The 288,358-nt window shown below is 34.8% G+C and overlaps 8 protein-coding genes across 17 annotated transcripts in view; 3 read left to right on the forward strand and 5 right to left on the reverse strand.

The window, feature by feature from the left end:
• Positions 1–15,491: 15,491 nt before the first annotated feature.
• LOC127156932 (GPI-linked NAD(P)(+)--arginine ADP-ribosyltransferase 1) lies at positions 15,492–18,468 on the forward strand. The gene is made up of 3 exons (XM_051100089.1): positions 15,492–15,609; positions 17,251–17,341; positions 17,403–18,468. Exons 2-3 carry the CDS (start codon positions 17,291–17,293, stop codon positions 18,186–18,188), a joined length of 837 nt encoding a protein of 278 aa, XP_050956046.1. The 5' UTR covers positions 15,492–15,609; positions 17,251–17,290; the 3' UTR covers positions 18,189–18,468.
• Positions 18,469–21,096: 2,628 nt separating this feature from the next.
• tjp1b (tight junction protein 1b) lies at positions 21,097–191,328 on the forward strand. 6 transcript variants are annotated; one of them, XM_051100262.1, is made up of 32 exons: positions 21,097–21,574; positions 24,120–24,249; positions 67,646–67,687; positions 67,804–67,963; positions 143,779–143,835; positions 146,493–146,617; positions 148,469–148,571; positions 148,748–149,081; positions 151,305–151,411; positions 151,556–151,724; positions 154,052–154,196; positions 156,863–156,898; positions 164,715–164,842; positions 165,080–165,185; positions 165,267–165,417; positions 167,489–167,597; positions 169,436–169,655; positions 169,737–169,921; positions 170,082–170,177; positions 170,257–170,339; positions 170,466–170,676; positions 170,897–170,997; positions 174,132–174,485; positions 174,767–175,003; positions 179,449–180,390; positions 180,551–180,642; positions 182,174–182,395; positions 182,485–182,624; positions 184,774–185,197; positions 185,281–185,498; positions 187,445–187,588; positions 190,269–191,328. In XM_051100262.1, the coding sequence occupies exons 1-32, from the start codon at positions 21,154–21,156 to the stop codon at positions 190,361–190,363; spliced, it is 6,087 nt and encodes a 2,028-aa protein (XP_050956219.1). In that variant the 5' UTR covers positions 21,097–21,153; the 3' UTR covers positions 190,364–191,328. The 6 variants fall into 6 exon arrangements, with proteins under 6 accessions (XP_050956219.1, XP_050956220.1, XP_050956221.1 ...); XM_051100263.1 differs by lacking the exon at positions 156,863–156,898; XM_051100264.1 differs by lacking the exons at positions 21,097–21,574; positions 24,120–24,249 and adding an exon at positions 55,255–55,769.
• A 393-nt stretch (positions 191,329–191,721) lies between these two features.
• Positions 191,722–208,167, reverse strand: zgc:101540 (hsFATP2a_ACSVL_like domain-containing protein). Its single transcript, XM_051100269.1, has 10 exons — positions 207,541–208,167; positions 202,013–202,222; positions 201,666–201,824; positions 201,462–201,586; positions 199,376–199,570; positions 198,332–198,422; positions 197,909–198,107; positions 197,736–197,833; positions 195,514–195,644; positions 191,722–195,400 (listed from the first exon to the last, which is right to left on the reverse strand). The coding sequence occupies exons 1-10, from the start codon at positions 208,013–208,015 to the stop codon at positions 195,224–195,226; spliced, it is 1,860 nt and encodes a 619-aa protein (XP_050956226.1). The 5' UTR covers positions 208,016–208,167; the 3' UTR covers positions 191,722–195,223.
• A 1,438-nt stretch (positions 208,168–209,605) lies between these two features.
• On the reverse strand, positions 209,606–221,106 carry slc27a2b (solute carrier family 27 member 2b). The gene is made up of 10 exons (XM_051100359.1): positions 220,483–221,106; positions 217,648–217,857; positions 217,362–217,520; positions 215,155–215,279; positions 214,456–214,650; positions 214,269–214,359; positions 213,944–214,142; positions 212,118–212,215; positions 210,378–210,508; positions 209,606–210,272 (listed from the first exon to the last, which is right to left on the reverse strand). Exons 1-10 carry the CDS (start codon positions 220,946–220,948, stop codon positions 210,096–210,098), a joined length of 1,851 nt encoding a protein of 616 aa, XP_050956316.1. The 5' UTR covers positions 220,949–221,106; the 3' UTR covers positions 209,606–210,095.
• Positions 221,107–227,581: 6,475 nt separating this feature from the next.
• Positions 227,582–260,236, reverse strand: cep152 (centrosomal protein 152). 3 transcript variants are annotated; one of them, XM_051099627.1, is made up of 29 exons: positions 259,974–260,236; positions 259,584–259,683; positions 250,159–250,268; positions 250,007–250,067; positions 249,541–249,876; positions 249,300–249,462; positions 248,931–249,071; positions 247,038–247,177; positions 246,697–246,897; positions 246,444–246,591; positions 244,040–244,131; positions 243,787–243,944; positions 243,482–243,695; positions 243,282–243,395; positions 241,362–241,492; positions 241,141–241,269; positions 240,893–241,028; positions 239,554–239,739; positions 239,020–239,292; positions 235,784–235,915; positions 235,335–235,711; positions 232,422–232,623; positions 232,184–232,247; positions 231,959–232,114; positions 230,357–230,450; positions 230,163–230,245; positions 228,737–228,893; positions 228,559–228,665; positions 227,582–228,479 (listed from the first exon to the last, which is right to left on the reverse strand). In XM_051099627.1, the coding sequence occupies exons 2-29, from the start codon at positions 259,668–259,670 to the stop codon at positions 227,743–227,745; spliced, it is 4,929 nt and encodes a 1,642-aa protein (XP_050955584.1). In that variant the 5' UTR covers positions 259,671–259,683; positions 259,974–260,236; the 3' UTR covers positions 227,582–227,742. The 3 variants fall into 3 exon arrangements, with proteins under 3 accessions (XP_050955584.1, XP_050955582.1, XP_050955583.1); XM_051099625.1 differs by having other exon boundaries at positions 231,959–232,247; XM_051099626.1 differs by lacking the exons at positions 259,584–259,683; positions 259,974–260,236 and adding an exon at positions 256,387–256,570 and having other exon boundaries at positions 231,959–232,247.
• A 2,368-nt stretch (positions 260,237–262,604) lies between these two features.
• Positions 262,605–273,459, reverse strand: cops2 (COP9 signalosome subunit 2). Its single transcript, XM_051099321.1, has 13 exons — positions 273,334–273,459; positions 272,664–272,777; positions 272,508–272,585; positions 271,308–271,433; positions 271,080–271,169; positions 270,867–270,944; positions 270,602–270,776; positions 268,889–269,067; positions 265,752–265,804; positions 265,534–265,631; positions 265,330–265,412; positions 265,187–265,245; positions 262,605–263,350 (listed from the first exon to the last, which is right to left on the reverse strand). The coding sequence occupies exons 1-13, from the start codon at positions 273,385–273,387 to the stop codon at positions 263,206–263,208; spliced, it is 1,332 nt and encodes a 443-aa protein (XP_050955278.1). The 5' UTR covers positions 273,388–273,459; the 3' UTR covers positions 262,605–263,205.
• A 42-nt stretch (positions 273,460–273,501) lies between these two features.
• Positions 273,502–283,286, forward strand: galk2 (galactokinase 2). The gene is made up of 10 exons (XM_051099320.1): positions 273,502–273,703; positions 273,884–273,972; positions 274,055–274,178; positions 276,475–276,565; positions 276,652–276,798; positions 276,878–276,976; positions 278,420–278,572; positions 279,196–279,406; positions 281,215–281,416; positions 282,805–283,286. Exons 1-10 carry the CDS (start codon positions 273,654–273,656, stop codon positions 283,010–283,012), a joined length of 1,374 nt encoding a protein of 457 aa, XP_050955277.1. The 5' UTR covers positions 273,502–273,653; the 3' UTR covers positions 283,013–283,286.
• A 126-nt stretch (positions 283,287–283,412) lies between these two features.
• atp8b4 (ATPase phospholipid transporting 8B4) overlaps positions 283,413–288,358 on the reverse strand; it is a 50,102-nt gene continuing 45,156 nt past the window's right edge. For all 3 annotated transcript variants that reach the window (XM_051099316.1, XM_051099317.1, XM_051099318.1), the window contains 2 exons: positions 287,429–287,559; positions 283,413–287,341 (listed from right to left, as the gene is read on the reverse strand). In XM_051099316.1, coding sequence (XP_050955273.1) covers positions 287,015–287,341; positions 287,429–287,559 — 458 coding nt within the window. In that variant the 3' untranslated portion in view covers positions 283,413–287,014. The remainder of the gene's footprint in view (positions 287,342–287,428; positions 287,560–288,358) is intronic.

Genomic DNA, 288,358 nt, shown 5'->3' on the forward strand with positions numbered 1-288,358 from the left:
ATGATGCGCCATTTACAGATAGGCTATTTCCCTAAACCGCCGCACAGCTTGTACATTTTTCCGCCACAGAGTGAAAACGTAGTTATTACAAAAAAAACGATTATTTATTTTTGAAATTATTATTTTATTTCAGTTATTTTTTCAGTAACTGTTGTTAGTTTTGTTTCGTTTTAGTTTTTATTTTGTAATTTTTATTTTATTTCAGTTTACGAAAATGTTTTTTGACCGATCGTTTTCGTGTTAGTTTTAGTTTTTGTTTACGAAAATAACCTTGGTTCAAATACACAAAAATGCTGAAAAACCAAAGAATTTGTTGATTTTTTTTCTGAAGAACAGCAGGAAGTTTAACTGTTCAGGACAAACAAGGGACTCATGAACAACTATCACTAAACAAACAAAAACAAAAACAAAAAAAAAACAGCTGTGGATCATTCAGGTAACAACAGAGTATTAAGGGTCAAGCTTATGCAATAACAAGCAGCAAAACAAGCTGTTTTGTACAGCTATAGCTGGATGTGGATGAGACCGGAAGCCACACCCATAAAATTTACAAATCGCTACACCCGCTCTTACGGGAAGAGAAAGGTGGATATCATCTGACTTTTCTTATTGATTAACTGCAAGTTTGAATTTTGGTTTTGTTTGTGTTTAAATGAGTCTTTTTGTACTTGCAATTTTTTAACCCTAATGAAGGTCTGTGCGTCACAATGAGTTAGAGAAATAAACTACAGTATTCTTTTCAGTTTCACTTTCTGATTATTTTCACAGTGTTGCTGTTCAAAGCAACACTGTGAAATGATGTTCAAAAAATACTTTCTTAATCATTATCATTATCAGTTTATGTAGAGTTGAGAAATAAAATTAAAGATTATCAGTTTTTATTGACTTCACAGTTGTACAATTATTTTATTGAGTATTCTTAATAATTCTGATATGAAGGGCTTGGCAGGAAGCTAGCAAACTTGAGATCAGTTAGCAAGGAATATTCTAGCGAAACTGTAAATGAGTCATGAGCCAAAATACAATATCAAACATATTGGGAGTGTATATTTTATTCAGAGAAACACATTGGCTCATGAGGAAACATCTTTAAATCTTAAATCAGTTCCTTTTTCTTTAAGTGTTCTCGGATTATAACTTAATGAGCTCATTTAACAAGAATCTTTGTTTTGAAATTGTGTAATGTAATGTTGTGTAATGTACTGTGATTCATTTCCATACAAAGCATCTCAGTTTACTGGAAGAGGAAGTGGTAGCAGTACACAAGTGACTGGAAACAAGGCCTTTAATTTCAGTAGATGAGGGCATGAGTTTCTTTTCATATCTTTAGACCAACCTTTGTAACCACAGATATGAAGTTTAAACAAGCTTACGTGCTCTCTGAGATAAAACCAATGTTAAAGCTTGTAATTAAATCAAACTATTACTCATTCCATCAGAAATAAATGTTGGCATAATGATAAACTTAATCTGAACTTTTCCTTTTCAGAACTGGCCGCAATTTTTTCTTAGTTTTACTGGTAGTCCACTGTGTGAAGAATGTTTGGGTATAATATGTCACGGTTTACTTTATTTTGCTATCCTCACTTACATAAATGAACTATAGTGTCCTGCACCCACCAGTAAAAATGTCAAAAATTATATATGGTGTCTCAATAATTTTTGGTTTGACTGTATATTCAAGATACTGCATTTTAAAGATAATTTTGTAAATTCCAAATTAGCTTTACTGATCTGTTTTTAAACAGTATTTTTCATGTTTGTTCAGTGGCCCATAAACAGTTATGCTCCTGTAAAACAGTTCTTAGCATGCTTATGGCTCACAGGTCGCAGACAAATTAGGTCAGTTCAGGTGGAGACTTTAAACTGACCTTTGTACTGCACTTGTGTGAACATGCCATAGTCCTGCAGCCAGAACAGTAAACCGCAATTTCTGTAACGCAAGATGCCTAAGACAGTGCTACAGGGAGACAGGAAGGACAGCTGATTGTCCTTGCAGTGGCAAGCTATGTGTAACCATTTGTCCCCTGAAAAAGTGTCTTGGTGGAAGTCTATGAGGATGGAAACTGTTTAAAAGGAAAAGGAAAAGACATGCACGTGGCCAAGTATGGTGTATACTGCACAAATGCACACATACAGCAGTGAGTAGTGAACAAAAACACACACACACACCCTGAACAATGGGCAGCTGTTTTTGCTGAGCACAATCACCAGAGTTCTGATCATCACCACCTGTCACCAATTCCCACACTCATCAACATGCACGTCAGTGACACACACCTTCCTTGTCTGGTCTATGACTAGGACTCTCCTAAATGCTGGATGTGCTACTGAAAAACTTACCTCCACGCTAATTCTGCTCTCCTGTGCCCCAAGCTCTCCACTCCTGTTTCCTTGATCCTTGTCCCAGATTCCTTGAAAAAAGAGATTTAAGATATATTACCAAACCCTCAGCGACTTAAGACCTGTGTGCTGTTTACCTGTGTTGGTCCCTGTCAACATCATCACACTGTTTATACCTTTCGAGTCTGTGTTTCATGACAGAAGACCAGACCAACACCGAGCAGCTATCATCATGAGTTTGCCATCACAGGACCCACATAAGTAAACTGTTGACTCATTACGCCAAGGGTGGGGAACATTGATCCTTGAGAGCTGCTGTCCCTGCAGAGTTTAGCTCCATCCAAATCAAACACACCTGAACAAGCTAATCAAGGTCTTCAGGATACAGGTGTTTTTTTTTTTTTTCAGGGTTAGAGCTAAACTCTGCAGGGACACTGGCCCTCCAGGATCAAGGTTCCCCACCCCTGCATTACACCATGCTTTCACTCAACCCAGCACCACCTCAACTGTCCCAGCATTGGTCTCTCCTTCTCCATCAACTTACATAACAAGTTCCATGGCCAACCCAGCACCACAGTGGGCTGAGATGATTTAGAAACAGTCTGGACTGACAATCAAAAACAGACAATCCCTTTCACCACTTTCTAAAACATTTCCATAAGGTTTTTGGCAGACACCTTGGCGATTTTTCTATTAACGATCAAATCTATCATCTATGCTAGAGGAAAATGTCCATATTCAATTATGCCCTAAAGTTTCACACCTTGGCAGCAGCTAGTGGCTAGAATGAGCGATCACTCCTCACAACCTTTCATTAAAGATTATCCTCACAAATCCGGCTGAATCTCGCTAAATATCATGATACCATCGAAATTCGATATTCATCCAACAGGCAATCAGAGTCTCTCATTGTATGGAGGGGTGTTTGGAATGTACCCGGGGGCAACCTACATCCTCCACTCGCCAACCAGAGTGTGCCAGCCCTTTAGAACCCATTCAGGTCAATTCCACATGTCTTCTTTTGGGTGACCCAGGGTTTATGTCTGTACTGTGGGGCTTTTGGGCATGTAATCACAGTGTGCCCCATCAAGCTTTGGTGAGTTATGTAAAAATGTTTTTGAAAATTCCACTCCTCTTACTACCAATGTGTCAATTAATCCTCTGGTTATATGAACTCTATTCATGCCTCTATTACAGTCACCGCCCTTATTGACAGAGGCCAGAAATTTCATCCCCAGTGAACTCATCAAATCCAATCCAATCTGTGCTGCGTGAAACCTCATCCAGATACGCAAAGGGGATGAATGGAAGACATCTTTAATGACACCTAATGGGCATTTTGAATACTGTGTCATGCCATATTGCCTTGTCAATGCCCCCTCCATGTTCCAGGACTTCATGCATGAGGTGCTCTGGGAGTTCCTAAACTGGTTTGTGTTGGTATACATCAGTGACATCCTGGTGTACTCCTGGAGCTTGGCTGAACATTGTCACCACATTAAGGAGATCCTCAAGAAGCTCAGAGAATTCAAAATATAAAGAAATATGTGTTCTGTCCATCCACTATTCAGTTCCCAGACTGTAACGTCAGCCAGGGTGGCATCAATCGCCATGCACTATTTACATCTGCTACACACAACTTCCTCGTCTGGTCTATAACTAGGACTCTCCAAAACGTTGGAGGTGCTTACCTGAAGAACTTACCTCCACACTAATTCTCCACATCTCCTCTCCTATGTTTCAAGCTCTCCACTCCTGTTTCCCTAAACCTTGTCCCAGATTCCTGTAAAAAAGAGGTTTAAGATATATTACCAAACCCTCAGCGACTTAAGAGGTGCGTGTGCTGTTTACCTGTGTTGGTCACTGTCAACATCATTACACTGTTGCTACTCTGAACAGGTTTGATTATCCTGTTTGCACTTCTCTGTTAATAAATATCATCGCTGTTTATAATGTTTATACTTTTTGAGTCTGTTTCATGACAAGACCAGACCAACACCAACTGAGCAGCTATCATCATGAGTTTGCCATCGCAAGACCCACATAAGTAAATAGTTGATTCATTATGCCAGGGTTTGGGGAACGTTGATCCTTGTGAGATGGTGTCCCTGCTGAGTTTAGCTCCAACCCAAATCAAACACACCTGAACAAGCTAATCAAGATCTTCAGAATACAGGTTGTTTTGTGTTTTTTCAGGGTTGGAGCTAAACTCTGCAGGGACACTGGCCCTCCAGGATCAAGGTTCCCCACCCCTGCATTACACCATGCTTTCACCCAACCCAGCACCACCGCACCTGTCTTCGCATTGGTCTCACCTTTTCCACTAACTTACATAAGTTCCATGGCCAACCCAGCACCACAGTGGGCTGAGATGATTTAGAAACAGTCTGGACCAACAATAAAAAACAGACAATACCTTTCAACACTTTGTAGCCCATTTCCATAAGGTTTCCAGCTAACACCTTGGCAATTTTTCTATTAGCGATCAAATCTATGATCTACGCTAGAGGAAAATGTCCATAATCGATTATGCCCTCAAGTTTCGCACCTTGGCAGCAGCTAGTGGCTAGAATGAGCGATCACTCCTCACAACGTTTCATCAAGGATTATCCTCACAAATCCGGCTGTATCTCGCTAAATACCATGATACCTTTGAAATAGAGATATTTATTCAACAGGCAATCAGAGTCTTTCATCATATGCAGGGGTGCTTGGAATATACCCAGGGGCAGCCTACATCCTCCACTTGCCAACCAGAGTGTGCCAGCCCTTCAGAACCCATTCAAGTCGATTCCACATATCTTCTTTTGGGTGACCCAGGGTTTATGTCTGTATTGTGGGGCTTCTGGGCATGTAATCACAGTGTGCCCCATTCAACCTTTGGTGAGTTATGTAATGAATGTTTGTGAAAATTCCACTCCTTATACTACACAATGTGTCACTTAATCCTCTCAATACATGAACTCTATTCATGCCTCTATTCTGTTACATATGGGCTTACTGTATCAGGAACATATCCACATGCTGGTTCTGAAGAATTCCACCGCTGGTCTCATACTACGGTGACTGTGGCTCATTCAACACCACCCTGTGCTTTCTTGGACAAGTGGGGAGGTCCTGAAGTGAGGCAACTGCTGTTTCCCCATAATGTTTTTAAAGTTTTCCTTTAAGCCTACCAATTCCCACACCGCTGGTTCCTCTATATTTAACTACCATCAAGAGTCCCATCGAAAAACAGTCTGTGGATATTCCAGGGAGTTATACCTGTTTAGTGATGTATTCTGCCCTGGGAAGAAAGCTTCCCAGTTACCACCACACAGGCTATGGGACTGTGCCATCCATCTCATACTAGATGAACCAGTGCCAAAATGAAAAGGTGTATCAGTTTTGACAATGCCCCCTCCGTATTTCAGGACTTCATGCATGAGGTGCTCTGGGAGTTCCTAAACTGGTTTGTGTTGGTATACATCAATGACATCCTGGTGTACTCCTGGAGCTTGGATGATCATTGTCACCACGTTACGGAAGTCTTTAAGAAGCTCAGAGAAAGCAACCTGTTCCTGAAGACGAAGAAATGTGTGCTCTGTCAATCCACTTTTCAATTCCTAGGCTGTAACATCAGCCAGGGTGGCATCAGCATGGATGAGGGGAAGGTGTACAGCAGAGATCCTCAAATCTGGCCCACAAAATCCAGTTTCCTTCAGAGTTTAGCTCTAATCCTAATCAAACACACATGGGCATGCTAATCAAGGGCTTGAGGCTCATTAGGGCACAAATCTGAGGCCTTTCAACACCTGAAGCAAGTCTTCATCTGTGCACTGCTACTATACTTCCTGATCCCAAAAAAACCTTCATTGTAGAAGTTGATTCATCTACCACCGGGGTAGAAACGGTGCTTTCACAGGAGCATGGGATGCCTCCATGACTCCATCCATGTGCCTTCTACTCCCAAAAACTTACTCCAGTGGAGAGAATTTATAAATTTGGAAACCACAAACTCCTGACCATAAAACTCATTCTCAAGGAATGGAGGCACTGGCTTGAAGGACCTTACCACCCATTCACTGTGTTAACTGATCACTAAAATCTCTAGTACCGCAGTGATGTTAATAGCTTAAATCTGTGTCAAGCACGATGGACCTTATTCTTCACCCCTATTGACTTTCATATCTAATATTGTTCAAGTACCAAGAACTGCAAGGCAGATGCATTGTCCTGACTCTATGCTCCTCCTGATTCTCCAGAACAACCAGAACCTATCCTCAACCCTCAGCTCATTGTCAACCCCATTCAGTGGACTTTTTGAAGAAACGCAAGCCAGGGTCTCCAAGAACCCTCTGCTGGGGTGTCAACCTGATCACCAGTACATACCCACAGCAAACTGTCATAATCTCATCCACTCTCTACATACTTTAGTGGGCACTGGTCACCCACGGGCCAATCAAATCCACTAGCTGCTACAAGATTGTTTCCCTTGGCCCAGCATGGCCAGGGAACTTCTGTTCAACCATGACTTCCACCAATATGGTATCCCAGAAGATGTTGTCTCATAATGAGGTCTACAGTATATTTCCAAGCTATGGAAGGTCTTCTTCAAGCTACGAGACTAAAGTGCCCACTAAAGTATGTAGAGAGTGGATGAGATTATGACAGTTTGCTGTGGGTATCTACTGGTGATCAGACGTGACTGTCAGTGGGCTACCACCCACAATCTAATGGGCAGATGGAAAAAAAGATCCAAGAACTTTTCATTTCATTCAAACCTTCTGTCATATTTGTCAGAACTCTTGGAGCCAGTTTCTTGTGTGAGTCGGGTGCGCCTAAAACTCCCTCCATCAGTGAAGTACTAGCATAACTCCATTTCAGTGGGTACTCAGTTACCAGCCATCACTGTTCCCATGGTCTAGGGAACCATCCAGAGTGCCATTTGTGGATTACAGTTTCCAAGAGAGCAAGCTCATCACCTACAGGGAGCAGTACCCTCCTAGAAGAGGCTTGCCAATGTTCAGCGGACCCAAGCTCCTGAATACCAACCTGGACAGAAGGTATAACTCTCCACAAGGGACATCCGGCTGCACCTGCCCAGTAAAGTCCCAGGTTCATTGGCCCCATTGAGATCGTTTAGATGGTAAACTTGGTGACCTATGAACTCAAACTCCCATTTCATTACAGAATACACCCAGTTTTCCATGTTTCTCACCTCAGCCCATATCACTCACCTGTTTCCTCTTCCTCCACAGAGCCTGACACCATGGACAAGCCCTCCCTGCCACCAGTCACAGAAGAGGGAGCTTCCTTAACAGTTTGTGATATTCTGGACTCCCAATGCCATGGTGGTTGCCTTGAGTACCTGGTGGATTGGGAAGATTATGGTCCTGAAGAATGCTCCTGGGTCCCTAGAGATGACAAACTCGATCATGCTCTACTTACTTCTCTCCACAAGAACCATCCAGACCAGGGGTGTCCAAACTTGGTCCTGGAGGGTTAGTGTCCTGCAGAGTTTAACTCCAACTTGCCTCAACACACCTGCCTGGAAGTTTCTGTTATGCCTAGTCCTTGATTAGCTGGTTAAGGTGTGTTTTATTAGGGTTGGAGCTAAACTCTGAGGACAATGGCCCACCAGGACCAGAGTTTGGAGACCCTTGATCCAAACCGACCAGTTTCCCACAGCAGAGGGCGACCGCCTGAACGTTGAGGTCTCCAGCCCTCAGGACTTTCAGTTATTTTCATAAAAATAATACAATGTATATACTTATTAATGTCAAACGCTCATCTTGTCTTACTCTGCCTGATTTTTCCAGTTCATGACAGTTAGGGTATGTCAAAAAACTCCCATCTCATTTTCTCCCTCAACTTCAAAATCATCCTACATCGCTGTTTTACCTCTTTTGCAAAGGGTGTTTGATCTTCTTTGCATGTTCAATTTGCAAAGACTGGATTGGTACTTCTGCAGCAATGTAGGATGATTTTGAAATGATTTTTAAAGTTGAGGGAGAAAATATGATTGAAGTTTTTCGACATACCCTGTCTTTAACGAGAATACACAGAGTTCAGGCAGAGCAAGACAAGATGAGCATTTGAGATTAAAAACTGTTTAAATTGTATTTTTTTAATGAAAATAACCAAACGTTTCACTAGATAAGACCCTGCTTCCTCGGCTAGGAGCATTTACAACCGCATTTGGGATTGTTTGAAACCACATTTAAACTGCATTTTGGAAGTTATATGGAGAAAAATCCTGAAATGTTTTCTTCAAAAAACATAATTACTTTACGACTGAAGAAAGAAAGACACAAACACCTTTGATGACAAGGGGGTGAGTACATTATCTGTCGATTTTTGTTCTGGAAGTGAACTTCTCCTTTAATTCTTCACGTCTCCTCTCCTGTGCTCCAACTCTACACTCCCGCTTCCCTGAACCTTGTCCCAAATTCCAGTAAGAGATTTAGGATATATTACCAAACCCTTAGCAACTTAAGATGTGTGTGTGTGTGTGTGTGTGTGTGTGTGTGTGTGTGTGTGTTTGTGCTGTTTACCTGTGTTGGTCAGTGTCATTATCACGCTGTTGCTCCTCTGAACAGCTTTGATTATCCTGTTTGCACTTTTCTGTTAATAAACATCATCTATATTCACCATCCTGTTAAGTCCTGTTGTTTCCTGACACCATTAAGTCTACATTTACTTAAATACAGTATAAAGTAATATATATTTATATATATTTGTAATATATAAGTAATATTTGGAAATCTTATTACATTTTAAAATAACCGGTTTCTATTTTAATATATTTTAAAATGTAATTTATTTCTGTGATGCAAAGCTGAATTTTCAGAATCATTACTCTAATCTTCAGTGTCACATGATTCTTCAGAAATCATTCTAATATGATTTGCTGCTCAAGAAACAATTGACAACAGTTTAATGTTTTTTTGTGAACACTATGGCACATTTTTGATGAATATGAAGTTCAATATAACAGCATTTGTTTTTAAAATAGAAATATTTTCTAACATTATAAATGCCTTTACTATTACTTTTGATCAGCTGAATGAAATCAAAATAAATAAAATGTGATAAAGCTATAAAAATCTTACTGAACCCGAACTTATACACTTGCATATACACAAGTTTGGCCCTAAAAACATAACATGTATATAATACATATATACATTCATAAAAATGTTTGCTAGCAAGTTTAGATTTAAACAGTTAAACCCATTTAATAGCGACCATCCAAGACATATTACAATAATCTATTCAAACATTGATTTTAAGTGGAGACTTTTGAGTAAATGGTTAATTGTTATTCAGACTGGTAATAATGTAATGTTAAAGGTGAAACGGTGAAAAATTCCTGATCCTGTAATAAAGGAGGTGTATTTACTTAGAATAAAACATTTTAATGTAACTCCTTGATTATGATTATGTGGAATTGATAAGTGAGGGTTGGATCAGTCACGTATGCATCCTGGAACATGATCCAGTAGAATATTATCTAACTGATTCACTTTCAATGACTTTCAAGTCATTGCTGAATCATGTGAAACGACCAGAATTAGTGAATAAGTTACTCTTTAATGCAATCTTGTAATTGGTATCATAAAAAAGTCGCTGTTTCATGGTAAAATAAAGGTAAAGACTTTTTTATAATGTACTTTTATAATGTGTAACAGCCAGTCTGTTGAAAAATATGAAAAATAGCTAAACATTGAGTCTGTTCAGGGCTAGTGTTATTGTTATACCATTAAATTGCTTGTTTACTATTACTGACACACATTATTAGCATCTAAAGAAACTGTAAATAGTTGTGAAGTTGATACACCTTACTGTATATCATCATTTAGTGTTTACCGTAGATCAGGATTATAACATACAGTATGAGTCAACATGAGGTTCATATAAAGGGTGCATTCAGAATAATACTGATATCAACACTGTTATCAGATAGTGGAATGAACACACCAATCATTATTTACTAAAGTTAATGATAACAGATGATTTTTTTTTTTTTTAGTAGTTATTTTGTGATGTTTGCTGAGGGGAAGGTGGTTTTATGAGTTTGGCCATCTGAATGTCATGTGATTTTTATTTAATGGAATATTCTTTATATATTTATCTTTTATTAAATTATTATTTTTTAACCAATGCAAAGCATTAAGAATGCTAAGAGGTTAATCTTTGTTGTCTCTATAGTCATTTAGTTTTTATGAAATTGGCTTGAAAATTAATAATAAAGCTAAAAATAGTTTGCGGTGGGATTCGATGTTTGATGACCAGTGGCAGACGTGAGCATCATTTTGTTGGGAGACCTATTTGAAAATAATCAGGGGTGCAAACTTTTCACCTTTCTTCGAAATGTGTCATTATGAATCCAAAATTTCTGTTTTGAAAAGTTTGTTTTTACTGTGTGCTTTTGAAGTGTTAAGTATTGTAGCCAATTGTAGGCCACGCTGTTGAAAGCGATGGCAAATAAGAGGTGTTTACTGTACAATTAGTCAGAATCCACTCTGCGGGAAAAGTTAAGAAATTTTGCACACAGATATAGAAAAGTTTAAATATTAACCATAGCAAGTTTAGAGTCTATAACTCAAACCCTCTAGTTCTTTCAACAGCTCAAATTTCCATTCATGTTCATGCTAATAACTTTTGCCCTGTAAGGGCTAGAAACAATCCCCCCCCCCAATTCCTTGGCTTATTCTGAAAAAAAAAAAGTTTTTTTTGTTTTGTTTTGTTTTTTACAATTTTTTCATGAGTTAGAATTATATGAAAAACCTTTTTGGAACTTTCCTAGACGGTTTGTCTGATTCTTACCAAAATTGGCTCAGATCATCTTCAGACCATGCTGGCAAAAAGTTATGGATTTTATGCTGATTAGTCAAACCATTCCCAAATAACATGCAAATGAATCTGATGAAAAGCATGCAAAAATGGATGTGAGGCCATATCTCTGCTATGCTTTAGCGTATTGAGACCAAATTTGGTGTGTGTTATAATAACCATGATGTGAGACTACCTGCAGAGTTTCGGCACAATGCCACTTAGTGGTCGGGAGATATTTAAAAAATGAATATTTTTGCTTTAGAACTTTAGAACGGTTTGGCCAAAAATCATAAGATTCGTCTCATTAAAATCATTGTGATATATTGAGTTTAACAATATTTATTTTTTTATGTCGACTATTTTGTTCACCGGCAAATTTAAATATTGTTGTAAAATTCCATATTTTTTATTAGTTTTTGTTAGTTAGTTTAGATTTGTTTCAACCCAAATCAAACACACCTGAACAAGCTAATCAAGGTCTGAAGGGTTACTAGAAAGCTACAGGCAGGTGATTTTTTTTTAGGGTTGGAGCTGAACTCTGCAGGACTGCGGCTCTCCAGGACCGGAGTTCGCCACCCCTGCATTAAATCATACGAATGGTGGCTGTATTTATGATTTTTCAACAGTTTTGCTTAAAATTGTCTCCAAATGTCTGTTTACTTGTTTTTGCAGTTGTTCTGATGCTGAATTATTATTATTTAAATACAGTGATAGATTAGTTTTGTATGAGATATGCTGACCTGGCAAATAAAGAAAAATAACATTTAATTTAAACACTTATTTTGAATATGTACTCTTCCCATCAAGCCCCATAAAAATATACTAGCAATTTAAAATCCTTTTCCCATCTCTATGAACACAGCAATAATTATTTACTAGTGTTAATGATAACAGATTGTTTTTTTACATTTTGTGATGTTTGCTGAGGGGGTGGTGGTTTTATGAGTTTGGCTTCCTGAATGTCAAGGGCTGTTTATTTAATGGGATTTTCTTTATGTATTTATCTTTTATTTAGTTATTTCCTTTTAACCCCTTAGCATTCCTGTCAAATTTAACTTAATGCAAAACGTTAAGAATGCTAAGAGGTTAATCTTTGTTGTCTCTATAGTTATTTTATCATGTCTTTATCAAATCGGTTTGAAAATTAATAATAAAGCTAAAAATAAATAATAATACAGAACTATGTGTGAACATATAATGCTTTTATATGCTCAGCTAACAGCTTAAGTTTGCAGTGGGATTCAGTGTTTGATGACCAAGCAGACATGAGGGTCATTTTGTTGGGAAACCTATTCGAAAATAATCAGGAGTGCAAACTTTTCACCTTTCTTTGAAATTCATTATAATGAATCCAAAATTTCTATTTTGGAAAGTCTGTTTTTACGATGTGCTTTTAAATTGTTAAGTATTGTAGCCAATCGCAGGCATCACTGTTGAAAGCAATGGCAAATAAGAGGTGTTTACTTTACAATTAGTCAGAATCCACTCTGAACTAATTGTTTTTACACAAAAAGCTTATTTATTGAGTTCTACATGCAAATCCTTTTCATTTTAATAAACAAAGCGTATATACAATATAAATAAGAGCTTAGAGTGAATCTGTGTGTCTATGAAAGCCCAAAAACCATTTGTGGGAAAGTTATGAAATTTTGCACACAGATAGAGGACAGTCTCAACATTAACCATAGCAAGATTGGAGTCTCTAACTTAAACTCTCTAGCACCACCAACAGCTCAAATTTGCACCCATGTTTATGCTAATACCTTTTAAACTGTAAGAGCTAAAAACAACAAAAAAATGCCTGATTTTTTTGCTTATGCCAAAAAAAGTTAAATTATATGAAAAACATACTTTTTGGAACTTGTCCTGAACGGTTTGTCTGATTTTTACCAAAATTGGCTCAGATCATCTTCAGACCATGCTGGCAAAAAGTTATGGAATTCAAGCTGATTAGTCAAACCATTCCCAAATAACATGCAAACGAATTTGATGAAGAGCACACAAAAATGGATGTGAGGCTGTATCTCCGTTATGCTTTAGCACATTGAGACCAAATTTGGTGTGTGTTATAATAACCATGACGTGAGGCTATCTGCAGAGTTTCTGCACAGTGCTACTTAGTGGTCAAGAGATAATTAAAGAATGGTAACTTTTTCTTTAGGACTTCAGAACGGTTTGGCCAAAAATCACAAGATTCATCTCATTAAAATCAGTGACATACTGAGTTTAACAATATCCATTTTTTCATGTCTGCTATTTTGGGCACCAGCAAATTTAAATATGTAAAATTCCATATTTTAATGCATTGGCATGTCATTGGCACCATGCTCTGAAGGCACTCAAAAACTATAATGAAATTTCAGAAAATGCTAATAGTATTTGATTAGTGTTGCCTACTGTCATGAAACTGGTTTCTATTGATTTCTAGGCCCATGCCAAGAACACTAATACCAATTATGCTACAACTGGCTGAACTTCTTATCTGTTATTATGTTCTCTGCATCTCTGCAAAGCTTTGACATGTGTGTCATCATTGTCAACTGACCTCACCACATCAATTTTTTTAATAGATCCACTGTGACATGTCAGCTGCCTCCCTCCTTTTTTTACATTTTGTGATGTTTGCTGAGGGGGTGGTGGTTTTATGAGTTTGGCTTCCTGAATGTCGTGTGATTTATATTTAGTGGGATATTATTTATGTATTGATTTTTATTTAATTATTTCCTTTTAACCCCTTAGCATTCCTGTCAAATTCAACTCAATGCAAAACGTTAAGAATGCTAAGAGGTTAATCGTTGTTGTTTTATCATGTCTTTATGAAATTGGTTTGAAAATGAATAATAAAGCTAATAATACAGAACTATTTGTGAACATATAATGCTTTCATATGCTCAGCTAACAGCATAAGTTTGCAGTGGGATTCAATGTTTAATAACCAGTGGCAGACATGAGGGTCATTTTGTTAGGAAACCTATTTGAAAATAATCAGGGGTGCAAACTTTTCACCTTTCTTCAAAATTCATTATAATGAATCCAAAATGTCTATTTTGGAAAGTTTGTTTTTACTGTGTGCTTTTAAAGTGTAGCCAGCAATGGCAAATAAGAGGTGTTTACTGTACAGTTAGTCAGAATCCACTCTGAACAAATAGTTTTTACACAAAAAGCTTATTTATTGAGTTGTACATGCAAATCCTTTTATTTTAACAAACAAAGAGTACATACAATATAAATAAGAGCTTAGAGTGAATCTGTGTGTCTATGAAAGCCCAAGAACCATTTGTGGGAAAGTTATGAATTTTTGCACACAGATAGAGGACAGTCTCAACAGTCTCAGATCATCTTCAGACCATGCTGACAAAAAGTTATGGATTTCAAGCTGATTAGTCAAACCATTCCCAAATAACATGCAAATGAATTTGATGAAGTGTACGCGAAAATGGACGTGAGGCCATATCTCCGTTATGCGTTAGCGCATTGAGACCAAATTTGACCACATTTTTGCTTTTAAATTGTCTCTAAATGTGTTTACTTATTGTTGCATTTGGTCTGATTGGAACTGATGTAGTCCAAACACAAATAAACTAAGATTAGTTCCATTTCACAAATTCACATTGAAATTAAGAATGTTTAAAAATTGTTGGATTTGAACTTAAGTTAGTCATTTAAAAATCTTGCTTATCAAAAAGCTGTTTCATTCTTATTGTGATGAAAAGGTTTGAATTTACATTTTCTCATTGGACGATGATGCCACCTGCTGGTCAGATGTGACAGCAACTCATATTGAGTTATTTTATCTATTTATGTTTTACAAATGCTGTATTCCAACTAATAAGCAGCTCAAGATGAAGTTCATCTCAATATGCTGGCATATTATCTACACACTGGATATTGTAGTTTGATTTTGTGCTTAAAACACAGACTGCACCAACTAAACAATACTAAGACTTGTACAGTATATTATTTTTATTATAAGAAAAGGGGCAAAACTATTTACAAGTTACTTGGAAATGCTAGCAAATTTGCTTGATATTATATTTCGAATATTAAAACCTGAAACCATTTAGACAAAACCATCTTTACAGAATTAAAAGAGATCATTAAAAAGTGGGACTTAGTTACCAAATAGTCAGAACATGGGCAATGAGAATATTATTCATTCTATTAATACTGTTATTTTATGGTTTTCACAGGCTACAGGCTTGAGAGTGTCAAGTAAAATGACAACGGAAATTCTTGACATTGCTTTGCAATATTATCAATGTTTTCATTGTTCTGGAAGAGGAGGTTGTGATGGAAAACGTGGGAGACTTACAAATGCATTCATTGTTCTCTTTGAAAAAAGAACAATAAGGAGTTAAAATAAATGTTTGAGTTTATTCAGAGGGTCTTCTTGAACCTTGAGAAGAAGAGTGAAAAGTCTGAGAAACAAGTTATTGCAAACGTACAGTAAGTGGAATTTCAGTAAATTTTGTCACTTATAAGGGAAAAGTTATTAACTCAGTTATTTCTGTTTTGTGATGATGGTGTTTATGACTATTTGCAGTTCTGCCTGTATTTGTATTGGTGTTTTTAGATGTGTAATGTTTAAAGTGTAAGGTGAAATTTCATGGATTTACATTTAAGCGCATGATTTTTCTACTAAAAATTAAATAAAATTGTTCAAAAGTGTTTAAACAGTAGAATTTTTAATGTTTTTTAAAGAAGTGTCTTCTGCTCACCAAGCCTGCATTCATTTGATCCAAAGTACAGAAAATTGTGAAATATTTTTACTATTTGCTTTCTATTTTAATATATTTTAAATGTATTTTATTCCTGTGATTTCAAAGCTGAATTTTTAGCATCATTACTGCAGTCACATGATCCTTCAGAAATCAGTCTTATATTGTGATTTGCTGCTTAAACATTTATGAATATTATTATTATGATGCTGAAAACAGCAGAGTAGAATTTTTTCAGGTTTATTTGATGAATAGAAAGTTCAGAAGAACAGCATTGATCTGAAATATAAATCTTTTGTAGCATTGTAAATGCTTTTGATCAATTTAAAGCATCCTTGCGAAATAAAATGATTAATTTCTATAATTTCTGTCCATGAAATATTTTATTTCAGATAATCTTTGGCTCTTTCTATTCATCAAAGATTCATGAAAATTAACTTTTTTAACTGTTTTAAGTACTGATAATAATAATAAAATGTTTCTTGAACAGCAAATCAGCATATCTGAATGATTTCTGAAGGATCATGTGATGCTGAAGACTGGAGTAATGATGCTGAAAATTCAGCTTTGATCACAGGAATAAATTAGATTTTAAAATATATTCAATAAGAAAACAGTTATTTTAATTAGTAAAAATATTTCACAATTTTACTGTTTTGCTGTACTTTGGATCGAATAAATGCAGGCTTGGTGAACAGAAGAGACTTCTATAAAAAACATTAAAAATCTTACTGTTCAAAAACTTTTGACTGGTAGTGTATATAAATTCTTTGATTAAGGAAATAGGGTAAAATAGGGTTTATGTTAAAAAAAAATAGCTGATTGACTTCATAAAGAATTGCAAACATTTTTGTTTTATAGGTTTTCTGAAATATTATCAAAATGGGGCGCTATATTTATATTAATAATGTTTCATTTTGTCATCTTATTAGTGTCAAATATTTTTACTGAAGGGATTTTGATTTCTTTTTTTTTCTACAAATCAGAAAATACCATCAAAAAATGTTCTTTTTTTTAGGAATAAAATGTTATAAATCATGCAAATTATATATGAAAGACCCTTTAAAGAGAAAGAGATATAAAGAGTAATTGAAATCTACAAAGACAAAAAATTGATTTTTTAAAAATACTTAAAATCTGAGTCTGAAAAAATACTTTATTAAGCGCCAAAAAAACCAAAATCTCAAAAGTGGCAGATGCAGGGTTTTGTCTGTAAATATCGCATCAGAGGTTTTATAATATATATTATTATATAGATGTATAAAACTGCATTACGTTTTATTTTATTGTGCAAATTCTGTGCACATGTTCCCAGTGGAGTCTTAGATTTAGTATTTATGAAACCCTTGTTGTTTTTCTTGTTTTTCAGCATCTGCGCTACATCTTCTAGTGCATTTGACTAAATCAAGATGCTGATGATCATTGAAGCTCTTTTTTTCATTTCAGCTGCTCTAGAACAGGTAAGCTTGTGTTCTAGTATGAATATTACAGGTATGAATACTGATAATGTGATTCCCACAGGATCATAGAGCTGCTGCTGAAGGACCGATCTATCCATTCAACATGGCCTTAAATTCTGTTGATGACCAGTATGATGGCTGTACAAAGGAAATGGCACACCTTGTGATGACAGAATACCTAGAGAAGGAGCTCAATAACTCAGCTGAATTTCAAATGGCTTGGCAAGAAGCTAAAAACAATGCTTCGGCACCAGAAGACGACTTGACAGAGAACCATTCAATCGCTATTTACGTGTACACTGACAAGGACGTATATCGTGAGTTCAATAAAGCAGTTCGTAGTGAAAAAGACAAATACCAAAACATGACATTCCCATGGTATTCACTTCACTTTTTGTTAACTGAGGCGATACAGATTCTGAAGAAAACCCAAAAAGGTTGTAAGTCGACTTATCGTGGTACACATGTTAGATTTGATAAGGATGTTCTGAACACAGAAGTTCGTTTCGGCTCATTTACGTCCTCGTCTCTTAATCGTACAGTAGCAGAGGATTTCGGAAATGCGTTTTGTTTCGAAATCTACACTTGTGAAGGTGCTGAGGTGACACATTATTCTAAGTTTCCTGATGAGGACGAGGTGCTGATTCCTCCGTACGAGACGTTTAAAGTCACTGGTGTAATCAACAGAACAGATGAGAATGATCTCTGGTGTGACACTGTGTTCACGCTGGAAAGCTCTGGAAAAATCAGTGACCTGAACTGTAAGTTGTTTAACAGTGGAAACCATGTTGTGGGTTTTAATGTTTTACTCATTTTAACATTATTTTGCGAAGTGTTTACCTGCTAACTTGTAGATACTGTATGTTTCCTCATGTTGAACTTCGAATTGCTTGTCTTACCTCTTACCTCAGTAAGATACAGGGATAGTCTGATACTGTATTAAGATGAGAAAAGCAGTTATTTACAACTGAGGTCAAAAATGATCTGAATGATTCATGAGTCCCTTGTATGTCCACAGTTAAACTGCCTGCTGTTCTTCAGAAAAATCCTTCAGGTCCCACAAATTCTTTGGTTTTTAAGCATTTTTGTGTATTTGAACCCTTTCCAACAATGACTGTATGATTTTGAGATCCATCTTTTCACGCTGAAGACAAACTGAGGGACTCATATGCAACTATTACAGTAGGTTCAAACACTAACTAATGCTCCAGAAGGAAACACAATGCATTAAGAGCCGGGGGTGAAAACTTTTGAACAAAATGGAGATGTGTACATTTTACTTATTTTGCCTTAGTTTTCATTTAGTACTGCCCTTTAGAAGCTACAGAGGATATATACATGTTTCCCAGAAGACAAAATAAGTTAAAGTTACCCTGATCTTCAAATTCAAAAGTTTTCACCCCCCAGCTCTTAATGCATTGTGTTTCCTTCTGGAGCATCCGTGAGTGTTTGAACCTTTTAGTGATATTTGCATATGAGTCCCTCAGTTGTCCTCAGTGTGAAAATATGGATCTTAAAATCATACAGTCATTGTTGGAAAGGGTTTAAATACACAAAAATGCTAAAAAAAACAAAAACAAAGAATTTGTGGCACCACCTGGCAGTTTAACCTTGTTAGGACAAACAAGGGACTCATGAACAACTATCACTAAACAAAAAAACACAGCTGTGGATCATTCAAGTAACAACACAGTATTAAGAATCAAGTGTATGTAAACTTTTAAATGGGGTAATTTTTATACATTCAACTATTGTTTTCTCTTATGGACTATATGTAAACATCTTTTATGTGAAATATCTTATTCAGGTCAGTACTACATAAAAAAACATTCATTTTATATGATCTTTCTTGTTTTGGTAAAATAATTAACATTTTGCAGATTTTGCAAGGTGTATGTAAACTTTTGACTTCAACTGTAAATACAGTTATGTGGTCTTGTTTCAGATACACATTATATACATTTTCTATTTATATGGGAAGTGAAATGTCACAACATGCTTAGGGTACACTGAAACACATTATATGTAATAGCTTAAAATTTGTTCCAATAAAATACACAAAACAACCTAAATACTGTGTTAATAAATGTCATTATCAACTTCAGTAGGCCAGTTAAAAATAAACTCATTTAGACACTTGAAAATATGAAATAAAGTCAACACTTTTAGGACAAACAGACAGATAGGTAGTAATGCAACTAACTAGCTAGCTAGATAGACAAAAAGATGTACATACACATATGTGACCCTGGACCACAAAACCAGTCTTAAGTCGCTGGGGTTTATTTGTAGCAATAGCCAAAAATACATTGCATGGGTCAAAATTATTGATTTTCCTTTTATGGCAAAAATCATTAGGGAATTAATTAAAGATCATGTTCCATGAAGATATTTTGTTAAATTACCTACTGCAAATGTATGAAAACTTAATTTTTGATTAGTCATATACATTGTTAAGAACACTATTTGAAGAACTTTAAAGGCAATTTTCTCAATATTTTGATTTTTTTGCACCCTCAGATTCCTGATTTTTAAATAGTTGTATCTCAGACAAATATTGTCCTATCCTAACAAACTATATATCAATGAAAAGCATATTTTATCATATCAGCTTTCATATGATGTATCAGTCTCAATTTTGAAAAAATGACCCTTATGACTGGTTTTGTGATCCAGGGTCATATATTATAAAACGATGACAAAAAGGTATTTTTCCACCATTATTTAACATAAAAACTTGCAGTTGTAAATGGTCACAATGCAGTAAACCTGCTGTTTATCAACACTGATTTGAGAGGAACTGTTTTTATTCCAATTTTCCTAACAAGTCTTTATTAATAAATACACAAACGATGATAAGGTCACATAGTGTACAAGTGTGACCATTTTTAAAACCAATTCAACACAAGTTTAGAATTTATGGTAATGTTTTCAAATGTAAAGTAGTTTACACTTAAATCAGGGTCACCCACCTTTTTGTTTGAACGTGGAAAGCCGTTTTCTCTAAATGTGCGAGACTTCCGGTTTATTAGCCGCTGTAACTAGAAGAATAAGTAAACGGTACAACAGTTTGAACTACAAGCCAGTGTGTTCATAATTGAGATAACACATTAAAATAATATGGTAAGACAAACCATTTTGCAATATCAAGCACCAAAACAAGATGTTTTGTACAGCTAAAATAGATGGAAGCGACACCAAGCTAGACCCATTAAATTTACAAAAGACTGCAGAAAAATAAGGTGGATAAAACTGATGGAAACACACAGCAAAATTAGTACTAAAACCTAAAATTAAAAAGAAAACGGAAAATGTTATGAAATAAAACCAAACTCACAATAGTCCTAACAAAAAAAAAGTTCAAAATGATACTAAAATAACACTGGTTTAAAGAGATTTTAATTTATGTGTTTAGTAACTTAAAACAAATGAGTAACAGTTGGACCAACAGTGAAGACTGTAACTGTGCTTCTCTCTACTGGTAAGAGTCTGCTACTACAATCAAGATATTTACTGACTATAGTACACACTGTAGGCCTATATTATATTCAGTAAATCTGAAATAAAGCATATTAATAATACTTTTTTTAACCAAAAAAATTTATGCATTTTTCCATTTACGCTTTCAAACTAGCAATAGACTGATCAATATAACCGTAGTCTGCTTAACACAGCTAATCCTATTACCATCTGTAAGTACCAAGCACGTAATTTGTCTCTGTCCAGATTGTCCTGGTGTCCCAAACACTTTGGGTGTCACAACAAATACAGGCAGAACATATAAGCATGATCATGTACTGGTTGTAAAAAATATGCACTTTCCTTTCCTCAATGGAACTGTACAAGACGTCTTAGCGGGAATCCTCAATGTAAAGATGTTTGGAAGTGGCACTAAGAAGTGGTTTATCAAGAAGAACAAAAGACAGAAGACTAAAGGAAGAAAGCCTGTCAACAGGACGAGAAAGAAATGGGTCGCAAAGGTTCTGAAGCAGCATAGGGAGATGATCCTGAAGGAGCTGGATGTCAGCAAGGTGCTGCCGTACCTGGTGTATGACAAGGTGTTTTCTCTAGGGGAATACAAAGAGATACTGGGTCAAGACTCCAACAAGAAAAGAGCCGAGCTGTTCTTGGATCAGTTGTCCCAGAAGGGCCCGTGTGCGTTCAATGCCTTCTGCTCCGTGCTGGAGGAAGTGTGTCCTCACCTGCTTACCTGCTTCCTATTGGATTGTGAAGGTAAATCAGACTTTATAGACTGTCTGTTTAGATCAAAGCTGCGAGCACCTCATGAAAACAGGTCCAGGTCCCGTTTCACTCCAAACTGAAAATTCTATGTTCTAAAGTATTTTTGAGTTTTTCTTGTATTTATTTTTTATTTTTAAAATGATTATTAATACAAAATAGCAATAAATAATGCTCCAAAATGTAGGATTAACAGAGATATTATCCCAAAATAATATCCTAAAATGATTATTAATGCAAAAACGCCATAAGAATTACACTTCTAGTGATTTTTAGGTAAAATATAACTATTATTTTCTCTTATGGACTATATGTAAACATCTCTTATGTGAAATATCTTATTCAGATCAGTACTACATAAAAAAAACATGCATTTTATATGATCTTTCTTGTTTTGGTAAAATAATTTTGCAGATTTTGCAAGGTGTATGTAAACTTTTGACTTCACCTGTAAATACAGTTATGTGGTTTTGTTTCAAATACACATTATTATATATATTTTTTATTTATCAAGGGAAGTTAAATGTCACAACATGCTTAGGGTACACTGAAATACATTATATGCAATAGCTTAAAATTTGTTCCAATAAAATACACAAAACAACTTAAAATATTGTGTTAATAAATGTCATTATCAACTTCAGTAGGCCAGTTAAACTCATTTAGACACTTGAAAATATGAAAATAAAGTCAACGCTTTTAGGACAAACAGACAGATAGGTAGTAATGCAGTATCTAGCTAGCTAAGTAGTTAGTTTTTAGGTAAAATATGACCTAAACATGAATTCTCCCAGGCAGAAGAGTAAGGTTAAGTAAGGATAAGCTATTTCATAACAAGACTTGCAGGGGAATAGTTCACTGAATTATTTTGATTTATTATATTGATTTATTTTCATATAAAAATATTAACATAATTGAGGTTGCCATAGGTGAAAATGTGGATTGTGCATGAATGCAAAGCCTCAGTACCTTCACAAACACCTTTGCAAATCGCTGAGGTTTGTTATCTTAATCTAATCTTAAAGAGTAGTTGAAGCCCCAGCTGACTAGCGTGGAAGTATAGACACCAACCAGGTCTGTATGGCCCACAAAGTCAGTTTAAGCCAGCGTGTCCCACTAAGAGCTAGCAGAAAATAGCCTGCTTAAATCTGCCCCTCTGAGGAGATTACCGGATAGCCTGGACGACAAGCAGTGATGGGCAAAACCCAGCATATGGCCTCAAACTAACTGCTTGTCGGCTAATTTAACTTAATCTTGCAGTTTGATGTAGACAGATTAATGTGAGGATGATAAACAGGCCAAATTATTAGGACTGAGCTATTACTCAAGCTATAGGGGTCTTATGATTTATTCATGCAATTAATCAACCGTCTGCACCCTTATAGAAGACCTTGGTAGAACACTGTTAGCAATTTCTCTCAGTCTTGTGTTATAGTACACTTCATGATTTTAAATCAACAGTAGCAGTTTGATTTGGCACCTAAAGAGGGCGCTCGATATGTTTGGTTTAAATTTACACAACCTCAGAATAAAGAAGCAATAGTGACGTGAAAAGTCAGTTTTTGTTTGTCCATAAAGTTAATTACTTGTTTACTTACCCTGGTGAAAAATGTTTTTGATGCTGGTTTAAGATGGTCCTTTGCTGGTTCATGCTGGTCCTTGACCAGCAACATGACCAGCAAAAACCAGCAAAGGACCAGCTTAAACCAGCTAAGGACCAGCATAAACCAGCAAAGGACCAACTTAAACCAGCATCAAAACATACCTACCAGCATATGCTGTTTTTTTCCACCAGGGTTTCTTTTAGCTATTACTGGTAAACAGTATGCTAACACGTTCACCTAAACACATTAACTATAAAGACGTTTGCTAACATTTATAATAACTTTAATTACCGAACTATATTATGTATTACTAGTTTTTAAGAAAATGTATGTCAAAAAAGTTAGATTATGCTAAATGTAAACAATGAACTACTTTGTACTGTACGTGTGTTTGATTATGTGTGCTATACAGTAATCTTCTTCAAAATATTCGATTTTATCCTTTGGCAGATGTTTATATTTTGAATAAACTAGTTTGTTTCATAGGAATAACCATTTGCGGACTAACAACCCTGGTGAAAAAAACAGCATAAGCTGGTAGGTATGTTTTGATGCTGGGATGCTGGTTAGGTAAGTTTTGATGCTGGTTTAAGCTGGTCCTTTGCTGGTTCATGCTGGTCCTTGACCAGCTACATGACCAGCAAAAACCAGCAAAGGACCAGCTTAAACCAGCATCAAAACCTACCTAACCAGCATTCCAGCATCAAAACATACCTACCAGCATATGCTGTTTTTTTCACCAGGGAAAAGACGTCGATCGAATCACGTCCTTTCTGACTGAATCATTCCAGAACACTTCAAATGATTCATTCCAGTGCCAAATGATCATTACATTACTATTCAGATACTTAAGTCAAAGTAAACTTTTCAAAGGTGTCTGAAAGATATTTGTCTCCTAAAAGTGGCCGTTTCTCTGTGACGTTTTTCCCTCACAGATGGCTCAGTTGGAGGAAACAAGAAGCAAGGACAAACTAAACCAGCGCACAGCCAAGAGAACGCGCTGTCCAAGGGACAAGACACGGTTTGTTTTCTACCTATGTACACAGACCCACTTTTTGACACGAGGTAAGATTCCTCATCGCTTGCGCTGTAATTGCCGCAATCTGTCCCTCCCCAACTCCCTCTGTGTCGTTTTGCATAATGAATGAGAGCCTGAAAGGGCCTAGTACTCTAGTTCTATATAGAGCACGATGTCAGGCTTTAAACTGCTGGTTTAATGTAGCCTAAGTCACTTCTCTTAGCGTTATGCTTTAAGTTGTGTTCGTATTTACGTTTCGCGGGCGAAATCCAGTTCATGGAATTTCGTACTAGGTAACGTTCTCTGAGGAACGTTAGGAACGTTCTCAGAACTTTGACTAACGTTCTAGTTTCTTTCAAAGTTATGAACATTCTAACAGTAACATTAACAGAGTGTTCATTCAGAGTTATCTAATCTTTAATAATGTTCTCAAAACATTATCATTAAGGGGACTTTTTTCTGAAACGCTTAGTTCAACATTCCTTTAATGCTTTGGGATTTGGGATGTGAGGGATTTTGCTAGTTCAAGTTGGTCATTCAAAATGAATGTGTTGACCAACAAAAAGCTGTTTTGTGAGCTGTGCTCCAGAGGGTTTGCACTTACATTACAATTTGGTCAGTTACTTGAATGCATGGCTATACTGGTGATACTCAGATGTAAACAACAGCATGGATTGCATGGTTAATGTACTACTGAATACGTTGTTCTGCTAATTTATGCTGTCTAAAGCATGGAAAAAATGTGTGGAAGCTGCTAAATCATTGAGAATGACTTATATAAGCAGGAAAGGGTGCAATATTTTGACAGGTAATAGGTGGTAAAGATATGTATGGTCAGTATTAATTAAGATATTAGCCTAATATTTCACCTACCTGACGGAAATGATAAGAACAAGAAGATTCTTGCTCTGGAAATCCTGGTTCAGTTTGGCCAACCACAAACGCCTTTTGCTTCTCAGACATTTGTTGCACTCTTGTCCTTGATTTGTTATAACTTTTGGCAATCTGTAGTACTCCAAATGTTTTTCCCAGTCCAACCGATTAGCACAGCCTAAAACATGATAACAATAACCATTTTGAGCAGCAATAATCAGCAAAATACGCAAGTTTTATTTGGTTTAGATGCATTGTTTACGTTCAGTGCCGCCAATATGGCCGACTGATGACGCGTCGTGAAAGCACTCTATTGACAACAGACTTTTTGCCTGAAAAAAATTCACTGAAATTTTGCTAATGTCAACGTGCTTTTACTGGCCTCAGTCCGTCAGTGGTAGGTGTCACAGTAGGTGTTGGAATCAACAAGAACAGTCAAAGTGGGAGTTTTTGCTTGGCATCAACACATTTGGATAGATAGGCAGAGGTGCTGAGGATGCTGCCGTTTGTCTCTTTTGATGTATGAATCCCGTCTCATCAGTCTTCTGTATTTCTAGAGTCTCTGGAGACGTTGACCTTTTCTGTTCGGGATGCTTATCAGGCCTGAAGGAATGTCCGCATTTCTGTGCCCTTTCAGTGGCATTTCTTTATTTGTTTAACTGCAGATATTGTATATAAAACGTATGCGGTAATTAGTACAATGCAATGTGTATCTGCTTATTTTACAAGTTGTGAACGTGAGTTCGCAGCCTGAAGTGAACTTGATGTGATTAAAAGACGTCTTTAAGGCATATCTTTCTATTGAGCTGCATGAAAAACACAACATGACCGGTGTTGTCTGGTTCTCTTAGTATATCAGGCACATCTACAGCACGATCAGTGTAATCTGATTCACAAAATTCACTAAGTCCGTCAGAACAGAATCAGTTTATTGGAAAGCATAATTTTAGATTTCTGTTCCTTAATTAAACCATTTTTGTGTATTTTTATGTTCGTGAAACTTAAATCAGGTTGTTAATTTGACTGTGTGTAGGTAAAGATACAAGTTTGTAGAAAATGATAATAAATTATATTTTAATGAAACAAAATCTGATGTTTTCCCACAGTACCGTATATAATGTATATGCTTATAATTGATGCGATATTTGCTCAATCGTTCATAATCGGTGTTGTTATTGTTAAAAAATAAAACAAAAATGTTTTGTTAGTTTTAATGAAGCTGAAATTAAATATACAAATTTAAATGATAAACGTAACTAAACCAAACAATCATTTAAATTCTTCTATGTTGGTAACCAACATGGTTGGTTACAATTGGTTACAATTACTAAATGAAATAAAACTAAAAGTGAAACTTACGGAAGCCCGTTTCCATCACAATTCTGAGTTTTTTTCTCGCAATTGCAAATTTACATTTCACAATTCTGAGTTTTTTCTCAGAATTGCATGATATAAACACAATTGTGAGAAATAAAGTCAGAAATTTGCAATTGTGAGAAAAAAAACGGGCTTCCAAAAGTTTCACTTTTAGTTTTACTTTTTTTCTCACAAATGAGAGTTTATATCTGGCAATTCTGAATTTTTCACAATTGCGAGTTCATATCTCACAATTCTGATTTTTTTTTCACACAATTCAGACTTTTCTTTGAGATAAACTTGCAATTACAAGTAATAAAGTCAGAAATGCACGACATAAACTCGCAATTGTGAGAAATAAATTCAGAATTGCGAGTTTTAATCTCTTAAATTCTGCCTTTTTGTCTCAGAATTGTAAGATAAACTTGCAATTGCAAGTTATAAAGTCAGAATTGTGTGATACAAATATAGTCAGAATTGCATATTTTTATCTCTATTTTTTCTCGCAAAAAGTTTATATCTTGCAATTCTGACTTTTTTCACAATTGTGACTTCATATCTCGCAATAACAATTTTTTTCACACAGTTCTGACTTTTTCTCAGAATTGCGTGATATAAACTCACAACTGCGAGAAATAAAGTCAGAATTGCACGTTTTTATCTCTATTTTTCTTGCAAATGCGAGTTTGTTTCTTGCAATTCTGACTTTTTTTCACAATTGTGAGTTCATATCTTGCAATAACGACTTTTTTCACACAATTCTGACTTTTTTTTATCAGAATTGTGAGATATAATCTCACAATTGTGAGAAATAAATTCAGATTTGCGAGTTTTAATCTCTTAAATTCTGCCCTTTTTTCTCAGAATTGTAAGATAAACTTGCAGTTGCAAGTTATAAAGTCAGAATTGCGTGATATAAACTCGCAATTCTGACTTTTTTCTCAGAACTGCGTAATATAAACTCACAGTTGTGAGAAATGAAGTCAGAATTGCACGTTTTTATCTCTATTTTTTCTCGCAAATGCAAGTTTATATCTCGCAATTCAGATTGTTTTCTCAGAAACGAGATATAAACTCGCAGTTGTGAGTTATAAAGTCCGGTTTTGAGGGGAAAAAAAAGAGTCAGAATTGTGAGTTTATACATGTATCTTACAATTCTGACTTAATAACTCACAGATGAGTGTTATAAAGTCAGAATTGTGTGATATAAAGTCGCAATTCTGAGAAAAAAAGTCAGATTCACAGTTTATACCTCGCAGTTCTGACTTCATAACTTGCAATTGCGAGTGTATATCACATTTATAGAAGAAAAAGCAAAATTGCGAGATAAAAACTTGTCTAAAAGTAAAAATAACCTTTTTTATGTTTCATTGAGTGGCAAAACGGGCTTCCATAGAAACTGAAATAAAACTTCGGTTAAAAAAATGCAAACATTTTAAAAATAAATAAATAAAAAATAAAAAACATTGACCATACTGATTGAGTTTTGAATTATAAATTGCATTGTATTGTGTTGGAAATGGAAAAGAAAATGTCCAAGAAAATGTCCATAAATGAGACAGAGAAGATATTGGTAATTTTCTGGCAGGACATTATCTGTTTTTACAGTGCAAAAGCTAATTCAAAATATTAACAAATACTCTAATTGTGTAAATAGTATATAAATAACACTAAAATAACACTGTTCGCCATACAAATGAAGTTAAATACTTAAAGTTGAGGGCTCGACGTTGCATTCCTTTATTCCTACACCGTGTTAGTTATGTGATTAAATGAGGACTAAATTTCGTTTTCTCTGCACTGAGTGTCCTGTTGCCACGTACATCAGAATTTTTGCTGTGAATACTTGCTGACATCACTGTTACAGGTTTGCTTATCTCATCTCCCTTATGTAAACCAGCTTCACCTGTCTGTGTAATAGGAAGACGGTGCATCTGTTTGTTGCTTGTATACGGCCATAATTGGACAGCACATCAAAGCCGCGTCTCCAGCTCTTCTTTTAAGCTTGAAGAATCTTGACAAGCACCAATACATCATTTAAGGATAGGGAAAGTGTGCTGAGACTCTAGATGTAGTATGCATGAGAGAGAGAGAGTAGAGCTGGCTGGAGGCTCTGGCAGTCGTGCCGTGTGAAGCTGCTTCATTTGTGGTGTCAGCGTGCTGTTAGATCAGGAGTCTATAGCTGACAGTCATTGTGTGTGTATAAGTGAGTGGGACGGGACATGAACAGAGCCTGCAGGCCGTGGGACACTAAGAGAGAGATGTGTGTATGTGAGGTGTCTGTACATGCTGTGATGATGGAAGATGAGGTAAAAATAGGAGATGGGGCCTTCACCTCGCAAGTGCTGAATTAAATGGAGAATGCATATTAAATGTGGTGTGCAGAGATGTCATTTGAATTTAAGAAATTAGAATTAAAACTGAAAATTGAATTCGGTTTCATAACTGTGGTGGTTTTTCATTTTATTTTTTCAGTATGTAAATTACTGATAAACTTTTAAAAGACAAAATATAAAAAATCACTATATGAGATATTAATGACCAGTGTTTGAAATGCCACCAGTAGGAATGTATTTACTCAATTAATATATATTATTAATATATATTATTTTTATTTGTAAGTTTTTAGAATTACTTTTTGATTAACATTTGTATTTTTGTTTTATTGTTTGTTTTATTACATATGTTCTGTTATAATATGTATAATGAAATATATTATATTCCATAATATATATTTGAATTATATATTCATGTTATGTAACTAACATAATTAAAATATATAATTTGTGTGTGTGTGTGTGTGTGTGTGAGACAATTAAATAAAAATTATGTATTTATTTTATTTTATCAATATGCCATTGTAAATTAATTAGTATATTGTAATTTGTAAAATTATATAATTTTTAAGTATATAATTATATAAATAACATGTAAAAAAGAATGTTTGTAATTGTATGTAACTATTTAATAATACATCAATATTAAATATTTAAATTATATGTAAAATGAGCTGTATTTTAATAAAATGTAATATATTTAATGAACTTTATTTATTAGATAAATATTCATTTTGTTGAAAAATGTAGATATATTTAATGGGAATAATCTTTGTATGTTTAATTTATTGTTTATGTAATATATTTTAATTGTAGACCAGTTTTGAACTTTCATTGTAGATTTTTTCTGAATTATAACATTTTGTAATACACAAATAATATTACATATTACATATGTAAATCATATGTTAATTATTTGTAAAATGATCTGTATTTTAATCAAATTAAATTATATAAATGAATAATCTGTGTGTATTTAATTTTATTGTTTATATAATGGTATATTTTAATTATAGATCAATTTTAAACTTTTATTGTAGATTCCTTTCGCATTATAAATTAACTATATAACTGTATTTAATATTAAATTAATATTAAATGTGTAAATTATATGTAACATGATCTGTATTTTAATCAAATTAAATATAATGTAATTTAGGTATGATATATATATATAATTTTGTTGAAAAATATATATATAATTAACATAATTGTTTTAGTTAATAATAAATATGTACATTATATGTAAAATGAGCTGTATTTCAATTTCATATTTAAGATGAACAATCTTTGTATATTTAATTTTATGTTTTATATAATAGTCAATTTTAATTATTTTTTATATTTTAATCCAATTATTTTGGATTTCATTTCATTTTTTAGAATTTTATAATAATTTTTATAATATACAAATATATAATTAACATATGTACATTTAATATTTAACTCAAATTAAATTTATTTATTCAATATATTTGAGATAAATGTATAAATATGTTTATTTTATATAAATAAATCTAAATATACTAAATAAATTATATTAAATTACATCTATATATTTCATTTTAAAACTTATTTTATTTATAGATTAATTTTGGACTTGTAATATCATTAGAATATGTAAATGTAATACAATATTAAATATGTAATATTTTAATTCTGAACTAATTATTAAAAAAAATAATTACACACTTTATATTGCTTGCAAAATGTTTTTGGATTGCAAACAAAATGCTAAATTTGTGAAATTCCTTTGAATTTCAATTCACTTCCTCTCATTTCAACTTTGAAGGAATCGAATTCTTATGTCCTAAATTTTCCCCACCCCTTGTGTTGCATATGGAGTCGTGGTTTGTGCACAGATAGTCATGGCCCTGTAAAATCAGGCTATATCCAATCTGGGCTTGAAATAGAGGACGTGGGCTTGCGGTGGGGGAGGACAGACATCGCAGAGATGAATCTCAGTGAGGTGAAGGCACACTCAGGCGTATTGTTGGCTAAAGTAGGCCTCCTTTATGTCTGACTGACAGCAAAGTCATCATGGAGACGACAGCGCCACTGGTTTGACCCAGAGCTGGAACACACATCAAACACACAGTCACTGACGTGGCAATATGACAAAATCATTTTGGGTCACACAAGTTACAGACAGACACACAAAGGAGCCGGACAGTTTGAAAACAGTCTCAGACACAGTAACGGCACACAGCAGAGAGGCATGATCATGGACACCATGACGGGAGCGCAGCGCTACCGACACTATATGTAAGTACCGGATTTGCGACAATGTAGATGTTTCAGGTTCGAAAGTTCAAGGTGGTGGTCAAGGTTTGTTTGAAGTGCATAAGAAAATAGAAGAACAGTGTTGAATATGCATAAGGAGTGCAAGTACGGACTGCAAGAACATCTAATTCCTTATGATATTTTATATTTACATATATACATATTTATAAGGCGAAGTTACATAACCTATGGAATAACGTACGTGATGTGAGTCTCTCATTTGACTTTTTTCACTCAAACAGATAAAAATAGATTTGTATAGAGCCACAATCTAAGCAAATGATGCATGAGTGCCTGGGGATTGTCATGTTTTACGAAAACGTGTGTTTTCGAATAGAGTAAACACAGCTTTTAGCTAAACAATGTCTTTACAAATGTTGGAGAATGAGACTAACAGGGCAGTTTGTTTGTTTGTGGAAGTAGGACACATCCTGCCTCCAGCTCGGCTTCATGACATTTGAATACGAATGTAACTAGTGTGTGTATTTTGTCAGTGTCTTCCTATAGTATGTGTGCGTGTGTGGCTCATGGTGCTTGCTAATAAATGTCAAATTAAAATTTGACAGCACAATTTTCTATTTTAAGTGGCTTACAGTAAAAAACGCAAGGGTGAATAACATGATGCTCATTTTTTTGTCTGGAATCTATTTTAAAACGCACACAATGATTTGTTTACACATTTTCTATGATGAGCATGTTTTTAATTTCAAAACTTGTTAGAAAATAATAATTAGTATGTGTAAGGTTCACTAAAAAAATTAAATTTGCTGAAAATGTACTCACCCTCAGGCCATATCCAAGATGTTGATGAGTTTGTTTGTTTATTGAAATGGATTTGGAGAAATTCAGCATTACATCACTTGCTCACCAATGGATCCTCTGCAGTGAATGGGTGCCGTCAGAATGAGAGTCCAAACAGCTGATAAAAACATCACAATAATCCATAAGTACGCCACACCACTCCAGTCCATCAGTTAACATCTTGTGAAATTAAAAGATGCACATTTGTAAGAAACAAATTCATCTTTAAGATGTTTTTAACTTCAAACCATTGCCTCAATTCATAATATTTCTTACACATCTCTTCTCCTTTGAATCAGGAGAGAAATATGCAGAAATCAAGCATTGTTTACATGCAAAAAGAGTTCGAAACAAATATGTAGGTGGACTTTCTTGTGAGAGGACAAGAGGAAATTGACTTTTTTACTGGAATAAATGTTATTATGGATTATGGATTTATATTTTGACCAGAAGCAATGGTTTACAGTTAAATCGGTTTCTTAATGATGGATTTGTTTCTCACAAACATGCTGTTTTTCACTTAACAAGATGTTAATTGATGGACTGGAGGGGTGTGGATTACTTGTGATTATTGTGATGTTTTTATCAGCTGTTTGGACTCTCATTCTGACGGCACCCATTCACTGCAGAGGATCTATTGGTGAGCAAATGTAATGCTGAATTTCTCCAAATCTGTTTTTGGAAAGTCATAGATGGTATCATGTACTACCAATCAAAAGTTTTTGAAAAGTAAGATTTGTAATTTTTTTTTTAATCCAAAATTTAGTTAATTATTTTAATATGTAAAATAACCACATTCTATTTGAATATATTTTAAAATGTAATTCATTTCTGTGATTTCAAAGCTGAATTTTTAGCATCATTACGCCAGTCGCATGATCCTTCTGAAATTATTCTAATATTCTTTGAAAACTTGAATAGAAAGTTCAGAAGAACAGCATTTATGTAAAATGGAAATCTTTTGTAACATTATAAATATCTTTATCATCAGCCTGACTCCTTTTGAGTGGTATTCAAAAAAAAAACATGAAAAAAATTTACACAACTGTTTTAAATGTTTCTAAAGCAGAAAGTAAATCAGCATATGAGAAGGATGTCTGAAGGATCATGTGACACTGAAGACTGGAGTAATGTTGCTGAAAATTCAGCTTTGATCACAGGAATAAATTACATTTGAAAATATATTCAAGTAGAAAACAGTTATTTTAAATAGTAAAAATATTTCAAACTGTTACTGTTGTTGCTGTACTTTGGATTAAATAAATGCAGATTTAGTGAGCAAAAGAGACTTCCTTAAAAAAAAAAAAAACATTAAACATCTTATTGTTCAAAAACCTTTGACTGGTAGTGTATTTTTGTGTGTGTGTGCATATTTATGAACAATATCACACATGTAGCAGTGCAATATGGCTGTATATCGGCACAGTAGGTAATCACAGCGTGCCGATATACAGCCATACCGCACGGCTACTCATGTGATATTGCATTTATACAACAGTTCAACAGCATGAGTGTGTAAATACATAAAAAACAACGGTGGAGTGTCTTAAAAAAACCCTCTTTTGTGCAAAACTACTTCCTTCCGCCACGGATTCAAATCTCAATTTGACAGTTTAACAGCTGAGCCCAAGCCTCCGTTACTAATTCAACATCACTTTAGAACTAGTAACGAAGAAACGTTGAGTTGCTTCATTAAAATCTTATTTGTACTGCATTAAAGAAGTTGCAAGAATCAACACCCTCTTTTGTGCAAGCTACTTCCTTCCGCCACAGATTCAAATCACGTGATGAGATTTTGCCCTCATCCAAAACTATTTGCTCTGGAACAAATAATAGATTAATGAGACCAAAGACTGCCCATTAGATTTACTCAAAACAAATTATATCTCATGTTTAACCACTATAGAGACATCAGAGCCAGCTGAAAATTCCTGAAGAACTAGCCAAGGTGAGACTCCTCTTGGTGGGTTCATGAGTGTTGAACAGCTACTGATGCCCTGGAGCTCACATTTCCGAAAACATCAAAGAAAATTTTCAAATAGATGTTATCTTTATTAACAAACTGCGTATTTGAAGTCTAAACAAGTACATTCTCACTTAAAAAAGTTTAAAACTACATTCCACAACACAAAATCAGTATTATTTATAAATTTATAGTGGATTTGGGCATCTGCTATGACACTCGCTGTAAGAAATACCACAAGCGGAGTGATACAAACAGTGAAACAGTTGGAGTGCTGTTATCACTAGAATATTGCACTCCTCTAAGCCAATCAGATTTGAGGACCAGATAGAACTGTTGTATAAAGTTACATAAAATATAACATGATGAGATTTTGCCCTCATCCAAAACTATTTGCTCTGGAACAAATAATAGATTAATGAGACCAAAGACTGCCTGTTAGATTTACCCAAAATGAATTACATCTCATGTTTAACCACTATAGAGAAATCAGAGCCAGCTGCAAAATCCAGAGCTAGCCGAGGTGAGGCTGCTCTTGGCAGGTTCATGAGTGTTGAACAGCCGCTGACGCCCTGGAGCAAACATTTCCGAAAACATCGAAGAAAATAAAAAAAAATAAATGTTATCTGTTTTAACAAACTGCATATTTGAAGTCTAAACAAATACATTCTCACCTAAAAAAAACCTCTTAAAACTACATTCCACGACACAAGAACGGTATTATTTATAGAATTATAGTAGATTTGGACGTCCGTCATGACACTCACTGTAAGAAATCCCACAAGCGGAGTGATACAAATGGTGAAATGCTTGGAGTGCTGTTATCACTAGAATATCACAGTCCTCTCAGCCAGTCAGATTTGAGGACCAGATAGAACTGTTGTATAAAGTTACATAAAATATAACATGATGAGATTTTGCCCTCAGCCAAAACTATTTGCTCTGGAACAAATAATAGATTAATGAGACCAAAGACTGCCTATTAGATTTACCCAAAATGAATTACCTCTCATGTTTAATCACTATAGAGAGCCAGCTGCAAAATCCAGAACTAGCCGAGGTGAGGCTGCTCTTGGCGGGTTCATGAGTGTTGAACAGCTGTTGACGCCCTGGAGCTCACATTTCAGAAAACATTGAAGAAATTTTTAAAATAGATGCTATCTTTATTAACAAACTCCAAGGAAAAAAGTACATTCTTGCCTAAAAAACTCTTAAAATCACATTTAGGGTTACAAAATCAGTATTATTTATAAAATTATAGTGGATTTGGGCATCCGCAATGACACTCACTGTGAGAAATACCATAAGCGGAGTGATACAAATAGTTAAACAGTTGGAGTGCTGTTATCACTAAAATATTGCACTCCTCTCAGCCAATCAGATTCGAGGACCAGAAAGAACTGTTGTATAAATATATATATATGTAGTGTACTCTCCATTCACATCTAGAGAAATTTGTTTGACTATGAAAACTTCCACTTCTGAAAACCCCAGAAACATGAAACGTTTTTCAAAAAAAGTTTTTCAAAACCATATGAAACCACCATGAATATGAAGACTACACTGACATGTTTTAAAGTATTTTTTAAAGATTTTTCCTTTACTTGACACAGACTCTTATTGATCATTGACCCACAAATCTTCTCTCAGATTCATGCGCACACACACAAACTCTTGCTGAATAGAAACCCAATTGATTGATCACCAGCTCACTTCTGGTGTTGTACGAGTGGATATGGTATTTATCTGTTGGACTCTCACTTTGTCTGTGTCCGTCTAATAGTTTTCAGTTTCTTGCTGACTTAGAGCAAATGTGCTGTTCTAAATCATAGACCAAAGTCGGTCTCCACTGGACCGAGCGACCATAAAAGGACCGGGTCTGGCTGGGCTTATCCTTGACCATCACTGTTAACTACTATAATGATTTCCAATTATAGAGTTCTGTTGTGAAGCTAATGCATTCAATTAGGTATGCAGTTAGATTAGGTTTTTGCTAGCGTTGTGTTTTGAAAGTGTGTGGGTTGAAAGTTAGCAAACGTATAACTTAATATTCAGTGGCTGTGAGGCAACTGCAGTGGGCAATAGAGATGCAGTGTTACACAACGTCATCAAAGTAGTAGATGAAGACGTGCACTCTGCAGATCCTTTGATCCAAGCGGACTGCGTTCAGTAACATTTAATGCTACATTTCACTTCAGGCCTCTTTTTGAGGCGTTAAAAGCACTGTAAGCAAAATAAAGTGAAATATCTTTGTTGAAAGAGAAGGATTTTGCTCATTTAATAGGCTAATGGCTGAAGAACGAACAATCCTAGAAACACTCACATTCATTTTGCAGATACTTTGATAAAAACGTCTGCTTTCAGATATGATTTCATGCTACATTTCACTCTAAGGCTATTTCTGTGCTGCTTTATGTGAAATAAAATGAAACTGAAGTTAAATATATTTGCTGAAAGGAAAGATTTAGCTTGTTTTGTAGGGTAATGGCTAAAGTCGTAGTTTTCTAAGAAACTCTCATGTCTGCTTTGCAGATGCTTTGATCAAAACTGTCTGTGTATGGTTAGTATGCTGTTTCACTTCAAGCCTCTTTTTGAGGTATTTTTGAAACCACCATCAGCAAAATTAACTGAACTATGCTTGTTGAAAGAGAAAAATGTAGCTTGTTAGTAGGCTAATGGCTAAATTAGCTATCTAGGCCTTTGCAGAAATGTAGTGTATGACATATATTGCTCTGTATATGTACATATTCATAATCTACAGCATATGATGATTCTGTATATGGTATTATGTAGGGATGTGCCCGAATCCAAATACTGCGTACAGAAAGGAAATGACATGTACTATGGAACCCCTAAAGGAAATAAATAGGAGGAAAAAATATATTTCAGAGCATTCTCTTACAATTATATCATTGGGTAATTATGCTGTATATAAATTGCGGGCATTAGGGAGCCATTATTAATATGCTCGCTTTTTACTTTCACTTTCAAGAATCGCAAACACACATACTCTGTTATGTATACTATGGAGCAGCAGAACCACACATTTTACAAAATCAGATGTTTGTCAGTGGTGCCTTCGTCCTCTCGCCAGTCATCTCTCCTTACTTTTTAATGTGGTAAGTGAAATTTTATGTACTGTAATGTAACAGGCTACCGCTAGCAAGCGGCTAACCATGTTCCTTTAGTGGCTCCATAGAATGCGTTATTTGTTTTCCGTGCCTTTCCATATACGGATTCACTATTCGGACACATCCTTAGTATATATGTAGCAACAATATGTCAAAAATACTTAAACTTAGTTAAATAATTGTAGCATTGTTAAAAGAGCATATACAAAAAATCTGTATGTTTGTATTATATATTTTTTAAATGCATGTCTATATTTATATTTACTTGAGTGCTGTCAGACGATTACTCATTATTAATGTGATGAGGTTAAGGACGAATCGTGAGATGGTGGATCCATCTGCAACAACTTTATTAAATCGGACAACTTAAACAGGCGTTGGTCAACACTGGCAGACTGGTGTGGTGAAGACAAATCCAAAGGGATAGTAATAGTCCGTGCAAAAGGTTGGGGCTGGTGGCGAAACAACAACAATAGTCCGTGGGGATAGCAAAGGTCGATAAAGGGCGGGCAGCAAAGGTTCACACACAGCAAAACAGTCCAGTTGGCAACGGGTAGGCAGTCCGATAAAGAAACGCTCAGGATTGACGACATAACCGACAAAACTTCGCGGTGAGCGAGCCGGCAAAGCACGCTGAAATGGCCGCCGGGGAGGAAGTGACCCGGGAGACCCGGAACCGGAAGTGGGAGCCCCAGGCACAGGATTGTGGGTAATGTAGTGCTAAAAGTCCGGTGACGGTTCCCGCTGGTGCGAGACGGGGGGAGCCACAGAGACCGCGCTTGTGACAGAGCCCCCCCGCGAGTGCCTCCTGGCACGAGGAGGCAGCCGACGCCGGGGTCTTCCCCTACCTCGGGGTCCTGGCCGATCTGGGTTAGCAGCGTGGAAGTCCGCGGTGAGGGAGGGATCCAGGATGTCTCTTGCGGGCACCCAGGACCGCTCCTCGGGGCCATAGTTCTCCCAGTCGACCAGGTATTGCAGGTGACCGCTCCAGCGTCGGGAGTCCAGTATGGCGCTGACTCGGTAGGCCTCCTTTCCGTCGATGATCAGGGGGGCAGGTCTCTGGGGAGCGGTCTCGTCTAGGATCCCCCCCCCATCCTGGGGACCAGCGGGCTTTAGTAGACATGGAACGTGGGTGAGATACGGTATTCAGGAGGTAATTCAAGTCTAAAAGATACAGGTGTGATCTGGCGAATTATCTTAAATGGACCCACGTACCTGGGGCTAAGTTTCCTGCAGGGGAGTCGAAGGCGCAGGTCCCGGGTTGAGAGCCAGACCCATTGTCCGGGCTCATAAGGTGGACTGGGTCGGCGTCGACGATCCGCCTGGGCCTGGGTGCGGCGGACAGCTCGCTGTAGATGGACATGGGCCCGGTTCCAGATAGCCTCGCTCTGTTGGAACCAGGAGTTGACCGCGGGTAACTCTGATGGCTCCCCTGACCAGGGAAACAAGGGGGGCTGAAAGCCTAGGACGCACTGGAAGGGTGTCAGATTGGTTGAGGGCTTGCGTAACGAATTCTGGGCGTATTCGGCCCAGAACAGGAAATGACTCCAGTTCTCCTGATGATCATGACAATACGACCGTAGGAAACGGGTCAACTCTTGGTTCAGTCGTTCGACCTGACCGTTGGCCTCCGGGTGGTATCCTGAGGTCAGGCTGACGTTGACTCCCAGCAGGTGGAAAAAGTTGGACCAGAGGCGTGAGCTGAATTGAGGCCCCCGGTCCGACACTATGTCCTCGGGGAGACCGTAGAACCGAAACACTGAATCACAGAGGGCCTCCGCCGTTTCCATGGCGGTAGGTAGCTTAGGAAGGGGGATGAGGCGGCAGCTCTTGGAGAATCTGTCGATCACCGAAAGAATGGTAGTATAACCCTGGGAGGTCGGGAGGTCAGTGATGAAGTCCACCGCTATATGGGACCAGGGGCGTTTCGGAACTGGCAGGGGTTGCAGGACGCCACTAATTTGTTTCTATAATATCAACATGTATTTATGAGTTTTAGGGTGGATATACATGTACGTGACATATATGTCCAAAAATGTATTAAACATGCATATTTGCATAGGCTGGATATATATGTGTTTGAATTAACTTATATGTTTTACTCCATCATAATATGCTTCATATGTACATATATTACATTTAAGTACTGGGCAAACATTTTAGTGTTATTTATACACTATTAATGTATTTATTAATATTTTAAATGATCATGTTTATATTTTAATTTTAGTTTTTATAGCTTTTATTCTTATTTTTTAGTACTTCAAATTAAACTTATTTTGTTTCAGTTCTGTTGAAGGGACATTTTTGGTCAGAAAACACATTTATCTTGTTTCGTCGATTAACCAGCAAATGTGTTTTACAACATAATCAAACATGTAACCATTTTGCAAACTCTCACATGTATTTTGCTGATGGTGTGATTAAATCGCTAAGCATCTGGTTACAAATCTAATGCTACATTTTGCTTCAGGCCTTTTCCATTGCACGAAATGTGAGATAAGCTAAATAAATGTTTGTTGAATGTGTCAGATTTTGCTTGTTTAGCAAGCTAACTGTCGAAAATCTTAATTGGCGGCGTAGCATACCATGCAATGTGAGCTTTAAGCGCCTTCATTTTTCTCCTACATCCCAGCCGTGGAGACTTCATCTCATTATTGGTTAAAAATAACCAGGCTGAAATCCTAGTCTGTCAGGTTAGCAAAGAAAAGAGGAGGAGAGTGAGGAAGATTAAAGCTACGCTCGGCGGATGACTCACCTCACGGCACAATGGGAAAAGCACTGCGACAGCGCTGAAGTGTGACACCAAGTGTGTGTTTAAAGAGAAAAAGACTGTATGTGTTAGTTTACGCATGCATGAGCGAATGAAGTGTTGTTGTTTGAATATGTTGCTGCGTTAGCACTGTTTGAGTTGAATGGGTGTGTGTTTTTGTGTCGGGACCGGCAAATCGCACGTTCCCATGTGCATATGTTGGAACCTCCCTCTCTTGTGTCTCTAAGTGTGTCCTCTCTCCTGGTGCAGTGAGCTCATGTGTGAAGGACCGCCTTCTTTTTTACCTCATTTCTCCTCTTTGTTCGCTTGCGAAAAGTCATAAATCACACCGCCCCAGCTGGAGAGGGTTCTTGCGGCTCGGGTCCAACTCTTCCTCCTTGGGGAACGAGCTTTGAATTTTATAACCCGTTCCTGGGCCCACATTTTTCTGTTTGTGGAAAACCAAAGAACGAGGGCACTCCTAACTTGTCCTATTTCATGGACCCGCTGATGTAGCTGCCGCCACGCTGGGCTCGGGGAAGAAAGGTCCTTGACCAACTTAGATTGGTGGGCATCCTGAAATAGATCTGTGAATGTTTGAATTTGTGTCCTATATAGAGGGAATGAGACGCTGTTCCGTACAAATGAGTGTTGGGAGAAGGCCTGCCTGATGTGTTGAATATTCATGATGCATTTTGCTGGCTGCGTGCAATTAAGTGGCATTGTAAATATTGCTAGATGTTCATTAAGGGCTATTTGCACCAAGGACTATACATTTTTAATATCTATTCTGATTCTGTGAAAATGGAGACGTCCACGCCACCTAAATGCTTAGCTATTTTTTGTGAATGTGCAAGGCTTTTGATTCATTAGCCACTACAGGTAAACTCCATCGCAAGCATGACATGATCAGGACATTTGTCAGTGGTAAGTTTAATAGAACACTCCACTTTTTTTGAAAATAGGCTCATTTTCCAACTCCCCTAGAGTTGAACAGTTGAGTTTTACCGTTTTCAAATCAGTTTAGCTGATCTCCGGGTATGCTAGCACTTTTAGCATATCTTAGCATGGATCATTGAATCTGATTAGACCGTTAGCATCTCGCTCAAAAATGACCATAAATAATGATGATATTTTGCCTAGTTAAAATTTAACTCTTCTGTAGTCACATCGTGTACTAAGACTGACCGAAAATGAAAAGTTGCGATTTTCTAGGCTGATAAGGCTAGGAACTATACTCTCAAACTATACTCTCAAAGTCGGAATATTAACGAGAATAAATTTGAAATATTTTGAGAATAAAGTTGAAATATTACGTGAATAAAGATGGAATATTACGAGAATAAAGTTAAAATATTACGAGAATAAAGTCTGAATATTTTGAGAATAAAGTTGAAATATTACGTGAATAAGGTCGGAATATTACGAGAATAAAGTTAAAATATTACAAGAATAAAGTCAAAATATTTTGAGAATAAAGTTGAAATATTATGAGAATAAAGTTGAAATATAACGAGAATAAAGTTAAAATATTACGAGAATAAAGTTGAAATATTTTGAGAATAAAGTTGAAATATTACGTGAATAAAGATGGAATATTACGAGAATAAAGTTAAAATATTACAAGAATAAAGTCTAAATATTTTGAGAATAAAGTCGAAATATTTTGAGAATAAAGTTGAAATATTACGTGAATAAAGATGGAATATTACGAGAATAAAGTTAAAATATTACAAGAATAAAGTCTAAATATTTTGAGAATAAAGTCTAAATATTTTGAGAATAAAGTTGAAATATTACGTGAATAAAGTCGGAATATTACGAGAATAAAGTTAAAATATTATGAGAATAAAGTTAAAATATTACGAGAATAAAGTTGAAATATTTTGAGAATAAAGTTGAAATATTACGTGAATAAAGTTGAAATATTACGAGAATAAAGTTAAAATATTACGAGAATAAAGTCGGAATTAGGAGAATCAAGCTGAAATATTACAAGAAAAAAGTAGAAATATTAAAAGAGTTATAAAAGTTGAAATTACAAGAATAAAGTCTAAATGTTTCAAGAATAAAGTCGAAATATTTAGAATATAAAGTCTAAATATTGTGAATATAAAGTCGAAATTTCGAGAACTAAGTCAAACTATTCAGAGAATAAAGACAAAATATTATGAGAATAAAGTCTATTTATTATGAGAATAAAGTCTATATATTACGAGAATAAAATTTCAATAATCAAGGAACTTTGCTGCTGTACCATGGGTGCAGCAGGCGCAATGGTACGGTAGCAAAGTTCCTTGACTATTACGCCGAAATGAGAGTATAGTTCCTAGCCATATCAACCTAGAAAATCACCACTTTTCATTATTCGTCTGTCTTTGTACACAATGTAACTACAGAAGAGTCAAGTTTTAAATAGGAAATATATCGAAACTCCTTGGTCATTTTTGAGTGAGATGTTAACGGTCTAATCAGATTCAATGATCTATGCTAAGCTATGCTAAAAGTGCTACCGCCAGACCCTGAGATCGGATGGATTTCAAAACAGTAAAACTCAACTGTTTAACTCTAGGGGAGTTAAAATAAGCCTATTTTCCAAAAAAAAAGTGGAGAGTTCTTTTAAAGTCGAATTTCCGCAAAAATATCTTAATTTGTGTTCTGAAGATAAATGAAGGTCTTATAGGTTTGGAACAATATGAAGGTAATTAATGGCATAATTTTCATTTTTGGGTGAACTATCCTTTTAAACAATCTTGGAAAACATGACTCTTTTTTTTTATTAAGACTTCTTATTCATTCAAAACAATTGCCTATGTAGCTTCTCAAAAGATTTTTGGCAGCTTAGACCTACAGTTTGTAGTAGCACCTCAGAAAGGGTTAAATAAAGAAAGGCAAGTTTGTGCTGTCTGGTGTGTGTGTGAATCTCGTGGGATTAACGCAAGATGTATGTGAGTGTGAAATTATGGTTCTGCAGTAAAAAGTGTGCCACGCTCAAGATGCATTAGACCGCCAGACTGCAGAAACAGTTTGCATGTCCTTTTATCCAGTTTCATCACTAGCACCAATGCAGAATTTTACACAGCATTTCATTCCATTCTGTAGCATTACAGAAGATCAATTGCACAAATGCCCTGTTTACAGTGTGATCCAATACATTCGCTAACTGCTTATACTGTATATATACAACATATATCATTTAATATACTGTATGCCAAATGCATTTTTAAACAAAGGTGGAAAGTGAATTACAGTCCAAATAATTTTAATAAAAGATATTCCCATACGCCAACAAGCTGTCAACAGCTCTGTTATGAATTTCAGTCACTGAAGAGCACATACTGTAGCTGTATAAAAACTTCATTTGCCATTATCTATTTATTCTTCATCTTCATTCAGATGTCACTGTTTGAATGCAAGCCCATTTTCTGAATGTCACAGACTAAAAAATGTAATTATCCTTTGATAATTGTAGATGAAACACTAGTGCACGAGTCAGTGGGTTGACGTCACCAGCGTAATTACAATCTACCTCCACAAGATTCAGCACCTACTCTTTGTGTTCCTTCTAGCCCATTATTCTCCATACACCCACCATTACATTAAAAATACACATTTCTTAAAGGAGAAGTCCACTTCCAGAACAACAATTTACAAATAATTTACTCACCACCTTGTCATCCAAGATGTTCATGTCTTTCTATCTTAAGTCGTAAAGAAATTATTGTTTTTGAGGAAAACAGTTCAGTATTTTTCTTCATATAATGGATTTCCAGTTGTGTCCTCGATTTTGAACTTCCAAAATGTGTTTAAATGCAGCTTCAAAAGGCTCTAAACGATCCCAGCCGAGGAAGAAGGGTCTTATGTAGCGAAACGATCAGATATTTAAAAAAAAAAAAAAAAAAAATTGTATACTTTTTAAGCACAAAAGCTTGTGTAGCACAGGCTCTGGGATGCGCGTTCTTGAATGATTCGTTCATTTTGAATGGATCTTTAATGTGACTCGGGAAGATCTAATCATCTCAGGGAGTGATTCGTTGAGTCGTGCATGCGCAACATCCTATTAAGTTCTGTACTGGAATTAGTTCACCTGTTTCGAGTCTTCGGGTTTTTCAAGTCGTTCGTTCATCTTATGGGGCTGTCACGTGATGAACAAATGACTCGAACCCGAAAACTTGTCAGATAAGAGGTGAGGTGAGCTAATCTGTAACGGGGTGAATGAGGCGAGATGCGAGCGGATCCATATGCGAGCTTTTATTAAAGGGACGTGACAAAGACATGGTCAGGCAGACAGGGTAAATCAATGGCAGACAGGTGTATGGACGGCGAGACAAGAATAATCCTTAAACAGGCGAGGGTCAAATCAGCGGCGAACGTTATCCGAGAGGGGCAAGGAAAGAGAGTGGTCAGACAAGCGAGAGATCAAAACAACGAGGTAAACAAGGAAACTAGACACGGGGAAAACAAGGAGAAACGCTTTGTAAGAATGAGAAACAATTCAATACTCGGCGAGGAGTGACAGGAAGACCGGGGTATTTATACAGTCTCTGATTGGACGGGGGAAGTGCAATGGCTGATGGGGAGTGTAGTCCGGGGTGTAGTGTGGCAGTCCGTGCGTTACAAAAACGCAAGAGCGACGTCTGGTGGTGAGCGGTCCGCAGCTCACTGACCAGATCATAACATAGCCCCCCAAAGAGCGGCTTCCAGACGCTCCAAACAAACCACAGTCCAAGGGAGCGGTGGGGGCGGGGGTTAGACAGAGCAAGGGCCGGAGGGCCAGGTCCCTGCGGAGGACCCGGTGATTGAGGCAGGACCGGCAGAGCAGGAACCCTCCAGGGCGGAGCCGGAGGCGGGACGGGCGACGCAAGAGCCCTCCAGGGTGGAGCCGGAGGCAGAGCGTGAGGCGCAGGCGCCCTCCAGGGCGGAGCCGGACAGGCGGAGCAGGAGGCGAAGCAGGGCGGAGCAAGGAGAGCCTCCAGGCGGAGCAGGAGGCGGAGCAGCCCTCCAGGGCGGAACAGAGGCGGAGCAGGAGGCGCGGCAGCCCAGGAGGCGGAGCAGGAGGCGCAGCAGCCCTCCGGGCGGAGCAGGAGGCGCAGCAGCCCTCCGGGGCGGAGCAGGAGGCAGCAGCCCAGCCCCGGGCGGAGCAGGAGCGCAGCAGCCCTCCGGGCGGGCAGGAGGCGCAGCAGCCCTCCGGGCGGAGCAGGAGCGCAGCAGCCCTCCGGGGCGGAACAAGAAACCGTGTCTTGGTCTGGGACCTGGGGAAAGCAGGGACAGAGGAGGTAGACAGAATAGAGGAAGAAGGCGCCACAGCCCTCCGGGGCGGAACAGGAGGCTGCGTCCTGGTCTGGGACCTGGGGAAAGCAGAGACAGAGGAGCCAGACAGAATAAAGGGAGAAGCAGAGAGTTTAAAGGGAAACGCCCCCTCCATAAGAGGTTCTACAGCTGACGCTGACACCTCTGGAGGCATTGGCGCAGCTTCTCCGACGGGGAAGGCCTCTGGAGCCGACTCGAGACCAGACGGGACCTCTGGAGCCGACTCGAGACCAGACGGGACCTCTGGAGCCGACTCGAGACCAGACGGGACCTCTGGAGCCGACTCGAGACCAGACGGGACCTCTGGAGCCGACTCGAGACCAGACGGGGGCTCTGGAGCCGACTCGAGACCAGACGGGGGCTCTGGAGCCGACTCGAGACCAGACGGGGGCTCTGGAGCAGACTCGAGACCAGACGGGGGCTCTGGAGCCGACTCGAGATCAGACGGGAGCTCTGGAGCCGGCTCGAGACCAGACGGGAGCTCTGGAGCAGACTCGAGACCAGACGGGAGCTCTGGAGAGTCAGCGGCCCACATACTAAGAATGGTGATCGTCATCACACTGGCAGACATGTGACAAGGCTCTGGGCGGTCAGGCGAGACGTGACTCGACTCTGGGCGGTCAGACGAGAACGTGATCGTCACTCTGGGCGGTCAGACGAGACGTGACAAGACTCTGGGCGGTCAGACGAGACGTGACTCGACTCTGGGCGGTCAGACGAGACGTGACTCGACTCTGGGCGGTCAGACGAGACGTGACTCGACTCTGGGCGGTCAGACGAGACGTGACTCGACTCCTGGAGATCAGCGGTGACTTGACTTGGCCTGTGAAGATCAGTAGCGACCTGATTTGACTCATGGAGATCAGCAGTAACGTGACTTGACTCAGGAACAACATAGCTAGACTCAGGAACAACAGCTGGAACGTGACTTGACTCGTGGGTAACAGCTGTGACTTGGCTTGACTCGTGGGGCACAGCTATGTCCTGGCTTGACTCATGGAGAACGACAGCTGTATCTTGGCTTGATTCATGGGGAACAGCTGTGTCTTGGCCGGACTCATGGAGAACAGCAGCTTTGGCTTGACTGGACTTGGAAGCTTGACTGGACTTGGAAGCTTGACTGGACTTGGAAGCTTGACTGGACTTGGAAGCTTGACTGGACTTGGAAGCTTGACTGGACTTGGAAGCTTGACTGGACCTGGGAGCTTGACTGGACCTGGAAGCTTGACTGGACCTGGAAGCTTGACTGGACCTGGGAGCTTGACTGGACCTGGGAGCTTGACTGGACCTGGGAGCTTGACTGGACCTGGGAGCTTGACTGGACCTGAAAGCTACAGCAGCAGCTTGACTTGGCTCATGAGGATCTGCTGCAACCTGGCCTGACTCATGAACAACATGGCTTGACTCAGGAACAACAGATGTAGCGTGACTTGACTCTGTGTCTTGACTTGACGTGGAAGCCTGACTTGACCCAGGAGTGACAGCTTGACTTGACTCAGAAGATGCACCTGCAGCTTGACTTGGCTCTGCAGCTTGACTTGGCTCTGCAGCAACAGCAGCTGTAATGTGGCTTGACTTGGCTGGAACAGCAGCTGTTACATGACTTGACTTGGCAGGAACAGCAGCTGATACGTGACGGAGCACCATCTTCGCTGCCCATACAGCCATTAGGGGTGAGTCCAGCACGTGGGCCATCATGACCACAGGTGCTGTAGTGGCGGCCATATTGTGGAGTGGCTTGGTGACGGCGGCCATCTTGTGCAGTTGCTCTGGCGTGGCAGCCATCTTGTGCAGTGGCTCTGGCGTGGCAGCCATCTTGTGCAGTGGCTCTGGCGTGGCAGCCATCCTGTGCAGTGGCTCTGGTGTGGCAGCCATCTTGTGCAGTGGCTCAGGAAAGGTGGCTGTAACTTGACATGACGCAGGAAACACGGTTGCAATCTGACTTGACTTGGAAACTTGACTTGACTCGGGAAATGCAGCTGTAAATTGACTTAACTTGGAAACTTGACTTGACTCAGGAAATGTAACTGTACCTTTAAATGGCTCTTGAGTGGCAGCTGTGACATGACGGAGCTCTGTTTTCGCCTCCATCTTGTGAACGGGCTCTGCAGTCACCGCCATTGTGTGGACGCGTTCCGACGCGGCCGCCATTTTGTGAACGGGCACCGCTGTCGCCGCTACAGCGTTAACGCGCTCCGGCGCGGCCGCCATCTTGTGCGCGGGCTCTGCTGACGCCGCCATAGCATGAGCGCGCTCCGACACGGCCGCCATTTCTCGAGCGATCCAGGCGGCAAACTTGTTTGTGGCGTCGTGATCCGGCAAGACCGCTAGTTTGCGAGTGGGACGCGCGGTCGCCATTTCCGCGTTGTCGCGTTCCCTCTCCGCGACCCCCACAGTGCACAGCGAACCCACACACAATAATGCAAAGTTCAGGAACGCCTCCAGCGACGAGCGCGGACCCTCGCGTCTCAGTCGCGCACGGAGGGGCTGGTTCACGCCGTCACAAAACACCTCAATCTTTATACAGTCCGGGAGAGTGGAATAATTAGAAATTGCAATAAACTCACGGATATACTGTTCGAGTGTGTGTGTCTTCTGTTTGATCCGGGAGAGAATTCTGTCTGTGTCCGTATCGGCTGATTGTCCGGGGGTGAAGCTGCTGGATCCTGTGTTGGCCGAGTATTCTGTAACGGGGTGAATGAGGCGAGATGCGAGCGGATCCATATGCGAGCTTTTATTAAAGGGACGTGACAAAGACATGGTCAGGCAGACAGGGTAAATCAATGGCAGACAGGTGTATGGACGGCGAGACAAGAATAATCCTTAAACAGGCGAGGGTCAAATCAGCGGCGAACGTTATCCGAGAGGGGCTAGGCAAGAGAGTGGTCAGACAAGCGAGAGATCAAAACAACGAGGTAAACAAGGAAACTAGACACGGGGAAAACTAGGAGAAACGCTTTGTAAGAATGAGAAACAATTCAATACTCGGCGAGGAGTGACAGGAAGACCGGGGTATTTATACAGTCTCTGATTGGACGGGGGAAGTGCAATGGCTGATGGGGAGTGTAGTCCGGGGTGTAGTGTGGCAGTCCGTGCGTTACAAAAACGCAAGAGCGACGTCTGGTGGTGAGCGGTCCGCAGCTCACTGACTCTGTTTACTCCGGCTAAAAAAAGTAGAGAATGGCGAAAAACTCCATCTTATTTTCTCCTACAACTTCAGAATCGTCCGACATCGTTGTAGCTTTTTGTTTGTAAACAGCGTTTGCCTTACTTGCACTTTCTTAGTCTTTGCACGTTCGCTTTGTAAACACTGGGTCTGTAGTTCCGCGTGACCTTTCGCCGTGATTCAATAGTACGCGAACGCGCATCTCAGAGCCTGTGCTACACAAGCTTAAAAAGTATACAATTTTTTTTTTTTTTTCGTTTCGCTAGATAAGACCCTTCTTTCTCGGCTTTCTTGTTTAGAGCCTTTGAAGCTGCATTTAAACTATATTTTGGAAGTTCAAAATCAAGGACACAACTGAAGTCCATTATATGGAGAAAAGTCCTGAAATGTTCTCCTCAAAAACCATAATTTCTTTACGACTGAAGACAGAAAGACATGAGCATCTTGGATGACAAGGGGGTGAGTAAATTATTTGTAAATTGTTGTTCTGGAAGTGGACTTCTCCTTTAAGAACTGGCCGATCTAACTTGTGTGTGTAAAGCTGTCTATATCCTGACAGTCTGTGCATCATTGCAGTCCAAGAATAGAACCTGGTTAACTGAAAATGGGAATCACTGCAAATTAGCGCTGCACCAACAGCCCAATCTGAGGCTGGCTGAAAAGCAAATTATCCCCCAAACAGAATTTGGCCAAATTGAGTGGCCCACACTGAAATCAAATGAAGCAGGCTACATTGTCTCTGGTTAATTGTCAGCTACAGTAAGAGTGGATGTTGCATGGGAGTGTATTGCAGTGCTACGAATGCTCTCCGGATATTACATTTCTAGATTTCTTTTGCATTTGCCTAATCACTATGAATGAAGGAAATCGTCATCTGGAAAATCTGTTCATTGAGTACATTAGCTGCAGCGTTGAATCATGTTGCTGTTACTGAATCAAAATAAATTAATAAATGAAATTAAAGAAAAAATCTTACAACACAATTAGACCAACAGTAAATCAATAATGAAATTCAGTGTTTAAAAGGATCGGAAAGTCTGAATGTTTTCCTTTGATTTTGTATTTCTTAAAATAAAAAAAAGTTCTAGGTCCCACTTTATATTAAAAAACAAAAAAAAACAATTTGTTGAGTCAACATAAAAAATTTTTTTTTTTATCCTGCTGCCTTAAAATTTTAAGTTCAGTCAACTCAAATAAGTTTAGTCAACTTGAAATGTTAAATTGTACTAAGTAACAACTTAGATATTTGTGTTTGTTAAACTTAAAAGCTGGGTAAGTAACCCAGCTGCTTTAAAATGTTAAGTTGAATCAACTCAAATATCTAAGTTGTCACTTAGCATAACTTAACATATTTAAGAAATTAAAATTTTAAGGCAGCTAGGTAACAAATTATTTTAAGTTGACTCAACAAATTGTTTTTTACAGTGTACTAAGCACTTACATTGAAATTAATAATTTGATACAATGCAATTATTGTGTACATACATGTATTTACATTGTACTCATATTTTAAAAATACCTACATGTAATTACATCTGTAATTTATTTCTGTAATTACATTTCTAATTACACTGTTGACCCATCCTTTACAGCTTAACCCACCCTTAAACCTACCCCTACCACCAAACCTCTCCCTAATCTTACCCATATCCCACCTCAATAGCAGCAAAAGTGTTTTGCAATACAATATGACCACATTAAATACATTGTACTTATTTTTTGATGTAAGTACATAGTAGTTATAGCCACTTAATATAAAGTGGGACCAAGTTCTAAAATCTATTTGGATGATTTCTATTATTTTTTGTTAAATGCATTCATTATTTACAGTATTATAATATCCTTTTTTGTTTGTTTGTTTTTTTAACAAATATCGAACTGCTTTTGAACATCGTCGTGTTTCATGCTGCTGTTGCTGATGTAATATGAAAGCCACTTGAGGCCAAGCATTACAGTGAATTTACCACAGTTAAAGGGGTTATGGCCATTCAGCTTCAGCTTGTGCCAACAGCACTGTAAGGCATGGCCTCTCATGGCTTACTGCTTTATTAAACCCTACAGTGTTTGACCACTATGGGAGAGCATTTCATTTCAGTCATAGTGGGATGGTCTGTTTAAGCACCTTGGCACAGTTTTGTGAAGGTCGTTTTGCTCATGTGCTGTATATATTTATATAGGGCACATATCAAAACATTTTTTGCAATAAAAATTCAATAAATCTAAGTAAACTTCTATTTACTTGCAAGTTTGTTTGTTTTTAATTGTAAACTGACATGCAGAAATATATAGTTATATTAAAATATATAGTGTTATAGTCATTACGTCCTTACCATAACTTTAACTTAACTTATTTAACATTTAAAGCTATAGTACACCCATATTCGAAAAAATAATTTACTGACCCTCATGCCATTTCAAACCAATATTGACTTTCTGTCCTTGTGGGACACAAGAATACAAATGTCCTTGTTGTCCTGGTTCTAATGAAAATAAATGACGACTGAAGATGTCAAAACAGGCGCAAAACAGTGGTCCATATGCTGTATAGCTTTGTGCGAAGAACAGACCAGAAATTTAAATAATTATTCATTGATAAAGTACATTTTTATAACGTAACTGAAATGTTAGAAAAACGTTCTTAGAACATATTTTTGTTAGCTGGTAGTAGTATACTTTCTTGTTAGTTTGTTGGGAGAAAGAAAGTGGCATGTTTGAAGAGTGTGAATGTGCTAATATGCTCTACTATGTATGAGGGAACGCCTGGAAATAAAGCAAAACAACAGGGAACCAAAATAGCAATGTAGTCCTCAGATGCCATACTTGTTATTTTTTATAGCAATAGTCTGACATTAATTTAATCGCACTGCGCTGTCCCCTGTGTGACATCATTATGACAATTATATTGTTGAATCAACATGCTTTGAACAACAGATGTGCAATAAGTTTTGGGAAACAATGCATCGTACTAAGCACTGAGTTATGTTGTTGTACACGCCAGATGAATTCTGTGAAGTCAATCAAATTATTCATTAAAGAGTAAAATATTACATGAACACAACAAGGAGGGTGAGCCAGGGTGTATGCAAAGATTTTTGATGAATAATAGCTTTAACTTCACACAGAAATTTTGATGATTTTGCATTGTTATTGAAGTTTGAAAGCAAGTATGGAAGCCCGTTTCTACAACTGAATAAAGATGTTTTACAACTTTTTATCTCAAAATTCTGGCTTTTTTCTCACAATTGCAAGTTTATGTCCTATAATTCTGACTATATAACTCGTAAGTTCTAAAGTTCAGTTCTGAGGCGAAAAAAGAAAGCTTACAGTTCTGATATTTTCTTACAATTGTGAATTTATATTACGCAATTCTGACTTTATACCTCACAGTTGCGAATTTAAATGTTGCAATTCTAAGAAAACAGTTGAGATGTAAACTTGCAATTGTGAGAAAAAATTATTGTGATATTAAAACGTTGCAATTAAGTTTTTTTAGTGGAAACAAACAAAACAAAAATACTGCAAGATGTTAATTCTGAGGAAAAAAGTCAGAACTGAGATATAAACTTGGAATTATGAGAAAAAATATTACAATTTTAACTAGTTAATATGTTGTAATTGTGTGTTTACATCTTGCAATTCAGACTTTTTTTCCCAGAGTTGTGAGTTTAAATCTTGCCATTCTGACATTTTTTACTTTTTTGAGTTTATGTCCCACAATTCTGACTTTATACCTCGCAATTCCGAGTTGATGTCTTGTGATTCTGACAAAAAGTTGAGAAAAAATTGTGATATAAAAAGTTGTAATTACTTTTTTTTTTGGCAAAAACAAACTAAATAAATGACTGCAAGATGTTAATTATTTATACCTCGCAATTGTGAGTTTACAGTTTGCAATTGTGAGAAATTTGAGATGTAAACTTGCAATTGGGGGAAAAATGTCAGAATTGTGAGATAAGAATTGAGATATAAATGCGCCAAAAAGGAGTCAGAATTGAGTTATATTATATATATATATATATATATATATATATATAAAATACTATAATTCTGAATTAATGTCTCACAGACATTTGTGAGCTTATGTCCCACAATTCTGAATTACGCAATTACAAGTTTATATCTTGCAATTCTGAGAAAAAATTCGCAATTGCGAGATATAAACCAGCAAAAATAGTTAAAAAGTCACAATTAGCTTTTTTGGTGGAAAAAAAATCGTAATTGTAACATATAAACAGAATTATGATGAAAAAATATTAAAATTCTGAGTTAATATTGTGCAGTTGTGTTTACGTAGCAATTCTGTCTTTTTCCTCACAATTTTCAGTTTAGATCTCAAAATTCATTTCTTTTTTCACAATTGTCCCGCAATTCTGGCTTTATACTTCTTTCAAGTTTATGTCTTGCAATTGTGACAAAAAGTTGAGATGTAAACTCACAATTGCAAGAAAAAATTATTGTGATATAAAAAGTTGTAATTACTTTTTTGGCAACAACAAACAAAATAAATGATTGTGCAATTACAAGTTTGTTTCTTGCAATTCTGAGAAAAAAAATTCTGCAAGATAAAAAATTGAAATAAAAACTGGCAAAACAAAGTTAAAAAGTCACAATTATCTTTTTTTGGTGGGAACAAGATTCTGAGAGAAAAAATTGTGAATTATGATGACAAAATAAGAAAATTCTGAGTTAATATCTCGCAATTGTGTTTAGATGTCGCAATTCTGCCTTTTTTCTCACAATTTTAAGTTTAGATCTCAAAATCATAGTTCATTCATAGTTTTTTTTTTCACAATTGTGTTTATGTCCCGCAATTTTGACTTTATACCTCGCAAATAAAGTTTATATCTTGCAATTCTGAGGAAAAAAGTTGAGATGTAAATTCACAATTGCGAGAAAAAAAGTCAGAATTGTGAAACAGAAATTGAAATATAAATTCACAAAAAAATAGTCCGAATTGTACGTTAAAAAGTTGTATGTAGCTATATGATGTTAATTCTGAGAACAGAATTCTCACGACTTAAACTCTGAATTTTGAGAAAAAATATCAGAATTTTGAGTTTATGTGCCGCAATTCTAACTTTATACTTCACAATTGCGAGTTTATATCTTGCGTTTCTAAAAAAAAAGGGTGAGATGTAAAAAAAAAACTGAATTGTGAGAAAAAAATCGCAATTACCTATTTTGGTGGAAACAAATAAATTGAATTGCAGATGTTAATTCTGAGAAAAGAGTTCTTAGAATTGTGACACACAAACTCTGTTTCTGCCTCACAATTGTGTGTTTATATCTGGCAATTCTGACTTTTTTCTCACAATTGTGAGTTTGTCCCGCAATTCCAGCTTTAGTATCTTGCAATCCTGAGAAAAAAGTTGAGATGTACACTTGGAATTGCGAGAAAAAGTCAGAAGTGTGAGACAAAAATTCGAGATATAAACTCGCAAAAAAAAAAAAGAAAACAAAACAGATTGCAAGATGTTAATTCTGAGGAAAGAATTCTCACGACTTAAACTCTTAATTTTGAGAAAAAATATCAGAATTTTGAGTTTATGTGCTGCAGCTGCGTGTTTACATCTCACAATTCAGACTTCTTTCTCACAATTGTGAATTTATGTCGCGCAATTCTAACTTTATACTTCACAATTGCAAGTTTATATCTTGCAATTCTCACGACTTAAACTCTTAATTTTGAGAAAAATATCAGAATTTTGAGTTTAAAAAAAAAAAAAACGTGAGATGTAAAAAAAAATCTGAATTGTGAGAAAAAAAATCGCAATTACATATTGTGGTGGAAACAAATAAATTGAATTGCAGATGTTAATTCTGAGAAAAGAGTTCTTAGAATTGTGACACACAAACTCAGTTTCTACCTCACAACTGTGTGTTTATATCTGGCAATTCTAACTTTATACTTCGCAATTGCGTGTTTATATCTTGCAATTCTAAAAAAAAAAAAAAAAAAAAAAAAGGGCAAGATGTAAAAAAAAAAAAAAATCTTAATTGTGAGAAAAAAAATTCACAATTACCTATTTTGGTGGAAACAAATAAATTGAATTGCAGATGTTAATTCTGAGAAGAGTTTTTAGAATTGTGACACACAAACTCAGTTTCTACCTCACAATTGTGAGTTTGTCCCGCAATTCCGGCTTTAGTTTCTTGCAATCCTGAGAAAAAAGTTGAGATGTACACTTGCAAAACAAAAAAAGAAAACAAAACAGACAGAATTGCAAGATGTTAATTCTGAGGAAAGAATTCTCACGACTTAAACTTGGAATTTTGAGAAAAAATATCAGAATTTTGAGTTTATGTGCTGCAGCTGCGTGTTTACATCTCACAATTCAGACTTTTTTCTCACAATTGTGAATTTATGTCCCGCAATTCTAACTTTATACTTCACAATTGCGAGTTTATATCTTGCAATTCTAAAAAAAAATGTAAAAAAAAAGGGTGAGATGTAAAAAAAAATCTGAATTGTGAGAAAAAAAATCACAATTACCTATTTTGGTGGAAACAAATAAATTGAATTGCAAGATGTTAATTCTGAGAAAAGAGTTCTTAGAATTGTGACACACAAACTCAGTTTCTACCTCACAATTGTGTGTTTATATCTGGCAATTCTGACTTTTTTCTCACAATTGTGAGTTTGTCCCGCAATTCCGGCTTTAGTATCTTGCAATCCTGAGAAAAAAAGTTGAGATGTACACTTGCAATTGCGAGAAAAAAGTCAGAAGTGTGAGACAAAAATTTGAGATATAAACTCACACACACAAAAAAAAAGAAAACAAAACAGAATTGCAAGATGTTAATTCTGAGGAAAGAATTCTCATAATTGTGATGCACAAACTCGGAATTATGAGGAAAAAATAATACAGTTCTGCGTTAATATCGAGGAATTTTCTCAGAATTCCAAACTGTGAGACAAAAAGTCGCAATTACCTTTATCCAGCGTTTATTCTGTGCCGAAAACGAGACTGGATAAATGATGACAGACCCGTGAACTGTCCCTTTAAGCCACCCCCCTCCAACTCTAAACACACACGCACGCACACACACACCTACACAGACTCCCCGAGCTACCTCACGCACGGACGCGTGGACGCTGCAGCGCGTGCAAGAGAGAGAGAGGGAGACAGAGACAGAAGAGAGAGCGCGCGCGCGTTCTAAGCAAAGTGGCAGCACGCGCGAGTGGCGGGAAAAGAATGCCCATCTCGTGACTAATAACGAATGGATTGGCGCGCTTTCCGTTCTTAGAGGTAATACGAGCAGACTGTCATTGTAGTGATGGGTGGCAGCGGCGTGCTCCCTCGCGGGGAGTGTTTTCCCTGTCAGTGCTGCTACCGCTGCTGGAAATGGCGCTGTGATGTTCAACACGGAAGACGCAGTTGAAGCCGATGCCAGGGAGTAGCAGGAGGAAGGAGGAGAGAGAATAAATTGTTATTATTAGTAGTACCTGCGCTTCTGGTGCGGATTTTTGTGTTGCAAAAAAGCGGTCAACAGTACCATGGTGAATTACCAGAAATACATTACTGTAATGCAGCTGGCTCTAGGGGTGACTGCCATCAACAGAGAGCGTAGCCTGCCTCCCAGAAAACATATGTGGTGAGTATTTATATGTATGGATCATGTGTGAGGGGCCGTTCGGCACTGCAGCTTGCTGGGAAGAAACCTGTCCGTTTTACTTCTTAATCAACCATGTGAATGTCTCATTTGAATATTTCAGTCTCATCCTGCCAGCAAAGTTTTATCCTCTGTCATTTCATTCATGATTCACTCTACTACAAGCCCAAGCATGTCCGTCATTCATGTGTATGTCTTTCAAATGAAATAAAAAGTTTAGGACGTGTGTTTCGTTGCATTCATTCGTGTGTGTCCCTGTCATTGTCACTGTGTGTGTTTTTGTTTTTTTGCAAGTTTCTCATTCATTTCCATTCATGATTGTACAGTACTTTCTTCTGTGCTTCTGTAATGACTACTGGATTACACTTTTAGTTGAATAGACGACACAGGCGCTAATTAACTTGTACTGGCTTCTATCTCCGTTTTCATTTGGGATAAGCGTGAATGTCACCTTTACGCTCACGGCGGGTCAGAAGGTTTTTGTTTTTTCACAAGGTCAACGTATACAAATCAATTTCCTCTCCAAAGGTTATTGATTAGAGATTTTTGTTCACCTTTTTCATTAACCTCAAACCTTTGGACCAGTGTGTTTTTTTTTTTCTCCATGTATTTTCATTCTCATACTTACAATATTTCACAGTGTCATCTTCATACTCACGTTTATTACTTTCCAGGCTTGAAATAAACAGGAAATTGTTGCCTTCGGGGCATATTGTGGCGAGGCTCATATTAAACATCATCTTTAGTTTGAGAAATGTTGATTTGGCACTGGGACTGATGGTTTTTCTGGGCTCAGCAGGTTTTTAGGCCTCACACGGGACGAGCTTCACCTCATACTCGGCTGTTGCTATGAGGTTAATAGGGCAAAACGATTCTCTGAGGCTATTGAAATTGCACGCTTTAGAATCAAAGGAAACAGTGCTTGATCAAAAAATAGTCTAATGAAGGAAGACATGCAATTAGCATAACAAACGCTAGGCGTTTGTTGTTGTAATTGCATTGCAAAAAACACTATAAACTGTCAAATGTTGTCCTTAAAGAGCTTTTATAAGAAAAGTTCTGTTTGCAGATGGTCGGCGTGTAATGATTCAACAGCCGTAGGCATTTTGTGCCCCTTGGGGTCAGTAAAGGCTGCTAATTTGAGTGTTGCATTCTGGGTAATTCATTTGTAACTAATTAGGAGCGAGTTGTGAGTACCCAGATTTTTCATCTTGTTTTCATTGTCATTAAAAGTACCTCAGGCTCTCGTAGCAGCCAGTTAGGCTCATTTTGTAAGATTTTCCCCTTAAATGGAGGTCAGCTTGTTTTACTTCTTGTCAGCAGTAACGCAATACTTGACCCTTAAAGGAGAACCACGGTGTTCTGTACTACGAGAGGCCACGTGTGCTACAACATCAGAGCGGCAAATCAACCGAGCGAGCTTACAAACAATTTACTATTGAGATACTTAACACGACAAGGTCTGAATAACTAGAAAACTTGCCAAATCCACATAAATCCAAAGTGATGATGAGGCACCTTAAACCCTGAGAGACGTCCTTGCGATGCAATGTTTGGATGTGGGTGCTCAGCTCGTTTGAGTAACGATTAATTATTCATGGGTTCTGAAACATGACATCGCTGCTGTTTACAGGAACGTCCTCGCCTCACAGCTGTACTAGGATTTGCGGCACATGTAAACAAAAGTGGCATCACAGTAAATTAAAACAAGGACATGACCAGGTCACATTTCACCCTAATATCAAAAGAAAAAAATATGTATTGTATAAATATCTATAATAACATTTACATTTATGCATTTAGGCATTTTTTTTATTTAAAAAGGAAGAAAAGCAAATTGTTAAAGGGTTCACTGAACAAAACTGAAGATATTTTTGATTAAATAAGACCTTCATTTTTTTATATTTTTGATTAAATCCGAGAGCTTTTTTTTAGTCTTAATAGACTGCAATGCAACTGACACATTCAAGGCCCTGAAAGACAGTAAGGACATTGTTAAAACAGTCCATGTGACATCAGTGATTCAAGTAGAAATTGTTAAATTAAGTCATTATTTTTGTTTTTTGTCTGCACAAAAAGTATTCTCGTAGCTAAATAAAATTACGGTTGAACCACTGATGTCACATGGACTATTTTAACAATGTCTTTACTACCTTGCTGGGCCTTGAATGTTTCAGTTGCGTTGCTGTCTATCGAGGGTCTCAGATTGCATCAAAAATATCTTGTGAGTAATTAATGACAGAATTTTAATTATTGTGTCAACCATCCCTTTAAAGAGCCAACATTTGTAATATTTGTGTCTCAGTAGGGATTCTCACTACTGTAATACTTAGTGCCAGTTTTACTAACAGCTTGCGCCAGCCCAAACCGTCTTTGGTGTTAAAATTGTACTGTCAGACGTGCAGTAAAAAATTAGTGCTGAAAAGGCATGGACACAGTTATTTTTGTGCGACTGAATATGCATTTATAGGAGTTTCCCGTTCAGACACAAAATTTATGGGAGGAGAGTATTCAAAATTAATCATGCAACACGTTTCATGTTTGCATTCGTCTTAAACTATTTTGCACTTGAAATGGCTGCAATTATTGTTGCTTGGTTGAGGCATCGCAGAGAACAGAGTGTGTGTGGTAGAAGGGACAGGATTTTTTCCACATGTATACATTTTGTAATGCCAGAAGAACACATTATTCGAACATATCGCTTGCCAAGCCATATTATTTTTAATTTGCTTCAGGAAATAAAAGACGACTTGGAACCCTCAACTAGGAGTCATGCAATACCAGGTCTATCAAAACTTTTATCAAACCTTAATTTTTTTGGCCTCCGGTTCTTTTCAGCATTTATTCTTTATGTACGACTACACTAATTTGTGCTGTGCTTCGTATATTGCGTTGGTCGATATGTAAATGAGATGTTGCGTCTGTGTTCTTAATTTGTGCATTTTTAGTTAATGCACCTGCATATATTTCCCCTCCCATCGGCGCTGTTTTGGAATTGCGCTTTTGCGCTAATTTTCCCTGTTTAGTAAAACTGGCTCTAAAAGGATTATTTCGAAAATGTACGTAAAGGAGAACAACAATTTACAAATAATTTACTCACCCCCTTGTCATCCAAGATGTTCATGTCTTTCTGTCTTTCTGTCTTCAGTCGTAAAGAAATTATGGTTTTTGAGGAAAACATTTCAGGAATTTTCTTCATATAATGGACTTCAATTGTGTCCCCGATTTTGAACTTCCAAAATGTGTTTAAATGCAGCTTCAAATGCTCTAAACGATCCCAACTGAGGAAGAAGGGTCTTATCTAGCAAAACGATCTGCCATTTTTTTCGAAAAAAAAAATGTGTATACTTTTTAAGCACAAAAGCTTGTGTAGCACAAGCTCTGGGATGCACGTTCTTGAATGATTTGTTCATTTTGAACGGATCTTTAATGTGACTCGGCAAGATCGAATCTTCTCAGGGAGTGATTCGTTGAGTCGTGCATGCGCAACATCCTATTAAGTTCTGTACTGGAATTAGTTCACCTGTTTTGAGTCTTCGGGTTTTTCGAGTCGTTCGTTCATCTTATGGGGCTGTCACGTGATGAACAAATGACTCAAACCCGAAAACTTGTCAGATAAGAGGTGAAGTGTAGTTCCGCGTGGCCTTTTGACGTGATTCAGTAGTACGTAGTGTCGTGAACGCGCATCTCAGAGCCTGTACTATACGACTACACAAGCTTTTGTGCTTAAAAAGTATACAAATTTTTATTTTTCAAAAAAAATGACAGATCATTTCGCTAGATAAGACCCTTCTTCCTCGGCTGGGATCGTACAGAGCCATTTGAAGCTGCATTTAAACCGCAATTTGGAAGTTTAAAATCAAGGACACAATTGAAGTCCATCATATGAAGAAAAATCCTGAAATGTTTTTCAAAACCATAATTTCTTTACGACTGAAGACAGAAAGACATGAACATCTTGGATGACAAGGGGGTGAGTAATTTGTTTTTAAATTGTTGTTCTGGAAGTGGACTTCTCCTTTAAGCCATACAAAATGTAGTTAAGTATGCTCATCATTTGAACAGATATTACATCACTTTGCCGTCAGAATGAGAGTCCAAACAGCTGATTGTTTGTAAGAAATAAATTTATCATTAAGACATTTTTAACTTCAACCCATTGCTTTTCACATGAGGAAAGAACAGAGGATGGAGTGTTTGTTTGTTTGTTTTTTTTACTGGAGGAAGCCAGATTATGGTCTTTGAACTCCAGAAGTGATGGTTTAAAGTTAAAACTCCTTAATTATAGATGTGTTTCTTACAAACACACAGCTTTTCATTTCACTACATGTTAATTGTTGGACTAGAGTGGTGTGGATTACTTGTGAATCATTGTGATGCTTTTATCAGCTGGTCGACCTCTAATTCTGACGGCACCCATTCACTGCAGAGCATCCATTGGTGAGCAAGTGATGTAACGCTAAATTTCTCCAAATCTGTTCCGATTAGGAAACAAACTTACTGATATAAAAATTGTAATTAAACTTTATTTGGAGTACTACTTGTGCACAATGCACATTTCTTAATATTAAGCTTAAAATATGTTAAAGTCACTATTGATGAGGATTGTGTGGTCTTTAAATAATATCAGTCTTTAAATGCAAAATTTGGCTTACCTATTGTAACAAATTCTTATTATTGTAAAACAGTTAACTTTTACTTTTATACTTAAATACTGTAATATAATATGATGTTTGTTTGGTTGCTTTCACATTACAGTAATAAGAATGACATTTTTCCCATTAAGATGGGAGCTTAATCTAGTGCAGTATATTAAAATGGTACTGAAAATGAAGCAAAATATAATTCCTTTGATTTTGGGCCGAAATGTACTTGACAGTCATTGATTGTTGGAAGAATCGAGGATATCATATTTTGCATACCTTCATAGTATGAAGGAGCATTGACTGTACTAGAGACTCTGACCAGAGCATGCTTAAGAATTTCTCGTCTTTGAGAGTTGCTACATTCGATTTGTTCCTAGGTGAGCCTCCTGGCCTGTGGTTAAAAATCTGTCCACTTTGACCCAGAAGACTTCAGGATCAATCCAGGAAAAGAGGTAATAGGAAAAACATAGTGGAGATGAGTTCTCATGTGGCCAGTGAAGAGTGCTTAAAATGTTCCCTTGTGAACAGGCAACATACTTCAGTTTTTGCTGTATGTGATATCAAATATGAAACGTATCTAGTAACTGGATCAGTTAACTCTGTGAGACGTGACTGTAATAAACCACATCTCATTTGTCTCAGATCAAAGAAAATGTCGGATGCCTCTACAATCATGAAGACAAACGGTCCATCAGGGCTCTTCATTTCTGGCCACCTTTAGCGTTCATTACCAGTGACTTAACGGAAATGACTTTCCTAAACCCTCAGTATCGACGGAAAAAGAGAAGTTCTGAAAACGATGTCTGTTCCCAGTCCTGGAAACACAGCAGATGGTCTTCTTCCCCCGCAGTTGTACAAACTATTCCAGAGCTTTGCTTTAACCTGGCGTAATAAAATAGGCGGCAGTTGCCCACCCCGAGGCCTCCTTACACGTGTTTTTTAGCATTTACACACTCTTTTAAACGTGAGCCGGGTGCGCGTTTGACTGACGGAAGCAATGGAGTTCAGAAGAAGCGCTTAGGTCACGTTTCATGCTAATCTGTGGGTTTCCTCACACAGTTTCGCCCCTCCTTTCCAATAGTCAAGTAGAGCACTGATTGAGACTCTCTGTAAGTACCTCTCCTCCATCAAGCCAAATAAACGTCTTCGCCTTCCACTTTCATCCTCATCCAGAGTGATTATTTACTTCATTAGCAGTTCACGGTCGTAAACCAAAAGCCTGCTAATAGAAAACCGTCTCTAGTAGAAATATCACGTTCAGCCCAGGCTGAACACACACGACTGCATTTGTTCCTGGCTCTCGCTGTGGTGCCCTCGGGCCATTCTGTGCTGGCCGAATAGAAAATCATGTTAACGTTTGTGATAATGGCAGCAAAGATAATGTTGATGGCAGTCATGGTTGGTAGCGTAGTGGTCAGCTTTGTATATTTGTGTCTGAACCGTTTTACTGACTTGAGGCCCAATGTTAATGTGGATATTGACTTGCTGATCAAGCAGTATCCTTTGCTTCTATATCTAATTGTGCCTGATTGCTTTATGAGGCACATAGGAGGAAGTCAGGAACCATCGGACTACCCATTGTAGGCTTTTGTTTGTGGCTTTAACAGCGTTAAGCATCTTGTTTGGACAGCAAAATTAGTTGGACGTTCAGTAGTATATGGCTGCGTCTGAAAGCTTAGGCCACTGACTTGTTCCTTGCTACCCTAACAGGCAATGACTTTGCAGGCAGCATTTGTGCATGAAGGTACCTGCCAAAACTGACATACTTCTGAGGCAGCACAACACTTTAAAGGAACACTCCACTTTTTTCGAAAACAGGCTCATTTTCCAACTCCCCTAGAGTTAAACAGATGAGTTTTACAGTTTTCGAATCCATTTAATCTCCGGGTCTGACGGTAACACTTTTAGCATAGCTTAGCATCGATTATTTCAATCTGATTAGACCATTAGCATCTCAAAAATTACTAATTAATTGGTAGTTTCGATATTTTTCCTATTTAAAACTTGACTCTTCTGTAGTTACATCGTGTACAAAGATGGATGAAAAATGAGAAGTTGTGATTTTATAGGCTGATATGGTTAGGAACTATAATCTCATTCCGGCGTAATAATCAAGGAACTTTGCTGCTGTACCATGGGTGCAGCAGGCACAATGAAATTACGCAGCCGGCTGCAACTCTGCATCTACACAAACTTAGTGCCAGTCACTTTCAGGCGCTGCGTAATATCATTGCGCCTGCTGCACCCATGGTACGGCAGCAAACTTCCTTGATTATTAGCCTAGAAAATAGCAACTTATCATTTTCCGTCAGTCTTAATACACAATGTAACTACAGAAGCGTTAAGTTTTAAATAGGAAAAATATCATCATTATATATGGTCATTTTTGAGCAGGATGCTATCAGTCTAATCAGATTCAATGATCTATGCTAAGCTATGCTAAAAGTGCTACCGCCAGACCCAGAGATCAGCTGAATGGATTTAAAAACGGTAAGACTCAACTCAACTACAGCTGGTAAAAGTTGTGCGGGTGAATTCTCAATCCCCTGATCTCAAGAGGTGTATTAGTGACTGACACTAGAGGCTGCTGGTCTTTAGCATCCACGTTAGCACGCCCGCCTCCCATGCCAGAAACGGCGGTTCAAATCCCGGTCGAGTGAGTAAGTACAACAGGAGAGGATGCGGTGGTGCCGTGACCCGAATGGGAATGAGGTTTAGGGGGAATGAGTGTAACGGAGGCCAGCTAGCAAGTGCTGTGCAAGTAAATCCTCACTACCCTAATCTCAAGAGGCACATTAGCGAAAGATGCTAGAGCAGGAGTCACCAGACTTGTCCTGGAGGGCCGGTGTCCTGCAGAGTTTAGGTCCAACCCTGATCAACAAGCTAACAAGCTAATCAAGGTCTTACAAGGTATACTTGAAACTTCCAGGCAGGTGTCTTGAGGCAAGTTGGAGCTAAACTGTCCAGGACACAGGTCCTCCAGGACCAATTTAGTGACGCTTGTGCTAGAGGCTGCGGTCTTCAGCTAGTAAGTGCTGTGCAGGTAAAACTCACTACCTAAACTCAAGAGGCACATTAGTGACAGGCACTAGAGTAGGGGACATGCTAAAGACCACAGCCTCTAGCACAGCGGTCACCAGACTTGTTCCTGGAGGGCTCCAACTCCAGAAACGCCAGTTCAAATCCCACTTGAAACAAGTGAGGGGACTAGAACTGGAGGGGTTAGCCAGCTGGTAAGAACTGTGCTGGTAAAACCTCCGGCACAAAGTAAATAAGGGAAGTACAACAGGAGGGGTACATTGGTGCCATGACCTAGATAGAAGTGAGGTTTAGGGGAGTGAGTGTAACGGAGGCCAGTTAGTAAGTGCTGTGCAGGTAAACCTTACTCCCATGATCTCAAGAAGGCACATTATCAACTGACACTGGAGACTATGGTCTTCAGCATCCTCCTTAGCGTGCCCATCTCCCATGACAGAAACACCAGTTTGAATCCACCTCAGAGTGAGTGAGTACAGTGGTTACAATGGTCCCGTGACCAGGATGGGAGCCAGGGTTAGGGAGATGAGTGTAACGGAGGCCGGCTAATAAGTGACACTAGACTAGCGACTGACACTAGAGGCTGAAGCCTTTAGTGTCCTTGTTACTGCACCTGCCTCCCCAGCTGGAAATGTTGGTTTGAGTACCCCTTGGAAAGACTGAAAGGAGTACAACAGGAGGGGCTACACTGGTGCCGTGACGCAGATTGGAGTGAGGTTTAGGGGAGTTAGTGTAATGGAGACCATCTAGTAAGAGCTGTGTAGGTAAACCTTACTCCCATGATCTCAAAAAGGCATCTTTAACATCCCCGTTAGTGCACCATGCCAAAAATGCCAGTTCTAATTCCCCTCAGAATAAGTAAGGGGACTACAAGATGAGAGGTTTCATTGGTGGGGGAGTGGGTGTAACGACGGCCAGCTGGTAAGAGCTGTGCAGGTAAACCTTACTCCCCTGATCACAAGAGGCACTAGCGGGCTGCAGCCTTTAGTGTCCTTGTTAGTGCGTCTGTCTCCCATGGGGGGAAACGCCAGTTCAAATCCTGCTTGGATCGGGTGAGTGGAGTACAACAGAATGGGTACATTGGTGTCGTGACCCGGAAGGGAGTGAGCTTTGGGGGTAAGTGTAACGGAGGCTAGCGGGTAAGAGCTATGTGGATAAAACCTCACTCCCCTGATCTCAAGAGGTGCACTAGCGATAGACACTAGAGGCTGTGCTCTTTAGCTTCCTGATTAGCACGCCCGCCTCTCATGAAGGAATGCTGGTTCAAATCCCACTTAAAGCAAGTGAGGGGAATAGAACCGGAGGGGTTACGTTAGCTCCGTGACCCAGGTGGGAGTGAGGTTTAGGGAGAATGTGTGTAACGGAGGCTAGCTGGTAAGAGATTTGCGGATAAAACCTCACTCCTCTAAACTCAAGAGGTGCACTAGCGATAGACACTAGTGGCTGTGGTCTTTAGCTTCCTGATTAGCACACCTGCCTCTCATGATGGAACGCTGGTTCAAATCTCACTTGAAGCAAGTGAGGGGAATAGAACCGGAGGGGTTACGTTGGTTCCGTGACCCAGGTGGGAGTGACCTCACTCCCCTGATCTCAAGAGGTGCACTAGCATCGGATGTTAGAGGCTGTGGTCTTTAGCATCCTAATTAGTGTGCCCACCTCCCATGTTGGTAAGAGTACAACAGGAGGGGTTAGTTTGGTGCCGTGACCCATGTGGGAGTGAGGTTTGGGGGAGTGGGTGTAACAGAGGCCAGCTAGTAAGTACTGTGCAGGTAAACCTCACTCCTCCGACCTCAAGGAGTATTAGCAACTGATGCTAGAGACTGTGGTGTTTGATGTCTTTGTTAGCGCCCGCCTCCCATGCTTGAAACACTGATTTGAATCCTGCTTGGACCAAGTGAGGGAAGTAGAACCGAGTTACAGTTGGATATCATAGGCAGCAAAGGGTGTCTTCAGAAATTGATCAGATGAAGGTATCTCAGTATAAAGCATGTGACATGATCACTAAATTCAGATATGCTTTGTTGCTTGCTGCAGGCAGCATTTTTTAGCTTTCAGACGCAGCCAATGTCAGCATCATCAGCAGCCAAACACAAACTATTCTCAGTTGCAATTGTCATTTCAAAAATACACTTTAACCTGAAACTTCAGTGTGTTACACTGTTAGCATTGTTAGCATTAATTGTTATCTTCTACACCCAATTCTCTACTTTTATGAACCACTTTCATTGTGGAGAAACAGTGTTACATTTTTTTGTGCTATGTAAATTAGTCATAGCTAGATACCTGAATAATAACACTAGGTTTAATGGGACAATTTGAAGGTAACTCACCCCCTTGAGTATTGGAGTCAAGGTTTGTCCAAAGTATACTTCATTTTTGACGTGAACACTTAGCATATGTGTACAAGTTATGAGTATGCACTGTATGGATGTGCATAAAAACAAAATTATACTTTGGGCTTTAGCCCCTGATGGCAGATGTGGTTACACTTTAAGCTAGATAGTTGCTAGTGTACGTCTATGAATGTGTTATCAGCTAATTAACACTGCCAAAATGTCATTTGCTTGTGAGTCAAGAAAGATTAGCATGTACAGCCAAGGTGTACATATTTCTAAATCACATATTTTAGATGGATTAGAATGCGGTTAGCTTTGCATCCTTGGTCTTATGGTGCACATTGGTGTATCATTTCTGGTTGTAAACACTCCATATATGTGCACACACAACAGAAACGTAGTCCTTGAGCTCATTCCCAGATGATTTAAATCTATCTGAGGTTAACTGAAGGTGAGACCTCACTTGGTTTCCTCAGGCCAACATCAACCTCACTGTGACGCTAATGTCTTTGTCCTCTCGTTAGTCTTCCATTCACTGCCGCGCTCGTTCTACGCTCTAAATTACAATCCAGCGTAGGCGTTTTAAACGCTTCTTCAATTCTTGTTCATTTTATGGTATTCTTCGAAACCAGTAGCTAGCAACAGCCCAGGAGGCTTCCTTAATCTACCACTTAATATGGAAATGAGGTCTGCTATTCATTGGTGCCCCAGTCAGCGCACTGAAACAGAAGATTTGCCGTATTGAATTTCATTTTGCAGGGGTTTCCAACAAATCCTCTTCACAAACATGGTGCGAGCGGTTATAGTACAAGGCATTCAGATTGCCTCTTCTACTGTACAGGGACTGTCTTACATCCTACCACAGCTACTGTAAAGCATGTCCTCCAGGGGTATTATATAACCTCTCCCCAACCCCTGCAAGGTCAGGTTTCTCCTTTTTATCGCAAAGAAGCATTTGCAAGCAAGGTGCACAATGTAAACCGTTAAAGCTTTTTTTGTAAATACCAATATTATGTGCATTTAGTTTACATTAATTTATAGAATGCACTGCAATTTTGTCTTGTACATGATGTTTGATTCATTCAGTGGCATACTTTCCTGTCCTGAAAGATAACTATGGTGAATTACATGATCATATAGGACTTCATTAATAATATATTTATATCCTCTGAATGAAAAATACTTTAGGGTTCAGACAGAGCAGATGTGACACTAATTATTGATGAGTGGAAATTCATTAAATGGCTTAAATATAAAATATGGGAAGTATCATGACTATCATGTCCATGACAATAATTATATTTTGCGTCTTTAGGGTTTGTTGGATTGGTTTTACATACTGTGGTGTGTATTGGTGGTTGCAGGGACATGATTATGAAATATTAACTGATCTTGGCCTTACGTTTTGTGTGAATTAATGTGGGTGATTTGTACTGTTATGGATGAACGACTGTGATTTTTCTCAGTGAATAATGTTATATTTCTGTGTAAATGTGTAATTTCTAAGGCTCTTTTGCCATCAAACTGCATTACAAAAAATCTTCTTTTGTTTCTGGCATAGAGAAAATTACCATTTACCCAAAACTGTAATTCTGTCATGATTTACTCCACCCCATGTCATATCAAACCTGTATGACTTTTTCTGTGGAAATAAATAAATACATATGAAAGTCAATGACAAAAAGCTGATGAAATTTTTCAAAAAAAATTTGTGCTCCACAAAAGAAAGGAAGTGTTGATGGCAGAATTGTCAATTTCTCTTACAAATGTCTTTCTTTTCATTGCTTTTTGTCTTGAAATCTAAAGTATTTCTCTCTTTTCTCTTGTGCTTCAATCTCAGGGTCTTCCCCAAACACGACAAAGACAAATACGGGCCTGCAGTGTAAGCATTTTAAACCCTTTTCACTCCATTTCACTAACGAAACTCCACTGCTCATCGTTTTAATGGAGATTAAACTGACACCACATTCTAACACGCACCGTCTGTCACTTTCTTAGTTACTATCCCAAGATCCACGGTTTCATTCCCAACCCAGAAAGCATCTCTGTGCTGGATGAATCTGAGGGATCGGCGCACGGCAAACCATCCCTGCGCAGAATCAAGGGCCGAATCCACCGCAGCAAGAGCCTGGACAGCATCGACCTGCTGGACTCCAACGTGAGTTAAAGACTGCATCCACTGCAGTAATGCTTCCGTGTGTGGGGGTGGGGAGTGTGTGTGTGTGGCGTGTTTGTGTGTGTATTCAAACGAGATTGCGCGCCTGGATGTTGTGTGTCAGCACTCATTGTGCAAATGTACATGCATTTGAAAAGTGATTCTATGGCTGTGCGTGTGTCGCGTGACTGTTTGTTTATTAAAATGCACATGTACCAGTATGTCTGCATGGCTGCTCAAGGGAATTTCTGCAAGAGCGAACATGACATGCACAATTGTATAAGTCCACTTATTCACAATTATTGCATACATTATTAACAAATACACAGCTGGAGTCAATTCATAAGTCATGGATATAGGAGGATATCTTTTAAAGGGACAGTTCACTTAAAAATGAAAAATTATCATTTTCTTACCACTGTGTTATTGTAGTCTTAATTTGAGCTCTTAATTTTTTCCCTTGATTGTTATTTATTTATTTTTTTTAGCGAGTGTAACTGCTGCTTTTTTGCATACAATGGAAGTGGATGGGGACTGGCGATGTTGAGATCCAAAAAAAAAAACCACGAGGAAAGTAATCAATACAACTCCTGTGTTATATTGCATGTCTTCTGAAGCCATCTGATAGCATTTTGTGCATTAAAAAGCATAGTTATTCATAGAAAGTCTTTGTCATCTGCTATCTACGAATGGGAACGTTATAAAATACTCAAATAATGGCTTATGTTTAGGTTTATTCGTCACACAAAACTATCATATGGCTTCAGAGGACTTGGAATATCATGCACAACTGCTACTTTTTTGGTAGTTTTTTGACATTTTTGGACCTCAACAGCTCCAGTCCCCATCTATGGCTTAAGTTTAGGTTTATTTTTTACACAAAGATATCTTGTGGCTTCAGAGGACTTGAAATATTGTGCACTAGCTGTATGTACTTCTTTTTTGATAGCTTTTTTTACATTTTTGGAGCTCAACAGCCCCAGTCCCCAACCACTTGTATTGTATGGAAAACGTTCTGCGAAACACGTGCATTTGTGGTCCATGAACGTAATCCATACAACGTCTGTATTATATTGCATGTCTTCTGAAGCCATCTGATAGCATTGTATGCATAAAAAAAGTAATAATTTAAGTAATTTACAGACATTCATTGTCATTTGGCGCAATGAAGGAGAACGTTGTCAGAACATTTTCAGCAAATAATGGCTAAAATATAGGTTTATTTTTTACACAAAGATATCTTATGCCTTCAGAGGACTTGAAATATTTTGCACTAGTTGTATGTACTTTTGTTTTTATAGCTTTTTGACATTTTTGGAGCTCAACAGCCCCAGTCCCCATCCACTTACATTGTATGGAAAACGTTCTGCGAAACACCTACATTTGTGGTCCATGAACGTAATCCATATAACTTCTATATTATATTCCATGTCTTCTGAAGCCATCTGATAGCATTGTATACATAAAAAAAAATCAGAAATTTAAGTAGTTATTCACAGAAATTCATTGTCATCTGGCGCAATGAAGGAGAACAATATCAGAACATTTTCAGCCAAAAACGGCTTACGTTTAGGTTTATTTTAAATAATGGTTTATTCCTCACACAAAGCTATTATGTTGTTTCAGAGGACTTAGAATATCATGCTCAAGTTGTATGTACTGTTTTTTTGGTAGTTTTTTTTTTTTTTTGACAGTTTTGAAGCTCAACAACCCCAGTCCCCATCCACTTCCATTGTATGAAAAATGTTCTGCTAAACAGCTACATTTGTGCTTGAAAGTAATCTGTACAACTCCTGTATAATGATGCATGTCTTCTGAAACCATCTGATATTATTGTGTGCATAAAACAGCAAAAACGTTTTTGATTGGGTTTTTGTTTTTGTTTTGACAGTTTTAGAGCTCAACAGAGTGAATAGTCCCCATTCACTCCCATTGTATAGGAAACAGTTCTGCTAAACATGTAGGCCTATTCCATGAAAGTAATCCATACAACTTCTGTATTTTATTGCATGCCTTCTGAATCCGTCTGATAGCATTGTATGCACAAAAAAGACAGTTATTCATAAAAAAAAACGTGTCACGTGGTGCAATTGAAAGGGAACATTGTCAAAACGTTTTCAGCAAATAATGGCTTAAGTTTAAGTTTATTTTCACACAAAGCTATCATATGGCTTCAGAGGACTTGGAAATATAATGCCCAAGCTGTACGTACTACTTTATTGTTAGCCGTCTGATAGCATTATATATGATGAATCTGTCTGATAGAATTATATGCGTAAAAAAGACATAAAAAGAGAACGTTGTCGAAACGTTTTCAGCAAATAATGGCTTAAAGGGGTCATCAGATGCGAAGTTCACTTTTACATGTTGTTTGAACATTAAAGTGTGTTTTCAGTGTATGTACACATCCACCCTATAATAATAAAAATCCATGCAGTGGTTTTTAATTAATCTGTAAAAATAATATCCCCTTTTTCAAATTGAGCCATTCTCAGATGCCTGTCGGTGTGAGACCGCCCTCACGATAGTTAATTGACATGAGCGTCTTACCTCAGACCTGCCTAAATCAGCTGTAACAGTCCAACCTTCATTGTTTCAGGGAGCAGGGATGTAAATTATTGAGCAATTGAGGTGTTGTGTTGCTGGATGTAATAATGAACATAGTGGTCGTCATTTACTCCCAACATCTGAGCCGCTGAAGATGCAGTGAATTACATTTGTTTGTGAAGGGAATGCACCTGCCGATCTACATATATGTGTCTATGTTCACGCGAATCATTCGTGATCCAGCTTAACTTACAGCAGAAGTGAGTATAAGGGTTTTTTATGAATCTTTGTGATCGCCTTTCCTAATAACATGCTAGATAGCAAGTTTAGCCGCTAAACGCAGCTACATGCGGCTAAAGTAAACAGGCTCGTCACTCCACAGAGAGAAGAGAGGGACGGGAGCTCATTAACATTTAAAGCAACCTCAACCAGAACAGGATGACTTTTGCAGAGCTGATTTTGGCAAGGTAAAAAAGGTGTTATTTACACTACCATTGAGAAATTTTAACCAAAGCATGTTATAGACTTTTCAGTAAGACCCTAAAGAATCATATCAACTTGTGGAAAATGAGCATCCGATGACCCCTTTAAGTTTAGATTTATTTTCATACAAAGTTATCATATGGCTTCAGAGGACTTGGAATATCATGCTCAAGTTGTATGTACTACTTTTTTGGTAGTTTTTTGACAGTTTTAGAGCTCAACAGCCCTAGTCCCCATCCACTTACATTGTATGGGAAACATGCAAGCCTGTGTATTCCATTCCATTTTACAGTGTGTCTTCTAAAGCTATCTGATAGCATTGTGTGCATTAAAAAGCAGACATTTAAGCAGTTATTCACAGAAAATCTTTGCCATCTTTGTCATTTTTGGAGCCCAACAGCGTCAGTCCCAATTCACTTCAACTGTATGGGAAACAGTTCTGCTAAACATGTAGGCCTATTCCATAAAAGTAATCCATACAATTTCTCTTTTTCATTGTCTTTGAAACCATCTGATAGCATTGTGTGCATAAAAAAGAAAAAGATTTAAGTATTATACATAGAAAATCTTTGTTCTTCTCATACAAATGAAGATGCTGTCAGAACGTTTTCAGCAAATAACGGCTTATGTTTAGGTTTGTTAATCATACAAAGCTATCATATAGTTTCAGAGGACTTAGAATATCATGCTTAAGTTTTTGACAGTTTTGAAGCTCAACAGCCCAGTCCCCATTTACTTCCATTGTATTGGAAACAGCTCTGCTAAACACCTACATTTCTGTTCCACGAGGTTGATTAAATGATAAAAGAATTGTCATTTTTTGAGTGAACTATTCCTTGCAAGCCGTGTATTTATGCCAACTCTCGTCCAACAAATCTCGAATCTAAAATTCTTTTTAAAATTACATCTCCCACCATGAAAGTTACATGAGTCTGTCATGTTCACCCTGCGCAGACTATCTGAATGCCTCATAGATACTTCATGGGCTCATCCTTAATGCAACACCTTACTGAATCTGATTCCTGCACTGGGATACCCCGGAGTAGGTTTCCGTTTGTATATAAAACACCTGGGATTAGAAGTACGCCAGGATGTCTCACAAATTGCTTCGCCTCCTCAGAGGAAATGCACTCTAACATGATTATTATTCTAATGAGCTTTGAGTGGGACTTCCATGAATAAATTCCAGTTGTTTGAGTCTCTTGCACTTCGCAATTATGGATGAAATTATGTCTTTCTGGTTGAACAGGATTTTTCTAAAGGGAATGTCGGATGTTTTTTCCAGTTCATTATAAAAACGCTTCTTGTGGATACTGTTTAAATAGGGTTGTTTGTACTTGAAACACATTTGTAGTGCAATACATGTGGGAGTTAATGATGAATATCATCTCAGCCTCTCAGATTTGTCAGTAACGTAATGTTACCATGCAATGCCACAATTAGTTAACTCAGATTGTACATTATGTATACACTAGGGACCTATATTGTCCCTAAGAATGTGTTGTTCAGGTAGGCAGCTTGTTAGGTTTTGAAACACAGCCTGGATGTTGATATCACAGCGACACAGAAGCCTCTTGAGCGATTGACAGGCTAAAGGCGGCCGGGTTAGTTCAGTGCCAAGTGACTGAGCAAATGTGCTTTTCGACAAAGCTTCCTCCACAAAGGCTGTCGGCTTTAGTGAAGTGAGTTAGAACCGGTTCATTAAACCCCTTTAAAATGCTGTTGCTCTGCCTGTGCTTAAAATATCTGGCCTCTCCAGAATATCTCAGTGAAATAGGGGGGTATCACCGTCCAGGTCCGTGCTCTTTAATACTGTACATATTTCTCTCTCAACAGAACACACACACACACATACACAGGCTAGAGGAAAGTTGCTGACTGTGCTCGAATGCCAACCGCAGCTGATGAGAGTAACGTTCCGGCACACAGTGAGTGATGATGCCGCAGCAACGCTTGAGTGAAGACCTCTCTACTGCTGCCACTCGCTCTACTGAAAGACAGAACAGAGAAAAACACACAGAGCCACCCACTGCAGAGACAGCAGGGTTAGCCATTGATGCTAATACAGAAAATTCGCTGCCAGAATGCTAAGGTGTAACATGAGTGGTAGTTTAGTGGCCCAAAAACAGTCCACAATGATGCCATACAAAATTCTTACACCTGAATGATTTGAAAAGCACACAATTTGAGTAATTATTCATTGATCACATGGTGCAAGGTGAGTTATGCACAATGACTTGCAGTAATAATACAATTAGAATAATAAGTTACAGTAATAATGATGGTTCCCTTAGCAAGCACAGCTAATGTTAGTGTGTAATAAAAGCATAAAGGGGATAAAATATGTAGATGAAATAGCTCAGATTCTTTAGTCTTGAAAATATTCAATAAGAAATGGTTAAAGATTTTAAAATCTCTTAAATTCCTCAAAAATTCTTAAAATTCTTCAAAAATTTCTTAAACTGTTCTAGTTTTATCTCTTGGATTAGACTTCTTTATTCTTCCCCTATAGCATCTGTACACACTAATGGTATGCGGTCGCCTTTTTTCTCTCTTCAACGTGGGACACGACAGGGCTGTCCCCTGTCCCCCTTACTTTTTAATTTAGCCATAGAACCTTTAGCTATCTGGCTTCGTAGCCACAACAGCTTTGAGGGAATTAAACGCCATGGATTAGCTCACAAACTTTCTCTATATGCCGATGACCTTTTATTATTTATTTCAAACCCCACAACCTCTCTGCCCCCAATTTTGGATATCTTAGACAAATTTAGCAAACTATCTGGCTACAAGATAAATTTACAAAAAAGTGAACTCTTTTTTGTTAATTCTAAAGCTAAAAATCTTCCCCGATCATCCTTACCCTTTAAGATTGCTTCTGACGGTTTCAGATACCTGGGGGTCTTTTTTACAAACTCATACAATACTTTATTTGCAAGAAATTTTCAACTACTTGTGGATAAGTCAAAGTTGGACATGTGTAGATGGGCTTCTCTGCCTCTATCTCTTGTAGGCCGCATTAATTTGGTCAAAATGGTTATTTTGCCTTTTTCAACACTTACCGATTTTCATAAATAAATCATTCTTTAATGGCTTTGATAGTATTTTGCGTTCATTTCTGTGGGGAAATAAACCTGCTCGCCTTAGGAAGTTAGTCTTACAACTCCCTAAGGCTAAGGGACGCCTAGCACTCCCCAATTTCCAGCAATACTATTGGGCCTGCAATATTCATAAGCTTCTTTTTTGGAACAGAGATAGCTACTCTGACAGTTGTCCTCCTTGGGTGCATACAGAAACTTCTTCGACAAAATGTTCTCTTTATTCTATTGTCTGTTCTCAACTCCCCTTAGTTTTAAGTAAAGTCTCAAAAAATCCAGTAGTCACCAGTACCCTTAAAATCTGGGTGCAATTCAGGAAACACTATGGTTTACATAGAGGTTCTATTCAAATGCCTATCTTAAACAATTACTTTTTCCCCCCATCCAATTCAGACCCCACCTTTCGTGTTTGGTCTTCAAATGGCCTTCTCAAGATTTATGACCTCTACGAAGAAGGTGTTTTTGCCTCATTCTCCTCTTTAGCTAAAAAGCACAATTTACCCAGTCACCATTTATTTCGTTTTTTCCAAATCAGACACTTCATACAGAAGCAGTTCCCTCACTTTCCTAATCGTCCCCCGGAAACGCTTATTGATTTGAATTTTAATCATAAACATTTAGTCTCTGTCATCTATAACTTAATAAATTCAATTAAAGTGGACCCTACTGACACTCTTAAAGATACCTGGGAGCATGATCTTGAAGTTACTATTACAGAGGAACTATGGCATAACATCCTGACCCAGGTTCACTCCTCTTCCATATGTGCTAGGCATGGTTTGATGCAGTGTAAAATACTATTCAGAGCTCACCTAACTAATGCCCAGTTGGCTAAATTTTTCCCAGACAGAAGCTCTGCCTGTAACCGTTGCAAGCATTCACCTGCCGATCATCTGCATATGTTTTGGACCTGCCCACAGCTGGTAACTTTTTGGTCAAGTGTATTTGATACATTCAGTAAAGCTCTCAACACTAATATAGACCCTGACCCCTTGTTAGCTCTCTTTGGAGTATCCATTAGATCTCATTTGACAGCCAGAGATAGCAAGGTTATTGCTTTTACCACGATCCTGGCCAGACAAGCTATCCTTCTTAAGTGGAAGCACACTTACCCCCCCCCGACTCATGACAAGTGGATACAGGACATTTTTTACTGTATCAGACTTGAAAAGTTAAGATGTTCACTCTCTGGTTCACTTAAATCCTTTTATAAGACTTGGGATCCCTTTTTAGATTATATTAAAGGCCTACCTTGTGCACCTGTAGCTGGCAACATGTAATATTAATCATCTGTTAGAAGGGTTTTTTTTTTTTTTTGTTTTTTCCTTCTTAATTAATTAATTAATTTTTATTTATTTATTATTTATTTATTTATTTTTATTTATTTATTTATTTTTATTATTATTTAGTTTGTGTTATTAAGAATGAGGGGGTTTTAGAAGGGTTGTATAATGGACAATATCTTATTGATCACCTTGTTATTGCAACATTTTTGCCTTCTTGAGAAACACTTTGTTCGCTCATAAAAATTCCCCTTGTGTTCCCCTGAGAAATTTTGTGTTCCCTCACAAAAAAACTTTCACATTTCCTGAAACACTTTGCGTTCGTTTGTAAAACTTGTGCTTTTCCCCAAAAACTTTGCATTCGCTCGCAACGTTTTTGCATTCCCCTGAGAAATTTTGCATTTGTTTGCAAAAAAAATTGTAGTCCTGTAAGTAACATTACGTCCACAACCAAAACATTAGCCTTCCTCTGAGAAATGTTAAGTTTGCTGTAGAAACTTTAACATTCTTTAAAAAACTTCCCGTTCTCTCACAAATTTTTTTGCATTCCCCTAGGAAACTTTGCGTTTGCTTGCAAAATATTTGCGTTCCTCTGAGAAACGTTGCATTCGCTTGCAACACTTTTGCATTCCCCTGAGAAATTTTGCATTCACTCGCAACACTTTTGCCTTCCCAAGGAAACATTCTGTTCACTCGCAAAACTGTTGCATTTTCCAGAGAAATTTTGCATTTGCACACAAAATGTTTGCGTTCCTCTGAGAAACTTTACATTTTCTCGCAACACTTTCGCATTTCCCTGAGAAATTTTGCGTTTGCTCGCAAAAAAATGTATGCAATCCCACAAGAAATGTTGTGTTTGCATGCAAAACGTTTACCTTCCTTGGAGAAATGTGGGAGAGATTCCCAGGATCTTGTCAGTCTGTAATTGGGTTGTGAAACGAAAATACATAATATTGTGCAGAATAAGCTGTGTTTGAAGCATTCGTAACACTGATGTTTTGATTTTTATTTATGCATGTGCATGCAATAAAATTGGAGCGTTTGAAGTCACAGCGTTTGGCAGAGCGCCCACTCCTGCTGTCATTTGTGTTGGCGAGTGCTGCTCTCTTTCTCATGGAGAGCATGAATCAGTTGTTAGTGCATAGGTTGCAGAAAACCGCACAGCAGAGAAAGAGAGAGAGAGGGCAAAGGAGAAATGCACCACCGTGAAATGCATCACATAACTCTGGTCAAGCGAGACTCTCTCTCTTCCAATCATTCGTTCTATCCATCTCTTCATCTCATGAACGGCCTCCTTCCTCTCCTTTTTGCCGATATCAGCTCTCCACCTCTCATCTCCATTCAATCACTCCATTCACTTTTTTTTTCATTTCACCTTGAAAGCCAATATTAAAGGCACAGGAGCAGAAATTATTATAGGACGTAAATTGATATCACTACCGTTTTGCTGCGCTTCAGTAACCCCTCCGAGGCTTTCCACGCTTTTTTAGGGTAATTGTAAAATGCATTAAGCCATTTTCGCAGTGCATATTCATTCATTCTCCCAAATTTGTGTGAACAAGAGGGTTGTATCTTTATAAAACGGTAGTTTACACAAAAAAATTTATTCTTCTAATTATTGACTCACCCACATGCCGTTTCAAATCTCTGTGACTGTATTTCTTTGCAAACATTTTGGAAAAATGTCCTGACCACTGTTTTTCATAGAATGATTGGGGAATGGAAAGCCATGTTTCAATGTGTTTAATAGGTATGTTTGTCTTATATTACTAGGGCTGTATGTTTTTGTCTTTTTTAATCATAAAGACGCCTTTTTTGTCCTGCTTCTGCCCTGTATTTCCTACCTCCTTATATTAGCAAATATAGATGAAAACACATTTTATATCACAATATTTATATAAATTAAGATTTGATTTGGTATAATGTGTTATTTAAAGGCATTGAAACTGCATCCCCAGGTTGTGCGTCAACCCTGTTACTATCCAAATTTGCCTTTTTAAATTAATTAAGTTTCATAAATTGAAAGTTATATCATCATCATTTTAGGACGTAAACCGTTCAAGGTTTGTCGGTAAGAACAATCTTAAAATGTCAACCCTGTTACCTTGATTTTCTATAACAAGCATCTGATCATTGAAAAGTGAATATTTGTAGAAATGTCAGCATTAAATTCTTTTTCTAACAAACACCTTGTAGTTCCATGACTTTGTAAATAAATAAATCAATAAATAAATGTAATCTCAAAAGAAAAGTAAAACTCAACCCTGTTACCTCTCTGAGAATATTGTTATATCTAATGTATATTAAAATGTTTACATTAAAATTGATTTGTGTCATCTCAAACTAAATACGTTTTAATTTGTGTTTAGACATAATTATGTCCTCACAAAAGTAACAGGGTTGACACTTACAGTAAACGCATTTTCTGACAGAATGTATAAAATTTTACAAATGTTTATTTATTCATTGTGTGCTTTGTGTGTATGTGTGTCATAATGACATTATCACTTAACAAAGTAAACCTTTCAAGGATAAGCTGACTTGTTCTTTTCCGTCAACCCTGTTACCTTGATTTTATATAGTTTTTATAAATCTGACAATTGGATAAGTGGATATTTGCAAAAACATCAGCATTAAAATCTCTTTCCAGTATTACTGTTTAGCTTCATAATACCTAGAATATAGTGCACAAATTGTATGAAACACTTTTATGGTCATTTTGAAGCTTGACAGTCCCAGTCTCCATTTACTTTCATTATATGGAAATCAGTGGTCAAGGTATAAGGCCGCAAATTCACAAAATTATCATAAATGTTTAATAAAAGTAGTCAATTTGATACTGTATTTGTTTGTATTTGATATGAGGTATTGATTGTGTATTTGAGTTTTTTTAGCTTGAGTTTTTGAGGTTTATTTTGTGTGCTATATGAGATGTTTGTTCACTTTAATGAGGTATTACAATTTTGGAAGGTTTTAGACTGTTTTATTTAATCCTTTTTTTATAATATAATTTTTTTTTCTTGAGGGTTTTGAAGTAGTTGACAGATTTTCTTAATTATTTCATATAGACCTGTTACTACCAGACAAGTAAAAGCAAAACAAACAAGTTAGTCTTTCGAAGTCATACAACATTCAAATATGATGCCATTAGATATATAGCTTCAGGTCATTTTTTTGTGACCTGTACCTTTAAATGTGCTTGCAACTGTAGTTGTTACAGTCATCTCAAAAATCTCAAGAACATGATTACAAAAGGACACGTACGTGATATATTTTTCACGCAGCATTTTTCCGGCTCTCTCAGCTGTTCTGCAGTATGAAAAAGTGTTTTGCTGCAAAAGCCACGTGGTGGAAGCTGCAAACAATACTAATGCTAATCTTTAAACTAATCCAAAGTGTGCTACTGAATCCAGAATGATTTTGCAAATTTTTCTAAAAGAGTTGCACCATCACTAACCTTCTGCTCACTTGAACTGATGTGAAATTTTGTATATCTTAATCAGTACTTGCTAATCTGTTGTTAGCATGCTAATCTGGCTTTTTATAACTAAAAAAACATAGAGACACACATTTAAGATGCAGTATGTGAACAGGAGCGCTCGCTGTCCTCGCCAAAAAACACCAGCGTAAGCACTTAGCGCCCTGCTCAGTGTGGCAAAAGTGCTGCAGCTGCAGTTGCAGCGGAGACGAGACTGCAGTTGAATTAACCGATCTGCATATTCAGAGATCTATGTGAGGGACAGAGAGAGTGAGATGGGCTGAGAAAGCTAAGACAGGAATGGGGACAGAGTTGTCCCAGCACGTGAGAGGCGAGGAGATCCTTGAATGAGGTGCGGAGGGGGTGGATGCAGAGGCTGAAAAGACACAAAGAGGAGGAGGAGCAGGAGGGAGGGAGGGAGGTGTATCTCACCTATATGTCATGGAGACAGCGAGAGGAGGTGAACGGGAGGGGAATGAGTACGGGAGGTGTTTTTTTTTTCCTTTGAATTGGGGTGACGTTACCTTGAGTGTCGCTGGAAGCTGAACACTATGGCGAGAGGGTCCCTAGAGCATGATGGGATGGAGAGAGAGAACATTTTGTTCTGTGCAGCATTAGAACAGTGCTGTGCGTCTGCATATGTATAGAGAGTGTTTGCCACGTTTTATCAGTGAAAGATAATATGGAGTGTGTTTATTTTGTGTCATGGGGGCATTCTATAAAACAGGTGCTGTTTGTGCTTCTCATATACTTTTGCGTAAAAATGACTAACAATTAAAATGGTAATACTAGGCCTGTATGTTTCCACCCTGTATTTTCATCTTGTTAATCTTGTTTCTTCTTAATCTATAGTGGCAAATATAAATGAAATCATAGTATATGAAAATATTTATGCTGTAAATGTATTTAGATTTTAATTAAAACCCTTGAAACTGCATCCTCAGGTTGTGTTTCAACCCTGTTACCATCAGAATTTGCCTTTTTTAAAGTAATGAACTGTGTTATAAATTGAACATTACAAAATCATCTTTTCAAGATATAAATCTTGAGGTGTCCTCTTGTTTATATATATTTTTTTAGTTTGTTGATAAGAAACTATTTTAAAATGTCTTAAATTGCCAACCCTGTTACCTAGATTTTGTATGCAAATATGTGATAACTGAACAGTGAATATTTGTAGAAATGTCAGGATTAAATTCTCTGTTTAATAAATAGCCTGTAGTTCAATGAGATTGTAAAATAAATAAATAAATTCATGTCATTTCAAATGAAACCGCAAAACTGTCAACACTGTTACCATCAAAATGTGCGATTTTTTTAAAAGTAATGAACGGTTTGAAAATTACATCATCATCATTTCAAGACAAAAACCATTCAAGGACAAGTTGACAACTTGACAAGTTGTCCTTTTTTTAATCACTTTTTTATTTGAAGTTTGTTGGTAGGAAACAATCTTAGAATGTCAACCCTGTTGTCTTGATTTTGAATAGCAAACATCTGATAATTGAAAAGTGAATATTTTTAGAAATGTCAGCATTAACTTCTCTTTTTAAATAATATGTTTTAGTTTAATGACATTACTTTGATTTGGTATAGCAAAAATCTCATCATTAAAAAGTGGATACTTGAAGAAACATCAGAATTAAATGCTCTTTACTGTATTTAAATGCTGTGAATAAACATGCAATCTCAAATTTAACTGTATCACTGTCAACCCTGTTACTTTTTTAAGATAATTGTCCTAACTTATATTAAAACATACCAATTTATATTGCACAGTATGAAGCTGATTCCTTTTAACTTATGTTGAGACATAATTATGTGCTCAGAAAAGTAACAGGGTTGACAGGCAGAATAAAATATTAGAAAAGTTTACTTAAAAATCACGATTTTAAAACTGGAAATGACATCTGTGTTACTGATTTAGCCCATCACTGGTGTAATATTTCTATCCGATCAAATTTGTGTTTGGTTTCTCATAAGTGTGTAAATATCAGACACGGTGACCCTGTACGTGCTTGAATGTGCATTTCACAGAAATGGTATTATTTGCAGAAATGGTATGTTAGGGTACATTTGTAATGTACTTACAGCATATATAGGCCTCCCTGCTGTGAAAACCCATTTACTGTGAAAACCCATTTAAATTGCAGTGGCCTTTTTTTGACACAGGTTGTTCAGTAGAAGACAATCCTAAAATGTCAACCCTGTTACCTTGATTTTATATAGCAAACATCTGATAATTAAAAAGTAAATATTTGTAGAAATAACAGCATTAAATTGTCTTTCTAATAAGTATGTTGTAGTAGTACTTGTGACACGTTGTAGTTGTCAACCGTGTTACCTTTCTGAAAACATTATCCAAACATACTGTATTTTAAAATGTATGAACTTAAATTGAACTGTATGATTTCAAGCTAAATACATTTTAATTTATATTGAGACATAATTATGTTTTTGAAAATGTAATAGGGTTAATAGTCAAGACATTATCTGACAGCCTGTATTCAATTTTACAAACGTTAAACTTAAAAATAACCATTTCAAGGTAGAATTACCCCATTGCTAATATATACATCCACCCTATCAGATGTGTCTGTGTGCATTCTGATAAGTGAGTAAATATCAGACATGATGACCCTGAGCGTGCTTGAATGTGCATTTCAGAGTGTATATGTGTGCAGAAATGGTATGTTAGGGAACATTTGTAATAGCACATATAGGCCTACTGTGAATACCCATTTACAGATGTGTGGAGTGTATATATGTGTGTTCTGTGAAGTGTGGTGATTGGATGTCCGTATGTTCGATGTGAGTATGCAGTACTGCATTAATGTGTTTCTGGTGGTGGTGTGTCAGTGTTGTGTGAGTGTGTGTGTATGCATGTGCATTAGGATGGTTGGTTTATCAGAGCCACAGGGGCCCCGCTGAGAGCGATCCAGCTGTCAGATCAGAGTCTAAAAATCAGGAGGTCCATGTGACCGCGTGTGCCCCCTCAAGCCTTCACAAACCTTAACATATGGAGCACGACTTTAAGAATCCAGTTTAGAGATATTATGCAAACTTCAAGTAACAGACACACATGGTTAGTATTGCAGTTATGAAATGTTATATCATCTTTTTTTGTGTTGTCATTTTTTTTAATGACTTGTGGTTGCTCTGCTTATTAAAACAACACCTGTAGGAACTTAAAGTGAACTGAATACATGTATCTATGAAAAATGACTGACACAAGTAAAAAAGTAATGACGAAAATGGCTCAGAAATGAGAAGGTAGTATTGGAAAAAAGCATTTTTGGCATCAGTGTATCTAAGAGGTTTATTGGTGATAGAAATCCGTGTATGTTTTTATTCCAAGATATAGCCTGCAGTCTGACAGCTCTTTAATAGGATCTTGCTGACTCCACTGTCAGTACATATTTGTGTCACCATCAATCCATATTGGCCTATTTTACATCAACTATTTGGATTATGTAATGCGTAAATAGCTGTGGTAAAAGCAACTCATGGCTATGTGTAGTTGAAGTTCACACTAGCAGTTTCAAAGAAACTATTAAGTGAATTTACAGTGTCAATAATGTCATAGCTGTAAGATTTATACATTGTGAGGTGATTCATTACTCGGCGTCTGTCACGTGACAAATAAGCTTGTGTTTATGATCTCTGTTATTAGATGTATCGTTTTTTCCCTATTATCTAATTTGTTATCAAAGATAGCGTATGTGAACCCACCCAAGAAAGACATTACGTGTCATTTTTGTTGTGAATTTGTTGTTTTGTTATTCCCAAACAAAGTTTTCCGTTAAATCTGAGTGATTCACGAGCGATCTGTGAGTTGATTCGACTGAATCGTTTAAACGAATTGGTTCAAATGAACAATTCATTCGCAAATCTCGACATTACGGCGGGGTGGACACGTTAGTCAACTAGTTTGCAGGACAACAACATTTCAAGGAGAGAGGTAATTAGGTTTTATTGATGCTAAAGGATTTTATTGACACCATTGTTTATCTATATTCACCTCCCTGTGTGGCAGTGAATGAGTCATTTGCAGAAAGCACTGCTGCAGTAGAATCCATCTAAATACCAGGAATAATTTTGTTGAGAAAATACATGCTTCTCGCTAAATACATCAGCCTGTGTTATGAAAGGACACATTCAAATGAATAAAACAAACAAAATCAATTTGTTAGAGCCTATTCTGCTCCACAGAGTTTTAAGTGTTTTATTTCAGGTCTTCAGATTCTTTTTAAACAACACATTGCTTTGTCGACAATCAATTTCAGTTAATAGGAAAAGGGAAAGAATTGATTCCTGATGATAAAATCTAGAGATCCAATCCTTGTCCTCCAGGTTTGCTAGAGCGGCACTTGTGAAGGTCATCTGCTTCCAGTTATCTATCTCCCATAAAGGCTTCACATATATTACAATATAAGCAGGAAAAAATTCATTTTTTTAAAAAACAGAAGAAATAAGAAATAAATACATGAGGATATACAAATGATAAATACATTGGTTAAATGTCACTGAGGGAAAAAAATTACACATTCTTAATAAATACATTTTTTACATGGAAATGTGACTGATAAATACAAAATATATATTTAGATTGTTTTATGTTTTATGTTATTCTTTGTCTTCATTTTGGTTTATTATTTATTTCATTTAATTTTGTTTTATTTTATTATTTTTGCAGGTTTCATTTCTTAGAAATTAATTAAAAAAAATAAAAATTCATAAAAAGCTTCAGTTATTAAGTTGATATTAACTACAAATAAATAAATAAAATCATAGGGGGAAAAAAACATTTCCATTACTTAAAAAATAAATAAATAACTGAAACAAAATAAACATTGACATTAACTGAAATAAAAAATAAATATATACAAATTTAAGCTTATTTATACAAATGATCAATAAATTAGTTAAATCTCACTGAGGAACAAAACATACAGAGAAATTATACATTCTTAATAAATTTTTTACATGTAAATGTGACTGATAAATAAAAAAATATATGTAATTTGTTTTGTTTTTAACATGAATTTACATGAACACATTTCTGTATATGTTACTGTTTGTCTTCTTTTATTATTTTATTTTATTTTATTTTATTTTATTTTATTCTTTATTTTATTTTTGATTTTATTCTTTATTTCATTCCCCAAAAATTCATTAAAAAAATCATACAAAGCTTTGGTTACTAAGTTAATATTATTACGTAAAAAAATAAAATAATAATAATAAATAAAACCATAGGCGGGAAAAATTCCATTACTCAAAAAAAAAAAAAAAACAAATAGAAAAAAAATAATAATAATAACGGAAACAAAATAAAACAATGACATTAACTGAAATAAATAAGCTTATACAAATGCTAAATAAATTAGTCAAATCTCACCGAGGAAAAAAAAGAAATTATACATTCTTAAAAAAAAATAATGTAAATGTAAATGTATACATATAATTTGTTTTGTTTTTAACATGAATTTATGAATTTTCATGAACACATTTCTGTATATGTTGCTGTTTGTCTTTATTTTATTTTATTTTTGAAGATTTCATTCCCCAAAAATTCATACAAAGCTAAAATAAAAAAATATATAGATATATAAAAATGTAAGCTTATTTCAGTCATTTCGAAACTAAACTAAAACTAAATGAACAACAACTAAAAATTAACAAAAAAAAAAAAAAAAAAAAAAAAAAAACAAATCAAAATAACAAAAACAAAAAAATTACTAAACCTTTAATTAAATAAAAAAAGTAAAAACTAAAAAGAAAATATAAAACTGAAATCAATAAAATAAAATAAAATTCAAAATAATAGCAAAAACTATGCAAGTACATTAATTATCCTAAAATGACACCTGTTTTTATGAATGACTCTGTTTGCCAGTTTCCCACATGCTCTCTGGTGAAATACGGGGTCAGCTGTAAATCCCAGTGACGATATTGGCATCCATGCTGGATTTATGACTAAAGGATTCTGGAATCCAAGCCCAGTTTAGGGCCAGAAGATCAGCTGGGTTTCAGTCATCGACACGTCTCTGTGGCTCAGGTGTGAACGTTTTGCAAACGCATCCTAGACCGGTCCACAAAAGTCAAATCAAGCTTGTGTCCTTGTGTTTTTTCACGACTTCAAGAAACTAAATCAATCAGAAATCTCAGATGACTCATGCTATTGATCTGTTATTGATCAGCCGTCAGAACGGAGCACGAACTGATTCAAATTCAACACGCAAACAAATCTTAGATGTTGCTGTTTTGAATTTCTCAGGTGTATCGCTCCGAGTCCCTGTCTAACAGGTGAAGTGCTGTACGTCAGTAGCGATCTGCTAGCGGCAGCTGGATTTGATGAGTAGATTTTGGTGAGCGTTCAGCTAAACGTTTACTACTGACCCCCCACCAGTCCGTGTTGTTGTTAATTTGCTCTAATGGAAGGGATTCTGCTTTCTCAGCTGAGTGGTATTAAGCCCCCTGGAGATCTCAGACACAAAGGCTCAGACTGAGCCATGCTTCACTGCCATACGCGCTCTTACAATGCTTTTCTTTGCTTCTTTACTCTCTTTTTAATTGAACCGGGTTGTCTTTGTGTGGATGTTCACCTCTGATGTCATTGGACCTCATTCATGAAATACAAGCAGAAGAATTTCAGTCAATCTGTTTCTACTAAATTTACGCATTCAGTTCAGCCCGACATGATACTTACTGTAAGCATGGTTTTACAGACGATTTACAATTAAATTAATTATTTTCATGTTTCATGAATGAGGTCCAGTGTCTATGCAGTGCTTGCAAAATGTTAAAAGGAATAATAAGTTGTATGTTATATATATATATATATTTGGAATACTGTACATTTGTAAGATTTTATAATATTGTAATCTTTTGTAATATAAATTTAGTTTTTAATGAATAAATATTTTAATTATTTGATAATCTTTGTAAACAGATATAATAAATAATGTAATAATAATTAAATATATATATAATTGACATTTCTAATAAATACTAAATGAAATACATTTTTAAATATTTCAATCATATCTGTAAACAGTTAAAAAAACATTAATTATAATAATGATAATGTGCTGTATTTTGCTCAGTATAATATAATATAATATAATATAATATAATATGATATAACATAATATTAATATAATATAATATAATATAATATAACATAATATTAATATAATATAATATAATAAAGGACACACACACAATGATATTATTAATGATAATGATAATATTAATGATACATAAATTAGCTACATCTGACTGAGAAAAAGTACACGTTCTTAATAAACAAAAACTTTACATGGAAATGTGACTGATAAATAAAAATGTATATATAAATTTGTTTTGTTTTAACATGAATTTATGAATGTACATGAATACATTTTTGTATGTGTTACTGTTTGTCTTCATTTCTGTTTTTATTTTATTTTATTTTATTTTATTCTATTTATTATTTTTGCAGGTTTAATTCCCTATTAAAAAAAGAAAAAAAAACATTCAAAAATTCATAAAAAGGTTTAGTTGTTTAGTTAATAATAAAAAGGTTTAGTTGTTTAGTTAATATTGTGAATTAAATATGATAAATAAAATAAAAAAAATAGAATAAAATAAAATAAAATAAGAAACAATGGAGGAAATTAAATAACTGAAACAAATAAAACATTGACATTAACTGAAACATTAATTGAAATAAAAATAAATATAAAAAAAGGAAGCTTATTTCAATTACATTTGTTTAGTTTAACTTGAATTAAAATACAACTAAATAAAAACTAAAAATAATAAAAATAGCAATAAAACATATCAAAATGAAAAAAACAACAAAATTACTAAAACTTTAACTTTATGTAAAATATCAAAGAAAAGTGCCAGAATATGATAATGTAAATTTTTATAATGTTAAAATATTTTCATGTGAATATTTAAGCAAATAAAATAATTTCATATTAATATTTAATATTTAAAATACAAAAATAAATTAAAGTAAATAAAAAATAAATATGATTATGATTTCATCGCTTTTATATACATTTTGTTTCTTAACAGTAGGCTGTATTTTGGCATTAGTTCAGCTATAAGGCAAACCTGCCTTCTAGATATTGGCAGTGGTCTTTTAAAAACCTATACTGGTTGACAACTACTAACAAGAGTACTGGCATGAACATGAAGACCAGCATTTGGTGCACTGCAATTTCGCCTGAGGATTGTGTGTGTGTTTTGCCAAAATTCTGCAGTACTTCAGTCAAAACCACATTTATTTCATTCACCGCATTGTTTGTCTTTTTGTTCATTTGATGTTGTGTCATTTCAGCCTTTAATTTGGTCAGTGTGTAGGTGTCAGCGCGGTCAGCGCGTGTCGGGCTGGGCTTGTTTATGCTGCGTTTCATGTGTGAGATCTGCATGGAGCTCCCACTGAGCCGCCATATGCTGCTGAGACTGGAGCGTCTCCTCATCCGGGCAAACCCGTGGGTTACAGCGAGAACGACTGCACGCTCCAAAACACACTCACGCTCATGTCCAACGAGATTTTACATGTTTTTTCCTCCTTTTTTGATCCTGGCCAAGCAGTTTGCCTTTTTAAAGGACATACTAGGGTGTGCGTAGCATTTGCTTCAAGGTAAATTGCTCATTTCTGAATCTTACTGCAAACACAATTTTTATGAATACTTTTACCTTTTTTTTTATTTCAAAGATAACCAACAAACTCATCTAGATGTAAAAAAACAATAAAATACAATGAAAACACAAGTATATTTGTTATGATGCCGCTTTGATGAGGTAATGACCTCTCTACACCCTCTAAAGCTAATTTCTGTGTGAATGGCGTAGTGTTTGTGGAGTGAGGTCATCATGGCCGTCCTCCTGTAGAGGGCAGAGTTTTCCCATTCAAACAGACAGAGATGTGACCTCACTGCTCAAGCTGTTCTCTGAGGGATGCTGGCGTATAGAAGAGCATTAGTCTCACCTTCCTAAAGCAAGTTATATAAGTGAGCTTCTTCTTTCATGGCGTATCAAGCGCTTGCTTTGAAAGAGCACTGCATATTGTCATATATATATGGAGACTGTCAGGAGATGTGGTGTGTGGTGTTACAGTACTGCACTGTATTTATGATGAAGAGTTTGTATGAGAGGTTTTTCCACTCTGAAAGAATGTAAGTGGAATCATTCATTCATAAGTACTTTTATGTTTAGTGGTTAATGACAAAATGGTTCTCACAAGTAATGCAAGTTATGTAATCAGATTACTTTTTAAAGTAACTAGTAAAGTAACATTACTTTTTGATGTACACTGTTACTTTTTAAGTTACTTTTTTCAAATAAGTAATGCCAGTTTCTTTGTTTTCCCATATAATGACTAAAAAGCTTTATTGTTGCCATGTTGAGAGAAATTTTCCTGCGTAAGTGCAGCGGTGTTGTGTGTGCTGTGTAAACATTCTTCAGAATGAATAAAAACAGTGAAATGCAAACTGAGAATATAACGCAAACCTGCAAAAATTTAAATACGTTAAACAACACAAATATCCTTTATTTATTTAATCCTATTTTATTAACCCGTGTCTTCTTTACTTCTGATCCAATTCAGTCATATACACTCTTAAATAAATAAACAACATTTTTGTTTCTTTTTTTTTCTCCAGCATCCTATTCTAGATTATTCATTTCACTTGAATGAATTTTACATTTGCCAATTTCATATTAAATGCTCAGCCTCGAGGAGGGGTCTCTGTTAGGGTCCTTACTGAGCGTTTTCTTGGTGGTCGCTAAGGTGTTCTGGATCCTGTTATGTGTTGTTAACTTGTTACTAGGTGTTTAGTCTCGCGTAGCCAGACCTTCAGACTGACGGCTGAAGGTCTGGAATTCATAGCAGCTTTCTTTGGCCAAGGCCCGCCCATAAGGCCGTTTGACCGACATGTCAAACATCCAATCACAGTTCGTTTCGTTCAGCGTCACGTTTCGGGGTGTGGAAATGTCCCCACAACAACAGACCGGCGTGCAACAAGTCAGTCAGCATAGAAAATCAAAGAAGGAGAAGAAAACAAGCAGCAAGTCATTGATCTGTTCGTGCACGTATAACAACAATGGCGTCTGCATTGTATCTTTTTTTTGTTTCCACTAAGTGCCTCAAACAAAACTCCTGGACATCTCTTAAAGAGTCTATGCCGTGAACCTCGCATACTTTTGAGAATCCTACGTTTAGCTGATCTTGATAAATGCTCATTGTCACTCATGTAAACACGACAGTTTTTCTTCTGCAATCACACGTCTGCGCTTTGTTTCCCGGCGGACCGAAAATAAACGCGACACTCGCGTCCCCCGGAAATCCGATAAAATTCAACCAATCAGATGACGACTTCGACATTCCTGAAGTGTTTCCAGTTAAGTGTACCATATGCATCAGACGTTTAGCCAACGTTCCGTGGGCGTGACGTCTGAGGCTGAGACTACTAGGTGTTCTGAGTGGTTGTGAGCATGTTTTTTGTGATCACTAATGTATTCTGGGTGTTGCTTTGTGTTGTTGTAAGCATGTTCTTGGTGGTCACTAAGGTATTCTGGATGTTTCTACGTGTTGTTAGGTAGTTATTTTGTGTTCCAAGCAGCTGTGAGTGTGTTCTTGGTGGTTGCTAAGGTATTCTGGGTGTTACTGTGTGTTGTTAGCTAGATATAAGGTGTTTTAAGCGGCTTTGAGCATGTTTTTGGTGGTTGCTAAGGTATTCTGGGTGTTACTGTGTGTTGTTAGCTAGATATAAGGTGTTTTAAGCGGCTTTGAGCATGTTTTTGGTGGTTGCTAAGGTATTCTGGGTGTTGCTATGTGTTCTGGGAAGTTGGTCCAGTCTCTAAAGTGTTATGGCTAGTTGTCGTGGTGATCTGGGTGTTTTCTAGAGTGTTCTTGCTGGTTGCTAGGGTGTTGTTAACTGGCAGCTTGGGTGTTCTAATTGCAACAATCTCTACGGTGTTCTGGCTGGTTGCTTTGGTGATCTGGTGATTTCTAGGATGTTCTGGGTGGTTGTTAACGTGTACTGGCTGGTTGCTAAGATGTTCTATGTAATTGCTAGGGTGTTGTTAGCCGGTTGCTAGGGTGTTCTGGGTAATTGCTCCTATCTACAGTTTTTTAGATGATTCTTATGGTGATATTGATATATTTGTAGGGTGTTCCAGGTTATTTGCTGGAGTGTCACTAGGGAGTTATGGGTGGTCGCTAGGGTGTACTGAGTGGTTGCTAGGGTGTTCTGGGTAATTGTTCCTGTCTCCACAGTTTTCTAGGTGGTTGTTGAAGTGATCTTGGTGATTTATCTGGTGTCTTGGCTGGCTGCTAGGCATCCTAAGTAACTGCTATGGTGTTTTGCTAGCTAGTTGCCAGGAAGATATAGGTGGTTGCTGGGGTCTTCTGGATAATTGCTCCTATCTCGTTTGTTTTCTGGATGGTAATGTTGATTTAGGTGATTTTTAGAGTGTCTTGGTAGGCTGCTAGAGAGATCTAAGTAACTGCTAGGGTATTTTTGCTAGATGGTTGCCAGGAAGATATGGTCAGTTGCTAGGGTGTACTGTCTGGTTGCTAGGGTCTTCTCAATAATTGCTCATATCTCTGTAGTTTTCTGGATGGTTGTTAGGATAATATTGGGTGTCGCTAGGGCGTTCTGGATGACTGGTTGCTAAGATGTTTCTATGTGGTTGCTAAGGTTTTCTGGCTGCTATAGGTGATTTTAAAGAGCCCACTCTGTCTCTGTAATATTCTGCTGTGTAGATGTGACTCAGGTTCCTCCTCCATTGTCAGTAAAAAAATGTTCACGTGACATCAAGCACTTTTTATGTTTTCCATGCGTGTCATTCCTGAAAAGGCAAGGTCGTCCTTTACTGTCACTCCGATAGATGTTCATACGAAGGACATTCGTGCCCATATAGGAAAACATCATTCATGTTTATGGGACTGAAGAAAACAACTTAAAGTGATTGTGGACGTGTGCCGTGTAATTGCTTCCTGGCGAAAATTCATTTTCCAACCTGAAATTTCGGATGATCTATGGAATGAGGTGTATTTTTCTAGTTATATGTACTTGATTACGTAATTTGTGAGTAAGGACATGACAGGAGGCATTTTCTTGGAATAGGACGTGGCCAGGAAGAGACATTTTTAATGCACCTGTCACTCTGTGAAGAATGACTCACTCTGTGTTTACCGCTGCCCTCTGGTGACTAACGTAACCCTCTCTGACACACACACACATATTTACTTGGCTTCCCATCTCTGCTTTCTCATCACTTCATCTGGATGGAGACTGGAACATCTAGACCTTCTCTTAAACCGTCCATGGAAAACACATGGGAATTCAGTGAAATTGATTGGCGACGCACAGGAGATTTATTACATTGTTGTGTGTGGTTTTTTTGCGCAGTGCGGTAGATTAACTCCTGGCTGATTTCTCTGTGCTCTTACCCCCAACTACCCCCCACGCCGTCGACCAATGGGAGCGTCTTTGCTACGCCTTTGCCATATTTGTTAATTGTTTTCCTTCACAATCCTGTTAATGGCACTGAGAGTGTGTGTCAAACAAGACACTGTAAAATCCATCGTTACTTCATTTGCTGGAAGCATGAGAAATTTGTCAAGATTATAGATGTGGTGAGTGATGAAGAGTCTACTGTTGGAAAGACCAGCTTGATGTGTTTCGGATGCTGGCAAGGGCATAAATATCCATTTTTCAGGGGGTTTGCAACACAAACTTTAGCCAACCATAAAAAACACCTACAAACACAATGGAGATACATAGACAAAACTAGTTGGTAATTTAAGTGGTCTGTGAGTCCGTTAAAAATTATATGTATCATCTGAAAAATCTGAAAAAATATTCTAATTATATATAGAGAGAGAGAGAGAGAGAGAGAGAAAGAGAGAGAATTAAAAATGAAAAATACAATGTATGTATAATAATTATAAATACAATAATATTAATAATAAAACACAATTTTAGCATACAGTAAACAATACAATTAACATTACACATTATTATTGCTATGTTTTTATATTATAATATTAATTTAAAACTTTAAGATTATATTATAGATATAATACAGCAATAATAAAATAATATAACTGTTAATTTTAATCATTCTTTATCATGTTAATTTTAATATTATATATTATATAATATAGTTCTTATATTATTGTAAATTAATATGTTTTAATATTATGTGTTATGTACAATATTTAATATTATGTACAAATAAATAAAATAAAAGGAATAAACAACATATATAGCATATGAAATATATATAATATTGCTCTTATATTATTGTATAATATTAATTAACTATTAATTATTATTATTATACTTTGTACACATGAATAATGTTTTATAATAATAAGATAATAAAAAGAATCTTTTACAATATATAAAATATTATTCATATTATAAAACACAATGTGTGTGGGTGTGTGTGTTTTATATTTTATATATTAATAATGTTATATTATAAATATATCAATAATAAGAATAATATTTTAACTACATGACTGCTAATAGTTTCACAATATATTATTTTATATTATATGTTATATAACAATATTATTATACTTTGTGTTAGAACATGAACATAAATCATATTTTATATATTAATAATATTATATTAGAAATATCTTATTAATATGAATCATATTTTAACACTGTACATGATTGTTAATAGTTTTACAATTATTATATTATATTACATTAAAATCAATATTAAAATCTATATTATTATTATATTTTGTCTTAGAACATGAAAATACTAAGAATCATGTGTAATATATAAAATATTATTTATATTATAAAATATATGCATGTGGATGTGTTTTATAATGTTAATAATATTTTCTATATTAATAATATTATATTATAAATATATTAATAATATGACTAAAATTTTAACACTACATAAATGCTGAAAGTTTTACAGTTTATTATTATGTAATATTATTATATTATATTATATTATATTATATTATATTATATTATATTATATTATATTATATTATATTATATTGTAATTATACTTTGTATTAGAACATGGAAATATTAAAAATCATGTGCTTTGAGTGCCTAGAAAAGTGCTATATAAATGTAATGAATTATGTACAATATATAAAATATTATTAATATTTTAAACGCACAAAAAATAAATATATTATTATATTAATATGAGTAATATTGTAACACTGTACATGATTGCTATGACTGTTATATTAATTATCTTATTATTATATTATATTATATTAAGCTATAAATGACTAAAGGCCACAAAATGTATAATAAAAATATTATATAGTATTTTACATCTTCTGCAGGAATGTTTGTAATCGAATGTATATATGTATACTGATTTAACTGATTGACTGCTTTAAATGAATTGTATTTAATTTTGTTTGTTTGTTGGCTGGTTAGAAAATTACCAGGTACATTTTAATTTTTGAGTCGTGACTTAGTAACACTTTTTAAAAAGTTTTTTTTTTTTTTTTTTTTTTTTTTTTGCAAATAGCCAGGCTCATGTCTTAAAGTTTGCCAACAAATCCCTCGAGCACAATTGTACGTTCTGCTTCGTTTTCAGCGTTATGTCTTTAAAATATTCAGTATTGCATATGGATGGGGGGAAGTTTGATCTAAAGTAAGCACACTTTCCTCAGTGTCTGCAGAACAGAAATCTGCCACAATTTAAATGAGCTTCCACTGTGTTGTAGAACAAGCTACAGGCATCAACCTATTTTTAAAATATATATTGTTTTGCGTTATTATTGTTCAGTTTTTGATTATTGATTAGGTTTTATAGCATGCTTTCTTTCTTGTGGCGCCCCCTTCAGCTTCAGCCTCACTTATTCACCAGAAAGTCCAACCAAAGTTTTTTTGATTCAAGACTAGCGCCTACCAGAACTAACTAGCTTCAGTCAGCATGAAAATGAATTATATGCCACATCAAAGTGTCAGTGTGATTGTGTTATCAGAATCACAGAGAGGGAGCTAGAGACTGTGTTTTAGCTGTATATCCTTTCTCTATATCCTTTCATGCCAGCTTTATCTCCAGCATCCATTGTTTCTCATCTCTCTACCATTTATGAAAAGCTATTGTGTTTACCGCGACTTCCCAGGCTGCCTGGAGGCCAAAGCGAAGTGAACGTTATCTCAGAAGGATTATTACTGGTTGGAGGATATGATCTGAACAATGTACGTTCAAATCGTTTGGCCCCGAGCTCATGAGGCTAATTAAAAGTGCTTAATTAATCTACTGTCACCCTCTGTAGGCTGATGGATCTGAGTCTCTAGCTAACACTGCTAACTCTAACACTGTGTTTAATACTGAACACCATTTTATTTTAGATTTTACTGATTAAAATTAGTGTTATTTTAAGTATGTATTATTGCAAACTGGCTTTATTCATTTTTTTAATATTAGTTATTGGTAACACTTTACAATAAGGTGTCATTTGTTAATATTAGTGTATGCATTTACTAACATGAACAAACAATGAACAATACATGTATTACACTATTAATCTTGTTAATGTTCATAAAATACGGTCATTCATTGTTTGTTCATGTTAATTCACAGTGTATTAACTAATGTTAACAAACACAACACAAGATGAATAAATGCTGTTGAAGTATTGTTCATTCTTACTTCATGTTAACTAATGTAGTTAACTAATGAAGCTTATTGGAAAGTGTTAGCGAGTTATTTTTTGTAACATGCTTTTGTTATTTTATTAGTTTTTATTTTGAAATATTGCTATTTAGGTTTAATTTTTATTTATTTCAGTTTAAGTTTTAGTTTTCGTTTTTATTCGTTTATTTATCTGGTTTTTAATTTTTAGCTTAAACTCAATATTATTTTTCTATTTCACATTACTGCTATTACTGTTATTTTAGTATTGTTTATAAAATACTATAGTTTTTATTAGTATATTAAACTGGCTTTTATTTTTTATATTTTCAATTTTCATTTAAATTTTAATTGAATTTTTTGTCATTTTTATTAGTTTTTATTTTTAAGTATTACTGTTGAGGCTTAATTTATATTTATTTCAGTTTTAGTTTTATTTGAGTTTTCTTTTATTTTCAGTAAAATTAATTTTCAAATATATATATTATATTATTTTTCAGTATAATTTATTTAAAAATCTCTCCTAAATATGTTTTCTCATTTTTAATAGTTTTTATTTTGGTATTACAATGTAGGGATTATATCTATCTAATTCAGTTAGATTTTTTTATTATTTGAATAATTTTATTAATACACTTTTTATATTTTCAGTTTTCATTTTTTTGTTAATTTGTTCTTTTCTCATTTTTATTAGTTTATTTTATATTACAATTTACTTTAAACTTTTTATTTTAATAGTTTCATTTTTAGTCATTTTTATTATTTTTTATTTTTACATATAACTATTGAGGTTTAATTTATATTTATTCAAGGTTTACTTCTGTTTTCGTTTTCTTTTATTTTCAGTATAATTTATTTAAAAATCTCTCTTAAATAAGTTTTCTCATTTTTATTTTTTTTTTTTTTTTTGTATTACAATTTAGGGATTATATCTATCTAATTCAGCTAGAATTTTTTTTATTATTTAAATAATTTTATTAATACACTTTTTATATTTTCAGTTTTAGTTTACTTTTTAGCAATTTTATGTTCTTTGCTTATTTTTATATTTTTTATTTTTATGTTACAATTTAGGTTTTATATCTATTTATTTCAGTTTAAGATTTAGTTCAGTTTTAGTTTTATTTTCATATATGTTTTAATTATTTTAATAATTTAACTTTTTTTTTGAATGCACTTTTTAATATTTTCAGTTTTTGTTATTCATTTTAGTTTACTTACTAGCAATTTTGTTATGTTCTTTTATCAGTTTTATTCATTTTTATTTTTGTATTACAATTTAGGTTTATTTTCTAATATTATTTATTTTATTTATTTTTATTTTCTAATATTATTTATTTATTTTCAGATTTAGTTTTTATTTATTTCCAATTAGTAATTTTTGTGCTTGAAAATTATTTCTAACTTTTAATTGTAAATTCTGATTTTCAAGTTGGTCTTCTAATATTTATATTTTATTTTGTTTAAACGTTAATGTTTTAAATTGTTTTAGGTTAGGTTAATAACTCTAAGCCCATGATTATGATCGTGGACTTGGATGGAGCACTATATAGTAAGCAAGTATGCACTGAGTACATAGAATGTGATTTCAGACAGGTAGGTACAGTTCGGAAATCAAATTCGCTGTATTCCCACCCAGTTTCAACCTGACCTGGCTCTTGTGCGTTCCTACCCGTCAAACTTTCCATCAAAGCTTTCTGTAGTGTGTTTAAATCGATACAGGTCAACCTTCAACATTCATGTCATTCAGATTTCCATGCAGGCCTCCTCAAAGTCAGGGTACGTTTGCTCTCCTCTCAGTCTTTCGGACAGCAGAAACCCCAAACCGCTGTTTGGCAGTTTCAGAGTCTGGATGTGGGTTTTGATGATGGATAGGAAGGCAGAAGGAGTGGATGTTGAAGCAGAGATTCATGTCTGCTTTAAAAGACTGATGCGGCATTGAAAATGATGAGATCGTATGATGTCACCACGCTTGTCATCGACCGCAAGACCAATGCATCTTCTTCAACCTCCTTCTACTGAGTTGTAGAAGTTGGATGTTGTGGAAATCCATGCACTGAATAGCCAACTAACCGCCTGCGTCACTCCAACAATCAATACGACAGCAGAATCATCCAGTATTTATTTCCTGTAAGATAAAGCCGGAAACGAGAAGATCCCTAGTGGAATTGGGGCTAAAAATAATAATAATGACTAAATCATTCCCCTTTGAGCTATCGACAGGCCAGTAAGCACAAAATGAGTCTTCTCCAGATCAATTGCTTAATTGCTTTACAGAGTAGCTGCCGTATAAGAGCTGACGGGACAAAATTCTGTCTAGTAAGACCTGCTTGTCCAATACTGGTGAAAACACAAATCGAAAAGGGGCACAAATCGAGTGCACAAACTTCATTAGTTACACTCTGCTTTGACTAGACGTTTCTAAAATATTGACGTTTGCTTGAGTCTTAATGAATGGACGGAAACGAGTGAATAGACCACGGATGACAACGCACAAAGAGATTTTTCAGTTCATAAGTGTAAATATCTTACATTATTTATTTCTTAAAGGGACAGTTCACCCAATAATAAAAATTACCCCATGATTTACTTACCTTCAAGACATCCTAGGTGTATATGACTTTGTTCTTTTAGATGAATACAATCAGAGTTATATTAAAAAATGCCCTGGCTTTTTCAAGTTTTATAATGGCAGTGAATGGGTGTTGAGATTTTGAAGCCCAATAAAGTGCAGCCATCCATCATAAAAAGTGCTCCACACTGCTCCAGAAGGTTAATAAAGGCCTTCTGAAGTGAATCGATGCTTTTGGGTAAAAAAAAATATCCATATTTAAAGCTTTATAAACCGTAATCTGTAGCATCCGCTAACTGTCGTATGCACATTCACGAGAGAGTGGCATTCTAGCGGAATAGGACGAATTAGAAGTGCAAAACGAGGATTTGTAAAGAAAAATGAACCAAGAGGAGACTGGTTTTCCTTTGCTGTAAATAAAATTTGGTTCTCACGAGGCTAGCATATTCTCACCGGAGCTTACGCTACATTTACGTCATATGCTGGAACGCCACTCTGTTGTGAACATGTATGACAGTTAGTGGAAGCTAGAGATTGCAGTTTATAAAAAGTTTATAAGTTTTAAATATGGAGAGTTTTCTCACATAAACACATCGATTAGCTTCAGAAGGCCTTTATTAACCCTCCGGAGACATGTGGTGTATTTTTATGGTGGATGGATGCACTTTATTGGACTTCAAAATCTCAACACCCATTCACCACCATAATAAAGCCTGGAAGAGCCAGGATATATATTTTTTTTATATTACTCTAATTGTATAGGTCCGGAAGAAAGTCATATAAACCTAGGATGGCTTGACAGTGAGTAAATCATGGGGTAATTTTAATTTTTGGGTGGAATAAATGTAATAAAATCATAATTCAAGATATATTCTCTGAAAACAAGTTTTGATATCTTTTGAATTGGATTTCCTAAAGGGGTAGTTCACCCAAAAATGAAAAGTACCCCATGATTTACTCGCCATCTGAGGTTCTTTCAGACGTATAAAATCAGAGTTATATTAAAAATGTCATGGCTCTTTGAACCTTTATAATGGCAGTGAATGGGTGTTGGGATTTTGAAGTCCAATAAAGTGCATCCATCCATCATAAAAGTGCTCCACACAGCTCTGGAGGATTAATAAATTCCTTCTGAAGTTAAACAGTGCATTTGTGTACAAAAACAAAATCAATATTTTAGACTTTATAAAACAAAATCTCTACTGTCGTAGGCGCATTCATGAAAAAACTGGTGTTTCAGCAGATGAAATAGGAAGAATTAAAAGTGCAAAACGAGGATTTTTAAAGCAAAATACTAGAGGATTTCAATATAAGATTACGGTTTAGAAAGTTTTAAATATAGATATTTTTCTTACATAAACGGATTAGTGTCATTAGCTTCTTCTTTTTATGATGGATGGATGCACTTTATTGGACTTCAAAATCTTAACACCCATTCACTGCCATTATAAAGCTTGGAAGAGCCAGAAGATTTTTTGATATAACTTTGATTGTATTCGTCTGAAAGAAGAAAGTCACATACACCTAGGACGGCTTGAGGGTGAGTAAATCATGGGGTAATTTTCATTTTTGGGTGAACTATCCCTTTAATTAAATATTTGCTATAAGGATATTTAGATACACTTACTGGAAAACAAGAAAAAAATAGTGGTTATTAGAAGTAGTTTTTACATTGAAAATGTAAAAATGACCTAAAAAATGACCTAAAATGACATTTAACAATCATTAAAGAGCTGATGTTCTCTTGGAATAACCTCATTTCAGCAGTATTTGTCATTTCGCTCATGCTGCCTTTAGGTACACATGGCAAGGCTGGGTTTTATAAAATCCTGGATTTCTTTTCCCAAATGCTCCCCCAGAGGCTTTTGCTTACTAGACTGTTTCGCGCTTCTGTTTGGTGATTCAGAGCAGCTCAGGGCCGAGCGCTGTAATAGACTTGAGAAGCGCCCAGCAAATGTGACTCACTTTCCATCATGTTATTGACTCATTTAGTGCCTCTTAAATGCGTTCTTTTCAGTTTCGTTAACGCATTGAAGGATATTTCGCTGTTGCAGTTATATTAAACAGATATATCCACATATTTAAGTCCGATACCATACAAAATCCTTCTGTGAGTGCAAAAAGAATCCTGAATCTGTGTGTAAATGACTTTCAGCGTATACAAAACCCTTTAATAAAATGCCAAAGGCATCGAATTAAATTAAATAACACCATAAATGCTGTCTATAATGCAACCCCGCAGGAAAGGTTGTGACAGCCGCTTTGTACTTTACTGCTCTCAAGCTTCACTGAACAATATCATCATCCAGACACTTAACTTCAAATGCATCGTATAGCAGACATTGCACATTTCTGCCCTGTGTATGGTGTAGAGAACTTAAAGTGCTGTATATATTACCTTAAGACTTATATATTAGTTTCACATTAAAATATAGGAGATAATTTACACCACAGGACACAAAGAGAACAGTTTCTGCTCACGCGCCCCATCCTTTGTTTAATTACAGCATATCACGGCGCTATAGTTGTTCATTGTGTTCGTGTGACCTTGTCCCACCCTTATAAAAGTCAAGCCCACCCCTCCCTCGCTCGATCCCTCTGTCCTCTGGTGGAAACTGCACGAGGTCTTCTTTTCTTCGCAGCATTGCAGGACCCCTGTGCCCGTGATGGTCACAGGGGATAGAGGCTCATTAGTGGCCAGGATAAGAGGTGATTTGTTAGGGTCACAACCATCCTCTTTTGCTGAATGTGCTTACATTAATGAAGGGTGAATGTAAGATTGCATTTATAAACAATGGACCATTTCATTTCATTTATAGTGCTGCAAACTATTCACATTTTTAAATCTAAAATATGTGAGAACTGATCTGTTTTGCAGGGGTTTTAAAATTTAATGACACACAGTATTTATTTTAAATTCAAGTTATATCAGTTTATAACAGTTTTAGTTTTTGCCATATTTGTGGCTAATTCTTATGAATTTGTGTGATCTCGTTCATAAGTTTTCACGCTCTCCCAGCCAACAGGGAATGTTCTCCGAAAGTACCCGATCTGGTTCTCTTATGAACAAAAAATAAAAATTCTGTCATTAATTACTCGCCCTTATGTCAGTCCAAACCCTTAAGTCCTCGTTCATATTCAGAACACAAGTTAAGATGTTTTTGATGAAATCCTTGAGCTTTCTCACCCTGCAAAGACAGCAACGCAAGTGACACGTTCAAGACCCAGAAAGGTAGTAAGGAAATCATTAAAATAGTTCAACCGTAATGTTATGAAACCATGAGAATACATTTTGCACAAAAATAACATCTTCATTCAACAATTTCTTCTATTCTGTGTCAGTCTTAGATGTGCATTGACAAGAAGGAGCCAACGTTCTGACGCTAAGGTTGAACCACAATCACATTGTGCGAAATAATACGAAAGCGACACCTCATAAAATAGTCTACAACTTGACTACAGCAGCGAGCACGTTCACACAGGAAGCTTTTTTTGAGCATTTTAATAGTTTTTCAATATAAGTATGCACAAGGATGAGGTCTTTGACCATATTTTGGAAGTAAGCTTATGGGGTGAGACTTACAGTTCATTAACCGCTATAGACGGTTTGCACTTACGCCACGATTTGGTCATTTACCCAGATGTGCGGCCATATTGGTGATACTCGGATGTAAATAACAGCATTGACTGCATAGTTTATTGTACTACTGAATATGTTGTTCTGCTAATTTATGCTGTCTAAACCACAGAAGAAACGTGTGGAACCTGCTAAATTATACAGAGAAGGACTTAGTAAGCAGGAAAAGGCGCAATATTTTGACAAATTTAAGTTAACAGGTGGTAAAGATACATATGAACAGTATTAATTAAGATATTAGCCTAATATTTCACCTACCTGACTGGAAATGATAAGAACAAACACAAACGTTGTCAGGATTCTCGCCCTGGAAATCCCGATTCAGTTTGGCCAACCACAAACGCCTTTTGGTCCTCAGACAGTTTTTTGCACTCTTCTCTTGATTTGTTATAACTTTTGGCAGTCTATAATCTACAGTATGTTTTTCACAGGCCGACCGATTAGTACAGCTTAAAACACGACAATAATTGACCATTTTCAGCAGCAATAATCAGCAAAATATGCGAGTTTCCTTCGGTTCGGTGGCATTGTTTACGTTAATCTCCGCCAGTATGGCCGATTGATGACGCGTCGTGAAAACACTCTATAGGGAAATGACGAGAAAAATAACAACGTGCAGTAAACGGTAAAACTGTTTGCACTACAAACCAGTGTGTTCATAAATACATTAAAATAATATGGTAAGACACACAAATTGCTATATCAAGCAGCAAAACAGTTTTGGTTTGGGTTTGTTGATGGGTTTGTTTGTTTGTGCAGCTCTATTATTTTCTACATCTCTGTTTGTCACTCAGGAGGACTAGCACATGTCATGGCCCTTAGGAGCCGCTCTGGATGGCAGGTTAGGTAATAAGCGCTCCTCTCGTTCTCTTGATTAACTCAGTGTCCTTCACAGTCTCCTCATGGCCTTTCTCTCCTGTATGTTTTGCCTGTTCTGCGGTCTCTCGCCGTTTCTGCTGAGGACTCGCTCCACAGAGGACGTTCATTACAGGCTACGTCATTTTTTTCTCGCACTTGCAGCTAATGATAATGACATGCCGACTAAATCCCAGCAGCAACCCTGCAGTGTTTTAAATAGTGTACCGATCATATTAGATTTCATCAGAGGCAAATCATATTTACCAATCATGTTTTATTTGCCATATTAATGGTTTTATGGTGCTGTAAATCCATTACGCTCTGTGTGGGAAGGTTACAGCAGCTGAATTGTGCATTCTGGAGAGCTGACTGTGGTGCCACACAGAGGCACAGGTGTCAAGGGCAATTTATCTTGCTTCCTTGCATTGTTTTTGCAGAGATGTGTCAGGCGGGCTGACTGGGCATCGCTGCCATTTGGAGCCCAGCGTGAAAGTGTGAGGTCTGTCTCTGAAACTGCAGATTCAGAGCAGCAGTGGACACTGAGCAGCTGTAGGGGGCGCTGTCTACTGACCACACTGGAGGGTAATAGAAAAATATTCAGTTTGTGCTTTGGTCTGGGTGTAGTAAATAACTTCACCATCCAAAGTGAAGAGCTACACTGCCTGGTTTAACAGTGTTATCTGACCATTGGTAAATCTCAAATTCAGAGATGAAACAGGAAATAGAGAGAGTAAAAAGGTGTACCCCTCCCTCTCTTAAATGATACCACCTGAGGTGGTCTGTAAGTGTCTTTGTTTGGTTTCCTGCCTCTATTGCGGATAATATCTTAAGTGGAGGGCCACACTCTGAGAGCAGAAAGAATCAGAGGAAGTTGTCAGTGTAATGCAGGCAGTGAGTGAGGGTTTCCTGTGGGAGTCATGCGGTCACTGTGAGATGCGGTGCCAGATTTACTCAAAAGATTTAAAATTAAATTACACTTACATGGTGTAAAGGTATTAAAGTAAAAGTAAAGTTATCTATCTATCTATCTATCTATCTATCTGTGTGTCTCTCTCTCTCTATTTATCAGTCTATCTGTCCATCCATTCATCACCCATCTATCTATCTATCTATCTATCTATCCACCCATCCATCATTTTATCTATCTATCTATCTATCTCTCTCTCTCTCTATCTCTCTATCTATCTATCTCTCCGTGTATCTATCTATTACCCATCCATCCTTCTATCTATCTATCTCTGTGTGTGTCTCTCTCTCTATTTATCAGTCTATCTGTCCATCCATTCATCACCCATCTATCTATCTATCTATCCACCCATCCATCATTTTATCTATCTCTCTCTCTCTCTCTCTCTCTATCTCTCTATCTATCTATCTCTCTGTGTATCTATCTATTACCCATCCATCCTTCTATCTATCTATCTCTGTGTGTGTCTCTCTCTCTATTTATCAATCTATCTGTCCATCCATTCATCACCCATCCATCCTTCTATCTATCTATCTATCTATCTATCTATCTATCTATCTCTCTATCTTTCTATGTATCTATCTATTACCCATCCATCCTTCTATCTATCTATCTATCTATCTATTACCCGTCCATCCATCCTTCTATCTATCTATCTGTCTATCTATCTATTACCCGTCCATCCATCCTTCTGTCTATCTCTGTGTCTCTCTCTCTATTTATCAGTCTATCTGTCCATCCATTCATCACCCATCCATCCTTCTATCTATCTATCTATCTATCTATCTATCTATCTATCTATCTCTCTATCTCTCTATGTATCTATCTATTACCCATCCATCCTTCTATCTATCTATCTATCTATCTATCTATCTATTACCCGTCCATCCATCCTTCTATCTATCTATCTATCTATCTATTACCCGTCCATCCATCCTTCTGTCTATCTCTGTGTCTCTCTCTCTATTTATCAGTCTATCTGTCCATCCATTCATCACCCATCCATCCTTCTATCTATCTATTTATCTATCTATCTATCTATCTATCTATCTATCTATCTATCTATCTATCTATCTGTCTCTATCTATCTATCTATCTCTCTATCTCTCTATGTATCTATCTATTACCCATCCATCCATCTATCTATCTATCTATCTATCTATCTATCTATCTATCTATCTATCTATCTCTGTGTGTGTCTCTCTCTCTATTTATCAGTCTATCTGTCCATCCATTCATCACCCATCCATCCTTCTATCTATCTATCTATCTATGTATCTATCTATTACCCATCCATCCTTCTATCTGTCTATCTATCTATCTATCTATCTATCTATCTATCTATCCACCCATCCATCCATCCGTCCATCTATCTATCTATCTATCTGTCTGTCTGTCTATCATCTATCTCTGTCTATCTATCCTTCTATCTATCTATCATCTGTCGATCCACCCATCTATCCTTTTTTATCTATCTATCTATCTATCTATCTATCTATCTATCACTATCTATGTCTGTGTGTCTTTCTCTCTATTTATCGGTCTATCTATCTATCCTTCTATCTATCTATCTATGTCTGTGTGTTTTCTCTCTATCTATCTGTCTATCATCTATCCTTCTATCTGTCTATCTATCCTATCTATCTATCTATCTATCTATCTATCTATCTATCTATCTATCCACCTATCCATCCTTTTATCTATCTATCTGTCTGTCTATCCATCTATCTGTCTGTCTGTCCCTCTATGTAAACAGCTATACATCTAATAAATAAACATTTCTTAACAGTAAAAAACGAAAGCAATAAGCAAAGTCGTTCCCTTTTTTGGGTCTGTTCGTTGTTCGCTGGATTTACACAAAATGTTGTGCTCTAATAACCCCTACATTCACAATACTCGGTTTATAACATCACTTCACCTCAATGCCTTTTTATAACAACACGTTAAAGTGGAACATCCCAGATAGGGATGCTGCTGCTGCTGCTGCTGCTCTGCTCTCTCTCATGTTCCCACCCCTGGAGAGATGCAGTGGAAATGTCCAGCCAGACAGACATGTCACTGCTGTGCTGTGGGAAAGAGAGCAGAGCAGAGCTCATCTCATCCTCCTCCTGCCGCTGCTGCCATTGCAGTGAGTCTGCTGCACAGGGCTGAAGCACGACATCCCGCCCTCTGCTTCCCCGCAGGTGTACCAACACACCTCTCAACGGATATTATACACCAGGACTGCGCTGAATACACCCGATTCTTGCGGGACAGACGTGGCATATTCAGAGATTTGGTCAGATGTATTCGCTTCATCAGCAATAAGAGGAGATCGCTGGCGGTACATGGCGAACTTTACGCTCATCTGACATGTTGCTGCTCATCCTTATAAGAGACCACAACACACTTTAGCCCGACACAAGGGCCGGAGGAGACGAAAAACGCGGATTTTATCTCTTCTGGGTCGATCAAACCCTGTTTTGTATTCATTTCGTTGAGGCGACAACATTTAGCCTCAACTTGCTTCAGCGCGAACAGCTAAAGGAACAAAATGTCTGCCCGTGCTGCCTCTAATAAGGTTTGTGCTCTTTAAATATCGCTTTGCATACAATGTCAGCAGCTGTAGGAGCTAAAAGATAAATTATATCTAAACCAGAGTTTAAAATGTGTGCAATAGACACCTGAGGTCATAAATGTGGGTGCGCGTTTAGCCTCAGCTAACGGAGATTCCTCAACTTATGCTAACACGCTAACGCTAGCCGATGGGTACGATAGTTTATAGGTTTTATTAAACACACAACGCTTTGGTTTTGTTTCCAACCTTTTGTTTATAACTCTAAATACTGTAGTTTTGTTATCTAGCATTTTGTTTATAAATATATCGCGTTTGTTTTGTGTGACAGTGACATAAATAATGCTTAGCCGAAGTGGTTTTCAAAGTCTGTTGGGTTTTTTTTAAATGTTGACGATTTAAAACGTTTTAAATTTATAATGATAATTTTGACTGTAGTGTTAAGATATTAAACAAACAGCTGACAAAGCATTGCAATGACAGTATCTTAAATTATCGCCAAATATGTCAGAGAAGGGAAAGTGCTTATGTAAAATCTGCTTAGGCGCTTATAAAATGTGTTATGTAAAATTTCTCTGTATTTCAGCATTAAATGTTTCAGTGTATTTTATAACTGTGTTTATAGATGGTGTCAAAAGTGAGGGTTTATACGCGTCCCATAGCAAACAGACACAGCTGATGACAGAAATGATAAATAACAGACTCCTCAGCTTTATTTTAATTTGAAGTTATCCTGTCTGCTTTCATTTAAAGCCCATAGAAACTTTAGGACGGGAAATAATGTAAATGAGGTGATCTGTCACACTGATACAGTTTCTGTTGGGTGGGTCTTTCCATTGACACCTGTTGAAGCCCCTCCCACAACAGGTGAGCTTTGTGAAACAGGTGGAACATCTCAGGAATGTGACTCTCCAGCCCTTCCTCCTTTTCATGAGTCACGGGTTGCTTTCCTGTTTGTGATGTTTGTTTAAGCAGAGGAACACTAACCTGTTTGACCGGATCAGCCGACAGAGCATGATTTACTAGATTTGGTTTCGTAATGCATAACATGAGTTATGATATGACTTTACAAATTCTTTTTGTATTATTGTGCTACTAGTGTGTATATGGAAGTAAGCAGGATGACAAATGAGTATTTTTTTTTCACATATGGCGGTAGTGGTAGACCGTTATAGGCCATTACTGCTGTGTTGTAGAATTTTTTTTTTTATTATTATTGTGTTTTTTTTTTTTTTTACACACACAAACACATTTACTCCAAAATCCAGTTCCAAAATCTATATTTAAAAAATATATTTTTTGAATACACACAAATCAGTCCTAAAATCAGTTATATCCAGAAAAATCAATTATATATTATATATGTATCTGCGTGTGTGTGTGTGTGTGTGTGTGTGTGTGTGTGTGTATAGTACACAGACAGCTCATCGCATTTTTATTGAAAAATAGTTTTTTTTTAAACATCCCCCCCGGTGTTATTTTATCAATGTTATAAAACTAAATGTAATTTATTATATTATATTATATCATATTATAAAAGATATTATAAAACTAATCAGCATTGTTTTTTGTTAATATTTTGAATTCGTTTTTTTTATTATTATTTTTTGTTTTTATTTTAATTTTAAAGCTTTACTAATTTTGTTATTGCTATTTTTAGTTTTTGTTGTTATTTTTATTTAATATATCTAAATACTTTATTCATTAGATTTTTTTTATTTCAGTTTTAGTTGATTTTTACTTGGTTTAGCTAATTATTTATTTGGCAACTAGTTGAAAAAAAATATATATATATACACTACCGTTCAAAAGTTTGGGGTCAGTACATTTTTATTGTTTCTTTTTTTCTTTTTTCTTTTTTTTTTAAGAAATTAATACTTTTATTCACCAAGGATGTATTAAGTTAATAATTAAAAGTTTATTAAAAGTTAATAATAAATAATTTACATTGTTATAAAATATTTATATTTTGTTAATGATTGTAATTAATCAAATAAATGCAGCCTTGATGAGCATAAGAGACTTCTTTAAAGACTATTACAAGTCTTACTGACCCCAAACTTTTGAACGGTAGTGTATATATGTGCTTTTTTTATACACAAAAAACAGTTAATAATATATTTAAAAAATATAAAAAATATTTTAGATTATATGCTAAAACTATTTTAAAACTAATTAATAGTATGTTTTCATTTACTTTTACATGAATTTATTTTGTTGTGTGTAGTTTTGTAAAAAATAGATCTATATAGTTATAGTTATTAAAATATATCTATATAGTTTATTAATTTTATTTCAGTTTTAGTTAATTTTTAGTTAGTTTAGTTAATTTTATTTAATTTTAGTACATTAAATTAAATTAAATGTAAAAAAAATATTGTTTTGGCATTTAGTTGAATAAAAAAAAAACTTATGTATTTTATTTCAGTAAACAATTATTTTTTTATATTCAAATAGCAGATTTTTGTTGTTGTTGTAATTTTATGTTTTCGTAACTGTAATATGTCTGACACACACATACACAATTATTTATTATTTATATAAATTTTATATGTTATTTTAATAATATAGATTTTGTAGCTGTCACTTGGAACGGCCAATTAGAGACCAATAATGTTAATTTGAAAATGGCCAGGTTTTGGCAGATTAATTGGCCGGTGCAATATATCGATCTCTCACTACCTGCCAATTTCAGGCTTAAATGTTTCTTACTAGCCCTAAAACTGATAATTAAATATGAGTACATTATTGTTGTTATTGTAAAAAATATTTAGCTGTTTCCCTCCATTTTCTTAACCACAAAACTTTTATTTTATTTTATATTTTATTTTAATTTTTTTTTTTTTTAATTTTTCACAGAGGTTAATCTTAGCTAATATTAGTTTTTGTTTTGTAATTTTTAGTTTTTATTTGTTTCTTGCTCACAGGGTCAGACCATCATTTCTGTGTCTTACAATGCATTTTCTTAAAGTTACTTGCTTACTGACCAGCAAGTCCATTATTCCCTCACCAAAGGCATTTTTATGCATGCTTGGTGCTTGTTGAGTGTTAATTTTTGACCGTGGTTGTCAGACTTGTTTTGTAGGTTAATAACAGCACTTATTTGTGGCCAAAACAGATGCTGGGCATAGGGATTGTGCTGTAGTTTGCATTGTTCGGTAATACTTATCCATCTCATGGTCTGTGACTTTGGGTCGGTCGTTTCACTGGTCAAGTCTCAGTAATCCTGTTGGCCTAATCGCTTCATGAGATCAAAGGCAGAACCACAACACGATTTCCCGTCTAGCTTAAATGGAGGATTTTGTTTGTGCCTCGCTCGATGCCCTTTCTTGGTAAAAACACTGGCCCACTCTCCTGCCCTGCGTTGCAACATGAATAAAGCTTTAGATGCAGACTTGTTAGGGTAATGCAGATTGGCACATGCGGAGGCCTGGGCGCTGACTTCTTTACGAGTCGCTCAAGGTATCTGGATGGATGCTAGACGACTTTACAGTTGCCCTGTGATTTCTGGCTTTGATAAAATCTGTTTTTAGGAAAATAAACCCACCTCCTTCCGTGATTATCATAATGAAGGCCAGTGATTTTAATCTCTGTGTAATGTATACAGTTGTTTTGGCTGTTTATTTTCTTAATGCCCTCTTCCTTTGTAGTTTTACTTTGGTGGCTCATAGGTTTCAGTAGGGCCCTATGATTTGCTCGATGCAGAAAACATCTTAAAAATGGAATTTACCGTATAAAAATTTATCGTATTTATCGTACCGTATCAAAGTTTGGATTTAAATATGACTATTTAAATATGAATCCTGCATGTCTGCTCTGATGAGCTTCATGAGCATTTTACCATTTCATTTGAGTAAAACTAGTAAATCATATACAAACATATACATTCATGACAACCCGTCAAAAGAAAATTGTGGTTTACTTTGAAGACATTGTGCCAGAAATATATTACTATTGTTTAGAAGTATGTACATACTACTACTACTACTACTAATACAAAATTTTTTAAAACTTTTATTAAGCATTAATCACACAGTATTTCTTGTTTTAATTTTAATAATAAATCCCCTTTGTTTGACAAAAAAAAGTCAGGAAAAAAATGCATAGGCTATTGTAAGAATAAATTTGAATATTTATTTTTGATTTTTAATCAAAATCTTAATTTTGGAAGTTTTTGTGCATTCCAATAATTTGACATGTTAAAAATCAGAATTTGGTAACAATTAAATATAAGGTGAGAAAAAAAAAATTTCATAGGGACCTAAACATTAACATTTTTGTAACTTATTTTTTTTAATTAAGTGTTAAATTGTTTAAGTTTCATGATTTTTTTAAAATTTAATTATTTAGACATACTTTTTGATTAATGAAATTTATATTAACCTTTAAAAAGGAGTCCAGAAAATTTATAACAGCAAAGAAAAAAACAGAAATTTGGAAAAAAAAAAAAAATAAAAAAAATAAAACAGATTTCATAGGGCCCTATTTCATTTTGTAGCATCTTATTAAATAAAACCAGACATAATAAAATTAATAGTTTTCAATAAAAAAATAATTATTTTTTTCCAAAAAAAAAAAAAAAAAAAAAAAAACTAAGAATAAAAAAAAAAAATAATATTAGTAGTAGTTATATTTTATATATATATATATATATATATATATGTATATGTGTATGTATGTGTGTGTGTGTGTGTGTGTGTGTATATATATGTGTGTGTGTGTGTGTGTGTATATATATTAGTACAATTTTTTTAAATAAATAAAAGTATTTTAATTTTTATTATAATCAATTTTTTTGGCATATTTGAATAAAAAATACACACACATACATATTTATTTATTTCTTTTTATTATTACACATTCTTTTGAATTAATAATAATTAAATCATTTTAATAACAATAATATCTCTAAATTGTTTTCATTTCTTTTGCGTTAGTATGATAAAATAACTTGAATATTATAACTAATGTTTTTTTAATTAATCTTTTATCACACTGAATTTCTCACACAGTATAAATGAGTATTAAAATATTTAGCTTCATTTATATTTTTAGGGGGATCATTATTTTTGTTTCATATCTTATTCCCCAAAAGTTATTACCATTGATCCATGTCCAAAACACATTCTGCACATTTTAGTACATTTTAGTATGTTTTTTTTAGGTTTATTTTCTCTTCTTAAAGCTTATAGTGAGCAAAAGAGGAAGACGAAACGTCTCCAGTACAGTATTTGACTGCCGTTTGTTCGTTAGTTATTATTTTTATCATAAGTCCTTTAGCTACAGTGTGCGTTTGGGAGTTGGCATGGTGATTTTCGCCCTCCAACACCCTTCACCCATTTGTTTAATCTTGTAAAAGAATGTGAGAGCCGTCCTTCACAGCGGCGGTGGGCAAATCCAGACTTGGCCGAGGGTAGAGACACAAATGGCTCTCTAACAAAGTTTCCACAACGCTCCCTCCGTCCGCCATTGGTCATATAGCCCCGCCCCTAAACTCACACCATTGGTGGAGCCAAAATTGACTTTAGCTTTAGGTTTGTGTTCTCTGTATAACTATGTAGATTTAGAACTTCCTTCTGTTAATCAGCCATTTACAAACCATTATTGGTCAATACAGATAGTCTTAAAAAGGCCAATTAACTGTTCACCCATTTAATTGAACACATTTGTCTAGCTAAGTGCTTTTTCTTTAGGATGTTGAGTGGGTCTGGTGTGTTTGGTGGTTTTTAGCTCGTGTGTGTGTCCTCGGTTGTCCTGTATAGCGACACATGAGATTGATACATGAGATTGAAGGGATCAAGGTCAAAGATGCAGACCAGAGCTCGGTCTTGCTCTTCTGTGTCAGGTGACCTGCTTTTCTCTGAAACTTGGATGTGTGTTTTCTCGTGGATCAAGGGATTATTTTGTGTTTGTGTGTTGGTCACTGACCCAGTACTTCCATGTGTAAGGCTGTAAGAACACTGTCTAGATGAGACACAAGCGGCAATTTAGTAGCGTAATGAACGTGTAATGAGTGAGCGGTGTTTAGTAGTACAATAATTGTGAATGGGAAAACAAATGGTAGCTTAAGTTAAAAAATAATGGTTGATGAATAAATAAGTCTCCTGGGCAGCATAGGGTTGTTAAGATGAAAATGCCTGTTGGATGTACACTCGGGAAATGTTTTTGCATTCTTTATGTGGTTAAAAATAAACAATCAGCAAGAATTTGTGTGAAGTTAAAAATAGTTCAGCTTTTATGTATTTTTTTTTTTTTTTCATATTTGTGTTTGCAGTAGCAAATAAAAGATGCGCAATGCAAGTAAAAAACATTATGCTTATAATTTATGATGATTTCTGCAATAGCGCCACTCCTGTTGATGCTAAAAATGCAGCTTGAACTTGCCATATAAATTAAATGGTTCTGATGCATGCAAGAAATCAAGCTTTTGTAGCTAGAATAATTTGCTTTTATATTTGCATTATATTGTTTTGTTCTGTTTAAAATGCAATCATTAAAATGTTATTAGAAATATGTGAAAATAAAAAAAAAAATTAAAGTATTTTAGTTTTTATGTTGAGAGTATGTATTTTAAGTAATATAAGATGTATTTTTCTTTAAAAAATCTTTAAAAATCTTAGAAAATATCTAATCTAAAATAATTTCTTAAACTAAAATATAAAAAAAATTATATTGTAATATAAAAATATTAAAAGTATCCTAAAAAATCTTAAAGTAAATCATTTTTTGAAGTTTTAAATAAAACAGTGTTTTACATAAAATACTATTTTAGTTTTTCTACTTCTAAATTTTGTTTATTTAAAACTATTTTGTTTTTTTGTTGACAGTTTGTATTTTAAGTAATATAAGATGTAGTTTTCTTAATTTTCTTAAAATCTTAAAAAAAAATTGAATCTAAAAATAGATTCTTAAAAACTAAGAAGACTGTCAGTATTAAAATAATTGTGATTATTAGTCTCATGATTTCTAATGAACTTACAAAACAGAATAAATCAGTAATAAAAAGTGTGGTAAATGTAGTACTTTAAGTATTTTTTAATTAATATTTAATATTTTAAATTAGCATTTTATAAAAACATTTTGCACAAATTTCCACAAACACTCAGACATATATTAATAATGTTAATCTTAAAAATATTACATATTAAAAAAATAATCTTAAAGCAGTTTTTTTTTTAAGTTTTAAATAAAACAGTGTTTTTTACAATAAAATTTCAGTTTTTCAAAAACTTCAAAATTTCATGTTTAATTTAAATTATTTTGGTTTTTATGTTGACAGTATCTATTTTAAGTAATATAAGATGTAGTTTTCTTAAATTTCTTGAAAATCTTTAAAAATATTGAATCTAAAAATAGTTTCTTAAAAACTAAGACTGTCAGTATTAAAATAATTGTGATTAATCTCATGATTTCTATTTAACTTAGAAAACAGTAAAACCGTAATAAAAAGTGTGGTAAATGTAGTGCTTTAAGTATTTTTATAATTAACATTTCATATTTTAAGTTAGCATTTTATAAAAACGTTTTGCACAAATTTCCACAAACACTCAGACATATATTACTAACGTTAATCTTGAAAAATTACATATTAAAAAAAATAATAAATAAAATAATCAATAAAGCAAATAGTTTTTTTTAAGTTTTAAATAAAACAAGGATTATTAGAGTGTGTTTTACAATAAAATACTATTTCAGTGTTTCAGAAACTTCAAAATTTCATGTTTAATTAAAAATATTTTGGTTTTTATGTTGACAGTATCTATTTTAAGCAAGATATAGTTTTCTTAAAATTCTTTAAAATCTTAAAAAAAAAATCTAATCTAAACAGTTTCTTAAAACTAGGACTGTCAGTATTAAAAAATGATTATGTAAGTATGATTATGTATTACTGTAAATATTTTTTAAAATTAATATTTGATATTTTAAGTTAGCATTTTATAAAAACATTTTGCACAAATTTCACAAACCCTAATATTTAGTGAAATTATTAAATGTATCTTAAAGTTTTTTTTTTTGTTTTTTTTTGAAGTTTTAAATAAAACAATGAATGGTGTATGTTTTATAGTAAAATACTATTTCAGTTTTTTAAAATTCCGAATTTAATGTTTAATTCAATGTGTTACTTGTCGTTTCTTTGTAATTTGTGAAATTTCTTAGCAATTTATGAGTGAAAATTGTTTTTAGTATACCTTTTCTTTAGCGATAAACAATTTCGACGTCATCTTTACAGCTTGTGTTTTATATGCTTATATCCTTTCATAATTTTCTTAAAGGTCAAACGAAAGGTCAGAACTGATTTTGTTGTTGCATTCTTAACCATTAGAATTTAGCAGTGAAGACATTGTTCACTGTTTCCATTGAATGGTCTTATTTTCAGAAGACTGTGAAATCAGCACCTAATCTCTCGTACACGACAGTAGATATTGCAAAGCGTTTTTGAAAGTGCCGAGAATGAAACACGGTACTATCCCTCGAGCACAATATCATTACATTTTCACTCCAGCCAGAAATAGATGTGCTGAGACACCACATTTAAAAATAGCGCTGTCAGAACGTGGAGGCTTCAACTGATTTTGCTAAACTGAGTTTATATTGCGTCTGAGTGTATTTGAAAGAAGCAACTCATGCGTGGCTGCATGGAGCACTTAGCATCGCTTCACAGCGTCTGGTGGACCGAGCCATCTCAAATCAGGCAGCGCTTTTGTTTAGTGTTGAATGTGAAGGAAGCCGTACAGCTGAAAGCATGTTAACAGTAGTGAGGATGAATCTTGTCATTTTTGTACTCATGGTTGCTGATTCTGGCTGCAGTCTCAGTTGACTGATCTTTCTGCCTTGAGCTTTTTGGCTGCAAGCTTGACGTGCTGAAGTCTTTTATCTAGATCCAATCATTTAGATTCAGCGAAATGCTGTAGAGTTTGAATTTCCCTCACATTTGCTGAACGAATGAAGTATCTCACTCTTGCTGGTGGACGAATGAAGCATTAAACATTCTTGAACTGAACAAAGTGTTTGATTTAATAAAGCATCACATTTGTGAAACAGCTAAACAGACTAGGATGTCTTGTTTCATGAATGAACTAAATTAACTCAGCAGTTTGTGGAAACAAACTAAACAAATAAAGCATCTCATTCTTGAATGAACTAGGACATTTTTTTGAACAAATTAAGTATCTGCTAGCTCAAAATTGAATGAGCAAAGCATCTCGTTCATGAAACAGCTGAATCAACTCAGTGTTTTGTTTGTGAACCAATTGAATCAAATGGTTCATCTTGTTTATGAATGACCTGAACAAACAAAGCATCTTGTTTGTGAATGAACTGAACAAGTGAGGCATCTCATTCTTAAATGACCTGGGACTTCTTTTTTATGAGCAAAATAAATGAAAAACAAACAAACAAACAAAACAGAAAACACTGTTTGTAAAACAACTGAAAGACCTAAACATTTGTTTGTGAATAAACTGAATGATTTAGTATATCTTGTTCTTGAATGACCTGAACGAACAAAGTATCTCGTTCTTGCACAAATTGAACAAACAGATTTTTTGTAAGTCTATTGAACGAACAATGCATCTTGATGAATGAATCTCATTCTTGAATGAACTGAAACATCTTGTTTTGATCAAACGAAACATCTAATTTTTAAACAAATTAGATGAACAAAGCACCTCATTTATGAAAACTTGATTCTGAATAAATTCAGTGAAGCATCTTATTTGAATGAACTGAACAAATGAGATGTCTCATTCTTGACAAAACTGATTCAGCTAAGCATTTTGTTTGTGAACAAACATCTCATTCAATAAAATGAACAATCTGTCTCGTTCTTGGACAAACTGAACAAATGAAGCATCTCATTGTTAAGACAACTGATTCAGTTTAGCAGTTTGTTTGTTAACAAACGAATCGAGCATCTTGTTCATGACTAAAATGAACAAAGTTTCTTGTTTTTGAACAAACTGAACAGATGAGGCATCTCGGTCTTGAGAAAACTGATTCAATTAAGCATTTTTTGTTATTAAATGAAATGAATCAGTGCATCTCGTTCATGACTAAAGTGACCAAACGACGCATCTCGTTTTTGGACAAACTGAACAAATGAAGCGTTCTGTGTGGCAATGAGCAAACAAAGTCTCTCGTTCTTGGACAAACCGAACAAACGAGGCATCTTGTTTGAACGAATTGAACAAATGAAGCACTTAACTATTGAGACAACACATTCAATTAAGCATTTGGTTTGTGAACAAACTAAATGAATCGGTACATTTAGTTCATGACTACAATGAACGAACAAGATATCTGTTCTTGGATAAACTGAAGAAATGAATCATCTTGTTTGAATCAGCTGAACAAATGAGGCATTTAATTCTTGAGAAAACTGATTCAACTAAGCATTTTGTTTATGAACAAACATTAAATAAATCAATATCATCTTGTATCTGAATAAAAATGAACAAAGTAGACAAAGTAATTATTGTTGAACGAACTGAACAAATGAGGTACCTCATTCTTAAGAAAACTGATTCAACAAGCATTTTGTTTGTGAGCAAACTAAATGAATCAGTGTGTCTCGTTTATTACTAAAATGAACAAAGTATCTCATTCTTGGACAAACTAAAGAAATGAAGCATCTTGTTTGTGAACGAACTGAACAAATGAAGCATCTCATTCTTGAGTAAACTGTGAACAAACGAAATGAATCGTGAATCTTGTTCATGAGTAAGGTTGGGTATCGAAAATCGATTCTGATTCTAGAATCGGATACTTAAGGTCAGGAATCGGATACTTCTTGTGAAATTAAAATTTCGATTCTGCCTATCGATTCCTATATGCAGTTTTTTTTCTTCTGTGAGGACCCAACCTAGCGATCTGCCCGACCTTGCTTGGTAATCTAAGTGCATAGCGCTCCAAAGTATGGCTACACTTGCGAGCAGAAGTCGAAAAGTAGCCTATAGTATTTGTGATAAGCTAAACATGTTGCAATAGATGTGTTACCACCAATATGACAAAGCATTTTAATTTAACAGATCGTTAAAGATCACAAACCAAGAATATTCAAATACTAATGTGATTCTATTCCTAAATTACAATAATTCATCTGTTTGATTCCTCAACCTTTCTTCCATGCAGCATACGATCAAACCAGTGTGATTTGAACATTCAAGTCTTCATTCGTGCTGCCGCTGTCCTAAACAGAGCCACTGTCATGTGTAATCACAGAAGTACTGGGATAAAAGTTCATAGTCTGGATATAAACTCTGATATGTACGGTAGAGATCAAAATAGAGTAAATCATCCTTTTGAAAGTTAATTTGGCATTTCAAATAATGTTAAAGGTTTATAGATTACGTTGTTATGCCAGTAGATGGTGAAAGGGGGCTGTTAATAATGTGTTTGTCTTTGATTATTCATTCAAAAATGCTGATTCATCCAGTAATAAACCAAGTAAATCTTGAGTGAATCGCTGAATCATTTACCTATAAATTAGGACCACATGTGCTTTTGTTTAGTTGTCTAATGTTTTTTTTCTTCAGAATCGTAAGAGAACCACAACTTCCGTTTAAAACAACAACAACCCAATTTATCCAGAATCACGCAGCTTTATTTTGCAAACAGCTCTTAAGTGAATCTTGTCTTTATGTAGCCTGTTGATTTTTGTTCATGGTATTCAGCTGCAACCAAATGTTTAGCAAAAAACAAACAGAATAGATATGGTTGATGATATCTTTTATTCACATTGGAATCGAAACAAATCTGAATCGATAAGCGAAATCAAAATTGATAATATTCTAATGATACCCAACCCTATTCATGACTAAGGTGAACAAAGTATCTTGGTTTTGGACAATCTGAACAAATGAAGCATCTCATTCTTGAGACAATTGATGCAATCAAGCATCTCGTTCATGACTAAATGAGGCATCTCGTTCTTTAGAAAACTGATTAAACTAAGCATTTTGTTTGTGAACAAAATAAATGAATCAGTACTGAACAAACAGTATCTCGTTTTTGAAACAACTGAACAGACTTGATCATATTGTTCATGAATGAACTGAACAAATGAAGCATCTGATTCATAAACAAACTGAACAATGAAACACCTCCTTTGTGAACTGAGCAAATTAGGCATCCTGTCTGCAAATGTGTTGGCTTGTATATGAATCTGAAATAATTTTGCTAAAAAGATGATTCAGTATTGTTCCGTAAAGGTGGTTCTTTTATGTCTGTATCTTATTAGCATAGATTATTTAATATATCTGAAGCCTACTTATCAGCTTAGCCTTTTCCCTAAAAAAAATGTTAACTTGAAGGCATGAGTGTTCCCTAAAAAAAAAAAAAAACATAAAGTAAGAGTAAAGCCCTGCAGCAGAAATGGTCCCGAACATCAAAGCACAGGATTTAAAATTCCTCCTGCATAGTGAGGCCACATAGTCAGAAACCGTCTGTTGTTTCACTCTCATCCCTCTCATTTTGAAACTAACTTACATAACACAGGGAACGTCGAAGCACGTCATTTTGCGCAAACACGGCATAACGTTACACATTAACTGTGGCTGAGTTATGCAAGGGTGTGTTCCGTAGTAATTCGTATATGTGTGTATAACTCTGGCATCTTCTCCAGATTTGTTGCGGCACGAGGGATCAAAGGTCAGCTATGACAGCGGGGTTAACAAGGCCTTGGCTTCCTGCTGTCTAGTGTAGTATTTCTCACCACGCTATCACCTGGACATAAGCCAGATGCTGTAATGTAAACAGTGAAACACACAGACAGTGTTAGAGTGCTAGGAGACGCCCCATACCTGACATACCTGCTCTGATTGTCAACATTGTTTCGTTCCAGTGAGCTGTCGAACTAGTTTCGGGAAAACAAGTTGTGTGGATGTAGCGATACGGTCCGAGGCCATCCACCAGCCCGGGGAGTTTTGCATTTGGAGCCTTATTAGTTTCTGGAAAGCTCATAGTCAGTGGCTAAATGCAGACTAGGCTGCTTATGGACTGATGAACATGTTTTTTTTTCGTTTGGCCACTTTAATTTCGCCTCTGTCAATTTTAGATGCATCGTCCCGAGACACGTGCCTATTTATACGACTCGAGTGCGAGCGCACAATTATTCTGCTTCCCTAAATGAGGACATTTTTTGCTCTTTGGGATTCATTAAAATAGCATTTCATCTGTAAATGGTTTGAAAGATGTGCGTGTGACGTATTTGTAATTGCGTGCTTGCATTGGAGGCTGTTTGCATTGAGTTCAGAGCACAACTGTGTGTCGTGCGTCCTTGTTAATGCTCTGAATTGATTACGTGAAACGATTGCCCGATAACCGTATCTCGGCGGAGCCGACCCTTCTGCTTTTGTTCGGCAGGGGAGAAGGTGTGTGTTTGTTGGGGGGTCGAGTCTTTGTCCGGGACAGCTGTTATCAGTGCGTTCCCGCTCCTCTCCGAGCTCCGTGGAGGTCTCTGATAACTCCCAGCATGCACTCTGGTGAGAGTGGAGTCTCTTGCAGTCGGATGGGTTTAAATCTAAAAGCTCTGATTATTGATGTGATGGAAGGATTTGTTTCCTTCTGAGTGTCTTCTGATACATTTTAAGGGCTGCACTAATGCACTAATGGTGGAATGTTTTTTTTATTTTTTTTTTAACAACTGTTTTCACATTATGACTGATAACCAATGCAATAAATGATGTTGTATATCATATTATTTTGGTAATTAAAATTTCTGTATTATCAGTGTTTTTTTTGTTTTTTTTTTTAAATCTGGTTTAGGAAGAAAACCAGGAGTGAAATACCGTTGAATTGAGAAAAGAAAATCCATCTTAATATCTGCTTTTCATTTGACATTATTTCAAATATTGGCCAATAACTGTTCATTCCTTTTAAAACAAACAAAAAAGTAGTTCAGTAAGGTAGAAACCAAAATATATCCTTTTCATCCAAATATTTGCTGTTTATTTATTTAATGTTTATTGGTTTTGCATGCTACAGGCAAACATAAAATGTGTAGAAACAAACAAAATAATTATTTTAAATTATTATAATATTATTATCTAAAATTTTAGATCATTTTATAATAATTTTAAATAATTATTCTGCTTGTTTGTGCCTATTTTAAGTTTACTTGTAGCATACAATCTCTTTATTTTAGTTTTCTGTTTTATTTTAATTTTAATTAAAATGTTAATATAGATTTGTAACATTGCTTGTTTGACAGATAATTGAATTAATTGATTTCATTTGTTTCTGCTTATTTTAAATTCACTTGTTGCATGCAGGCTGTTTTGGTTTTTAGTATGTTTTAATGCCAATTTAACAGATGATTTATTTTAAATAATACATTTGTTTCTGCATATTTTAGTATGTTTTACATGTTAGTATAGATTTACACTATTGGCTGTTTAACAGATAATCAAATTCATTAATTAATTTGTGCATATTTTAAATTTACTTGTAGCATATGAACCAGCTATTTTGTTGTAATGATCTTTTTCTTTGTTTTAAATATAGATTTATAATTGTGCCCATTTATTGGTTATCTATGGAAGCCCATTTCCACCATTGAATAAAACATTTAAAAAAAGGTAATTGCAACTGTCTATCATACAATTCTGACTTTTTTTTTTCTCGCAATTACAAGTTTCTCGCAATCCTGGCTTTTTTTTCCAGAATTGTAAGATACAAACTTGCAATTGCACAATAAAGTCAGAAAAACAAGATATAAACTTTCTTTTTAAGTGAACTTTCTTTTTATAAACAGTCTTTTTTTCTCAGAATTGCGTGATACATACTCGCAGTTGTGAGTTAGAAAGTCAGAACGCGACATTCACAAAGACTTTTCTCACAATAGTGTGCATCTTTTTTTTTTTTTTAGCAATTGTTAGTTTTGATTTCACAATTCTTTTTTCTTAGGATTGTGAGATTAAAAACTCGCAATTATGAGTTTCAAAGTCCTGTTCTGATTGAAAAAAGACATATTTTCTTAGAATAGTGCAATACATTTTTTTAAAACATGAAATTGCCAGTTCAAATCCTGTAATTCTGACTTTATACGTCACAGTTGTGAGTTTATACCTTACAATCTGAGAAAAAAAGTCAGAATTGTGAGTTTGAATCACAAAAAGTCGCAATTACCTTTTTATTTTTTATTCAGTGGTGGAAACGGGCTTCCATAGTCATCAGCTGTTATTATAAAAATAATAATTGGCTTATTTCTATTGTTTAGAATTTTAATAATAATGCATCAGAAATAAAATACTGTTCAATACTGTGGTATGGGAGAACGTTAGCAGTGTTGCCAGGTCTGTGTAACACAACCAGCCCAATTGGTACTCAAAACTAATTTAATCTTGACCAAAACTTGGATGTCAAAATCACCCCAAAAATTCACAGTCAAAACCCACAACAGCAGTATAAAACTAGCCCACTTTCACCGGAAAACTGCAGACTTGGCAACACTGAATGTTAGCACTCATAATATCAGTTTATAACAACAGCCAATGACTATAAATTTAAAAAAAAAAAGAATTTTGAACAAAAATTATCTATTGATGCCAATGGTTGTGTGACCCGTAGCGTTTTTGTTGTTAAACAGTTTGTGCTTTGTGAATTTCTGCTCTGGTAGTCGCTTGTGAGTTGAAGCATGTGATTCCATTAAGAGAGTGAACTAAAGTTAGCCATGTCACTGTGGAATGACAGGAAGTGAGTGATCCCTGACGTGATCTTTCAGGCACAAGTGTGACGTTGCTGGTGGTCTGGCCATCATCAGAGATTCCCCGTCTCCCCCTCTGATACCAGCTGAGAACCTAAAAATAACTGCCTCTGTATGACTTCCCCTACACTTAAGGTGCAGCAGTCTTAAAGAGATAGTTTAACCAAAAATGAAATCACCCTTGTTTACTCCAAAAATGTTTCACATTCATTCAGTGCCTTTAAAAAACGCAGCTTATAAAAAATATCAAATGTCCTTGAGAAATCAAGGCTACTATAACAACATAATTTAGCAGCATTTAGAAATTGTTGCTTTTTATTGGATGCTTTTTATAGTCTTGGATTTGTTTTTGTTAGTCATTTTTGGCCTTGGTTTGAAGAATTTACACCCACTAGGTATTTTTTTTACATTCCTACACACATACACTTTTTTTTTTTTCCAGTCTACATGAATGTCACTGCTAGAGGTCATTGAATGGAAATGAACTACAGCATCTATCCATCCATCCATACCGTGTCCCCTTGCTCCCGTGAAACCTGAGCCCTAATCATTACCTATGGGCTCTTTATAATACTGTAGAGTCAGCAGCCTTCAGTTATATATAGCCTTTTCGATACAGTGGACGCTTTAGTGGTGTCACATTTTTTCCCGGTTTTCACCCCCAAAGAAGTCCTTCAGCGGATGTGGAAGACGTCAATCTTACATGCCACCTTGGGATCAGATCATATTAGCATAACCTTAAACCATGGCATTGGTTTCCATGCAAAAACATTTTTTGCCTATGATTTTAACAAAGATACCACAGCAAAAACTGTCAATATAGATTTATAGGAATATTAGACTGCTGTCACTTTAAGACCTAACATACAGATTCAATGTACTGAACGCATATGTTTCCATTCTTAGCTGTTAACGTTCACTTATAACAAAACCAACTAGCGCTGAAACCCTGTTGTAATTGTTGGAATGGCCATGGATCAGCAATCTCCATGTAAAACTGATCGTGCAGACCAAATCGTAAATTGTAGAGACTCGAAACTTAGAGGGATGGTATTACTCGCACCGCCTACAACGTGACCAAAGCTCGCCCCAATCGGCCTGACGGGGGCGCTACAGCGATCAAAAGTACGAAATCACTCATAATTCCTAAACTGTCAGTCGCAGGCTCAAGTGTCTTATATTTTTTGAAAAACCTACTTTTGTGAACAAGTCTGAGGTTTTTGGCCCAATCAGAACCAAACCAGTGCAGAAAGATTCTCTGAAGAGTGAATATCAGTAATTATCAAAAAAAAGTTGCATTTTCGACTCACCGTTGCAAAGGGACACCAAAACATTCGAAAGGGGCAGGCCCAATTTTAGTAAAATGCCTATAACTCCCGAACAGAATGAGATATGACCACCAAACACAGAGCACTTATGTAAGAGCTCAATCTGAGGTCACAGGACAAAAATCACAGAGCTTGGCCACTTGGTGGTGCTATAAATGGCTATAACTGCACAACAATTTGTCCTATCAACATGAAACTCACTTTGCAACGTCTTCGCCCAAAGTACCACAAGTGTCTACAAAGACAGTTGCATAGCTCAAAAAACATGGCTGCCATTGGCCGACGCAATTTGGGCATCTGTTAGACAAGGATGGCCGATTGGAACAAAACTTGGTGGGCCTGTTCGACTCTCAGACTCAAAGGTCTGAGAGACATTTAAAAGAAATCGGCCACTGGGGGGGGGCGATATGACATTTTTCAAGGGCATAAATGATTGTACATTGTGCAGTTTTTCGCACGTCTGTCTGATGTTCATTATCATACAATAGAACTCCTCATTCTGGACAACTTTGCCACCAGAAGCACTGCTGTCAATCAAATCGTTTGTTAAATGACTGAGAAGATGTAAAAAAAAAAAAAAAAAAAACTACTTATGCGAACTAGTCCTAGGTGGAAATAAAAACACTGCAGTACAATTATTTGAACTCTCTAGGCCAATTATTATCAAGAAATGTTAATATTTACCCTTTGGGAAGCTATAATGAGGTCGTTTGGAAAAGGGGCCTGTCCAAATTTACCCCAAGTCCTATAAAGCCTAAAGGAAAACTCAACACTTCACAAAACCTGCTGAGCACATACGACAGGTGATTCTAAACAAGCATGCAATGTTTTAAGACATCATATTTCTATGGTAAATTACTTGGATTTGCCAAAAAAAAATTATTGTTAATTTAGGTGGATACAGCCTTGCTAAATAATGTGTTACATCTTTTTCCTTATGTGCTTAAATGCCTTAAGCACTTGAACCCTGGTAATCACTGCTTGCAGCTATGTTTTTGTTTTGTTTAAATTTTTCATTCCATCGCCCTGCATCTTAGTTTTTTTTTTTAAATGCAAAAGCAATTCTTTATGAATGGCCACTAAAACATCAATCAAATTAGAAAGTTTGAGTTTTAAGATTATTTGTAGCCGTTAAAAGCGTCTTATCAGATCATTGTGGTTCGGTAGTGCAGTCGTTTTCTGCATAACTCCTACATTCATTCCTCTAGCGTAGACATATTTGTCACAACGCTGCCGAATGCCTTTCGAAACGAGGTGCAGCGAGCTGGCAGCATGGAGATAGCTGACAAAACTCTGCTTATGTTCGCCAGGCTGTCTAGTCATGTTGTTGAACTGAGGAAGATCTTCTGCACTCAACTCACTGTATGGTGCAAGAATCAAGCTGGAATTTTATAAAAATTAGCGAGTAAATGCTGACACAACCTGTGTTCTACAAGCGCAACTAGTTGGTTGGGCTTCAAATGGCATTGCTTCAGCAGAAAGACCTGTGTATTCAACCAATAGCAGTAAACTTGTTTTATGAACTCTGCACAATATTTTTCTGCTGCTTCTATTGATAGTAAAGTAATCCTGTGTTGTAGCTGTGCTAAACAGCGTGAAGGAGCGAGGAAAGGAAAACGTGCGTGGAATCTGTCGTCACTCTGGGCCCGTGCGTTCCAGTCTGACAGCTTGTCAAAGGAGATACACATGCATATTGAATTTCCAACATTTTTGGGGAGTTTGGAGGCAGGGATGTACACAGAGTAGGTTTTAAGTTAAGCTTAGCTGTCACTAAAGCATTCTACTGTTCTTCAATTATGGCTTATACATATTGAAACATTACTGTTTCAAGTCTTATGTTTTGAAATTGAGTGTTGCATAATGTACTGCAAAACTTACTCAGTTGTTAAAGGATTAGCTCACTTCCAGAATGAAAATTTCCTGATAATTTGCTCACCCCTATGTCATCCAAGATGTTCATATCTTTCTTTCTTCAGTCAAATAGAATTTGCAGTTTCAGTGCAGCTTCAAAGGACTCCATACGATCGCAGCTGAGGAATAAGGGTCTTATTTAGCAAAACAAATTTATACAAAAAATACAAATTTATCTACTTTTTAATCAAAAATGCTTGCACTAGCTCTGCGATTACTGCATTACGTAATCATGTTGGAAAGGGTAATGCACGGTTAGTTCTAGGGCTGTCACGATTCCTTGATTCGAGTACTCTATTTAAAAAACACTTGATTGCATAATACTGGAAAGTACTGGAAGTGGCGCTTTCCACTGACGAGAATCCATGAAACACATTATTAGACAATTTTCCAAGGCTACATGATATATTAAACCCATTTGAAATTATTAAAAACAAAATGCCGTAGTGAATTCACAAACGGTATGATTCAATTAAATAAATATATACAATGCAGGTTTAATATATGCACTTTGATTATTTACATGCTGCTCCGTTCACAGTAAATGCTGCTCCACACAAACTGTTATCATTTACATGTGCAGAGCATCTCAAACTACATCTCTGCATGTTGTGAGTTTGTTTTTATTATAATGTTTATCTGGAAACGCAACGTGCATATACATATATATACATAATAATTACACACAGTACACACACATATATTAGGCAAACTTTTATTTTGTATGCGATTAATCGCGGTTAATCATTTGCCAGCTCTAGTTTTAAGTTTCAATAAAACCATATGATTACTTGCTTTTGATGCTTTATTTGAACTAATTATTGTTACCTCATTGCTATTATATATCCATTTTTAATCATTTTAAAGGCTATTGTTCAGTTAGGTCTGTTTTTATTAATAAAAAGTTAATTTTAATTATCCAATTACTCGCCAGAATAATCGACAGATTACTCGATTCGCAACTTCATCGCGTGCAACCTTTCCAGTGTGATTACTTAATGCATGCAAGTCCAGCTAGTGCAAAACAAGCATTTGCGGTTAAAAGTTATAAATAATTTTTTTTTTTTTTTGAAAATGACAGATCGTTTTGCTAGATAAGACCCTTATTCCACAGCTGGGATTGTGTAGAACCCTTTGACACTGCATTGAAACTGCAAATTGCACCTTCAACTTATTGATCCTCATTGTAGTCCACTATATGGAGAAAAATCCTAGAATGTTTTCCTCCAAAACGAAGACAGCATGAACATCTTGGATGACGTAGTGAAAGGGAGTGCGATACTAGTATCGCATACATAGATAGTAGTACTAGAGGGCTTTTGAAATGTTGTCCCGCTCCCGCGGCACCCGAAGGGTTAACACCGATACAGCACTTTCTACTGCAGATGGATCTGTGCTCCTACTGAGCAGAGCAGTTCTACAGTGAAACACTGCTGCAGCTCAGTACACACACTCACACTTACTCACTCGAACGCTGCCAGGCCACGGGGATTTACTTCAGAGGCTCACGTTCGCCGTGAAGAGGTCGGCGAGAATAAAACACGATTTGAAACAAACCCACGCAACTTTACTGGAAGTGCGCGGAGTACTTTTTAAAAGTGCCTGAGCTGCTCAGCAAATCGATGCCGGCGGTGGATGCGCCTCATCTCTTTTCCGAAGTGATTGAACAGTAACTTGCTGTTCTCGGCTGGCCGCCGCTTGATACATCGGGGCAGGGACTCTCTCTTTTTGTCTGTACCTCTCTCTCCCTCCCTTCCCCCTCTCTCTCTGCACTATCTTCCTCCCTCCCCCGCCTCGTGCCGATTGAGTCGGGGATCTCGCTGTGATCAGCCAGGTTCAGTATGAGGGCTGGAGGCTTGCCGGAGTGCACACGGGTCTGCGGGACCCTAGTTTTGGACCATGCATGTGACTGAAGAAAGCTGCAGATATGTTCTTCTGAGATGATCTAACGGCTGTAAGTTATTGTTGATATTTTTGTGATAATGGTTGGATTTGTATCATAGGGAAGCAACTTGCATTTAAGTTGAACCTGATTTGGCTCTGAAATGCATGAAACCATTCAGCATTAGTTTCTTAATACTTCGGAGGAGTACAACAAGTGCTCCAACAGTTGGGCAAATTGATGGTAGGCTCAAGCGAGCTGTTAGTTTTCATTTAGCTGCAGCGTTTGGCGTGCCTTTAGCACCGTAAATCTGCAATGACGTTGCCGGGGTGCGTATGTGCAGGATGTCGCTACGTCCTCTGGGAACCACCTCCCCTTGCTGTGAGCTTTTCTGCTCCTACGTTTGAATAGCTGGATCACATGCTCCCCGATTGGGGCTTTTAGCCATCGTCAGCACTTTGAGACACATCTTTCTCCATTTCTGAAGTCATCAGTCATCAGCTCCTACGTGTTGCGGGTCTGATGCCAGATCTTGAGGTGCTGTGTGTGTGTGTGTGTGTGTTTAAGAGAGACATTTGGATGTTTTTTCCACCCTCCTCGTCTTCTTTTGGCTTCCAGTCAACATACGCAATGTTCTTTAGAAGGGTTTGTTTGTGCCATCCAATGCAGCTCCTGCTCTCTCTGGCTCTCCTAACACTTAACCCCTGTTTGATTGTTACCTGACTTCTTGGTAAAGTAAATATTACTTATACTGTCAGAAAAATAAATATATATTTAGTGTAGTTCTATTTATTAAAGCCAAGTATAAATCTCATCAGGTTTATTCCAGCATGTATTCCAAAATAATAACTCAAGGCAGTAACTGTTTAAACAATATGTTATATTTGTGAACTTATGTTCAGCTAATCTTTTTAGTAGTTAACTTTTAACTATTTTTTCAGTCATCAAAACTGTGTAAATATTGTCACAGACACTGAGATTTACCTTAAATTTCACCCAAGCTGATTACTCACTAAAAGCTACCACAGATCATGTTTTCATGTCATTTCATGTCTTGTTTTGACGTAACAAAGTGGTTATAACTGAATTGTGTATTTGTTTTTTTAAATCAGTCTTCCCATTAATGCTATTATATTGTTAATTCAGTCTGATTTGCGAAAGCAGATACAGACACGAGGCGGAAAGCTGATCATAACCAGTCATATCCAATCATATCTTGAAGGAGGCATTGCCTCCTCTCTAGGGGTGTGCGATATTGACCGAAAATGATATCCTGATATTTTGTCGATAACGATAATTAGACCACATTTTGCTGATTGTGTATTGCATCTTAAGGACTACTATGGAAAACTGACTCCTGAATTTTTGATATTTTCCATATTCTGTGTGGTGAAATGAATCTTTTCCAATAAATTTTTACCTTTTATTGGCATGTTTACATTTTAATGGAGTCCACTTTCAAAACAAAGATTCACATATAATGTAGTCACCCCCTTGTCATCCAAGATGTTCATATCTTTCTTTCTTCAGTCGTAAAGAAGTATGAAAGAAAACATTTCAGCATTTTCTCCATATAATGGACTGATATGGTGCCCCGATTTTGAACTTCCAAAATGCAGTATAAATGCGGCTTCAAACGATCCCAATTGCATGGAAGAAGTGTCTTATATAGGGGAACGATTGGGTATTTTCATTTAAAAAATGCAATTTAAATACTTTTTAATCTAAAATGCTTGTTTTGACTTGCTCTTCCTGAACTGTGTATTCTGGCTCAAGACAGTTAGGGTATGTCTAAAAATTGGTATCATACTTTCTCCCTCAACTTCAAAAATCATTTCAAGATCATCCTACATCACTGCAGAAGTACAGACACAGTGTTTGCGAGGTGAACATGCAAAGAAGATCAAACACCCTTAACAAAAAAAGTAACACAGCAATATAGGACTATTTTGAAGTTGAGGGAGAACATGAGATGGGAGTTTTTCGACATACCCTAACTGTCATGAACCGGAAAAAACAGTCCAGGCAGAGTAAGACAAGACGAGCCTTTGGCATTAAAAAGTATATAAATTGTATTATTTTTATGAAAATAACCAATCGTTTCGCTAGATAAGACCCTTCTTTCTCAGCTGGGATCATTTACAACCACGTTTGGGATCGTTTAAAGCCGCATTTTTGAAGTTTAAAATCGGGGCACCGTATCAGTCTATTATATGGAGAAAAATGCTGAAATGTTTTCCGCAAAAAACATAATTTCTTTATGACTGAAGAAAGGAAGACATAAAAATCTTGGATGACAAGGGGGTCAGTACATTATATGTGAATCTTTGTTTTAGAAGTGGACTTTTCCTTTAATAAGACATTTTTTCAAACAGTGTACATTGTCTTTAAAGTCAAAATCTTACATTTAACCAGTCAATTACAATAATAAGACATTTTGGCTGTTAGCAAGCAAATGAAATCAATATCAACAAAATTCATCTCTGCAAAAAATCCTCCTTGCCTAAATTGTTGAATACTGATATTTGTTATTTTTTTTAGAAATTAAAAGATACTTTACATCAGGGGTGCTCAATCCTGCTCCTGGAGATCTACCTTCCTGCAGAGTTAAGTTCCAAACCTGACCAAACACATCTATCTGTAATTATCAAGTGCTCCTTCAGATCCTAATTAGTTGGTTCAGGTGTGTTCGATCAGGGTTGGAGCTGAACTTTGCAGGAAGGTAGATCTCTAGGAGCAGGATTGAGCACCCCTGCTTTACATGTAGAATTAAAACCGCCAGTAGGTGGCAGCAAGTCACTGTTAATAAGTGAGTCATTGCGATTGAACCGTTTCATTTAAACGGTTGAATCATTCAGGAATGAAACACCATCATGTTGCTCAGAGACGCAAAACAGTGATGTGGCTCAAGTTATTTTTGTCAGAAAATGTGGTGTCTAAAATGTAAGTCTCTTAATATTCTTGTTTATTAAACTGTTGTATAAAATCAATGTTACATTTGTAATCACAATGATTTTAGGAGAAAAAAAGCAGCACTCTTTGTGTGATATTGATTAGCCATATGAAATAACAGTCTGTAAATGTACTAGTCTGTAGGAGTTTTGTTTGCTTTTCAGGATATACTTGATGTTGTAAAATTGCACATTGTTAAAACAACAATTACGATATTATCACAGACGATATGTATTGCACACCCTTATCTATCATGTGACTTTCCCCCCATTCATTCTCAGTTAAAACTCAATAGGCTCAGGAGAGGCAAAAGAGACGTGGACTCCCTCTGTAACTATACCTGCTGGTGTCACTGTTCAACAGTGTTTCTTTAGAAAAATCTGTGTACGGTTTACTGTAATTTTGTGTAATAAAATATGTTGCCAGTTGCTAATTCTGATTTAAACATGAGATTAAAACTGACCTGATACTCTCTTAATAGCTGAATGTTCCTGGTCATACTGACCATTATTAAAGGTGTTTTATGATATTTCCATTTAATTGGAATATTATTATTATTGTTATTATAATTAAAAAATATATATATATTTCAGATTAAAATGCATTAATTATTAATTAATAAATTAATATGTAAATATAATATAATTTATAATTTTAATAAGTAATAAGTAATTTTAATTAAATATAAGTATTGTTTTTGTACTATGTTCCACTCAACATTTTACAACCTCAACACTGCCATGTCATGAAAAGGTCAAATTATTTGATATAGATTCAAAATATTCATATTGACCTTCACATCAAGTTATGAGGGCTTTTCCTATGTTTTTCTTGTGTAATTCTGCCCATTATTTGTGCCACACTACTTAGATTTAAGTCAATTAAATTATTCTACAAAATTGCTCCAGTTCACTTTTTTCTGATAAATAGTTACAAAAAAACAAACACAAAAAAGCTATTATTTTCCATGAGCTTGTGCTATCCCTAGGTAGTGCTAGATGATGGTAAAAACTAAAATAAAATTCCCAAAATTGGTGGTAATGAGGCAATTTGACCAGTAATGATTAAAAAATATTAATATTAGCTCATACTTATATGGTTCCAAACTATTGTGCATCCCAACTATTCTTCTGTCAAGCACGCTGTTTTATTCTTGTAGCACTGAGAGAAAACTAGGTCATTTCTCCACAACTTGTGAATCAAAGCTCCTCTTTTTTTCAGTGGCCAACATAGTATCTAATTTGGTACTGCTGCGTTCATTTCTGGATTAGCTCCATATCATCTCAGACCTGCACTTGCACAGCTCCCCCGAAATTCTCTAACAGTACTTGTCGTCATTGTGAATTAGCTTAATCTAGCTGCGTGTCTCCTAGCGTCTCCCCTGAACGTCATCTTCATGTCGTCCGCATCGCGGGCCCGCTAGTTCCCTGCATCTGAACCCGATGGCGACAACCAGAGAGCTATTTTTAGATCCTCCCTCTTGCTTCCTCCGTTTCGCTCTCTCGATTTCACTCTCCTGTGGTGAGGGATAATGTGCTGCATATCCAGATTTAAAAAGACGCTGAATCCCTGCCTCAGTTCACACCAGCATAGTAATGACTGTTAGCGGTTAGAAAGAGCTTGACACTTACTATTCGCAATGCCTCAATCACGCATTACAAAGAGGAGGCGACTTGGTGGTAAGCAAAGAATCACTCACACAACTCTGTCACATTTCCACCCTAATGATGCGGATATCTTTCGCCGCTTTAATGGGGTATCTCAGGTCTGGGCGTTATCTCTGAAAGAGTCTCTGGAGTCAGACTATTAGAAGGCCAAGTTACTTACGCAAGAATTGTTTGCATGCCGCTTGCAAGCCAATTATCCCAGATCCGAGTTTTACCATCCTCCTTGTCAGATCGCTCCCATATAGTTGTCGTTACGTAAAAACCACAGATACGTACACCATCTGTGCATCCTCCTATAATTGACTTTTTCCGGCTCTGTCCGAATTGATAACCCCTTCCACCCCCTGTTCTGTATCATTAATTAAAATGACTTGGGTAGGTTCCTGTCGGAATAGTTTGGCCCTTACCACTCATTATGACTGTGTTCAGCTGTCCGATCCATCTGTGAGAGGGTCCATGGCTGCCCATGCGTCCAGACCTCTGACAGTATAGAGCATTGGCTGCCAGTTAAGCCAGTATTCTTTCTGCACTGTGAGGATTTGATTGACCAAGGCGTAGGTGAATGTGCTTCATGTCCTTCTGGGAACACATATTTAGAATTAATATGTGTGCAAACAGTGGACCTATTTATCTAGTATGATTTACACTACACTTATTACAGGGCACAATGTCCTCTTTGAGAAAAACCCATGTAGGGTTCAAGAGTACAGCTTGTCCATTGCTAGACATCAAGTTTAGAAATTCGTCTTCTGCTCAATCCAATTCCAATTAAACTTCCAGTGGGGTGTGACCAATTCAATTCACATTCCAAATAGTGATTTTCCAAGTTTTCATTTACCCAAAAACAATGTTTCGGTAATTAAATTTGGGTAATTGATCTCTGAATGCTATTCGTAGTGTTGTGTTCTTAGGTGATCAATTGAACCAGTCAAAAAGTAAGTTCTTCAGCATCAAACTGCGTATTTTACCCAAACAAATTGTATATAATGGTTCCATACCATCATTTTTGCTAATGATGAAGTGTAACCACACTGCTGACATATTTATTGTGTTGTAGCTTATCCACGTCGTCTGCATGAAATAGACTGTAAAAAAAGATGGATGACACAATAGAAAAGTGAATCCAAAACATCCCAGTATGGCCGCTGTCATCTTGCGTCAATGATGAAATTTGAAGCTCGAGTCTGCTCAGTAGTGATTCATTTGTAGCCCGAGTCTTAGCAGTAGTGATTCATTTGAGCCTGAGTCTGAACACTAGTGATTCGTTTGGAGCCCAAGTCTGTGCAGTAGTGATTCATTTGGAGACAGAGTCTGTGCAGTAATGAATCATTTGGACCCAGAGTCTGAGCAGTAGTGGTTCATTTGGATCTGAGTCTGAGCATTAGTGAGTCATTTGGAGTCTGAGCATTAGTGAGTCATTTGGAGTCTGAGCATTAGTGAGTCATTTGGAGCCTGAGTCTGCACTGTAGTGATTCATTTGAATCCCAAGTCTAAGCTGTAGTGATTCATTTGTAACCTGAGTCTGTAGTAGTCATTCATTTATTATTCATTTACATTCATTAATTCAGCCCGAATTTGAGCAGTAGTGGTATATTTGGATCTGAGTCTGTGTAGTAGTGATTCATTTGGAGCCCGAGTCTGCATGGTATTGATTCATTTGGACCCAGAATCTATGCAGTAGTGATTCATTTGGAGCCTAAGTCTGAGCAACCGTGGTTAATTTGGATCTGAGTCTGTGCAGTAGTGATTCATTTGGAGAATGAGTCTGTGCAGTAATGAATCATTTGGACCCAGAGTCTGAGCAGTAGTGGTTCATTTGGATCTGAGTCTGAGCATTAGTGAGTCATTTGGAGTCTGAGCATTAGTGAGTCATTTGGAGTCTGAGCATTAGTGAGTCATTTGGAGCCTGAGTCTGCACTGTAGAGATTCATTTGAATCCCAAGTCTAAGCTGTAGTGATTCATTTGTAATCTGAGTCTGTGCAGTAGACATTCATTTATAGCCCGAATTTGAGCAATAGTGGTTCATTGGAGTCTGCACGGTATTGATTCATTTGGATCCAGAATCTATGCAGTAGTGATTAATTTGGAGCCTAAGTGTGAGCAACCGTGGTTAATTTGGATCCGAGTCTGTGCAGTAGTGATTCATTTGGAGTCTGAGTCTGAGCATTAGTGAGTTATTTGGAGTCTGAGTCTGCACTGTAGTGATTCATTTGGATCCCAAGTCTGAGCTGTAGTGATTCATTTGGAACCTGAGTGTGCAGTAGTCATTCATTTGTAGCCTGAATCTGTGCAGTAGTGATCATGAGGTGGAGCCATGATATCAAAGTCAGTATCAAACTCCCGCAGTCCCCATCGCAAGCTTGCAATCATGACAACCCTTTTTATACAGCAACTACCTAAAATGATAGAAACCATCTTTGGAAAAAATGTATTTAAAATGTAATTTGTATTTGCATAGTAAGCTGGTGTCTTGTCACTCACAAAGCTAACACCTTTTAGGATAATGCTCCAAAATACATCAAAGGCCATTCAATGTGGTGTCATCTTCAGCAAATGACTTGTTTCGTAACCTTGCCATCTAGACTTTCCTCAGATGAGCAATTCGCTACTTGAGCGGGTTGATGAATTGATGCAATGAAGTTTTATCTCTAGCGTGGGAATCTCTTGATTGAGGAAATCTGTCAAAATGAATCTGGAGCCCACAGGGCTCTCATACATTTATACAGCAGCATCAGGACAGTCGTTACAGTGATTCCCATCAGAAAGTAATCCTTTTATGACACGTATGATGTGAGGCGTTTGATTGCTGCCTATGGGCATCCTGAAATTTCTGTCGTGTTTCATTTTTGACAGTAAATGGAGTAAAAGTGAAGGTCGACTGTGCTTGTTACATACTTGCCAGTTGTTTTATAGTGTGGTGAGAAACGAAGTGAGACTTTAAAAAAAGAAGTCTGTTCTGATGTATCATGTTTTGCTTTATCCAGATCAACTTATGTTACACTAAATTCAAAGACAGTCTTTTTGGAGGAACTTTCTATCACATGCTAACTGCACCATGCTAAAGCAGAACTGTGATCTCAGTGACACTTGACTTGCACTTCATATAAATATGTAGTTTGATGGTAGCATTTGGCCTAATTTGTCACCACCAATATCAACTGTACAGCTATGTGCTAAAAGCACTCAGAAGATCTTAGCAACCATGCGGCAATGGTTTTGGCATCCACCCACAGCACCGCTCCACATGGGTGGCTCTATTTTCAATTCAATTCTGTAGAGTTTCACAATACTTGAGGTGAGCCACTGAACATCTCCCAGGAACAGCCTAACAAGCACATAGCAGTTTGTAAAAATACTCAGAATATGTTAGTAAGTAATTGGCAACTTTTTGGCAACTATTCACTGTTCTGTACAAGAGATTCATTCAGTTTACGCAATTCGAACAAAATTCATTACCACCTAGAAGCTGCCCAGAACACCCTAGAAACCACATAACAATGGGGAAAAAACAAAACTTTTTAGCAACCAAATGACATTTTAGCATCCACTTACTGCTCTGTACAAGAGATTCCCCACACAAATCAAATTCAGTTCATGCAATTCAAGCAAAATTCATTATCATCTAGAAACTATTCATGACACCCCAGAAACCGCATAACGAGAAAAAAACATGCAGAACATTTTAGCAACCAAATAACATTTTGGATCCCAAATGTGAGCAGTATTCACTTGGAGCCCGCATCTGAGCAGTAGTGTTTTTTTTTTTCAAACCTGAGTCTTTGCAGTAGTGATTCATTTGAAACCCGAGTCTTAGCAGAGGTAATTAATTTGGAGCCAGAATCAGAGCTGTAATGATCCATTTAGAGTCTAAATCATTAATTATTAGCTTACCATTACCCATATTGCTCCTTTCTGGTTAATTTTGCCTGGAAGTTACTGGAAGAAGATTGATTGACAAATGATTAGTGCGAGACACACCGTTCAATTAGAAAAGGAGAGAACCTTATCTTTCTCTCTCACTCTATCCTTTTTGTTTTCAAGACCAATTAGTACGAGTAGCTACAGTGCTACAAATCTTTACATATACAAACACAACCTCAAAATGCTGCCTCATCAGGTTTTTGCCTCCTTTTAGCTGTTAACCAAAGTACAATGGGACTTTTTTCAGCTAAAGCAGTGTTGTCATGCTTAGTCATGGAGCTTGAAGACACTGTCAGAGTTTGTTTTGCATGTGTGTTTATTTGAATTTGAGCAGGAACTGGATTGCCCAGTCATGTTCTGCCATTAAAAGACAACTGGTGAATCTCTAAAGTGCTTTTCAGCTTTGTGTAAACTGAACTGAAACTTCAGAAGAAACTGTGAACTAAGATTTACTGTCAACAGGAATCAAGTGGTCCCTTTGTTAGCTTTTCGCCTGGCCCATGGAAACCACCCATAAATTCTGACAAAATGGTGCAGGGTATGTTGCATCAGCGTTTTTACTCCGCCGATCAGCCTTAAGATGGGCATAAATCCTCCCTACCCCCCTTTTGCTCTCTAGAGTGCAAACTTTTCCCAGTTGGGCTTCAGTCGTCTTGTTTTGCACACTTTTGTTTATGAATATTTAAGATTGTCCGAAGTACTGTATTGTGTTTCCCCTTAAGTAGGGTTTCTGCTTGTCAGTTGCCGATGTTTTGTGTATAAATTATCCTTGTGTATACATAGAGGCCTTTGTATATTCTTTACAGCTTATATATTTTTAAAGCTGTCTTAGTTAAGACAACAAACCATTTGTACTTCTCTTGATGCTGTGTAATTCCTGTGTTAGTTTCTTTTCGTACCCTCCAACTCTGGAGCCGGCTGGCAGCTTGCCTAGACCGACAGGAGGAACTGAGGGATGAGTAATGATGTGGTTAACAGGATAAATCCTAAGCTCTGTTCAAAACCAAGTAAGCTACCTCTCTGTTTACTGCTAACATGTTTAGCTACCATCTAAGGTGGCATCCTAACCGCCACAGAACCACATAAGTGTGCGATTTGGAATACTGCAAACATTTCTGTAATTCTTTCCAATATAGAAAAATGAATCCAAAATATCCCAGCGCCAATGACAATTTGGAGTCTGAGCAGGAGTGATTCAGTTAGAGCCCGAGTCTGCGTGGTAGTGTTTCATCTAGAACCTGAATCTGCACAGTAGTGATTCATCTGGAGCCTGAGTCTGAGCAGTAGTGATTCATTTGGAGCCCGAGTCTGTGCAGTAGTGATTCATTTGGAGCCCGAGTCTGTGCAGTAGTGATTCATTTGCAGCCCGACACGAGTCTGCGCAGTAGTGATTCATTTGCAGCCAGAGTCTGAGCAGTAGTGATTCATTTGGAGCCCAAGTCTGAAAAGTAGTGATTTATTTGGAGCCAGAGTCTGAGCAGTAGTGATTCATTTGGAGCCTGACACAAGTCTGCACAGTAGTGATTCATTTGCAGCCCAAGTCTGTGCAGTAGTGATTCATTAGGAGCCCAAGTTTGTGCAGTAGTGATTCATTTGCAGCCCGACACAAGTCTGTGCAGTAGCGATTCATTTGCAGCCAGAGTCTGAGCAGTAGTGATTCATTTGGAGCCTGAGTCTGCATGGTAGTGAACCATTTAGAGCCCGAGTATTCACGGTAGTGATTCATTTGGAGCCCAAGTCTGAGAAGTAGTGATTTATTTGGAGCCCGAGTCTGAGCAGTAGTGATTCATTTGGAGCCCGAGTCTGTGCAGTAGTGATTCATTTGGAGCCCGAGTTTGAACAGTAGTGATTCATTTGGAGCCAGAGTCTACAAGTGTGATAACTCCTAATTTTTTTAAGTGTATCATATAGCCTTCATTCTTCAGGTCAATCATATATTCATGAAAAAAATAAGGAAAGCAATAATATTGTCATAGTATCCTTTCAAATGTTCAAGTTGCCACATCCTTTGCGTTCTTTGCATGTGTACTGTATTTGCATGATTTTGTTTTATTATTTTTTTTATTTTGAATTAAAGATTATAACAATATTGGTTGATAAGTGAGATCTCTGATTTCAGGCCTTGAAAACCAAAAAAGTAGTGCTTAAATTCCTTGAAGGTCCTGGAATTTCATTTTGCAGTACGAGCCCTGTTTAATTGACCAGCTCTTGGAACATTTTTAATGTTTTTGTTGTTAATTGAACTGAACTGTAGTTTTCTGTAGTAAACTGTCTTTGTATATTTCCTTTTTTATATTCATTTCCTAGTATTTAATTTACCATTATTTCTTTTGAACAAAACAATTTCAGTCTGAGCCTGTCAAGGACTAATGGTAATGGCAGATACGTTAGTTAGTTACAAGGAAAATCATTAAAATAAAGTTCAGACTCAGGATTTTTTTCAGACTCAGGACGTTTCTTGAATACCTACTTTTGTGTTGCATATAACAACATGAGTAAATTACGATAGAGTTTGTATTTTTTAGTGAACTATCCCTTTAAAATGCTGCTGCAGAGTATGTAATGCATCTTCAAGAAGAAAAATAAACAGTTCATGTGAATCATCTTTCAAGGACGTTCTCTTGTGGTATTACAGTAGCTCTTGAGGCTTTAACTCGCTGGATTACTGTCTTCCTGTGCTGTTTGGTTTTTCTTTTACACAAGATTTCTATGATTCAGCCTGTTGTTCCGTAGAGTGACTGTCTAATGCCCTGGACGGCAGATCTGACAGATCTCGAGTGTGCTCATTCGACGTAAGTAGCATTAGTTACAGAACACTTGGAATTGGCCATCTCTGGTGGATGCACTGAACGCTTACACTTTTTAACATTCAACAAGGGAGAGAGGAGTAGATTGTACAGGAGGCAGATGGAATTTTGAATCCACTTCCTTCCACGTGATGTAATGAGCTTGTTAGGTGCGCAGGGAATGAACGCAGTGATTTGGAGTCACTGACCGAATCTGAGAGGGCTGAGTGACTTCCCAGTTGGCTGAAAGGAGCTGTTGTGCCCACAAGGACACAGGTTTGATTCCAGCGTACACCATGTACTGATGTGAAATCTCTCTTGTCTTTCATGTCAGTTGAAGCAAAGGGTTTTGTTTTGTTTTTGTTTTTTGTGTCTGTAATGGGTGAGCTTGAATCATTTTCAAGGATTTGTCTCGCTATTGGTTTGAGTTTAATCATTGCAGGCTTATAGATTAAACCATTAATTGCATTGCTTTAAAACATACAGTACATTCAATTCAAGATATAATAGTTTCATCATTTCATGCATTCCATTCAAATTTTCTCTAATTTTCAAAACCCATGTTTTATGCATATTTTATTTGGACAATTTGCACTATTTTTTTGAATTAAAATACAGTAATAATGTGAAATATTATTGCAATTTTAAATACCTTTTTTAATTGTATTATATTTTGAAACAGAATTTATTCCTGTGCTCAAAGCTAAATTTTCAGTATCATTACTCCAGTCTTCAGTGTCACATGATATTTCAGAAATCATTCTAATATGTTGATTTGCTGCAAAAGAAACATTTCCTGTTGTTATTAATGTTGAAATCAGTTGCGCTGCTTATTTTTGTGGACACTGATCTTTTTTTTTATTTTTTTTTGACAAATACAGTTGCAGTTCCGACAAATAAATTCAGAATTGTGATGTCAAATTCTGACTTTTTTAGAGTTGTGATACAAACTCACAATACTGACATTTTTTCTCAGAATTCTGAGAAGTAAAGGCACAATTCTGAGAAATAGTCGCAGTTCTAAGAAATAGTCACAATACTGACAGATAGTCGCAAAACTTTAAAATAATCGCAACTCTGATGTCTTTGTTTTCTCAGAATTGTGTGATATAAACTCTCAATTCTGACTTTTTTCCTAAGAATTCTTAGAAATAAAGCCTCAATTCTAATAAAGTCGCAGTTCTAAGAAATAAAGTTACAATTCTGATAGTCACAATTCTGAGAAATAAAATCACAATTCTGAGAAATAGTTGCAATTCTGAAAAATAATCGCAATTCTAAGAAATAAAGTCACAATATTGGCATAGTCGTAAATTCTGACATAATTTGCAATTCTGAGAAAGAGTCGCAATTCTGAAAAATAGTCACAATTCTGAGAAATAGTCGCAATTTTAAGAAAAAGTCTCAATTCTAAGAAATAAAATTACAATTCTGTGAAATAGTCACAGTTCTGAGAAATAGTCGCAATATTGACATAGTCGCCAATTCTGACATAATTTGCCATTTTGAAAAATAGTCACAATTTTGAAAAATAAAGTCACAATTCTGAGAAATAGTCGCAATTTTAATAAAAACTTTCAATTCTAAGAAATAAAGTCCTAATTCTGAGAAATAATGTCACAATTCTGAGAAATAGTCGCAGTTCTAAGAAATAAAGTCACAATGCTAAGAAATTAAGTCTCAGTTCTAAGCAATAAAATCGCAATTCTGAGAAATGGTCGCAATTCTGAGAAATAGGCACAATTCTAAGAAATAAAGTTGCAATTTTGAGAAAAAGTCTCAACAGTCGCAAATTCTGACATAATTTGCAGTTCTCAGAAATAGTCGCAATTTTGAGAAAGAGTCTCAAATTTAAGAAATAAAGTAGTAATTCTGAGAAATACTGTCACAATTCTGAGAAAAAGTCTCAATTCTAAGAAATAAAGTTGCAGTTCTAAGAAATAAATTCACAATTGCGAGTTTATATTTTGCAGTTCTTACTTTTTCTCACAATTCTTTTTTTCACAGAATTGTGGCATAAACTTGCAGTTTCGAGTCCAATTTTGAGGAGAAAAGAGACTGATGTATTCTCAGAACTGTGAGTTTATATCTCACAATTCAGAGAAAAAAGTCTATCTTTATTTATATATAATAATAGTCAGCTTATTAGTATGATCCAGTATATTAATTTCAGTGCATCCTTATTTTATTATTTATTTTCTGACTACCGTAATTTTTTTTTTGAAAAATGTATTTCAAGTTTTGCCATTTGAATGATGAACAACAAGGTTAATCGTTCAAAATTCATTCTTAACTAACTGGCTGTCCAGTTACATTGATCAAATGCAGAGCTGGACGAAGCAAAACACTTTTTGCGTAGCATTTCTAAAAGCATCTATTTTTAACCTTCATCATGCCATGCTAAATGCAAATTCATCCTCATTTGAGCACTGCTGCTAGATTCTAGTTGATTTGCCTAGTTGGCCTCATTTGTATTTGCATCGCAACAAATTAATATGGCATCTATCCCGACTAAGGTCATTCGTGTTTAGTGTAGCTTTGTCTAGCTTATGTTTTCGTACAGCACCGCTATCCCGCTGAGAGTAGCTGTGTCTTTAACAAGCCTCAGAGAGAGATGCAGGATATGTTAATAGCAGCGATCGATCCCAGCAGCTCCTCATTGCCATGCAGGGCACAGGTGAAGGGTTGAGCTTGCAGTAATTGTCCCCTAGGTCAGCAAATTTCCCACAACGCACTGCCCTCAGATTCTCTCTCCTTCCTCTCTCTGTCTCTGTTATTTCTTGCTATTAATTCCTAGCCCGTCAGTCATGTTTCATTACGCTATAATCGTCAAACAGAGCTTGTTTGGCTGATGTGCTGACATTACGAGAGGAGCGTCAGATCTTAACCTGTCCCAATAGAGACTGCAGATGTGGATGGTGAATAAAAGACCATGTGTATCATCCGGCTCTGCAAAAAGATAGTAGAGTTTTGACTAATGAGTCCCTCTTGTTGACAGACTTCAGATTAAGAGTGCTAGTCGAACCAAAACCGCTTGATCTTCAGAATTTCTTTCACGAGAGCTTTATAAAACGCAGTTGAGATTAAAGGGATCAGAGTGCGGTCGAGTTACAGCCATTTTTTTAGCCTTGGCAAGAGACCGATAACCATAGCTCTTGCTGTCAGATTGTAGTAGATCTGTTTAACTAGCTGCACGCTAACAAGACGTGTGCGGTTTGAGACGGGCCCGACGCGAAGGGAGCTCAGAGCCGTGAAGGGGACGAGACCTGAGTTATTATCTGCGAGGTCAAAGGCAGCAGACAGATGGACTGAGACTTGATCTCTCAGCTCGTGAAGATGTGACACGGGGACGTCATTCATCCTTCCTCTATCACCTTGAGGTCAGGAGGCAATCGTTCGGGCTTCACACAGAAGGCCATCAACGTTTACATTTGTTAGAAAAACCTCCTCCGTTTAAACATCCAAAGCTCCTCGTTCTGGCATACTGTATCTGTGAATTTGCAGACATACTGTACGCCGACTCTTGCATGATGAAGATTACTGTTTTTAAATGTCTTATTGGTATTTGGATCATTTAATCTTGGAAAGTCTGAATTATAGTCAGAATCGATTCATATTTGAGGCATTAATGTTTTATGGTCATTTATTAATATGTTAAATATTGCTGTTTATTACTGTGGATTTTACATAGTGTTATTGTCATTCTTTAAAATTAATTAAATGAAGTAATTCAAATAAAAATTAAAGAAAATTAAAGAATAAATATTAGATGACAACTGAGTTATATCAATTCATGCATTCCATTTTTATGTCTTGTTTGCATAACATATAAGGATGTACAATATGTGTATATATATTTATTATTTATTTAAACATTTATTTGATCACAAATACAGTAAAAGCAGTAGTACTTTGAAATATTATCAATTACTCAGTTTCTCCTTTACGGTTGTATTAAATGTGATGTTTACTTTCTTTAAAATCCTTCTGTTAAAACTATAGCAAATAAAAAATAACAATTTATGAATTGCAACTGACTGAAATAAGTTTGAATTGAAAAAATATATATTAGAAAGCACATAACAAAAGTACTAAACTTAAACCAAAATAAAAATTAAAAACTGAAAATAAAAAAAAAAGCTAATTTTAAATTAAGTGCTACATTAGTACATAAATAATACTGTAAGTATATAAATAACACAGGTTTTTATAGATGGGAATATAAATTAAATAATTGTGATGTTAGAAATAAGTTTAAGTTGAAGTACTAAATTTACCAAAACTAAAACTTAAATAAAATAAAGCTGAATATAAATATTTAGAAAATAATCATAATAATTGAAATTAGCAAAAGCACTTTTAATTGTAAAAGTAACAGTAATTTTATATATGGGAATATAATTAAAATATTTATAGTGTTAGAAACGAAGTTTAAGTTGAAGTGCTAAAATTTCCAAAACTAAAACTTGCAATAAAATAATATTTAAAAAAAAAAAAAAACCCTAATTGAAATTGGCAAAAGCACATAACAAAAAATTAATTGCTTTAATACAATATAAATAATACTGTAAGTATAAAAGTAACGGTCATGAAGTGCTATAGTAGAATATAAATAATACTGTCATTATATAAGTAACACTGATTTTATATGGAAATATAAATAAAATATGTAGAGTTTTACAGAAATTGGTAAAAGAGCGTAATAAAATGACTAAACCAAAATTAAAATAAAAACTAAAAATATAAAAATAAAAGCTAATTCAAAATTAACTGCTATAACAGAATATAAATAATACTGTAAGTATATAAATAACATTTATTTATTATATGAGGATATAAATAAATTATTTGTAATGTTATAAAATATAGAAATGGAGAAAAAAAAGTTAGAAATTGGTAAAAAAAAAAAAAAATTGAAAAATTAAAAAAAAACTTACAGAAAATGGTAAAAGCGCATAAAATTAGTAAGTATAGTTTTAGTACAAAAAAAAAACAGATTTTGTATATTGGAATATAAATAAAATATTAATTTCCTTTCTAAATACTGAAAATATAAAAATTAAGTATAAAAAGCTAATTCAAAATTAGCTGGTATAACAGTATCTAAATAATATTGTAAGTATATAAGTAACACTGATTTAATATGTGAATATAAATCAAATATTTGTAATAATAGAAATTTAATGTACTAAAATTACCAAAACTTAAATAAAATAAAGCTGAATGGAAGTGTTTTTTTTAACTAATAGAAATTGACAAAAGCACATAAACATTAATTGCTTTTATAGAATAAAAAATGATTGTAATATTGTAAGTAATTAAAAAAAAAGTAAATAAAGTAATAAAATATTTTTAATGTTAGAAATTGGCAAAAGCACATTAATAATTACTAAACCTAAACCAAAATTAAAATGAGCTAAAATGAAGTGCTGTAATGGTATGCAAGTAATACTGTAAGTATGTAACACTGGTTTTATATGGGAATATAATTAAAATATTTGTAATGTTAGAATGTTTTTTCCCTTTCTTAATTTCTTCTGCAACTTTGATTTATATAATTTTATTATTATTTTTATTTAATTTTTTTGACATTTTCAGTCTAATTACATGAGAAGTTTTTAACTTTATTATTATTTATTTTATTATTATTATTGCTTGTTTTAATGTTTTGTCTTAATATTGCTTATTTCTGGCTTTCTGCCCCTCCCAAAACATACAGTAAATAAATACTTGTAAATCAAGGTTGAGATTTTTCTCAACTCTTACATGTGGTCTTGATCACAATGACAGATTTTGTCTTTGGTGAAATGAAGAATCTTACAGTTTGTGAGAAGAAAGTGAAGAATTGCTGTTAACAGATGAGTATGTGTGTGGTGGATATCCTGCCAGGTGCTGTCTCCGGTCCTGACACGGCTGACATTCCTCATCCTTCATGGATTTCCTCACTTGAGGTCTTGCCATGGACATGATTGAGTGGGTGGTACGGTTTTTCGAGCTACAACCCACAATCCTTCATACTCACAATTTAAATCCTCCACTGCTGTTTATTCTGTAGTAACAGCCATTATAGCTTTGATTAGATTGCCACAGTTTCTCCCAGTGATCTTATGATCTATAGGAGCGCAGTTGGCGCGGTGTGTTGATGCTGTGACTGTGTGAATCTGCTATTCGCAACAACTGCATTGCAGAAGCCATAGAGAAATAACTGAATAAATCAGTGTTTGAGTACCTCAGGTGGCTTCACTGGATGTCAGCGGAGACGTCTTCTCTTCAAGCCTAGCATGAGGTTGCAGCACCTTTGTTGTTTCCTCGTCTGTTGCATAACGTGTAGGAAGATCATTTACACTCTGTGGAGGATTTCCGAACGCTTTTACGGATGTTAAGACTGAGATGTTTCTGAATGTGTTCATTTTAATGAATGCATCTGCATCCTTTAGGCCGCGTGGGAATGTAACCAATTAAACTTGTTGATGGTAATCTAACGATTTGCGTGTTTCTCTATTAATCTCTTTCTTTCTGTTTTCTTTCTCTCAATGCAGAGTGCAGCAATGGAGGAGACAGTAATATGGGAACAGCACACTGTAACTCTACACAGGGTGAGAATTTAATCATCTCTGTTCATTCAGGGAATATTGTCTTGTTTTACTTGTTACTTTTACTTGTTTTAAAGGCCTTATGAAATCAAAACTTTAAGGCAAGTAACAAGTCATGATTGCAACTTGGATGTAAACTATGATCTTTGGCTAAAATACCTCAAAACAGGAAAGAAACCACTCTTTATGCATAGGGTCTTTATGCACAATTAGAAGAAAAAAACCTGGAAAACGACAAAGAACAATTAGACATCATTGTAATTGAATTATGACAAATTTTGCTTCTCAGGTAAATTAGGAATAGGAATTTTTTATTTGTTATACACATCAAAGTTTATTTATATAGCTACGGCTGACCAATGTGCTTTACATAGCATTAAAAGACATAACACAGATAAAACAGAGGGAAGAATAGTAATAAATTAAATAGTAATAATAAAAGAAAGGTTCAACTTGAAGAAATTGTTACAGAAATATAATTCTGTACAGAAGAATATACGTTTTGATGATGATGATAATTGTAGTAGTAGTAGTAATAATAAGAATATTAATAATAATAATGTTAAATCATTTTTAAAGAATAGTCTTTTAAACAATTTTTCTTCCATGTTTTAATTTTAACAGTAAACAATTTTGAAACATTTTGTTTGCCAAAATAAATTTGTTTTATTTCATTTGATTATAAATTAAATTAATGATTTATGCCTTCTTTTAATTCATGTATTTTATGTTAAACTTTAAAATAAATTATTGAAACTGCATTTCCTATTTTTCCCATTTTCCTGTTATAATATATGATGATTAAAACTGGCATTTTGTTTGCCAAAATGTTTAATTTCATTTGATTTTAAATTAAATTAATGTTTTATACCTTCATTTGATTATTTGGGGAAAAAATCACAGGACCCTAAAAATGTATTTTTGTTAGATATTTAATAGATTGTTATTGAATTATGTAAGTGTTATGATTTCCATTAATTTAGACATGCTTTTTGATTACTAAAATTTCATTTAACCATTAAAATGGAGTTGGGATAAGTTACAATGGAAAAAAAAAATGGTGTGTTTTCTTTATAAACGCTTAATAAGTTGTTAAAATTACATTTCCTATTGCTTCTTGGACTTTATACTTACACTTTTGTAGATTATAAATTGTAATATTATAATGTGATCATTAAAACTGACATTTTATTTACCAAAATAAATGTTTAATTTCATTTGATTTATAATTTGAATTAATGTTTCATGCCTTCATTTGATTACCTGGGGAATAAAAAATCACAGGATCCTAAAAATGTATTTTTGTTAAACTTTTAAGAAAGAAATTGTATAAGCGTCATGATTTTAATTAATTAGACATGTTAGAAAAATTTAAATGGGGAAAAAAAGAATAACAGAATTGGTTAAAAAAAAAAAACACTGAATTCTGAAATATAACGGAAAAACTGAATTTTATTTAAAAAGAAAATTTTGAAAAATTAAAACAGAAAGAACAGAATTTGTAAAAAAACAAACAGAATTCTGAAAAAAAAAAAAAAAAAAAAAAAACAGAAAATCTGAAAAATTTTAAATCTATCAAAATGGGGGAAAATAAATTAGTTAAAAAAATGAATTCTAAAAAATGAAAATGGGAGAATGGAATTTGTTTAAAAAAAAAAAAAAAAAAGAAAAAAACCCAACAAAAAACACTGAATTCTGAAAACTTAAAGCGGAAAAAATGGAATTTGGAGTTAAACTGATTTCATATGGCCCTATGTTTACGAAGACCTTTTAATATTTTTATTATTAATATTTTGGACTACCTGAAGTTCTGTTAAGGTAGTGGAGTTAATACAATAATCTAAACGTGATGATAAAAATGCATAAATCACCCATTCAAATGCTTGGGGACAAAGAAAAGGCTTAACTTTGCTAAGCAAACGGAGATCTAACAACTAAATTGACTTGCTTGTCAAGTTTGAAGTCATTCTGTAGCAGAACAGGCAGATTTTTAACACAAGTATTCACTGATGATGAATGTGTATCCAGGTCAAGATGGTGCCTAAAACTACAATCAGGAGTAACTTATATATTATATTGAGTTACTCCCTAACAAAACTTGCTAAATATGTTTTGAGGGAAGTTAAGTTACTTTTGTGTTGTAGTTTTGTCACGTGCACTGCAAAAGGCCAGAAACCTCTCTGAAGATACATAGATGCACATGCTCACAGTTGACGTGGAAAAAAAGACCGTTTACACTACACTGTGTTATATCCGTTATCTGTGATTAAAGTGTTATAGTGTCATTTCAAAAAGCAACACATTACTAAATTTGTTACTGAAGATTTTTAAAATTCACACTACTTCATTATGTACTACCAGTTATGTACTGTTGCAGATTTGAGGTCCTGCATGGCTTTGTGGGTTCATCGTATTGTTTTTCTCTTCTTTATATCAGTGATAGGATCTTTCTATCTCTCCGCCCTTTTTTGCCCTCTCTCTGTATCTCTCTGACCATCATGTTCCCTCGTTTATCTGCCTTCTCTTCTCGTCCCGTATCTCCTATGTTATCTTTTCATTCTCTCTGTCCCATTCTGTCCCTGTCCAGGTCTTCCTGTCTGATTTGAATGTTTAGGTGTCCCCTTCACATGTTTGTTAACATGTCGTTGTGTGTCTCGCAGGCTCCGGGGTTTGGCTTCGGGATCGCTATCTCAGGCGGGAGGGATAACCCTCACTTTCAGAGCGGGGAGACGTCCATCGTCATATCTGATGTGCTGAAGGGAGGCCCGGCCGAGGGCCTGCTGCAGTAAGAGTCTTCTCTGACCCGCTTTACCATGACAGTGCCTGTTCAATTCCAGTTTCATTGAATTTGAGATGAATTTGATACATCTGGATAAAATTGAATGAAATTCAATGTCAGTAACATGATTGCTGAAAGTGTAGTTTGTGTTAAAAAACATTTTTTATGAATTAGCTTTAAAGATGTTATGAGCTTTTTAAAAAAATATCAGATAATATATATACTCCAAGCATTGATTATTAATGTTCTTCCTTAATTTTTAAATTCAACTTTTTACTCCAAATAAATTATGTATAAGGTTATTTTGTATAATTTGAAAACATGAAATGAGAAAAGTGCAAATTAAAAGCATTTTTCACTAGTGCTCTCAAAATATTCATATTTTTTAAATTTGTATCGAAAATAGTTTTATTGAATTAAAAAAATAAAATAAAAGCATTTTCACTAGTGCTTTCAGACTATTTAATTTGTATTGAAAACATTGTTGAAATTAAAAAGTGCAAATTAAAAGCATTTTCACTAGTGCTGTCAAACTTTTAATTTAATTAATTTTTATCACTAGAGCTCTCAAAAATATTTTTTAAAATATTTATCAAAAACGTTTGTATTAAATTAGAAAAGGGCAAATTAAAAGCATTTTCACTAGTGCTTTCAGAGTATTTAATTTGTATTGAAAACATTCAGTTTAAATTAAAAAAAAAAGTGAAAATTATGGTAAATGCATTTTCAGTACTGTCAGTCACTGGTGCTCTATTTAATTTGCATCGAAAACATTCCGTTTAAATTAAAAAAGGGCAAATTAAAAGCATTTTCACTCGTGCCCTCAAACTATTCATTTATTTAATTAGTATTGAAAACACTAGTTTAAATTAGAAAAGTATGAATTACAGTAAATGAATTTTCACTAGTGCTCTCAAAATATATATATTTTTTTATTTGTAAACCAAAAACATTTGGTTTAAATTAGAAAAGTGTAAATTTAAAAAGCATTTTCAGTAGTTTCCTCAAACTATTAATTGATTTAATTTGTATTGAAAACATTAGTTTTAAATTAGAAAAGTGTGAATTATAGTAAATAATATATATTTTTTCATTTGTATCAAAAACATTTGGTTTAAATTAGAAAAGTACAAATTAAAAGCATTTTCACTAGTGCTCTCAGGCTATTTAATTTGTATTGAAAAGAGTCAGTTATATATATATATATATATATATATATATATATATATATATATATATATATATATATATATATATATATATATATATATAATTTTTTTTTTTTTTTATATATATGTTGTATTGAATTAGAAAAGTGCAAATTAAAAGCATTTTCAGTAGTGCTCTCATACTATTTAATTTCTATCGAAACCATTCGGTTTAAATTAAAAAAGTGTGAATTAAAAGCATTTTCAGTAGTTCCCTCAAACTAATAATTTATTTATTTTGTACTGAAAACATAAGTTTTAAATTACAAAAATGTGAATTACAGTAAATGAATTTTCACTAGTGCTCTCAATTTTTTTTTATTTGTATCAAAAACACTTGTGTTAAATTAGAAGTGCAAATTCAAGTGCATTTTCACTATTGCGTTTCCTGACTGTTTTCAAATAAATGCATTACATTTATAGACCATGGTAAAAGTCTAATTACTCTTACTTATATCTGATTGATCTGTTATATAATTGATTTATTTTTATTAAGTTATATAAAAACTGCTCTTCACCCCGATGGAGTTTTTACCATGTGAACGCATGAGCGCACAGGGCTGCTGATCAAGCTTTGCTCTGTCTCGCGCTGAGATCAGTTGGAGTGGCACTTTTGCTTACTGCTTGCTGCTCTCTTTGCCCCCGGCAGGGAGAATGACAGGGTGGTGATGGTCAACGCCGTCTCCATGGATAACGTGGATCATGCATATGCAGTGCAGCAACTTCGGAAAAGCGGGAAGAATGCAAAAATAGTATGTTTCCCCCTTTATTTATTCTCACATATTCTTAGTATTCATAGTAAAAAGAAACTTTGATGGAAAAGTAATCTTGCTGTGTCTGCATGCAACATTTTAGAAACATATTAGAAATGAAAAAATGTGCCCAAAAATTGAGATTGTTGTGAATAAGCATGTCTCCCTCTGTTCAGACCATCAGGAGAAAGAGGAAGGTGCAGATCCCCATGGGGCGCCCGGGTGAACGCGAGACCATGTCGGAGCACGACGAGGACGACGACAGCTACGAAGACGAGATCTACGAGGCACGGAGCGCACGGAGCGGGCCCAGCGCCTACAGCGGGGGCGGAGCAACCGGCCGGAGGAGCGGCAGAGGCGACCGGCTGGGCGGGAGGAGGGACCGAGACAGAGAGCGCAGCGGCTCCAGAGAGAGGAGTCTGTCCCCACGCTCGGACCGCCACTCTGTGTCCTCCAACCTCCCCCCACGCCCAGCCAAGGTCACCCTCATCAAGTCCCGCAAAAATGAAGGTGAACATGGCCGCTTCGAACCTGCCATCCGGTGTTGCCCGGTCACTTAGTCTTCCGAATTAAAACACTGTTGTTGCCAAGCAGTTTCACATCACTAAAGGCTTTTTCACACCAAGAATGGCAACTATAAGAATATTCCACACCAACTGACGATCTTTTTTTGTTTATTTTAAGCTTTTGCTGCAGTTATATCACCTTCCAATTTAAACGCCAAAGCTCAAGTCAGTGGTTTATGATTGGCTGTCAATGTTCATCAGTTGGAAAAAATCATTCTGGATGCGTTTCCAACAAAATTGTTGCTTTGCGTCAATATGTAGTGTTGCACTTCAGTGCAACTGTATGGTTATAATTATCATCCTGTGCGAACAGCCTTATGACACTAGTTTTCAGCTGGTCTGCCCTCAATAAAAGTGAAAATGCTGCACGAAACAACACAATCACTTATCAATCAATAAATGTATAGATAAAAGTCTTAAGAAATGTATTAAAATGTGAGAAAATTTGCACTTTTCAAATCTAATATGAATGTTTTCAATACGAAATATAAAAATAAGTATGCTGTATAATTTAAGTAAAAGTTCATTTGAAAAATCACAATAAAAATGTTAATAAATAAATAAATCTATGACCACTAGTGAAAATGCTGTTAATTTGCACTTTTAAATAAATACATAACTAAACAACAGCAGTTTTTAGATTATTTTACACTAAATATAATGTTATATAATGAAACTGGCTACATTTTTGGAGTAATTAGATATATTATATTTATAAATGAATGCACAGTGGTTTTAAAAGTTTGAAATTTGAAAATGGTTTTAATTAGTATTTTTAAATATAATAATGTTTTTAATAAGAATTAGATAAATTAATATATAAAGTCCAAAATCTCTGGTGAAAAAAGGCTTCTGATTTGCTTTTTTAAATTTATTAATGTTTTTAATACAAATTGGATAAATTAATGATCGCTAGTGGAAAACGCTTCTAATTTGCATTTTTTATTTAATAATAATGTTTTTAATGCGAATGAGAGAAATTAATAAATTAAGACTGAAATCACTAGTGAAAATGCTTTTAGTTTGCTTTTTTTATTTAATAATATTTTAATACAAATGAGATGAATGAAGTTTGAAATGACTAGTGAAAAAATGCTTCTGATTTGCATTTTTTAAGATTTAACGTTTTTAATACAAATGAGAAATGAATAAAGTCTGAAATCACTAGTGAAAAATGCTTCTAATTTGCATTTTTTAATTTAATATTAATGTTTTTAATACAAATGAGAAAAATTATTACATTTATTCTGAAAAGACTAGTAAAAATGCTTTTAATTTGCTTTTTATTTAATAACAAGATTTTAATACATTAAAGATCAAAGATTAATTAATAATAAAGTTTGAAATCACTAGTGAAAAAACTGCTTCTAATTAGCTTTTTTCAAGATTTAATCATGTTTTAATACAAATGAAAGAAATGAATAAAGTCTAAACGCTTTTAATTTGCATTTTTTATTTAATAATAATGTTTTAATACAAATGAGAGAAATTAATAGGGTGACATCACTAGTGAAAAAGGTTTCTAATTTGCATGATGATTTTAATACTAATCAAATAATAAATAAAGTCTGAAATCACTATTGAAAAATAGTTCTAAGTTGCATTTTTCAAGTTTGATGATAATGTTTTAAATACAAATTAGATAAATTAATAAATAAAGTCTGAAAGCACTAGTGAAAAATGCTTCTTATTTACCGGGGGGTTTACGTTTTTTATTACAAGTGAGAGAAATTAATAAAGTCTAAGACCACTTTTGAAAATGCTTTTAAAATGCACACTTTTTGAAATAAATCTAAATCTACAATATAAATAAATTAATAAATACATTTTTTAAAAATGTAAGATCATTTATATATTGAAGTTGATTTGAATAATTGCAATAAAATATAATTATAAAAATATTATTAAAAGCATTTTCACTAGTGCACACAGACAGTGCTGTAAACTTCGCCTTTCTCACTTTTTAAAACTTCATTGTCCTTAGTGTGATCGGGCCTGGACTTTCCTGCTGGTTTGTCCAAAATGACAAATGAAATGCGTGTCATGTCCAGTCAGAACATAGCTGACTTTCAGCGTTGCTGTATGTAGGTTTCCATCCGAAAAAAACGGTCTTCATAGCTAACATATGCTAACATGGTGTATGTGTTTCTGCGGTTTACTCTGTAAGCAGAATACGGGCTTCGCCTGGCCAGCCACATCTTCGTGAAGGACATTTCCCCCGAGAGCCTGGCAGCCCGAGACGGAAACATACAGGAGGGAGACGTAGTGCTCAAGGTAAAATAAAAATCGCCACCTGTAGAGGACTGGAAACAGATGGAAGGATTGGAGGAAGTGTGAGAAGTGATGAGCGTGACGTATTTAGTGACGTGACGAATGCAGGCTTTTGCTAATGAAGATGTCTGTTTACTCCTCATCTAGATTAATGGCACAGTTACTGAGAATCTGTCCCTGATTGATGCCAAGAAACTGATCGAGAGGTCAAAGGGCAAGCTGAAGATGGTGGTGCAGAGAGACGAGAGGGCGACCCTGCTCAATATCCCAGACCTGGATGACAGCATACCTTCAGCTAACGCCTCTGACAGAGATGGTGAGAGAGTCTCTATTCAGCACACAGCAAAATGGATTTGATTCATTTATTTATTTATTTATTTTAGAATATCAGTTTATCAATTTGGAATTATTTATTTTACTTTTTAATTTTTATTTTTTTTATCAGTACAGTAAAAATAGATTATTTTTTTTTACATTTACATTTACACATTTTTTACGCATAAACATTGCTAAATTTGTTATTTAATTGATATAATTGTTGGAAACAATTTATACTTAAAACCATTATAGTTATTGTAGTATTATTTCTGTTCAAGTGTGATATTAGTATTTTTAAATAGCGTTTATTGTTGAAATATTTTCAGGTTATTTTAATTTTATTGACAATTTTATTAAATGTTAATTTTTTTTCTTACCATACATTTTTTTTCTTGCTTTTAGTGGTGTTGTTACTATTAACTAAAACTGAAACTTGTAAAAATCATTTAAAAAAGCTAAAATAAGATAAATTATAAATATGAGATTTAAAAATTTGAACAAACTTTAAAAATTACCCTATTTACAATTTTTTTTTTTTAAGCATAAACCTTATTAAATTTTGTTAGTAACTGGTATCATTAGTATTGTGAATTAAGGTTTATTTTTTAAAATATTTTTAGATTATTCAAATTTTATTTAAAATTTTATTAAACAAATGCTTTATTTCCCCTTACCATACAGTCATTCTTTTCTTGTTTTAAGCAAAGCATAGACTAAATTTTGTTATAACTTGTTGAAAACACAATTTGTACTTAAAACCAGTGTTATTGTAGTATTATTTTTGGGTATGGTATTAATATTTTGAATCAACGTTTATTTTTTAAAATATTTTTAGATTATTTTAGTTTTTAAAAAAAAAAAAAAAAATTCTCACCATACAATTATTTTTTCTTGTTTTAAGCAGTGTTGTTACTGTTTGCTAAAACTGAAACTTGTAATAAAAATTAAATAAATAAATATGACATTAAAAACTTGAAAGAACTTTTAAAAATTACGCTATTTAGACATTTTCTTAAGCATAAACCTCAGTAAATTTTGTTAGAAACTGTTGGAAACAATTTATACTTAAAAACATTTCTATTCAAGTATGGTATTATTAGTGTTTTGAATTAAGGTTTATTTTTTTAGATTAAATTTTATTTACAATTTTATTAAGTAAATGTTTTTTTTTTTTTTCTTACCATAGTTATTTTTTTTCTTGTTTTAAGCAACATTGTTACTGTTAACTACAACTGAAACTAGTAAGAATCATTAAAAATAAATCTAAAATAAAATAAATTATAAATATGAGGTTAAAAACTCGAACACACTTTAAAATTACCCTATTTGCACATTTTTTAAAGCATAGACCTTTAAATTTTGTTAGAAATTGTTGGAAATACAATTTATACTTTAAACCAGTGTTACTGTAGTATTATTTCTAAGTATGGTATTATTAGAATTTTTGAATTAGCATTTATTTTTTCAATATTTTCAGATTATTTAAAATTGTATTAAATGTTTATTTTTTTTCTCACCATACAGTTATTTATTTCTTGTTTTAAGCAGGGTTGTTACTGTTAACTAAAACTGAAAATTGTAAAAATCATTAAAAAAGCTAAAATAAAATAAATAAGTAAATAAATATGCATTTAAAAAACTTCAACAAACTTTTGTTAAAAAATGACCCTATTTACACATTTTTTTTAAGCATAGACCTCACAAAATGTTGTTAGAAATTGTTGGAAATACAATTTATACTTAAAATCAGTGTTATTGTAGTATTATTTCTGTTGTATACTATGTTTCTAGTTGTAGTATTATTAGTATTTTGAATTTTAACACACTTTAATTATTTAAAATTTCTTTAAAATTTCATTAAACAAATATTTATTTTTCTTACCATTCAGTTATTTTTTCTTGTTTTAAGCAGAATTGTTACTGTTAACTAAAACAGAAACTTAGAAGAATTAAAAATAAAGCTAAAATAAAAAAACATAAATATGAGATGAAAAACTTGGCAACTAACTGAAATAAAACAGGTTTAGGTACTAAAATTACTCAAAATAAAATGAACGATTAATAAATTACATTTAATAAATATTACAAATAATTTAGATTAAACATAATAATGGTGTTTTTTTAAAGATGCTTAGACCTTTTTTTTTGGTTTGTTTATTTTTGTTATTTATTTATTTTACTGTGTAATTCTGATTGTATTCTTATTTTATTCCATTCAGATTTTTAGGGTAGAATGCAGTATTCCAGTGAGAATTCTTCAGGCTGATTTAGAATTCTGTAACATAACACCTGTAATGGTGTGAAATCATGTGATCTTTTTGTTAGATATTTCAGACATCCACTCCGTGGCCTCGGATCATTCCAACCGATCCCACGACCGGAAGAGGAGCAGCCGCTCTCGTTCTCCGGACCGCCGCTCCGAGCCCTCGGACCACTCCAGACACTCTCCGCCACAGATCAGCAACGGCAGGTCAGATACCCTTGCTGTTATCCTCAATTTCTTTTCAAAAAAGATATTTTAGTAAACATGAAATCAGAAGTCTGATTCACATGACATAAATGTACCACTTTTCAGAACCAAATAGTTGGTTTTCTAGGTTTTTCCCCCTCAAGTTTTAGTTCCTCCTTCCTTTATAATATTCGACAGATTGAGTTGTATTTCAGCCTTAAGAGCTGGAGTTGCAGGCCTGCTCACCGCTGATATGAGAACAGCCTTGTGACAGGCATATGAGAGAAGCCTCTGTCAGACGGTACCGCAGCGCTTGACAAAACGCTCCTGTAAATTGGAAGTGTCCTAGATAGATAAACCAAGGTGTGACAGCCGTACAGGAGGGAGGGAATTTCATCTTCCTGCAAATGTGCCAGCTTTCTAAATCAAACCCTAAATTTAAAGGTGAAGTGTGTAATTTTTTTAGCGGTAAAATACTTATTTTTTTCTCAATGTTTTTAATACAAATTAGATTAATTAACAAATAAAGTCTGAAGTCAATAGTGAAAAATGCTTCTAATTTGCATTTTTTAAATTTAATAATAATGTTTTTAATGCAAATGAGAGAAATAATTTGAAATCACTAGTGAAAAATATTTTGCATTTTTTATTTAATAATGTTTTAATACAAATGAGAGAAAGTAATAGTCTGAAGTCACGAATGAAAAATGCTTCTAATTTGCATTTTTTAAAAATTTATTAATAATATTTTTAATGCAAATGAGAGAAATGATTAAAGTCTGAAATCACTAGTGAAAAATGCTTCTAATTTGCATTTTTTTATTTAATGTTTTTAATACAAATGAGAGAAATTAATAGTCTGAAATCACAAATAAAAAAGGCTTCTAATTTGCATTTTTTTAATTTAATAATAATGTTTTTAATGCGAATGAGAAATTATTAAATTCTGAAATGACTAGTGAAAAATGCTTTTACTTTGCATTTTTTTTATTTAGTAATGTTTTTAATGCAAATGAGAGAAATTAATAAAGTCTGAAATCACTAGTGAAAAATGCTTCTAATTTGCATTTTTTTAATTTAATAATAATGTTTTTAATACAAATGAGAGAAATTAATAGTCTGAAATCACTAGTGAAAAATGCTTATAATTTGCATTTTTTATTTAATAATGTTTTAATACAAATGAGAGAAAGTAATAGTCTGAAGTCACGAATGAAAAATGCTTCTAATTTGCATTTTTTAAAAATTTATTAATAATATTTTTAATGCAAATGAGAGAAATGATTAAAGTCTGAAATCACTAGTGAAAAATGCTTCTAATTTGCATTTTTTTATTTAATGTTTTTAATACAAATGAGAGAAATTAATAGTCTGAAATCACAAATAAAAAAGGCTTCTAATTTGCATTTTTTTAATTTAATAATAATGTTTTTAATACAAATGAGAGAAATTAATAGTCTGAAATCACTAGTGAAAAATGCTTATAATTTGCATTTTTTATTTAATAATGTTTTAATACAAATGAGAGAAAGTAATAGTCTGAAGTCACGAATGAAAAATGCTTCTAATTTGCATTTTTTAAAAATGTATTAATATTTTTAATGCAAATGAGAGAAATGATTAAAGTCTGAAATCACTAGTGAAAAATGCTTCTAATTTGCATTTTTTTATTTAATGTTTTTAATACAAATGAGAGAAATTAATAGTCTGAAATCACAAATAAAAAAGGCTTCTAATTTGCATTTTTTTAATTTAATAATAATGTTTTTAATGCGAATGAGAAATTATTAAATAAATTCTGAAATGACTAGTGAAAAATGCTTTTACTTTGCATTTTTTTTATTTAGTAATGTTTTTAATGCAAATGAGAGAAATTAATAAAGTCTGAAATCACTAGTGAAAAATGCTTCTAATTTGCATTTTTTTAATTTAATAATAATGTTTTTAATACAAATGAGAGAAATTAATAAAGTCTAAAATCACTAGTAAAAAATTCTTCTAATTAGCATTTTGCTAGTTTAATTATAATGTTTTTTTTAATACGGATTAGATAAATTAATAAATAGTCTGAAATCACTTAATGAAAAATGCTTCTAATTTGGGTTTTTTCAAATTTAATAATTGTGTAATCATGTTATTCATACAAATTAGATAAATTAATAAATAAAGTGAAATCACTAGTGAAAAATGCTTCTAATTTGCATTTTTTTTAATTTAATAATAATGTTTTTAATACAAATTAGAGAAATTAAGTCTGAAAAATGCTTCTAATTTTCGTTTTTTTTAATAAAAATGTTTTTAATACAAATGAGATAAAGTCTGAAATCAGTAGTGAAAATTGCTTCTAATTTGCATTTTTTTATTTAATGTTTTAATACAAATGAGAGAAATTAATAGTCTGAAATCACTAGTGAAAAATGCTTGTCATTTTCGTTTTTCATATGTAACAATAATGTAATGGAAGCATCAGTAGGCCATTTGTATGTTGACTTGTGAAGAGACTAAACTCTCTGGCTCTATGAACAATGTTATCGAGCTACTGTTATTAAACAACTGAATATAAGCAAATGCATTAGGCGAAGAAATTGACACACTTCCCACAATCCAGATTTGACCACACACATGTTTTCAGGTCCTCAGGTGTGTGAGTGTTCATGAAGTTTCTTCTGATTCTTGTTTTGAATCAGGGCCGCAGGGCCGACGGCTCAGAGAACCCGGCCAGCGTAAGTGTTTGGGTCCGGTTAACGCAGCGTCCCGAACATAGCTAACCAAACTAACGCTTTTGTGAGCTTTGCACTAAAGCATGTGACGTGGACGCTTCTCAGAGTGGTGTAACCCAGTGTGATTGTAACTGTGTTGTTGTTTTACCTTGTTTTAACTACTTGACGTGTTCATTTCATCACCCCAACATCTTTCATCTCTGGCTGAAGCTTAACAAACCAACTCGGGCAGAGGAAATTCGTTGGTTTGTATGCCCAATCCCCGCATGCATCTGTGAAATCAAACATATCCCTCCATTCATTCTCATTTCTCATGCAAATTCAAAGAACTGGTCTCAGCTGTGTGTTACCTCTTTTCTGCTGAGCGAAAACTAAAATAGGGGTACAAATATGCATATACTCCAAGGTGTGCTGCTGTCAGTTTGGCAGCGCAGACGGAAGCATGCTGCTTTTAACATCGTTTGTAGTAGTTCCTTCTCTGCCTCAGAGAGTTCTTGGTATTACTAGCACATCTGCTCAGCCAACCATCCTTGAAAGTCGTCCAATAGGATTCAAGCACCACCTGCACCATGTGCGAAAAGACAGAGGCTGCGTTCTGAAAGCTTAGGCAGCTGCCTTTTGCACATCGGTCCAGCTGGATTGTTGTTGTTTGAAACTTTTTCATGGTATGGACATCATCACTGAATTCCTGGTTGAGGAAACAACGGGTTTAATGGACTGGAACCATTTGAGGAGCCCATTTTTATGTCCCTGATCCAACTTTTTTTTAGGTGGAAACCTGAAGAGGTGCCAGAATCGGCATTGGCACTGTATTGGTGGAAAGGTTTATTAGCTAAAAAAATATGTTCTAAAATCGTTTAGTTAGCATTCCTGTTAAAGGAGAAGTCCACTTTCAAAACAAAGATTCACATATAATGTACTCACCCCCTTGTCATCCAAGATGTTCATGTCTTTCTTTCTTCAGTTGTAAAGAAAACATTTCAGCATTTTTCTCCATGTAACGGACTGGTATGGTGCCCCCAGTTTGAACTACCAAAATGTAGTTTCAGTGCAGCTTCAAATGATCCCAAATGCGGTTGTAAAGGGTCTTATCTAGCAAAACAATTGGTTATTTTAATAAAAATAATGCAATTTATATACTTTTTAATTCCAAACGCTCATCTTGTCTTGTCTTTGTCATGAACCGGAAAAAAACAGTCCAGGCAGTTTTATGTCGAAAAACTCCCATCTCATGTTCTCTCTCAACTTCAAAATCGTTCTATATCGCTGTTTTACCTTTTTTGTTAAGGGTGTTTGATCTTATGTTCACTATGTAAAGACTGTGTCTGTACTTCTGCAGTGATGTAGGATGATTTTGAAATGATTTTTGAAGTTGAGAGAGAAAATACAATTGGAGTTTTTCGACATACCCTAACTGTCTTAGACAGAATACACAGAGTTCAGGGAGAGAAAGGAAAGACGAGCGTTTGAGATTAAAAAGTATTTTAATTGTATTTTTTTTAAAAATGAAAATAACTGATCGTTTCGCTAGATAAGACCCTTCTTCCTCGGATGGGATCGTTTACACATTTGCGGTCGTTTGAAGACACATTTAAACTGCATTTTAAATGAAGTTGGAAGTTCAAAATCGGGGCACCATATCAGTCCATTATATGTAGAAAAAAAAATGCTGAAATGTTTTCCTCAAAAAACTTAATTTCTTTACGACTGAAGAAAAAAAGACATGAACATCTTGGATGAGGGGGTGAGTACAGTTATGAACCTCTTATTCCTGAATGTTCTTTGAATGTTTTAAGTGTTTTTTCTTGGTTATTGGAACACTAAAGGAACATTCCGTTTTCATTGTTACTTTTGAATGTTCTATAAACATTCTGAAACAAGCAGTAACACTTTTTTTTTGTTTGTTTGTTTGTTTGTTTGTTTTTTAAAAAGGTGATTTTACCAACCTCGTTCTGGATTGTCAGAAAGAGGAAAGAGGAAAGACTGTGTTTTAAGGGGTAGTTTACCCAAAAATGAAACTTACCTCATGATTTGCTCACCCTCAAGCCATCCTAGATGTATATGCCTTTTTTTTTTCAGATGAATATAATAGTATTTTAAAAAATATCCTGGCTCTTTCAAGCTTTTTAATGGCAGTGAATGGCTGTTAAGAATTTGAAGCCCAAAAAAAGTGCATTCATCCATCATAAAAAGTGCTCCACACAGCTCTGGAGGGTTAATAAAGGCCTTCTGAAGAGAATCGATGCATTTGTGTAAGACAAATATCTATATTTACCACTTTATAAACCATAATCTCTAGCTTCTGCTAATTGTCATACGCATGTTCAAAAGAAAGTGGTGTTCAAGCGAATGACATAGTGAGCAGTGGTGTAAGCAGTGGTACAGTACTTAAGTATTTTTTATGAATATCTGTACTTTACTTAAGTTTTTTGTATTTCTGTCAACTTTACAACACTACATTTCCTAATTAAAATGTATAGTTTTACTTCAATACATTTCCTCAAAGCATATTCGTTACTTACAAAGTTGGAAGAACACACTGCAGGAAAGCAGGTTTGACGAATCAGTGGTCTGGTGATTGCAAATTAGACTCCTAAAAAAGAAACCTTTGCTCATGTGCAGACTAGAGCTGTAATTGGGCCTTGACAGCTCTAGTTTGCCAGAATTCGTTTGACAGAATTTCGGCCCGAGCCTGACAAGTATATTTTGATTGACAGCTTTTTAAAAGCCTGAACCCGTTTACAGCCCGACATTATTCAAATGTGCGGAAGCACACAGCTCTTTTGCCTTTTGTCAAGAATGAGTCATTTATACATGTTTTAACATAATTTATTAATGAGTAACATAGGCTATAGGCCACTTGGAAGTTGGAACAAAGAAATAAAATAAGTCCTCTGTAACATCGTAATATCTTAGCACTCTAAATAGGCATACACTCAGCCTATAAATAGGCCAACGCGCCAATAAAAATGACTCTTTCTTAAATTAAGTTAAGATAAGTTCTAAATTAAGATGGGTTTTTGGCAATAACGAAATTAAGACAAAGGCTCCGTGGGATTTGCTTCGCTACTTCTCTCCACAATCCAGCCACCCAAGTAACCATTGGGTGACTTGCATTGTAGACACACTATTGCCCATTGTTTCCTCAATTTTGCCAACAAAATGAATGAATTGGTTGAATGAATGATTCAATGACTCACTCGTTAACACAGTCAAAAGCTTCGTTCCTGAATGAACCAGCTGTTTAAATGAATCATTAGTGACTTGCTGCCACCTGGCGGTTGTTTTAAATCAATTGAAATATTGGTATTCAGCGTTTTGTTTTAAACAAATCATTATTTTTACACATTTGTAACTGCAGGTTAAGTACATCCATGTCCCTTCTGAGCTACATTAAACTGTAAATACATCTAAATGCCATTTCAGATGTATATTCCAGGAATGTTTTCTTATGTTGGAATAAAAGAGACCAGATGAAGTGCCTCTTATGCTTACCCAAAGATACAAAATGGAAGAGGGAGTTGCTGCTTAGACTGTGTATAAACTTTTTTTTTTTAATATTTATTTGCCCCTTTTTGTACTTTCAATACTTACGTATGTCTAATATATAAAAAAAAAACTTTATACTTTAAAACTTTTAAACTGGATGCACTTTATTGGGATTCAAATCTAGACACCCATTCACTGCCATTATAAAACTTGGAAGAGTCAGGACATTTTTTAATATAACTCTAATTGCATTCTCTTGAAAAACAAAAGTCATATACATCTAGGATGGCTTGAGGGTGAGTAAATCATGGAGTAATTTTAATTTTGGGGAAAAAAAATTCTTTTAGGCGTTCCATAGCTGGGTCCTGATTCAGAACCAGTTCAGGAACTACTGAATTACACAACTTCCTGTAGACCAAAAATCTTATTTCCATTCCAGAATGTAATAGTTCTTCATAATAGAACATTATTGGTAACCGCAAGTGCCGTCCTCCTCAAAAATGCCTATTTTTTTCTCTCATAGTCAGTTTTATGGATCATAAGATCCGTAAAGACCCTCGAGCGGACAGTGATGGCTTTAATACTTTGAGGTATACTGCGTTATGCCACACACTTACCCTCAATGTCATCAGCCAAGGCTTTTTATTGAGCCGCACCGTAATTGCTGGAAAAGATATTCGTCATTGTCATGAATAAAACAGGACCACATGTGGCGGCCCGGTCTTGCAGAGATGGAGAGTTTCTGCAGTCCGTGGATGTCGCCCGCTGTTGTTTACCGTGACAGTAAAGGTCACGGGCCGGACCTCTCAGCTTTGGCCATGTGCCGATTTTTGGAGTGCCTCAACGGCCGTGGTGCACCTGGAGTCCTTTTCTCTTTCCCGTCTCTCTCTCTCTCTCTCTCTCTGTCTCGGTCTCCTCCATTACTCCAGATCAGATGGGCTGCGCTAAATATAGTCCAACAAAGGAGCTGCAAAGCACAGCTGTGACCTTCAAGACTACCTAGCTGCCCTAGCCACACAACGTCCTCCCTCTCTCCCCATCTACCTTGCTCTCATCTGCCATTTGTCTTTCAGTGTAAACAGTGTTTTATGGGTTGTGTGCTTAGGCTTGATAGTGTGGAAAAAGTGGTGTTGTTTTTGGTTGTCCTGCTGAGAGCAGAGCATGCATTAATCATCAAAAGCTTTAACCGAACAGCACAAAGCTCATTTCATTCCGCACTGTACCGTATATTTTCAGTGTCCTGTATACAGGTGTATTATTGATGGTACTTTCACTTACGGCCTGAAACATACTCTCTAAAGTACGTGAACTAGCGATTGGAAGCTTTGAAACCTTTGCGAATCATTTTTGAATCAATGTTTTGGAGCATGACGAAACTGTCAAAGTCACATGGTTTTAGAAAATGAGGTTCGAAAAAACGCTTCAAAATTTCTGTGGTTTGCTGCTAGCAAATATTTTGTTGTATTTACATCAATCTGACCAGCAGGCGTCACCAACATGTGGCATTTCAAATGCTTTGAAGCCAGTGACTCATGTTGAAAAGCAATTGATTCAGTTGATTCAAAGTGTCAGATTGGTTCAATTGATTCAAAGTGTCAAATTGGTTCAGTTGATGCTAGCGTGTATTTTGTTGTATTCACACCATTCTGACCAGCAGGCGTCACCAAACAATTGGTTTAATTGATTCAAAGTGTCAAATTGGTTCAACTGATTCAAAGTGTCAAAGTTACTTTGTTTCAGTAAATGAGGCTTCGTTATGTAAGAACGGTTTCAAAACATTTCAAAATTTCGCTAGTAGGTATTTTATTTTATTTATACTCTCCTGACAAGCAGGCATCACCAACATGATTCAAATACTTTGAAGCCAGTGAATCATGTTGAAAAGCAATTGATCCAAAGTGTCAAATGATGCTAGCGTGTATTTTGTTGTTTTCACGCCATTCTGACCAGTCAGAAAATACTGGCGTCGCCAAATAATTGGTTTAATTGATTCAGTTTGTCAAAGTCACATGATTTCAGTAAATGAGGCTTCGTTATGTCATAACTATTTCAAAACGTTTCAAAATTTCGGTTGCTTGGCGCTAACAGGTATTTTGTTGTATTTACAATAATCTGACCAGCAGGTAGCATTTCATGTGCTTTGAAGACAGTGAATTATTTGAAAAGCAATTGGTTCAGTTGATTCAAGCTGTCACATGGTTTCAGTAAATGAGGGTTCGTCATGTCATAACTGTTTCAAAACTGCTAGCGAGTATTTTGTTGTATTTGCACCATCCTAACTACCAAAGCATCACCAACGTGTGGTGTTTCAAATGTTTTGAAGACAGTGAATCATTTTGAAAAGCAGTTGGTTCAGTTGATTCAAAGTGTCAAATTGTTTTAATTGATTTGGACCGTGAAAGTCGCATGGTTTCAGAAAATGAGGCTTTATGTCGTAACTGTTTCAAAATGTTTCAAAATTTCGGTGGTTCACTGTTAGCACCTTTTTTGTGCTTTTGTATTTACACCGTTCTGACCAGCAGGCGTCACCAACATGTGATGTTTTTTAATGCTTTGAATACAGTAAATCATTTAGAAAAGCAACTGGTTCAATCGAATCAAAGTGTCATATTGTTTCAGTTGATTCAAACAGTCAAAGTCACATGGTTTTAAAAAATGAGGCTTTATGTCAACTGTTTCAAAACGCTTCAAAATTTCGGTGCTTCGGCGCTAGCATTTTATTGTATTTATACTGCCACCAGCAGATGTTACCAGGTCGTGCAACAGATTGAGAATCTTGTTGAGCAAGCTGGTTAAATCTACTTTAGTGCTTGAGTTTGGTTTAACAGCACAAATATATGATGGTAACTAGAGTACTTAGGTTTGTTACCACCAAAATAACGCAAGTTCACGTATTAACCGGACAAAATTCTTCATCGGCCAAGTGTCACATCTGCGTTTGGGTACTTGTGTTGAGTATGTTTCTGGCCTCAGGCGGAAATGTTTCTGATTCCTGATTCATTTGAGCACAGTTTAGAGTGTTTAGTTCAATGAATCAGTTAAAAAAATAGATTCGTTTGAGTCATCAATCAAAAGTGTTTTCAGACGTGTGGCATTTATTTAAAAAAATAAATAAATAAATAATCTAATCTCTGTATATGTATTATCAGACATCGGAAATTTGTATGACGGATTATGGTCAGTAGATTTAGTGATCTGGTTTGTTTGGACTGTTCAGTGAGGCAGAAAACCCCCAAAAACCTTCAATTCACTGGTTTGTTTCAGTTATCACTAATGTGTCTATATTTGTTTTTGTAAGAAAATAAGTGTTTTGTTAAAAAAAAAAAAAAAAAAAAGTTTTACTGATTGTTATAATTCAAACATTTTTAAGTTATGATAATTAGTTGTGAAGTTTCAAAAAAACTGATTCATCAGTTATCATTCTAAATTGATTTATTCAAAAGGGCAAAAGTTTTTATTTACATTTATTTACATTTATTTTATATATTTTAATTTCAATGAACACTTTTGTAATTTTGTTCTATATTTTGATATTTTATGTTATTTTTTTTAGCCATTAAGTTAAACTAAATAAAAACGAGAAATGTTGCCTTAGCAATTCGGAGAATAAAGCTTCATTTTTAACATTTTATTTAAATGTACTTGCATTTATTTTATATAGTTTCAATTAACATTGTATATTTTAATATTTTACTGTTGTCTTTTAGTACATTGAGTTAAACTAAATTAAAATGAGAAATGTTGCTTTAGCATTTAGCTGAATAAAGCTTGCATTTTTTTAAAATATTTTATTTACATTTATTTTATATTTTTTTCATTTCACTGAGCACTTTCGTAATTTTGTTGTATATTGTGATATTTTATTTTGTTTTTAGTACATTAAGTTAAATTAAATAAAAATGAGAAATGTTGCTTTAGCAATTAGCTGAAAAGCTAGCATTTTGAACATATTTTATTTCAATTTATTAGCATTTTTATTTATTTTTAGTAGTATATCTTGTATATCTATACATTGGAGTTTAATGCTGGCATGATTCTAATTGTTTGTTCCAGATAAACCTATTTTTAAGGCTGTTAAGTTGAAGAAGAATAATTCTGAGAATTGATTCTTCAAAGTTTTGCATTGCTTATGGTTCAAACATATCACTCTCCTTATTGTTTTGCTTCCAAACAAACTTCTCACATACAATCCACTGATTTAAAATGCTTTGTGAATTGGTTTGACCAAATCATTCACAGACAGATTAATTCTACAGTAAATCATAAGACCAATGTTTAATGTGTCTGATTCTAACAGCTTTGCTCTGTCTCTTTTTATCTTCACCCACAGTCACCGAAGCCGTGATGAAGACAGGATCTCAAAGGCTGGTCCGCTTCCCCTACCTGCTAAGATGGTGGAGGATATGCCGAAAGAGCAGACGGCAGCCAGAGAAGAGAAACAGCTCCCCCCTCTGCCAGGTCAGAGGTCACTACACATGAATACACTGTGATCGAACATGCATTATTCTCAGCCTGGGTTTGTGCGCGGGCGGTGACGAGCAGCGGGAGTTTGTCAGTTGTGACAGTGTCGTCCCACCTGCTCCGTCCCGCTGGGTGTCTCTGTGACCTCCCAGAGCGCGACACGCTCCTGCGGTGACATTTTGGTGTGTGCGCGTGTACTTTATTCAAAAACTCAATGTGCCTTGATCTCTTTAGAGCCCAAGCCTGTGTACGCTCAACCCGGCCAGCCTGACGTGGACCTGCCTGTTAGTCCGGCAGACGCCCCGGTGCCCAGCGTCACGCATGATGACAGTATCTTGCGGTGCGTATCACTAACTTACCCCGAACTCAAGGTTTTAGAGATGTAGGTGGTTAGATGTTCTGTTTGTTTGTCCACTCTCAGGCCGAGCATGAAGCTGGTGAAGTTTAAGAAGGGAGAGAGCGTCGGGTTGAGACTCGCTGGCGGGAATGACGTCGGGATATTTGTGGCGGGAGTTTTGGAGGACAGTCCTGCTGCTAAAGAGGGCCTGGAGGAGGGAGACCAGATTCTCAGGGTGAGATGTCCATGTTTTGCTGTTTATATTGGCAGCTACCTATAACAGGCAATTTGACAGCGATTAAATCCTCAGGTTTCTGGATGTTTGGTTGCTAGCGATCCAGCAGTCAGAGCAGTCAGTGTTACTGGGAAAGTGAGAGCTCTGGTGAAAGAGCTCAGCAGTGAATGCACACTCCCATGAAGCACTGCGATTTCACTCTTAAAGGAGAAGTCCACTTCCAGAACAACAATTCACAAATAACTCACCCCCTTGTCATCCAAGATGTTCATGTCTTTTTGTCTTCAGCCGTGAAGAAATTATGGTTTTTGAGGAAAACATTTCAGGATTTTTCTCCATATAATGGACTTCATTGGTGCCCCGATTTTGAACTTCCAAAATGTAGTTTAAATGCGGCTTCAAAGGACTCTAAACGATCCCAAAAACAGTTTATGTATTTGTACATAAATTAATATTTTGGAACTAACTTCATGGTATGATTCATGGACAGTAGGTTAATTTTGAGCTTCTGTTATTAAGTTGATTACCTAATTTTCGATGCAATTTGCAGTGCTTCATGGGATGTGTAGTTCATTTTTTTCATAAAAAAGGTTAAGTGCATGGCTATACAGTCTTGCTTATTGATTAAAAATATTTTTTTGCTTCATATGTTGCATGGATTCAACTTGGAGCCATGAATCAAAACAAACAGCTCGTTAATAAATAATATTCTTAAATGCTTAAAATAAATGAATGGGGAAAAACAGAATTCTGGAACCACTTTTATAATAACCAGTTTTTAATATGCATTTTTGTAATAAAAATAGTATCGTTATCGTTATTTTAGTGTCGTTGTGATTCTTTTGTAGTTTATTAATATTTTGAATTTGTTTTTATTATATTTAATTTAATGCTTTTAATTATTTGATATATTTTAATTTCAATTGAAGTCTTTGTAATTTTGTTGTATATTTTATTTTAGTTTTTTTTAGTACATTAAGTTAAAGAAAAATGAGAAATGTTGATTTAGCAATTAGCTTAATAAAGCTTGCAATTTTAAAATATTTAATTTCAGTTTATTTGCATGTTTTATTTACTTTATTTTGATTTCAATGAACATTTTTGTAATTTTGTATATTTTGATATTTTACTGAAGTTTTTTAGTATATTAAGTTAAACTAAATGAGATACATTAACTAGCATTATCTAATAAAACCTTATTGTCAAGTGTTACCGTTTGTTTATAATGTACGCTCCCTTCGACTTCACCATCCACTTCTATCTTGGATTTTGAGTTCACCTCAGTGCATTCTGGGATTATCGTAACTGCAAATGACACGTAATGCTGCCTTAAACTTCTGCCAAAGAGGTATCTAATGAGGCAGCATAATTTGCTGCCCATTATTTGGAACAGGCTTCAGGTCAGGCAGCCCAGAGATGGCTAAAAATGTTGCTTAGGTAGGCAGCTTGACATTTTGGAGCAGGGCCTTCATGCTAATACTGTGTGTGTGTGTGTGTGTGAATGGGCATTTCTTTCCGATGTGGATACCTGTTTGGTTTATGTGCAAGTAATTTCACCTCTTACAGTTTCTTAGCAGTCGGGCCTAAAGATGTGTGTAGTGGCGTTTAGCTCTTGTGATGAATAACTGGAGTGGGACTCTTAAAGGCCTGTGGGTGACTGGAGATTTGGTGTCCCGGCTTTTATAACCGTCTGTTTACGGGCTCTTTAATAGCAGTCCTAGTTTTATGGCATTTCCCGTTTCCAAAACGTCCCTCTCGTGCTGTATAGATGCCGTTAAACCTCAGTGTGTGTGAGGATGCTTGCCTTCTCTCAGGATGGTTTCCCTGGTGATGCTGGTTTCCATCTTCTCGCTGCCAAACGCAGCCGCTTTCTCTTCCTTTCTGGGTTTTTCCAACATGCCTAGTCTTTATTCAGAACGTTTGTCACCTTCTCTTTCTCACAAACCTCACCACCCACCACACAATCACACTTTTACAAACCGGTCTTAAGAAACAAAACTTTCCTCTCATTCATTAGAACACTTTAGAGAGGATGTTTTGTTCTAAATGGCTTTTCTTCGACTCTTCCCAGGTAAACAATGTGGATTTTGCAAACATCATCCGTGAGGAGGCAGTGCTGTTTTTGCTGGACCTGCCTAAGGGAGAGGAGGTCACCATCCTGGCCCAGAAAAAGAAAGATGGTAGGGCTATGTCAGCTCTTGAAAGTTAATATGTGACCCTGGACCAGTCATAAGGATCAGTTTTTTGAAATTGAGATTTATACATCATCTGAAAGCTGAATAAATAAGCTTTCCATTGATGTATGGTTTGTTAGGATAGGACAATATTTGGACTATTTGAAAATCTGCAATCAGAGGGTGCAAAAAAGTCCAAATATTGATAAAATCACCTTTAAAATTGTCCAAATGAAGTTCCTAGCAATGCGTATTACAAATCAAAAATTAGGTTTTGATATATTTACAGCAGGAGCTTTACAAAATATCTTCATGGAACATGATATTTACTTAATATCCTAATGATTTTTAGAATAAAAGAAAGAAATCGATAATTTTGACCCATACAATGTATTTTTGGCTATTGCTACAAATACACCCGTGCAATTTTTGTGGTCTTGGGTCACATATGAATCCACCAAGCTGGTTTCCGCTGGTCAGATTGATCTGGTTCATGATGGTTTTAAAGGGATTTTAGTAGGGATGCACCGATGTATCGGCTGATTTTTGAATATTTTAAAGCCATCGGCATATCGGAAATAGCATGCAAAGGGCCGAGACAATAAGTTGCACGTCTGTTGCATAATACAATGTTTTTCTCTAGTCAAAATAATTAAATACTTCCCAAAACTAAACTAAATTTTGTATATGAATCCCCAAGCTGGTTTCCGCAAACATTTTTAAATATCTTGGAAAAAATATGTTAATGTTTTTAAAGCATTGAGTTTTTTCTTTCGTTTAATACATGTGGTCAAAATCTAGAAAGGATGATGCTGTATTGTCTCTAAGCGCAAAATAGGCTACCAGGCTACTATTATCAAGCCCCTCTTTGTTATTGAGTAAAGAAAACACTGTACTTTATTATTATTTATTATTGACAAATTATTTATTATATAACGTTATTGAAAATAACGGGTGGGTGGGGGGTATCACATTTTTCAAGGGTGTAAACGATTGTAAGTCATGCAATATTCATATCATAGGACAGAACTCCTCATTCCGGACAACTTTGCCTCTAGAACCACTTTTGTCAGTCAGATTGTTTGTTAAATGATTAAGATGTAAAAAAAAGAAAAAAAAAAAACTACTTTTGTGGTCTTGGCCTAGGTTTTTCACTCAGTCTGGAAAAAAATACTGCAGTACAATTCTCTGGACTCTCTATACCAATAATTAAAAAAAAGTTGAAATTTACCCTTTGAGAAGCTATAACTGGGTATTTTAGAAAAGGGGCCTGTCCAAATGTACCCAAAATCCTGTAAAGCCTAAAGGAAAATTCAAAACAACACAAAACCTGCTGAACACATGCAACAGGTGATTCTAAAATAGCATGTTTTAAGGGGATCAGATAACAGATGCCACAATAACAGTAATAAACATTAAAAAAACATCATATTTTTCCATGGTTAATGACCTGGATTTGGCAAAAATGCTTGTTTAATCATTGATTTAGGTGGGTACAGCCTTGCTAAATAATATGTAATGTCTTTTTCCTTATATGCTTAAATGCCATAAGCGCTTAAACCCTGGTAATCGCTGCTTGGAGCTATATTTAATTTTTATTTTTTCGTTTTTAAGCCCTGCTTTATGCAGTTAACCATTATCGGTATCAGTATCGGAATCGACCAATAGTTGTTTGTTAAAATCGGTATTGCCAAAAAAAAAAAATCCTACCGGTGCATCCCTAGATTTTAGACACTTTAGACAAGCTAATCCAGATAAGACCAGCAAAATCACCTTAAACTGTTTCAAGCTTTTTAGCAGGACCGCAACATAATAATAATAACATAAATCTCCTTGATTCCCAGTGTACCGGCGCATCGTAGAGTCCGACGTTGGTGACTCGTTCTACATCAGGACCCATTTTGAGTACGAAAAGGAGTCGCCCTATGGCCTGAGCTTCAATAAGGGCGAGGTCTTCAGAGTGGTCGACACCCTTTACAACGGCAAACTGGGCTCTTGGCTTGCCATCCGCATTGGCAAGAACCACCAGGAGGTGGAACGGGGCATCATCCCCAACAAGAATAGGTATTTAAGCCATTTCTGCATTGAGTTTTGTGTTTAATGCAAGTCGTTCAAGTCTGAGCTGTTGTTTTGTGTTCTCCACAGGGCTGAGCAGCTATCGAGTGTCCAATACACTCTCCCAAAGACTCCAGGAGGGGATCGGGCCGACTTCTGGAGGTTCAGAGGCCTCCGTAGCTCCAAACGCAACTTGAGGAAGAGCAGAGAGGACCTTTCTGCTCAACCCGTCCAAACAAAGTTCCCCGCTTATGAAAGAGTGGTGCTTCGAGAAGGTACGGAGGCTGTTTATAGCTCTGCGTTTAGTTGCTATGGTTATTTCAGGTTTGAGAATCTATTTTTGAAGCTTTGCTAATCAGTTTCAGTTTGCCTGGAAATAATCTGATAGACTTGCATTGGAATCTAGTTAACCTGTTGTTTCTCCTGCACAAAAAGCTGGTTTCTTGAGGCCTGTGGTCATTTTCGGACCTATTGCGGATGTTGCAAGGGAGAAACTGTCTAGAGAGGAACCTGACCTCTTTGAACTTGCAAGTAAGTTCTGTGTAATGAGATTTTCTGAGGTTTTTCTTGTATTAAAAAGGTATAAAACGTCTTTCTCTCCTTCCCTCAGAGAGTGAACCCAGAGATGCAGGCACAGACCAGCGCAGCTCTGGAATCATCCGTCTCCATACCATTAAACAGATCATTGACCGAGTAAGTATGGACTCGGATAATTTAGTTAACTGCCATCCAGCTTTCTATCTGCTCAGCTTGTGAGCGTAGTCTCGCAGACCCTGTGAGGTCCCGACTGGTGTCTCAAGATTCTGTTTGTGCTGCTAGGACAAGCATGCTGTGCTGGACATCACCCCTAACGCGGTGGATCGTCTGAATTACGCTCAGTGGTACCCCATTGTGGTGTTCCTGAATCCCGACAGCAAGCAGGGCGTCAAAAACATGAGGACCAGGCTCTGTCCCGAGTCCAGGAAGAGCGCCCGGAAGCTGTACGAGCGTGCTCTCAAACTGAGAAAGAACAACCATCACCTCTTCACCAGTGAGTAGACCCAAAAAACATCAAAATAATATCATTTTTCTTAAGTTGATAGAGAAATGTTGGAATTTCTTTAGTCCATGGGACACAAAAGGAGAAATTGTCCAGGACAATCTAGTCCATGTAATGAATGCAAGCTACAAAAGCACCATAACTTTTTTTTAAATGCAAGCACCACAGGTGTTTTAGTAGTTAAGTAAGTTGCAATTCTACTTCCTTTTAGCCACCATCAACTTGAACAACATGAACGACGGGTGGTACGGTGCTTTGAAAGAGACCATTCAGCAGCAGCAGAACCAGTTGGTCTGGGTCTCAGAGGGCAAGGTAAGCTTCTCTAAGGTTTTGTGCCTCAATATCCTAATGTTTCTTCTTTGTCTAGAGGCTCCTCCACTAGGGTTGTGACGATGAGGAAATTTCCCCACCGGTTAATCGACATGTGACAACACCGGTAATACCGGTATCACCGTGGGGGTGGGGGTTTCCTCTTTTCCTCTTTTTTCTGCGTTTAAATAGCTTATAAATGCGTGCGTATTATACTTTCACTTTCAGTTTTGCGGGAATTGGCAGTTCGGCGTCAATTGTTTGAATGGACGACAACGAAAGTACAAAAAAAAAAAAAAAAAAAAAAAAAAAAAAAAAAATCACTGATATTAAACAGAACTTTTATTAACATAACGAAAAAAAAAAACACACCGCCATTCTCTTTCTGTAAATTCAACTCCTCTCGTTCTCCTCACGTGATAAATGAAATATGACGCAATGTAGCCATGTTCAGTTTTTAATTATAGTGCATGCTCTCGTCTTAAGTAAATTATTTAGAATTATATTTTCCATTTAATTCAAATAAATATTTAATAAAAAAACGAATACTTAAAAAAAAAAAAAAAAAAAATGTGGGGACGGCGTCACGGTGGAAAAGTGATGTCACCGGTGTTGCGTCTTAAAACCGGTAACACCGTCAACACCGTCAACACCGTCTATCGTGGCAAGCCTATCCTCCACCCAAACAGCTTAGATCAGTGTTTTCCAACGCTGTTCTTGGAGCCTCACCAACAGTATGCATTTTGAAACTCTTCCTAATCAAACACACCTGATTCAACTCATCAGCTTGTTAGTAGAGACTGAAATGAAAGGGTCGAATAAGAGACATCCAAAATGTGTACCAGTGGTGTGGCTCCAGAGCCAGGGCTGGGAAACACTGGCTTAGATGAGGATCGGCGACCATAACATCACAACCCTACCACCATTTATATGTCTTATGCAGAACCATTGCTACACTGCTGTCTGGAATACTTGATTCTGATTGGTCAATTGTGGTCATTCTGTGGTTAAAAATGTTCGGTACTTACTCTGTGTAAACTTGCTCTGTATAATTCAACAAATAATAATTTTGTACCTGTAATTAGTGGTCAGCATATATATTGCCAAGGCTGATATATCGACTGATATTGGCATCAGGCTTTAATTTCTTCTTTTTGGTGTTGGAAGCGTGACTTTTATTTTGACAGCATTAAAACGCCAAAGCCTAAATAAATAGTAATTATATTACTATAATGGTAATTAGTGATTGACCTATATATTGCCAAGGCCCTTGCCATTTTTTTTTATACCGGCATTGGTCTTTACATTTTTCTGTTTGGCTGATAAGTGTCGATAAATTGTAATTATCGGTCGACTTGTATATCAGCAAGGCTGATATATTAACTGATATTTCCTTCAATTTCTTCTTTTTGGTGCTGGACACTTGATCTTTATTTTGACAGCACTAAAATCCCCAATGCTTCAATAAATAATAATTATATTAGTGCAATTGTAAATAGTGATTGACCTATATATTATCAAGGCCCTTGCCAGTTTTTTTTTTATATCGGCATTAGGCTTTACATTGTCATGTTTGGCTGATAAGTGTCATAACTTTTATTTTGATGTCACTAAAAATGCCAGCACCTGGATAAATAATTAGATATTTTATCGGTTGACTTGTATATTGGCGAGGCCGATATATTAACCGATATTGCCTTTAATTTTTTCTTTTAGGCCTTTTAAACCAGATTTTATTTTGATAGCACTAAAACTGCCAACACCTAAATAAATTGTAATTATATTACTGTAATTGTAACTTGTGATTGACCTATTTTTCCAAGGCCCCTGCCATTTTTTTTTTAATATTGACATTGGGCTTTACACTTTTCTGTCGATAAATTGTAATTATCTGTCGACTTGTATATTAGCAAGGCTGATATATATGAACCAATATTGCCTTTAATTTCTTCTATTTGGTGTTGGAAGCATAGCTTTTATTTTGACAGCACTAAAAATGGCAGCACCTGAATAAATAATAAGACATTTGTAATTGTAATTATGAGTTGAGATGTATATCGGTAAGGCCGATACATTAACCGATATTGCCCTTAATTTTTTTCTTTTTTGATGTTGGAAGCGTGACTTTTATTTTGGCAGCACTAAAATCGTCAGTGCCTCAATAAATATTTATATTACTATAATTGTAATTAGTGATTGACCTATATATTGCCAAGGCCCTTGCCATTTTTTAATCTCTGCATTGGGCTTTACATTTTTCTGTTTGGCAGATAAGTGTAGATAAATTGTAATTATCGGTCAACTTGTTAACCGATATTGCCTTTCATGTCTTCTTTTTGTGTTGGAAGCATGACTTACTTTTACAGCACTAAAATGCCAGCACCTGACTCTATAATTAGATATTTGTTATTGTAATTATCGGTCGTCTTGTATTTGGGAAATCCGATATATTAACCGATATTTTTATTCATTTGTTTTTTTTTTAATCGCCATTTGACTGGGACGTTTATTTTGACATCACTAGAAATGCCAATGGCTGAATAAATAATCATTATGTGTATGTATTTGTAATAAGTTGGTGACATACATGCATTGGTGTTGGAAATTTTATAATTTTAATAATTATAAAATGAAATTTTATAATTTTATATATATTTTATCGGCATTGGATGATCAGTATTTATTTTTGGCTGAATTTGGCTTTCTATTAATAGTAAATTGTGTAATTAAATAAATAATATTTATATAACCATAATTATAATTGGAAAAACTAGAATAAATCTGAATATATTTATCAGCTCATATATATCCGATACATTAAAAACGTCTAATAGCAGCTGATAACAGATATCTTTTGTGTATACCTAAAAAGATTTCAGCTTAAAACAATATTTCATGTCTGTTTATTTATTTATTTGCTTAGTATCCATGAAAAGTGTTCTTTTTTTTAATATATTGAAAAAACACACTTTTAAGAGCAAAAAGCAGAGCGGAGCTATTTCTGCTTTTACACGGTTCCAGTCCAAAGCGTTTGATATGCATTAGCTTCCGTTCTCACCCATCCATCATTTCATTTCCACTGCTGTGGGTCATCAAACTCATCCTAACCATCCCTCCCTCCCCCTCTCCGCCTGCAGGCAGATGGCGCTCCTGACGATGACCTTGACATCCACGACGACCGCCTCTCCTACCTCTCGGCACCGGGCAGCGAGTACAGCATGTACAGCACCGACAGCCGCCACACTTCCGACTACGAGGACACCGATACGGAGGGTGGGGCCTACACCGACCAGGAGCTGGATGAGACCATGAACGACGAGGTGGGCCTGCCCAGCGAGCCTGCTATCACACGCTCATCCGAACCTGTCCGAGAGGACCCGCCGGTCATCCAGGACGCAGCCGGGTACCCGAGCTACCAGCATGCTGTGCCGCAACCGGAGCCGGTTAACCGCATCGACCCGGCCGGGTTTAAGATGGCAGCGCCTCAGCAGGTACAGAATAGGAGTGCCATTATGTGTGTGTTGGTTGCTTTGTTCATTTCAGAGGGAATTTTTAGCATAACGTGGGTTATTTCTGCTATGCAGTGCTTTTTGAACTCAGTAACTTTTAAAAATGAATATGCAGTTAAATTGACCAGATGATATTCTTCACCAAACAAACTCTTATTCAACTTTCAGTAGCTACCAGTTAACCTTTGGTGGTCGTAGCTGCTAGTTGTAGCTGGTGCTGTTGGCAGCGTGTGTCTGTAACCTCTTTGCCCCGTACTCCACAGCAAGCAGAGGCCGCTCTGGCCTCGCCGCCCCCTCCCACTGCAGCGGCAGCAGCGCCCCCTGCTGTCCAACCTACCGCGCCACTAGCGGGTACGAACCCAGAGGAGCCGCCTGGCACCCCTCAGGCCGACTCCCTTAACAGCCCCGTCCCCGTTCCCGACCCCCAGCCCGAACCTGAGCTCGCTCAGCCCCCAACACACGACCCCCACCAGTTGCTTCCTCCTGGCCCAGATCCAAAGGTACCAGCACCACCGGAAGCTGGATCCGCTCCCGGCCCTTTACGGCCCGGTTCAGCCCAGCTCTCTCTCTTTCTCAACCTTGCCTGTGTCTATCACTCTTTTCTTTGACTCCTCCCACTCCACTGTCTGCATGAATGCTCCGCCCACCCCACGCGTGTGCTGCGTGTGTTCCTCTGACACTACGCCAGAGACTGTGTAACTGGTACACATGCACCACAGGAGGACGAGGGCCCGTTGCATAAGTAGAAGTGCAGTCTCCTCACTTGTTGCCTCGTACTTCCTCTTGCATGGCTCCTAATTTATGACGTTTCTTTCAGCTTGTTGTGTCTGTAGTAGGGCTGGGCGATATATTGAATAGTCGGCTGTTTGAAATGGCGCAACTTTGAGAATGATGATTTCAATGCACTCTTTATTCAGCCAATTTGTTTACGGACGTTTTTCCTTTCAATTCTGAGTTTATATTTCACAAGTGTGACTTTTTCCTTGCAATTTTGCTTATCTTGCAGTTGTGAGTTTTTATTTCTCTCAGATATGAACTCAGAATTGCAGGGAAGAAGTTCAAATTGTGAGATATAAACTTAAATCTCACAGAATTGTGTGGAAAAAAAAAGTCTAAATTGAGAAAAAACAATTTCAAGATGTTCATTCAGAATTCCTGTCCAAATTGTGAGATTAAGAAGTCGCAATTACCTTTTTTCTGAGGCGCAAAAAAATATATTAATTAAAAAAAAAAAAAAAAAACATAATTTCAAGATGTAAATTCAGAATTCCTGTCCAAATTTTAAGATTAAAAGGTTGCAATTACCTCTTAATTTCTTTATTCCATAGTGCAAAAAAAATATTTCGAAAAGAGAATTTCAAGATGTAAATTCAGAATTCCTGTCCAAATTATAAGTTCACAATGTCACATTCCATATTCCGTGATGCAGAAAATTTCAAAAAACTGAATTTCAGGATGTACTGTAAACTCAGAATTCCTGAATTCCATTACAATTACCCTTTTTATTCTTTTATTCCGTGGTGCTATTTTTTTTTTTTTTTCAAGAATTTCAAAATGTATATTCAGAATTCCTGTCCAAATTATGAGATAAAAAAATTACAATTGCTTTTTATATTTCTTTATTCCGTGGCGCAAAGCAAAAAAAAAAAAAAAGAATTTCGAAAAACTGAATTTCAAGATGTACTGTAAATTCTGAAATCCTGAGAAGATTAGAAAATTGCCTTTATTTCTTTATTCCGTGGCGCAAATTTTATTTTTCAAAAAAACAGAATTTCGAGATGTTAGTTCAGAATTCCTGTCCAAATTCTGAGATTAAAAAGTCGCAATTACCTTTTTTATTTCTTGATTCCGTGGTGCAAAAAAAAGAATTTTGAAAAACAGAATTTTGAGATGTAAATTCAGAATTCTGAGAAAAAAAATAGAATTCCTAGTTGTATCCTTTAGAATCAATAGAAACAACATCCGAACTGTGAGATTTAAATTAGAATTGAGAAAAAAAAAAAAAAACATAAAAAAAAACATAAAAATGTTGCAATTATTTTTTTATTCTATATAAACAGTATGAACAGGCTTCTATAGAAAATACTTGTTGTTGTTTTTTTTGGTTTTTTTTGTATCCACAAAAAATTGACCACTTTCCATCCAGCTATATCGCCTGGCCCTAAACTGTAGTGATACCAGATAACGATAGCGTTTGGCTTTGACCTGAATCACACCTGTACGGACGGCAGCTAGATGCACTGTAGACGTGTCACTTAATTGCAAACGGACCTTTCCCTGATTTGCAAGAATGGACTTTTGTAGTTGCATGTTCATTTAACCTGCAGACAGTACTTACAGCAATGTAAAAGGAAAACAACTGGACTAATCCTGCATAATGTCTTCATAACCAGTATTTCTTCTCATAGATGAAGACGTTATGTAAGAGCTTTTGTGATTATGTTAAGTTGTCTTATAGGAGGCGTTGGACCTTTTACAGCTCTACTGTCTTCAGGCTATACTTTGAAGCTTGAGAAGGAGCCTTTCAAACAATGAATAAGACATCCTTAGAGCTCCGCTTGGTCCTATTATAAATGTATTAGATGTTACTAAAGATGAGGACTCAAAGAAGTGTAACCAAGTGGAGGTGTTGGACATGTTGAAGGGCTTCTTTTCAAACTGTAGAAATGTAGAGCTGAGTAATTGGTAAGATGCTTGTTTTAATGCATAATGAGTTTATCATTTGGTTTTTTCCTGTTCAGGAGTAAGTTTAATTTCAGTGCTTGCAAGGCATCACCATATTTATAGTAATGATGCTGAAAATTAAGCTTTGCATTAATAAATAAATACAGTTAATTACATTTATATACATCTATATTGGGTGTTTTTGAGGAGGCAAGGAAGGCAGTGCCTCCTCAAATTATTGGATGAGAGAAAAATTCATAGTACAAAAATAAAACATGCCAGTATTACAGTACAACATTAAACAGGAAATAAATCACTCGTTTTTCAATAAAACTGTCCAACACACCAGCAGGTCTGCCCTGAGCCCACTGAGTTTTAACAGACCCCCTAAAGCGTGCGGTGAGTTTGATGTGGGGTAATAGAGAATGTGAGAGGAAGCAATGCCTCCATTGCGATTTGATTGTATGTGACTGGTTATGATCAGCTATGATTGGTTGATGTGATTAATCCCGCCTCTTGTGTTCATGCTTGTTCCGCATTGTTGAACCAGTCTGAATTATCAATATAACTGTGTTAAAGGGAAGACCGATTTAGAAAGTTAGTAAACAACTGAAGCGTTTAGATGTAACTACTTTATTAGGTGAAAATAAGACTTGAAATGGCCTGAAAACATGATTTGTGGGAGTTTTTAGTAAGTTATCAACTTGGTGAGATTTAAAGTAAATTTAAAGTAAAATTTAAAGAAAATTATATATATATATATATATATATATATTTATATTTTGTTTTAAAAAACAGAGTTTCGAGGTGTGAATTCCAAATTGTGAAATTAAAAAGCCACAATTACCTTTTTTATTTCATTATTCCTTGGCGCAAAAAAAGAATTTTGAAAAATAGAATTTAGAGATGTTAATTTAGAATTCCTCTCCAAATTGTGAGAAAAGTCCAAATTGTGAGATTAAAAAGTCGCAATTACTTTTTTTATTTCTTTATTTTCGTGGCGCAAAAAAAACAACAGCTAAATTTCGAAAAAACAGAATTTTGAGATGTACTTTCAGAATTTCTGCCCAAATTGTGAGATTAAAAAGTTGCAATCAACTTGTTTATTTTTTTATTCCGTGGCACACTTTTTATTTTTTCCAAAAAAAGAATTTCAAGATGTAAATTCAGAATTCCTGTCCAAATTGTGAGATTAAAAAGACTCAATTACTTTTATTTCTTTATTCCGTGCTGAAAAAAAAAAAAAAAAGAAATTCCAAAAACAAAATTCTAAGGAAAAAAGACCAATAAAAAAAGTCAGCATTCTCAATTTACATATATACTATTGAATCTATAGAAACATCATTTTTTTTTATGATAGTGTAAGATATATTTATTTACCCAAGAAAATGTGACTGGGACACGAATTTACATTTAATTAAAAAAAAAAAATTCTAAACACCACCGCACACCACTTTGTATGTATGTGTTATATATACATATATATATATATATATATATATATATATATACAATAATTTAAATACAGAACAGTTTTTTGGGGGTTTTTTATTGTAAAAATGTTTCACAATATTATTTTTTTCTGTATTTTTACCCAAATAGATCTAGCCATGGTTATCATAAATATGTTTACATTTTTTTGTATTTGTTGTATAAAAACAATTTAAGAATTGAAAAAAGGTTTTACAAAAATTTAACATTTTAAAGTTAGAAAATGTCCCATTAACTTAAAATAAAACCACGTTCTTTAGAAACTATCGATTTTATTTATTTATTTTTTGATGATTTTAATTCATTTTGTGTTTAAAATCATTTAAGCTCGTTTTAATATTCCATGACCTTTAAATATTTTGTTTTCGAACCATATACATTAGATTTCTGTTAAAACAGTTAAGCTTTACAGATTTTATTGTCATTTAATTTTATTTTCATTGGTTCCCATTGGTGTCCATTCTGAGATTATTTTGCAGCTGATTTACACTATAAAGTTAAATTTTTTTTTTTTTTTTTTTTTTTTTAACAATCAAAGCCAAAAACTAAAACTGATCTTGAACTGTATGAACGTATTTCTTTTTTTTACTGCCTTGCAAGCACTTGTATTTCCTGAAGGAAATGCTAATCTAGTACTTAAATATTTTATTCCAGCTAATTTTAAATATTTCGCTTGTTTTTTGCCCTTCTGAGAGCTGTTTGATTAGCTCTAATATCAGGTTGTTTTCGTATCCAGTTCAAGCCATTTCAATCAAACCAGCTCTGACAATTAACATTTTGTCCCTCACAGATGTATAAAAAGGATCTGTACAGTATGGATGAGTCGGTGCGAGTGAACCACGGCGTGAAGCCTCCCCCACCCCAGCAGCAACAACAGCAACAGCAGCAGCCTTTAGGCCCCCCCACCTCGCTATCCTACAGCCACCAGCCTGTATATCAGGACCAACAGCCATACCGCCAGTACGAGCACCCGCCTTATGGCTATGACGGTGGCGGCTACGCACAACCAAAGCCTCACAATTACGACCCGCACCTGCACTACGACAACCGTGTGCCTCACTATAACGAGCAGTGGCCCCCTTACGACCAGCAGCAGACTTCACCCCAACCGCCGCCCGCGTCCGGCTACCCTCAGGGCCACCAGCCTCCTCCTCCGCCCCCAATGGCATACGAACCCCGCTCTCCATACGAGGACGGCCCAACCAGGGATTTCAGTCCCCCTCAACCCCAATACGATGGTGTGTCACCAATGAGCTACGATAACCGTCCGCGGCACGCTAAACCCGCACCGACGCGCTACGAAGAGCCGCCGCCTCCGCCTCCTCCGGTTTCCTACGACGCCCGTTCGCCCTTCGAATCCGATCCGCACGGATTCCCAGGCAATGCGCATCGCTCTCCCGATCCGCCTAAGCAGTATTACGGCGAGGCTGGAATGAGACCCTCGTACAACCCTGGAGCGCCAAACCGGGCGTATAAACCGGCGCCGCACGAGCCCGTGATGAACTCTGAACCTCCCGCTCCGCCTCCCAAACCCGAGGGCGTTTTGTCTCCAGGGGAACCGCCGCACCCTGCAGCTCCCAAACCATTGCCGCCTCCCCCCAGGGATGATGACGACGATGAAGACCCTGCCATGAAGCCTCAGTCTGTGCTGAACAGGGTCAAGATGTTCGAGAACAAACGCTCCGTGTCGGTAGACCGAGCTAAGGATACGCCGGAAGTGACAGGAATTAGGGTACGTTTCTGTCAGCTTGGTACTGAACCTTGAGTTTTCCATTAAGGCTTTGTTGTTAACAAGTAGTTTTTTGCATCCACATGACTTGATACTGTAATGTTGACTTTTGCACAGACAGATCTATGTAGTTTGATGACAATGGATGTACTTTGTTCTTCAGCCCACAGATCTTCCCAAACCTGTGAGTACACCGGGTCCTGTGCTTAAAGCCAACTCTCTCAGCAACCTAGAGCAGGAGAAACCATCTTACAGGTACAAACACAATTAAAACAAAAAATACAAAAATTAAAAATAAAAACAATACAATTATGAAATATTATTGCAATTTAAAACAACAGTTTTCAGTTTTAATACATTTTAAAATGTAATTTATTTCAGTGATGCAAAGCTAAATTTTCAGCATCATTACACCAGTCTTCAGTGTCACGCGATCTTTCAGAAATCATTCTGATATGCTGATTTGGTGTTCAAGAAAAAAATTCTTATTATAATAACTGTTGAAACATGGTTATTATGGTTAAATAAAACTGAAACCATAAACTTTTTCATTATTTGAAATCAATTTTAATTGGAATTAAATTTACGTTATTTATTTGTTTATTTATTTATTCATTTTATGGCTAGTTGACAAGGCAACATTTCTCATTTTCATTAGGTTTATCTTGATATACTAAAATAAATCTGAAATAAAAAATTTTTCAAATATCTATATAGGCATTCAAAAATGATAAAAACTAATAAACAGAATCTAAAATAAATAAAAACTAATAAATAAAAAAGTATTTTCTGTCACTTTTGATTTAATGTGACCTTGCTGAATTAAACTATTTCTTTTTAAAAAAATATTTTAAATAAAATACATTTTAACTGAAATAGATTGATTTATTTATTTATTTTTAATTATGGCTAGTTGGCACGGCAACATTAATGTTACATACACACACTGTGTGTGTGTGTGTGTGTGTATATATATAAAATATAAGACAGGTTTTTTTTTTATTGTAAAAATGTTTCATAATATTTATTATTATTTTTCTCTGTATTTTTGCCCAGATAAATCTAGCCATGGTTATCATAAGAGACTTCTTTTAACAACAAAACAATACAAAAAATCTTTATTATTCTATTAAACTTTTGACCTGTAGTGTGTATTTGTATAAATAAATGTTTACATTTTTTTTTATTTGTTGTTTAAAAAGAATTTAAGAATTGAAAAAAGGTTTTACACAAATCTAACATTTTAAAGTTTTAAAAAATTCCCATTAACTTAAAAAAAACACATTCTTTAAAAACTACTGATTTTTTTTCTATCGTATATGTCTTTCCTGCCACTTTTGATTGATTTAATGTGACCTTCTTAAATAAAACTATTAATTTCTGAAAAAAAAAAAAAAAAAAAATACTGATCCTAAATTTTTGAGCACTGGTCTATAAGTATGCCTTGAGTGACTGAATTGATCTTAAGTAACTTGGCCAGGGAGTTTGTGAACTGTGGAGTAAACCAGAAGCAATATCAACTGTTTGGATTGTCTTAAGTTACCACACGTATTGGAAGTGCAAAATAACTGTTTATTTTATTGTTTACATGATTTAATTTCAAATTGCATTCTGTTTCACACGCAGTATGTGTTGTTAGTGTTGACTGCTAATGTAATCCAATAGTGCCCTCTGCTGGTTGATCCTCCATTCTGGAAAATACCATTAGATATTACATAACATAGTTATGATCTTTCCGTTTAATGATTTTGAAGTTTTTTTTTTTTTTTTTTTTTCCTGCTTATAGAGCCCCAGAGCCCCAGAAACCTCAGACGCGTGTAGGGGACGACGTGATCCGCTCCAACCACTATGACCCAGATGAAGATGAAGAGTATTACAGGAAGCAGCTGTCGTATTTTGACCGCCGCAGCTTCGACAACAAGGCCATGAATCAGCCCAACACTGGAATCAGTCGCTTCCACGAGCCGCCCAAACCATCTCAGCCCCAGATCGGATATCCTTTCGCCAGGTACTGTCTAACACGCTACAATGACTGTTCTTACTGTTGTATGTTGATGTATGTATCATACATGCTCTTTCACACTCTTTCTGCATCAGGACGGAGTCTGTGGAGAAAGTGAGTCCTGTGGACAAGAGGTACGAGCCCCTGCCACCCGTCAACCCGTCACCCGCTCCGTACAGCCAGCCCACGCCTGCTGCTCCACCCACATCCCTGCCCAAACTCAGCAACATCGAGGGTAAGAGTGAGTCTCGAGTGTTCACCTGTGGTACTTTCTGCCCTGTGGGCTTTCCAGAAAATGTATTTTTTTACACTCCTACTACTTTAAATGTTCCACTAACAGTGTTTATATGAACATCACAGGAGAATTCTGTCTTTTTTCTCTTACAGTCAAGGTCTTTTCTATTACATCTCAAATGATGTATTATGTTTGATGGCTTTCTGGAAATTGCATATGAAACATTTTTGGAATTTAATGTCTGACTCAGTGCCTGATTTCATAGCTAGCATTTTATTTATTATGATACACACAAAAAACATGTTCTTACTTATTGTGTAATTTTACAAAATTGCATCATGACTGAAAATGAAATGACTGCACTGTAAAATACTATTATCTGTTTGAGAAACCCAGTACACAAGCTTAAAAAGCATTGACAATTAATTACTGGATTTTTTTAAAATTATAGATACATTTTAAACATTTTACGATTACTTTATAATTACAGTTAAACATTTTAAACATTTTAGAAATAAAATACCCGCCTCATTTGTATCCTAAATACACACATTAATATTTCCACACTTAAAGGATCATTTTACAAAGTAATAATTTTTAAAAAGGAACTTTTTTTTTTTTTAAATTAGATTAATTTTACACCATGAAATTAAAAATGAAAAACGGAATAAAATATTTGCCTCCTTTGTATCCTAAATACATACATTAATAATACATTATTATTAATACATTAATATTTCCACACTCAATGGATTTTACAAAATTAAAGAAAAAAAAAAACTAATAATAATTATTTTTAAAAATAATTATAGATTAATTTTTCACCACAAAATTAAACATTTTAAACATTTTAGGAATAAATACCTGCCTGCTTTGTATCCTTAATACACACATTAACATTAAAATTTAAATTAAAAAAAAAAAAAAACTACTAAATTATTTTAAAAAAATTATAGATTAATTTTACACCACAAAATTAAACATTTTAAACATTTTGGTAAAAGCTACCTGCCTGCTTTGTACACACATTAATATTTCCACACTTACTGGATAATTTTACAAAATTAAAAAAATAAGTTAATAATAATAATAATAATAATAATAATAATTATTATTATTATTATTATTAAAAATATATAAATTATATATTCATTTTACACCATGAATAATGAAATGAAACATTTTAAACATGTTTTTAAGATTAATTATAACTAGCATTTTATATATCATAAATATATCATAAATACACTCAAATAAAATTTTCACAATTGTGCTAAGATTACTAAATAATAAAGACACATAATTTTACAAGATTACAGAATGACATAAATAATGCACTATAAAATTGAATAATCTGTTTGGGAAATATGTGAACACATTTATGTTAACTATTAGTTACTGAAAAAAAAGGGTTGTAATTGTGTTTTTTTTTCTCCCTTTTTTGTTAAAAATGATTTTTATAATCTAAATAATGGAAACAAAACATTTTAAACATTTTTGGAAACAAATGCCCAAGTAAATACACAAAAATAATATTTTCACACTTACTGCATAATTAAAAAAAAAAAAAGCAGAATGTCAGGAAATAATGCACTATAAAGTACTGTTCTCTGTTTGGTGATCAAGTACATAAATTTTAATTATTATAAACAACGTTTTAAAAAATGTAAGATTGATTTCACCCCATAAATAATAAAATAATTATATATATATATATATATATATATATATATATTATTATTTATTTTATTTTATTTTTTTTTTTTAAACGACGTAAACCATGAAAGTAATTCCTATGTAGTTCCTACATAGAAATAATTCCTATGGAGTTTTTGAAATCTTTTTGAATCTAGATTAAATGAGAAAATCTGTACTTAGAAAATGTTTAAAGATTAGTAAATGAGAACATGATTAAGTTTAAACGTGACTTTTATTGTATATGTGAAATAATATTCATTTTATTCATTTAAAAAAAAAAAAGTGTCCAAAGTTAAAGAAGCACCCCCTTATGTAATGTATGGCTGTATTGTCACTGTTCTTTTGTGAATTGCCTAAATCAATGAAATCAATGCAAATATCAGTGAAATGCACCGCATCAAAAACTAAATGCATAGTTTTAATGCATCACACGTCTCTTCTGATCTCCCAGTGAACTCGCTGCCAGATCCTCACAGCTCTCCCAAAGCCAAACCGGACCTGTCGGCCCTCAGAGCTCCCACTCGGGACGACCCCATCCAGACGAGCTACCTGCCCCCTAAGTCTTCTATCAACGGCACGGACGCCCCTCCCAAAACGCTAGGCGTCCCAACCAGCTACAACCGCTACGTCCCCAAGCCTTACACCAGCTCCGCCCGTCCCTTTGAGCGCAAGTTTGAGAGCCCCAAATTCAACCACAACCTGCTTCCCAATGACACACAGTCCAAACCCAGTCTCAACAACAATCTGAAACCTCAAATCTCACCCCAGCCCCTGGACACCGACAGCGGGGTCGACACTTTCACGCGCACCATGGACAATAGGCCCAAGTATCAGCACAACAACATCAACGCCCTTCCTAAGGCCGTTCCTGTCAGGTAAGATGATAAAGGTACTTCAGCAAGAGCTGGGTTTGTTCCTTCTGTTTACTTAATGACTGTTTTCACTGTCTGTTTTCTAGCCCTAATGCACTGGATGACGATGAGGAAGACGAAGGACACACTGTGGTTGCGACGGCGCGGGGCATCTTTAATTGTAACGGTGGGGTGTTGAGCTCCATAGAGACAGGAGTCAGTATCATTATCCCGCAAGGAGCGATTCCAGATAGCGTGGAGCAAGAGATCTACTTCAAAGTGTGCCGGGACAACAGCATTCTGCCCCCTCTGGACAAAGAGAAAGGTCTGAATGCTGCCTACTTTTGCTTGATTTTCTTTTCAGAATTTTGTCAGCTTTGAAGGTAAAGGGACAGTTCACTCAAAAATCCATCCACCCTCAAGTCAGGTGTATATGATTATATTCTTTCAGGTGAATACAGTTGGAGTTATGTTAAAAAACATCCTGGCTCTTGCAAGCTTTATAATGGCAGTGAATGGCTGTTGAGAGTTTTAAGTTTAATAAAGTGCATCCATCCATCTTAAAAAGTGCTCCACACAGCTCCGGGGAGTTAATAAAGGCCTTCTGAAGCAAATCGATGTGTTTGTGTAAGAAAAATATTCATATTTAAAACTTTATAAACCGAAATCTCTAGTTTCCGCTAACTGTCGTATGCGCATTCATGAGAGAGTGGCGTTCCAGCAGATGATGTATGATGTAGGTGAACGTGAAAGTGATTGATGCACTTCTTTGGGCTGTAAAATCTCAGCAGCCATTCACTCCCATTAATAAGGCTTGGTAGAGCCAGGACATTTTAAAATTTATAATGGCAGTGAATGGCTGTTGAGATTTTAAAGTTCAATAAAGTGCATCCATCCATCTTAAAAAGTGCTCCACACAGCTCCGGGGAGTTAATAAAGGCCTTCTGATACAAATCGATGTATTTGTGTAAGAAAAATATTCATATTTAAAATTTTATAAACCGATGTCTCTAGTTTCCGCTAACCGTCGTACGCGTGTTCATGAGAGAGTGGCGTTCCAGCAGATGATGTGTGATGTAGGTGAACGCGGAAGTGATTGATGCACTTTTTTGGGCTTCAGAATCTCAGTAACCATTTACTCCCATTATAAAGCTTGGAAGAGCCAGGAAATTTAGTATTTTATAATGGCAGAGAATGGGTGTTGAAATTTTGAAGTCCAATAAATGCATCCATCCATCATAAAAAGTGCTCCACACAGCTCCGGGGGGGTAATAAAGGACTTCTGAAGCGAATTAATTCATTTGCATAATAAAAATATCCATACTTAAAACTTTATAATCTGTAATCTTTATTTTGCACATTCTCGAGAGAGAGTGGCGTTCCAGTGAATGATGTAAGGCACAAGTAAACGCAGAAGTGATGAATGAGCAGAAGAGGAAGTAAAACAAAACACCAGTCACAAATTAGAAGTACAAAACAGGGGTTTATAAAGAAAAATGTGAAAGGATTTCAATATAAGCCAAGAGGAGACTCGTTTTCCTTTGCTGTAAACAAAACTTGGTTCTCGCGAGACTAGCATATTCTTACCAGAGTCCGACATCATCCGCTGGAACACCACTTTCTCATGAATGCGTGGACGACATTTAGCGGAAGCTAGAGATTACAGTTCATACGTTTTAAAATATGGATATTTTTCTTGCACAAATGCATCTGTTAGCTTCAGAAGGCCTTTATTAACCCCCTGGAGCCGTGTGAAGCACTTTTTATGATGAATAGATGCACTTTCCTGGACTTTAAAATCTCAACAGCCATTCACTGCCATTATAAAGCTTGGAAAAGTCAGGACATTTTTACATTTATAATGGCAGTGAATGAGTGTTGAGATTTTTAAGTCCAATAAAATGCATCCATCCATCATAAAAAGTGCTCCACACAGCTCCAGGGGGTTAATAAAGGCCTGCTGAAGCAAATTAATGCTTTTACATTAAAAACTTTATAAACTTTAATCTCTAGCTTCTGTTAACTGTCGTACGCGTGTTCACCAGACAGTGGTGTTCCAGCGTTTTTTAATTTAACTCTGATTGTATTCGTCTGAAACAAGAAAGTTGTATACACCTAGGATAGCTTGAGGGTTGAGAAAATCATGGTTAATGGGTAATTTTCATTTTTTTGGTGAACTATCCCTTTAAGAACCATTTTTCATCCTCAAATTTTTGACCAATAGTATATTATTTTTCGACTCCTGCTAAGTGTAGCATGTCTCTTTCCCAGGTGAAACTCTGCTCAGTCCCCTGGTGATGTGCGGCCCTCACGGTCTGAAGTTCCTGAAGCCCGTGGAACTGCGTCTACCACACTGTGCGTCTATGACCCCTGATGGTTGGTCTTTTGCTCTAAAATCCTCCGACTCCTCGTCGGGTACGCTGTCCTTTCTCTCTGTCCTATGATGGGTCTTTTGGGATCGGGAGTGAAGCTGTGTGGAAGCAGCTATTCATCTTGTGATTTCGTTTCATTTTCTGGGTTCTCTGAATTAACATTTCACGCTCAGAGCCATCCTGATCACATGATGCTTTCACTGTGTGGTCTGTGCGCTTGCTTTGCTTTGCTTTATCACCAGTCTTAATCGCAAATGTGCTTAATGTCTCTGTAGCTCTTATTCATTCACAATTAACCCATGTAATATTTTTAAATGTGACTGGAACTGAAGCAGTAAGGACACGTTTGAGGACAACAAGCATAGTGAATCCATCTAAATTAGCATTCACTTTGTGTATGAATACAGGAGTCACTCCTGATCTTGCAGTTATTAACACAGTTATTATTAGTTATTGCTGTAAATAAGAAATATGGATGCCAACAATTGAACCCAAATGACACCCATATATAACCAGACTTCAGTGTGAACAGAACTGGATCAAGTGTTGAAAAGAGAAGTGACTTATGAATTAAGCTGCAGTGTGAAAATGCCATGTCTAAACAGTCATTAGGGAACATTTTGGAAATTACAACCACATTTAATTCCAGTTGCAGGACTGAATCTGCTAAATTGTGATGTGTACAAATACAGGAGTCACTCCTGATCTCAGCATGGTGATAATGTGGCGTCTTGTAGCTGTAAACAAGAAAGACAGATGCCAACAAGTTTTGGTTTTACGTTTGTAACCTTTTTTAAGGGTGAATTTGGTTTCACACCCATTACAAGTCAAACTTAAGTGGGAAAAGGACATGTCCAAACAGAGTCATTCAGTTCAGGGAATTAAAACCATATTTATTTTATTTGCAAATCTGAGTCGTTTTTAAATTAGGAGTCACTCCTGATCTCGTGATGGCTCACATGGTGAAAACGTGACATCTTGTGGTTGTGAATGACATATGTGGATGCTAACAAATTAACCTGGTTGCTATTTTTGATGGAAGTCTTTCCGGGAGCAAATTTATTTGTCACTCCCCTAATAGATTAAACAATGTGTGTACAAAACAGTATTAAGCAGCCAACAATGAGTGACAATTAAATTTCGCTGCAGTGTGAAGTAGGGCTGCACAATTAATCCCAATAAAACCCCAAATCATAAAGGCTGATTTTAATTAAATAAAAATATATGTGCTGCGTATTTCAGAGTAAAGCATGGCATTTTTTTTTTTTTTTTGTTGGTTTGTTTGTTTTTTACTGAAATTATTGTTATTATTATTATTATTATTATTATTATTATTATTATTTTATTTATTTATTTATTTTTTGACAGTGAATACAAAGGTTTTATATCGCATTTTGTTTAATATTTCTATTTAGTACTAATAAAAATAATTATTACTAGGAGTGAATCCTTAATAATAATTATTATTAGTAGTAGTAGTAGTATCGTTATTATGTTCATATTAAATCTTATATATTTTTATTATTATTAAATCTTATATATATATATATATATATATATATATATATTATTATTATTATTATATATATATATATATATATATATATATATATATATAATTATTATTATTATATATTATTATTATTATTATTATTTAAATGAATTATTAATAAATCTTATATATTTATTATTATTATTTAAATTATTAGTAGTATTATTGCTCATTTTTATTTTACAGTGAGTACAAAAATGTTATTTTGTATTTTGTTTAACATTTCTATTTCATAATAATAAAAAAAATATTATTATTACTATTACCAGGGGTGAATCCATAATTAAAACTAATAACAACAATAATAATAATTAAAATAATAATAATTATTATTATTATGTCAATTATTTAGTATTATTACTACTCATTTTTATTTTACAGTAAATACAGAAGGAATCGTTTTTTGTTTAATATTTCTATTTAGTAATAATAACAAAATAATAATAATTATTATGTTAATATTGTGATGTTTTATTATTCCTATTATTATGTTAATATTAAATATTATGTATTTATTATTATGTAAATTAATAGTAGTAGTATTACTACTCATTATTTTAAGCATTATTTTACATTGAATAAGGAAGTTTTATTTTGCATTTTGTTAAATATTTTTATCTAGTGATAAATAAATATTAATATTATTACATTATTACATTATTATTATTTATTATTATTATTATTATTATTATTATTATTATTATTATGTAAATTATTATTAGTACTATTACTACACTCATTTTTATTTTACAGTGAATACAAAAGTTTTAGCGTTTGGTTTAATATTTCTATTTAGTAATAATAAAAATAATTATTATTTTTACCAGGAGTGAATTCTTAATTATTATAATAATAATAATTATTATTATTATTATTATTATTATTATTATTACTTTGGTAACACAAATATTTTATATGTATTTTTCATTATTTGTATCAATTAATACAGTAAATGTTAACAAACATTACATTACAGTGGAACCTACATTATTATATATTTTATATAATACAGTTCAACCCCATAAACAATTTGTTAAATCATAATTTACCAGAAAAATTACTTTTTTTTTTTTTTTTTTTTTTTTCACAAATTGTGCAGCCCTAATGTGAATAGAAAAAATGTAATTTTCAGATTATGATTATGACGTTCCTCCGGTTTATATATCCACAGGTGACCCCAAATGCTGGCAAAACAAGTGTCTACCAGGAGACCCCAATTACCTGGTGGGCGCCAACTGTGTGTCCGTGCTGATCGACCACTTCTGAAGAGAGCAACAGCTGGTCTGTTACAGAGCGTGAGCGCGCGTGGACCCTTCTCCAGCTCTTCTACTCAGGAGGAGGGATTTGCACCATTTATGAAGTATTAATTCTTCCCTCTTTTCTTTGATGGACTGAAGCGTCGCTCCTAATATCTCGGAGAACAGCACTGAAGTGCGGAGCGCTCCTTTTTCAACTCCCTCAGCCTCTTTTTTTTTTTTCCCAAGTTTGGTTTTGCCTTTTCCTTTACCTTTTGGTGCTTGAAGACTTGCAAAAAATTACTAAACGAGTATCGAACTGCTATTGGAATGCATGACACGTGCCACACATAACAGTTGGGGGGGGAGAAGAAATCCCATTTTTGACATTCGTAGCCTCTTTTTCTCCAAATGATTAGGGGGCGAAAGCAGGGATTGATGGGAAAATGAGTTAGTTTTACGTAACGCATATAGGATGTGCCCCAAATGGAAAAGTCAGTGTATGTAGAGCTTTTTTGTTTGCGAGGTCATTTTGTTGGAACGCCGTTAACGGATTGTCTCGGATTTGAAAAGCATGTCGGTTTCTAGAAAACGAAGAACAATTGAGACTGTTTGTTTTTTTTTGAAGGAATGTGACTGTTGCACTCATTTGCTCATGGACTTCCCTCTCCGGCTAAAAACGAAACAAAAAAACACAAAAAAATGGGCTCTTTCTCGTTTCGAAGCGATCTTTTCTAGCGATGTTTTACCGTAGATAAACATTGACTGGTTTTCTGAAACTCCTGCTGTCTAGAGATCTATGCATGTGCTATGACTCAGGTCCAAACGCCTGCTACTAAGTTGAGTACACAAACCTACCCATCATACACTGCAAGCAGTGATGCCTTATCTGCATTTCTTTTGTTACTTTGACCCGAAAGACTAGCGAACGTCGAATTTCTGTTACAGGGGGAAGGACACGAAACTCTCGCACCGGGATATTTAGCACACAAATAATGAAGTCTGATCAACAGGTCTGCTTTTTCACTGCTATGCATATGAAGAATATACAAGAACACTAGGATATGTTTCAATTACAGCTGTATATATTGTGCTAGCATATGGCCTTGGTTCGCTGTAAATGACCTTTTGTACATCTTTGTTATTTTGTATAAAAACCTAACATGGAAAAAAAGTTTCTTAATGAAAAAACGGGGGGAAAAAAAAGGAAAACTATAATATTGGTTATGTTTGTATTCCGGTTATACTTCTGAGCCTTGGAATTTACCTTAGCAGTACGGAGAAAATTCAAACGAGTTTAAAAAAATTAAAAAAAAAATCAATAAATGCAACGAAAAGGACGTTATCTTTTATACCTACCGATATATATACAAACACTACGTAATGGCATTTTTAACAGTTACGGAACATTTTTATTATTTACAACTAGAAAAGTGCTCGGTTTAAATAATTTAAGGACTCCGTACTTAGGGTCCGCGTGATACTGATTTGTGATACTGGATGCTGTATTGTGTGCCCTGAAATGTATTTTTGTACTAATAGACAGTTTATTAAGGCACATCAGTACGAATTTGTTTTGATATGACGACGCAGCTTCATCCCGGGTTTAGTTTCTTTATTTTGTGTGGCGACATTCTCTCTTTTTTTCTTTGCAGCACATTTCTAAGTATACAACTGTATTAATAAATAAATTCATTTTTAAAGTAAAAACCCGTCGGCTGATGTGGTGTTGGATGATCTTGGCGATTGTGACATGGAAATGAGGTCAGTGACCCTGTTTTGGGTACATGAAGAAACGGGTTCATCTGGGTTTGTGGTTTCTAGAAATGTTTATTTTTCAGCTCAGAGGTTGATGGGAAGGGAGGTCATGAGTTTTGTACACTTGCCCTTTCACCTACTTTTAACAGATTAGAGTCAAACTCTTGACCTGGCCTACACAAGACCATTGAGAAATCCAGCAGCTGGCTTTCTTAAAAGCCATTGTGTCAGTAGGATAGATTTTCAACCCATAAAGCAGTGTCTCGCAACTGGTTTGTGGCAAGCGGTGACTCAGAACCTATGGAAGCCCATTTTCACTACTGGATTAAAAAAAAAGTACTTTTTATACAGCTTTTTATCTCTCAATTCTGACTTTTTTCTCAGAATTGGGAGTTTATCATGCATTTCTGAGAATTGTGAGATAAAAAGATGAAGTCAGAACTACGTGATATAAACTCACAATTGCATGTTATAAAGTAAACTCAATTCTGACTTAAAGTATATATCTTGCAATTCTGACTTTATAGCACAATTGCGAGTTAAGTCAAAATTGAGATATAAACTCGCAATTCTGAGAACGCAGTATTTTTTTTTTTTTTTTGCCCTCAAAACTGAACTTTATAACTCGCATTAGCAAGTTCTCATAAGTCAGAATTGCAAGATATAAACTCGCATTTGTGATGGGGAAAAAAGTCAGAATTGTAAGTTTATATCACGCAATTCCAAGAAAAAAAGTCCAAATTCTTTTTAAGTTTTTAATCTTGCAATTCTGACTTTTAACTTGGAGTTGTGAGCCTATATCACGCAATTCTGAGGAAAAAGAGTTGTAAATGTGAGTTTATATTTCTCAATTGTGACTTTATAAGTTGCAATTGCAAATTTATAATTCAGTTCTGAGAAAAGAGAAAGAATAGCGCATTTTTAATTCTGAGGGAAAAAAAGTAGCAAATTGTGTTTATATCACGCAGTTCGGAGAAAAAACGTCGTGATTGTGTTTGTATTTCGCAGTTCTGACTTTAACTTGCAATTGCGAGTTTATATCACCCAATTCCAAGAAAAAGTCAGAACTGTAGCTACATTTTGCAATTCTGAGAAAAAAAAAGTCGCAATTGAGTTTTTATCTCGCAATTCTGAGAAAAAAAGTTGCAATTGTGAGTTTATATTTCGTAATTAAAAAAAGTCGCAATTGTTAGTTTGTATTTCGCAATTCTAAGAAAAAAAGTTGCAAAAAGTCGTAATTGAGTTTATATTTCGCCATTCTGAGAAAAAAGTTGTAATCGTGCTTATATTTCGTAATTAAAAAAAGTCGCAATTGTAAGTTTATATTTCGCAATTCTAAGAAAAAAAGTTGCAAAAAGTCGTAATCGTGAGTTTATATTGTGCAATTATGAAAAAAGGCACAATTGTTAGTTTGTATTTCGCAATTCTAAGAAAAAAAGTTGTAATCGTGAGTTTATATTGTGCAATCATGAAAAAAGGCACAATATATATTTATATTTCGCAATTCTAAGAAAAAAGTCGTAATCGTGAGTTTATATTGTGCAATCATGAAAAAAGGCACAATATATATTTATATTTCGCAATTCTAAGAAAAAAGTCGTAATCGTGAGTTTATCTCACAATTCTGAGAAAGTCACAATTTTGAGTTTATATTTCAAAATTCTGAGAAAAAAAGTCAAGTTTATATTTCGCAATTTAAAAGTCGCAATTATGAGTAGCAATTGTGAGAAAAGTCAGTTTGTATTTCGCAACTCTGAGGAAAAAGTTGCAAAAAAGTCGCAATTATGAGTTTTTATTTTGCAATTCTGAAAAAAAGGCACAATTGTAAGTCTATATTTCAAAATTCTGAGAAAAAGTCGTAATCGTGTTTATATTTAGCAATTACAATAAAGTTGCAGTTGTATTTAGCAATTCTGAGAAAAGTTGTAATTGTGTTTGTATTTCACAATTGTGTAAAAAAGCTGCAAAAAGGTCACAATTGTGAGTTTATATTTTGCAATTCTGAGAAAAAAGTTGTAATTGTTTATATTTCGTAATTTAAAAAAGTCGCAATTGTAAGTTTGCATTTTGCAATTATAAGAAAAAAGTTGTAATCGTGAGTTTGTATTTCACAGTTCTGAGAAAAAGTTGCAATTGTGAGTTTATATTTCAAATTCTGATAAAGTCGTAATCGTGAGTTTATATTTCGCAATTCTAAAAACGGCACAATTGTTAGTTTGTATTTCGCAATTCTGAGAAAAAAGTTGAATTTTGAGTTTATATTTCTTTTCTGAGAAAGTCAAAATCGTGAGTTTTTATCTCACAATTGACTTTAATTGCGACTTATGATCTCAATTCTGAGAAAAAATTAGCAATTGTGAGTCTGTATCACAATTCTGAGAAAAAAAACTCACTTTTGTGACTTTTTTTCTCAGTATTACGAGATAAAAACTTGCAATTCAGAGAAAAAAAAAGTCTCTTGTGAGTTTACATTGCACAGTTCTGACTTTGTAAGTCGCAATTACGAGTTTGTATCTCACAATTCTGACAAAAAAAGTAAGTTGCAATGGCGGAAACAGGCTTCCGTAGGAACTTTTTGTGCTGAAGTAAATAAAAATGTCATTCAACTTAAATACATTTATATTAAATTTAAAAATGGAATTTTTAACAAAAATTGAAATTACATTTTTTAATTTAATTTGAATGACGAAGTTGCACAAAAATACCACAGCGTTTGAAAATACACTGTAAGGGAAGCCTTCTGTATTTAAAAAAAAAAAAAAAGTGGTGCTACATTAGTTGCGGTTTTATTTATTTATATATTTATTTATTTCACATTTTTCTCAAGTGACCATGACCCAGTTGAGAATCACTGCCTTGAAGTTAAAGTTGTAGTATATACTACTATATCAAGTATATTTAGTGTACCACAATCTTATTAGAGTCTATTTCAGTTTTCTTTCAAGTTGAGGTGATTATAAATGAACATCATTAAAAGGTTAAGCAATAAGGCACATGTTTATGCATAAAATACTAGTGTAAAACAGGTTTGCAGAGGTTAAAATCATTCACCGTAATCACTTCCCTGAGATTAGTGGGTAGCTACTTGTTAGTAGATTTCAAAGTTTCACCGTTAGCTTATTCTATGGATTTGTTACAGTTTAATGTCCTGTGACATGATCGACTTGTGAATTTCCTGAGTGAGTGGAATGTATTTCTTTTGCGTCAGGTCCAGGAAGTAGAGAGGATCAGGTATTAAGGTCGGGTCAAAGCCTTCCTCCACCAGCTTGACCTTCTTCATCTTGAACGTTCCCGTGACTTCCAGGGAATTCTGAGAAAGAAATTTGCCATTAATGAGTATTAGAAAACCAAGCTGAGACTGGAGAGGACAGCATCTTCTAGCAGGATTCATGGGAGTGTATATATAAAGGTAAGGTATCACACCTGAATTCGAATGAATCGAGGTCTGGCGTACACTGGAAGATAGTTCGCCAAAACACTGCAAGTGGTGACGCAGTCAAACTCTCTGCCCTCCTTCAGTTTCACAGCTGCCATTCCGATCCTTCCTTCATGGCCTGAAGATACAAGAGATTTTAGTGTGAAAACCCAATTATGTGAAAAATAATGTGAATCCTGCATTTTTTCTTTCAGGCTCTGCCGCCCAATATACAATAACATATAAACAATATCTAGAACTGCTCTGAAAGTCACTTCATGAGCATTTTATTGCTTAATTTGAGAAAAATTATTTTATATCATTTACAAACAAACTTACAGGTCTTCAACAGCAACCCGTCAAAATAAAAGTTAGGGTTAATTTGAAGAAACTGTGACAGAAATATATTACTTAATGTAATGATAGTACTACTACTAATAAAATTATCAAAACATATTTTTAAGGAATGTTTACCAGAAAAATGTAAAGACAACACAGTACTTCTGAAAAAAAAATAATAATAATAATAATTAATTGATTTTTAGTTTTTTTTTTTTTTTTTTTTTTTTTTGTAAAATCAATTAATTAGAGATGCTTTTGATTACTAAAATTTAATAAAACAATTAAAATGGAATCTATAAAATTACTGGAAAACAGAATAAGGTTTTAAAAAATTAATTTGAGGGGGAAAACATATTTCATGGGGCCTTAAAAATTAATTTTTTCAATTACTTTTTTTCTTTTTTTACTTTTAATTGTTGTTAAATTGTGTACGTTTCATGGTGTCAATTAATTAGGCTTCTCAAAAAAAAAAAAAAAAAAAAACAATTGGCTCATTAGCTTTTTATTTTTATTTTAAGTACTATTATAGCAAAACTTGTTTGCTTTATTTTTATTTTATTTAATTACTGATTCTATTAACTCCACACACAAAAAAAAATCATTTGTGAGATGAAAAACTCACAATTCTGACTTTCTCAGAAAAGAGATACAAACTCACAATTACGACATATTATGCAATTCTGAGGGAAAAAGTCGCAAATGTGAGTTCATATTTTGCAATTCTGAGAGGAAAAAAAAGTCGCAATTGTGAGTTTGTATTTTCCAAATTCAGAGAAAAAAGTCAGAATTGAGTTTGTTGCAATTCTGAGAAAAGTCACAATTGTGAGTTTATATTTCACATTTCTGAGAAAAAAGTGAGAAATAAGTTTATCCTTAGAAAAAAGTCGCAATTGCGATTTTTTTTCGCAATTCTGAGAAAGTCAGAATTGTGAGAAAAGTCAGAATATCAATTCTGAGAAAAAAAGTTAGAATTGCAAGTTTATCATGCAATTCTGAGAAGAAAAAAAAAAATCGCAAAATAAACTCACTATTGTGACTTTCTCAGAAGAACAAGACAACTCACAACTCAGAGAAAAGTCAGAATTGTGAGATAAAAAGTTGCAATCCACTTTTTTTCTGGAAACAGGCTTACGTAGGAAATTACTGTACTAAAGTAAATAAAAATGTAACTCAAATCAAATAAACGTATATTAAATTTAAAACTTGAAATTGATTTATAAATTACATTTTTTTATTTAATTTGAATGACAAAGTTGCTGAAAAATCCCATAGCGTTTAATCAGACTCTGCCTTTGAATTTAGCAAAATACACTGTATGGGTCATTAGCTCTTTTAGTTTTATTTTAAGTACCATTATAGCAAAATGTAATTGCTTTATTTTATATTTTTAGTTTCCATATTTACAAGTAATTGAAAGATTTTCGGTTAATTTTGTAATATTGTAAGTAATAATATGTTGCAAACTAGATGAGTCATGATTCAAACTGCTAGAAAGATTCAAATAATCTATGAACAATAGATCATTCATAAATGAAACTACATTAATCACTGTAGAAGTTGAAGAATCATCAACAGAATTAAAGGGCTAGTTCATCCAAAAATGTTAATTCCCTCATTAATTACTCATCCTAATGTCGTTCCAAACCCGTAAGACCTTTGTTCATCTTTATTCACCTTGCATTGCTGTCTATGTAGGGTCAGAAAGCTTTTGGATTTCATCAGAAATATCTCAATTTGTGTTCTGAAGATGAACGAAGGTCTTGGAACAACATGAGGGTGAGTAATTAATTACAGAATTCTCACTTTTGGGTGAACTATCACTTCAAGCAGCATGAAACCTATTCCAATTTCCATCTGCATCATGCTCGCACGCAGATATAACATCTACCTTCAACTTTGACTCCATACACATTGGCCTCTTCAATGCAATCCACCATGGTGAGAATATCTGCCACCTCAGTTGTAGCCACATTCTCTCCTTTCCACCTGCAAAAACATTAATCCAATGCTTCAAACTAAAAATGTGCATATGAAATGACATTTTAGCTAAAGCTCCGCTACCTGAACGTGTCTCCAACTCGATCGTGAAAGTAGACAAATTTGTCATGGTCGATCCTCAGCAGATCTCCACTGTTGAAATACAGGTCTCCTTTCACAAACACATCACTGAGTCTCTTCTTCTCTGTCTGCTGCTTGTTCCCGGCGTAACCGACAAAAGGGGTATGCCTGGTGATTTTCCCCACTAGAAGGCCCACCTCGTCTAAAAAAAAAAAACATTTAATATCAACAATTGTAGGACTAAAGCTGCACATGGGTTAAAAATTAACTTTTTATGACAATGTTTTGCGCAAAAGGTCAATGGGACTTAGAGATTTAAAACCTTGAATACTAGTCTAAACAAACAACTTGTACTATCTTTACTGATGCCACATAACAATAAAATGAATCACACAATAAAATCAACAAAGCTAGCACCTGACTTACCTTTTTCCACTGGGATACACAGACCCTCAGCATTCCTCACAGGCTCTTCTTTCTCAATATCAAACTTAATGATGGCAAAGGGGAAAAACACCTGTGGAATATAATAGCAATCAAGCTGACTTTAATCACAGATGCTTTTCTCAGTGTTAAGAAATATAGCTGATGTCAAAAGTTTACATACACCTTGCAGAATCTGCAAAATGGTCATTTTTTGTTCATTTTTGTGCATTTGAACCCTTTCTAACAATAACTGTATGATTTTGAGATCCATCTTTTCACATTGAGGACAACTGAAGGACTCATATGCAACTATTACAGAAGGTTCAAACGCTCACTGAAGTTCCAGAAAGAACATCAAGGCATTAAGAGCCGGGGTTGAAAACTTTTGCACAGAATGAAGATGCGTGTGTTTTTCTTATTTTGCCTAAATATATATTTCTTTCATTCAGTACTGCCTGTCAGAAGCTACAGAAGATACTTACATGTTTCCCAGAAGACAAAATAAGTTGGATTTCCTTAATCTTCAAATTGCAAAAGTTTTCACCCCCTGACTCTTAATGCATTGTGTTTCCTTCTGGAGCATCAGTTAGTGTTTGAACCTACTGTAATAGTTGCATTTGAGTCCCTCAGTTGTCCTCAGTGTTAAAAGATGGATCTCAAAATCATACAGTTATTGTTGGAAAGGGTTCAAACACACAAAAATGCTGAAACACCAAAGAATTTGTGAGACTTTTCCTGAAGAACAGCAGACAGTTTAACTGTTCAGGACAAACAAGGGACTCGTGAACAACTATCACTAAACAAAAAAACACAGCTGTGGATCATTCAGGTAACAACACAGTATTAAGAATCAAGCGTATGAAAACTTTTGAAAGGGGGAATTTTTATAAATTCAACTATTTTCACTTGTGGACTATATAAATGCAATAAATAAAAAATAACATGCATTTTGTTTGCTTTGTATGGTAAAATAATTAACATTTTGCAGATTCTGCAAGGCGTATGTAAACTTTCAACCTCAACTGTGTATCTCATCACTCTTACCTTGCTGAGAATATTGACACGCCCGACCACTCCGACTTTATCGGTGTAATTGATGAAGCCGACATTTCCCTCGGTGGCGGCATAGAGCTCCCGGACATGAATGCGTCCAAAACGGTTCAGGAACTCTTTCCAGACGTCTGCTCGTACGCCATTTCCAATGGCGATCCTCACTTTGTGGTCCTGGTCATTGTCTTTCTGCAACATGAAGTGGACAGAACATCCTGGTTTGTGCTTTTGTCTTTGCAGTGTCTCAAATATGTCCAGCAGACACAATAGCTCTGCCCAAAACCTAGTGTGCTAGCTTATAAGAGAGCATGCTTAATGGTCATAAAACCTCAAAAGTGACTGAATTGGGCCACAAATAGTCAAGACGCATATGTCATGACACAGAAGAGAAGAAATTGCTGAATAAAGTCATTATTTTTATTTTCTTTGTTTGCAAAAATTATTCTCATAGCTTCATAATGTAACAGTTGAGCCACTGAAGTCACAAGGACTATTTTATTGATGTCCTTATCACCTTTCTGCGCCTTGAACGTGTCAGTTGCATTGCTGTCTATGCAGGGTCAGAAAGCTCTCGGATTTCATCAAAAATGTCTTAATTTGTGTTCCAAAATGAACGAATCTCAAAAACTGCTTGTTGAACTCACAATTAAATTACGTGTTTTAAATAAAATCTAAATTGAACTGCCCCATGAATGTTCGTTATGCTCAAATAGCATTAAAAAAAGCTAGTTTTTCTGGCTAGACCAGCTAATGTGCGTGTGGAGTCATTAGCATGATTCACAGGTTTCAATGGAAACCTAAGATTCTAACAGCAGCTGCAGCAGGGTTGCCAGGTTTTCACAACAAACTCGCCCAATCTCATCTCATCATTTGAATTTCAGGGGCTAAATTTTACGTTTTTGAGGTCGCTTCAACCCGCGGCAACAGTGTTAAAGTAGCCCAATTCTGCGGTAAAACCGCAGATTTGGCAACACTAAGCTGCAGTGACGCAAATTACTTTACCAATCAGTGATTGGCTCTTATTGCGCGTTGCAGTTTCTCTCATTCATAACCAATAGGAGTGAATGTCTTTGTGGCACAGTCAGGCACAGTCACATTGATCGCTGCTCTGCGAAATTCGATCGAGTTGCAATGTATCACTGATACCAATACTACTGATGTCTCTAGGAAATGTCAATTTTTGGGAGTAAGAGAAGAGCAGACATGGATAAATTTGACGATGCAAAAGAGAACTCACTTTGGTTCAGTTTTCTGAGTGCAGACACCGAGCACGAGTACAGTTTCGTGTGTCTTAAACAAAGAAATACACATAAAATGATGTTGAATTGTCAGTTTTGACAACTATTCACCTAAACACACATAGTTATGTCTTGGGTGAACGTAAACAGTTGGGAGAATATCGGACGTGTATCATCAGTACATTGCATCCATGCATTCGGTTTTAAAGGGGCAGCAGCCTAATTTAGTTGCCGTTGTCTGTGACATTGATGTTAATCAGGCAAAACAGGAGAAACAGAAGAAACAGAAAATCACTCACTCCTCTTGACTAAATCACTTTAGTTGCCCTAACAGATTAATCTAAATTTATTTATATAAATAAATCTGTCTGCTTGAAGAATGCATAATAAGCCTATATAACCATCAGCATTTTATTGAAAAGAAGACCATGTTCTTGTTTCTTTATGAGAAGTGGTTCAACTTAATTTGAATATAAAGGCATGTTGCGTATCGCAGCAGTTAAATCTGTGTCTATCATAATAAAACCTTAATATCGTCAGCACCCATAGCATTGTGGTTAGTGCACTGACATGTAGCACAACAAAAACTAAAAACAATTCAGATGGTTAAAATATGACTAAAACTAAATTGCATTTTAGTCAGAAGACTATGGCTAAGACTAAATCAAAATTTGCTGTCAAAATTAACTCAGATTTCATCAAAAATATCTTCATTTGTGTTTTGAAGATGAACGAAGGTCTTACAAGTTTGGAACGACATGAAGGTGAGTAATTAATGACAGAATTTTCATTTTTGGATAAACTAACCCAAAAAATATCTCCACAAACATACATGCTTTTACCTTTGGCGTATTGCAGAGGTAGCGCAGTGTTTCACCAATGTACTGCATCACAGTTATGTTGTACTTCCTGCAGTCATCCCAGAACTGAGAGGCGGAAAACTTCCTCCGCAGAACCACAGTGTTACCTGGAGAATAAATTAAGATGTAAACAGCCCTATATAAAATCACTAGATAAGAAGCAATGTATAATATAATCCATCAAACCTCTTTGAATGGATCCAGCGAGTCCGATGAGGAATCCGGCGCTGTGATACAGAGGCAGATTGATGTAGAATATGTCTTCAGAAGTTACTCCACAAACACCCTGGATGAACGACGAAGCCCAGACCCTCTCGTGGGTCACATACGCTGCTTTAGGAAGACCTCCATGGACCGAAATACCAAGGTTATTTAGGGATCCATATTATATGACTCCTTAAGTACTGTATACATATCGGTGACTACACATTTAGCCGTTTTTTATCAGCAGTATCGGCCTGATTTGATATGCTCTTGAATGGAATATAACAATAAATATTACATAATCCACCAAATGTGGCCTTGGCAGATACCTGTAGTGCCAGAAGTGTAGATATACAGTGCTGTACTCCTGATACGGATGTTGGACCTGAGGGACGGCGACAACGGCTTGTCTGACGCTTTGGCGATGGCTTGGCCAATACACTGAATGCCGTCTGTAGTGCACTCATCCGACAGGAGGTATACGGTTATCCCCTTCTCTTTCAGAGCCGGCAGTATCTCCTCAATAGCATCACGAAGCTCTGCAAGAGAAACACTTCACTGCAAAACTCTACAGGCACTAGTTACTAATGATAATTCAGAGGGTTAAAATGTTTTAGTCTCATTAAACTAACATTAACAAAAGCAGATTCTGATATCATGCAGATTCAAATATCTGTTCCCAAAGAAGCAGGCCTGTTTTTACATTCACAGCATGTGCTCGAGTCTTCTACGTCAATGTTTCTCAAACTTTTGTCTTATGTACCCCTTAAACCCATAAGTGGGTCTCAAGTACTGCTTCATTTAATGTGCTCACTTTCTCATCACCAGATGATATTTTCAACTCAACAAGTAAGCTGTTTCTCCTGAATATGCTAGACTTACAGGTAAACAACTAGGAGAATAACAAAGTGCAGTAAATGGTAAAACTAAAGATTACTAATACCAGTTTGCAACATCAATCAGCATAATGGAGTGTTTTTGTACAGTTAAAATACCGGAAGCCTCACACAATCACTTTTTAAAAATAACTGCGCTATTTCTTTAAATGGGCCATTCTACAGAACTGCTGTCCCACAACCGAAAACCTATTAAAAAGCATTTAGGTATTCAAATCTTAGATGTTTACTAAGATCCGTCTATTATCTATTGAAACCCACATTATATTTAAAATATTAGTAAGCTCAATATATAGAAAATCATCATTTATTAGGTACTTTCAATTGGGAGGTGGCTGTCCCGAACCCTTACCCCTACATTTCAGCTTCTGAAAATGATATTGAAATAAGTTTTGCATTTATTTGTTTAAAAACATATATATATTTAGTATATAGTTATAAAATTAACAAATTAATCTCATTTTTTATTAAATTGCAATTAATAGTGATTAATCTCACTTAACATTACAATTTTTATTATACTTCTATATTGCAATAATTTCATAATTCAATCTTCAAATTAATGTAGAAACAACATAACAGAAGTATATTTTTAATATTTGTTTAATGACATCTTTTTTTATGACTGAAGGCAAGTATCACTGAAACCATATGATGTCTCTATGATTTTTTCCTAATATTTAACCATTGACTATAGCCATTCAACATTACATTATAATTGAGACCTTTCCATTTAACATTTATTAGACTTGTAATTTTGTTGGACTTAAAAACAGTCTTCACATAAACCCATTATAATAACTGTCATATCGCTACCTGTGCCCTTCAGCAAGAAAATATAGCCAAATTTAATAAAGTTACCAAACACTAAAATCTAAATTAAATAAAAGATAAAGCTTAAAACTACATTAGTTATTAATTTTGCTATTTTTTAATTTTGTTCTTTAAATAAACAGACATCACAGAAGCTGGTTATTAGGATATATTGGCTGCTGTTACTTTAAAAGCTGCCGCTGATGAACATGGATCTGATACTGCTTTAAATGTGACTCATAAATAATAAATACTTACATGCACATTTTTAAGGCAGCGCCTTTTTTGTAAGTTCATGACTTAACTGATGACATAACTACGACCAGTGTTGGGGGTAACGCATTACAAGTAACGGAAGTTACGTAATATTATTACTTTTTCCAAGTAACTAGTAAAGTATTGCATTATTTTTTAATTGACAAGAAAATATCTGAGTTACTTTTTTCAAAAAAGTAACGCCAGTTACTTTTCCCCCCATTTATTGATTAAAAGCTCTGCTTTCCCCATGTTGAGAGAAATCGGGAGTGAGATGTTAGTTCTAGAATAAATGTGAACATGCATTAATTAATCTCACAAAAAACAGATTCAGTATTCCTCAAAATCAATAAAAACAGTAAAATTCAACTCAGAATATGACGCAAACCTGCAATAATTAAATATGTTAAAACAAATATGTATGTCTTTGCTGCCGATCTTCGATAATCCAATTCAACCATACTAATAAGCAAAAATTACTCAAGATAATCTAACATTTGTTTTCCTTTTTTTATTGCTGAAGAGTTGATATTTTTTTCTTCTGCGGTCTACTGTACAGACGGAAATTTACTTTTCTCAAAGCCTGAGGCTTTTGGTGTGAAAAGGCTTTTACATTTGCCAAAAATAGAACTTTTTATATTGAAAACAAACCCTACCCAGATTTAAAAAGTAACGCAAAAGTAACACATTACTTTCCATAAAAAGTAACTAACGTAATTAGTTACTTTCTTAGGAAGTAACTCAGTATTGTAATGCATTACTTTTAAAAGTAACTTTCCCCAACATTGACTACGACTAACTACATACTCGTAGTTTCTAGTAATGGGTCGTTCTTGAATGATTCGTTCATTTTGAACGGATCTTTAATGTGACTCGGGACGAACGAGTCATCTCAGGGAGTGATTCGTTCAGTCGCGCATGCGCAACATCCTATTAGGTCCTGTACTGGAATTAGTTCACCTGTTTCGAGTTTTTGGAGTCATTCGTTCATCTTATGGGGCTGTCACGTGATGAACGAACAACTCAAACCCAAAACCTTGTCAGATAAGAGGTGAGGTGAGCTAATCATAGACTAAAGACCCAGGTAAACAATGAATTAATCTTTTCTGTTTCTTTTAGCATTATAGTTTTGTCTTGTTTGTAGTGTGATCAACGTTTGTGTAAGCAGTAGATGTGTTAGGGAAGTAACACGTAATATTTTAATTATATTTTGCTAAAATGAACGAAATGACTCGAAAAAAAGATTCGTTCATTTTGCTGAACGAGACTCAAAGGTCCGAGTCGGTAAAATGATCCAAACTTCCCATTGCTAAAACATACAAGGTTTCCGTAGTGACATGAAAATGTGGGACACATTTTTTACAGTTTGATAACTTACAAAGAAAAATATATATATATTAGTGGTGTCCAAATTAGCGCGTTAACGCAGACAATTATTATTGTTATTATTATTGTTCTTTTTTTTCTTTTTAACGCGTTAAAAATATTTAAGGCAATTTGGCCACCCCACCCACAACCACTACAGAATTGCGTTTATTTTGACCGAAGAGTCATTTGTTTATAAGCCCTATAAACTCAACCAATGCAGTCTGAGCCGGAAAAAGAATTGATTAGTTCATCTCTCATCACGTGACAGCCCCGTAAGTTAAACGAGCGACTCCAAAAAACCCTAAGACTCGAAACAGGTGAACTAATTCCAGTACAGAACCTAATAGGATGTTGTGCAATCACGACTGAACGAATCACTCCCCGAGACGACTCGTTCATCCCAAGTCACAAGATCAAGAACGACCCGTCACTAGTATGTTTTAGTCCATTGGTGTGTATGTTCAGAACTGTGCTAGCTAACCATGTGCTGATTAGCATCTTTGAGCTAGGTACAAAAGTATCTAAAATGGTCACTTCCGAAACAGCCAGGATATAAACAATTGGTGGTTTCGGTAGTGACATCTTTGTTGTTATGGGTGTTATTCCATAAAATTGTCACTACCGAAAGAGTCACAATGGAAACATTTCATCATTGTTTCGGTAGTGACAAAAGGCAACAAATAATCCTTAATTTAAAGTAAATAAACAAAATTTTACCACAGTCATGCACATTTTTAAAATTTTAGTATGTTTTAATGGTGTTAAAATTTTGTTGTGATGTAATGTGAAACATTACTATCACTCCCGAAATATGGGATGTTTTGTCAAAAAGTAAAGTATACTGAATTATCAGCTATGATGTTAGGATAGTTTTTGGTTTAATGTATATTCAATCTAATGAATTAACTTTGAAATCTGCATGATCAACTTTTTGAATTTTACAAAGAAAAATTGGATGTAAAAAAGGGCTGTCAAACGATTAATCGCATACAACGGCAGTTTATATAAAGTTTGCCCAATATATGTGTGTGTAATTATTATGTATATATAAATACTCACAAATTACTGTATATATTTAAAATAAATGTTATGTGCAAAATATTTTTATTTATATATGATATAAATTCTATAAAATTATCCTTAATGCATACACTTGTAAATATTCATCTTAAATATATACATGAATGCGCTTGTATTTATATATACATAATAATTACACACAGTATACACACATATATTAGGCAAACTCAAACTTTTATTTTGCATGCGATTAATCGCTTGCCAGCCCTAATTTAAAATCTCATAAATCACACTTGAAATGTTGTTATAAATGTAATTGTTATTAATTTACCTTTGAAAAACTTTTTAATAAAATAGAAAAAATGTACACTACCGTTCAAAAGTTTGGGGTCAGTACATTTTTATTGTTTCTTTTTTTTTTTTTAAGAAATTAATACTTTTATTCACCAAGGATGTATTAAGTTAATAATTAAAAGTTTATTAAAAGTTAATATTAATAATTTACATTGTTATAAAATATTTATATTTTGAATAAACACTGTACTTTTTAAACTTGTTATTCATGAAAGAATCCTGAAAAAAAAAAAAAATCACAGGTTCCAAAAAATATTTGGCAGCACAACTGTTGATATTATCCAACATTGATCATTCTAATAATAAATCCGCATATTAGAATGATTTCTGAAGGATCATGTGACACTTAAGACTGGAGTAACAGCTGATAAAAATTCAGCTTTTCATCACAGGAATAAATTCTATTTTAAAGTATGTTAAAATAAAAAACATTATTTTATATTGTAAAAACATTTTGCAATATAACTTTTTTTTTTCTATATTTTTAATCAAATAAATGCAGCCTTGATAAGCATAAGAGACTTCTTTAAAGACTTACAAGTCTTACTGACCCCAAACTTTTGAACGGTAGTGTAAATTTACAAGTAAGATGTATGCAAAATCTTAATAGGTCAATATAAGCATTCTTATTAAATTATATATTACGGTGTTTTGGAAAAAAAATTAAACTTTCTGAAAATACAAAATGAGAATTAACTGCACAATTACTAAAAGTGTGTACCTTTTGCATAAATTTGTGGAAAAAGACATTTTTTTCCAAAACGTTTCAAACTCTTTGAACCAAGTATGCAGAATGGTTCATATAATAACCTTTTATATATGAACTAAAGAGAAACCCTGCTGTACGTGACGAATATAGTTAGTAATGAGCACGCTACACCTAACAACGCCCTTTTTAATCGACTATGTTCTTAAATATAACACAACTTCTGCTTTATTGTGTCAGTAGCTGTCTTCTGACAGTTGTCATTTTTTAAAACTCATATTTCTTGTTTTACATGTTTAAGGAAGCAAAGCATTTCTCAAAAGCAGGCACGCATTTAGAAAACGGTTGGAAATGAGTGCAAAGGCCTCCCAACATGACATTCCGATGCTATAGGAGCCCCACATCCATGTATAGTGTCTCTACTGACAGTGCACATAAATCTCACCAGCAGCTGCTATAAGCACGTTCGCGCCGCAGCAGGAGAAGCAGTGAAGGAGTGATTTGGATCTGATATTGAAGTTCAGGAGTGCTGCGGGACAGCCGAGCTTAGCCAGGCCGAGCCAGGTCCACACGAAACGGGGTTCGTTCCCCAGGAAAAGCGCGACCGTGTCCCCTTCTTTGAGTCCAGCCTCCGAGCGGAGCGCATTCGCCACTTTGTTACTCTCCTTATCCACCTCCTCATAGGAGTAAGTCTTCTCCTCGAAATGAATAAACGCTTTTCGCGGGTGTTTCTTCACCGCTTCCAAAAAGCTGTCCACAATACTATAGAATGGAGTTTTCCTTTTGTATATATTTAATAGAATTCCAAATCCAAGAGCCCTGTACATATACACGCAGTCCTGGAGAAAGTATGGGTAGAAAGTTTTCAGCAGCGCGGGGAGAAGAGCCAAGCCCGCGAGGAGAGTGATCCACACATACATGTTTACTAGAGCTTGGACAACACTGGGGTTTTAAGATTTAACTATATGCCATAGCCTGACACCGCTTCCACAGTCTTAAAATTCATGGGCCACATTCTCGAAATGCAAGTTCAGCCCTTTTGGGGCTCCAGAGCGAGATTATATCATTCTGGTCCACCCCCGACTCAAGAGTCTAATCGGGTTGCCAGATCCTTCGTTAGATCAGATCCTCCCCTTTTATTTCCAAAGAAATAAGGCGCTTGTTTTCACACGTTTTTAAAATGAGAAACTAGGTCTGTCAATACATTTAAGTAAGTAACCGATTTGTTGTTAAGTTGTAGGTATTGAAAAATTGTAAAGGGAATGATGCTGAATCTATTGCTGCAGACAGTGTTCGTAATTTTTGATTTTTGCTAGAGTATTTTCATGTCATATTTTAATGGTAAACATCTGTTAAGAGTATTATCTTCTAAATATTTTAGATTTGCTAACAACTGTTAAGTGTTGAAGGGACAAATTAAAAGTGTTAATTTCTTTGTTGCCACATTTGTACACTAAACTCAGTTCCAGATTTTTCTCCAAAAATAGTAAATACTGCATATGTCGCATTATTAATTTTTAATAATGTTACATAAAAAAATTATATATATGTGTGTATATATATATATATATATATATATATATATATACATATAAAAGCAAAATAAAAAATGGGTTTTCAACACATTTTTATGTTCAAATAAAAAATGTTTTCTTTTCACATTTGTACACTAAACTCAGTTCCAGATTTTTCTCCAAAAATAGTAAATACTGCATATGTCGCATTATTCATTTTTAGCAGACTTAAGTTACATAAAAAAAGTGTAAATTTCTTTGTTGCCACATTTGTACATTAAACTCAGTTCCAGTTTTTTCTCCAAAAATAGTAAATATTATACTGCATGTCGCATTTTTAACTTGTAACTTATGACTTAAGTTACATAAAAAAGTTATATATATATATATATAAAAATTGTGTTGAAGGGACACAATTTCTTTTTGTACACTAATGCATGTCACATTATTAATTTTTAGCAGACTTAAGTTACATTAAAAAAATTATGGATTTATATTTAAACACAAATTAAAAATGTGTTAATTTTTGTTTTTGTGTAAATTTGTTGCCAAATTCATCTGTACACTAAACTCAGTTCCAAAACAGTAGATACAATACTGCTTGTCGCATTAAATTTTTAGCAGACTAAAGTAACATATTATATATATATATATATATATATATATATATATATATATTTTTTTTTTTTTTTTTTTTTTTTTTTTTTCAGTCATTTTAATAATGATTTAAATTTATTCTGTGGCAATTCATTGAGCATTTCTTATAAATTATATTCCATGCTCAAATACTTTCTAACTATTCATATTAAAAATAAATAAATAAATAAAAAATACTGACAATTACATTAAAAATGGCACTTTTTAAATGAATTTTATTAATTAATATAGTCATTTATTTATTTTTTATTTTTTTTATATTTTATTTTGTAATTAAATGTTTCACTCAAATTGTTATAAACAATAAATACATTTTAAAAAATAAATAAAAGACGTTAAGTGCGGGAGTATTTTAGACTCACAACCTGGCAACCCTCATTCAATTCAGCCTTTGAGACTTGAGTGATTGGGAGGGTTTCTGTGGGAGCCAATCATCTTACAGCAAACTCTTACGAAACTATTTGTTCACTGCAGACTACAGGGGAACCATGGTATCAAATTCTTAGAGAGCCTCTTTTCAGATTGACAATGAAGAACTTTTTAAACTGTTTTATTATCGTTTTTAACAATGTTGCCATTTAATAGTGTGATAAAAAATAAACTTGTGAAAGGATTTTTTTTCTTCTTAAAATGATGCACAAACAATTTTTTACACAAGTAAATTTGTTAAATTCATAGTCCAGACAAATAATAATAATAATAATAATAATTGCATTTTTCTGTGCTAATTGCAATCTCTGGACAGTAATTGTCTTGTAAGTGTAAATTTAGAATTGGCAATCTGAACAAAACAAGATTTGATTTTTTCATTGTAAGAACATATTGCTCTTCACAACCTAAAGTGACCGTCCAGTATCGACTGATATGTGTCACGTGTCAAAGGTCTGTAGCTTTTCACCGTCTCATCTAAAACAAACAGAGGGTCCGTGATTGCAGCAGGGTTGAAACCTTCCTCGACCAGCTTGCCTTTTAGCTGTTTAAAAGTGCAAGTCACAGCCAAACAGTTCTGCAATGAGAAACACTTTGACTTATTTGAGAAATACGAGATATTACATTAACACACTGATACTACCAAGGGATTATGTATTCAGAAAGAGCATTGTGAAATTACCTGGATCCTAATGAAATGTGGTCTGGCATAAGAAGGGAGATAAGTGACTACGTGACTAAAAATGGCATCGGGCTCAAACTGATGGTCTTTCTTCAGTGTGATGGTAGCCATTCCTATCCTCCCCTCATACCCTTTAAATTCAACAAAAACATCAAGAGTGTCACTAACTAGTGGCATGAATGTCAACTGGATGGTTTAAAGCAACAGTTCACCCAAAAATTTGCTGAAAGGCCAATTAAGAACGTGTAGATTTGGAGAAATGTAGCATTACATATTTTGCTCATCAGTGGATCCTCTGCAGTGAATGGGTGCCATCATGAGTCCAAACAGCTGATAAAAACATCACAATAATCCACAAGTAATACGAGTCAATAATCAATAAGTGAATAGGTTCACCCAAAAATACACCTACACTACCAGTCAAAAGTTTTTGAACAGTAAGATTTTTAATGTTTTTTAAAGAAGTCTCTTCTGCTCACCAAGCCTGCATTTACGTGATCCAAAATACAGCAAAAGCAGTAAAATTGTGAAATATTTTTACTGTTTAAAATAACTGCTTTCTGTTTGAATATATTTTAAAGTGTAACTTATTACTGTGATCAAAGCTAAATTTTCAGCATCATTACTCCAGTCTTCAGTGTCACATGATCCTTCAGAAATCATTCTAATATGCTGATTTGCTGTTCAAGAAACATTTACTATTATTATCAGTATTTAGACCTTTCGAGTATTTTTTTAGGATTCTGTGATGAATAGAAAGATCCAAAGATCAGCATTTATCTGAAATAAAAAGATTTTGTAACATTATACACTATACCATTCAAAAGCTTGAAGTCAGTCTAATTTTTTTATTTATTTTTCTTTCTTTCTTTTTTTTTTTTTTTTTTGAGAAATTGTAGAAGTTAACTTTTTTTAAGCAAGGATGCTTTAAATTGATCAAAAGGGATGATAAATCCCTTTGATAAATGCTGTTCTTCTGAACTTTCTATTCATCAAAGAAACCTGCAAAAATCTACCCAGCTGTTTTCAACATCAAAATAATAATAAAGTTTTGTTTTTTTTTTGAGCAGCAAATCAGAATATTACGATTTCTGAAGGATCATGTGACTGCAGTAATGATGCTAAAAATTCAGCTTTGAAATCACAGGAATAAATTACATTTTAAAATATATTCAAATAGAAAACTGTCTGAAAATATTTACATTTTTTACTATTTTTGCTGTACTTTGGATCAAATAAATTCAGGCTTGGTGAACAGAAGAGACTTCTTTAAAAACATTAAAAATCTTACTGTTCAAAAACTTTTGACTGGTAGTGTACATACATATTTAGAACTGTTATTGCTTGTAAACAGTGCTTCATTCGTGCATATTTTTCTCCTGATTCAAATTAAATTACTTTTTCACGAAACAAAAGAAATATACGTCTTAATCGATTAGTTTCTAACAAACATGCTGCTTTTTACTTTACAAGATCTTAACTGATGGACTGGAGTGGTGTGGATTACTTGTGGATTATTGTGATGTTTTTAGCAGCTGTTTGGACTGTCATTCTGACGGCACCCATTCACTACAGAGGATCAGTTGGTGAGCAAATAATGTAAAGCTAACTTTCTCCAGTTCTCTTTTGATGAAGAAACAAACTCGTGTACATCTTGGATAGCCTGAGCGTATAAGCTCATTTTCAGTAAAATTACATTTTTGCGTGAACTATTCTAAAAAGAGTGAAGTGGAAATAAACCTGAAATTGTAACGCCGTATACATTTGCTTCCTCAATACTCGTTGCCATAGTTAAGATGTCCGACACTTCATTTGTGGAAACGTTTTCCCCTTTCCACCTGAGATGAAGAAGAGTAAGCATTTATTTAATATTCTTCTATTTGATTGTAAAATTAAAGCTGTAACTCCTGCTTTAAAGGGGTCATCGGATGCCCATTTTCCACAAGTTGATATGATTCTTTAGGGTCTTAATGAAAAGTCTATAATATACTTTGATTAAAAATTCTCAATGGTTGTGTAAAACAACACCCTTTTTACCTTGACAAAATCAGCTCTGCAAAAATCATCTCATTCTGGCCTAAGCTGCTTTAAATGCAAATGAGCTCTGCTTGCCCCGCCCCTCTCTTCTCTCTGTGGAGTGACGAGCCTGTTTACTTTAGTCACATTTAGACGCTAAACTTCCTAACTAGCACATTATTAGGAAAGGCGATCGCAAAGATTCATAAAAAACCCTTATACTCACTTCTGCTGTAAGTGAAGCTGGATCACGAATGACTCACGCGAACATAGACGGATATATGTAGATCGGGAGGCGCATTCCCTTCACAAACAAACGTAATCCACTGCATCTTCAGCAGCTCAGATGTCGGGAGTAAATGACGACCACTACGTTCATTATTACATCCAGCAACACAACACCTCAATCGCTCAATTCTTGTCGAATTTACATCCCTGCTCCGGCTTCAAAAAATGGAGGTCAGACTGTTACAGCTGATCTGAGGTAAAACACTCATGTCAATCAAACTATCGTGGGAGCGGCCTCTGTCGGTGTGATGCAACAACAGGCATCTGAGAACGGCTCGATTTGAAAAAGGGGATATTATTTGAAGAAAACCACTGCATAGATTTTTATCATTATAGGGTAGATTTGTACATACACTGCCAACACACATTAATGTTCAAACAACATGAAAAAGTGAACTTAGCATCCGATGAACCCTTTAAAGCAGAACAATAGAGCTGTTCGATTCCAATATTTTTAGAATCAACTTTAAAATTCTGGTTCCTGATTCTGGTATCGACTCGAGAATCAATTCCTCACTGCAGTTTTCAAATTTTTTTTGATTTTCGATAGCATTCACAGACTGTTTTAGTTGCCAAATTTCATATTTGGAAACTTGTCCAAGACGGAAAACAATCAGACTTAGTGACCAACTGAGATTAAAGGAGAAGTCCACTTCCAAAACAAAAATGTACAGATAATGTACTCACCCCCTTGTCATCCAAGATGTTCATGTCTTTCTTTCTTCAGTTGTAAAGAAATTATGTTTTTTGAGGAAAACATTCCAGCATTTTTCTCCATATAATGGACTGATATGGAGTTTGAACTTCCAAAATGCAGTTTAAATGCGGCTTCAAACGATCCCAAATGTGGTTGTAAACGATCCCAGCCAAGGAAGAAGGGTTATCTAGCAAAATGATTGGTTATTTTCATTTAAAAAATACAATACTTTAAATACTTTTTAATCTGCCTGTGTATCAGTCCATTATATGGAGAAAAATCCTGAAATGTTTTCCTCAAAAAAAATAATTTCTTTACGACCGAAGAAAGAAAGACATGAACATCTTGGATGACAAGGGCGTGAGTACATTATATGTGAATCTTTGTTTTGGAAGTGGACTTCTCCTTTAATAATTAGCTCTGTTGAACTATTAAAGAAGAGTCAAATCCCTTTGATGGAATCGATTCCAATCTTTGAAAATGATTCTCGATTCTCAGTGGCTTTTGGAATCTTTTTGGAATTGATTCGTAGCCCTATAGAACAAATTTAATGCCATTTTTTCACCTAAAAGTGTCGCCCACCCGATCCTGGAAGTAGATGAAATCTTCGCTGTCTGTCCTGAACAGATCTCCAGAGTTGAAGTAAACATCTCCCTTCTCAAACACATCACAGAGTTTCTTCTTCTCTGTTTGTTTGGGATCCCTGGCATACCCAGCGAATTGGGCCTTCTTGGTAATCTTTGATACTAGTAGGCCTGTCTCACCTGTTTTACAGTCAATGACATGTAAATGACACATCCTTCAAAGTAAAAAACAAACAAATGTGCTTTATTAATCTATTTTATGCTTACAAACATGCTTACTCAGAAGAAAATGAACATTTTACTTACCTCTAGCTACTTCTACGCAAAATCCATCTGCGTTTCTCACCGGCTCCTCTTTTTCTTGGTCAAACTTAACAAATGCATATGGATAGATTCCCTGAAACAACATTCAAGCATTCAGATAATTCGCAATTTAATGAATTGCGAGTAAATGAGTAATGACCATGGTCATTGAATATTTGAGTAAATCTACCTTATGGAAAAAATTCACTCTACCAACGGCCCCAATTTTCCCAGCGTAGTTGACAAAGCCCAGAGTTCCTTCGGTTGAGCCGTAAAACTCTTTGATTTCAACATTTCCGAATCTCTTTATGAACGTCCTCCACACCTCGGGTCTGATCCCGTTCCCGATGGCCATTCTGACGTTGTGTACTTGGTCGCTAACTCGCTTTTAAGGATGAGAACAAAGATGAGAGAAAACTGCCTATTATGCTGAGCAAACAGAGCACTGCAAACAGTGGAGCGGAGAGTGGGGTAAGATGTGCCGCCAACATAACTGTGCATTCATATACAGCTGCCTGTGATTGAGAGGATTACATAAGAATGCATTACACACACACACATGCAAAAAAGACAATTTTGCACTTCTTTTCTCTCATGAATTTAACATTTAACATTCAACATGTATTTTTTTTAGAAAGACCAAAAATGTTGACTATACTTTAATAAAATTTGACTTCATATTTTTTATTTGATGTAAATTGTTCACATATTCCATGTGATAATGATCCAACATACACTACTCTGTGCCCAGATGACAACTTAAAGAGTGGCTCAGCTTACCCCACTCTTTATTATATATATCAGCATGCAACCAACACAACCTTCAAAGTATTGTAGATGATAAAAAGAGGAAGATTCTGCTGTTTGGCTTCTTAAAATGTTCAAATACCTTTGGTGTATTGCAGAGGTAGCGCATTGTTTCTCCGATATACTGTATCACAGTGACATTATATTTTCTGCAGTCGTCCCAAAACTGAGAGGAAGAAAACTTGTTCCTCAGGACAACAGTGGCGCCTGAATACAAAGACAAACCAGAACATAAAACAAATTAAAGCACTAAACAATAGTGAAACAAATATTAGACAAAAAAAAAAAAGCCACAATCAATGAAAGCACATACACAAAACAAAACATTCAAAGCATGTACATACATACAAGACGAAAACGTGAAGCAAAACAAAATCAACATCCATGCAAAAAAGTCAACATCCATGAAAGCACAAAATTAAGAACAAAAAATAAAGCAAAAGTAAAGCACAAAACCAATAAGTAAAGCAAAACAACAACAAAAATCAACTTCCATTAAAGCATGTGCACACACACACACACAAAAAGTAAAGCAAAAAATAAAGAACAAAAAATAAAATAAAGCAAAAGCAAGGAACAGAACAAAAAGTACAGCAAAACAAAAAACAAAAAAAGAAAGCAAAGGAACAACAAAAAAAGAAAGCAAAAGGAAAACACTACAAATCAACATCAATTAAAAATACAAACACAAAAAAGCAAGTCAACATCCATGAAAGCACATTCAACTAAACAAAAAAGTAAAACAAAAAATTAAGAACAAAAAAGTAAAGTAAAGCAAAAGTAAAGCTCAGAACAAAAAAGTAAAGCAAAACAAAACAAACCAACATACACACAACCAAACACACACACACACACAAAAGAAAGTCGACATGAAAGCACATACAACTAAACAGTGTAAAACTAAATCAAGAGCAAAAAAATTAAGCACAAGTAAAGCACAGAACAAAAAAGTAGATTAAAACAAAACAAATAAAAAAAACAACATCCATTAAAGCACTTCAAAGCATTAAAACACACAAGAAACACAAAAAAGAAAGTCAACATCCATGAAAGCACATACAAAAAATTTAAAAATTAAGACCAAAAAAATAAAGAAAAATTCAAGTACAGAACAAAATTAAAGCAAACCAAAAACACCACCAACAAAAAAAACAAATACTCATTAAAGCATGTGCACACACAAAATAAAAAAGTAAAGTAAAACAAAACAAATCAACATCCAATAAAACACAAATACAAAAAAGAAAGTCAACATCCATGAAAGCACATTTAACTAAACAAAAGGTAAAACAAAACAAAATTAAGAACAAAAAATGAAGCAAAAGTAAAGCACAGAACAATTAAAGCAAACCAAAAACACCAACAACAACAAAAAAAAAAAACACTCATTAAAGCATGTGCACACACACACACAAAACAAAAAAGGTAAAACAAAACAAAACAAAAGAAATCAACATCTAATAAAACAAACACAATAAAAGAGTCAACATCCATGAAACCACATTCAAATAAACAAAAAGTAAAACAAAACAAAATTATGAACAAAAAATAAAGCAAAAGTAAAGCACAGAACAAAAAAGTAAAGTAAAACAAAACATAAAAAACAACATCCATTAAAGCATGTTTACACACACACACACACACAAGAAACAAAAAAGTAAAGCAAAACAAAATTAAGAACAAAAAAGTAAAACAAAAATCAACATCCAATAAAACACAAAAAAAGAAAGTCAACATCCATGAAAGCACATACAACTAAACAAAAAGTAAAACAAAACAAAATTAAGAACAAAAATAAAACAAAAGAAAAAGCACAGAACAAAAAAACAAAACAACGTCCATTAAAGCATGTGCACACACACACACACACACACACACACACACAAAACAACAAAAAACAAACAAAAAAGCAAAGCAAAACAAAAAACAACATTCATGAAAACGTAGAATATATCTATGGAAGAATGTACACAAAAAACAAAACATAAAAGTAAAACTAAAAAAAACATCTATTGAAGCATGTACACACAAACAAACAAATAAATATTTAGGTAAATTAAAGCAAAACTAAATTCAACATTTATAAAAGCACATACACAAAAAAAACAAAACAAAACAAAACAAATAAAGCATAACAAAACCAACACCAAAGAAAGCATGTATACATAAGTGCAAATTTATTTTCTAAGGTCATCCAGGTGCATTTGTCACAAAATATTAGAATGTTGTTTTGTTTTTATCTCATCAACGCTGAGATTTTTTTGGATTGGCAAAAGAAAAAAGTCATACCTCTTTCAATAGCACCTCCGAACCCAGCGGCAAAGGCTGCGCTGTGATACAAGGGAAGGCAGATGTACAGCACATCATCAGACTTCACGCCACAAACAGAAAAAAAGAAGGCCATGGCCCAGAACCTCAGCTGAGTAATCACTGCTGCCTTTGGAAGACCTGCAGGCGACACGGCTTAAGAAATCCACTGCTGCACCCACTTATTAATTACAGATGTGTCATTGTGCAAACAATGTTCAGTCAAAAATACGGAATAATAATGCACAGTCACTGAATCCAGTCTTACCTGTCGTGCCTGACGTGTAGATGTACACCGCTGGGCTGGTGACGGTGACGCTGGCCCTCATATCTGCAGGAATTGGCTCATCTGAAGCCTGCGTGATCTTGTCTGTAAGACTTATCATTCCCTCAGTGGTCACATGGTCAGTCAGTACATAGACAGAGATTCCCTGTTCTCTCAGAGCGGGCAGCACCTCCTCAACAACATCCTGCAGTTCTACAAAGTGGCGAAAATCAGAAGTTCAGAGTTAATAATCTCTTCTTTTTTTGAGCTATAATCTTGCGCCTGTGAAAAATAAAGTCAGAATTGTGAGATACAAACTCAGAATTGTAAAATTAACTTGCTGTGGAAAAGCCAGAATTGCAAGACATTAAATTGCATTTGCATGATACTGTATATACTCAGAATTGCAAGATATAACTTGCAATTCTGAGAAGAAATTGCAAGATAAGTCACAGTTACCTTCTTTTTTAAATCAGTGTCAAAAATGAACAGCATTGCAAGAAAAAAAATCAATCGTGAGATTTTGTGAGAAGAAAAAAGTCTGAATTTTGAGCTATAAACTTGCAGCTGCGAGAAATAAAGTCAGAATTGTGAGATACAAACTCAGAATTGTGAATTTAATTTGCAATTCTGAGGGAAAAGTCAGATTTGCGAGACGTTAACTTGCAATTGTGAGATATAAAATAAGAAATGTAAGATATAAGCTTGCAATTCTAAGAAAAAAGTAGAATTGTGAGATATGTAACAATTATTTTTTATTCTGTGGAAGAAACATCAAAAACAGCATTGCAAGAAAAACAAACAAGTCAACTGCAAGATGTAAACATCAAAAAGTCTGAAATGTAAGCTATAAACTCACAACTGTGAGAAATAAAGTCAGAATTGTGAATTTAACTTAGAAGTTTGAGAAAGAAGTAGAATTGTAAAATAAGTCGCAATTAACTTAATTTTTATTCTGTGGCAGAAACAAAAACAAAACATTGCAAGGAAACAGTAAATTGTAAGAAGTAAATTGCAAGATGTAAACTAAAATGAAAAAACTCTGAATTTTGAGCTATAAAATTTGCAACTGCAAGAAATAAAATCAGAATTGTGAGATACAAACTCAGAATTGTGAATTTAATTTGCAATTCTGAGGAAAAAACAGATTTGCGAGACATAACTTGCAATTGTGAAACATTAACTAAGAAATGTGATAAATACTTGCAATTCTGAGATAAAAGTAGAATTGTGAGATAAGTTGCAATTACCTTTTTTATTTTTTATTCTGTAACAGAAACAACAAAAACAGCATTGCAAGAAAAAAAAGTCAATTGCACGATGTAAACGTCAAAATGTCTGAATACTGAACTATAAACTTGCAACTGCGAGAAATAAAGTCAGAATTGTGAATTTAACTTGCAATTCTGAGGAAAAAGTCAGATTTGTGAATGTCAACATGCAATTGTAAGAAAAAACTAAGAATTGCGTGATATAAACTAGCAATTCTGAGAAAAAGTAGAATTGCAATAGAAGTCACAGTTACCATATTTATTCTTTTATTCTGTGGCAGAAACACTGCAAGAAAAATGTCAATTGTGAGATAAACTTCAATTATGAGGAAGAAGTCAGAATTGAGAGACATTGAGAAACTTGTAATTGTGATTTTATAAGCTCAGAATTGCAAGATATAAACCTGCAGTTCTGAAAACAAAAAGAATTGTGAGATTTTTTATTCTGTGACTGAAACAAGAAAAAACAGCATTGCAAAAAAGTCAATAACAAGATGTAAACGTACAAGAGAAAACTCTGAATTATGAACTCGCAACTCCAAGAAATAAAGTCAGAATTGTGAGATACAAACTCTGAATTGTGAAATTAACTTGCAATTCTGAGGAAAAATTCTGAATTGTGAGATGATCATTTGCAATTTCAAAATAAAAACAACTAAGAACTGTGTAATATAAAATTTAACTTCTTAGAAAATGGTTGAATTATGAGATAAGTCATGCCTTTTTATTTTTTATTCAGCGGCAGAAAAAAAACGACCAAAAAAAAAAAGCATTGCAAGAAAAAAGTCAATTGCAAGATATAAACTTAAAAGAAAAGACTCTGAATTTTGAGCTATAAACTCACAACTCGCAATAAATAAACTCAGAATTGTGAAATTAACTTTAAATTGTGAGATGTCCATTTAGAACTGTACAATAAATACTTGCAATTATCTTTTATTTTACCAGTAATTATGCTACTGAAGGACTTACAGCCTACTTGTACATTCAACGGTTTAAACACAAAATTTTCAGGCAATCAAAATCCAGTATTCAGACCCAGTTTTATTCATTTCCACAGTTCACTCGAACTGAATCGTTCTAGGGGTTTTTTCACATCATGACATAATATTTCATATAGATGACAAAAGATAAAAACGGAAATGAATGCAATAGACTCTACATCTTTAGTCAAGCTCTTTAAAACTTAAAAACAAAAATACGCACGGGTTATTATAATTATTACGGTAATTTGCAGGCAGCGTAAAAAGCCTTTGGGGTGTTTTTCAGCAAGAACACCGATACAATCAGATAACACCAAGTTTTCAAGAAACTTCACTTTTTAATAGGCTGAACAAAGTGTTTAATACATTACTAAATTTTGTTCGCACTGCACTAACTTGGTTGAGAAACATATACCGACGTTTGGGGTCACTAAAAAGTTCATAAGCTTCAATCTGTGTTAAAAGTTAATAATAGTGTCGTTCTCAACGACATCTCAGAAACTGCACTGAGTCAACAGCTGCACAGTTAATACAGTTACTACATCAAGCACAAATAAAACTTTGAACTGGAAGAGTCACATTACCTGCACCAGCTATCAATGCATTGGCCCCACAGCAGGTAAAGCAATGCAGCAGTGATTTGGATCGGATGTTATGATTGAGAAGAGCAGCAGAACACCCGATCTTGGCCAAAGCCAGCCATATCCACAAAAACATGGGCTCATTCCCAAGCAGGAGCGCAACTGTATCTCCTTCATGAAGATTTGCGTGCTTCAACAAACTCCTGGCGACTTTATTGCTCTGTTTATCCGACTGCGCATACGAGTATGTTTTATCCTGGAAGCGAATAAACGCTTTGTGTGGGTTCTTCTGAACCGAATCCAAGAATCGATCCACTAACATATAGACAGGTCTGGATCTGAGATATTTAGTCGTACGATACATTGCTCTTGCTATCCGACTCGCGTACTTGGCCTCTTTAATAAAGTACGGAAAACGCAATCTTATTGCGAATAAAAGTAAAATGGCACTTATAATATACCAAAACATGTTGAGATCCGATTCCTTTCCGCTAAATCTACTTACTAATAGAGCGCAACATTTAGACAGCTATGAAGTTCAGTGTAGGCGGTGCCTCGTTTTGTAGGAATGACACAGAAAGGAGTAGATTGTAATGAAATGAAAACGATTGACAAGGCACAGCGTTTACAGTGCTCGCAACGCTATAAACAACTACAACCCTCGCATTATCAGCAAAGACCTAAACGGAACCCTGTTACCATGACATACTAAACGACTGATAAGTGAAAAATGGGTGTTTGTAGAGATTAGCATAATAATGTTTCACAAGGTCAGTAAAACATTAACATGAATACATTACTTTAATATTTAATGATACAGTATATTGTGAATATATAGTGTATATAGTAAGGAATCGGGGCAAAGTTAAATATTTGATTCCTTATGCTTCAACAATAATTTAATTTCAATTAACTGTGTGATTCTATAATTGCAGGTACATTTGGTGTCCGAAGTCATTTTTTTTCTGCTTTTTTCAAATGGATATATTTTCAACTATTTTAATAATGTGTTACTCATAGTTATGGACTACAAGATGTTACAGTCCATAAAAGTTAAATTTTTGTAATGAGCGTCTTAAATAGCTGAAAATCATGATTTCATGTTGTCCGAATTAGTCACTGTTTTTTCCATCATGTATCATTATGTAATAAAATATATATATAAAATATATATATAGTATTTTTCTTTTGGTAATATTTAATTCATTTTATTTATAAAAGCCCTAAAAAGTCATTTACCTAATTCTACAACTTTACATTAAAAAAAAAATTCCTTATAAAAATGTGTCCATCAATCAACTCTGTCATTTTCCCTCACTGACAGTGTTGGGCAGTAACGCATTACTTTGTAACGTGTTACTGTAATTTGATTATTTTTTAGTAACGGAGTAATTTAACGCGTTATAATTTCCAAATTAGTCATTAGAGTATAGTTACAAGCATGCTTTACCGCTGCTAATCCTTATAAAAATGTGTCCATCAATCAACTCTGTCATTTTCCCTTACTGACAGTGTTGGGCAGTAACGCATTATTTTGTAAGGCGTTACTGTAATTTGATTATTTTTTAGTAACAGAGTAATTTAACGCGTTATAATTTCCAAATTAGTCATTAGAGTATAGTTACAAGCATGCGTTACCGCTGCTAATCCTTATAAAAATGTGTCCATCAATCAACTCTGTCACTTTCCCTCACTGACAGTGTTGGGCAGTAACGCATTACTTTGTAACGTGTTACTGTAATTTGATTATTTTTTAGTAACGGAGTAATTTAACGCGTTATAATTTCCAAATTAGTCATTAGAGTATAGTTACAAGCATGCTTTACCGCTGCTAATCCTTATAAAAATGTGTCCATCAATCAACTCTGTCACTTTCCCTCACTGACAGTGTTGGGCAGTAACGCGTTACTTTGTAACGCGTTACTGTAATTTGATTATTTTTTAGTAACGGAGTAATTTAACGCGTTATAATTTCCAAATTAGTCATTAGAGTATAGTTACAAGCATGCGTTACCGCTGCTAATCCTTATAAAAATGTGTCCATCAATCAACTCTGTCACTTTCCCTCACTGACAGTGTTGGGCAGTAACGCATTACTTTGTAACGTGTTACTGTAATTTGATTATTTTTTAGTAACGGAGTAATTTAACGCGTTATAATTTCCAAATTAGTCATTAGAGTATAGTTACAAGCATGCTTTACCGCTGCTAATCCTTATAAAAATGTGTCCATCAATCAACTCTGTCACTTTCCCTCACTGACAGTGTTGGGCAGTAACGCATTACTTTGTAACGCGTTACTGTAATTTGATTATTTTTTAGTAACGGAGTAATTTAACACGTTATAATTTCCAAATTAGTCATTAGAGTATAGTTACAAGCATGCGTTACCGCTGCTAATCCTTATAAAAATGTGTCCATCAATCAACTCTGTCACTTTCCCTCACTGACAGTGTTGGGCAGTAACGCATTACTTTGTAACGTGTTACTGTAATTTGATTATTTTTTAGTAACGGAGTAATTTAACGCGTTATAATTTCCAAATTAGTCATTAGAGTATAGTTACAAGCATGCTTTACCGCTGCTAATCCTTATAAAAATGTGTCCATCAATCAACTCTGTCACTTTCCCTCACTGACAGTGTTGGGCAGTAACGCATTACTTTGTAACGCGTTACTGTAATTTGATTATTTTTTAGTAACGGAGTAATTTAACACGTTATAATTTCCAAATTAGTCATTAGAGTATAGTTACAAGCATGCGTTACCGCTGCTAATCCTTATAAAAATGTGTCCATCAATCAACTCTGTCACTTTCCCTCACTGACAGTGTTGGGCAGTAACACATTACTTTGTAACGCGTTACTGTAATTTGATTATTTTTTAGTAAGGGAGTAATTTAACGCGTTATAATTTCCAAATTAGTCATTAGAGTATAGTTACAAGCATGCCTTACCGCTGCTAATCCTTATAAAAATGTGTCCATCAATCAACTCTGTCACTTTCCCTCACTGACAGTGTTGGGCAGTAATGCATTACTTTGTAACGTGTTCAATCAACTCTGTCATTTTCCCTTACTGACAGTGTTGGGCAGTAACGCATTATTTTGTAAGACAGTGTTGGGCAAGCAGGGCACTTTGTAACAGCGTTACTGTAATTTGATTATTTTTTAGTAACGGAGTAATTTAACACGTTATAATTTCCAAATTAGTAATTAGAGTATAGTTACAAGCATGCGTTACCGCTGCTAATCCTTATAAAAATGTGTCCATCAATCAACTCTGTCACTTTCCCTCACTGACAGTGTTGGGCAGTAACACATTACTTTGTAACGCGTTACTGTAATTAGATTTTTTTTTAGTAACGGAGTAATTTAACACGTTATAATTTCCAAATTAGTAATTAGAGTATAGTTACAAGCATGCGTTACCGCTGATAATCCTTATAAAAATGTGTCCATCAATCAACTCTGTCACTTTCCCTCACTGACAGTGTTGGGCAGTAACACATTACTTTGTAACGCGTTACTGTAATTTGATTATTTTTTAGTAACGGAGTAATTTAACACGTTATAATTTCCAAATTAGTAATTAGAGTATAGTTACAAGCATGCGTTACCGCTGCGTTACGTCATTGCCGACAGAATGTGATTTATCATGTAGATTATAAAAAGGGTGTTGGCTAGCACACAGGACGACCTTTACCTGAGAACTACTTTGACTGGACCAATGAAAACATAGTCAGCATGGAGAGAGGAAAGCACGCGTTCTGTAGCTGGAAATACAATCATTATTTTAGTTTATTTCTGTCAAAGGCAAGAACATTATTGTGCGTTGTCAATTAGAGGGTAAGAAATTCTTTTCAACCATGGAAAACTCCATTTCCAATTTAAAACCTCTGAAAGGGCAGTACGGCACTAATCCACTGGCACCGGACTCGACGCAACAGAGAGTACAAGACTTGAGCGGTATACAAGACTTGATGGGCGGGTACAGGTGCGGGTGCGGGCGGGCAGAGACTCATGCTGGGATGCGATAGAATAAAATGATTTGCGGGGACTCCCACAAAATAGAACTGTCTAAACATAAAATATCTAAAACAAACTAATTGCTCTTCATGTATTTCACAAAAGCAACAAGAACAACTAACATAAAACAAAAACGATTAACAGGCGTAAGCATAGGCAGAGTTTCTATTTATAACGTGCTTGCAGCGTTAAACAATGTTGATTTCTGAAATGCAATGGACAATCAGAGAATCCACTCACCGCTCGAAATGCCGTGAATTCTGCAACCACGCACGCAGCAGCCTATTGCTTTTAGTTAAAATAACAGCGGTTTGTGAATGTTGATGCTTTAATAACAAATATTTTATCGGAGCGTTTATGCTGGGATGGTTGGCAACACACAAGTTCACTATTTCACGTAAATTTCTTGGATGTACAGGAAAAAGTAACGTAACGTGTAATGTAACTAATTACTTTTGAAATAAAGTAATCAGAACAGTAATTTGATTACTTTTCAAAGGACTAATCAGTAATCAGTAAATTAATTACATTTTCAGAGTAACTTTCCCAACACTGCTCACTGATAAGATCTGAACCACTGAAAACTCTGTGTGCTCTCTCTTAGAAAATATTTTAATTTAAAAAGTTCTTACACCAAGAGTCAATTTATAAAGTGTCAAAACTGTTCACACAATATCAAAAAGATGAAAGAATTTTTACATTTCTTTTAATCATGATTTCTTTAGTGCCATGTGCTCTTAGCATTTAAAAAATAAAAATAATTGTCATTTATGTTACCATCAAACTCTGTTACCAAGGTAGAGTAACAATGCTGACAATGTTGTAACAGAATTTACTGTCCACTTCTTTAAGGATCAACTCTGTTCATGAACTATTTTCACAAAAGAAAAAAACAAAAACAAAAAACAAACAAACCAAAAAAACAATAAAACTGATGTTTAAAATCTAAAGAATCACCCAACTACTTTATAAATTATATTCCCTAAAATTAACCATTGTTTTACTACAAATAAAACCAAAAAGCCATGGCTACTATAGTTAAAACATGGTAAGCACAAATTAACCATGGTTTTGCTACACTAACCATAGTTTAACAATGGTATTTGTAGTAAAACTGTGGTATACAAATGGTAATCAATACACCATAAAACCATGGTCACTACACTTTTACTATTATAAAACCATAGTTCATTTTCATAAGGGTTATCATAATTGCAACTTTTTTCCAGCAAGTCAGCTATTTAAAAAAAAAGGTGAAGTAATTTTTTTAAACTTCATCCTATGTTGTTTTTCAAGGTGACGATCTTAAATACTTTGTAACACTCCTTTACAGTGTGATTGTTACACATTACACATCCTTTTTATTGTAATAACCGTAATTTATGCATATTTACAAGCAACTAACCATAAAACAAATCCCTAACTCTACCTTATTGAGATAGAGTAAGCTGAAGGGCAAGACTACTGATTTATTATTTAACGTGCAGTAAACTGTTTGCACTACAAACCAGTGCGTTCATAATTATAATCTTACATTAAAATAATATGGTTATCAACTTCCAATATCAAGCAGCAAATGCTTGTTTTGTACAGCTAATAATAGCTGGACGTGGATTAGATCAGAAACCACACCCATAAAATTTACAAATTGTGGTGCCCACTCTTACGGGAAAAGTAAGGTGGATAGTAAATTACATTTTAACATGCACGTAAAATAATGTGTAACCAAATACTTACAAGCATGCACGCAACTTAAAATTCCATAATTCAGTCACCATGACTTTGTTCACCTACAATTGCTAACTATGTTAATGAATAAAATTTGCACTTCAAAACATTATTATATGATTTTCCCTATAAAAGGTCAACGCTGTTACCATGATTTTATTTACTAAAAATTTATAACTGAAAAGGAGTAATTTCTAAATATACATTAAATTTTCAAGTGTAAAATCTGTTGTTTTAAACCATATCATTTTAAAGGGTCAACCCTGTTATATTTAAAATACTATGATGTTAATGAATACAATTTACACTTCAAAACATTACTTTCCAATAGCCTCGTGGTTAGCGTGCCAACATATAGCGCTGTGGGCATCCCAAGTTTGAATCCCGAATTTGAATTACCTTTCCCGATCCCACCCCCTTCTCTCTCTCCCACTTTTTTGTTATTCTGATATTTCATGTGATTTTCCCTTCTAAAGTTCAACCCCGTCACTATGATTTTGTTCACGAAAAATTTATAACTGAAAAGGGGTTGTTTCTAAAAATACAAGTATTAAAAATTTTCAAGTGTACTGTTGTTTTAAAGGATATCATTTTAAACGGTCAACCCTGTTATAATTAAAATAGTATGATGTTAATTAATACAATTTACACTTCAAAACATTATTTACCTGATATTTCATATGATTTTCCCTTATAAAGTTCAACCCCGTCACCATGATTTTGTTTACTAAAAATTGATAACTGAAAAGGGGTTATTTCTAAAAACAAAAGCATTAAAAACTCCCAAGTGTCAGCACCAATAGCCTCGTGGTTAGCGTGCCAACATATAGTGCCGTCATGCTGCGGACGTCCCAAGTTTGAATCCTGGCTCGCGGACTTTTCCCGATCCCACCCCCTTCTCTCTCTCCCACTTTGCTTCCTGTCCAACCTAAATAAAGGCATAAATACGCCACATATTTCATGTGATTTATAGTAGAGTGCAGGTACAGTACATATCAGAGTGTGATTCTGAAAGATACACTATTTGTTTAATACTTTATTAAAAACAACCTCATCTAACCAAAAAAGTTAACTAAGCATTTCAAAGAATGACCCAGATGTTTAATAAGTGCTATCTTTCATCTTTGACCTCATCTTATCTGCCAGTGGACTTTGATTGGAGACTCAGACACAGCCTGAGGAATATAAAACATCCTTAAGTATAAACCACAGTCAGGTAATGTAAGATAATGTTAAACTGTCACTTTGTTCTTTATGTTTTACGCAACATGTGAAAATATATGATGGTGAGGTTTGTTTATTCAGCGTAGTAGCCTATATATCCAGTAAATAGATAACAGAAAACAGTGTAACTAATGTAAAACTAGGTTGCTTTATTAAGTTAAAAGGTAACAAATTCATGCACAGATTCGAGACGAGTACAAAACACTTTTGGCTCAAACGAATAAAAAAAGCTTATCATTTTTTAGTTACAACAAAATGTTTGCTCAGGCACAAACAAATCGAAACTTCATTTCTGAAGCAGTGCCAATGGGCTGTCGAACCCACTGTCCTGCTGACGCACTTTCAACTCTGAAAATAAGCTCTTTGGACACTTTTTCCGCACACCATGTCCCTCAGATCCAGGGACTGGCTCTCTTTGTTTATTTGTTCTCCTGTCATCGGGTTTAGAGTAAGACGGAGGCTGAACGATCTCCTTGTATATGGTAACATCCGAGTTATCGCCGATTGAGCTTCCAAAGTTCAAACCGCAGCTGACCGAGAATGGCTTTCCAGGCTCTGGATAGGAGGAGGTCAGGTGGATGTTGCTGAAGTTAGAGCCGTTACTGGTTAAACTCCAGTCGCTCTGTCCGTCGTCCCGAACGGGAGCTTCTTCGATCAGAAAGGGCTGGACGGATGACGGTTCTGTTCTTCCAGACTCAAATCCCTCCAAGAACATTTCCCTGCTCTGCTTTCTCAGTGTGACATTAGGAGTCCTGACATCGCTGTTAAAAACACTATCATGCGCAAAGTGTGTGTGTTTCTGAGTTACCTGACCAACTGTAAAAGTCTCTTTAGGCTTGAGGGAATCTGGTTCGATGGCTTTAGATTTGACTCCTTTCTGTTTAGCCGTCATGGATGTGTAGTTGGTGTCTGTTAGACTGTAGATCTGATGGATCCGTTTGTCCTTACCATCCTTAAAGGCTTCAGCTCCCAGCACTTTAGCAGGAGAACCACTGGTTTCAATGTCCGTCTTGTCCGATCCGCCTAAGCAAAAATCAATTTGGTCTAGATTAAAGCGCTGTATCATCCTACAAATGAAGACTTGACCCAGTTGAGGTTTTACCTTGACAGTTCTGGGTTCTCGAAAGCTTGCGTTTGGCCACCGGGGTCTCGAGGACTTTGGCCATGGCGGCCAGTTTGCTAGCAGCGTTGATGATTTTCTTCTCTGCTCTGAAAAAGGAAAAGGTAGAATGAGGACCTAACCATAAAAAACAGAGATGACCATTTGTGCTTCTTCATACCCTGTGGCCTGGCCTCCGTCTTCCAGCAGCTCCTGCAGACAGGTAAGGTAGTACCTGCGCATACGCCTGGCTGTGTCCTGCCTTTCCCTCAGGACCTCCGTCCTGATCAGCTCTGCTGCCCGTTCCTTACTCTCCTGCAGGTAACGCAGCATGTCGCCTACAAACACATTGAGGAATTAATTAAATATAAGTAGAGGAAGCTACTTTATTAACTATTAGCTTCAGTTTCAAGAAGTTAATCTACAGATATGCCTTCTTCTACACTACTAGTCAAAAGTTTTTGAACTTACGTTTATTTATTTTTTTAATGTTTTTTTTTTTAAGAAGCTCACCAAGCCTGCATTTATTTGATCCAAAGTACAAGAAAAACAGTAAAATTCAGAAATATTTTTACGATTTAAAACAACTCTTTTCTATTTGAATATATTTTAAAATGTAATTTATTCCTGTGATTTCAAAGCTGAATTTTTAGCATCATTATTCCAATCACGTGATCCTTTAGAAATTATTTTAATGTTATGATTTGCTGCTAAAATAACATTTGTTATTATTATTATTATTAATAATATTATTATTATGTTGAAAACAGTTCAGTAATTTTTTTTAGGTTTCTTTAATGAATAATAAATTAATGAATAATAATTTAATAGCAATCTTTTGTAACATTATAAAAGTCTCTGTCCTCCCTTTTCATTAATTTAAAGCATTCTTGCTAAATAAAAAAGTATTAATTTCTATAATTTCTTTACCAAAAATAAATAAAGACTTAAAGTTTTGAATGGTATAGCATATAATGTTACAAAAGCTTTTTATTTCAGATTTAGCAAAGAATCCTAAATAAAAATAACTTTTAAACATTGATAATAATAATAATAATAATAATAAAAAATAATAAAAATAAATGTTTCTTGAACAGCAAATCAGCATATTAAAATGATTTCTGAAGGATCATGTGACACTGAAGACTGAAGTAATGATGCTGAAAATTTAGCTTTGATCACAGGAATAAATTACATTTTATAATAAAAAAAAACAAACAGAAAACAGTTATTTTAAATAGTAAAAATATTTCACAATATTACTGTTTTATTTGGGATACAGTAAATGCAGGCTTGGTGAGCAGAAGAGATGTCTTTAAAAAACAAAAAATCTTACTGTTCAAAAACTTCTGACTGGTAGTGTAGTTAAGCAGAGTATAACTTTAATTGGGTGCAAAAATAATAATATAAATAAATATATAAACAAAATATTTTTAATGATATTAAAATTATATTAATTGTAATTTAAAAATGTTAAATATAAATAAAATATATATTTTTAAATATAAATTTTTAAATATATTTAAAATTGAATTATATTTTAATGAGAAATGTGATGTGTATATAATGTGTTACGTAAAGCATCTTTATAAAGGTCTTGCACTCACCTTTGATTTTCTCCACTGCTTTCATGTATTGCTCCTTCATTTCCTCAAGACCTGCTTGAAGATTCTGCTGGCTGATTGAATCGCTGAAACATTGAAGAAGACTCTTAGTGTTGCTCTAAGACCCGCTGCACTCACAGTCGATGACATGCTCTTATGAAAGGAATCAAACAAACAAACTTGAAGTGTTTACAAACCTTGAAATTGATTCTGCATTTGAGGATTGTTTCAGTTCCTCAAGGGTTTTGAGATGACCCTGCTGCTCCTTCTGCAGGGCTGCCTCGTGCTCATCTGATTTGACATAAAAAAACAAAGGTTAAAAATCACTGTCATCCACATTGTGTTTGCTTCTTACAGGGATCCATTTGTTCCACTTGATAATAATGTGAGAGACTAATTTTCAAAATAAATCCATGTCGGTGCTGTTACCCTTGTGGGCAAGTGCAGCAACATATAGTGAGCAGCTACACTACCCTATCATAATAAAGCACAGTCAATAATAAATCAAATAAATAAACTGCAAAATCAAAAATGCATATACTGTTTAGAAAATTATTAATATTAACATATTAGATAAAAAGTATAATTTTACTTTAAGAATAAAAATCATGAAAAAACAAACTGAAAATATAAATATTCAGTTTAGCAACATATAATACAAGAATATGATAAAATTGCTGTATTATTTATTTTTACCCTTTTGCCGAGAAAACAAGAAATGATGGGGAGAAAAGACCAGTGCCTTTGTTGTTAACTGTAACTATTACAAAATATGTACAAATTTTAATTTAAATAAAGCTGAATTAAACACAAAATAAATATTAAATGACAAACTTACAAAAAAAGGTAATACTGCCTTGGCAACTAACTGAAATAAATTAAGTTGAAGTACTAAAATTAAATAAAAAAACGAATGAAAATGAAAGCCGAAAATAAAAAAATAATAGCCAATTAAAAAAATGAATAAACACTACATTAATATATAAACAGTACTAAAATAACACTTATATTTTAATTAGATATTTTACAAGCCATATTTGAACCATATTTTCCCCCTCAATAATGTTTTTTTTAATTATTTATAATTTTTCCACATTTTTTCAATGACTGTGGAAACCCTAGCACGGCTCTGATGGAAATAATGGTTTAAAATGTGTGATTACACACTTTATAATTATTATAATTACATTATATTATAATTTGCAATGAGAAATTCTTGGTTAATTGACTTAATTCACCCTATTAATTTTTTTATTTCCCAAAATGATTATTGAGAGGCCACAGTTTCTAAAATGTGACCCTGGACCACAAAACCAGTCATAAGTAGCACAGGTATATTTGTAGCAGTAGCCAACAATACATTGGATGGGTTGAAATGATTGATTTTTCATTTATGCCAAAAATCATTAGGAGATAAAATAAAGATCATTTTCCATGAAGACATTTTGTACATTTCCTATCGTAAATATATAAAAAACGTAATTTTTGATTAGTAATATGCATTGCTAAGAACTTCTTTTGGACAACGTTAAAGGTGTTTTTCTCAATATTTAGATTTTTTTGCATCCTCAGATTCCAGATTTTCAAATAGTTGTATCTTGACCAAATATGGTCCTATCCTAACAAACCATGCATCAATGGAAAGTTTGTTTATTCAGCTTTCAGTTTTCATAAATCTCCATTTCAAAAAATGTACCCTTATGACTGGTTTTGTGGTCCAGGTTCACAAATTGGAGAATCTCTCAATAAAACCTAAAAAGACTTCATATTAAAGATGGCTCTGAATAGTGACTCAGCACCTTTCATCTTCTGCAGGGTGTTTTTGTGCTCTCGTACGGTCCTCTGGAGCTGCCGGCAGGCCTTTTCCAGATGTCTCTGGAGCTCCTGATTCTTCTTCTGGAGTTTGGCTAGAGACTCACTGCATTCACCCTGCTTCCTCTGGGCCGTCAGACCTGCTGCAGGATGAGAAAGCATGAGGACGGCTGATCCAGTGGTGTGTGAGGCGTGCGTGATGTGGATCCTACCAATCTCTGCCTCGTGTCGCTGCTGGGTTTCCTTCAACACACGTCTCAGCTTGTCTTCGCTGCTCTGGAGTTTGAGACAAAGAAAATATTTGGTGTTTCTTTGGGTGGAGATTGAGAGATTGATGATGATGAATTCAAGACTGTATACATATGATGAATGTCTTGTGTAACAAAGGAGAAGGATCTCTTTGGGTGCAGCTGTGCTCACTACAATTTGTCACAAGAAGCAAACACGCACCTTCTTGCACTCCTGTTTAGCTTGGTTGACAGTTTGACTAAGTGTTTCTTTGCAGATCTCCCAGACTTTGGATCTAATAGTTCCTGGTGCACTGCTGAGCTTCTGTTCATCTCCACTCCCTCTCCTCTCCACTCCCTCCTGCAACGCCTCCTTTAGATCATTGAGCACCTCCTCCAGCACCTGTTGTCTTTCTTCCTGCAGCCTGCAAAATAACAGTCCTCCTTTAAAACACCAGTCAGGTGTCCTATATCAAAAGGGCCCTGCTCCATATAATGGACTTGGTTGAAGGTCCAAATTGCAGTTTCAGTGCAGCTTCTGAAGGGCTCTACACAATCCCAGCTGAGGAATAAGGGTCTTATCTAGCAAAACGATCTGCCATTTTCTTAAAAATATTACTATAGACTTTTTAAAATCACAAATGCTTAACCTTTCCAACATGACTATGTAATGCGTGTGGTTGGGCAGGTGCAAGACAAGCACTTGTGGTTAAAAAGTTTTTTTTTTAAGAAAATGACAGATCTTTTTTGCCAAATAAGACCCTTATTCCCTGGCTAGGATTGTGTAGAGCCTTTGAAGCTGCACTGAAACTGCACAGGGTTTCTGCAGGTTTTATGAGGGTAAATTTAAGACTTTAAGACCTTTTTTTTTAAAACCAACTAAAGAAAATTTAAGGAAAAAAAAAATTAATCGAAAGGGAAAAGAATACAGCAATATGTTCTCTAGTTCGAGTTTTACCTTCACTTTCAAATTCGGAGCAATTCAGCGTCTAGCAATTGTTAATTCGTTTCAGTTTTTCCTCTTTTCCTCCCCTTCCTTCGGTAAAAGTGCAGTGCACATTTTACTTTCACTTTCAAATTAGCAGCAATTCGGCGTCAAGCAGTTGTTTGTTTTAATTCTTTTGAGTTTTCCCTCTTTTTTTCACTTTCCTTCAGTTTTAAGTAGCTTGTAAAAGCGTTGTGCGCATTTTACTTTCACTTTTAAATTAGCGGCATTAACGCAACGTAACAAACTTTTATTAACAAAATGAATAAAAATACACCATGTTATATGCCTAATATAAAATAATAACTTACACAAAATTTAAATAGGTATACCAAACTAAAAATCAGTAAACACTATATAACCAAATAAATAAGAAATGTAGAAAGCTTGGAAGCACAGCATACACCTTGATGCAATGTATATTAAAAAAAAAAATTAAATAAATAAAATTTTTATAAAATTCATCAAACACTACCAAACACAGGGTTTCTGCAGATTTTATGAGGGTAAATTTAAAACTTTTTAAAGACCTTTTTAAAACCAACTAAAGAAAATTTAAGGAAAAAAAAAATGGAAGGGAAAAAACAATACAGCAATGTTCCCTAAGTATACTTTGAGTTTTACTTTCACTTTCAAATTAGTAGCAATTCAGCGTCTAGCAATTGTTTGTTTTTAGTTCGTTTGAATTTTCCCTCTTTTCCTCGCTTTCTTCAGCTTAAAGTAGCTTGTAAACAGGGCCGCTGCTGGCCAAATGGGTGCCCTAAGCAGAATTGTATTGTTGTGATCCCTCCTTCATTGTGAAAGTAAAAAATAAAAACACCTATTATACAGGGTCAAAATAGAACTTTAATAAAATTAAAAATTTTATTTTAAAAGTAATAAATAAATTGCAATTAAATTGTATTATTTATAAATTACAGTTGCAGATCTAGACAGTTACCTATGATTATGATTTTAGCATCCAGAAAACACACAAAAGAAATTTTACTAGGATAAAACCTAATTTCGGCAAGGGTTGTGACGTCCACATGTTTTTGTTTAAGAAATTATAGAGGTTGTAGCATTTCTATCACAAGATTAGGTGGATATTTGAATTAAACGTTTGGTCACTATTAAACTATTAAAAGATTTGATCGTCCTGTATGTGTAACAACAACAATTTTTAGGCCTTTGGTGCCCTTTGCAGGCATTTGTAATAATATGTAATGTACATAAATTGTTATTAGCCCACATTATGCATTGTAACAGTGTTATTTAATGAAATCATATGATTATTTTTAATTAACTGATTATTATTTACTCATTGTTTTTATATAGGTTAATGCATTTTAAGCCTTGGAAACTAGTAAGACAGGTGCGACATTAGCAACATTAAAGCACCTGAAAGTGATACACGGTGTCATCTTGGGGTTTTTTTGTTTTCTTTTCTCGGTGCCTGACCGCTTATTATGATTGCAGTCAGCCGCAAACATTAGGCTTTTAAATTAGCTGCATTATCGTAACATAACAAACTTTTATTAACAAAACGAATAATAATACACCATGTTACATACCTAATATTCATTTGGCACACTGCATTAAGCAGCTGCGTTCAGTTTTAATTGTATTGTCTGTTCTCCAACTAAACAAAATGATTTTTATTACTATACAAAAATCAAAATGACAAGTTCTTCGGGTGACTAACAGATGAAGCAGCACATACCGCCATCTACCGCGTATTGTTAAATGAATATTGAGCAACCTAAGCCATGTAACAGAAATTACACTTTCGCTTCACTTTAAAATGAAACACATGAGGAAACAATCCCTCACAAAAATTAATGCCATGATCATATGAATTTAAGACTTTCTGCTCTGATTTAAGACCTTTTTATGGCTTTAATTCACGGAAAAGCTATTTAAGACTTTTTAAGATCTGCGGAAACCCTGCTGCAGTTTAGACCTTCAACCGTTTAAGTCCACTATATAGAGAAAAAACCTAGAATGTTTTCCTCAAAAAACTTTAATTTCTTTGTAACTATAGAAAGAAAGACATGAACATCTTGGGTGACACGGGGGTGAGTAAATTACCAAATAAAATTAATCCTCTAAACCACATTCTGTTCAGGTCTGCCTTAGTAAACCCTCCTAATTACAGTGATTATTATGAACCTGATCTCTTGTTGATCCCGCCACTCCTGCTCCTTTTCTCTAAGAGTTTTCTGTAGCTCGGTGTCCTTTTGTTTGTCAGTTTGCTTCAGGTTCTGCTCCAGGACAGCTTGTAGTTTCTGCTTCTGTTCTCTCTGGAGGTGCGCCCTGAGGCGGGACATCTCCTCCTGTTTGTCTCGGATCCAAACGTCTCGTGCTGCAGCCAGCTCTGCTTTCACGAGGGCGGTCTGCTCCTGGCACGAACGCTCGAATCGAGTGCTGAGGGAAAGCATTTCCTCCTGGAGCTCCCCGTTTCTCCTGTTACACTGCTCCAGTTCTGCACATTTGGTGCGGATCGTGTCCTGCCACCTTTCCTCCACTGCCTTCACGGCTGAGGACACCTGGGATCAGGACGTGAGTATTGAGGAGTTCGGAAAATAAATCATTGAAAGTATGATCACTAGAACAAATACCTGTTCCCTGACATGCTGCTGTTGAAGTCGCTCCCATTCATCTTTCTCTGTCTGCAGGCTGCTTTTGTACTCTGGGAGGGAAATCAAGTCCTGAAGCCATCGAGAACGTGCCCTTGATATCGCACCTTCAACCTAGGAAAAGCAGAAATCATTATTACCCTGTTAAGCCAGACATAAAATAGAAGTCTGGAATAGAGCATACAGTTTAGACCAAAAGTTTTCATACACCTTGCAGAATTTGCAAAATGATAATTATAAGAGGGATCATACAAAATGCATGTTATTTTTATTTAGTACTGACCTGAACAAGATTTCACATGAAAGACATTTACATATAGTCCACAAGAATTGAATTGAATTTATAAAAATGACCCTTTTCAAAAGTTTACATACACTTGATTCTTAATACTGTGTCGTTACCTGAATTATCCACAGCTGTTTTTTTTTTGTTTTTTTGTTTAGTGGTAGTTGTTCATGAGTCCCTTGTTTGTCCTGAACAGTTAAACTGTTTGCTGTTCTTCGGGTCCCACAAATTCTTTGTTTTTTTTTAGCATTTTTGTGTATTTGAACCCTGTCCAAAAATGACTGTATGATTTTGAGATCCATCTTTTCACACTGAGGACAACTAAGGGACTCAACTACAACTATTACAGAAGGTTCAAACACTCACTGATGCTCCAGAAGGATACACAATGCATTAAGAGCCAGGGGTGAAAACTTTTGAACAGAATGAAGATGTGTACATTTTTCTTATTTTGCCTAAATCTCTTTTTTTTTGCTGAAAAACCAAAGCATTTTTGTGACCTGAAGGATTTTTCAGAAGAACAGCAGGCAGTTTAACTGTTCAGGACAAACAAGGGACTTATGAACAACTACCACTAAACAAAAAAACACAGCTGTGGATCATTCAGGTAACAACACAGTATTAAGAATCAAGTGTATGTAAACTTTTGAACAGGGTCATTTTTTATAAATTCAGCTATTATTTTCTCTTGTGGACTATATGTAAATGTATTTTATGTGAAATATCTTTCACTGCATGATTTAGTTTATAAAAAAACATTTATTCCCCCAAAATTCAAGATAAGGTGGCAAATATGCCCCCATATGACTTCTGTGTGTCTTTTATAATTGTATAATCTGATATAGTATCTGATATAATATCACATGTATATCAGTATGATATGATGTAATATTAGTATGAATGCAAATGTGATCTTGACTTTATAAAACGGCCTTAAAAAGAAAAAATATTAACTGACTTACATTTCAGACTCAATTTCATGTTCTTGCTGCATTTTGACAACGAAAAGCCACAGCAGAACCATTTTGCATTTCTGAGCACACAACTGTGTTTCGTTACTGAATCAGTTAGCCGTTTAAACAAATCAGTTAAATGAATGACTCAATGACTCACTCACACAGTGATTTGGCACCACCTTCTGGCAACTTTAGGTTGATATTTATAGCATTTTTCCCCTTTCCCCCCCAAATCATTTCAAATATTAAAACGTTTTGTTTTAAAACATCAAAATCTAACTTTAACTGCATTCATGTCCTGTATTAAACAGTCTGTGAATGCATCTTAGTGCCACTTCAGATACAGACTCTGTGCCTCCTCTGCATTGCAGACACATTTTGTTGAGTGATTTCATTTGATCAGTAACAGCCCTATAGTGTATTACTATTTGAACTTATTGATTACATTTAAAAATATGACACAAATGATGATGCATACATTTAATTACACTAGCAGTCAAAGTAGGCGGGGGGGCGGAACTATAGAAATGATAGAAATTAATACTTTTATTTAGCAAGGCTGCTTTAAATAGTTTAAAAGTTATGATAAAGACATTTATAATGTTATAAAAGGTTTCTGTTTTAGATAAATGCTGTTCTTCTTAACTTTCTTATTATCAAAGAAACCTAAAAAAAAAAAAACTGAATCAGCTGTTTTCAACATAATAACAATAAAAGTTTTTGAGAGGGCAAATCAGAATATTAGAATGATTCTGAAGGATCATGTGACTGGAGTAATAATGCTAAAATTCAGCTTTGAAATCACAGGAATATATTACATTTTAAAATAGTTATTTTAAATAGTAAAAAATATTTAAAAATTGTCCTGCTTTTGCTGTATTTTGGATCAAATAAATGCAGGCTTTTAAAGAAGAGACTTCTTTAAAAAACATTTAAAATCTTACTGTTAAAAACACTTTTGACTGGTAGTGTAGGTTAGGTAAAAAAAAAAAGGTCCTTCTAAAGGTAAAACTGCCCATAAAAAGGTAAAAATCAATTTAAACTTATTGGAAAAGTTAATTTCTGTTACTCCTGCAAACATATCAACCATCTAATAATCGTTATCAACAAAATTCCAGACAATATCGAGATATTATTTTTGTCATTATCACACATGCCTAGTTTGAATGCATTTGTTTTCATGTTAAAGGAGAAGTTCACTTCCGGAACAACAATTTACACTTAATGTACTCAGCCCCTTGCCATCCAAGATGTTTATGTTTTTCATGTGGTTGTAAACGATCGCAGCCAAGGAAGAAGGGTCTTATCTAGTGAAAAGATTGGTTATTTTCATGAAAATAATACAATTTATATAAAATCAAATGCTCGTCTTGTCTTGCTCTTCCCGACCTCTATTTTTTTTCCGGTTCATGTCAGTTAGGGTATGTCGAAAAACTCCTATATCACTGTTTTACCTTTTTTTTTTTAGGGTGTTTGATCTTCTTTGCATGTTCACTTTGCAAAGACTGGGTCAGAACTTCTGCAGTGATGTCGGATGATTTTGAAATGATTTTTGAAGATGAGGAATAAAATACGGTTGTAGTTTTTCAACATACCCTAACTGTCTTGAGTCAGAATACACAGAGTTCAGGGAGAGCAAAACAAGACGAGCGTTTGAGATTAAAAAGTATTTAAATTGTATTTTTTTAAATAAAAATAACCAATCGTTTCACTAGATAAGACCCTTCTTTCTCAGCTGGGATCGTTTACAACTGCATTTGGGATCGTTTGAAGCTGCATTTAAACTGTATTTTGGAAGTTCAAACTCGGGGCACCATATCAGTCCATTACATGAAGAAAAATGCAGAAATGTTTTCCTCAAAAAACATAATTTCTGTACGACTGAAGAAAGAAAGACATAAACATCTTGGATGACAAGGGGGTGAGCGCATTATGTGTAAATTCTGGAAGTGAGCTTCTCCTTTAACACTCCATACCTGGAGTGTTATGTCCTCAGTGTGTTTCTGCTGCATCTCTCTCTGAGCGTGTCGTACTGCTTCCTCCACGGCTCTGGCCTGGGCCGTAGCAGCCTCCTGCTGCAGGGTCTCCCTCTGAGCGCTGAGCCGGACCTCCAGCTCCTCCACTGAAATCAGCTGACCCGCAGTCTCAGCGGAGCTAGTCTGACACGCGCCCTCACGGGTATCTGACTGCCTGGCCTTTCTGACCTCTTCCTCAGCCTCCTGTAACCTCTGAGCCCAGGACTGCTCCAACTAGCACCAAGACAGACAGAAAGAAAGACAAATCAAACAAAAGACAGGCAAAAAGACATGCACACAGACAAAAATACAGACAAACACATAAAACATCTATAAATAAACAAGACACCAAAAATACAGGCAACAGATATGCAGACACACAGACGAAACATCAAATATGACAGCATCTAAATAGCACAACAGTGACGTTTAGTAAGATCATGGCTTGGCACTGAGTAGAAAGATCATTAATGTAAATTGTCCATCATCACTAACCGTCTCCTGCTCCTGCTGCCAGCTCTTTCTGGCTGTTTCCAGCTGCTCTCTGACCCGCAGCTCAATCTCAGCCTGTGTGTCTGTCTTCCACTGGGCTTTGAGCCGAGACATGTCCTCCTGATGCTGATGTTCCAGATCAGACCTCAGGCTCTCCAGAGCTGCCTCACTCTCCTCTCGCCTCTTTGACTGAAACAACAAGAAACATAAGCAAATATCTCACATGGTCAGACTTATGACTCTCAGAATAGTTTATTCCTCTAATTAGACAGGAAGAGTCTGTCCTAAATAGAGGAGAAAAGAAATAGTAGTAATAATAAAATTAAAAAAATAACAATAATAAGAATAATAATTAATAATAATGATAATAATATTAATTATTAAATTCATAAAAATTAAGGTATTAAAAATAAATTATTGAATACACAGGAAATAAAAATATAATAAAATTAAAAATATAATCAAAATAAATAATTAAATACATATTAAATAAATTAATTAATTAAATAATTCAATAATAACTCATAAAATGCCTCAGCAAACAATACCATAATAATTAAATAATTAATCATAATGATAATAGTAATAATAATGAATTCATAAAAATTAATGTATTAAACAAAATAAATGCTGAAAATCAATGTAAAAATGATTTTAACATTTCTAATAATACATAAAAATACATAATCTAAATAAATAAATACGTAATAAAAATTTAATACTTTAAGCTAAATATATGTAAAACGACAATTAAATATTAATATTTAACTAATTCAAAATTAAGATTTAAATTTAAAATATATATGAAGAGTCAATTTGCAAAAAAAGTTTTAGAGTCTTTCAAATAGGTAAAAAATAACAAAAAAATACAGCTAACACAAAACAAAAACATGATAACATCATAAAAAACATGATTTTTCAAATCTGTTTTTGCAGATAAACTCTTCATATATAAAATGTTAAAAACAGGTGTTCATATATGCATATTAAATGATTAAATAATAAAAAAAAAATGAAAATTAAATTCAATTAGTTTGAGCCATTTTATGTGATTGTGCTTTTTATTTTTTTATTTCTATAAAATATACATATTCAACGCTACAGTTCTATAATTATTTCTATACATTTTAAAATTTCTGTTTTTAACTGTAGTAATTAAAAAAAAAAAGAAAAAAAAGTATATATATATATATTTTACATTTTAAAAATATATATAAAAAATTAAAAATACATAAATTATATGCATATTAAAATTATTCGGTAAATAATTAATCAAAAAATTATTCAATTAAATTAAAACAATCAATCAATCAATTAAATGTATTTACTATCTAGTGCTTACCTCCTTTTCTATCAGTCTCCTCTGTTCTTCAAGCTTGTTTTGGAGATTTTCCTCCAGCTTGTCCTTCTCTTTGCAAACAGAAATGTAGCATTCCTGCACAGCTAACACCTCTTGACTGAGATCAGCCAGCTTTGACCTGTGGATGGACACAATGTTAATAAAGTCAGCTTCTGCATACTTTCTGAAGGTTAGAATCCATTATGAAATTTCCAATCATATTGTCTAAAGGTGTAGGTGCAGTGCAGTACTCGAGCTGTTGTATGTGCTGCTGATGCTGGCTGGTGAGTTGCTCGATGTGATCCGTGTGCTCCTGCGTGAGCTCCGCCCGGACACGATTCACCACGTCATCCCTGAACTGCTGCTGAGTCCTCTCATCCCTGCACACACAGAGCATTTCACCTATAAAACACCACAGAAGCTGCACCCGAGTGGAATTAACTCAGTTTAGCAAAACGAATGAAGATGTGACCTCTCTGCAGCTTCCTGTTTCTCCTGGTCCAGCTCCTGGATCATCTCCCTCATCTTGGTGCAAAGCTCAGAATTGGCTGCCTTCACCTTTTCCTCACTCTGCTTCAGCTCCTGATTCCTCTTCTCCAGAGCCTGCAGTTCACAACAGGGGTCAGGATGGTTGGCTAGAGTCTAACAACTAAATCATGACTTTTGGAGTCAGATCAGTGTTATTTTAGTATTATTTATAAATTATTATAGTCTTTATTAATATTCAGAATTAGCTTTTGTTTTAGTCATCATTATATGTTCTTTTGTAATTGTTTTTATTTCTGTATAATACACATAACTTTTGTATAATATATATTCAATGCTATATTTCTATAACCATTTCTAAATTTCAATTTTAGTTTTAATTGTAGTACTTAAAAATTATGATTGTTGCTTTGGCACATAACTGAAATGAAATATATTTAAGTTTGTATCTGATATTTGTTTTGTTAATTTTTTTTAACTTTATTTCAATTAACAAAAAATATTTTTAACACAACCGTGGTCTTTCCTCTCCCCCATTTCCTGTTTTTTTCTGTACTGGATGTATCAATAAATCAATAATCAATAAATTGAAAAAAAAAAAAAAAAAAAAAAAGCCAGAAATCGATTAATACAACCATTTCATCACCATAATCTGTTGCCAAGTTAATTTTCTGTATTTTACTTCCCCCATGATTTTTACAAATAAATGTACACATTTTTACATGTTCAGAGATTTCATTATAACAAGTATAATATTCTATTTTTAATAGAGTATTATACTTGTTATAATAATGATAATAATAATCATCAAATATGTTTTAAATCATTTCATTTCATATCTTAAGGAGAACATAAGAAGTAAGTAATAAAACGAAATCAATAAAAACAGATTACACAAACATAACAGAAGTTATTTTTACATTTTAATTAAAATTTTAAATATACAAAAATAATATTTTTTATTAGCATCATACAAAATAACAATAACATTTATAGATGTTAAGAGATTTTTTTATAACTTTTTATAAAAATATTATAATAGATTAATATACTTGTGTTAATAATAATACTAATAATAAATTATAATTTAATAAAATAATAATCAAATAAAATAATCAAATATGTTTTAAATAATTTTATATTTTAAGGAGAACATAAGTAGTAAAAACAAAAAGAAGTATTTTTAAAATGAAATGTTTTAAATTGTTTTATATTTTAAGGAGAACACAAGTAGTAAAAATAAAATGAAATTATAATATAATAATAATAATCAAACATGCTTTAAATGAGTTTATTTTTTTAAGAACATAAGTAGTAAAAAATAAAATGAAATCAACAAAAAAGATAAATTAGTTTATGTTAATCAACATTTTAAAATATAGAAAAAAATTGTAATACAATATCATACTTTATTATTAATAATAATAAACAATAATAATATTAATCATCATCATAATCTCTTTACTGTCTACATCAATAAAAGGAAAAAGGCCAAAAATATATTAATACAACCATTTCAATCAGCATGCATTTTGAGTTTTTTTATCTATTAAATTATATTATAGGTAAAATAGATTTTTGTATTGGATTTATTAATTTATTTATTTTGTGTGTGTGTGTGTGTGTGTGTGTGTGTGCACATATTATTTATTTAATTTCATTTTTTTTTTTAACTTTTTTAAAAACTTTAAGATTTCTAATTTTAACATTTTCTAAGCTCACCTAAGTTCTAAGTTCACCTATCATCTATATATAATTATTCACTAAATATAATTTTTTTTTTTCTAGTTTTATTTTAATTGACGAAAATGGTTATTTACATTTAAATTATTATTATTTTTTTTTTAAACAACACTATTCCAGACACAGAAATGCTCTAACGTTGTGATTGTGAAATCACACTGACCTCCACTCTCTCCTGCAGGAGCTGTCTTTCCTCCTGCAGTCTGATGAGGTCTTTGTGAGGGGCGGCAGTCATTTGAGATGTTTCCAGGTGTTTCTCCAAGCTGCTCTCCCTCACCTGTTGTAAACGCACAATGTGTAAGTCTAGCATCTACTGCAGCACACAGGTTGATCTCTCACGCACTCATTTGCTTAAAGTCAGACCTTAGAGTCTCGTATGGTTCTCTCAGCCTGCTCTAGCTGCGTCCGCAGCTGCTCTGCACTGGTCTGGGAGCGTCGCAGCTCCTCCTGCAGCTCAGAGATCTTCAGACGTTTGGTCTTCAGGTGACTCAGGCAGCGCTGCAACTCGCTCTTCAGCTCTCGCACCACGTCCTCCTTCAGGTGGGTCGAGTCTCCTGCTTCAGCAATATGAGATGTCCTACAAAATAAAGTAATTATGAGATTATGAGAAATTATGAACACCGCAGCAATGCAGTTTGGATAGTTAGTTATTGTACAATATAAGTTACCTGTGGATTCGTCCATTTTTCCACTTGGACTTCTTGATCCCCAGGTCCATGTAGGACTCAGACAACTGGTTGTCCCAGTCTCCATTAGACTCCAGGACTCCATGTTTAATAGCAGATTCATACAGATTTATCTGCTCTTTACATTCAGTCAACTCTTCCTGTTGAGGAAAGAAACGCATGAGCTATGTTTTATGAACAGCTTTAATGTTTCCCATGACTGGAAATGCTGTCAAACACTGTTGGACTGACTGACTTGCAGGGCTTTGTTGATGTCTTCACTGATGGCGCGGGCAGACTGGGCCTGCTGGAGCTTCAGCTGTAACTGACTCATCTCTTGAACAGAGCCTGCAGAGAATAAAGGAAGCTTTGATGAAGATGTAACAGGCACAAGGGAGACAGACCTTCAGAGAATACATTAAAGGAGACACTGAAAACATGATTTTTCTTCTTTTTTTTAAAACAAAAGAGTTAAGAAACTAAGTTACAGTTGTTTTTGCTGAAAAAAAAAGGTTTTAAATGTTTTATATCTTCAGAACATAAGTAAAAAAATAAAATGAAATCAATCAACAGGTAAATTTGTTTATATATTATATATATATATATATATATAAAAATGTAGAAACAAATAATTATGCTTTATTATCATCATCATTATTATTATACAAAACAACAACAACAACAATAATAGCAGTAGTAATAATAATTATTATTATATAAAGACAATAAAATGTTTTAAATTATTTTATATTTTTAGAAATGTAAAGTAAAAAATAAAATGAAATCAATGTTTATTTTTATATGTATTTTATATTTTAATGTTTTAAAATAAAAAATAACTAATACAATATTATACTTCATTATTACATATTACAGAACAAAAACAACATTTATTATTAATATTACTATAAAAAGAATCAAATAATCAAATAAAAAAATCAAATTAATAAAATAAATTACAAATGAAAAATATTAATTTAACAACAAATTTGTTTCTTTTAACTTTTAATATAATTTTTAAATTTTTAACATTTTAAAATTATTTTAATACAATATTATTCTTTATTATTATTATTATTATAGACTATTATACTTAAATAATATAAATATAAAAATATAAATAATATATTATTATATAAGTTATAATATAATACTAATAATCAAATATGATTTTAATTATTTTAGATTTTATGAGAAGAACGTAAGAAGTAAAAAATAAAATTAAATCAATAACAGATAAACTATTTTTAACAACAATAACTACTATTATTAATATTACTGAATATTATACTTGGTATAATAATAATCATAATCATAATACAGGGTTCCCACACCTTGGTTATCTTCAAATTCAAATACCTTTCAAGGACTGTCCAGGTCCGATACCCTCAAATTCAAGGACTTAATGTGGGGACCCATTTCAAGTGAGAGCAAGGTTACATTGTGTTCCCTTGTAGGACACATTATTACAGTTTCCATGTGTCAAACATAACTATGCAAAAAAGCTTTTTTTTTTTCAGACAGAGATCTGATATTCTATTTGTCGCATTTTTTTGTTTTGCATAAAACTGAAGAATATTCAGCACATCATGCTGGAGGATTTGCTGCCCAGCAGATAATGTGCTCATTTATAATCTTGTATGACGTGGTCACTTTATACGGAGTGCATGTGATTGCGAAATTGAAAGTGAATAGTCATTCAAAAGAGATTTACATACTCCGCATATGATAGTGGCTCCCTGATGCGTGGAATTTATATTCCCGAAATTCCACAGGAGCAGCATTCGATAAAACAGTCCTGCATAGGGCTTTAATACAAAAACGCACACAATGAATGGCGACTGTAGAAAGCAAAAGCCAAATCCCGGACATTTTGGGCGATACAGAAATCCTGGCCGGATGCATTTTTTAGGTCCTTAAAGAGAACATGCCAGGGGAAAAGAGAACGTATGGTCACTGTAACTACAGAAAAATCAAGAAAGCTAGTATGCATAGGGCATGACGTGTTGGCAAAATAACACGTTAGCGGACCAGAGGGAATAATATCAATTTTTTTCCAGAAAACTTTTTTGCACAAAATAAATTCAATTTTAAAGTGTTAAATGTAAAAAAAAACAAAATATTTTTTATTTAAAATATATTTATTATTATCAACATATAGATAATCAAATGTTTAAAATTATTTTATATATTTTTAGGAGAACATAAGTAAAAAATAAAATTAAATAAATAAATGTGTTTATTCTTATATTGTTTACATTATTTTTTAATTTAACATTTAAAACAAAATTTTAAATAAATAATAAATAAATAAATAATTGCAATACAATATTTCATTATTATTATTATTATTATTATTAAAACAAAAAAAAACATTTATTATCATTATTATTATTATTATTATTATTATTACATCCTTTATGGAAAGTCATTCATAATTCATAAGACGATTTGTAGAAACCCAACTAAAGAGCACCTTCCGGTAACCTAAATAAAAGTGAAGGCCCTATGTTCTGTGTACTTGAGTCACTGTAGTTCAGCTGAAATGCTTAAACTGTTTTAACTGCAAGTGAAAAAGATAACTGGCCCGTACGATCACCCATGAGGCTCGAGTGATCACGACAGTAAATACAAACAGAAGCACATGGGATGCCACATACCAGTGTGGAGCAGTTTGGCACACTGCTGCTGGCTCTCCTCCAGACGCTGTGTGAGGGTGTTGATGACGGATGCTCTGTCCACCTGATCCTCTTCCCTCTGACGCTCCAGCTGCCGGACCTGATCCAACAGCCGCTGGCCTGCCTCAGCCTGACAAACACACACATACAGTGAAACCGCAGGCCTGTACTGCCCTCTATTGTACGTGGTTAATCCGCACTCAGGAATAATTAATATCTATACAGTAAATCTGACCTGCTCATTCAGACTCTGGGATTGCGCGTCTAGTTTCTGCTGAAGGGTGAGCAGTTTGTCTTCATACTGCTCGCGGATGACGGCCACGTCTCTATCGTGCTGCTCACGTGCTCGTGTCAGAGTGTCCGAACGACACAGATCCATCATCTGCTGTTTCATGCTGTCCATCGCCGCCTCGGCCACACGCTGCTGCTTTAGACTCTGTGCACACATGCATTTCCTCTCTTATAAGGGATTTTACAGTGTTTCACCATTATACACTATTTTAACAAGCCCCAATGCATGAGTTCTCTTGGACTTGTATGACTGATGTTGTGCATGAGGAATTCATGAGCTTGTACCTCTTGTTCACTGTTGGTGAGAGACTGAATCTGTTTCTCTAGAGATCTGATTCTTCCCTGCAGCTGCGCTTCTCTCTCTTTCGCCTCCTCCACTAGTGCACTGGACTCCTTCAGCGATATGGTCAGACCGTCTTTCTCATCTAGACAGAAAGCAGCACATTTTGTGAATATTGTCAAAATAGTATTAAAAGATGAGATCAAGACTTATAACACATTCAGGGACATTTCTGACCTGGAGTAGTACATTCAAAGTTCTACAAAAAAAAAAATCAGCAGTTTTTATTATGGGAATTAAAGTGTGTTAATGTGTTGAAGCTTTCAATACACACATAATACTTTTTTTTAGAATTTTCTGAATGATTTTTAAAGAGTAATGTAATTATTAAAGGATTAGTTTACTTTCAGAACTAAAATTTCCTGATGATTTACTCACCCCCATGCCTTTCTTCAGTCAAAAAGAAATGAAGGATTTTGAGGAAAACATTCCAGGATTTTTCCCCATATAGTGGACTTCAACAGGGATCAACAGGTTGAAGGTCCAAATTGTAGTTTCAATGCAGCTTCAAAGGACTCTACACAATCCCAGCCAAGGACTACGGGTCTTATCTAACAAAATGATTGATCATTTTCTAAAACAATTAAACGTATATACTTTTTACCCACAAATGCTTGTCTTGCACTAGCTGGACTTCATGTATTACGTAATCATGTTAGAAAGGTCACGTGTGATGCAAACAGTTTAAAAAAAAAGTTGTTTCAACTTAAAGTACGTGTTTGTGCTGCCTTAAATTTTTAAGTTAACCCAACTCAAATATCCATGTATTCACATAGTGCAACTTTCATGTTGACTAAACGTAAAATCTTAAGGCAGCACGAACACTTATTTTAAGTTGAAACAACTTTTTGTCAGATGATTGTCGGACGATTTTGAAGTTGGAGGAGAAAATGAGATGGAGTTTTCACCGTACCGTACCTTTTTGAACCAGAGTACACAGATGAAGAACTAACCATGCACAACCTTTCCAACGTGATTATGTAATGTGTGAAGTCGTAGACAAGCATTTGTGGTTAAAAAAATATATACATGCTTATTTTTTTAAGAAAATGCTCAATCGTTTTGCTAGATAAGAGCCTTATTCCATGGCTGAGATCGTGTAGAGCCCTTTGAAGCTGCAGTGAAACTGCATTTTGGACCTTCAACCCTTTGATCCCCATTTGAATTGGTTATCACCCCCCAGTGGCAGATTTTTTTTTAAATTTCTCACAGACCACTGGGGCCATGAGTCAAACAGGCCCACGTTTGTGGCCAAGCTCCATGATTTTTTTTCCCCTGTGACCTTAGATCTTACATAAGTGTTTTGAGTTTGGTGAAGATATCTATAGGCATTTTACCAAATGTGGCCATCCCCCTTTTGAACGTTTTGCGATGGTGAGTTTAAAGTCTGACTGACAATTGATATTATTGATAGTTGATAATTATTGATATTCACTCTCCAGAGAATCTTCCTGCACTGCTTTGGTTCCAATTGGGCAAAAAACCTAGGAAAATACCCCAAAATACCCGGATCTGATCTCATGAACGATTTCGTACTCTTGATTGCTGTTGGGATGAGCCTTGGTGATGTTGTTGGTGGTGTGAGTACTATCATCCCACCAAGTTTCAAGTCTCCATGACTTACGGTTTGGTCCACACGATCAGTTTTACCTGGAGATCGCTGATCCTTGGCCATTCCATCAATTACAACAGGGTTTCAGCGCTATATGCTTGAACCCCTAAATATGAAGGGAATGTCTTGTATCTTGTACCTAGTCAGCTCACGTTTTTTACAGAGATAGTTTTTTGTAACAACATTTCAGAGCTGAATTTAAGACAGGCAATCTGGTGAATCTGACCTTTGACAATGGCGAACTGGTGCTCCAGATATCTCATTCTCCTCCTGCAGTCCTCTAGTTTCTGTTCCAGTTCCTCAATCTGTCTGGATTGAGCTCGGTTTAAAATCTGAAGCTGCGCCAGCTGCTGACCATCTGCTGTATCTGAACAACATTCACACAACACACCTCAAACTCCTAAAATACTACTAACATAGTCATTACATACAGATTTAAATAAATGCTTTTTAACTTTTTACAAAAATCATAATATTAGAATTTTTGAAGGACCATGCTGAAAATTTGACCACAGGAATAAATTACATTTTGATATACATTCAAATAGAAAATATATTTTAAATTGTAACATGGTAATGTATAATTCTATCTTACTCTGTGTTGAGTCCAGGAAGTCCCTCTGAATTTGGTCAAAGTGGCCGTTATGATTGGTGACTTGAGGATTGAACATCTTGGGCTGGTTTGAAGGTTGATGTGGATGGTAACTAGCCTTGTAATGGTCAGTGGGTTTGTTTCCAGCTCCTCCATTATCAAAAACCTTCAACAAATGTGCCAAATTATTAAACATGCATACAATGCTTAGTAAAAGAAGTAAAGATTGATTTCAAGCATTCACCTGAAAGTGGTGTCTGAGGTTGTTATGCTCTCCATGGACTTGCGCCTCGTCTCCATGGTAGCCTGCCCCATGCTGAAGAGCGCTATGAGGGTACGCATCCTGTTCCGCCCCATCCCCAGTGGAGAAGTCAGTCGCATGGGACTCGTCCGTGCCTGCGGATGAGTGTGCGTAGTCTCCGTTCTGGTACTGGTAGTTCTGTCCATTCTGTGGTTCCCAGCCGGTGGGTAAGTGTTCTGTCCCAGTCTGGAGGTGATGAGGGTGGCTGTTGGTCTGAGACGTGTGACTCCTATAGCTGTAGTCCTCATGATAAGAGCCTTGATCGTACTCCTCATAGTGCTGCAAACACATGCAAGACAATAAATGAGTGAATGACAGTGTAACTCCTCACAGCATATTAAATGCACCAAATTTGCATCCTAATAATTAATCAGGTTGTTTTTGCTGTATCTCAAACTGATAAACTCACTTCCTCATGGGAAGGAGGTCTTGGATGCTCCCATTGTGGCACATTCCAGGCATGCTGTGGTCTGAAAGACAAAGACATTTGTGTTTTATTAAACAGGTACTTCAAGTAAGTGTTGTTTAAGACACGAAAAGGTGTTTTGACGCGTTTTGTACCTGTTGTTGTCTTCTGGGCGACTGCAGGTGGAGCGGTCGAGCTCAGGTGAGGAGCAGTCGGCGCTGTCATCTAGCATATCATCGGGGAGATCAGTCAGGAGCTTGTGGAGCTACAACAGACCAGACTCAATCAATAAAAAATTTGAACAATCATTCAGGACAGTATTCACCCCATCCATAAGCTGTTCTCCCCTGCCAGGCTGTTAAGGCACAGATTAGAGGTTTTCATGGGTTCATTTGGATCTGAACTTAGGAATGCATCGGCCAATTAGAGGTGCTTAGATTTTGCTTATAAATTAATTAATATTTAAATAATTAGGACACCCTATTGAATTTCATGGTTGTTCATGGTTTTCCGTATCAGGTCTTAAAATTTCGAAAATAAAACCTCAGATGATGAACAACACATGACAAATTGCACCGTGTCATTATTTACTGAACAAATACAAAGCCAAAATGCCATGTGTGACAAAGTTAGGACACCCTTACTGTTTACATTGGAATTAAGAGGGTAAATAACAGTCATGCACTGCTAATCAAATACCTTTGATTAACTGATCATCAGCAAGTCTGAGCGCCTCTATAAAAGTATAAGCTTTGGCAGTTTGCTGGTCTGGAGCCTTCAGGTGTGTGTTAACACAATGCCAAGGAGGTAAGACATCAGCAATCATCTTAGAGAAGCAATTGTTGCTGCCATCAATCTGAGAAGAGTAATACAGCCATTTCCAAACAATCTGAAGTTCATTCACAAGTGGGAGACATTTAAAACAGACACCTCTCCTTCCAGGAGTGGACGTCCCAGAAAATTCACCCCAAGATCAGACCGTGTAAAGCTCAGAGAAATGGCAGACAACCCAAGAACTACACCTCAGACTCTACAGGCCTCAGTTAACATGTTAAATGATAATTTTAGAAAAATATATTAGAAAAATATGGGACGTACCAAAAATGGCATGTTTGGAAGGCTTGGCAGAAGAAAGCCTCTTCTATCTAAACAAAAAACATTGCAGCACAGTTTAGGTCTGCAAAGTTGCATCTAAACAAAACACAAGTCTTCTAGAATAATGTCCTTTGAACAGATGAGACTGAAGTGGAGATGTTTGGCCATAATGCACATCGCCAAGTTTGGTGAAAACCTAAAGAGCACATCAGCACAAACACCTCATACCAAAAGACAATTAGGAAAACCATGCTGGAGAAAAGACATGCTGGAGGAGGGCTGATAATTTTGGGCTTGTTTTGTAGCCACAGGACCTGGGCACCTCAAAGTCATTGAGTTTGCCATGAACTCCTCTGTATATCAATGTATTCTAGAGTCAAATGTGAGGGCATCTGTCCGACATCTAAAGTTGGGCCAAAATTGGGTCATGCAACAGGACAATGATTTCAAGCACACCAGCAAATCTACAACAGAATGGCTGAAAAGAAAAGAGTCAAGGTGTTGCAATAGCCCAGTCCAAGTCCAGAGCTCATCCTGACTCAAATGCTGTGGTGAGAGCTGTGAATAAGCAAATGCCCACAAACCTAAATAAACTGGAGCAACATTGAAAAGAAGACTGGTCCAAATTCCTCCAGAACGACGTGAGAGACTGATAAAGTCACACAGAAAATGAATGCTTCAAGTTATTGCTGCTAAAAGTGGATCTACAGAGAATTGACTCATAGGGTGTCTTAACTTTGTCACACATGGCCTTTCCCTCTTGGCTGTATTTTTCTTAAATAAATAATGAGACTGTGTGATATGTCATGTGATGATGTTTATCTGATGATTTATGTCCTGATACAGAAAACCATGAAATTTAATAGGGTGTCCTAACTTTTTCACATGACTGTATATTGTTAGAAAAGATTTCCATTTTGTATAAGTGCAGTGTTTTTTTTTTTATTTACTCAAAAAATCCTGAAAAAACTCTCAGGTTCCAAAAAGCAACACAACACTGATAATAAATCAGAATATTAGAATGATTTCTGAATGTGATCATGTGACACTGAAAGACCAGAGTAATGATACTGAAAAATCCACTTTGCATTACAGAAATAAATTATATTTTAAAGTATATTAAAAAGAAAACTGCTATTTCATATTCCAATAATATTTCATAATATTACTTTTTTAGCTAGGCAAAATTAAAAATAATTTGCTTATGATTTCTGCACAGGAGACGTAGTGCTGCGACGGTTGCAATGAAAACTGTGCCACCGTGGTCGTCGATTACCACTGCACATGACGTCACACAATGTATAACAATGTATAACAAGCATAAAATACAGTGTTTCTGCAACAGTTATTCGGCCATGGCCGTGTTTAGTGTCCCCGCCGGCAGCAGCAGCGAGCGCAAGTGCCTTCGCAGCTGCTGGAAAAGATCCGCGTTCAAACACACACAATAGGCTAACACTTGCAAAGCTCCAGGAAAAGTCATTACCATGACTGTGTCGGGGGGAAATAAGGACATACTTGAATGAATTATTAATAAATTAGTGTTTTCTGAGCCAGTGTCGCAAAATGACGATCCTGACTCGCCATCTGCTCATTGGACATGCCTTTAGAGAGAAATGCATCTCTACGGATTTTATAATGAAAGAGTTTTTGTTTTCGATTTTATTATTCTAGTTTTAAAGTAATAATTTAAAGCTTTTCGCTGTATTAGCTGAGTTTCGTTTTATTTTTGTGCAACACTCCTGTTCAACACCGAGACATCAGAAAGCGCATCTTGTTTGTTTTCTTTATTTTTACAAAAGCACAACATTTTGTTGATATTGTGAGTGCACTCAAATAAAATTAGACCCTTTACAGTTCCAGATTATATATTACGTTTACCTTTATGAGCAAAGATTACGGCGTATTTTAATGTTTTTGCAAGTGATTGCGCTGGCGCCTCCATGTCCTGCAAAGCGCATTTAGCTTCCACTCTCCAACAAACAATTGTATGCACATAATAGCGTGCATTTATCTAAGTTAAACATTTAAAATAACATTGTGATGTGCTTGAAGATTTTATTTTAGGCAAGTCGTGATGATTTGAAAAGGCAAAATTGATCAAACATAGGCTGTGATCAACTCACTGCCTGCCTCTGGCTGCTTGGTTGTTACTTTAAAAAGCAAAAACCTTAATTTACAAACAAAAAATGTTTCAAACACATTTCTAAATCAACTTTATAAAGAAATGAAAAGAAATATAACCACATACCCATTAAAAACAAAACTGAGCTATTTTAATGGATGCAACAGTGTAATGGGAAACAGAGAGAGAAGACTCGGGCTCCAGCCATCGGACAAGGGTTGGGTGAGGTTGTTACAAATTTATACAACAAATGTTTAATACGTACCATTTTTATTTTGGCTTTCTTATTTAACTGTATAATTTCTTTGATATTTACTTTAGTGTTTTGTAGGCTGAAATAAACATGCACGTTTGTTAATAATTTTTGAGCCTCATTTTTTTATGTTTCAAAAATATATATATCTCAACACAGTGCCAACGACGGTAGTTGGTCCATTAACACCGTGGTGGAAAAAATCTGCCACCGTCACAGCCCTACAGGAGAGACTTGGTGTTGTTTCCAAACAAAATAAAATATATCGTTATTGGCATCGGTTATCGGCCAAAATGAGTTGAAAAATATTGCCATTTGGGATATCGGCAAAAACACTATATCGTGCATCCCTTATACATTACATACATTATATAATATGTTATGGCTGATAAAAACCTACATTACTTTGTCCAAAAAATTATGATCACTTTCAGGTTGTGATGCCTACATTCACTTTAGCATCCATCATGGTGTGTGGTATGAATTATGGACAACTACTAATTTTAAGATGATAAAAATGTTTAAATCCTTTAAAAAAAAGGATTAAATTATTCACATTGTCTAGTGTTAATTTAGGTTAGTAAAGGTAATCTAAAACCCACAGTTAATTTTGATATTAAATTGATGATACAAAGAAAAAAAAAAGACATTTAAAAAAAAGGAAAAGAAAATGAAACCTTAGAAAACCTTATATTGGATAATATCCATATGTTCTGATATTTTTATGTCTAAAATTTTAGAGAAAGTTATATGTGCTCAACTGTGCTCATTCTTGCAAAAAAATATCATCTATGAAGAATTTCAGTCAGGCTTCAGGCCCCATCACAGCACAGAAACTGCACTTGTTAAAATCACTAATGACTTGCTTCTTGCGTCAGACCAAGGCTGCATCTCACTGCTAGTTTTACTTGATCTTAGTGCTGCGTTTGACACTATAGATCATGACATACTAATAGATCGACTACAAAATTATGCAGGTATCCAAGGGCAGGCTTTAAAATGGTTTAGATCCTACCTGTCTGATCGCTACCACTTTGTTTATTTAAATGGGGAGTCATCTCAGTTATCACCCGTAAAGTATGGAGTGCCACAAGGATCTGTTCTAGGTCCTCTACTATTTTCAATATACATGCTGCCCCTTGGTAATATTATTAGAAAACACGGGATTAGTTTCCATTGTTATGCTGATGATACTCAACTATATATCTCAACAAGACCAGATGAAACTTCTGAATTATCAAAGTTAACAGAGTGCGTTAAAAATGTAAAAGATTGGATGACCAACAATTTTCTGCTATTAAATTCAGATAAGACAGAGATATTACTTATTGGACCTAAAAACAATACACAGAATCTTTTGACTTACAATTTACAACTAGACGGATGTACTGTTACTGTTACTTCCACTACAGTCAAAAGCCTGGGTGTTATATTAGACAGCAACTTGTCTTTTGAAAATCATATTTCTCATGTTACAAAAACAGCATTCTTCCATCTTAGAAACATTGCCAAGCTGCGAAACATGTTACCTGTTTCTGATGCAGAAAAGCTAGTTCACGCATTCATGACCTCTAGACTGGACTATTGTAATGCACTATTAGGTGGTTGTCCTGCATCTTCAATAAACAAGCTACAGATAGTCCAAAATGCAGCTGCTAGAGTCCTTACCAGGTCAAGAAAATATGATCATATTACCCCAATTTTAAAGTCTCTCCACTGGCTGCCTATTAGGTTCCGCATCAGCTACAAAATAGCACTTCTTACCTATAAGGCACTTAACGGTTTAGCTCCTGCGTACCTAACTAGTCTTCTACCACGCTACAATCCATCACGCTCCCTAAGGTCACAAAACTCTGGACTGTTGGTAGTACCTAGGATAGCAAAGTCCACTAAAGGAGGTAGAGCTTTTTCACATTTGGCACCCAAACTCTGGAACAGCCTTCCTGATAACGTTCGGGGTTCAGACACACTCTCTCTATTTAAATCTAGATTAAAGACACATCTTTTTAGCCAAGCATTCAAATAATGCATCTCATAAACTTTTTCTGCAGCTATATCTGATCAAATGTTCATTTTAATCTTTTAGCTCTGGTTTAACAAACCTTCCTTTTCTTAGTTTGAACAGCAGCTACGCTAATTATGTTCCTATTTGTTCTCTGTTTTTGCCATGGGATTGACATCCCATGGTAACTAGGAATTCACAAGCTCCAGTGTGGATCCAGAACACTTAAGAAAAGATGATGCCAACCCTTCAGAGGACTTCAGATGATGCCAACCCTGATGCCAACCCTGAAAACATACAGCACTACCAAATTCTGCTACAAATTTATAGTGTTCTTTGTCTGTTTGATTACGTCATTAATTGATCTTTACCAGACATCTCTACCATATGTACATCAAGCTACTACTACATATATAGTAAAAATGTCAATTTGGTGTAAAGCTGCTTTGCAACGATATGTATCGTGAAAAGCGCTATACAAATAAATTTGAATTGAATTAAAAATAAATGAATAAATAAAACATTTCCATCAACTACTAATACTCAAGCTCTTCAGTAAGTACGCTGTAAGTAGGCTTAGTGTGATAGACCATCTCATGGGGAATGTAATTTTAAATGTTAACATTTTCCTCAAAAGTTGCTCAATATTACAATATTGAGTTTAATGGGAAACACACTGAAACTATAAAAAACGAAACAAGCATGTGCAAGCAACCGATTACTTGCAGGTCCCATAGCAACCATTTACAAAAACACACCCGCCCGGTTACAGACATGCTGAACTCTCACACAAACACCAACACTTGGCCCTGAGGCATCTTAAAGGAGCCCGAGCACTCCTAACTTTTATCAACTTCAGTATCTTTTCACAGCTGATGTCTCTGTATTCAAGGACAGACAGTTGAACTCACCCTCCATAACTCCCGCTGGATGACCCGTACATCCTGATAAGTTCCCTCTGAAATAAATCTTTCCCGCATTTACACTCCTAGGACAGCTACTGCAGGAGCTCTAGGACTCAAAGTCATACTGAAGGACTATTGTGTGCAATGCTAGAATTCAGCAGTGTGAGTCATATGAATAACTCCTGAAAAGAAAACGAGGAACTAAGCTGTCCTCATTTGTCCAGGCTGAGGTCTGCCCATTGTGGAGGTCAGAATAATTCAGTTAACTGGAGCAGAAACATTCCTCTTCTGATAGAAAAAAAACATCCTGTGAAAATGACATGCGCATCAAAATCGATGGTCATTCACGTCATACTGTTACAGTATTTTCTCCATAATTCATATGAAGAAGTGAAATTGCCTACAATTTATTCCTCCATTCAAAGCAAACTCATGTGAAGCTTCAGTGAAGAGCTGTGAATATGTAGGGCAGTGGAAACACAGGATTTATGACACAGCAAACACACCTGACTGGATTGAACGTTCACCAATGACGGCAAACATTCATTCACGCAGCCGATAGCTGTAAGGTGAGTCAGAACACATGTTTCTGATTGGAGAAGATCTGCCCTTTAAAAACAAACACTGTCACTGCGTGTGACCAGAAACAGAAGAATCTTTAACTACTGATATTATTAACCATGAGAAAGTCTTATTCAACAAATGTGGAGCTAGTAAATTGATTACAAGCACAGTAAAAGTCAAGTGTCAAGCAAACTCTTGTGTTTCATGAACTAGTTTTTAACAATTACACCAGCATTAACTGAAGCCCATAACAGCACTGACACTTTAATACTTTATTAGTATTACAGGTCCAGTATTAAAGCCACACAGAAATACTAAAATGCCTGGTAGCTCTATGAATTCAAAACATGAACTGGATGAAACTGTATGTACCTACTAGTGTTGTCACAATACCAAAATTTTGACTTTGTTTCGATACCCGACTTAAATAACACGATACTACTACTGAACCATTACTACGAAAAAACAAAAGTAATTAAATAAGAGATGATCCAAATGAATATCAGTTATTTTATCTATTAAAACAAAGCATTTCAAATCTTATTTCATGATATAGTCATTTTATTTCACAACAATTTATATCATGACAGTCATTTTTTGTTATTTTATCTTTGTTTTTAATAAGAACCTAGATGCAAGTAACAAACTAAAGGACAACTACAATAAAACAAAGACACAAATGAAATAAAGAGGGCCCTATGAAATCTGTTTGATTTTTTCCGAAACTCTTTCTAGACTAGAATTATCAAAAAGCATGTCTAATTAATTGAAATCATAAAACTTGCAGAATTTAACAGCAATTTATTAAAAATCAAATTGAAATACGCCTATGAAATACGTTTTATTATTTTTCTCAAATTCAGTTTTGTTTGCGAATCTCTGTTTTACATTAATTTTCTGTATTCTATTTTAATCGTTTCATTACATTTTAATAATCAAAAGCATGTCTAATGAATTTATAAAAGATAATTAGATTTGATAAAGAATTAATTTCTCTGTTTTTCAAAAATTTTGGTAAATAAATTCTGGTAAATATTGTTTCTAGTAAATATTCCTTAAACATTGTTTTAATAATATTTTTATTAGTAGTAGTAGTACTATCTTTACATTAAGTAATATATTAATACATTTCTGACTGTCACCGAACTTTTATTTTGACGGGTTGCTGTGAAGACCTTTAGGGTCTTTATTATATGACGATAGTTTTCCGCAAAAGAAACGGTAAAATGCTCATGAAGCAACTCTCAGAGCAGTTCTAGAGATTATGTTCACGTGTTCATGTACTCGTATACTGAGGTGGCAGAGGCTGAAAACACAGCGAGTGTCACATTTAAAGTATATTTTCATTTTTTAAATATTTTTAAATATCATTATTTAATGTGAGCATAAAAGTGCAGTTTATATAGACATTAACTTTTTTTCCAACAAGGTTAATATTAATATATGTATTTAATATATGTATAATGAAAGCTTATATTTAAGTGTTGTATTTTTAGGTTGTAACCATTTTAAATTATATTTGACCATTTTTCATATTCCTTTAAACAGTCATATGTTGTGATACTTGAATTTAACAGTTGAATAAATAGCTAAAATAGCATGTCACACTGCCGTCACTGCTGTACATGTGATCTACACAGTACAGACAGACTAAAATACACTTATCAATCCCATGTGGAAGTCACCTTTCTAATCACAGGAGTCTGTTTATAATAAAACTGTCCAAAAATGTTTTTAAATTGACGGATGTTGTCCACAGTATAACGTTTACACTACCAGTCAAAAGTTTTTGAACAGTAAGATTTTTAATGTTTTTTAAAGAAGTCTTTTCTGCTGACCAACCTGCATTTATGATCCAAAGTACAGCAAAAACAGGTACATTTTGAAATATTTTACTATTTAAAATAACTATTTGAAAACATTTTAAAATGTAGTTTATTTCTGTGATTTCAAAGCGGAATTTTTACCATCATTACTCCAGTCAAATGATCTTTCAGAAATCATTCTAATATTCTAATTTCCTGCTCAAACAACAATTATTATTATTATGCTGAAAACAGCTAAGTATAATTTTTTCAGAAAGTTCAGAAGAACAGCATTTATCTGAAATAGAAATCTATTGTAACATATTTAATGCCTTTATCGTCACATTTGATCCATTTAAAGCATATAAAAGTATTAATTTCTATAATTTCTTTCTCAAAAAGTAAAAAAAAATACTGACTCCAAGCTTTTGTACTCAACTGTTTTAAATATTGCTAATAATAATAATAATAATGATAAATGTTTCTTGAATATCGGCATATTAAAAATATTTCTGAAGGTCCATGTGACACTGAAGACTGGAGTAATGATGCTAAAAAAATTAAGCTTTGATCACAGGAATAAATTACATTTTAAAATATATTCAAACAGAAAGCAGTTGTTTTAAATAGTAAAAATATTTCACACTATTACTGCTTTTGCTGCATTTTGGATCAAATAAATGCAGGCTTGGTGAGCAGAAGAGACTTCTTTAAAAATATTTTAAAAATCTTACTGTTCAAAAACTTTTGACTGGTACTGTACAGTGTAGCAGATGACAGATGTCAGTGTGGTGGGTGTGTTTGTGTATCAGTGTTCAATAACTGCACAGATACCTCTTGTTCTCTAGCATAGTCTTCCTGATCATAGTCCTCTTCCTCCTGCTGCGTCTGTAAAGCTGCACTGTCAAAATCAATGGACATCCTGCTGATCTGTCTGAGAGGAGAAATAACACACCTGAGACAGGAAATGACCAGCAATCACGTCCACTTACACTTCATTTAACCAGTCTTACTGATAAAACCGAAAACAACTCGCTAAAACAGATCTGCTAGCTCGTATGTAGCATTAACAAACATTGTTAATCCCACATACAGATAACGCTACAGCTGGTCTCTAAGCAACGCATAACATATTATCCACAGCAATAACTCGTTCATTTAGCAAGTTTACACGCTTCAGATCACAAACAAAGCTGGATGTGAGTTTAAATAATCTCTGCTTACCTTTCAAGCTTTTATAAAGTCCTGAAGTACCACAATAATCCCAAATGAAGTGTTTCTATGAGACACATAACAGTGTGTCGCTGCCTCACAGATTCATAACGCAACAATATTGATATAAAATACCTTGCGTACGAGTAATAAACTGTCTGCAAATGTTTGTTCGTCCGCCACAGATGGTAAAACTCGCTTAATGTGGACTAAAATCGATGTTATTGCACAGATATTGATGTAAGTGTCTGTCTATTGAAACATGGCGCCCTAAACAGCGGCAAAAGTCCTGGATTCTGATTGGCTTACGGGAGGGACGACGTCATGTGAACGTTACAGCCAATGGTTACGGCCTATCATGTGTCATGAAAAACGAAACCTCTTTTTGACAGAAATGTCTTTTCTCAGTAATAATAATAATATTATTTTGTTTATACAAATATATGAACGATTTAAATATGTATGGCTTACAATTAAAACGATATATTTTTAAATAAAAATACATTTTCATTATTTATTAATTTATTATTATTAATTATTAAGTGGTTTGGTTATTCGTTTAGGACTTTTAGCCGTGTAGTGTATGCATCAAAAATGTATTGTTCATTATTGTTCCTTTTTATTGTGTTTTGAGGATTGAAACAAATACATTTATTGTTTATCACACGTTAAATCATAAACGTTCACAGCCACAGGTTTAGATATTTAGGTATTTTCATAATTATTTACCTTAATAAATATATTTACATATGATGTGTGTGTAATGTAAAAATATAATATATAATAATAATAAATAAAAAAAAAAATTATAATTTAATATATTAAATTAATTACAATGAATATATTTAGAATAAGAATATTTGTATTGTCTTTTATATACATATATATAAATAATGTAAAGAATATAATATATAATAATAATAAATAATTATAATTTAATTAATTATAATTTAATATATATGAAATTAATTAAAATGCATATAAGTAGAATAAAAATATTTTTTGTCTTTTTGTACACACACACACACACATATATATATATATACACTACCGTTCAAAAGTTTGGGGTCAGTAAGACTTGTAATAGTCTTTAAAGAAGTCTCTTATGCTCATCAAGGCTGCATTTATTTGATTAAAAAATATAGAAAAAAAAAACAGTAATATTGCAAAATGTTTTTACAATATAAAATAATGTTTTTTATTTTAACATACTTTAAAATAGAATTTATTCCTGTGATGAAAAGCTGAATTTTTATCAGCTGTTACTCCAGTCTTAAGTGTCACATGATCCTTCAGAAATCATTCTAATATGCAGATTTATTATTAGAATGATCAATGTTGGATAATATCAACAGTTGTGCTGCCAAATATTTTTTGGAACCTGTGATTTTTTTTTTCAGGATTCTTTCATCAATAACAAGTTTAGAAAAAGTACAGTGTTTATTCAAAATATAAATATTTTATAACAATGTAAATTATTTATTATTAACTGTTAATAAACTTTTAATTATTAACTTAATACATCCTTGGTGAATAAAAGTATTAATTTCTTAAAAAAAAAGAAAAAAAGAAAGAAACAATAAAAATGTACTCACCCCAAACTTTTGAACGGTAGTGTATATATAATGTAAAAAATAATAGATAATAATAATAAATAATTATAATTAAATTAATTACAATTTAATAAATATTAAATTAATTATAATGCATATAATTATATTTTATTTTGTCTTTTGTATGTATATAATAATAAATAAAAATAAAATTCATTATAATTGAATATGTATTAAATTATAATGCAGAATTATATTTTTATTTTGCCATATATGTTAAAATATAATAATAATAATAATAATAATAAATAATTATAATTAAATTCATTATAATTTATTAAATATTAACTTAATTATAATGCATATATTTATAATAAGAATATATATATATATATATATATATATATATATATTCATGTGTGTAAAAAATGTAATATATAAATAATAATAAATTCCTGTTTTTTAATTAAATTATAAATTAATATATTAAATTAATTATAATACATATTATTATAATAAAATATTTTTATTTTGGTCTTTTTTGTTGTATATTCAGCTATCATTTTTATTAAGGTGAAATAGTGTCTGTATATGAAACATATATGTGACCCTGGAGCACAAAACCAGTCATAAGGGTCAATATTTTAAAATTGAGCTTTATATCTCATCTGAAAGCTGAGTATGTTTTCCATTGATGTATGTTTTGTTAGGACAGGACAATATTTGGCTGAAATACAACTATATTTGAAAATCTGAAACCTGAGGGTGCAAAAAAATATCAAAATATTTAGAGAATCACCTTCAAAGTTGTTTAAATGAAGTTTGTAGCAATGCATATTACTATTTAAAAATTGAGTTTTGATATATTTATGGTAGGAAATTTACGAAATATATTCTTGGAACATTATCTTTACTTAATATCCTAATGATTTTTGGCATAAAAGAAAAATCGATCATTTTGTCCCATGCAATGTATTGTTGGCTATTGCTACAAATATACCCGTGCTACTTATGACTGGTTTTGTGGTTCATGGTCACATGTTTTATTCTTTGTTCTTCATTTCTTATCAGAAAAAGTCATACACCATTACAGACACATTTTCTGCTGAAGCAAATAATGTATTGTTTATTTTTGTTGTTGTTGAAAAGTGAAACAGAACAGCATACCGCTTTCAACAGACCTGTAATATTTGGTGAGAGGAATTCTAGCAATGACTGCAGTTTTAATACTCATGTGCTGCGGTGCAACCGCATAAAACTCATCAGCCGAGTTCTATGCAAACCAAGTAAAACATGCTGACTCTGACAAGAGACAGTTCAACAAATAAATGATTCAACGTCACACAGCATGTCCTCACGCTTTCCATTAAAGACAAACGTATGCCTTTTAAAAGTCTGCCAAGTGCCAATATGTGCTATTAAAGAAACATTTTTTTAGATGATGCAAACATGTTCATATTAGAGAACTAACAATTCTGTAGAGTAGACATCCTGTGGAAACCTCTGCTCTGTTAAGGACATTTAAAACTGACTTAAGTGACTACAGCTGTAAAAAACAAACTAGCCAAATTACGCTCTCCCTTCTGTGATCGGGGGAGTAAAGGGCTTGAAAGTAGTTAATGTCACTGACAGCCTCAAGTCGACCGGCTGCCTGATGGTTCAATTTGTTTTCCAAGATCGTCGGTGTCAAATCAAGCCAGTTTGCTAACAATGGCCTGGTTGAGAGAGTTCAGCTGATTGGTCCACTTGTCCAAGGCGGTGTATCGGGCTCCGCCTCTTTTCTGGTGATCGAGCTCCAACAGCTGATTGACTTGATCAATTCTACCATTGATTGTGCTGAAAGATAGATGTACATCACATTATATATGCATAAGGGTCAATGACGTGACACCTACATTTTCCGCCAGACTGCATTTTTTCCAGTAAAAAATTGGTTTAAATGCATAAAAGAATGGCATATATAAGTACCACCTCTCCCACATATGCACCAACTTTAACTTTTCAAAAAACATTAGTTACTTGTCATTTTTTTGTTATTCAAAGTGTCAAAACATCATGTGGTGCGACCGTCAGGCCATAACTGTTGTTTTGGAAACATCTTTGAAATTACCCTAAATTTATTTTGATTACTTCTCTGCACTATTTGGCAAGATATCCAAAGTGTGTCGTAATTCTGTATAAAATTGCAAAGCATTTGTTTTTATATATATATTATTGTCCGATAATCTCCATTTTATGAAATATCATGAGGTGCAACCATCAAGAAACTACCATTTTGGGACTTTTATATTGAAATCCTTTCAAAGATAGGACATTGCATCATATAGCAATTTGCCAAGGACGCATAGAAGCATCAAGCAGCTTTGCAACTGGTATGTAGTTACCACATTTGGATATCATGTGGTATGACCTCAAAAAAATAAAATAAAAAATAATAATATTAAGTTATTCTACAAGTATTTATTTTTATTACAAATTTCATAGTGACCTTTCATTGGAAGCTACCAGCTCTGTGCTTGTAAATTTAGACTGGATTTGAAATATCATGTTGTGCGACCAAATATCATGTGGTTCGACCGCTGCAGTGCGTTATCCATTATAGCTATATGTCCCAGATTGGCAGTTTATGTGCTTTCATATTCAATTAATGGTTTATATACATAAAATACTTTATTTTAGTATCATTTGGAAGAGATTTTATGCAATTTGGGTCATTTCAAATGGTTTATGTTCAATCTTTGTATAACCTAAGAAAGAAAATGCAAAAAATAATCATATAGAGCATGTAATTTTAGTTTGATAATTATGCATTTATTAGTAATTTATTATGTATTTATTAATAACTATTCTAATCCATTTTACCAGATTCCACTGCCAAACAAAGTGAAATAAACGCTCGCCATAGGCAGCAAGTTTTTTTTTTTTTTTTTTTTTTCAATTGTCAGTTGAGCAACCAAGATTGGGCAAAGTTTAAAAATAACTGGAGCTAAAAAAAAATGCTGCATTTTTCACACGTCTCTTTTAATAGATTTTTAATGATATAAGGTCTTTGTGTCATTTGGAGCGACCACTCATTATGTGGTGCGACCAATAATAGCAATAACCGTATTAAATTAAAATAAATTATGTAATTTCTGTAGCTAAAATATAAATCACTGCAACAATATGCTTAAGTGAATGGTATTTTAAAATTTTTTATCAGTTTTAAGTAATTTACAGAGAAACAGGTCTGCTATCTACATTTAAGAAGGTAACTGAAACTACAGAACAAAAATATGAGATCATTATTTACAAAAACTCAAAAAAGAAATACAAATACTTTGTTTCTAAACACTTTAATTACTGAGAACATCTAAAAAAATGTTAAGCATGTTAAGGAAGTGAAATCATTTTAATATAAATCATGGTCGCACCACATGACATTTTTTAAGGCTATGGCCGATTCTTCTAGATGAAAAAACACTAAAATCACTTAATTTAAAATTTTAATATGAATTTGTGTAAGCAACATTCTTAATGTTTGAACAACTACAAAAGGTATTACAATTTTTTATATTTTAAAATCTGCCTGTTGAAAATCCTTATGTCAATGACCCATATCAATTATTGCAGTGAAATAGTATATTTTTTTAAAACGTAAAAATGTATATTAAAAAGAACTGTTAAACTTACTTGTCTAAAATACACTGCACGAGCAAGCTTTCCACATCTGCAACATCAATATTCAATTCCTAAAGAAAAACGGGAACATTACATTACAATTGCATAATATGGTATATTATAATATAATACAACATAATATAATACAAGTTTACCTTTGAAATAAATGGTATGTGTATCCTAGTGTAAGGCTTAATCAATTTGATGAGCACTTGTGTTCTTATGTTCCGTAGCAATTCTGAAAAAAAAAAAAGGATAGAGAAAATGTAATAAGTACTTATTGACTCCACATTTGTTGTATGAGATTTATAAAATAAATGCAAATATGCACAAAAAAAGTCAAAGCCACCCAAACTGACCTTCAATGTGTTCTCTGATGAAGGGGTCGTCCATTATGTTGCTGTGATTCGTCTTTAGGATTTTCTCAAATTCTGTGATGTCATTGTTCTGGTAGGCACTAGAAACAAGTTATAGGTAATTAACATCATAAACTGAATCTATTCAGACCATAAAAATCTAAGTTAAAACAGAACAGGATGAGATAAGTGGAGAAAGGAAAAGTATTGTGTGTACTTACCTTACCAGGTTTGTCATTGCTAGGATTTCTGGATCATTTTTGTATGGTTTGGCCTAGTCACAGAGTCGAAGTCAAAGAATCAGTTTATTTAGTTCTATTATATACCACAGTATTTATCGTTTATGATCAGGCCCACATGAGCTCTTCAGTTTTGTGTTTTTTTCTGCCTTGTTCAAACAAAACTGAAAATTCTGTCATTAATTACTCACCTTCATGTCGTTTCAAACCTGTAAGACCTTCGTTCATCTTCAGAACACAAATTAAGATTTGCTTGATGAAATTCGAGAGCGCTCTCTTCATAGACAGCAACGCAACTGTCTCAGAAAGGTAGTAAGGACATTAATAAAATAGTCCATGTGTCATCAGTGGTTCAACCTTAATTTTACAAAGCTACGAGAATACTTTGTATGCAAAGAAAGCAAAAATAACGACCTTATTCTACAATTTCTTCTCTTCTGTGTCAGTCTTCCACGCATGTTCACAAGAGTACTATGTTGCCGTCTATGCAGGGTCAGAAAGCTCTTGGATTTTATTAAAAATAGGGTCATTCCAGCTGGAATCATCAAATGGTCCCCACCTGACCCCCTCAGATTTGTCTGAAAAAAATCTATGTGATGGGTAATATGCCCAATAGATCATATACAAAATTTCAGATCTCTACTGTGCGTACTTTTTTCACAAAAAATCTGTAAAAAAGTTTGTTTTTTACCCCGTTTTGGCATCACTGTCTGAGTGACCATGTTCAGACTAAAATATCTCCAGAACTATTTGTGCCAGGTCCATGAAATTTTCTGGGCTAAGAGTCTTAGTCCAGAACTGCATGAATTACAACTCACAGCATTGTTACTGAATTTACACCTGAATGCTGGCCCTCTACTTTTCTTTGAAACTATTACTTTAAGGGTTTTCAGATGTCCATAGAAACCTCAATCTTCAATGTACAAGCATCAAACTTGGTAAATGGTCTGATATGTACCATGTCTTTCACATCCTTTGACATCAGACAATAGAGTCTTATGGATGTTGAGATATTAAGGTCCAAAAATTGAAAAAAACTCTTTTACACCAATGTTCAGAGCAATATTTCCCATGAATGACACCAGGTGTGAACATGAAACTTTTTTTTTGAAAGAGCATGTTCTTATTGATAAAATATAAAAAAACTGGGATGGGGTTTTGCCTCATTTTTCAGTAATAATTTTTTTAAAAATCATTGTTGTGTGACATTCACAACTACTGTAGTACCAGCTATTTTGAACTCATATGCCTAAATTAATGCTATAATGCAGCATTCCATTGTGCTCGGGACTCGGGGAAATCCGACCTCCACCTTGGGAAAGTGCAATGGAACGGCCACTTAAGTTGGGGGTCCGAAACACACACTCGGGCCAGTTCAGTGCAGACCGAGTCAGTTGGAATTATCCATAGGCATCCATACTTTTTGCCAACTGTTACAATGGAATGCATTTACGACGGACATCAGGAGAACTAACTCGGATTCACCGACTACCAACATTCAATGGAATGCAACATAAGTACCTAATCTTGATGTTCCACCCAATCCAGTGAATAATACAACCATTTTCATTGAGAAAGCAGGGCAATATTGATTAGAAATAATAATATTCAGGTGGTATGAGATCTAGCATCAGTCAATCAATCAGTCAATCAGTCAACAATGATCAATTCTGAGGTCAGTCGAGTATCAGGAACACCAGGATTCCATGTCAACTTTGAGGTTGACCCAGTTGAACAAGGCCTTCACATCACAGATATGGCCCCAGGACAATATGTTACTTGTGTGTATGACCGACAATGGTGGGTTGGTATCATCAGAGACGTCTCTAACACAGAGCAAGACATTCAAGTGCTTTTTTTGCATCCCCATGGCCCAGCTAGAGGCTACTTTTGGCCAAAAAGGGAAGATGTCTGTTGGGTGCCTCTCCAGCACATCATAATGAAAATTGATGTGCCAGTTACTTCCACTGGACGATGCTATGTCATAAAAGAAAATGAAACCGTGGATTCAGACACTTTCATGAACAACTTTCAGTAACTGTTATGTCACACATTTATTTGTGTTGGTGGTATACATTATTAAAGTGACTCATGTCTGGAAGTACGTTTTTTGTATTTTGTATTTTTTGTATAAGTGGAACATTAATAAATTCTGTTGAAATGCCCACACCAAGTTGAATAGCAAAAGTGAACAATAGGATCAGTGACGAAACTCTGAGTTTTAAAAAAATCATTACAGAAAAATGAGGCAAAACCCCATCCCAATTTTTTTTATATTTTATCAATAACAATATGCTCTTTCAAAAAAACAAGTTTTATGTTCACACCTAGTGTCATTCATGGGAAATATTGCTCTGAACATTGGTGTAAATAGTTTTTTTCCATTTTTGGACCTTAATATCTCAACATCCATCAGACTCTATTGTCTGATGTCAAAGGATGTGAAAGACATGGTACATATCAGACCATTTACCAAGTTTGATGCTTATACATTGAAGATTGAGGTTTCTACGGACATCTGAAAACCCTTAAAGTAATAGTTTCAAAGAAAAGTAGAGGGCCAGCATTCAGGTGTAAATTCAGTAACAATGCTGCGAGTTGTAATTCATGCAGTTCTGGACTAGGACTCTTAGCCCAGAAAATTTCATGGACCTGGCACAACTAGTTCTGGAGATATTTCAGTCTGAACATGGTCACTCAGACTGTGATGCCAAAACGGGGTAAAAAACTAACTTTTTTACAGATTTTTTGTGAAAAAAGTATGCACAGTAGAGATCTGAAATTTTGTATATGATCTATTGGGCATATTACCCATCACATAGATTTTTTTCAGACAAATCTGAGGAGGTCAGGTGGGGAACTTTTCCAAAATTTGATGATTCCAGCTGGAATGACCCTATATTAATTTGTGTTCTGAAGATGCACGAAGGTCTTACGGGTTTGGAACAACATGAGGGTGAGTAATTAATGACAGAAGTTTCATTTTTGGGTGAACTGTCCCTTTAAGCAACAAAATATTTCATATATGAACATGCAACACTGAAGAACATGTAGAAGTTTGTAAATGATGGGATGGCCTAAGATCCCATGTGGGCCTGTGCATGATTACCAGCATGTACCTCTTGAGAATCAAATGGGTTGATTCCAGACTTCATCAGCATGTTGGCCAAAACCAGGTACTTCAAACAAGTGGTTCGCCTGGGGCTTCCAGACTCGTCATAGTTTTTGAAAGCCTCGAAAAAGTCTGTATGCGCCTTCTCGAACTCTCCCTCCCTCAAGTGCATTTTACCGCCACACTCTAAAAAGAACCAGCCACATGTCAAATAAAATGAGTGGAATTTCCAATTGCACAAAACCAAATCAATCCAAACACTTCCAAATGTACAAAAACAAAAACCAACCCAAAATAAACATTGAAAGAGAAGTTCACTTACAGAATAAAAACTTCCAGATAATTTACTCACCCCCACGTCATCCAAGATGTTCAAGTCTTTCTTTATTCAGTCAAAATGAAATTAAGGTTTTTGAGAAAAGCACTGCAGGATTTTTCTCCATATAGTGGACTTCAATGGGGATCAACGGGTTGAAGGTCCAAAGTGGAGTTTCAATGCAGCTTCAAAAGACTCTACACAATCCCAGCCAAGGAACAAGGGTCTTATATAGCAAAACAACTGGTCATTTTCTAATTTAAAAAAATTCATATTTATATACTTTTTAACCACAAATGCTCATCTTGTACTAGCTCTGCGATGCATGTCTTCATGCATTTCCTAATCACGTGCGGTTAGTTCTTTGTGTGTACTTTGGTTCAGAAAGGTAGGGTAGTGCAAAATACTCCTTTTCTCCTCCAACTTCAAAATCATCCGACGTTTTACCTTTTTTTGTAAAGGGCGTTTGACTTTCTTTGCATGTTCGCTTTGTAAACACTGGGTTGGCACTTCTGCCTACATCACGCGTGACCTTTCCAATGTGATTACACACTGTGTGAAGACCAGCTAGTGCAAGATGAGCATTTGTGGTTAAAAAGTATACCAAAAGTGACCCATCTTTTTGATAGATAAGATACTTATTTCTCAGCTGGGATCGTGTAGAGCCTTTTGAAGCTGCAGTTTGGACCTTCAACCCGTTGATCCCCATTGAAGTCCACTATATGGAGAAAAAATCCTGGAATGTCTTCCTCAAAAACCATAATATCTTTTCAACTGAAGAAAGAAAAACGTGAACATCTTGAATGACATGGTGGTGAATAAATTTTCAGGAAATTTTAATTCTGGAAGTGAACTTGTTCGTTAAACTCTTCTCTTTCCAAAAGTTTAACAAAAAAAAACAAAACAACAACAACAACAAAAACAAACTTTCCAATTATACACAAACAAAAACCAAGTGAATAAATACTAAATCAACCCAAACCAAAACTAAACACTCATTTCAGTCTTCATCCTCAATCAAACTTTACAATTGTACACAGAACAAAAACCAAACCAAACTAAAACAAACAAATCAATCTTTCCAACTGTACACAAAAGAAAAAACAAAACAAAACCCAAAACCAACCAAATCGTAACAGTTATTTCCATGTCTTCACAACAACAAAACTTGCAATTGTACACCGGACCAAACCAAAGAAACGAAAACCAAAACAACCCAAAACAAAATTAAACACTCATTTTAATCTACTACAAACTACAAACAAATGTTCAATAGTAAACAAAACAAAAACTATCTTTCCCATTATACACACACACACACACACAAAACACATCATCTCAAAACAAAAACAAACCAAACGCTAATTTTCATGGTATTAAAACAAACTAAAATGTGTACATTACCTCTGATGACTCCCATGATGAGTGGATGTGGGATGGCTGATTTAATGTGTAATGACTGCTCATAGAGGGCTTTGAGTTTCTTGTTGTTTTTCTGCGCCGTATACATCTGAATCTCCAAAGCATAGATCTCCAACAGCTGAGTGCCCTTCTTCAAGTCGTCCTCTCCGTCATCCGTCTAATTAAGTGCATCAATCCATTTCAGAGCAACATAAAAGACATTTGAAGTGGGTTTTCTCATTTATACAACACTGATGATTTACTCTACCTGACATGACTGATGCAACTGCCTGAGAATTTTCTGGAGCTTTCCAAACTCTTCTCTTTCGAGGTACAACTTTCCCAGCTACAAGAAACAGAAGCAGAAGTTAGCAAAAATAGATATAAATTCATTCTGAAGTCTGCTCCAATAATAACTCAAATTGCATTAACAGACTGTGCATATTCTTATATATACAGAAAGCATTACTAGAGCACAAACCTTGGTGTTAGTTTTAAACCAAAGTCTGTCATTTTTGGCATCTTTTAATGCTTCCAGTGTGGTCTCATAAAACTCTTGTAGCAAGTCCATCTGAAAACAAACATGAAAAGACAAATATTATTTTATTGTCTTTAATAGCATAACCTTTAAATGATATGACTTTATTATTATTTTATTATCACAAATATACTACTGAATTCAGAAAGCAGTTTAAAATGTATTAAATACCTGTTTGGAGGTTGAGATATAATCTAGAATAGAGTTGATGGATTTCTCAGAGTAATTTCTAGTGACAGCACTCCTAATATATGTCAAAAGCTGCTTGTATCGGTTCATCATTTCTGGAAAATTTGTCTGTAAAAAGATTAAAAAGATTAAAAAAAAAACCATAAAAAAATCTGATTTTATAGTGCATTATTACCACAATAATAACATTTATTATTATTATTATTATTATTGTTGTTGTTTAGAAATTTTAGAAAACACATAAAAATAAGACAACTACAATACCAATCAAAAGTTTTTGAACAGTAAGATTTTAATGCTTTTTGTAAACAGTTATTTGATCCAAAGTACAGCAGTAAAATTATGAAATAACTGTTTTAAAATAATTGCTTTATATTTAAATATATTTTAAAATGTAATTTATTCCTGTGATCAAAGCAAAATTTTTAGTCTTCAAATGTCACATGACCCTTCAAAAATCATTCTAATATGCTGATTTGCTGGTCAAGAAACATTTATTATTATCATTATTTAAAACTGTTGAGTACATTTTTTCAGTGTTCTTTGACGAATAGAAAGATTCAAAGATAAACTTTTATCTGAAATAAAAAGCTTTTGTAACATTATACACAATACCAAAAAAAAAATAATTGGGAAAGGAATTACAGAAATTAATACTTCTATTTAACAAGGATGCTTTAAATTGCTCAAAAGTGATGATAAAGACATTTATAATATTGCAAAAAAAAAAATCTATTTTAGATCAATGCTGTTCTTTCTATTCAAGGAAACCCGAAAAATTCTACTCAGCTGTTTTCAACATCATAAGAAGAAGAAGAAATGTTTTTAAGTAGCAAATCACAATATCAGAATGATTTCTAAAAGATCACGTGATTGGAGTAATGACGTTGATAATTCAGTTTTGAAATCACAGGAATAAATTACATTTTAAAATATATTCAAATAGAAAACAGTTATTTTAAAAAGTAAAAATATTTCAGAATTTTACTGTTTTTGCCGTACGGTGGATCAAATAAATGCAGGCTTGGTGAGCAGAAGAGAAAAAAATCAAAAACTTTTGACTGGGAGTGTATTTATAAATATTATTATATTTTACAATTATAGCATTATATAATGTATATTACATAACTGTATGATTATATAACATATTTAATAAATCTTTTTGCTACTATTGCTACGCACAAGCTTGAAGTTGATCTTAATCATCTGTTTCAGCGCTTTAAAGCCCCATTCTCCTTTCTCCCCCTCCAGCTCCAGCACCTGCAAAACAGAAAATATGATTATACCATTTCAGAAACACAGTAAAATCCTGATACTGAAAAATCTCACTTGTCTAACCTTCTGAAAACTGCTCAGGGCTGCTTTAGGATCATCTTCTTTCAGGGCTTTGGAGTTGTAGTACTGATTCTCCAAATCAACATTGGGTTCAGAGTTGCTGTCCTCAGAATATTCCTGAAGTGAAAGTAAACAAATAATTGACACCTTAGGCACAGTAGGTGAAAATTAACAAGTCTTTGTACAAAGACACGTCTTGAACGATATTACCTAGCTTAATGTTATGATTATGACAGCTGCATAACAATAATTATGATCTGATTGTTTATGACCTTACAATTTATACACGTAATAATCTTTTTCACACCAAACTGAAATAAGATAATAGACACTTTCATAACTAGCAACTCATCAGCTATAATTTAATCAACTTTACGTGAGTCTGCAAGTTAACAATACATATATAAGAGCTTCTATATATGAGCTAACACAATCAGTTTTGTAAATACATCACATTTCTTACAGGACTTCAAATAAAACTATTAAAAATAAAGAAGACAGTTTATTTCTTGCTTGAATCTTTGCATTATTAGCAAACTAGCCACCTGCTAAACAACTCCATTGTGAAATTACGCGGCTGTAAACACGCTAATCGCAATTTCTTAATGTCACTATATTCGCTTCGTTTTAAACGACATGCATTTATAATCACGTTTATTTTAAACAGTCTTACCAAGTCATAATCCTCCTCATCATCGCACATGAAATCATCTTCCATGTCAGACATTTTGACCGGAGAGAGACTCTTACCCACAATGCTCTGCGGAAACGCGTTTTGACATCACGCCGCGCGTTCTGTGGGGTGCGCGCGCAGTTCCGATTCCTTCCGAGTGCTTCCGAATCCAATGAATGGCTCTGAGGGATTCGTGTCAGTTTCTTCCGTGTTGTTATACTGACGATTCCGGGTATGACAGTCAGCTGACAACGCTTGTGCAGTGTCAGTGTACTCGTGAATAGTCTATTTACTGCAAAACAAATAATAAAAATCGCACAATGGCCACAGTTCCAACGAAAATCAAGGTGCAGCTCAGTGGAAATGAAAGGTAGGTTAAACTGCGACCGTTCGGAAAACTTCGTGCAGCTGTTCGGAAAACTTCGATTGTGTGTGAATGGAATTGACTCACTCCTCAAGTCGATTTAACTGGATAAACAGGATGTTTACTTCGTTTTAACCTCCGTGTGTTTTTACACTTAAAACCTCATTTCCTCCCTCATTTTGTTAGGTTGCAGAAACTGAAAGACGCTTTCCATGGAAAATATGGACAAATGCCGCTCTTCTATGCTTGTGCTCCAGGGAGGGTGAATTTGATAGGTGGGTTGCAAACAGCCTGAGTGTGCAAACTTAACAAATAGCATCAACAGTGCATTTTATATGTCATTTTTATCATTTTCAGGTGAGCATATTGATTATTGTGGCTATGCTGTCCTGCCAATGGCAATAGAGCAGAATATTCTTGCTGCAGTTTCTGTCAGTGACTCCAAAACAATCCAGCTGGCCAACACTGACCCCAAATACAAGTGAGTAACTATATTTTTTGTAACAGAAATTATTTAAATAACATTTAATTGGTCACGTTTAGTTGGCGTTTATTTATTTACTTTTTTATTTAACTTTATATAAGGTAATTTGTGCCACAGAATAAAAATATAAAAAAAAAAAATGCATTTTTTTTATTATAAGTTTATATCTGACAGTTGCAAGTTATTAACTGCAAATTCAGAATTATGAGTTTATAATTTGCCATTGTGCGATGTAAACTTGTAATTCTTGAAAAAAAAAGTCAGAATTATGAGATATAAATTCACAATTGCAAGGAAAAAAAATCAGAATCTGAATTGTTGGATAAAAAGTCGCAATTATTTTTTTAAAAATATTTTTATTCTGTGATGTAAATAATAAGATTACACATGCTTAATTACTAACTTACTTCATGAATGCGTATTTTTGCCACAAAAAAAAAAAATATATATATATATATAAAGCAAGAAGTTTAAATCTTGCATTTGCAAGTTAAGTAAATTAATTCATATATATATAAATTCTTCTGTGGCAGAAATAAGCTTTCATATGCTTGGACGTTTTAAGGATAACTGTTTTTTTTTTTATTGTTTTTTATTCATTTTTACTTTTATTATTCTATTTTTATTATCTATCTATCTTGTGCTAATTTCTGCCACAGAATAAAAAAAAAACTTTCACAATTCTGATTGCAAGTTTATATATTAATTGTAAATTCAAAATTATGAGTTTATACATGTAAATATGATGTAAAAGTCAGAACTGTGAGATATAAATTCACAACTGCGAGAAAAAAAAATCTAGATTGTGTGATTAAATAATCACCTTTTCAAACCTTTTCATTACCTCTTTCATATTTTTTTCTGTGGTGGAAATAAGCTTCCATATAGTTAATTACTTATATTATGAATGCTTATTTCTGCCACAGAATAAAAGTATATATCTAAAAAAGTAATTGGTACTTCCAATTCAGACTTTTTTTTTAATTGTGCGATATTAACTCAAAATTAAAAAAAACAAAAAGTCAGAATAGTGAGATTAAAAAGTCGCCATTACTTTTTTTTGTTTAAATAAATAATTATTCTGTGACAATTTAAGGTAATTGTGGCTTTTAAAATTTTACAGTTCAGACCTTTTCTTCTCAGAATTGGAAGTTAATATCTTGCAGTTTCAAGTTATTCAAGTGAAATAGAAACTTGCAATTGCAAGAAAAAAAAATTCAAATTGTGAGATTAAAAAGGCAAAACTACCTTTTTTATATTTTTATTCTGTAGCATGAATAATATTCAGTATACTTACTTGTGTACTTATTCACTTATTTATTTATTTAAATTATTTACACTCATGTTTTCCACAGAATAAAAATTAAAAATTAAAAATATCTCTCACAATTCTGACTTTTTTCCTAAAGATTGCAAGTTTATATCTAACAATTGCAAGTTATATATTGTAAATTCTAAATTTCGAGTTTATAATTTGCTAATGTGAGATGTAAACTTGCAATCCTTAGAAAAGTCAGAGAGATATAAATATAAATATATAAAAAGAGATATAAATTCACAATTGTGAGGAAAAAAAAATCTGTGGGATAAATTGTGGCATAAAAAGTCACAATTACCTTTTTTCTATTTTTATTCTATGATGAAAATAAGCTTTTTATATGTTTAATTACTAACTTACTTTCTGAATGCTTATTTCTGCCACAGAATAAAAAAATAAAGGAATTGCTACGTTTTATATCTTGCAATTAGTCATGAACTTGCAATTCAGACTTATTTCCCAAGAATCACAAGTTTATATCTTGCATTTGCAAGTAAAGTAAATTCATTAATTGTGAGATATAAACTCAAAATTGTAAAAATAAATAAATTAATTAATTAAAAAACAGAATTGTGAGAATTTTTTTTTTTTTTTTTACATTTTTTATTTTTACTCTTTCCATATACATAATTATTTATGGATGTTTGTTTCTGCCACATAATATATTTCTATATAAATGTTTATTCTGTGGCAGAAATAAACATCCATTAATAATAAGTGTGTATATATATATATATATATACATACATATAATTTTTATGACCTTTTTTACAGTTCAATTTTAGCATTTAAGACTTTTTTTTAGAATTTAATGTTTATATCTTGCTATTTTCAGTTGAAGAAAGTTCAAGAAAAAAAGTTAAACCTGTGAGAATAAAAAGATACAGTTACATTTTTTATATTTTTATTCTGTAGTGGGAACTATCTATCTATCTATTTTTTTAATTAATTTATTTATTTATGTGTTTATTTCAGGGATTTCACAGTGTCTGTTGATGGCATCTCCATTGACAGAGAGAATCCTCAATGGCACTATTACTTCCTTTGTGGCGTGAGAGGAATCCAGGTTAGGTGATTAATAACATTTATAATGCATGCTTGCTTTATTGCACTATAATTACAGTCATTTGACCCTTGACCTTGTGTTTACAGGAGCACTTGAGCTTGTCTTCATTGACAGGGATGTGTTGTGTGGTTGACGGGACTATCCCGGCCAGCTCAGGTCTTTCCAGCTCCAGTGCCCTGGTGTGCTGTGCCGGTCTGGTCACGATGGAAGCCAATAAGAAGTCTCTGTCTAAGGTCGTCCTTAATGTAAATCCTGTAAAATGCATTACATAGAACTGCTGCTTATCATAGATGTGATTTGTTGTAATTTCAGGTGACTCTTGCAGAGACGTGTGCCAAGTGTGAGCGTTATATTGGCACAGAGGGGGGAGGAATGGATCAGTCCATTTCTTTCCTTGCAGAGGAGGGAACAGTAAGCCATGTGTTTTATAGTACTTATATTAATATATAAGGCAACTGATTTATTTTTGGTGTAAGGGTCAAATGCATGATGCTTTTTTGTGATCACATAAAAAAATGATTCATTTACACATAGAAAATGCAATTCATACATACAATTACTGAATATAATTAATGTGACTGAATGATAATCATGTTATAAAATCCAAAATATATCTAAAATAAAATTCATTTAGATTTTTTATTTAATAATAAAGCCAAAATGCCTGTTTAAAACAATTAAGTTCTTGAAAATAACATTTTATGAAGTAGTTTGGTGCAGTTATTAAAACTGTAAAAAATAATATTATTTTAAGTTTTGTTAAAATATTGTAAATATTAGAAAATTGTCCAACAAAGCAAAGTCATGTGGTGCAACCAAAAAAAAAAAAAAAAAGAATTATATCATAGATTCCTGCAGTCCATCATGACTCTGTCAATGTCAGTAAGTCTCTCAAAATTAAATTTTAATTTAATTGGTATTTATGGCATGGTAAGCTTAATTCAGGTTGTAAGATGTCATATGGAACAACCTGTCAAAAAACCCTTGTCATTTAAAAATAAATAATTTATGATATTTGTATAAAAATGACTTTTTGCCTTCAAAAATGTATTTCAAATGACCTTTTGCCTTTAAAATGTATTTCATTTTTTAAAAAATAATTAATTAATTAATTTATTTATTTATTAGAATTGCAAGTTTATATCCCACAATTGCATAATTCAGAATTGCCAGTTTAAAATTTGCCATTGTGAGATATAAAAAAAAAGTCTGGTATAAGTCGCAAATTAGCTTTTTTCATATTTTTATTCTGTGGTGAAAACAAGCTTCCATATAGTTAATTATGCTTATTTCTGAATATATTATATAGGAATATATTCTTCAGAATAATAATAAAAAAAATAAAAACTAAAAAAAAAATAATAATAATAATATATACAGTGTATATATATATATATATATATATATATAGTTTTTATATCTTGCAATTGTGAGTTATGAACTTGTAGTTCAGTTAATAAAATTAATTAATTGTAAGATATAAACTCAAAATTCTGAGAAATAAATTTAGAATTGTGAGATCAATTTAATTTAATTGGTATTTATGGCATGCTAAGGTTAATTCAGGTTGTAAAATGTCATATGGAACAATATGTCAAAAACTTAACATTCATAAATGAATAATTCATGATATTTGTATAAAAATGACTTTTTGCCTTTAAAAACATTTTTTTTTTTTTAAAATAATAATTAAAATGTGTACACTCACATGCATTAAAGGTGTTATTTTTGGTTACACCACATGACACATGAGTTCTTTTATTTATCTTGAAAACATTTAACACTGTGCATCTATAAATACATTTTTGTGGTGATTTAGCTTGATTTTTCTTTTTTCATTTTTCATTCCTCAAGGCGAAGCTGATCGAGTTTAATCCGCTGCGAGCCACAGATGTGAGGCTGCCTGACGGGGCTGTCTTTGTAATCGCCAACTGTTGTGTTGAGATGAACAAGGCAGCCTCATCTCACTTCAACATGAGGGTGGTGGAGTGCCGCATTGCCACAAAGGTTCGAACTTCAGGGATGTATCTAGAATGTTTAGAAATATTTTTACTATTTAAAATAACTGCTTACTATTTGAATATATTTAAAAAAATAATTTATTCCTGTGATGAAAGCTGAATTTACAGCATCATTACTCCAGTCTTCAGTGTCACATGATCCTTCAGAAATCATTCTAATATGCTGATTTGATCAATAGAAAGTTCAAAAGAACATCTTATATTTTGAAATATAATTTTTTTGTAACATTACAAATTTGTTTAATGTCACTTTTTATCAATATGACATTTCTGAGCCCAGCTTTTGAAAGATAGTGTAAATAAAATGCATCAGTGATTCTAAAAACACTGTAATTACATTTAACATTACTTCCAGTAGGTGGCGCTGCAACCAAATAAGAATAGTTTTGTGTTAATCTGCAATCTCTGAGATGATGACTCACTTCTTGTTTAATATCTTCACCATCAAATTAGTTGAAAAGCTCAACCGGAGTGAGGCTTTGAGAAACTGACCTCAAAACTGGGACTAGATTTTGAGACACTGCAGACTGTAGACTTCTGTGCTTGGCCACTAATGATCTTGTTTCAGATGTTTTGGAATGGTATATTCATTTGAATCATGCTTTGTAGATGCTGGCTAAGGCACGCGGCCTAGACTGGAGTCGTCTGCTGAAGCTGGGAGATCTGCAGAAGGAGTTGCAGGTTAGTCTGAAGCAGATGCTGGAGCTGGTGGAAGAGGTGCTGCACCCTGAGCCCTACAGCAGAGATGAGATCTGCAAGACTCTGGGGATCAGCAACGAACAGCTGTGTGAAAACATCCTCAGCGCCAACACACAACACGGTGAGAGAACAGGCACAGACAGGCACAGACAACACTTTAAATGGTTAGTTCACCCCAAAATAAACTCATCGTCAAACCCGTAAGACCTTCATTCATCTTCAGAACACAAATTAAGATATTTTTGACGAATCTGAGAGCTTTCTGATCCTGCATAGACAGCAACACAACTGATACGTTCAAGGCCCAGAAAGGTAGTAAGGACATTGTTAAAATAGTCCATGTGACATCAGTGGATCAACCGCAATGTTATGAAGCTACGAGAATACTTTTTGTGTGCAAAGAAAACAAAAATAATGACTGTATTCAACAATTTCTGGGCTTTCGTGCAGGGTTGCCAGGTTTTCACAACAACACCTGCACAATTGTGCCCCGTGGCGTTTTGGTGGGGGGTGTCTCACTGGTAAAATTCACATTCCAGGGGCTAAATATCATGTTTTTGGGGTCGCTTCAACCTGTGGACATGAAAAACCACCTAGGACAACAGTGTTGAAGGGTTAGTTCACACAAAAATGAAATTTCTGTCATTAATTACTCACCCTCATGTCGTTCCAAACCCGTAAGACCTTTGTTCATCTTCAGAACACAAATTAAGATATTTTTGATGAAATTCGAGAGCTTTCTGACCCTGCATAGACAGCAATGCAACTGACACATTCAAGGCCCAGAAAGGTAGTAAGGACATCAATAAAATAGTCCATGTGACGTCAGTGCTTCAACTGTAATGTTATGAAGCTACGAGAATACTTTTTGTGTGCAAAGAAAACAAAATAATGACTTTATTAAACCATTTATTCTCTTCCATCTGGGTTGCCAGGTTTTCACAACAAAACCCACCCAATTACTATTCAAAACTAGCCCAGTTGCATTTTGGTAAGCTTTCCCTTGGTAAAATTCGCTTTCCAGGGGCTAAATATCCGATTATTGGGGTCGCTTCAACCCGCGGACATGAAAAACAACCTACGACAACAGTGTTAAGGGGTTAGTTCACACAAAAATGAAAATTCTGTCATGAATTACTCACCCTCACGTTATTTCAAACCCGTAAGACCTTCATTCATCTTCAGAATACAAATTAGGATATTTTTGATGAAATCTGAGAGCTTTCTGACCCTGCATAGACAACAATGTAACTGACATGTTCAAGGCCCAAAAAGGTAGTAAGAACATTGTTAAAATAGTCCATGTGACATCAGTGGTTCAACTGTAATGTTGTAAGTCTACAAGAATACTATTTGTGCACAAAGAAAACAAAAATAACGACTTAAGAATTTCTGGTCTTCTGTGCAGGGTTGCCAGGTATGCACAACAAAACCTGTCCAATTGCCACTCAAAACTAGCCAAATCGCGTTTTGGTGGTGGGGGGTGGGCGTTCCACTGGTAGCTGTCATTCTAATGTTTTGAAGAAATTGTTGAATAAAGTCGTTATTTTTGTATTCTTTGTACACAAAAAATATTCTTGCAGCTTCCTAAAATTACTCCTGAACCACTGATGTCACATGGACTATTTTAACAATGTCCTTACTACCTTTCTGGGTCTTGAACGTGTCAGTTGCGTTGCTGTCTATGCAGGGTCAGAAAGCTCTCGGATTTCAGCAAAAATATCTTAATTTGTTTTTTGAAGATGAATGAAGGTCTTTTGGGTTTGGAACGACATGAGGGTGAGTAATTAATGACAGAATTGTCATTTTTGGGTGTACTATCCATTTAATGCATTAACTAAAGGGACTTTTCTTTAAAGTGTAACCAACATATATATATATATATATATATATTGTTTCTAAAACAGAACTCTTCTGTTTTTACCTCAGCGACTGACTTTAAATTGTACCAGCGTGCTAAGCACGTGTATGGCGAGGCTGCGCGTGTCCTGCAGTTTAAGGCCGTGTGCGACTCTTCCCCTGCCAATGCCATTGCTCAGCTGGGCGACCTGATGAACCGAAGCCACGAAAGCTGCAGAGACTTGTACGAGTGCAGCTGCCCTGAACTGGACCAGCTGGTGGACATATGTCTGTGAGTGAGACCGCCTGGTGATGCCATATCACACATTATGATATAATATAAAAATATTTAGCTATTAATATGCATTTTTTCAGTTCACGTACACTACTGATCAAAAGTTTGGAATATTAAGACTTTTTAATGTTCACAAGAAGTCTCTTATGGGCACCAAGGTTGCATTCATTTGTTCAAAAATCAGTAAAAACAGAAATAATGTGAAATATTATTACAATTTAAAATGTTTTCTATTTCAATATGTTTCAAAATGTAATATATTCCTGTGACGCAAAGCTGAAGTTTCAGCATCATTACTCCAGTATTCAGTGTGACATGATCCTTCAGAAATCATTCCATTATTTACTACTGACCTGAATAAGATATTTCACATAAAAGACATTTACATATAGTCCACAAGAGAAAACAATAGTTGAATTTATAAAAATGACTGATTTTTAATACTGTGTTGTTACCTGAATGACCCACAGCTGTGTTTTGTTTAGTGATGTTGTTCATGTTGTTCATGAGTCCCTTGTTTGTCCTGAACAGTTAAACTGCCTGCTGTTCTTCAGAAAAAATTCTTCAGGTCCCACAAATTCTTTGGTTTCTCAGCATTTTTGTGTATTTGAACCCTTTGCAACAATGACTGTATGATTTTGAGATCCATCTTTTAACACTGAGGACAACTGAGGGACTCATATGCAACTATTACAGAAGGTTCAAACACTCACTGATTCTCCAGAAGGAAACACAATGCATTAGGAGCCGGGGGGGTGAAAACTTTTGGAATTTGAAGATCAGGGTAACTTATTTTGTCTTCTGGGAAACATGTAAGTATTTCTGTAGATTCTGAAGGGCAGTACTAAAAGAAAATAAATATGATATTTAGGCAAAATAATAAAAACGTACACATCTCCATTCTGTTCAAAAGTTTTCACCCCCCCCAGCTCTTAATGCATTGTGTTTCCTTCTGAAGCATCAGTAAGTGTTTGAACCTTCTGTAATAGTTGCATGTGAGTCCCTCAGTTGTCCTCAGTGTGAAAAGATGGATCTCAAAATCATACGGTCATTGTTGAAAAGGGTTCAAACAAACAAAAAATGCTGTAAAACCAAATAATTAGTGGGACCTAAAGGATTTTTCTAAAGAACAGCAGGCAGTTTAACTGTTAAGAGCAAACAAGGGGCTCATGAACAACTATCACTAAACAAATAAATGCAGACTTGGTGAGCATAAGAGATTACTTTCAAAAACATCAAAACTTTCTAACTTTTGACCAGTGTTTATTACGTGATGCTGACTGAATGAGTCATGTCTCTGAGCTCACGTGGCAAACTAATCGAAATTGCCCGAGTCTTCTCTAATGAATTGCCGTTTTAGCATCATCTTCCTGCTCTCTTCACAGGCAGGCGGGCGCCGTGGGGTCGAGGTTAACCGGAGCTGGATGGGGAGGATGCACGGTTTCCATGGTGCCCGGGGACCGAATAGATTCTTTTCTCCAAACTGTGAGAGAACGCTATTACGTGCCTGACGCCCGTCGATCCGCTCTGGAAAAGCAAAGTCTATTCGTGACAAGGCCGGGAGGAGGGGCGGCAATTTTCATAGAGGAATGAAAAGTAGCGGGGCCAATTTTCTCTCGTTTTAGAAACACAATCGAGCCTGTGGCCTCAGAAGCAGGAGGTGGTATGTATAATGGCACATATGATGAAAGGGAAACAGACTGTATAGTCTGAAAAGGCTTTTTTACTCTGTACCTCTTAAAAAATGGAAGAAATCAGCGCTCTGATCTTTTTATACCAAATTTATGAATGTGAAGGCATTAGAGAAAGTGTTAAGAAATAAGTATGTTCCTATTTTTCAATGCTGAAAAGCAGTTATGTTTAATAAAAAATCTTAAAGTTTGAATAATGAATAATAAACATTGTGAGTTTTTCAAACTAATTTGAAGTTCCAGTCGCATTTTCCATTGCTTGGTGAATATGTCGAACATAAAAGCAAACATTCATTTTTAAATAAATTAAACAATGGCCATTTAATGCATATCATATAAAAAATTACAATGACTTGTATAAAAATCCATGCATTTAAATTAAAAACGATAAACAATCTGCATGGTCTTTGTTGACAAAATAGCACAGCAGAAAATCTTATACATTCATCATAAATATATCGAACGTAACATTAATGAACATGTTAACTGTACATTCATGAACAGGAAATGTTACACGACCCCCTTCGTCAAATAAATAATAAAAAAAATACAACCTACCCTGATGTAGTCAATGAGGGCGATGAACAACCTGAAAAAACTGATACGATCGGAAAAAAACAATGGCAACACATTCGACTCGATAGAACTTAAAGTACTTCCTTTAATGAAAGGAAAACAAAAAGGCACAAAAATCCTTTCTGAAATGCCCACTTTATAGACCTTTGTATTAAACACATGTGGAATTCTAGAAGTTGAAACGTGTAAATGCTTCAGTCTATCGCTTGATGAAGGCACGACTGCGTAGAAACTCACTATTCTCAGTTCGCTGAGCTGCATGCAAAAGCACTAACTACTTTGAATTATAACCAAGTGTGAAATGTTTTTACACTTTTGTTATTTTTAAAAAAAAATCAAATTTGGCTTTTTAAAACTATTTAATTGACAAAAAGCTAGAGCGAGCTTTGCCAACGCCAACAAGATTTACAGCCAGTGCTTGTTCTCTGCGGCATCAATATCAGACAATCTTAATTGTTACTACTCATTTAGTAGCTTGATGCATTTGGGTGCATTTTAGTAAACTGAGTATAGATATCTGAGATGCAACTGGTCTTTAAACATAGCCATATTTAATACGCGATGCATTTATAATCCTAAACCACTGTGGATGGCTGTATCAGTGTTTTTAAGAAAATAAGAGGTATTATTTCACACACTTGTACATATTTGCTCCCTTATGCCTATGTCATTTGTTGAACGTAAACTCAGGTTTGATTTAGTGTTTCTGGTGCCTTGGGCTGTTTCTGCAACGGGATAAAAAATGTAAACGGATGCATGCGACTTTTGAGCTCACAATTCTGATCTTTTTTTTTTTATCCAGGAGAGAAAAACTGAATTGTAAGATGTAAGCTCAGAATTCCAAAGAAAAAAGTCAGAATTGTGAGGGGAAAAAGTCAGATTTTCAAGAAATAAACTTTATATAAAATTTAAATTTAAATAAATTCTAAATTTATATCTTGCAATTTTGACTTTTTTTCTCAGAATTATAGGTTTACATTTCGCAATTGTTTTTTTTTCACAATAAAATTATAGACAAAAAAGCAACTGCACCTTTATCTCACAATTTGTGTTTTTCTTGTAACTCCAAGATAATATCTTACAATTTTTGATTTTTCTTCAAAGAATTGATTTTATATCTCACAGTTGTGACTTAAAATCTTGCAATTCTACCATTTATCTTATTTAATTATGACAATTTTGACTTTTTTTCCTCAGAATTTTAAGTTTTGCAATTCCATTTTTTTTCTTAATGTAATTAACAATAGAAAAGGTAACTGCAGCTTTATCTCACAATTTGTATGTTTTTCTTATAACTCGGAGATAATTTCTTACAATTTCTGACTTTTCTTCATAGAATTGAGTTTGTATCTCATAGCAGCGAGTTAAAATCTTGCAATTCTACCTTTTAGAATTGCAAGAAAATTATCACATTTTTGACTTGTTTTTTTCTCAGAATTTTAAGTTTACATTTCGCAGTTCCATTTTGTTAATGTAATTCAAAATAAAAAAGTCAAGTGCAGCCTCATCTCACAATTCACTTTTTTTTCTCACAATTGCAAGACAAAATTGTGAGATGTAAGCTTAGAATTCAAAGGAAAATGTCAGAATTGTGAGAAAATAGTCAGAATTTCAAGATATAAACGTAGAATTCTTTTTCCTCACAATTCAACGTCTATATAGCAGTTTTGACTTTTTTTCTCAGAATGCTAGGTTTACATTTCAAAATTCAGTTCTTTCATCATGGAATCAAAAATAAAAAAGGTAACTGCAGCTTTATCTCAGAATTTCAGGATACAAATTCTTTTTCTCGGAATACTGAGTTTATATCTCGGAATTTTGACTTTTTTTCACAGAATTTTAGGTTTACATTTCACAATTCCATTTTATTTCCTCAGGGAATTAAAAATAAAAAGGGTAGCTGCGGCTTCATCTTACAATTTGTACTTTTTCCATGTAATTGCGAAATAATATCTCAATTTCTGACTTTTCTTCAGAGAATTGAGTTTGTCACAATTGTGAGAAAAGAAGACAGAATTGTGAGATGTAACCTCACTACTTCAAGTAAAAATTCAGAATTTTAAGATATAAACTCAAAAAAAAAAATTTCTTGCAATTCTAAGTTTATATCTTGCAATTTTGACTTTTTCTCAGAATTCGACGTTTACATTTCACAATTCCTTTTTTTGCTGGCATGAAACTGAAAATAAAAAGGATAACTGCAGCATTTTCACAATTTGTACTTTTTTCTTGTAATTGCAAAATAATATCGTACAGTTTCCGACTTTTCCCCAAAGAACTGAGTTTGTATCTTAAAATCTTGCAATTCTGACTTTTTTCTCACAATTGTGAGAAAAGAAGACAGAATTGTGAGATGTAAGCTCAGAATTCCAAGAAATTCAAGTCTGAATTATGGGGAAAAAATTCAGTATATCTCATAATTTTGACTTTTTTCTCTAAATTCTAGGTTTACATTTCGCTACTCCTTTTTTTTGTCACAGAATTAAAAAAAATAAATCAATAACTGCAGCTTTATCACAAAATTTGTACTTTTTTCTTGTAATTGCAAGATAATATCACACAATTCCGACTTTCCTTCAGAGAACTGAATTTGTATCTCACAATTGTGAGTTAACATCTCACAATCCTGACTTTTTTTTTATCACAATTACAAGAAAAGACAGAATTGTACAATATAAGCTCAGAATTCTTTTTCTCGCAATTTTAACTTTTTCTCAGAATTCTGTTTACATTTCAAAATTCCATTTTACACGCATCTATATTTCTAAATTTTTACTTTTTGTTTCTTGTAATTGCAAGAAAATATCTCACAATTCTGACTTTCATCCGAAAATTTGCGTTGTGAGAAAAGAAGACAGAATTGTGATATAAAAACACAAAATTATGAGGAAAAAGTCAGAATTGCAAGAAAAAAAAAAAGTTTTATCCTGTAGCAGAAACAAGCTTCCATGCAAATGCCTGTAAGCAAGTTCCTAAAAGTTGAAATACAAAAATGGTGCTTTTTCTGAGAAAACATGGAACTTGAATTTGTGCCAGAAGAGGTGAAAATACAAAATGAAATCGAACTGAATCAGAGGTTCATTTTCAAATTCAAACAGATGCCTTGTGAGACGGGAGCAGATTTGCATGAGAAAATGAGTGTTATCTGTGCTTCATTGTGCTGGCTCTTTGGAGTCTCCTGTGCATGTCTAGCCCTCCCATAGTCTAGTCGTGCCCACGGGCGTCTCTGGGAGCCCAGAGTGTGTCTCCTCACAAACCATTATCGTTTTCTCACATTAAAGACGGGCGCTAATTCCTCTTCTTCCAGTAAAAGAAGAAAAACGCTCCTTCATCTGGCTTCCAAATCTTCCACCGTTACCTCTTGGTTTTGGTCACTTTCCCTCCTAAATCCAGTGCTGTTGGTCTCTGCCGCATTGGTGGTTTCGCCCACCCTGCTGTTTTTCACCAAGCTGGTGCATCTTGCGGGCGAGGATAGTGGGTATGTGGAAGTAGAAGATGTGGGTACCTTCATGTTCTTGCCGGAGGTGATGAGTTCTCCGTATCCCTGCTGGTGGGCGAAAGCGTACGCCGAGCGCCGAGAACTCGTCCTGCGGACTCTCCTGAGGTTCTGCTCTTGAGGACCCTGCCTCCTAGAAGCCTGCTGAAGTAAACGCACCTGCGGGAGGGAACATGGTTTGACATCCAATTGCAGTCAATGGTAAAAGAGCATTTTAATAATCTTTAATTCTCACTGCGTAACAACCTTGTCAGTCTGCGTTGGATAGAGGTCAGCCTTGATGAAGCGGACAGCCACCATGGGGATTATACACACGACTGTGGTGAGGAGGATGACCAGCCACACAATCTTCTGATTCAGAGAGTTACGTGCAGTACCTACAGCCAAACACAGTATGTTTATCAACAGTAAAACCGCAGTTCACTTCTAGAATGAAAATTTCCTGATATTTTACTCATCCCCATGTCATCCAAAATGTTATGTCTTTCTTTCTTCAGTGGCAAAGAAATTTTGAGGGAAAACATTCCAGGATTTTTCTCCATACAGTGGGGATCAATGGGTTGAAGGTCCAAACTGACAAGCATTTGTGGTTAAAAAGTATATAAATAAGTAATAAATTGGAATTGTTAGAATGGCCATCATGGATCAGCAATCTCCAAGTAAAACTGATCGTTCAGACCAAACTGTAAGTCGTAGAGACTTGAAACTTGGAGGGATGGTAGTACTCACAGCACCTACAACGTCACCAAGGTTCACCCCAATTGGCCTGACGGGGACGCTACAGCGATCAAAAGTATGAACGCACTCATAACTCCTAAACTGTCATTCGCAGGCTCAAGTGTTGTGTCGTTGAAATTATCGGCTAATGGCAAACAAAACACATGCTTCAGATCGTGAGCCTGACGAAATTTTCGGAAAAAAACTACTTTAAACTTTGGAAACTAGGTTTTTCGCCTGACTGGAACCAAACCAGTGCAGAAAGATTCTCTGGAAAGTCAGTATCGATAATTATCAAAAAAAAATTTGACCTTTCGACTCACCGTCACAAAGGGATGCCAAAAAGTTGAAAATTCCCATAACTCCTGAACAAAATGGGATATCATCACCAAACGTATGTATGTAAGAGCTCAATCTGAGGTCACAGACAAAAAATCACAGAGCTTGGCCAGTTGGTGG

This window comes from Labeo rohita, chromosome 25 (assembly GCF_022985175.1).
Source record: "Labeo rohita strain BAU-BD-2019 chromosome 25, IGBB_LRoh.1.0, whole genome shotgun sequence".
NCBI classification, from domain to species: Eukaryota; Metazoa; Chordata; class Actinopteri; order Cypriniformes; family Cyprinidae; genus Labeo; species Labeo rohita.

Coding starts and splice junctions, on each gene's coding strand:
- LOC127156932 (XM_051100089.1), top strand. CDS start 17,291: ATGCTGATGATCATTGAAGCTCTTTTTTTCATTTCAGCTGCTCTAGAA. Junction 17,342..17,402: donor TTTCAGCTGCTCTAGAACAG/GTAAGCTTGTGT, acceptor TGATTCCCACAG/GATCATAGAGCTGCTGCTGA.
- tjp1b (XM_051100262.1), top strand. CDS start 21,154: ATGCACTTTCCTTTCCTCAATGGAACTGTACAAGACGTCTTAGCGGGA. Junction 143,836..146,492: donor ACACTGTAACTCTACACAGG/GTGAGAATTTAA, acceptor TGTGTCTCGCAG/GCTCCGGGGTTTGGCTTCGG. Junction 170,998..174,131: donor TCTGGGTCTCAGAGGGCAAG/GTAAGCTTCTCT, acceptor CTCCGCCTGCAG/GCAGATGGCGCTCCTGACGA.
- zgc:101540 (XM_051100269.1), bottom strand. CDS start 208,015: ATGTATGTGTGGATCACTCTCCTCGCGGGCTTGGCTCTTCTCCCCGCG. Junction 201,825..202,012: donor CTACACTTCTGGCACTACAG/GTATCTGCCAAG, acceptor CGGTCCATGGAG/GTCTTCCTAAAGCAGCGTAT. Junction 198,108..198,331: donor GTGTATCCCAGTGGAAAAAG/GTAAGTCAGGTG, acceptor TTTTTTTTTTAG/ACGAGGTGGGCCTTCTAGTG.
- slc27a2b (XM_051100359.1), bottom strand. CDS start 220,948: ATGTTTTGGTATATTATAAGTGCCATTTTACTTTTATTCGCAATAAGA. Junction 217,858..220,482: donor TGCATTGATAGCTGGTGCAG/GTAATGTGACTC, acceptor GCCACTTTGTAG/AACTGCAGGATGTTGTTGAG. Junction 215,280..217,361: donor CGGAGGTGCTATTGAAAGAG/GTATGACTTTTT, acceptor CTTTGTATTCAG/GCGCCACTGTTGTCCTGAGG.
- cep152 (XM_051099625.1), bottom strand. CDS start 259,670: ATGTCCATTGATTTTGACAGTGCAGCTTTACAGACGCAGCAGGAGGAA. Junction 243,396..243,481: donor GAACCATACGAGACTCTAAG/GTCTGACTTTAA, acceptor CGTTTACAACAG/GTGAGGGAGAGCAGCTTGGA. Junction 235,712..235,783: donor AGCAGCATGTCAGGGAACAG/GTATTTGTTCTA, acceptor TCCTGATCCCAG/GTGTCCTCAGCCGTGAAGGC.
- cops2 (XM_051099321.1), bottom strand. CDS start 273,387: ATGTCTGACATGGAAGATGATTTCATGTGCGATGATGAGGAGGATTAT. Junction 272,778..273,333: donor ATGAGGAGGATTATGACTTG/GTAAGACTGTTT, acceptor CTTTCACTTCAG/GAATATTCTGAGGACAGCAA. Junction 265,805..268,888: donor ACCCATTTGATTCTCAAGAG/GTACATGCTGGT, acceptor CTCTGTGACTAG/GCCAAACCATACAAAAATGA.
- galk2 (XM_051099320.1), top strand. CDS start 273,654: ATGGCCACAGTTCCAACGAAAATCAAGGTGCAGCTCAGTGGAAATGAA. Junction 273,973..274,054: donor AGGGAGGGTGAATTTGATAG/GTGGGTTGCAAA, acceptor TATCATTTTCAG/GTGAGCATATTGATTATTGT. Junction 281,417..282,804: donor CAGCTGGTGGACATATGTCT/GTGAGTGAGACC, acceptor CTCTCTTCACAG/GCAGGCGGGCGCCGTGGGGT.